This window comes from Rhinolophus hipposideros (assembly GCF_964194185.1).
Source record: "Rhinolophus hipposideros genome assembly, chromosome: 9".
NCBI classification, from domain to species: domain Eukaryota; kingdom Metazoa; phylum Chordata; class Mammalia; order Chiroptera; family Rhinolophidae; genus Rhinolophus; species Rhinolophus hipposideros.
The window spans coordinates 92,710,085-92,998,442 of record NC_138055.1 but is presented as its reverse complement, the minus strand read 5'-3'; the positions used below and the strand labels follow the sequence as shown (position 1 = coordinate 92,998,442).

At 42.0% G+C, this 288,358-nt stretch overlaps 4 protein-coding genes across 32 annotated transcripts; 1 reads left to right on the top strand and 3 right to left on the bottom strand.

Moving 5' to 3' along the window:
- Positions 1-28,211: 28,211 nt before the first annotated feature.
- On the bottom strand, positions 28,212-88,269 carry PLEKHB2 (pleckstrin homology domain containing B2). 23 transcript variants are annotated; one of them, XM_081058711.1, is made up of 11 exons: positions 88,150-88,269; positions 78,123-78,262; positions 77,862-77,972; positions 77,011-77,055; positions 73,718-73,870; positions 72,573-72,675; positions 67,805-67,844; positions 66,477-66,566; positions 48,196-48,304; positions 37,657-37,761; positions 28,212-30,264 (listed from the first exon to the last, which is right to left on the bottom strand). In XM_081058711.1, the coding sequence occupies exons 4-11, from the start codon at positions 77,045-77,047 to the stop codon at positions 30,167-30,169; spliced, it is 735 nt and encodes a 244-aa protein (XP_080914837.1). In that variant the 5' UTR covers positions 77,048-77,055; positions 77,862-77,972; positions 78,123-78,262; positions 88,150-88,269; the 3' UTR covers positions 28,212-30,166. The 23 variants fall into 23 exon arrangements, with proteins under 23 accessions (XP_080914837.1, XP_080914826.1, XP_080914842.1 ...); XM_081058700.1 differs by lacking the exons at positions 77,862-77,972; positions 88,150-88,269 and adding an exon at positions 86,991-87,125 and having other exon boundaries at positions 48,196-48,301; XM_081058722.1 differs by lacking the exon at positions 28,212-30,264 and having other exon boundaries at positions 34,899-37,761; positions 88,150-88,256.
- A 23,790-nt stretch (positions 88,270-112,059) lies between these two features.
- On the top strand, positions 112,060-158,306 carry FAM168B (family with sequence similarity 168 member B). Of its 2 annotated transcripts, none has more exons than XR_013993967.1 (7): positions 112,060-112,301; positions 117,606-117,686; positions 124,766-124,849; positions 151,050-151,192; positions 151,316-151,493; positions 152,802-153,389; positions 153,823-158,306. XR_013993967.1 is itself a non-coding variant. In XM_081058860.1 (7 exons), exons 2-6 carry the CDS (start codon positions 117,617-117,619, stop codon positions 153,375-153,377), a joined length of 588 nt encoding a protein of 195 aa, XP_080914986.1. In that variant the 5' UTR covers positions 112,061-112,301; positions 117,606-117,616; the 3' UTR covers positions 153,378-153,389; positions 153,823-158,306. The 2 variants fall into 2 exon arrangements, 1 of the variants encoding a protein (XP_080914986.1); XM_081058860.1 differs by having other exon boundaries at positions 112,061-112,301; positions 153,265-153,389.
- ARHGEF4 (Rho guanine nucleotide exchange factor 4) lies at positions 158,300-235,457 on the bottom strand. Of its 6 annotated transcripts, XM_081058854.1 has the most exons (11): positions 235,230-235,457; positions 178,755-178,894; positions 167,427-167,606; positions 166,246-166,413; positions 165,994-166,173; positions 164,428-164,660; positions 164,007-164,136; positions 162,522-162,653; positions 161,538-161,781; positions 160,710-160,787; positions 158,300-160,173 (listed from the first exon to the last, which is right to left on the bottom strand). In XM_081058854.1, exons 3-11 carry the CDS (start codon positions 167,550-167,552, stop codon positions 160,022-160,024), a joined length of 1,443 nt encoding a protein of 480 aa, XP_080914980.1. In that variant the 5' UTR covers positions 167,553-167,606; positions 178,755-178,894; positions 235,230-235,457; the 3' UTR covers positions 158,300-160,021. The 6 variants fall into 6 exon arrangements, with proteins under 6 accessions (XP_080914980.1, XP_080914985.1, XP_080914984.1 ...); XM_081058859.1 differs by lacking the exon at positions 178,755-178,894 and having other exon boundaries at positions 235,230-235,391; XM_081058858.1 differs by lacking the exons at positions 178,755-178,894; positions 235,230-235,457 and adding an exon at positions 171,089-171,210.
- On the bottom strand, positions 171,654-171,824 carry SMIM39 (small integral membrane protein 39; the record flags this gene model as incomplete). Its single annotated transcript, XM_081058861.1, has 1 exon — positions 171,654-171,824. The coding sequence occupies one exon, from the start codon at positions 171,822-171,824 to the stop codon at positions 171,654-171,656; it is 171 nt and encodes a 56-aa protein (XP_080914987.1).
- Positions 235,458-288,358: the final 52,901 nt, after the last annotated feature.

Genomic DNA, 288,358 nt, shown 5'->3' with positions numbered 1-288,358 from the left:
TACTTAAATCGGAACACATTGTTAGCTGAACCAAAGCCTAAATAAATTCGCTTATTAGATCTGCATATGTAAATGTTTATTTCTATCTTTTAAAAGCTTCTCAATAAAAGTCAAGTGTGAATTTGTGTTTAGAATCAACATCCACTCTCTCTCAATCAACTATGAATATGTTTATGTTAGTATTCCTCCCTTCTATTATGGATTGCCAGATATTGATATAGGATACATCTACATGTAAGTTTCAAGAACTCTTCTGGAATGTATTTGTCATTGATTGGCGTTACATTATTAGTTTGTTCGTAAGTTATACATTTATTATATATTTCCTTATTTTTATCTGTTGGATTTAGTAAAATGTGTTAATTTATATAAGACAAATTAAAAAAAGCTTTTAAAATAAGAAAACTTTTTTCATAATATTAAAGTATATTTGGATATCTTATTGGTTGAATGTATTTCCTAGAGGTGTGTTGTACCCCTAGTACCTCAGAATGTGATCTTATTATAAACGTAATTAGTTAAGATGAGGTTAGGCTGGGACAGGGTGGGCCCTTGATCCGGTCTGAGTGGCGTCTTTATAAGAAGAAAAGAAACACTGAGAGGAAAATGCATGTGAAAACAAGGAGACACACAAAGAGAAGACAGCCATGGGGGCAGTAAGAGTTATGCTGTCATAACCAAGGAACATCTCAGGCTACCGGAAAGTAGGAGAGGAAAGGAGGGATATTCCTCTAGAAGCATTAGAGGGAACATGGTCCTGCCAACACATTGATTCAGACTTCTAGCCTCCCTAACTACAAAATAATGCATTTCTGTTGTTTTAAGGCATCCATTTTGTAGCATTTTGTTACAGCAGCCGTAGGAAACTAGCCCAGAAACCTTAGAAGGGAGAGAGTATATTTTGCCTGTAGGAGAGACGTGAATCATTGGGAACCGGGGAGGTGACTGTGGTAAGTAGCCACTAACATGGCCCGCAGTGATCCTAACCTCCTAATATACACAGTTCCCGCCATGTGAGTGTGAGCTGGATTTAGCAACTTGCTTCTAACAAAAATACTGAACAGATGATAGGATGTCACTTCTGAGGTTCGATTTGAAAGGACTTCACCTTCAATCTCGGATTTTTCCCCCTCTCTCTTGTTCTCTCAGATTTCTTGCCCTAGGAGAATCAGGCTGCCCTTACCTGAGGCAGCCCTGGGGAGGGAGAGGCACTGAGAGACGTGCTGCGGGGGATAAAGCCAGTCCCTAGCCGTGTGAGAGGATTTGGAAGTGGATCCACCCATGCGGAACCCCAGATGAATCCTCAGTACTGGACAGTAGTTTGACTACAAACTTTTGAAAAATCTTCAACCAGAGTTACACAACTAATCCACACCCAGGTTCTTGAGCACAGACCCTGGGAGTTAAAAAAACTTTTGTTGTTTCAAACCACTAGATTTGGAGCTAATTTGTTAGACTGCAATAGAAAACTAACACGGTCAGTGACTAGAAGCTAAGCTGAAAGATGATTTCTGTTGTACACCAAAAGCAGGCAGTTGTGCTTGGCACTTCTTCGCTCCATTCGTGAGGGAGAGATTTCTAGACTAACGTTATAAGCATGAATGAGCGCATGACAGTGGACACTAGAAACATGAGATAACAACAGTTTAAGAGTCGCATGCACAGCTGGGTAGAAGATATTGCGTGCCATGCAGGTCCCATAGGAATTGTACTTGGGAACGGAGTGAACAGGGGCTGTGGAGGGCAGGCTTTGCAGTACTAGAGGAAGAACGCTCCCTGGTTCCTGCAGGAAGATGTGATTGGCTTGTGTGAATAAGTCCACAGACTGGCAGGGAAATCTACTCAGGGATAAGCAGGAACGGTGTCCGGCCCCGTGCATTGTTGTTTGGGACCTTATCCATTGGAGCAGAATAGGGAAGAGAACTCGTTTAAGTTAAAACAATTGAGTCCCTCCCAGTTTTACTAGATATCAAAGCAGCACATAACATTAAAAATGTAACTTCAGGATTGAAAACCATAAGGACCAACTATGTAATTTACAGGGTCGAGAACAAATATAAATTGTGGAGTTACTTCTCTAAAACCCATAAAAAATAGTGTCATTAAAAGTATGCATGAATCTTTGTCTTTCTTCTATGGCCTCGCTATCTTGACGTATAGTGTTTTATGTTTGCTATTTAATGTTGTTCTGAGTGAATTAAATTTCACATTTTAAACTACTAGGATGAATTTTTATTGCTCCTGGTTCATCTAAAATCATGCCGGTTTTAAATGCAAATATCAGAGCATTTAACTTTTATGCAGAACCAGCAAAATTAAACAATTTATATCTTGTGTCTGATCTTGAAGGGTGCACCCGGCAGGACAGAAGAGAAAAATCACAGGTCAGAATCAAGAGCGTTGGAAGGAGAACAAAGGATCCCTCCAGGCAAGAAGTTGACTGAAAGATCCAGGTAGAAAGGTAATTTCAAGGCCAGTGCGAACCCTCACAAACGCATTAGTCCTTCCAGCCACCAAAATGACGTTCCTCACCCCAGCTAGGGGAGGGGTGTGAGGAATGTGACCCAGGAGTTTTCTCACGAGCCCATTGTCGCTACCCATGGTGGATGGATGGCTCCTAAGGATTTGAACCTCTGCACCGGGGCACACTAGTTATTTGAGTGGGGGTGGGTGAGAGGCTCATGGCATTCAAGAAGCTACCTCTGGATGGTTGCCCACCAGATGCAGGGTGGTGCTTCCAGCCTATGTGGAGGGAACACCAGTCCTTGCAGTGAGATGCTGTGTAATGCTGGTACCTAACTCAGGCCTCCCCACACTCGTATCCAGGACTCTGTCAGGGGTGGAGAGCAGCAGCTATCATTGTGTGTGTAAAGAAGCGAGAGAGAAGGCCAAGCAGGGTGCGGGCACCAGGGAATGGGAGTCGGGCTGCGGCGAAGGTACTCTGGAGTCATGGCAGAGAGACGGCATGTCAACCAAGTGTCCACATTTCCAGTTCATGTTCCATTGTCCCATCTGGCTCCCTCCTGACTTCACTTAACAAACACAAATTCAAATTTCAAGATGCCAAGGGCAGAGCATTAAAGCGCAAGCATGGGGCCCTAGGAAACGGAACTGGGAGCAGGGATGGAGTTAGCCCTGACCAAATGTCAACACGAAGGATCTGAGTCACAGGAATGCACAGTGCAGGTGAAGGAGAAGGAGCAATCGGGTTGTCAAGCAGGTAAGGTGACGGCTCTGGGAAAATCAAGTATGAGAGTGGGAGGTGCAGTTAGATAATTGGCCAAAGATTAATTCCTTTATATGTTTTGATCCTGCTGATGCCGGACTTGGTATATTGAACCAGCAAGTCATCAAAGACCACTTCCGGTAGGAGGAGGGAGACTCTGCATGTGAAAATCTAAACTGGTTGTTCATTGTGGGGTAGGTTCATTGTAACTGTATGTGCAAATAAACATGAGGCCAACCAGTGGGGACCTCTCAGCCTCTGTAAAGGCCTGTGGAGAGCCAGGGTCGCCTCACGGGACCATTTTTCAGGTTGAGTGTCTATCGGATTTTTACATATATGTAACAAATCAATCAAAAGACAAAAACATTGAAAACTCAGGGCAGTGCTCTTTTAGGATGTGGTAAGGGTTTGATTACAATCTGCCTATGTTCTTTTTTTCTTTTCCAATTTTTAAGTCTGTATAACGAGTACAATTGGTTTTATCACATTTAAAACAGCTGTGTCATCTGTGATCTTTTCACTTCAGACTACACTAAGCCAAAATTTCTTTTCTAATAAAATAATTATTAATATTATTATTACCACAGCATCATTGTATTTATATTGCAAGGCACAGAGTAAGCTTCAGGATGTTAAAAGACACAAAAAAAGATTCCCATTCCCACCAACAGTGTAGGAGGGTTCCTTTTTCTCCACTTGTTATTGTTTGTCTTGCTGATGATAGCCAGTCTAAAAAGACTCATATTTAAAAAAGGAAAAGGGAAGTATTCCAGGAGCCTGTCCACATTTACTGTGCTGCTCTCATGATGGGTGGCTTTGAGTGTGGGTGGAGGGGCAGGGTCACCACTCCCACCTGTCATTGGGCCTCCTGCTCTTCACAGAGCATGGGAGGGGCTGTACTTGGTCTTTCCTTCCTGGAGACCTGGAGTCCCCCTCTTTCTTCTTCATCAGTCTGACTGAGCAGGGGACCAGTCACCTGAAGCCGGCCTGGCTAAATGTCCAGGTTCAGTTCACTCCTGTCAGACATTTATAGACAGTCCAGGCCAGAGACCTCACCCTCAGCCGAGAGCAGCACACAGGCCTCAGTGCCCCGTGAACCTGACCCCTGGGGAAATCAGGGCCCATGGGCACTTCTCCAGGGTGTGCGGATCCTCCTGGGTCCCACACACCCTCACCAGGTTCCCTCCTCCGTCTCTGTGACTCCCCAGCAGTCCAGTAGCCGTGTTCTCCTTGCACCGCTGGCATCAATACCTGTGCAGGCCCAGACCTGGGGCCTCGGCCTGAGTCTCAGAGGGGTGGAGTTGGCACAACGTCAGGGGATTCCATGAGGCCAAGGAACAGGAGACTCCTTCCTGTTTCTCTTCTCCCAGCCCAGCACATATAGTGGTGGTTAATTCATCCCTGAATGTATAGATTTAGGTCTATGTTTTACGTTTACATCTAGAGACTTTTACATGAATGTATTTATTTACTACGATTTCCTTTCAAATATTTTATATAAATAAAACACATCCGTAGAAAAGCATACCAAACCTGTTAGAACTTAATGAATTATTACACCCGGTCACTTCAGTGACCCTAAGCAAGTCACGCCATCTCTCCCATCAGCCTCACTTAGTGTTCCTTCAAAAAAGTAACCTCAAATTTAATACTTACCACTTGTCCTTATGCCATTATCTTTCTAGGAATTTTATTTTCTGACGTTTTTCATTCTCCTGGAAGGGGGTTCCTGCGAACAATAATATTATCTGGGGTCGTTCATGCAGGCGTGGCCGTCAGTGCCTTCCATACCCATGAGCTCCTCTAACTGAGTACAAGATCCTGGCTCACTGTTCTTCACTAACTATAACGTTCCATTGTCTTCTTGTACCAATTAGTACAAGATGGTGGATGAGATTCTAATTTTATTTCCCTTACAGGTCACTGGCTTTTTTCCCGCTAGATGACCAACAAGCATTTCTGTCTTGAAAGCCCAATAATTGCAGGGGCATATGCCCCGTCATCAGCAAGTCCAAGTCTTCGTTTCCTCCTCCGGTTTCTGTCTGTGGGTGCGCATACACACAGGCACACGTTGTTTTCAAGCAGAGACAATCAAAATTCTTCCTTTAGAACAACACCATATTACTTTCTTCCCACCTCTGCTCATTTGGGTAATCCCTAGAGAAACTATGGCACCGTGTATGTTAATGCAGGTTTTATACCTCATTAGTGACACGTTGCCACCCATTTTATTTTTTATTTCTAGAAATTAGCCCTGAATCAGCAATGATTTGGACTACAGCCTTTCACACCGTGAAGGGTATCCACTTTGTTTGAAATATGCAATACTTTCATCCTTATCCTAAAATTGTCACTTGTTTCAAATTTGGGGGTCTGATACATACCTTGCTGTAGCAAGTATGCATGGCCACATTGTAAGATTGTGATTAGGTGTTGCATTAAGAGACAAAACACAACTTGACCTCTAGAGTTTTGAGTTAGGTAAAATTCATTTGGAAAGGCATCAATTATATATATTCACCCAACCCACTGGTAAAATTTAGTGATTCGTTTTTCTGAATTACTCTGTGAATAGCCACTCTTGAAAACGCAGAATGTCAGGAAACTGTTCAGAGTATTGGCAGAGATGGAGACATGAATAAGTATATAGATTTAGTTGCATGCAGAGAAAAATAAGGAATATGCATAAAGAATGAGGCAAGGATTTATATAATTTGATAATTATATGCTTAGACAGAAAGATGACTTTAAAACTGAGTTCCTATCACTTCTGCTTTTTATGTGGAACTGATTTCAAGCTGTTCTTTCTAGAAAGTCTGGAGTCTCAGGAATAGTGAAAATGGTTGAGAGTCATATATCAAACATGAATGGAATTAATTGTGATTATCAACATGTTGGCCTTGTTCGTGTTCACCCTGTAATTTCCACTATCAAATATTTTAGGTGGGCAGGTCATTTTTCTCGTGTAACCTATTTCCATGACATGTATAATAATGAGGGGATTCAGTGTTTGAAACCAAACATGCACTCTTAAATGCCACATGTGTCCATGTCAACACACACTAGTCTAGAAAGCAGAAGTTGGGCCCCTGTGGTAGTGTAGACAGTGGTCTCCCTGAAAGTTCTATGAGGACGGGTCACCATGGTAACATGATGATGCCCAACTGCCTTCCCTTCCAACTGTCACTCTGTGTACTGAGAGGAAAGAGGTGAGACCTTCTTAGGCTCTCACACCTCAGATCCTAGCGATGGGAAATCTCAACTGCTGTGGAGGTACGTTCCCACTGATCGCCTGAATGCTGCTCCTTCAGCAGGCTGCTCACCTTTGACTGCAAATATTTTCCTCATTTTTTTAAGTCCTTTCCACCATTCCCAGTTTGTCTGTGGAGTGATAAATTCATCTGTAGTTTACTTGTATCACTTAATTTGCATTTCTGATTCTTCCAACCAGAGGGCTGACATTTATTTTCCTAAACTTAGAAAAGTGGAGCATTTCCTAGTGCCAGTTTAGCACTCGTTCTTCAAGGGAATAGATCAAGCGCAGGCACAGACATGCCCCTTTTACTGGGTCGGGGTCAGGGCAACTCCTCTGACTGTAGTTGTAAAATCCAACAGCTGACATCTGCAGTCTTAGTCCAGAGGTTTTAAGAATAGAAGGACACAACATGGTGGGAATCCATGGGTTGAAGTGCACAGGGGACGTGTCTGTGTGGGTTCTTCCTGGGAGGTCAGTGCGACATGCCCTTGCCTCTAGTGGGTGCAAAGAACTAGGATTACGAGGGTCTGGGTAGTTCTCAGGGAGGGTCACTGGCTATGACGAAGTAAGAGTCCCTCTCAGAGGAACGGGACTCTGCCCCCTGCTTCTTCCGGGTCGGGTGGGATGAGGCGGTTGTAGAGGCTGTGATGTAGTGAGGGGGTCCCTGGGCGGGAAGGGGACACTCAGAGCTGGTGCTGCCTCTTCTCGCTCTAAGTCAGGCCCGAGTTCAGGCTGCGCAGACGAGTGCTCACATCAGTAGTCTGCACACAGTGCAGGTCTGAGCCGTAATTCATTGAACTACCTACCAAAGCACCAGCACAGACGGCTACTTTCCTGGGTCATGTGCATGAACTGCTCATCCAGAGTAGGTCACTTAAAGGGAAGCTAGTTTTTGGCCAAGTGGTCACATGGCCGTCGACCCAGAATGTTCTGAGCTGGCTTGGGAGGCGCACAGACCTCTGGCCCCTCAGCGTGGTCACTGATCATGGGGAAAGCTTCGTGTGGAACACTGATAGTGTGAAGACACTGAGGAAGGATGGCCCAACGTGCGGACTTTCCCTGGTCCTTCAGAGGGGCTTTGTTTCAGGGAAACTGCTGTATCTGTGTCAGGGCTCAAATGGGGAAGGCAGGGCTGTGTGATGAATGTGGACTGTGCGTAGTTCTGTCACCTCGTCCAGGACATCAGCTGCCTCCCACTGAAACTTTAGGCAGGAGGAAAGGAGGGTTGGTGTGGTTCAGGGGTCCAGGGCACGATCTCAGGTGACTCAGGGGGTGTGATTTCTGTGCTCTGGACACCAACCACTACTTCCAGATCCCAACACAGCAGTGTTGCGAGTCTGGGTGACCCACTGAATCTCTAAATGCTTGTGCCGTTTGCCGTAAAATATGGGTCAAAGCCCTGCTTTGCCTCTCCTGACGTAGGGCAGCTGTGGTCATCACAGGAGATGATAATGGATACTGTCTGTGAGCTATGAAGCATCACGCCCTTGTAAAGGAAGAGAAGTCACCTCCCTCCCTCCCTTGCTGTGGAGCCATCCGTATCCCCTCTCTCCATTTAACCACACCATGGGTCTATCTAGCTCAGTCTTGCTGGCATTCAATGAGTACACACTCTGAGTACTTACATTTCACCAGCTATTTGTTTTTCTGGAGGATTTGCCAGTATTGTGTGTAGCCTCATTACAGAATACCAATAGGGAGGTCGTCCTCACATTCCCGCATCTCAGAACAGACCCTGATGGCCAGAGGGGTCTCCGTAACTTTCCTTGAGTGGTGCGGCTTCTAAATGGGATTGGAGCCCAAGTTACAAGACTGTTCACTGGGCTTTGCTGTGTGTCTAGAATGTCTCATCTAAACAAAGGTGTTTGCCAACATAATCTACCTGTTGGTGATATGAGGCGTACCCCAAACTGCACAATGTTCCTAGGTCCAACTTTGCTTCAGGAGGGCCATCTGGGCAGCTGGTGACTAAGACACCAATAGTTGGAAGTGTGAGTAAATTATTTCTAATGTCCCTATCGTCTGTGGCCAGAAAGAAGTCAGTGATTCTCTCTCTTGTCATGCATTTCCCAGGATGTTGCGGCCAGGATGAGGACAGGCGTCCCCTGAAGAGGAGAATATCAGGTGCCCTCAGGAGGATGAGGTCCGGGAGACGACACATCCGTCCAGCACGAAGGGCCCATGCCTTAGAGGACCCAGAGGAAGGTACTGTACAAATATGCTTATTAAGTGAATTCAAGAGGAATTATTCAGTGTCCCATTTTTTTATGAGGAAACTATACAGATGTTAATTCGCATTATTTTTTCTGTGCCCAAATTGCGATGCTGTGATTTAATCGGTACGTTTGTAACTCTAAAAGTATAGATGCATTGACAATTCAAAATTTGATGTACTGGGCAGGACTCCGTCCTACTGCTGGTGGCCCCTAGTGTAGCTCCACACCACAACCACTTCTGGAGGAATGTGAGTTAAGACTTGCCTCCAGTTAGTGTTGGGGACAATTCACTGTGACTTTCTGATAGATATCTAACAGTTCACTTGCCAGACTCTTGCTAAGAATACACAATGCCATTTTCATGTCGAAAATCTACCTCCCATTACTCATGCCATCTATGATTATCGCATGTAGGCAAGAAACATTGTACATTGAAAAAAAACCAAGAGGTCATCATTAGGACGCAGCACCTGGGTGGCACCGAATCCCCTTCCTGTGAGGACAAGAGAGGATGTGCATTGTAAGGCAGGGAAAGAGAAAATCATTGAAGTGACGGGGCACGGCCACTCGTATCCCTCTAGAACACTCGGGGAGAATATTGGTCATGGTTTCTTTGGAAGGGCTTTGGGAAAAATCAAGTCGACGGATGAATTTTAAGGATACGTACACACACACACACATATATATATATATATATATATATATATATATATATATATATATATATATACATATATGTTGAGACAAACTAAGTTTGAGTGTTGTTTGTAGCAGGACTACTCTGATTAAGACGTATTTTAGGAAAATTTGATTATCATTTAGGTTTCAGTCTTTTGCCTACAAGCCGAAAAGAATGAGACAGCTTGAATATAAAATGTCACTTGTTTACCCCTGGAACTTCCTACTAGGGAAAATTTTATCCTAGCAGTCTCCTTCAATCTCCATGATAGTTTACCCCTTGTGCTGCAGGGAACCCTGATGTGTAGGATGACATGTTAAAACGATTATCACCAACAGCTGGGCTTCAAGAGTTAATCAAGAGCCACCGAGTGGGATAGATGTGTTAGTAAGCTCTGAGAGCTTTTCCAGGACATAACGATGACAACAATTCAGAGTAGCAGAGGGAGACACAGGCAGGACACCCAGGTCACGTGGTGCTCAGGTGGAGGTTTCAAGGTCAGGAGAAGGAGTATGACATGTATCCCTGTGTCCAGCCTTGCCCACACTTGAGATGTTGTTTTGCTGTTTCTTGGATGGGGATTCGATAGGACACTATCATGTTGCTGGAGCAAACACTTTATCAACATCTTCTTTACAACCCGGAGAGTGGAGCTCCCTCCTGTTCTGTGGTCTTCATTATCTGCCTGTGGCACAACCAGACCCTTTATACTTTACTGACTCCTTCCTTCATGACTTTCTGTTTTGATTGCTTCTTTCATTCTATGTGATTCCTTCTACCTCACTTTCCCTACCCCACTCTCTCACTCTCACTCTTTTTATTCTTTCTTTAGTTTGTTTCCTTTTTATCCGTTTTCACTTATTTTTTTTAATGTGCTTTACATACTCAACATGAAGTCCAACCTCTGTACGTTCCTAAGTATATAGTACAGTAGAGTTCCCTATATGTACATAGTTGTACAGGCCATCTCTACATGTTCTTCATCTCTCATTGCCGAAACTGTACACCCATTCACAGTAACTCCATATACCCACCCCACTCTCGGCAAGGACATTGTACTTTCTGTTTCTATGAGTTGGACTAGTTTACATACTCATTTCAATGGAATCATAAAGTATTTCACTTTGTTTATTTCTGAGAATGGCTTGTCTCACATAGAATAGGTTGACTCAAGATGCTTCAAATGGCAGGATTCCCTTCTTTCTCAAGGTGAATAATATTGCATTAAATGTATTTTCGTTATGCTTTCCTCTGTCCATTGACAGTAGGGCTGGTTCTTGATATGGGTTTTTATGAGCCAAACAGCAGTGATCAGGGCCATGCAGTTACCTCCTGGAGATCCTGATTTCAATTGCTTGGGATGGATAAACAGAAGTGCGATTAGTGCATCTATTTGCAATATTTTGAGGAACTTCAATACTGTTTCCACAGTGGGTTCACATTTAATATTCCCATTTGACTTTCATAGTGGGAAGGCATGGGTTGAGGTACACAGGGTCCCTGTGTCTCCGGGTGCCTTCTGGCCTGGAGAGTGGTAGCCGCGACCCAGTCGATGAGTGGGTGGGATGAACATGGATGAAAGATTAGGAGGGTCTGGGGTCAGGTCACAAGCTGTGACTAATGAAGTGTCTCTCTCAGAGGACATGGGGAATTGTTTCTTGCCTCTTAGTTCTGGAGGGATGAAGGGGCAGTTGGATCCTGTGTTGAGGTGAGGGAAGTCTTCGGCAGGGATGTGGACACTCAGAACCCATGCAGTCAGTGCACGTGCAGAAGGGTGCTCACATCAGTCGTCAGCAGACAGTGGAGGTTTGGCCTTAATACATTGAATTATGAATTACCAATGCACCAGGGCAGAAGGCCGCTTTCCCGGGTCAGGTACATGAATTGCTCATCAGAGTAGGTGAATGAAACGGAAGCTATTTTTGGCAAAGCCGTCATATAGGAGTTGGTTCTCATATGGCAGAATGTTCTTTACTGGCGTGGGAGGCCCTCAGACTGCTCGTCACTCAGGGTGGTTTTCTGGTGAGGGGACACATGGTGAGAAATAGCTGAGTGTGTGACGTCATTAGGGGCAGAGAGCCACCATTGTGCTCTCCCCTTGACTTTCAGAGGGTCTTGGTGTGGAGAAAATTGTATTTGGGTCATGGACTGAAACGTGGAAGGCGGGGCTGTGTTGTGGATTTGGACTCCTCATGGCTGCACCACCTGCTCCCGGGCATCATCTCTCCCTGGCAGAAACCTTGGGGCATGGAGACTTGAAGGTTGATGTTGTGCAGGGGTCCCAGGCATGATCTCAGTTGTCTCAGGGTCTCTGAGCTCTATGCCCAGGACATCAACCAAATAGTGGTACCCGATCTATCACATAGCAGTGTTGTGAGTCAGGGACAGTTGCATACTTCACGCTAGGTTTATACGCCCTCCAGTGTAAAATATGGGTCATGACCCTAACTTGCCTCCCTTGAGGTGGCGCTGGTGTGGGCATCGCTAGAGATGATAACAGATACTCTCCATGAGCTGTAAAGCATCACACCCAGATAGAGGGTGAAAAGTCACCTCCCATGTGCCCTTTCAGTGGAGCCATCCAAGCATCCTATCTGAACTTAACCTCTACAAGTGTCTAGCTCATTCTTGCAGCCATTCAATGATTGGAAAGTCAGAGCAATTACACACACCAGTCTTTTATTTGCCTGGAGGCTTCACCGGTATTTAATTTTGTTTAGACTCATCACATAATACTAACAAGGAGGTCCTCTTCACATTTTCTCACTTCAAAATGGGGCACTGAGTCCAAGTGCGGTCTCCATATCTTTCAGATACGTGCAACTTCTGTAAACGATTGGAACTCAGTGTACTAGGCGTAGTCTCTGTGTTTTGTTACGTTTCTATAATGCCTCAGCTCATTCAAGATTTTTCCTACAAAACCTGTGTGTTGGGGATTTGGTTGCTCAGCAAACTACAAGATATATCTAGGTCCATCTTTAAGTCTACTGGGTCACCTGCTCAGCTAGCTGGTGAATTAAGGGAACAATAGTTGGAAGTGTGAATAAATTATTCCTAATGTACCTATGGTCTCATGCCACTAAGATGTCACAGGGTCTATCTATTGTTGTGTATTTCTCAGGAAGTAGCAGCGATGATGAGGGAAGTTGTCTTCCCATAAACAGAACCCACTCATCAGTTTCCAGCCAGAGATGGGAAAGAAGAGTGCGTGAGCGGCCACGCCTCAAGTTCTACCCTCACAGGGACCCTGCAGAAGGTATTGCGGATCTATGCTCATTAGGTTAATTCAGAATTAAGAATTTTGTGTCCCAGTTTTAACAGAAAACTATAAAAATGCTGAGCCACGTTCTTCTTTTATGCCTGCAAATTTAAGTATCTTCACGAAATTAGTACTGCTGTAACTATGAAGTCAAGATGCATTGACAACTCAAAATTTCGTTCACGTTGAATAGTAAACAATGTCCTGAGCTAATGCTCACATTAGCTGAGTGTTTACCTTTTGCTGAATAGATCCCTCTGGAATACAATGTCTCCGGATTTGGAAACATGGATACACCTTGTTGAGAACAGGTTGGGATTCACAAAGGAGTTGACAAGACGATACACAACGTTCCCACAGCCCACCAAGCCAGTGCCCCCTATTCATAATACCTCACCTTCCTGTGATACGTTTGTTACAGTCATTGCAATGACACCAATGTTTTATTGATTAAAATGTGCACAGTTCAGGTTCAGGTTCACGTCTGCTGCGGTGACATTCTATAAGTTGGGCGAAGATCATAAGATTAGGTGTCACTGTGGGAGGATCCCAGGATATCAGCACACGGATGTCATAGCGACATGCTTCACAACAGCCAACAGTTGCAAACTTTTCCAAAGTCCATCAAGTGATGAGTGGATAAATACAGTCTGATATATACCCAGAGTGGACTGTCGTTCAGTCGTGAACGGGAATTGAACTTTGAAATATGCTGCAACATGAAAGGACATTGAAAAAATATCGTGCTTAGTAACACCAGGCAGACACGGAGAGACAAATAATGTGTGATTCCACTTACATGAGGTCCCTGCTACAGGCAGATTCACAGTTGAGAGACAAGTAGAGATAACAATGGTTGGAAGGAGGGAGAACGTAGAGTGATTTGTTAAAGGGAACTGAGGTGGATATGATGAAAAAGATTGGATCTAGATAGTAGTGACGAGTCTGTAGCGTTGTACATATCATCCATGCTCCAGACCTATATAGTCACAAATTATGAAAAGCAGCGTATATAGCATTTCTTTCTCATCACTGTCAAAAAGTTAAGAAAATCCAATAATAGAGATGATGAAGAGAGGACAGCGTATATGAATTCATGGAAAACTGAAATGGTCTTGTAACATTTCAGGAAAAAGGATGACTGTGTTGTGTTTTAAAATGCGCAGAAAAATTCATGAAAATCTCTCACTGAAACACAACATGCATTTATTTGTCTACCCGTTTTAAGAGTATTTCAAATTAATTACATTCTATTTAGCTAGACACCAAAGGCCCCATGTCTCACTTCTTTCCTCGCCTCTCCTTGGCCTTGCTTCTTCCACCAAGGAGTTCAGCATGGCACATGTTCAGCTCATAGATATGAAAAACCCATAGCCACACAGTCTCTCTCACGTCCACATCAAGCTCATCTCCCTGAGTAGGTTTGAGTAGTATAACCGATGACACATTTACTCTGTGTTCTTGTAGTTCTCCCCGACATCCCAGAGGAAGATGAACTTCCTGATGATTGCAATGAGGACATCAAACCTATCACGGTAAGCTTGTTTTTTATCCTCTGAGACAGAAATCCTCTTTAATACACTCAGTCAAACGAAGATTGAAAATGTTAGCAAGTCCATTCCCAAAAATACAGACAAATCTTCTGGCTGAGGAGAATGTTTATACCAGCAGCATACTGTTTTCTGTAGATTCCTGTAGCATTGCCATGTGTTTTGAAGCCAGAAAGTATGGAGCTTCTATCTTTGTTCTTCCTTCTCAAGATGCTTTTGGCTACAGGGGTTCTTTGTAGTTCCATAACCATTTTTTGATTTGTTTTTTCTGTCTCTGTAGAAATGGCATTGAGCTTTTCATAGGAGTTGCACTGCCTCGCAGATCCCTTTGAGTTGTATGGTAATGGTAACGATGCTAAGCCTTCCAAGCCAGGAACACAGCGCATCATTCAAATTTTGTGTCCTTTTTAACTGTTGCAGCAATTCTGTGTAGTTTTCACAGTACAAGTCATTCACCCTCTTAGGGGTCTTTGCCACTAACTTCCTGCAGCTCTAATCCAGTGTTCAGGTGGATGAAGAGGGGATTCCTGAGGACAGCAAAGTGGCCCCTACTCAGATCATTACTCTGATTCCACCTAGCAGAGGGGTACCAGCCCTGCTGGTCTTCTCAGCTTGCAGTCGGGCCCCCTGCTGCGAATCCTTTAATAGCTGGTGGTCACCTTACTGTTTGAGTGTCCCCAGAGTCTGCAGAAGCACCTGGCACATTCACATGAGTCCTTGAATTCTTATGAGTGAATGATCAGTTCAGATCTGTGAACAACTCTGCAGGAACAATCTGGGGAGGGGAGAAGACACCTTCCACATCTTTCAGTTCTTGCTTTGGCCAATCCGTTTGGGGAGCCAGTGGCCAGCGGTGCCACTTTCAATTTATTTCACTTGATCATTTATTAACTTAATGAATTAAAAGAAGATAAATATCGAGTTGTGCAGTCACAGGAGCCACACTCAAGTTTGTATATAACAGCTGCAATTGCAGGTTGATGAGTTTGGAGGGGAGAGCAATTGTGGGCGAGTGGGACCAAGAAGGTGATTCCTTCCACGTATCACTGATTGGAAGGTTGGCCTCTCTGACCAATGCCTCGTTGAAGGGCTCTGACCTCACAGAGTCCCGGGATGGTCTGAGAACCTGCAGGGAAGATGAGGGTGATGCTCTGTGTCTTCTCATATCCTCAATTGGAGGAGGCCGAATGGGGGAGACAGACACTCTTTCTAATAAATGTATTGCTCATCTTTCTGTTTGCAAAGACTGGCCGGTGGAGAACTTCTCGGACTCTAGCAGTGAGGAAGAAGACTCTACGCATTACTACAAAGACTCGGGTTGGATCTAATGGGAGAGGGTCCCTGCGAGTGGTTAGGTGGTACTTGATGCTTGAAGACTGACGAAGGCACATATGGAATCAGAGACGAAAAGGAAATGTGTGGAAGTCTGATTTGTTCCTTTGCTATATGAATGATGTCTTAGAAAAAGGAATTGTGTCCGTGGGCTCTGAGTGTGCTGCGGCTGACGTCAACATTTTCTGCTTTGCTATGTAAAAATTATCTTTCCCGCAGAACCAGCCAAATCTCAGAGCATGGTTTTTTGTCATGTTTCATTGACAGCTGACATTCAGCATTATTTTATATTAGTTTCAGGTGAACTACATAGTGTGAAACCTTTATATAATTTATGATGTGATCACCCTGTTTTCACTAGTACCTGCCTGGCACTATACGTAGTTGTTAGAGCATTATTGAGTAGATTCCCTATGCTGTACTTCACATCCTCGTGACTGTTTTGTAATCAGCATTTTGTACATCTTAAAACTTTACCTGATTCACCCAGGCCCCAGCCCCCTCCCTTCTGGCAACCATCATTTTGTTCTCTGTACCTATCCATCTGTTTCCATTTTATTATTGTTTCTTGAGAGTCCACATACAAGTGAGATCACATGGTATTTGTCTTTCTCTGTTTGAGATATTCCTTAGAATAATACCCTCTAAGTCCATCCATGTTGTCACAAATGGTAACATTTTTTTTCTGGCCGAGTTGTGTTCCATTTTATATATGTGCCACCTGTGGTTGTTTGTTGTTGTTGTTGACGATGTTTTTCTTGTTTTGATCCAGTTGTCTATTGAATGGGAACTACGTTGCTACCATATCGGGCCTGTTGTAAATAGAGCTGCAGTAGACATATGGGTGCATATGTCTTTGATATTCATGTTTTGGATTTCTTCCGATAAATACCCAGAAGGGGAATTGCTGGGTAATAAGCCAGTTCTATTTTTAATGTTTTGAGGAACCTCAGAATTGTTTTCCATAGCGCCTGCACCAGTTTCCCACCTCAGCTACAGCACAGCAGGATTCCCTTTTCTTCACATCCTGGCCAACATTTCCTGGTTGTTGAATCATTCTGTGCTGCAGCCATTCTGACAGGTGTGAGTTGATTTTACATTGTGATTTTGATTTGCAGTTTTTCTCATGATTCGTGACTTGGAGCATCTTTCATATGTCTATTATCCACCTGTATGTCTGTTAAGTTCTTTGTATAGCTGTTAAGTTCTTTGGCCCATTTCTTAATTGGATTCTTTGTTGTTTGGGTGTTGAGTTATATGAGCTCTTTATCTATTTGAATGATAATCTCTTATTGGATATTATGGTGACTATCTTCTGAAATTCAGTTGTTGTCTTTACATTTTGTGGATGGTTTCTTTTGCCATGCAAAAGTTTTTAATTTGATGGTCTCCGGTTTGTGTGTGTGTGTGTGTATGTGTGTGTGTGTGTGTGTGTGTGTGTTTGTGTTTATTTCCTTAGCCCAGGAGATATATGTTATTCAGAGCAATGTCAAAATCTTTACTGCTTATATTTTGTTCTACGAATTGATGGTTTCTTTCTCATACATTGAAATCTAATTTATTTTTAGTTTATTCTTGTATATGGAGTAATAAGGTACGTATTTTTCTATACTGCATCTATTTATGTATTGCATGTCATATATTATACATTATTATGCATACATAACATGTATTTTATATTTTCTATAGTACACATAGTATATTACAATGTATATGCATGTTCACATTTTCTATATATTTTATATGGTATGTATACATCTACTTATATAAGCACATATCCTAACATGTTATGTCTATTAAAATTGTATATTTTATGTCACATATATTATTTTTTAAAAGTAGCAACATATACATTAGAAATAAGTAAATAAGTTAGCAATATAATAAGACAAGGATCCTGATCCAACTATTCAGTACAGGAATATCTGAGATCTATTTATTAATTTAATATAAATTTTAAAAATATATCATATAGGATATATTCTGTGTGTTATTCCTCATTTTTAATCCTCTTGTTTCCCGTCATTTAAAGTTAAATACTACCTGAATTTGTTTAGGCATATCATTGTTTTCTTCATATATAACCAATAGTTATTACATGTATTATGTATATAGTACGGGGACATTATCAATATGGTGACATACTCAATGCCTTTTTTATATTACTAGCTTTTTATGAAATGGCATTATTTTTAATTACCATATTTGATTTCACTCTGACTGCGACTTTTAAAATCCGTTATCCTATTGATGATCATTTGAGTTGTTTCACGTTTATTTTAAAGAACAATATGGCAGGGACCTTGTTTTGTAAATATCCCCAGGTAAACCTATGATCAAGTTACCCCGGAATATGTACAGTGATGAGTGGATGCACTGTGTTCTTATTTATAAATGTAAAGACTTTTAAAATAATGCAAATTGTTTTCCAAAGTGGTTGTACCAATCCACATTACCACCAGCACTGACTAGGAGTTATCATGGCTCCACATTTTCAATAAAACTTGGTTTTCCCAGACTCTCAATATCTGCCATTCTGGTAAATACAAAAATTGAAAATTTTGCTTTAGTTTTATGTTTATCTAACTATTAACAATATTAATGGCTTCTTATATGTTTCTGGCCAAAGTATATTCACTGTTGCTTTTTGAATATTCTAAATATGTTTTTATATACTGCATCTGTTTGAGTATTGTATGTTATAGATTATACATTATTATGCAAACATAAGATATATTTTTATATTATCTATAGTACACATAGTATATTACAATGTATATGCATGTTTATATTTCCTATATATGTTATATGGTATGTATACATATATTTACATGAGAACATATCCTAACATATACTGTCTATTATTATCATATATGTATATATGTATATGTAGGGTCAGGGGTAGGGGTAGAATCAGGGGTAGGGGTAGGGTCAGGGAGAGGGGTAGGGTCAGGGTAGGGGTAGGGTTAGGGTCAGGGTCAGGGGTAGGGGTTGGGTCAGGGGCAGGGGTAGGGTCAGGGATAGGGGTTGGGTCAGGGGTAGGGGTAGGGTCAGGGGTAGGGGTTGGGTCAGGGTTAGGGGTAGGGTCAGGTGTAGGACCTGTGGTAGGGTCAGGGGTAGGGGTAGAATCAGGGGTAGGGGTAGGGTCAGGGATAGGGTTAGGGTCAGGGGTAGGGGTAGGGGTTGGGTCAGGAGTAGGGTTAGGGTCAGGGGTAGGGGTAGGTTCAGGGGTAGGGGTAGGGTCAGGGGTAGGGGAAGCGTCAGGGGTACGGGTAGGTTCAGGGGTAGGGATAGGGTTAGGGGTAGGGGTTAGGTCAGGTGTACGGGTAGGGTCAGACTTAGGGGTTAGGTCAGGGGTAGGGGTAGGGTCAGGGGTATCGGTAGGGGTAGGGTTAGGGGTAGAGGTAGGGTCAGGGTTAGGGGTTGGGTCAGGGGTAGGGGTAGGGTCAGGGGTAGGGGTTGGATCAGGGGTAGCGTTAGGGTCAGGGGTAGAGGTTGGGTCAGGGGTAGGGGTAGGGTCAGGGGTAGGGGTAGGGGTAGGGTCAGAGGTAGGGGTAAAGGTAGAGTCAGGGGTAGTGGTAGGGGTAAGGTCAGGGGTAGGGGTTGGATCAGGAGTAGGGATAGGGTTAGGGTCAGGGTTAGTGGTATGGCTAGGGTCAGGGGTAGGAGTAGGGAAAAGGGTAGGGTAAGATGAAGTGTTTGGGTCAGGGGTAGGGGTAGGGGTAAATTCAGTGGTAGGGGTAGGGGTAGGGTCAGGGTTAGGGGTACAGGTAGGGTCAGGGGTAGGGTTTGGGTCAGGGGTAGGGGTAGGTGTAGGTTCAGGGGTAGGATTAAAGTTAGAGTCAGGGGTAGGGATAGTGTCAGGTAAGGTCAGGGTTAAGAGTCGGGTTACAGTCAGGGGTAGGTGTAGGGGTAGTTTCAGGGATAAGGGAAGGGGTAGGTGTAGTGGTTGGGTCAGGGTTAGGGGTAGGGTCAGGGGTATGGCTAGGTGTAGGGTCAGTGGTAGAGGTAGGGTCAGGGGTAGCGATAGGGTCAGGAGTGGGGTAGGTTCAGGGGTAGGGGTAAGAGTAGGGTCAGGGCTAGGTGTTGGGCCAGAGGTAGCGGTAGGTGTAGGTTCAGGGTTAGGGGTTGGGTCAGGGGTAGGGGTTGGGGTACGGTCAGGGGTAGGGGAAGGGTTAAGGGTACTGGTTGCGTCAGGGTTAGGGGTATGGTCAGGGGTAGTGGGAGGGGTTGGGTCAGGTATAAGTGTAGGGTCAGGGGAAGCGGAAGGGGTAGGGTCAGGGACAGGAGTTTGGTCAGGCGTAGAGATAGGGTCAGGGGTAGGGGTAGAGTTAGAGTCTGTGGTAGGGGTAGGGTCAGGGATAGGTGTAGGGTTAGGGTCAGGTGCAGGGGTAGGGTCAGAGGTAGGGGTAGGGGTAGGGTCAGGTGTAGGGGTAGGATCAAGGGTACGGATAGGGTCAGGGGTAGGGGATGGGTCAAGTGTACGGGTAAGGGTAGGGTCAGGGTTAGGGTTTTCGTCAGGGGTAGGGGTAGGGTCAGGGGTAGGGGTAGGGGAATGATCAGGGGTAGGTATAGGGGTAGGGTCAGGGGTAGGGGTAGGGGTAAGTCTGGGGTAGGGGTTGGGTCAGGAGTAGTGTGAAGTGTATCGTCAGGGTAGGGGTAGGTTCAGGGGTAAGAGAAGGGATAGGGTCAGGGGAATGGGCAGGGTCAGGTGTAGGGGTAGGGTCAGGGGTAGGGGTAGGGTTTGTGGTAGGGGTAGGGTAAGGGCTAGTGGTAGGGTTAGAGGTAGGGGTAGGGTTAGAGTCAGAGGTAGGGGTAGGGTTAGTTGTAGTGTTAGGGGTAGGTTCAGGTGTAGGAGTAGGCTCAAGGGTATGGATAGGGTCTGGGGTAGGGGATGGGTGGATATGGGTAAGGGTAGCGTCAGGGGTAGGTTTGGGTCAGGAGTAGGGGTAGGGTCAGGGCTATGGGTAGGGTAATGGTGAGGGGTAGGTGTAGGGGTAGGATCAGGGGTAGGAATAGGGGTTGGTTCAGGGGTAGGGGAAGGGTCAGGGATTAGGGGTAAGGGTATGGTCAAGGGTAGGGGTTTGGTCAGGGATAGGGGTAGGGGTAGGGTCAAGGGGACGGGTAGGGTTAGAATCAGGGTTAGGGGTTGCGTCAGGTGTGGGTTAGTGTTTGGGTCGGGTAGGGGTAGGGGTTCAGTCACGGGTAGGGGTAGGGGTAGGGTCAGGTGTAGGGGTAGGGTTAGGTTCAGGGGTAAGTGTTGGGTCAGGTATAGGGATAGGGGTAGGGTCAAGTAGGGGTAGTGGTAGGGTCAGGGCTAGGGTTTGGGTCAGGGGTAGGGGTAGGGTCAGGGTAGAGGTAGGGGTAGGGTCAGGGGTACGGTTAGGGGTAGAGTCAGAGTATAGGTAGGGGTAGAGTAGGGATAGGGGTAGTAGTAGGGTCAGGGTTAGAAGTAGGGTCAGGGGTAGGAATGGGGGTAGGGTCTGGCCAGGGTAAGTGTTGGGTCAGGGGTAGGGATAGGGTAGGTTCAGGGGTAGGGTTTGGGTCAGTTGTAAGGTAGGCGTAGGGTCAGGGGTAGGGGTAGGGGTAGGGTTAGGATCAGGGGGAGGGGTAGGAATAGGTGCAGTGGTAGGGGTAGGGTCAGGGGTAGGGGTAGGGGTAGGGTCCGGGGTAGGGGTAGAATTAGGATCAGGGGTACGGGTTGGTTCAGGAGTAAGGACACCGAGGTGCCAAGGACCAGCACTGCCTTGGCTGGAGAAAGCCGCCCGAGGCAGTTTGGAGGCGGTGCCCGCAGGCAGCCCTGGGCTTGGGCTTTGGGGGCGGCGTAGTGGGCGCGGTGAAGGGCTGCCGGTTGACCACTTGCGCTTGCGGGGGGAAAAGAGAGGCTATAGAAGGGGCTGTGGGGGGCAGACCGGGCCGAGGCGCCTGGCGTGAGGCCGGGACTGCGAGGCTGTAGGTCCAGGCGGCGGCCCCGACCCCATCCTCCCACTACCCCCCCACCACCACGCCCAGCCCCGCTGGCCAGGGGTCCTGCCGCAGGTTTGGCGGCTGCAGAGGGTCCAGGAGCGTGGGGGCCACAAAAGGAGTGGCGGGCAAAAGCCTAGAGCACCCGGTATTCCCAGGTGGTCTCCCATCCAAGTACTAACCAGGCTCGACCCTGCTTGACTGCGAGATCGGGCGCGTGCAGGGTGGTATGGCCGTAGACGCTGGGACCGGGCTCCTGGCGCCCCAAGAGCAGCCGCCCAGCCTGCCTGGTGAGCGCGCGCCAGCTTGTTGGGCAGCGCCGGCGGCGAGCCTCTCCCCTCTTTCCGCTGGCCGGCTCCAGCGGCGCCCCGCCTCCCGCCTGCTCTCCGCCTCCACAGGACGTAGTGGGCGTGGGCAGCCGGTGACTCCTTACCCACCGCGAGGCCCCTTTGCGCTACCCATTGGTCTACTCAGCCTCTTCCACTACCCTGGCAGTGACAGAAGCCAGAATGACAGGGGTTGGGAGTTGGGGGGAGGAAGGAGGGACACACAGGCTCTGTCACGGAATGGGACCGACGCACGGGGGCTGTGTTGAAGTGGCAGCTCCCCCACCGGCGGACGGTCCTGCCCGGGGCTGGGCTCCGTTATGGGGGCAGTGCCTGGGCGGTGGCAGCCACCGTGGGATCCGGGGGCAGGCCTCCAGGGTCTGCGGAGTGCCGGTGGGGTCCGAGCCCCGCCCGGGGTCCCGCATGCGGGAGGGGACGTGCAGCCCCGAGCACCCTCCTCGTGTGCGCTGTGCCCGCCTGCCTGCTTTTCCCCTGTGGCGGTCTCTCCTGGAGGCCCGGGGCACGCCTTGCGCACAGGTGTGTTGCTCCCCCCTTCCCGGGTTTGTCCAGGCCCTTCTATTGCCGTGGGCGGGCCACCGGGCTGGCGGGAACGGAGGGCGCCTGGCTCTTCTGGGACAAGGGAGGGGGGCGGAGGAGGGGCCGTGGTGCCCGGCAGCCGAGACGGAGGCCTCCGGTGGGGTGGGGCGGTGGGCGGCCCCTTGGCCCCGGGTCGCGGGACACCCCGAGCCTGTGTCTCCGCCCGGGTGCAGGCAGAGCGATGGTCGTCCCCTGGGCTCGGTCCCGAGGTGCCAAGGACCTGCACGGCCTTGGCTGGAGAAAGCCCCCCAAGGCCGGTGGAGGCCGGCGCCGGCAGGGAGGTCTGGTTTGGGCGTTGGGGGCGGGGCGCAGGGCTGCGGGCCGATGGCTGCCGGGAGGGAAGGGGACTAAGAAGGGGGTGTGTGGGGGAGCCCGGGGAGGGCCCTGGCGTGCGGCCTTGGCTGCGAGTTGGTAGGGCCGGGCGGTGCCACCCCCTTTCGACACCCCACCCCCGCCGCGGGCCAGAGTTCCCGCGGCGGGTTGGCGGCTGCAGAGGGTCGAGGGGTGGGGCGCCGCAAAAGGAGGGGCCGGCAAAAGCCTAGAGCACCAGTATTCAGGGGCGCTTGTGTTTTGTTTGTTTGTTTCTATGTTTGTTTGTTGTTTGTTGGATTGTTCTTTTTTTCTTTTTCCCCAACTTCCCTTCCTCCGCTCCTACACAGAGCGCCCCACCCCGTCTGCCCCCTCCCAAGTTGAGTCCGTGATCCACGGGGGAGTGATGGAAAATATTGCTCTCCCGCCCTCCATCGACTATGTAGTAAGCCCCTCTTCTTGTCAGCGGTCCCTCCTCCAGCTTCTCCCTGCTCGGGCAACTACCTCCAATTTGAAGGGAACTCCCCACCCACCCCCTACCCCGCACCCCTCCTCTTGGCACCAAGAAGCTTTCCCGCTCCTCCCCCACCCCACCACCCCACACACTTCGATTTGAGTCTGTCATACGTGGGCTGTGTCCTGCGCAACTAGGCTGAGAAACAACGGCTTGAACCCGAGTGTGTGTGTGTGTGTGTGTGTGTGTGTGTGTGTAGGCCGAAGAAGGGGGTGGGGAAATACAAAACAAAACAAAAACAAATAACTTCTCAGAATAATACCCACGGCCAGTGTCATTCACTGCCTAGCTCCTTAGCCTTCTAGGCGCTCTCTCCTCCCTCCCTCCCTCCCGTCCCCCATCCCCACCGCCGAAGGAGCGAGTGACTGGAGAAGTAAGGCGACTCATAGTTCGCAGGTGATTCAAAGTGTCGATGCTGTGAACGGCTTTTAGATGCTAGGGCTCTCCCTGCCCGTCTCGCCTTTGGAACGGCTGCGCCTACACCTACTGTCACGGAGGAGTGACCTTCATTCGCCCCGACGGGAAGAATAATATATTCCCTTTGGCCGAACCCTGGCTTTTCACACTGCAGATGACCCCCCTGTGACAGGCGCGGGAGCAGCTCCCTGACTCGGATTCGGGAACACGGTGCTTTGCTGCGTGTGCATGTGCGTGTGCGTGAGCGTGAGCGTGCGCGTGCGGCCGGCGGCCCCAGGGTGGTAATAACAGACCCCGCCTACAATTAATTGATCGTTGTAACCGTTTCTGAGCGCACAGTTCGCTGGCATGGGGTCCCTTCACGTCCTGGTGGACGAAAGGGGAAGGGGCCACAGACCACACCCGACAAGCCCGGGGTCGGGCGGGGTGGGGGAGGGGACGGCGGCCGTCAGCCCCCACGGATCGGAGGGCGAGATGAACCACACGGGACGATCCCAACGTGAAACCTCCCGACTGAGAGAGGGTCGGCCGGCGTCAGACCTCTGGCCTGGGGCTTCCTCGTCAGAGGTCGATCTGGACCCGAGGGAGCCTGCCCGGCTACTGTCCTTTGGAGGTGACTACACACGCCCTGGGAATGCCACAGTCGTCCCTCTTTCCCGATCGCCTGTGGGCGCGACCCCACGCACCCGGGCCGGGGAGGCCTGGGCACCTCTCCTGGTGACCTCGTTTCCGGAACACCATCTCCGTGGCGGTGGGACGCGTTCTGATTCCCTGTGGCGTGCTCGCGCATCTAAAAGAAGTACGCGTCTCTCTGTTTTGCTTTTTATCATCCGACCCCGAGCTCTCCACCAGGTGGACCTCACGTGACCCTCCTGGCGTTGCCCCGCCCCGTCCATCAGGATGGAGAAAAGGAAGCCCCCGAGGGAAGGGACTGCCATTCCCCCGAGCGCTTTCCGAACCCGCTGAGGTTTTCCTTCCCATCCCTCACGGTCACTGGGGCGCAAAGAATCACCGTGGCTCACAGAAACTCGTGAACGTCCTCCCCGTGTTCGGAAGTTTCCGACGTCCTAAGACCCTTCCCCGACCCGGTCGTCCGGTCTCCTGATCTCTGCTGGTTAGGTTTTGATGGTCGATCGATTGATCGATTCATTCATTCATTCATTCCGTTTTTTTTCACTTCGGTATTATATTTTATTTAGTCCAGTGTAACCAAAATACTGTCGTGTGGACATAAAATCATACTTGAAGTTATTCGTGAGGTGTCTTGCACTCTCCTCTTCCGCTAAACCGTCAGAAGGCAGTCTGTCCGTTACCACTGCAGCCCACCTCCATTCGGACCAGGGGCATTTCAAGGGCTCGGCAACCTCGTGTGGCCAGTAGCTGCTGTGCTGGACAGAGCAGACCTAACCGACCGCATCACAGCGCTGAGGATCTTGGAAAGGGACTTTCATTTGGCTGCTCTTTTCCCATGTTCTTCCCGGAAGGCGGACCGCAGGTTTTTACATCTCTCGGGATACCCTACCTAACCGGCACTGGATACACACAATGAATGAATGAATGAATGAATGAATGAATGAATGTCCAATTTACTTCCGCGCCCCTTAAATCCTCCCACCTAAACACGTATTTAAGCCTGAACGCCCAAGAGTCCAATGCAACCTCTTTGATATCTTAAAATAAGCTGTTGAAACCATTCAGGAAAGTCTACAGCTTTAGTTCGCCAGTCGTTTCCACATTGCCTCGGTGCGGCAGGACTTCACTGAAAGCCAAGACCGCAAACTTGTCATCCTTTGACTTCAAAAAGTCAGTGTGTCGCTGAGCACCCGCGGCCAGCCCAAGCCAAGTTGCTCAGTAACGTTTCAGACAGACGCCACCGGGCAGTAAACCGGGCCCTGTTCCCTCGAGCAGGAGGAAGTGGGGACCCGTGGTGGAGCAGGAAGGGAGGGGTTCCTTCCCAACCCCGGCCCGGCTGTCATGCACACCCACGAGTCAAGGGGGCTTGGTCTCCTTTATGGCACCCGCCTGCGGTAAGCATGGTGCCACCCGGTATTCCCAGGCGGTCTCCCATCCAAGTACTAACCAGGCCCGACCCTGCTTAGCTTCCGAGATCAGAGGAGATCGGGCGCGTGCAGGGTGGTATGGCCGTAGACGCTGCGGCCGGGCTCGCGGCGCCCCAAGAGCAGCCGCCCGGCCTGCGTGGTGAGCGCGCGCCAGGTTGTTGGGCAGCGCCGGCGGCGAGCCTCTCCCCTCTTTCCGCTGACCGGCTCCAGCAGCGCCGCGCCTCCCGCCTGCTCCCTGCCTCCTCAGGACGTAGTGGGCGTGGGCAGCCGGTGACTCCTTACCCACAGCGAGGCCCCTTCGCGCCACCTGTGGCTCCACGGGGCCTCTGCCACTTCCCTGGAGGTGACAGAAGTCTGGGCGCTCTGGCATCCTGAGACTCCCCAGGCCCCAACTGGCTTGCACCCTGCGCCCTACCCCCACCCTGCTCCCCCCACCCCCACCCCCGCTGACCCCCCTGGCTACTCTGCGGTCCCCTGCTCAGGGCAACCCAGGGGTCTCGCGGGGTCCTCGCAGTCCCCTCCAGCCCTAGGCTGGCGCAGCCCGTCCCTGACCCTGGCCCTGGCCCAGGCTCTGGCCCTGGCCGGCCTGATCAACTGATCAAAGCCCCGGGGAGCCACCAGGGCCACCAGGGTGCAGCAGCTTTGGGCCACTGCCACCCTTCCTTACACAGCCTTCTGTCTCGCCACTGGTCAGCGACCAGCATCCTGCCCAATATCCGGTCCCTTCACTGGATACACATCACCTCCGACCCAGGGAGGTGAGAGAGAGGAGGAGAGAAGGCCAGAGAGGGAGCAAGAGAGAGGCAGGCGGAGAGAGACAGACGGGGACTGTGGGGACTGAGTCCCAGAGATCAGTTTCCAGGCTCTGGACCTCGCGTGGAGGGGTGCTGGCTCGGGTAGTGCATGGTCATCAGCTGGGACTGCTTGGCCAACAGCTGTTGCCAGTTGGCCACTGGCCATCAATACAGCTGCCATGTCCCAGCTAGAAAGCACGGATGGTGGATTGCAAATCACAGAAAGGCGCGGATTGCAGTTAGCCAGCTTGGTGAGTCGGTTGGTTGGCAGAGAAGCGGCCAGCAGGTTGCCGATCCTGCGGCTCCGGCTTCCGGTGTCTCCAAGCCAGCCACCCGTGAGAAATGGTGGTGTGAGCCCCCTATCCATGGCTCTGTCGGTGTTCCTTCTTGGCCTTGCCATATCCTGTGTTCTTGTGCGGGCAGAGGAGTAGAGTCCCCCCAGGACAGGGACCGACAGACAGAATGGGATGAGGAGTAAGAGGCAGCGAGACGGAAATATACACGTGTGTGTACATATATGTATCTATACATACAGAGAGACAAGGACAGAGAGAGACAGAGGGGGCTGGCACGCGGGGAGAGAGCTCCTGAGCCAGAGCCAGAGCCCAACAGGCAAGTCACAGAGCCAGACACACAGGGGTTGGGAGTTGGGGGGAGGATGGAGGGACCCACGCACGGAGGCTGTGTTGAAGTGGCAGCTCCTCCACCGGAGTGCGGTGGTGCCCGGGGCTGGGCTCCGTTACGGAGGCAGTGCCCGGGGAGTGGGCAGTCACCGTGGGACCCCGGGGCAGGCCTCCAGGGTCCGCGGATTGCCGCCGGGCTCCGAGCCCCGCCCCGGGTCCCGCAAGCCGGAGGAGACGCGCAGCCCCAGGCACCCTACTCCTGTGGGTTGTGTGCATGCCCGCCTGCCTGCTTTTCCCCTGTGGTGGTCTCTCCTGGAGACCAAGGTCGCAGGCCACTCGGGCAGGTGTGTCGCTCCCTCCTTCCCCTGGTTTGTCCGGGCTCTTTTGTTGCTGTAGGCGGGGCCACCACCGCCGGCAGGAACCGAGGGCGCCTGGCTCTGGTGGGAGAAGGGAGGGGGGCGGGGGAGGGGTCGCGGTGCCGGCCAGCGGAGACAGAGGCCTCCGGTGGGGTGGGGCGGGGGGCTTCCCCTTGGCCCAGGGTCGGGGGACACGCTGAGCCTGTGTCTCGGGGCCCAGGTGCAGGCAGAGGGATGGTTGTCCCCTGGGCTCGGTCCCGATGTGCCAAGTACCGGGGACGGGGTCGGGGTCTGGGTCGGGGTTAGAGGTTAGGGGTTGGAGATGGTGTCGGGGTCAGGGTCAGATTCGGGGTCGGGGTCGGGGTGGGTGTGGGTGTGGGGTTGGGGTTGGGTTTGGTTTTGGGGTTGGGGTTAGAGTTGGGTTAGGGTTAGAGATGGGGTTGGGGTTGGGGTCCGGGTGGGGGTCGAGGTCGGGTTCGGGGTTGGGGTTAGGGTTAGGTTTAGGGTTAGGGTTAGGTTTGGTTTGCGGTTGGGGTTGGGTGATGGAAATACAAATGGTACAATCTCTTGAGAAGACTATCTTGCCAGATTCTTATGAAGCTAAGCATAGTGTCACCATGTAATGTACCAATTGTGCCCCAGTGTATTTGCCCAACTGGTGTGAAACCATACATCCATGTAAAAACAACTAAGAACATATATAAAGCAGACATAATCAAAGTGGCCAATACCTGGAAGGAAATAAGATAACTTTAATAAGTGAATGACAACCAAATGTGGTACAGTGGGTGGAGACACTTGAGGTACACATGGGCTACAGGCACAGGATAAGGACACATGTAAGTTAAGACAGGGGCTAGAGGAACGGTAAATGAAAACACTGGTTGTCTACAACTTTCCTCGGGATTCGGGAACGGGAAAGCGAAAAAAATTCCTGAGAATGGGTGAAAATTCCCGCCCAGAAACCCCAGCAATAAATAGGAAAAATGTCTAAGAGATACATTGTGAGTAGTACGTTTATTTCCCACTGTGGGTATTACTGGGTTCAAGGAGCCAAGTTTCCCAATTTCCCGACCAACTTTTCTCAGGATTCAGAAATGGGAAAGGGAAAAATATTCCTGAGAACGGGAGGGAATTCCCACCTGGAAACCCTACTGGGTCCTATGGTAGATCTATTTTTAGTTTTATAAGAAATCTCCATACTGATCTTATTTCAGCATAATCTTTTCTCATTCAATGTAGCTTCTCTTGAGACATTTTTGTTATCTAGTAGGTATAGAACATAAAATTTATGGATGGTTTCCATGTGTTTTATTCATTCATTTCTCTTATACTATTACAAGACTTACTACTTTACAATGGTATCTATGTGTTGAGGGTTCTGGTAAGTAATTATAGAATGGTTGGTTTTATACATACATGGTTTTATTAATGCATTAATGGCAAAAATGAGTACATATTTTTAAGATTATTCACTTGGATTATTACATGGTTTGGGTGATGTCAGCAGCATGGCAGCATGAGAGGCCCTGCAGTCTCTCTCCTTGAAGTTACAGTAAGCTGGACAGAACTGTAGTTGTCCAACTGTAGTTGACAACAAAGGACTCCCTGCTCAACACACAAACACTACTGGGCGATCCTTGTATTAACACATCTGAAGGTCAGCATATCTTAGTAAACAGGGGAAGGAAGGAAGGGGGAAGGATACAGTCTGGAGATCATGGCAGGTCCAGAGGACTCAGGAGCAGGGAAGGAGTCAAGAAACAGTGCACACACTCTGCAGCCCTAAGGACCAGAGGGCTAAAATCAACATTCTGGCCTGAGACACCAGCACATACAGTGGCTGAACCCGGTGACAGAGACAGAAACAGAACACAAGCAGCCACCATTGCAAGGCAAAAAAACAAAGCCCCAAATGGGTAGCTGTCTCCCTTCACCCTCCCAGAGAAGCGATCCCAGAAGACGTTGTAGCAGCAAAAGTGTCAGGTTACAGCACACAATCTTGGCATATCTGTGGTGGCTGAGACGTGAAAAGCCATCATTACTGGGAGGAAAACAAGGCCACAACTCATGGACCAGCCTTTCCCCAGCCATCGCAGTGGAGCACAACTGTGACACCTCAGATAGTGCAGCACTGCTGGCAGCATCTGGTTGTAGAAGGCAGTGTTGGGATCTCATGAACCTAGAGCCCCATCACACACCACATTAACCATTAACCATGAGGTTAGAGCCCTGAAACCAATGTGACCTGGTCACACAGGGGATGCCCACCTCCCCAGGGAATATGGGACATTTTCCCGGGCCTAGGAAACACCACCCCACAGAGACCCTGGAAGCCCCAGTAGTGCAGGTAAGAGAAAATAAAAACCTGGGCTTCAGCACCATCTGCTGAGAAACAAAAGAAAGACCTCTACTTGTCAATCTCCTAAAACAGAGAAGTGTCAAATACTTTTGTAAAAAGCAGATTTCATTCTTATAAATGCCTAAGCAGAGAAATAAACCATCAAATACCATGAATAACCAAAGTAACAAGATAGCTCAGAAAGAAAATAAAAGACCTCAGGTTGCCCTGGGTTTTGTGCTGAACTGACACAGGCCTGGCATTGGTGGTGGCCAGCCTCCATTGCCAGCATGGCTTTTCCCATGTGCCAGCACAGGCAGTGACCAACCATGATCGCTCTGTAGCTCCTACCAGGTATCCCAGGGCCAGTCACAGGCAGGAGCTGATCTTGGCCTGCATGGAAGTCCCGTCAAAGAAGCCCAGAACCAATACATCTGGTGGCCACCTACAGACAACAAGAGCATCACCCAATTAGACCCACAAGCAGCACACCAAAAGGGTGTTCTCGGCAGGCAACAGAGCCTGCTGGGGAAAATTTCACTCCATGGGGGTAGCCCCCACACAGCAATTTGTACACTGTGGTCATGACCAATTCTCACAGCCATTTAGATTGAGTGTCATGTCAAAAGCAATTAAGGTTCAACTGTAACAGGAGGGCACACACAACTCACACAAGGCACACTCCTGGAGCATTTGGACCAGGAGACCAGGGAGACTGTGCAACTGGGTCCCACAGAACAACTACTACCTAAAGCTACCCTGCCAAGACCAGGAGACATAGCAGCCCTACCTAACGCATAGAAACAAACACAGAGATGCAGCCAAAATGAGGAAACACAAACATGTCCCAAATAAAAGATCAGGAGAAAACTCCAGAAAAAGAACTAAACCAAACAGAGGCAAGCAATCGACCAGATACAGTTATAACGATATGTACGAAACTTAGCCAGAACTTCAAAGAGAGATAGTAAGCATAAAAAAGGACATAGAAATCATAAAAAAGAACCACTCAGAAATGAAGAATACAATAACTGAAATGAAGACTACACTAGAAGGAATCAGAAGCAGATTAGATGAAGCAAAGAACTGAATCAGTAACTTGGAAGACAAGGTAGCAGAAAACAGCCAATCAGAACAGCAAAAAGAAAAAAAATTAAATGAGAATAGTTTAAGAAGCCTCTGGTACAACATAAAGCAACATCAAGCAAAACAACATTCACATCATAGTAGTACCAGAAGGAGAGGAGAGAAAACAAGGGGTTGAGAAGCTATTTAAAGAAATAATAATAATGGAATACTTCCCAAACATGTCGAAAGAAATAAACATACAAGTCCAGAAAACCCAGAGTCCCAAACAAAATGAACCCAAAGAGGCCCACACCAAGACACATCATAATTAAAATGCCAAAGGTTAAAGACAAAGAGAGAATCCTAAAAGCAGCAAGAGAAAAGCAGTTAGTTACCTACAAGGAAGCTACCATAAGACTGTCAGCTGATTTCTCAACAGAAACTTTGAAGGCCAGAAGGAATTGACATGAAATATTCCAAGTGATGAAAAGCAAGGACCTACAAATAAGACTATTCTACCCAGTGAGGCTATCATTTGAAATCGAAAGAGAGATAAATAGCTTTTCAGAAAAGAAAAAGCTAAAGAAATTCATCACCACCAACAAGTATTACAAGAAATGTTAAAGGTGTTTCTTTAAGGAGAAGAAGGAGGGAAAAAAATGTAACTATGAATAATAAAATGGCAATAATCACTTCAAATGTAAATGGATTAAATGCTCCAATCAAAAGACATAGGGTATCTCCATGTATTAGAAAACAAGACCCATACATACATGTGCTGTCTACCAGAAATCTGCTCCAAATCGAAACACACACACAGACTGAAAGTAAAGGGATGGAAAAAGATATTACATGCAAATGTAAATGAACAAACAAAAAAGCTTGAGTAGCAATACTTGTACCAGAAAAAAATACACTTTAACATAAAGGCTATAATGAGAGACAAAGAAGGATATTTCATAGTGATAAAGGAATCAATCCAACAAGAGGATATAAACCCTGAAAACATTTATGCACCCAATATAGGAGCAGCTAAATACAAAAAGCAAACATTAACTCACATAAAGGACGGGATTGACTGTAATAGAGTCATAGTAGAAGACTTTAACATTCATTGACTTCAAAGGACAGATCTTCCAGATAGAAAACCAACAAGGAAATAGCAGCCTTAAATGACACATTAGACTAGATAGATATAATTGATATTTTAAGAGCATTTCACCCAAAGCAGCAGAATATACATTTCTTCCAAGTGTACGTTGCTCATTTTCCAAGATAGACCCCATACAAGGCCAAAACAAGTCTCAATATATTTAAGAAGACTGAAATCATATCATCTTCTCTGATCACAATGGTATAAAACTAGAAATGAATTATAAGAAAAATCTAAAATATGCAAACACATGGAGGCTAAATATGCCAGTAAACAATGAATGGGTTAACAATAAGATCAAGGGAGAAGTCAAAAGATATATTGAGACAATTGAAAATGCAAACACAATGACCCAAAATCTATGGGACATAGCAAAAGCATCCCTAAGAGGGAAAGTCATAGCAATACAGGCCTATCTCAACAAACAAATCAAATAAACAATCTAACCTTATGCCTAAAGGAACTACAAAAAAAACCCAAAACACAGCAAATAAAGCCCTAAGTGGAAAACGTGTTGGAGGTTCCTCAAAAAATTAAAAATAGAACTACCGTCATGACCCAGCAATTCCAGTTCTTAGTATTTATCTGAAAAAATCCAGAACACTAATTTGAAAAGATATTTGCACCTTTATGTTCACTGCAACATTATTTACAATAGCCAAGACATGGAAGAAACCTAAGTGCCCATCAATGGACAATTGGATAAAGATGTGGTACATACATACAATGGAATATTAATCAGCCATAAAAAAATGAAATCTTACCATTTGCAACAACATGCATGGACCTAGATGGTGTTATGCTAAGTGAAATAAGTAAACATAGAAAGACAAAGACTATATGATCTCACTTGTATGAGGAATCTAAAGAACAAAATAAACGAACAAAACAGAAACAGATTCATAGATACAGAGAACAAACTAATGGTTGCCAGACAGAAGGGGGTTTGGGTGTGTGTGAAAAAGGTGAAGGGATTAAGGAGTACAAATTGGTAGTTACAAAATAGTCACGGGGGTAAAGTACAGCATAGGGAATACAGTCAATAATATTGTAATAACGATGTATGGAGTTGGGTGGGTGGGACTTATGGGGGGATTAATTTGTAAATTACACAAATGTCTAATCACTATGCTGTACACCTGAAATTAACATAAAATAATATTAAATGTCAACTGTAATTGAAAATTAAAATAAAGAAAATGGAATAACATAAAAGGATCCTGATACCAAAATATTTGAGTACCGCTGGGTACCCTTTTGTATAAAAAAGGGAGAAAAATAAGAATATATCTTTGTACTAGTTTATATATGTATGAAGAAACTCAGAAAGGATAAACTAGTACCAGTGGTTAAGCAAAGATGGCAGGAAATGGGCAGATGGAAGACCTTTCACTGAATCTATCTTTCGTACTATTATTTTGGAGCTATGTATAACCTATTTAAAAAACTAAGTTAAAAAAAAAAAGAGCTATCAGTAGTAGGGGTCAGCACGTCAAATGACAGGAATGAAGTCAAGCTGAAAGGGGAGGGGCTACAAAGTATGTGTGGAGTGTCTGCCCTCCCCCACATCCAGAAATAACTGTCTCCAAGCAAAATATTACAGGATTCTTTTTTAAAGAAATAAAGAGACCCAGAGTTTCTAGTATGAGACTCCTCATCTTAAACTATTAACAGGCAATCATGCATCATCATTCAAAGTCTACAACAGGTAAGATAAACAGAAAAGCTAGCCCAGAAGAAACTGAATTCAGGAACTAATTTAAAATAATAATAATAAAAAAAATAACATGAAGTTAGGTACCCAAAGATATTGCAGTAGTTATTGGATCCACACTGCAAAGTGGATCTGATTGAAGAAGATGTTTTCTTTTTTCTTTTAATTTCAGGTGTACAAAACAATGCAATAGACATTTCACCCCTCACAAAGTGACAACCCCCTTCCCTCAATCTACTACCCCTCTAATATCGTATACAGCTGTTAACAGTTCTACTGACTCTATTCCCTATGCTGTGCTCCACTTCCCATGACTATGGATATATTAAATTATAGTTGACATTCAATATTATTCAGCTTCAGCTTCAGGGGTACAGGCAGTGGTCAGGCATCTACAGTCCGTGAAGTGGTCTCCCTAATAAGACAAGTGCCCATCTGACCCCTACAAAATCTTTACAACATTAATTATATTCCCCAAACTGTCTTTCATATCCCGGTGGCAATACTATGAATACTAATTTGATTTTTAATCCCCTCACCTTCTCCCTCATCCCCAATCCCCTCCCAACTATTATAACCACCATCAGTTTTTCCTCTATATCTCTGAGACTATTTCTGTTTAGTTTGCTCATTTATTTAGTTGATACTGTCAGTTTTCTAACAGTCATCTTAAAAGTATGACTACATATGCCACCTACATGTTCTTGGGGAAATTATATTCCTTTGTGTACATGGCACAGGGAAAAAGAATGTTTTAATCAGGTATAAATTCATTTCACTTATTACCTATGCGCTCCTGAGAACACTATTTAACTTCTGAGTTTCAGTTTCATCCAATATAACTTGGCTTACCTGTCTTACAGAGTTACTATAAGAATTTAATGTTATTGTTTTCCAATGTGACAATACATTCCCTCGCACTTAAGGAATGTTCTAAAAATGGGATTCTTGTTGCCCCCAATGCAGCAGAAAAGGACAACAGTGTGTTACCACAAAGTAGTTAAAAAAACAAAAACAAGTTGGTAGTTTCCAGACGTGTGTGTGTGTGGGGGAGGGATGGCTAGGAGAAATGGGTGGAAATTTTTTGTTGTTTTTTTAGTTTAAATAAATTAATGAAAAAAAAAGAAATCACAATGAAACATGCTTTAAGGTTAGCATCATTTAATGTATTGTCATTTTCACTTATAAACATACAATTTGCATATACAGGGAAAAATAGGTTCTGTGGGCACAATAGAATACTAGACAGGGAAGCAATCAGAAACAAAAATCAACTCTAGGGGGAAAAAACTGAACCGCATTCCATGCCTGTGTCTATATAAACTTGGGAAGGAGAACGAAAGATTCCACATGATCACAATTGATGTAGAAAATAATCTTAGGTCATTCTGTCTCAACTGCAGGAACTTCTCCATATGATCCAGACCTTGAGTACTGGTCTGGCCTGTTTCATGAATGATGATCTGAAACACAGCGACTGGTGTCTCCCTTCTCTTTACTATATAGTCCCTAAAGTTAACTAAATGAATTAAAAGAAGAGCTAAAAAACAATCAGATTGGAATGTGCACAATGCCATTGACAAACTTCTTCCAGGTACATTATTTTAAAGTACAAATGGAAGCAAACTACTCAAACCTGAACAAGTTGCTTCCAACTGATCTAACTTCTTGATTTAGGATGATCTAAGTGAAGCGATCAAAAAGTTGGCATCTATGGGAGACGGGACCAGGGAAATGAAATGTCTCAGCCCATCTTTATACCCACAATGCATTTCATATTAGGATCAAGTCCGCAGTGACAGTGATTTTTGAGGCTCAACTATGGCTGCCCATGGGGCTTGGCCCCACTGCAGACAGGGGGTTGGGGGCATATACATGTGCCCAAGCTTTAGTCCACCGCTCTCCCCCTTCAGTCAGAGGGCTGTCAAAGAAACACAGAGAGACTGTTTGCATCAAGGACATTTCACTGCCATAACTCAATACTCTGTGATTCTAGTAATTTCAAGCTCAAAATAAATGCCCCAATGCGACATTAAAAACTGTGCTTAATTTCTACAAGTAAAGCATACAACTTTAATAAATGATTACCATCTGAAAAAGCCCTTCTTATTACACAAGATGTAAAGTCACAAAAAGCAACATTTTTAACCATCAAAACTAGTGTTGTCATGCATCACATTTGGCAATTTTCTGCCATGTCAAAACACCCAAAGCGAGAAGTCAAGTATATTTCCTTTCAACTGGAAACAGATTCTCTCCAGTATCAAAAAATCCACTAGAATTGGCTAGGAAAACAGATCAACTGTCACCACAAAGTCTGTTTGACATCTGCTTTCATATGAAGATGTGTTTAAGTAAGCCTCAGAGATGGAGTCAGTTGACTAGTAAAACAAGAGAGTATGTATATAGCCAGCCATACAAAATAAAAACAGAATTTGGGCTACTAGGAGTGTATTTTATGGAAAATAGGGCTACCTGGAGTGTAGGAGTACGGACCTTCATCTTGCTACACTGCATTTGTGAAAGTACCTTTTTAAAGTATGCAGGACAGAAAACTGGAATAATTTGGAGCTTTAAAAATGCACATAGTTAAAGAAATAAGAAATAACAAAAATGCAGGACTGTGGGTTTTCCAGAGCTCACACATAATTGGGGCTCAAAATTAAATAGTTTAAGCTTCTCTAGGGCATTTGAGTTAGGAATGATAAGCAGGCTGGTGCCCTGGTCAAGTTGGGTGGTATCTTTAGCAGCTGATGCATGTCTTTAGGCCTCATTCCCCATCTACCCCCAGAATCTCCCCGACAGCCATGGTCCAACGAGCCCCCACCATGCCATCACCGAGGCTTCACACACCCCAGTACTTGAAAGGTAACCAGTGTCCCAGTGCTGTGCAGCACAGGACACCTGCTCTTTAACAGCCTTCAGGGGGATGGAAAAAGAGTCCTCTGTGCATGCAGTCCCTGCCAGGCCTGAGTAGTAACACGAACTATGACTCCCATTCTATTTTCCTTACCATTCTTTCAATATGACTTTCTTGAGAAGCAGAAAAATAAGCTATCAGTAGGCTAAGGTGGCAATAAAAATACTCCAAGCTGACACTAAAAGCACAGTGACTCTGAATAAAACAAATCTACCTCCACATACTTGTTTGTGTTTTACTTTCTTCAAGTTTTAAAAGATAAAGCCCTAAAACTTTGAGGTTCAAGTCAATTCCAAAGTTGGTGTTTTTTCCAAGGATTGCTACTAAAACCAAACAAGTAAGACCAAACAGAAAAAGGATCGTTTTAAAAGGAAGATTGGCCCACCCCCATCATCCTGAGCTGTCAGACTTGCTGGAGTCCTGCAAAGCCCCAGAGGTCCTGGGACTATCATGGGAAGTTCCCATGGCCTCAGGGAAGTTCCCCGCTGGCTTATCAGCTCAAAACTGAAGTAACATGCAGCTAGTTCTGGTCTGAGGTTTGAAAGTCTGATGTTAAACCAAAAGAAGCTGCTGTTTTTCTTGCCACAATCATGCACTCACTCACTCATACATCACCATATTACTAGCCTACCATTAAATACATTATCCCTTAAGCACTACACTTAACTCTAAAAAGAAAATGCCTTTCAAAACAGGTATGTTCAAATAAAGTATTTCAAGAGTTCCATAAGGAAACTATTGAAATGAGATCGTGCCCCAGAGTCCATGTTTTGGCTAAAAAAGCAGTCCAAAGCCTTCTCTGTGGTACTTATGTGGATTAGTTATAACTACCATGTTACTACTTTCAAAAGAACTATTGAAAACATTTATCACAAACTAAAATGCCCAGCAAATAATATTACTGCACAAGGGTATCAGAAGCTATGTGCATCCAGATTTCAAGGACTCTAGAAGACCCAGAACAGAGACCCCAAGGCCATGCCTGTGGCTGCTCCTGCCAGCATGCCCAGGGCCAGATCACTGTCGTTATCTTGATATAACCGCTCACGAATGATGACTTGGTTGGCAGGCTGCTGTCCATATAGTCCTAAAAAAAAGAAAAAAATGTATCTTTAAGGAGCAGTTTGTGAAGTCCAACTCAAAAAGATGGCTGACTCGCCTAGGACCCTTTCTGAGAGTAGTCAAGGTCATTGCTTTGCCTTCCTCCTCCTACGGCCTTGTCTTCTTCTGGAGAAGCGGTGGGGTGGCTACAGTGAGTATTCCACAGTTCTCCTCCACCACAGGCTAAGGTGACCAGACTTGCCCTAGTGAAAACACCTCTATTTCTAAGATGGCACTAAGAGAAAATCAAGATGTCAGCTTTTAAAGATCCAAAGTCCCAAACACTGAGTGAGCAGAATCCTAATGAAGCTGCAAACTCCAGTCTCCAATTTCCACTTGAGTTCTCTACATCATGCTTATCAGGATGACAGGAAGATAGGGGAGAGTAGGAAAGATACAGAGCATGCAGACAATGGGAGAATTCTCAACAAAAGCTAAAAATTGAGAAATCCAATTTAAAGCTAATTGGCTTCTCAGTATTTATGCAAACCATTTTTAAAATTCAACTTTAATTGTGCTAACATAACTTGCTTTTAATTATTTTTAATTAAAGTTTATTGGGGTGACAAGTGTTAGTAAAGTTACATAGATTTCAGGTGCACAATTCTTAATATTTAATCCTAAGTTTTTATGGGGAAAATATTTGTTAAGGGACAAACTTCTAAAAAGCAAATTTTTAAACAAAGTTAACATTTAATTTGCATAGTTAAAGTTTACAACTGGAAATGTATTGTTTGTTCTCTTCTATATGTCACGACTGTGTTGTCTAAGAGCTAACTAGCTTTTAAATTGCTCAAATATAAATAGTGTTAACTTTCTTCTTGACCTGCTATTCCTTTAACAACAGTTCAACTCTAGGAGAGCTAGAAACTAGCCCAATGGTAACGTGTACAGGTAGATGAAGAATGAAGTGAAACCAACAATGATAATAAAAGCTAACATTAACCTTGTTTCCCAGTCTAAGCATTTACAGTGGCAAAAGCATTTACACGCAGTGACTCACTTAATCCTCACAACAAACCTATGAGGTGAGTTTATTGTTACCCCCATCTTCCATCTTACAGATGAGCAAAAAGGGCAGCATGGGGAGTTAAGGGCAGAAAGAGCAAAGCCAGGCCCTCAGGCTACTATGCACTCACAACCACTAAAGCCTCAAATACGATGGCAAGAAAAATCAAAGCCACAGAGTAGGATAATGAGACCAAAACAAACTTCTAAGGACTGATCAAGTACAGGTAACAAACAGTGTTAGAAGCAAATGATTTTTTATGCAATGTTTAAATTTCAAAACTGATGAATTGTAGCATTCACTTTCACAGCTTCGAAATTTAAAAATTTCAAATTGGCAACTCCAACCAGTTAAATATGATACTGTAGGAACTGGTGAACTGACCTAATTAAAAGATCCCCTCAAAAATCTAACTCTGCATTCCCTCTGTAGGTCACACCCAGGGATCCCCTCATATGACCAGGACCTCACTCTCCTGCAGCTACTGCTTACCTCTGCCCCTACCAGGCAGCTAAGTTAGTGGGGATGTTTCTAATAATACTTATTGTAATTATCTAACTTAACTAAGCTTACATAAATGGTCAAAATGTGAAAGTGAAAAAGACACATACTGTTTGTATGACAACTAAATGAGGTACTTTAGGAAAGACTAAATAAAGGCAGGTAACTTTTACAAATTACGATCAGACCAAGAAATTGAGTAAATTATAAAAGATGGGGGAAGGGAGCTTAGAACCACAAAATCTAGAGGTCTGTTCTTGAGCTTGCCCTGGAAACTGCAGAACAATAATGTGTCATGAGTACTATCTCTACAAGACAGAAATGAGAACTCCAAGGGAGCTGACTCAAAGCGAAAGCCCTCAAGCCCACATCAAAAGACAGCTGAACAAATGTCCACTAAAGAGGGTGAGTAAAACAATACTTACTGTGCATATATAGCACTCTTTGTATTTTTCAAATTGGCTGACTGGCCACTAGTCCCACGCATATTAAATAGAAGGCCTTTAGCCAGCTCTGTGCATGAGGAGGATCTACAGATACTGGAAGGCAATCTGCATGAAACTGGCAAAGCACTGGGGTGTCTAACAAAGGCTCCTATCTGGTTATAAGCACAATGCTGCTCAGGGAAGAGCACAAGCCAACTCAGCCCTTCCACAATAAGTACACCTGCTGGTTGGTCACAACGCAAATAACAAATACCTACCGACATGACTCCCCTGCCGCAAGTATTCCGAGGTTCCCTGTGAGAATGCTATTTCTCTTTTTATGAAGAAAGTCAAGGGGAGGATGGAATCCAATTTACAGAAATTCCCTTTACAAGAACTATTGACTGCAGAACTTCTGCTGTTCTATAGGATAAGTAACAGCTGGGTTACCCTAGTCTGTGGCCTGGGAGCTGAATAAGAGGCTGGCTCTCTAAACATTAATGAATGCCAACTATAATTTTATATATATAATGTGATGGTTCAGTGTGAGGTCGGAGGGATAGTGGATGGGGGGAGGGGGGTGAACAGTGTGAGGGATATAAATGATGAACGTCTAAGTAGTACCTTGTCTTGTACACCTGAAACTAATGAATAAAAATAAAAAAAAAAGAGGCTGGCTCTCAAGGCATGGTTAGGTTAGAGCTTAAAAACTCACCACCAACCCCAAAATAAATGGGCAAAGAAAAATAATTCATAAAGGGAAAATCTAATTTGTAAACAATTATACAATGTTTATCTTTGCCAGTCATCATAGAAACATAAACCAAAGCAACTTGATGATTACATTTTAGACCTAATCGGGTTATTAAAACTTTTACAGCATAATAACAACAGGCAATCTTTATGGGACTACAGAAAAACCAGTATACTATTAACTCCTAGTGCCATTATAAATTGGTAAACTGTTCTGTGAATCAACTTGGTAAATGGTATCAAGACTTGTTGTAACATTGTCCTATGAAATGATATAAAGTCTGGATTTCCCTCAAAATAATCCAGAGGTGGAGAGAGGAGGTGAAAGAAGATTAGCCATAATGTGGTTGATAATCGTTGACGCTGGTAATGGGCAAATGATAATCATTATACTATTGTCCCTACTTTTATAAGTTTGAAAACTTACAATTTTGTAATGGTATAAAAAGAAACAAAAATATCTATGCCCCAATGACATGTTAATTTAATATACAGAAATAAGAAATTTATTCTATGAAATATTTGACAGGAATGAAAAAGAAAATGACTAGAGATGTCCAAGCAATACCTACAATAGCCAAAAAGGAAAAGAATAAGCAGCCAATACTTGAAGACTTAACTAATAATATATCACCCAATATAATAATAAATCATAAAAAATACTTATGAAGATTATGTAGCACCCTGGATAAAATATGTAAAATTAGAAAAAAATGCCAAAAATACAAGATTATAAAGATGAAAAATTTATTTTATATGGGGAAAGCAATTCAAACAAAGATGCCTGTGCTAGGCTCAGCCAATGGATAAATAATTCATTTTTTCACATCATTATTTTATTGGTTTTCAATTTGACATGAAAAAAAGTCAAGCAAGGCAGAATCCTTCATAGTCAATGCTAGTTGAAGGCTCCAGTCCAGGACGAACATTTGCTTATATCTCCACCCTGCCCAGGGGACATCCAAAGCTTGATGCTCCCAACACAGGCCATTCACTCAAACCTACAACTTGTTTCAAGTGAGGTGAAAAATCGAAAGAAGCACAGCAAAAGTCCTGAATAATATAAGCCCTTCCAGGCCTCCACTTTACTTGTAAATTGAAACGTCACCTCAATAATGATAATTTTTGAAGGATGTTAACAGAAGGAAAAAAATAGGAGAAAGAATACCTCTTATCCCTTAAAATGGGCCTGTTAGTTTGGCTGCTTCATAATGTAAGTAAACCGTAGTAAGTTCAAACTCTCTTCTTGGGAACAAATCTGGATACAATAGTGAAGTTTTAAAAATCAAGCCTACTGAAAAATGGTGTAGGGATCAAAAAAAAAATGGCGGCGTGAGGTGAGCCTCTGTAACGCTCCCCTGGAATTTACAACGAATCGGACAACAATAACTCCACAAAGGACTCCTTGCACAGCAGACAGGCAAGACGAAGAGGCCGACTACTGAATTCACCTCCAGGTGGGTGAATCGCGCGAGCAGGGGAGGAGGGAGAGGAGAAGTGCGGAGACGAGCCGCGCGGGCGCAGGACGCAGACCTAGCTCAGTGCTCGGAGCCCGCTGCGCCTGGATCTTCCGCAACTGCGGGAGAGGGAAGGACTCGGACTGCTAGGGCTCCGCTTACGGCCCACAGGGCTCAGGGGGCAGCATACAAAACCGCTGAACCCAACGCTCGCTCACGGCAGACCTCGGAGCAAAGACTGAGGGAAGAGGGCTGAAATCGGTGGTTTAAGCCCTCACTGCCGAGCGGAGAACGGAACCCTTAGGCACGGAGACTAGCCGCCCCCTCCCTACCCTCCTAGAGCTCGCCCCGCCCCCACCTGCCCGGTGCTAGAAGCGATAAAGTAGCAGTGTCGGATCAAAGGACAGAATATTTGCTGCTCTGAGAACTGTGGACCGCAGACACAGATTCGCAGCTCAACTAGTTCTGGCAAAGGGGAGGGAGCTGTGGAAGCAGGACTGGCTGTGGTGGTGGTCGCCGCCATTGCTCTGGGCCACCTCTCACAATTCACCCCGCCCCTGGCCCCACCTATCTCAGCGGATCCCTGCAGGAGTAAACAGAACTGCTGAAACAACCGGGCTCTGAATCTGGTGCAGAAAGAGCTTTGGAACTCCAAAAGCTCTTCGCATACCTATCAACCTGTTGCAGAAGACACTCCTGTAGATGTCTAGGAAGAGAAATAGTAAATCAGTGATTTCCATGAATAACCAAGGCAACAAGATAGCTCAGAAAGAAAGTGAAAAGTCTCCAGAAAAGGAACTTAGAGATATGGACCTTTGTGATTTAAATGACAGAGAATTCAAGATCGCAATTCTGAAAAAACTGAACGAGATGCAAGAAAACACAGAAAGGCAGTTTAATGAACTCAGAAACACAATCAAAGAACACCATGAGCATTTTACAAAAGAGATTGAAATCTTGAAAAAGAACCAAATAGAATTTCTGGAGATTAAGAACTCAATAGAAGAAATTAACAATAAAATATCCAGCTTAGGTAGTAGAGTTGACCAGATGGAGGAAAGAATCAGTGACATAGAAGATAGGAACCTGGAATTTACACAGAGGGAAGAAGAAAGAGACTTAAGACTTAAAAGAAATGAAAGAACTCTACAAGAACTTTCTGACTCCATCAGAAAGAGCAATATAAGAATAATGGGTATACCAGAAGGAGAAGAAAGAGGGAAGGGAACAGAGAATATATTCAAACAAATCGTCGATGAGAACTTCCCAAACTTGTGGACAGAACTGGATCCTCGAATCCAAGAAGCAAATAGAACACCTAATTACCTCAATCCCAACAGGCCTTCACCAAGGCACATTGTATTGAAGCTGTCTAAAATCAACCACAAAGAAAGAATCCTCAAGGCAGCCAGGGAAAAGAAGACGGTAACTTACAAAGGAAAGCCCATTAGATTATCATCAGATTTTTCAGCAGAAACTCTACAAGCTAGGAGGGAATGGAACCAAATATTCAAACTATTGAAAGAGAGAAATCATGAGCCAAGAATAATATATCCAGCAAAGATCTCCTTTAGATATGAAGGAGGAATAAAGACCTTTCCAGACATCCAGAAGCTGAGGGAATTTTCTAATACACGACCTGCACTACAAGAAATACTAAAGGAGGCTATTAGACCACCATCAACAGGGACAACTTGTGGCAACCGAAACATAAAAAGGGGGAGCGTAAAGGCCTGAACTGGAATATGGGAATAGAGAAAGTAAGCGTACTGAAGAAACTGGAATACTCTAAATATCAAACTTTCTTTTACATAAACTCAAGGGTAACCACTCAAAAAACATCCAAATCTGAAATATATACTGTGATAAAAGAAGAAACAGAGGGAAACATCATAGAATACCACCACACAGAAATAACAGACAACAACAAAAAGGCAAAGAAACAATGGAGACACAGCCTTACCAGAAAACTAAAGACAGAATGACAGGAAATCCTCACATATCAATAATCACCCTAAATGTAAATGGACTGAACTCACCAATAAAGAGACACAGAGTAGCAGATTGGATCAAAAAACTAAACCCAACCATATGCTGCCTACAAGAGACACATCTCAGCTACAAGGACAAGCATAGACTCAAAGTGAAAGGGTGGAAATTGACACTTCAAGCAAATGGTACCCAGAGAAAATCAGGTGTAGCCATAATGATTTCCGATGAAACAGACTTCAGGGTGAAAAAGATAACAAGAGACAAAGATGGACATTTCATAATGGTAAAGGGGACTATACAACAAGAAGACATAACAGTCATCAATATTTATGCCCCCAATCAGGGAGCACCGAAATATACCAAGCAACTACTAACAGAACTAAAGGGAGAAATTGACCAAAACACAATTATACTAGGGGACTTAAATACATCATTGACAGCTATGGATAGATCATCCAAACAGAAGATAAATAACGAAATCGCAGCCCTAAATGACACATTAGATGAATTGGACATAATTGACATATATAGAGCTCTTCATCCTAAAACATCAGACTATACATTCTTTTCTAGTGTACATGGAACATTCTCAAGGATAGACCATATATTGGGACACAAAATCAGCCTCAGCAAATTTAAGAAGATTGAAATCATACCAAGCATATTCTCTGATCACAAAGCTTTGAAATTGGATATCAACTGCAAAAAGAAAGCAGGAAAAAACACAAATACATGGAGATTAAACAACATACTTTTAAAGAACGACTGGGTCAAAGAAGAAATTAGAGGAGAGCTCAAAAGATACATAGAAACAAATGACAATGAAAATACATCCTACCATAATTTTTGGGATGCCGCGAAAGCAGTTTTAAGAGGGAAATTTATATCTTTACAAGCCTATCTCAAGAAACAAGAAAAATCCCAAATAAATAACCTCATGTTACACCTTAAAAAACTAGAAAAAGAAGAACAAGCGAAACCCAAGGTCAGCAGAAGAAAGGAAATAACAAAAATCAGAGCAGAACTAAATGAAATAGAGAACAAAAAGACAATAGAAAAAATTAATGTGACAAAAAGCTGGTTCTTTGAAAAGATTAACAAAATCGACAAACCCTTGGCTAGACTCACTAAGATAAAAAGAGAGAAGACACTAATTAACAAAATCAGAAATGAAAAAGGGGAAGTTATCACGGACACCACAGAAATACAAAGGATTATCCAAGAATACTATGAAGGACTATATGCCACCAAATTTAATAACTTAGAAGAAATGGACAAGTTCTTAGAAACATATAGCCTTCCAAGGCTGAATCATGAAGAACTGGAAAATCTTAACAGGCCGATCACCAGTAAGGAAATTGAATCAGTCATCAAAAACCTTCCCAAAATCAAAAGTCCTGGACCAGATGGCTTCACCAGTGAATTCTACCAAACCTTCAAAGAGGATCTAATACCAATCCTGCTCAAACTCTTCCAAAAAATTGAAAAAGAGTCAGTACTCCCTAACTCATTTTATGAGGCCAACATTACCCTGATACCAAAACCTGGTAAGGACAACACAAAAAAAGAAAACTACAGACCTATATCTCTGATGAATACAGATGCTAAAATCCTAAACAAAATTCTAGCAAATCGAATACAACAATGCATTAAAAAGATTATTCATCACGACCAAGTGGGGTTCATCCCCGGGGCACAAGGATGGTTCAACATTCGCAAATCCATCAATGTGATACATCACATAAACAAAATAAAGGACAAAAATCATATGATTCTATCAATTGATGCAGAAAAAGCATTTGATAAGATACAACATCCATTTATGATTAAAACACTTACTGAAATTGGTATAGAAGGAAAATACCTCAACATAATAAAGGCCATATACGACAAGCCCTCAGCTAACCTCATAATTAACAGTGAAAAGCTGAAGCCCTTTGCTCTACGTTCAGGAACACGACAAGGTTGTCCCCTATCACCTCTGCTTTTCAACATAGTGTTGGAAGTCCTCGCCAGAGCTATCAGGCAAGAGAAAGAAATAAAAGGCATCCAAATTGGGAATGAAGAAGTTAAAATATCACTCTTTGCAGATGACATGATGCTATATATAGAAAACCCTAAAGACTCCACCAAAAAGCTGTTAGAAACAATCAATGAATATAGTAAAGTTGCTGGCTACAAAATCAACGTACAAAAGTCCATTGCTTTCCTATATACCAACAATGAAATCTCAGAAAAAGAGATAGAAAAAACAATTCCTTTTGCAATTGCAGCAAAAAGAATAAAATACCTAGGAATAAACTTAACCAAGGATGTGAAGGATTTATATGCTGAAAACTATAAGACATTTTTGAAAGAAATTGAAGAAGACACAAAGAAATGGAAAGACATTCCGTGCTCATGGCTTGGAAGAATCAACATAGTTAAAATGGCCATATTACCCAAAGCCATATACAGATTTAATGCAATCCCCATTAAAATCCCAATGGCATTTTTTAAAGAAATAGAACAAAAAATCATCAGATTTGTTTGGAACCACAAAAGACCCCGAATAGCCAAAGCAATATTAAAAAAAAAGAACAATACTGGAGGTATCACACTCCCTGATTTTTCCTTGTACTACAGGGCTACAATAATCAAAACAGCTTGGTATTGGCGGAAAAACAGACACATAGACCAATGGAATAGAAATGAGAACCCAGAAATAAAACCACATAAATATGGACAGATAATTTTTGACAAAGAAGCTAAAAACATACAATGGACGAAAGACAGCCTCTTCAATAAATGGTGCTGGCAGAATTGGATAGCTACGTGCAAAAGAATGAAACTGGACTGCTATCTGTCACCATGTACCAAAATTAATTCAAAATGGATCAAAGACTTAAGCATAAGACCTGACACAATAAACTGCATTGAAGAAAACATAGGTACTAAACTTATGGACCTTGGGTTCAAAGAGCATTTTATGAATTTGACTCCAAAAGCAATGGAAGTAAAAACTAAAATAAACAAATGGGATTATATGAAACTGAAAAGCTTCTGCACAGCAAAAGAAACTATTGACAAAATAATGAGGCAACCAACTGAATGGGAGAAGATTTTCGCAAACAGTTCCTCTGATAAGGGGCTAATATCCAAAATATACAAGGAACTCATGAAACTCAACAACAAAAAAACAAACAACCCAATTGAAAAATGGACAGAGGACCTGAAGAGACATTTCTCCAAAGAGGAGATACAAATGGCAAATAGACATATAAAAAAATGCTCAACATCGCTAATCATCAGAGAAATGCAAATGAAAACCACAATGAGATATCACCTCACCCCAGTCAGAATGGCTTTCATCAACAAAACAAATAGTAACAAGTGTTGGAGAGGCTGTGGAGAGAAAGGAACTCTCATACACTGTTGGTGGGAATGCAGACTGGTGCAGCCGCTATGGAAGGCAGTGTGGAGGTTCCTCAAGAAATTACGAATAGAATTACCATATGACCCAGCAATCGCTCTCCTGGGTATCTACCCCAAAAATATAAAAGCATTTCTCTATAGAGACACGTGTACGCCAATGTTCATTGCAGCTTTGTTTACGGTGGCCAAGACATGGAAACAACCAAAATGTCCTTTGATAGATGAATGGATAAAGAAGTTGTGGTACATATACACAATGGAATACTATTCGGCGTTAAGGAAAGATGATATAGGAACATTTGTGACAACATAGATGGATCTCGAGAGAATAATGCTAAGTGAAATAAGTCAGACAGAAAAAGCAGAGAACCCTATGATTTCACTGATATGTGGTATATAAACCAAAAAGAACAAGACAAACAAATGAGAAACAAAAACTCATAGACACAGACAATAATTTAGTGGTTACCAGCGGGTAAGGGGGTGGGGGGTGGGTGATGAGGGTAAGGGGGATCAAATATATGGTGATGGAAGGAGAACTGACTCTGGGTGGTGAACACACAATGGGATTTATAGACGATGTAATACAGAATTGTACACCTGAAATCTATGTAAATTTACTAACAATTGTCACCCCAATAAAATTAATTAAAAAAAAAAAATCAAGCCTACTACTCTAGATTTGTAAAGCAGTGTGAAAATACATAATGCTTTTAAAAAAAAAAAGCATAGTAGCAGAGTAATCTGCAATCTCTAACCAGAAAGCATAGCTCCCTTTTCCTTAAACTGAGAAATAAAAATCTGCCAGGCTGTATGGATCTGTGCTGTAAACACAGAGCAACAAAGAATGGAAGGATGGCACGGCTTACCTGCATATGGGTACCGGTAGGGTACAGCATAAGCCTGCCCATTTGCAGCATAGACAACTTGAGTTCCTGGTGGGTATACACCATTGTATGGACCATAACCATATGCCTGCTGAAATAAAAGAGACCCATTAGAAATGTAATTTTGAAATTCAACATCTACTTATATTTAAAAAGAAAAATCTCAGCAAGTGGTTACAGAGAGAATGTACCTCAACATAATAAAGGTCACATTTGAGAAGCTATGGCTAACATCATACTCAATGGCGAAAAGCTAAAACCTTTTCCTCTAAGAACAGAAACAAGACAAAGTTGTCCACTCTTATCACTTTTATTCAACATAGTATCAAAAGTCCTAGCCAGAGCACTTACGTAAGAAGAAATAAAAGTCATCTAAATTAGAAAGAAGTAAAACTCACTATTTGCAGAGGACAAGATTTTATATATAACACACACACACACACACACACACATACACACACACGTCTGACAATTAAGTTCACAAACTCATCCTAGAAAAAGTAGTACACACCTCATTGCTGAATATCAATATGGTCACCTTCGAAGTCCTCCCCTTGGGAAGCTGTGCATCGATGCCAGTGCCTAGTCCACCTTACAAAGCAATTATGGAACTCTTTTTTCTGGAATGGCCATCAAAGCTGTCATCATATTACCCTTGATGTCCTGAATGTCATCAAAATGTCTTCCTTTCAATATTTCCTTTATCGTCAGGTAAAGAAAGAAGTCACTGGGGGCCAGATCAGGTGAGTAGGGAGGGTATTCCAAACAGTTATTTGTTTACTGGCTAAAACTCCCTCACAGACAGTGCATTGTTGTAATGCAAGAGCCATGAATTGTTGGCAAAAAGATCAGGTTGTCTTAACTTTTTTACGCAGCCTTTTCAGCACTTCCAAAGAGTAAACTTGGTTAACTGTTTGTCCAGTTGGTACAAATTCATAACGAACAATCCCTCTGATATCAAAAAAGGTTAGCAACATTATTGCAACAAGTTTGCAAACTTAATTGTCACACATAAGTATAAAACCCTAAAGACTCAACCAAGGAAGTGAAAGACTTATACGCTGAAAACTATAGGACACTGATGAAAGAAATTGAAAGAGACAGAAATAAATGGAAAGATATTCCATGTTCATGGATTGGAAGAATATTATTAAAAAGTTCATACTATCAAAGCAATAAACAGATTTAGTGCAATCCCTATCAAAATACCAATAGCATTTTACACAGAATTAGAACAAATAATCCTAAAATTTATGTGGAATCACAAAAGACCCAAAATAGCCAAAGCAATCTTGAGAAAAAAGAACAAAGCTGGAGGCATCACACTTCCTGATTTCAAACTATATTACAATGCTACAGCTATCAAAACAGTATGGTATTGGCATAAAAATAGACATACAGATCAATGGGACACAATAGACAGCCCAGAAATAAACCCTCGCCTATGTGGTCAATTAATTAACCACCAAGGAGCCAAAAATATACAATGAGGAAAGGATAGTCTCTTCAATAAATGGTGTTGGGAAAACCGGACAGCTGCATGCAAAAGAATAAAACTGGACCACATTCTTCCTACACAAAAAAATCAACTCAAAATGGATTAAATACATGAATGTAAGACCTAAAACCATCAAACTCCCAGAAAACACAGGTGATAAGCTCCTTGACATGGGTCTTATCAATGATTTTTTTTTGGATTTGACATCAAAAGCAAAGGCAACAAAAGCAAAAATAAACAAGAGGGACGACATCCAAGTAGGAGGCTTCTGCACAGCAAAGGAAACCATTCATAAAATAAAAAGGCAACCAACCGAATGAGAGAAGACATTTGCAAATCATACATCCAATAAAGGTTTTATATCCAAAATACTGGGGGTGTCAAAAAACGTATACACATGACTTGTATTCATCTTTTGCTATTGGTATATATTGAGTATTATAATTGTAATACAATTTTTTCCTTTCTTAAAATGTGTGTACATTTTTTTGGCACCCTCTGAATATGTAACTCATACAACTCAATAACAGAAAAAACAATTTGATTTAAAAATGGGCAGAGGATTGAATAGACATCTTTACAAAGAAGACATAAAACTGGCCAACAGGCATATGAAATGATGCTCAGCATTACTAATCATTGGGGAAACACAAGTCAAAATCACAATGAGATCACCTCACACCTGTAAGAATGGCCATTATCAAAAAGATAAGAGACGTTGGCGAGGATATAGAGAAAAGAGAACCCTTGTCCACTATTGATGAGAATGTAAGTTGGTGCAGCCACTATGGGAAACAATGTGGAGGTTCCTCAGAATTTTTAAAATTAAAAACAGAATAAAAATATGATCCAGCAATTCCACTTCTGGGTATTTTTTCTGAATGAAAATACTAACTCAGAGATATACGTACCTCCACGTTTACTGCATTATTTACAACAGTCAAGATATGGAAACAACTTATGTGTCCATCAACAGATGAATGGATAAAGAAAATGTAGTACATATGTACAAAGAAATATTACTCAGTCATAAAAATGAATGAAATCTTGCCATCTGCCAACAACATGGATGGACCTTGTGGGCATTATACTAAGTGAAATAAGTCAGACAAAGAAAGACAAAAACTGTATGACCTCACTTATATGTGGAATCTAAAACAAACAAACAAACAACAAAAAAAACCCAACCTCACAGATGGAAAGAACAGACTGGTGGTTGCCAGAGGTAAGGGTTGGGGGATGGAAGACTTGAGTGAAGGGAGTCAAGAAGTACACATTTCCAGTTATAAACTAACTCACAGATTTAATGTACAGCATGGTGACTACAGTTAATAATACTGTGTTGCATATTTGAAAGTTACTAAGAAAGTAAATCTTAAAAGTTCTTATCACAACAAAAAAATTCTGTAACTATGTATGGTGACGGATGTCAACTAGATTTACTCTCTGGTGATTGTTTTGCAATATATACAAATATGAAATCATTATGTTCTACACTTCAAATTAACATAATGTGGTATGTCAATTATACCTCAATTTTTAAAAACACAATTTTGAAACCCCAGGTAAAATATTAAAATTGACTCTCCAAGTTAAGTCAATACAATTTAAGTCAGTAAAAAAAAAAAATAGAAAAGTAAAATAAAAAAATGAGACAGTGTCATTATGCCTTTTTAAAAAACTTGTTTTAAGATTTAATGAAAACAAACCCAAATTAGAATCTATCTTCAGGCTGTAAAATAAAAAAGGCAGAAAAATACAACAAAAAAAGAGAACTGAACTTACAAGGATTTGGATTTCAGTTGAACTCTGCCATTAACTTAACCTTCAGTGAGTCAACTATCTACTCTGGGCCTTGTTTTGCCAGTCTCTACAATGATCAGTTTGGGCCAAAAGATCCAAGATGGTGGAGAAGATAAACATTATGCCTGCTTCCTTCAGTGAACACATTAAAATTACAACTCAATTATACAAGAATTAACCTGCAGAAACATGTGAACAGAAGTTTTATAACTAAGGATATAAAGAAGAAGCCACATTGAGACTGGTAAGAGGGGCAGAGACGCGAAACAGGACCCAAACCTCCATATAGTGGTTGAGAATCAGGAGGGATATCACAGCTGCAGAAGTTTGCCCCCAGAGGAGCGAGGGACCCCAGCCCCAAACCAGTCTCCCCAGCCCACAATACTGGTGCCAGGAAAAAGAGCCCCCACAATATCTGGCTGTGAAAAACAGTGGCAATTCTGACCATCTGGTGGGACAAAAAAAGCTGCAGGAAACTCAGAGGACCTCTTAAAGGGTCCATGCACAGACTCACTCACTCGCAGGCACTCACCCTGGGCTACAGCAGAGAGGAACGGTGGTTTGGGAGTTGTTGGGGGCATGAGGTGGGGAGACTGAAGTTTGTGGCTTCAGGGTAAGGGCTGGAGGACAATTGGCATTTTTCCTGCATGGGTTCCTCCTTCTAGGCAGCTGGCAGGTGGGTGCCATATTTCCTGTGTTAAGCATTTCCCCCATGCCCATGGCCGAATCTGAATCTGAATTGGCCTGATGAGGTCTGCTGAGACCCCACCCAACTCTCCCAACACTGGAGGCACTTTCTCAGTAAGCAACCAGCTCTGCCTGCATTGCCACTGTTTCTTGGATAGCAATCAGTCCCCAGGTAGGTGGTTACGGGCCTCGGTGCTCTGAGACTTTTGCAGAGTAGCTCCAGGTTCAGCACTGGCACCAAACCAGAATCTGCATTAACCTGGTGATCACAACTCTTCCCACTCAAGTGATTTCCTGACACCCTGCCCTACCCAACTCACATACTGCATGAGACTTTATGAGTGGCTGAAATGTAAGGGAGCCAGCAGGTGGCAGCAGGCCTTGGGCTGGCTTTTTGCAGAGCTACCCCAGGCCTGGTACTGGTGGTAGACACCCTTGGTTCATGGCGTGGCCTCTGTCACAAGGCTCCAGCACAAGGTTCAGCACAGGCAGTGAAAAACTGTGGATCACTTTGAAGCTCCTACCACATAGTCCCCAGCCAGTCATAGGCAGTTGGTGACGTGGGCCTACACTGGAACCCCTCGCAATATGCCCCCAAACCAACATACTTCGAGGTCGGCTTCAAACCACAGCAGAGCACCACCCAATTAGCCCCACAAGTGGCACACAAAGGATGGTCTCAACAGGCACCAGAGCCTGCTGGGGCGAGTAACACTCAGTGGGGTAAGCCTCCTACAGAGCAGGCTGTAAGCTGTAAACAGGGCCAAACCCCACAACCAGTCAGCCTGAGGGTCAATCCCACCCACTGAGGTGCCAACAGCAATCAAGGCTCAATTAAAACAGGAGGGCACACACAACCCACACAAGAGACACTCCTGGAGCATCCAGAGCAGGTGACCAGGGGGACTGTGCCAGGGCCCCACAGGGCACCTACTACATAAGGCCACCCAGCCAAGACTGGGAGACATAGCAGATCTACCTAATACACAAAAAGACAAGACAGAGAGGCAGCCAGCATGAGGAAACAAAGAAATACGTCACACCTGAAAGAACAGGAGAAAACTCCAAAAAAAGAACTACATGAAATGGACGCAAGCAACCTACGAGATACAGAGTTCCACACAATGGTTATAAGGATGCTCAAGGGACTTAGTGAGAACTTCAGAAAAGAGATAGCAAGCATAAAAAAAGTATATAGAAACCATAAAACAGAACCAGTCATAAGTTAAGACTACAATAACTGAAATGAAGAATGCACTAGAAGGAATCACCAGAAGACTAGATGAAACAGAGAATAGAATCAACAATTTGGAAGACAAGGCAGCAGAAAACAACCAATCAGAACAGCAAAAAGAAAAAAGAATCCAAAAAAAATTGAGGACAGTATAAGGAGCCTCTGGGACAACATCAAGCATAACAACATTCACATCATAGTATTACCAGAAGGAGAAGAGAGACAGCAAGGAGGTGAGAACCTATTTGAAAAGATAATGACTAAAAACTTCCCTTACCTGGAGAAGGAACCAGACATACAAGTGCAGGAAGTGCAGAGAGTCCCAAACAAGATAAACCCAAACAGGCCCACACCCAGACGCATTACAATTAAAATGCCAAAGGTTAAAGACAAAGAGAGAATTCTAAAAGCACCAAGAAAAAGGCAACTAGTAATTTATAAGGGAGCTCCCATAAGACTGTCAGCTGATTTCTCAACAGAACCTTTGCAGGCCAGAAATATTCAAAATCGTGAAAAGCAAACAACCACAAGACTACCCTACCCAGCAAGGCTATCCCTTAAAATTGAAGGACAGATAAAGAGCATCCCAGACAAGAAAAACCTAAAGGAGTTCATCACCACCAAACGAGTATTACGAGGAGTCTTAGACAAACTTCTGTAAGATGGAAAAAAAAGAAGACAAAAATTTTGACTAATAAAGTGGTACTAGCCACATATCTACCAAAAATTACTTTCAATGTAAATGGATTAAATACTCCAATCAAAAGATATAGCAGAGCTGAATGGATAAGAAAATAAAACCCTTACATATGGTGCCTACAAGAGACTAGCATCAGATTGAAAGACACACACAGACTGAAAGTAAAGGGATGGAAAAGGTATTTTATAAAAATGGAAATTAAAAAAAAAACTGGCGTAGCAACATTTATACCAGACAAAAAAGACTTTAAAACAAAGTTTATAACGAGAGACAAAAAAGGACTCAGTAATCCCACTTCTGGGTGGAATCTGAAGAAACCAAAATGCTGCTTTGAAGGGACGTGTGCATCGTGCATCGTATGTTTGTGATAGCACTGTTTACATTGGCCGAGATCTGGAGACAGCCTGGGTGTCCAATGATGGACGAATGAAGTAAGAGGAGGTCTGACAATTAACTTCACAAACTCATCCTAGAAAAAGTGCTACATACCTCATTAATGAATATCACTATGGTCACCTTCGAAGTACTCCCCTGGGAAGCTATGCACCAATGCCAGCGCCTAGTCCACCCTTCAAAGCAATTTTGGAACTCTTTTTTTCTGGAATGGCCATCACAGCTGTCCTCATATAACCCTTGATGTCCTGAGTGTCATCAAAATGTCTTCCTTTCAATAATTCCTTTATCCTCAGGTAAAGAAAGAAGTCATTGGGGACCAAATCAGGTGAGCAAGGAGGGTGTTCCAATACAGTTATTTGTTTACTGGCTAAAAACTCCCTCACAAACAGTGCTGTGTGAGCTGGTGCATTGCTGTGATGCAAAAGCCACGAATTTTGGCGAAAAGTTCAGGTCATCTAACTTTTTCATGCAGCCTTTTGAGCACTTCCAAACAGTAAATATGGTTAAGTTTGTCTATGGTACAAACTCATAATGAGTAATCCTTGTGATATCAAAAAAGGTTAGCAACATCTTTTTGACTCTTGATTTGGACTGATGGAACTTTTTTGGTCGTGGAGAATGAGCTGACTTCCATTGTGCACTTTAACACTTTGTTTCAGAGTTGTATTGGTACACCCATATTTCATCATCAGTGATAACACGGCCTAAAACATCATCTTGCCTTTCCAAAAGATCTTAGCAAACTTCCACTCTCCTTCGCTTTTGTTCCTCGGTGAGATCCTTCCAGACTATTTTTGCACACACCTTTCTCATGCCAAGATTTTCCTAACTATTTTTCTATCAATATTTACTTGGTCTGCTATGCTTCTCTTGGTCAGCTGATGATTTCGATGCACAATTCCACAAATTTTTGGAATGTTTTTGTCAGTTCTGCTCGTTACTGGCTGCCCTGACCTCTCTTCATCAGCGACATGTTCTCTCAACTCAGAAAAATGTTTAATTCATTTGTACACTGCCATTTTCTTCATGGCATTATCCCCATAAACTTGGACGAGCAACTCCCTGATTTCACTTCCACTCTTGCCAAGTTTCACAAGAAGTTTAATGCTTGTTCATTGGTCTAATTCAAGCTCAGACATTCTCGTGACGGCACACAAAAATACACCACAGTAATGAACGCCACTCAGCAAGACACTGCCACACGTCAACACAAACACAACTGTGAGACACTGATATACCAAGGTTATGAAACATTACCGAGTTGTTTGTACAGTGCTGCCAATGGAAGCGCTCAGTGGCAAGTTTGCAAACTTAACTGTCAGACCTCATAGATACAATAGAATATTGCTCGGCCATGGGAGGGAATGTGTTCTTGCCATCCATGGTATTGTGCTAAGTGGAGGATGTCAGACTGAGAAAGACAGATGCAATGTGATTTCGCTTATATGTGGAATCTAAAAAAAAACCCACACAAATAAACAGAAAGAAATTCATAGATATAGAGAACATTTTGATGATGCCAGATGGGAGGGGGTTGTGATGGGTGGTAAAGGGGAAGGGCTTTAGAAGTACATATTGGTTGTTACAAAGTAGTCATAAAGATGCCGGGTATAGCATAAGGAATGTAGTCAATAATACTGTAATAACTGAGTATGGTGTCAGATGGGTACTGGATTTGTTGCGGTGATAGATGGGAGGGGTGAAGAGGGCAGGGTGAAAAATGGAAGCGATTAAGAAGTACAAATTGATAATTACACAATAGTTATGGGGATGAAAAATAAAGCATATGGAATATAGTCAATAACATGGTAATAACTATGTATAGTGCCAGGTGGGTACTAGACTAGTCAGGAGGATCACTTCTTATATTATACAAATATCTAACCACTAATGCTGTACACCTGAAATTAATATAAAATATTGAACGTCAACTATAACTAAAAAAATTAAAAAGGGGTGGAAAGGTGAAGGGGAATAAGAGGCACAAAATCTCAGGTATAAAACAAGTAAGTCATGAGATGTACTGTACAGCATAGAGCACATAGTTAATAACACTGTGATAATGTGAGACAGTGTCACATGGTTGCTGGATTTATCGTGGTGATCACTTTTTAGACATATATGGGTAAATGTTGAACAATTATGGTATATACCTAAAACTGATATAAGGTTGTATGTTAGCTATATATTTTTTTCTTGTAAAGGTTTTATTGGGGAAGGGGAACAGGACTTTATTGGGGAACAGTGTGTACTTCAAGGATTTTTTTCCAAGTCAAGTTGTTATCCTTTCAATCTTAGCTGTGGAGGGTGCCATTCAGCTTCAAGTTGTTGTTCTTTCAATCTTGGTTGTGGAGGGCGCAGCTCAGGTCCAGTTGCTGTTGCTAGTTGCAGGGGGCACAGTCCACCATCCCTTGAGGAACTCGAGGAATTGAACTGGCAACCTTGTGGTTGAGATGACGCACTCCAACCAATTGAGCCATTCAGGAGGCAGCTCAGCTCAAGGTGCCATATTCAATCTTAGTTGCAGGAGGCGCTGCCCACCATCCCTTGCGGGACTCGAAGAATCAAACTGGTAACGTTGTGGTTGAGAGGACACACTCCAACCAACTGAGCCATCCAGGAGCTCAGCGGCAGCTCAGCTCAAGGTGCCGTGTTCAATCTTAGTTGCAGGGGGCAGAGCCCACGATCCCTTGAGGGACTCGAGGAATTGAACTGGCAACCTTGTGGTTAAGAGCCCACTGGCCCATGTGGGTATCGAACCAGCAGCCTTCGGAGTTAGGAGCACAGAGCTCTAACCACCTGAGCCACCGGGGCGGCCCCGTATGTTAGCTATATTTCAATAAAAAAATTAAAAAATAAAACTATCAGGTTGGACAGGCAATGAGATTCATGCAAAACCAGTCTTCTCTTGGTGAAGCCAGCCTAGCAGCACAACCTTCCCCAGCCCGGTTTGCAGCAGTTTCCAAGCAACAGAATATGAAGGCCTGAGGATGTTGGGGGACAGGAGAGCCCTGATGTCTGAGTCCTGGGCAAATGACTGGCAGTTTTCCAGCAGCACAGGCCTATATAAGAGCATTGCCAAAAATGGGTAGGGAACCTACCTCCATTGCCCAAGTGAATGACTACTATGTACTGGGAAATACGGACATAAAAGGCTCAGCCTAATTTATGAGCCCACAGGTGGGGGGAGCAGACAAGTTTATATACATATACTGTCATTATGTGATAAATGCAATACACAGGGCAGAACAGGGAGTTGTGGTCAGGCAAATACATGTGTAGATCTAAACCTGTGATCTTATAAAAGCAGGAAACAGGACTTATGCTTCCAGAAGATGGATTACAATACTCTCCCCATCTTTGGTTTTGCTCTCCATGGTTATAGATATCCACGGTCAAGTGTGGTCGGAAAATATTAAATGGAAAATTCGAGACCCAAACAACTCATAAGTTTTAAATTGCACGCCATTGAGTAACGTGATGAAATCTTACGTTGTCCCACTCTGCCCCACACAGTGCTTGTATGCAAGTAATCCTTACTGTTTACATAATAATGGCCCCAAAGCACAAGAGCAGTGGTGCTGGCAATTCAGATATGACAAAGAGAAGCAGTAAAATGTATGTATGTACAGGAAAAACCCAGTATGTACAGGGTTTGGTCCTATCCACGGTTTCAGGCAGTCATAAGGGTCTTGAAATGTATTCCCCTGCAGATAAAGGAGGAACTACTGTAGACATAGATATTATTTTTCCTATTTTTCCTGCTAAGTACAACTGAAAACCCTGGACATTACGTACAAAACACGTCGTATGACAATTAAGTTCATTAACTTGTTGCAATGATGTTGCTAACATTTTTTTTTGGTATCAGAGAGATTATTCATTATGAATTTGTACCAATTGGACAAACAGTTAACCAAGTTTACTATTTGGAAGTGGTGAAAAGGTACACAAAAAAGTTAGACATCTGAACTTTTCTCCAACAATTCATGACTCTTGCATCACGACAATGCACCAGCTCACACGGCACTGTCTGTGGGGAGGTTTTAGCCAGTAAACAAATAACTGTATTGGAACACCCTCCCTACTCACCTGATCTGGCCTCCAATGACTTCTTTCTTTACGCGAGGATAAAGGAAATATTGAAAGGAAGACATTTTGATGACATTCAGGACATCAAAGGTAATACATTGACAGCTCTGATGGCCATTCCAGAAAAAAAGAGTTCCAAAATTGCTTTAAAGGGTGGATTAGGAGCTGGCGTCAGTGCATAGCTTCCCAAGGGGAGTACTTCGAAGGTAACCATAGTGATATTCAGCAATGAGGTTTGAACCAGTTTTTCTAGGATGAGTTCGTCCACTTAATTGTCTGATCTTGTAAACATAAGGAGACTCTGAAAGGTAAAAAAGAAGGTGGCAGATGAGCTAGGGAATGCAGAAACCTCAGGACAGACACATGGTGAGTGCCCTGGGTTTCATTTTCTGTCGTACATCTAAGACTGGGTAATAAGAGAAGCCAGCAACCCAGAAATGCCAATAAATGCAGATAAGAAAGGCCCCAAGAAAAGCCTGCTTTCTCTACCCAAAGAACCTAGGAAGGAAAGGGATAATCTGACAAGAGAAACTATTTTTAGACAATAACTGTTCTACTCCAGCCAAACACAACAGAAATAGTTGTGCCTCTACCTCTACCCCTGCTCTCACTAGCAAAGGCCAAGTATGAAAAGTCAAACTATCATGCTTGGCGAACTGTAACAAAATACTTCTACACCCTCCTCATAAGTAGTGTCAGAGAAGGCTGAGTGGGGAGCCTGGAATTTCATCCTGCTGGATAGAGACAAGACCCATGTAGCCAGAATTCTGACCTCTGCCTAGCAGAAACAAAGTGCGTCTCCCTATCCCACTGAGGTAGGGTTAGCAAAGACCCAATAGAGACTGAATACTTTCACAACCTCTAGTCTGTAACCACAGTATCAGTGGACGCTAGTGGGGAACAGTACGGAGGGGCCCTCCAATTCCCAGATAGGCTGGCATCAACAGAGACCTAGAGGGGGGCCTTAATTCCCAACTCTCCCAGCCGTGACAAGGAACCCACCCTCCACAGGTCTGTGACCCAGAGGGGAATCTGGACTTCTGCCCCACAAGGCAGTATTGAAGTAGCCCACCTCTTCATCCACCAGAGCAGTCTCAGGAGGAAGTCTGCTAAAATATAAGTCTTAAATAAGATTCAGTCTTGCAATACTTAAAAGGTCCAGGTTTTGATCAAAAAATTATTTGTCATACAAAGAATCAGAAAGATCTCAAACTGAATGAGAAAAGACAGCAGAAGAGACCAACACCATGATGACTAAAATGTTGCAGGAATCATCTATAAAGGATTTTAAAAGCAGCTATCAAAAAATATTTCAACAAGCAATTATGAACACATTTGAAATACATTAAAAAAAAACAGAAAATCACAAAAACAGAAAATCTGAGTAAAGACTATTACATATTTGTATATATCAAGATTTAAAAAAATAACCAAATAGAAATTTCAGAACTAAAAAATATATAAATAATATAAATAATTCAATGAATGGGCTCAGCAACAGAACAGACATGACAAAAAAAGAATCAGTGAATATGAACATAAAGAGTAGCAATTAATCAGAACAACAGAGAGAAAATAAATTGAAGAAAATTAATTAACAGAATCTGAGACATGTGGAACATCTAACACCCATGTCATCAGTTTCAGAAGAAGATAAAAATATTCCAGAAACAATAGCCTAAAATTTCCCAAATTTAGCAAGAAACATAAACCTATACTCAAGAAACTGAATGAACACCAAACAAGATTTTAAAAAATAATAATAACACCAATTCACACCACAGTGAAACTTCTGAAAGCTAAAGACAAAGTAGCCAGAAACCAGAAAACTAGAAGGGGGAAAAAAAATTGAATGATAGCAGATTTCCCATCAGACACGACAGAGGCCAAAAAAGGGAGCAAAAACTGACCAAACGCTTAAAGAAAAGAAATGTCAACTCAGAGTTCTATACTAGCAAAAATATTCTTCAGAATTAAAGAAATCAAGACATTCTCAGATGAAGGAAAGCTGAGAATTTGTTACCAACAGACCTGTCCTAACAGAATGGCAAAAGGAAGTTCACTATCAAGGAAGTAAATGTTAAAAGAAGGAATGCTGAAACATCAGGACGTAAGAAAACATGGTCAGAGAAGAAATACAAGTAAATATAATAAACTTTCATACATGTCTTGATTTTCCTAAAGACAGCTGAAGCAAAATTTGTAACACCATCTAATGTGGTTATCAATGTATACGAAAGAAATATTTAAATAAATCAAATTTTAAAATGAGAAAAAAGAAACTTAGAGGTAATGGTTTGACACTTCAATGGACCTGGTAAAATGTGAACAGTTGACTTTGAAAAATGTGAGTATATGTATAACATAATAACTACAGCAACCACTAAAATGCAATCCAAAAAGATATACTCAAAAACATTATAAATCAAAATGTAATTCTAAAACATGTTCAAGTAACACATAAAAAACTTAAGTGAGGGTGGGTGATGAGGGTAAAGGGGATCAAATATATGGTGATGGAAGGAGAACTGACTCTGGGTGGTGAACACACAATGGGATTTATAGACGATGTAATACAGAATTGTACACCTGAAATCTATGTAAATTTACTAACAATTGTCACCCCAATAAATTTAATTAAAAAAAAAAAACTTAAGTGAAAGAAATAAAGAAATGAAAAAACAGAACCAAAAGCAAACAAAAAAATGGCATAATTAAACTTAACATATCAAAAATTACATTAAATGTAAATGGTCTAAATACACCAATTACAAGATAGAGATTTGTCAGAAAGGGAGTTTGAGGGGGGAAAATGACCCAAATATACGCTGTCTATGAGCAACTCACTTCAAATGTAATGATATTTGTCGACTGAAAGAAAAAAGATGGGAAAAGAGATACCATAAAAACACTAATAAAAAGTAAGCATAAATGGCTATATTAACGTCAGACAAAGTAGATATCAAACTAAAGAATATCACCAGAAACAGAAAAAAGCATTACATAATAATAGATAAGGAAAATCCACCAAGAAAATATAAGTGTATATGGACCAAATGACAGAACTGCATATAAATTAGACAACTTATACAAAGGACCAATTCCTCAAAAAGTATAAAGTACCAAAACCAATACAATAGGGAATGAATTGTCCTATAATTACAAAAATAAAACAGAATTTGTAATTAAAAATATCCCAAAAAGAAAATCTCCAGGCCCAGATAGCTTCCCCCAGGATTTCTACCAAATGTTTAAAGAAAAATTAACATCAATTCTACAAAATCACTTCTAGAAAACAAAAGAGCAGGGAATACTTCCCAAATTCATTCTATAAAGCCAGTATTACCTGAAACCAAAATAAGACAAAGAGAGTACAAAAAAGAAAACTACAGACCAATATCCCTTATAAACATGGATTCTTTTTTTTTTAACAGTTCAGGCATTTAATTAGGTTCTTCGTAATTAATTTGGAACACCAGTTTGTGAGGATAAACCCCATCTGTGAGAGCAAACACAGAGCAGAGGTAGCTGTGGAGCTGAGGAACAGCTTTGGTTTTTGGCAGAATTTGCGGGTCCACGGCTTTCTGATCAACCTTGCGCTGCTCCGTAATCTCATATTTCTCTTTGTGTGGAAGATCTCCCCCTCCTGGTGTGTGGGCTTATGCAGCTTCTTCTTGAAGTAAGCAGCAGTGAGACGCTTGGGGATTTTCACACCACTGATGTCAATTTTGGTGGAGGTGGTGATGACAAATTTCTCGTATGTTCTACGCAGAGGAACTCGATGGAGGGACAGAGGTCCAGTCACAAGTAGCAAGTCACTGCTCAGCTGCTTCAGGAAAACCACCCTCTTGCCTCTATGGCGCCCAGTGAGGATAAGGCTGACCCCAAGTTTTCTCAGGTACTGACTGAAGGGCTTCTTGCCATGGCTCAGCAGTTTTCGAGGTACATCTGCAGTACGATGATATCTAGGCATTTTGCAAAGTTTAACCATTCAGATGCAACCATTCTTGTCGCCACCAACTGGTTTTGTGACAGTAGCAAGAATCTTTTCCTTTTTCTTTTCAATCCTCGCTTTAGCTGCTGAATACTTCCTCTTGTACATGGCCTTTTGGGAACACGTAGCCTATTGGGAATATCCACTGATTCCTCTGACCAGGACAGAGGATCGGCTGCAGTGGGACTTCCCCTTCTTAGGCATTTTGGCTTGGAGGTTACCCTTTTTAACCTTGCACCAGCGTCAGCCTTCTTGGCTTCAGTTTTCTTCTCCTTAGTGGCCGGCTTCTCAGCTTTTTACCCGCCATCTTGCAAGATGGGAAAGAGCTAGAAGCAAAAATTCTTAACAAATCTTAGTGAACCTAGAATCCAGCATAAATAAAAAGAATTATGCACCACAACCAAACAAAACTGAAGTTCATACCAGGGATACAAGGCTGGTTCAATTATCTGAAAACCAATCACTGTAATCTACTGTATAAATATATTTTTAAAAATGACCAGATTGATGCAGAAAGAGTAGTTGACAAAATCCAACATGATACATGATTTTAAAACAACTCTCATATAACTAGAAAAGGAACTTCCTCAACTTAATAAACACATTAAAAAACAAAACAAAACCTAAAGCTAACATCATACTTAATGCAAAAAAAACATAATGCAGTCCCCCTGAAATCAGAAACAAGGCAAGGAGGCCTGCTCTCAGCACTGCTATTCAACGTAATATTGAAGTTTCTAAGCAGGGCAATAAGACAAGGTAAGGAAACAGAAGGCACATAGACTAGAAAGGAAGAAATAACTCTTCCTATTTGTAGATAACATGATTTTCTATGTAGTATATCACAAAAAATCTACAAGAAAAATTCTTCCAAAACTAATAAGTGAGTTTAGTAAGTTCACAGGCTATAGGATCAACATAAAAAAATCATTTGTGTTTCTAGCAATAAATATGGGGAAATTGAAATTTAAAATACAATTCCATATACAAATACTAAAAAAAAAAAGTACTTAAGTGTAAATATAAAAACACACACAGAGGATTTTTATACTGAAAAGTACAAAATGCTGGTCTAAATAGAGACAGTCCATATTCATGGATTAGGAAACTCAACATCATAAAGATATCAATTCTCCCACACAAAACCTGATACGTAGATTTAAAACAATTTCTATCAAAATCCCAGAAAGATTTTGTTATAGATTTAGACAAATTTATATAAAAAGAAAATGGAATCAGAATAGTTAAAAAAGAATTCTGAAAAGGAAAAATAAAAAGGGGTATCAGTGTCTCTAATCTCAAGACTTCTTATATAGCCACAGTCTGTGTAGTATCAGAGGAAGAAAAACACATAGATCAGTGGAACAGAACAAAGAACCCAGAAACAAACACACAAAAATATATCTAACTGATTTTGACAGAGATGCAAAAGCAATTCCAGAAAGGAATAAGTCTTTTCAATAAATAGTGGTGGAACAACAGGACAGCCATATGCAAAAAAGTGACCCTCAACCTAACATTCTCACCTTATAAAAAAATTAACTCACAATGGATAAGACTCAAGTGTAAACCCTAAGACTATAAAACTTTCAGAAAATAACACAGGATAAAAATCTTAGGAAACTTGGTCTAGGTGAAGTGTTAAACGTGACCAAAAAAACCCCACAATTAATAAAAAGAAAAACTGATAAATTGGACTGCATCAAAATTAAAAACTCTGTAAAAGGCACCAGTTAAAGGATGAAAAGACATGCTACAGATCACATATCTGACAAAGGATTCCTATCTCAGGCATGTAGATAAGAACTCTCAAATCTCAACATTAAAAAAATAATACAATTAGAAAAGGAGCAAAACACATGAAAAGACATTTTACTGAACAGGATATATGAATGGCAAACAGGCACATAGAAAAATATTCAACATCACTACAGTAGCTATCAGGAAAATGCAACTGAAGATCAGAATGAAAAATTACTACATGAAATATTAGAATGAAATATTAGGACAGCTAAAATAAAAAATACTGACAACACCAAATGCTGATGAGGATGCAGAGAAACTGGTGGGAAAGTGAAATGGTCACTTTGGGAAACAATGTAATTTTTTTAAAAAAAAAACAACCCTATGTGAGATCTGACAATTAAGTTTGCAAACTCATCCTGAAAAAGTGCTACGTACCTTATTGCTGAATATCACTACGGTCACTTTCAAAGTACACCCCTTGGGAAGCTATGCACTGATTCCAGCACCTAGTCCACCCTTCAAAGCAATTTTGGAACTCTTTTTCTGGAATGGCCATCAGAGCTGTCATCGTATTATCTTTGATGTCCTGAATGTTATCAAAATGTCTTCATTTCAATATTTCCTTTATCTTTGGGTAAAGAAAGACGTCACTGGGGGCCAGATCAGGTGAATAGGGAGGGTGTTTCAATATAGTCATTTACCTACTGGCTAAAAACTCCCTCACAGACAGCGCCGTGTGAGCTGGTGCAGTGTCGTGATGCAAGAGTCATGAATTGTTGGTGAAATGTTCAGTTTGTCTAACTTTTTCACGCATTCTTTTCAGCACTTCCAAATAGTCAACTTGGTTAACTGTTTGTCCAGTTAGTACAAATTCATAATGAATAATCCCTCTTATATCAAAACAAGTTAGCAACATTGTTGCAACAAGTTCAGGGACTTAATTGTCAGACCTCATGTTTATCATACTTACCACTGGACCTAGTATCACATTTGGGGGCATTTGTACCAGAGAAATGAGACTTAGTGTCTGCACAACGACCTGCACTTGAGTGACCACTGCAGGCTCATGCTAACAGCCAGAATCTTCACAGAACCAACATGTCCACCAATAGGTAAATATCCTTCAACACATCATGTAGTACATCCAGACCATGAAATACAACCCAACAATTAAAAGAAACAGACTACTGACACATGCAACAATTTGGATGGCTTTCAAGGGTATTGTGCTAAGTGAAAAACCAAACTCAAAAGACCACATGCTGTATAATTCCATTTATGTAACATTGTGGAACTGACAAAATTACATAGATAGAGAATAAATCAGTGGTTGACAGAAGTTAGGGAAGGGAAGGGAGGTTATGACTATAAAAGGATGCAGCAGGAGGAAGATTTTAATGAACAGTTTTTTATTTTGATTGAGGTGGTGGTTATACAAATCTACACATATGATAAAATAACATAGATCCAGACATAAACACTGACAAATTCAAATTCCTGCTTTTGATTTTATCTAACTTGTAACAACTGGGGAACTGAGTGAAGAGTACACGAGATCTCTCCATATTATCTTTGCAACTTCTTGTGAATCTATAATTATTTCAAAATTAAGTTTTTTTTTTAAAAAAAGACAAAGCAGGAGTGCCTCCCACAACAGAGATTTCTACATGTAGCACTGAACACTTGGCACCAAGGTATTTGATATTTGGCATGCATGTGATTTTTTTTTAAGGTTTTGTTTTTGTTTTAAAAAAAAAAAAAAGCTTTTTTTCTGATTATAAAGAGAATTCAAGTAATTTATTAAGTATAAACTATGAATCATCAAAATCACATTACCAAGGCAACTATCACGGACATGATTCATTTTTAGGTCTATCTTAAAAACAAATTGTGAACATGAAGATTACAAAGTAGTTGCTCTATTTTATGAAAGCAAAAGGCAATAATAATCTGTTTAAAGAAAAAAAGGGTTTGGAGTACATTTCTAATTTCTCTGATACTGGCTCAAGTTGTGTTTGTTTGTTTGTTTGTTTGTTTGTTTTAAAAAGGACAGTAGCACCGAGACCCCAACTTCCCTCACTTATATTCTGTAACATAAAGATTTGCTCCCTACCTCAGGGTTCGGTGCAGCGTAGGCAGTGTAAGGAGGTGGGGAGGAAGCCACAGCTGTGTCATCATACATCACTTCTGAGCCAACATAAGCCTATAAGAGAAGAGAAAGTATGAAAGAAAGTGAGTTGCCATAAAGCGACTATAGGCTTTTAGGAAGTTATATGCATATCCTTTTTAACCATGTTTTTTTTTAACCAAAAAGTTTAATCTTTGAACAGCAAATATGATACCTCTCTGAGAGCAGTGGATGGCAGGAGGAATCCCCCCCCCCCCACACCAACCTGCACTCTGGTACCTTTAATTCAGGAGGAGGTGGCCCTCCTCAGCCACCGGCAGGAGGCAGGAGCAGATCTCTATGCCCAACAGAGCCCCCACTGTTACCCAGGCCTTTTAAAAGATGTTCCACCACTCTCAACAACCCTTCTGTTCACAAAAAAGAAATCCTACAATCTGAAATGTAGCAGTCAAAGATACGTTGTACATACAGTGTCTGTTTTATGCATTAAAAAAATCTTTTACTCCCCGATGGAAAAGAAAAATATATGCATTGTTTTTTTTAAAATCCATATAAAGAATCACCTTGGGATCTTGCCACTACCTATATGGACCATTAGTATGAATTTCTTCCAAGAAGAGGACCTTCACGAAAGAAAAGGTAACAGGAGCTCTAGAGTAAGCTTAAGGGGAGAAGAACTGTCTTGGGCTACCAAGTGTCAGAAACAATATTTGTACAGTAAGTCTTTTTACTTTCTTTTCCCACCTGTACAAATTCTTTAATAAGCTCCATCTACCTTTTTCTTTTCTTCCTGGAGAGAAAAAGGAAAAACTAAAATCCGATCTGAAGAACAAAAATGTTGATGGCAGAGGAAGTTGCACAAAGATGGCATTACTAGTTTTTACAAATGGGGTTTACTGTTTCAGTGACCTCCTAAGGACAGAAGCAGAACTAGAGACAAGTACAAGTCCTAAATATGTTTCACAAGGCTGATATGGGGTATATAAAAAGGGCTCTGTGGTCCTTTTTGAGCCTCCTCTATAAATCACAGCAGAAATAAAAATGTTACAAATCTCTGAGATACAAACATTTCTAGAAAACAACACTGGAACCAGCATGTCTCTGTTAGGAGGGCTTCTCCTGCCACAGTGTTTGGCAAAATCCAGTTTGCTCACTGTCAGTGAAAGGCACCCTCCCCACTCCTGTTTGCTCATCGATGGGTGGATGGCCAAGAAACCCACCTTTCCCATTTCCCTTTCCTAAACTCCTATTTTCCTATATGTTACAGCAAGACTACATAAAAACATTACTGGTAATTGCTATTATCAACTCACTGTGTTTGTCCTGGAATCTTGGAGTGTAAATTTCCAGGCCCTGGAGAAAAGAGAAAGAAAGGGATACTTTATTTGAGCCAATCAACACATATCTTATTAATTCTTAAACCTGTGTTGGCATCAGAATTTCTGAAAAAGCTTGTTTTAAGAACAGCTGCTCAGCCCTTGCCCCAAGACCCATTCAATCAACTCATTTGAGACATGCACTACTAATACATAATACGTAAATATTATAGTACATATTATATATATATTACATATTATATAAAATATTTAAAGCACAATCTATACTACGCTGTTTGCTTTACTTTTTAATAAACGTTAAGTGTACCATACTTAATTTTATGGCAACTTGCTTTATCAGTTCATGCCATACACAAAGATCTACTTCATTTTTTTAATGGCTACATAATGTTTTCCATGATATGAGATTTAGATTGTAAGTAATTTTTTGCATTTAAAACTAATGCTGGTACTTTTTTTGCCAGCTTGAGAAACTGACATACAACATATGTAAGTTTAAGCTGTACAACGCAATCACCTGATACACGTACATTTTTATTGTTGGAATGAATATCCCATTGTGTGTGTGTGTACATACACACCATATTTTCTTTATCTCTTCATCCATCAACCGACACTTAGGCTATTTCTACATCGTGGCTACTGTGAATAATGCTGCAATGGGAGCACATACATCTCTGAGATAATGATTCCATTTCTTTTGGATATACACCCAGAAGTGGTACTGCTGGATCATATGGTAGCTCTATTTTCAGTCTATGGATACTATGTATCCATAGTAACTATACCAAGTTACATTCCCATCAACAGTGCACCAGGGTTCCCTTTTCTCTACATTCTTACCAACACTTACTTTTGTCTTTTTCATAACAGCCCTTCTAAGAGGTATGAGGTGATATCTCATTGTGGTTCTATTTGCATTTCCCTGATGATTAATGATGTTGAGCACCTTTTCATGTACCTCTTGTCCTCTTTTGAAAAATGCCTATTCAAGTCCTTTGCCCATTTTTCAATTGGATTGTTTTTTTTGCTATGGAGTTGTACAAGTTCCTTATATATTTTGAATATTAACCCTTTCCTTTATCACATAGTTTGCCAATATTATCTCCCATTCCAGATATTTTTTCATTTCTCTGATAGTTTCTTTTGCTGTGCAGAAGCTTCTTAGCTTGATGTTTTAGCTCGTTTACTTTTGCTTTTGTTGCATGCATTTTTGGTGTTATATCCAAAAAAATTGCCAAGACCAACGACAAAACCTTATCCTGTTTTCTTCTAGTAGTTTTACAGTTTGGGGTCTTCCATTTAAGTCTTTAATCCATTTCAAGTTAATTTTTGCAAGTGGTCTAAGATATAGGTCCAATTTCACTCTTTTGCATGTGGTTACCCAGTTTTCTCAAAACCATTTACTGAAGAGACTATCCTTTCCCCATTGAGTATTCTTGGCTCACTTGTTAGATATTTGTTGACCATACATGCATGGGTGTATTTCAGGGCTCTTTATTCTGTTTCATTGGTCTATGTGTCCATTTTTTTGCCAGTGCCTTGCTGCTTTGATTACTATGGTTTTATAATAAAGTTTCAAATCAGGAAGTGTGCTATCTCTAGCTTAGTTCTTCCTTCTCAAGACTGCTTTGGCTACTTGGGGTCTTTCGTGATTCCACACGAATTTTAGGATTGTTTTTTTCTATTTCTGTGGAAAACACCATTGAAATTATACACACACACACAAAAAGAAAAACATGGAAATTATATACACTTTTTATGTGATGAGATTTCAATAGTGATTTATTTCCATGTACATACTTTCCAAAAATGTCACCATCTCCAAATAAGAAACAATCCTTGTCTAAAATGACTTTACCTCCATGTTTTGGAGAGATTCACACTAACTGGTTGAATCTTTCCACCCTTTCCTTTAAAGCCTGATCCAAACAGCTACTACTGTTGCCTGCAATACTCTTCCTTGAGATTTTTCTGGAAGTATGCCTCCTTTGATGATAGTTGTGGCAGCACTGCTTTGACCTAAATACTGGGTCAAAGAAGCAAATAAACTTTATAAATGCGTGTCTTGCCATGACTCTGTCTGCCACAGTTCACACTCTGCTCTCGTGCCACCACAGCAAGAGGAGACCAGCAGTCTGGACAGGTCTTTTTCCTTTTAAGGAGAGTTTAACCAACTCACATTTATTGCAAGCATAGATATCATTGGTCTAATTACTGTTAGTTCATTTCCTGTCTTGCATTAAGTTTTCTGATGTTACGTGTGTGTTTTTAAATGAGGAATGTTTTCTGTTCCCTTTTATTCTTCTAGTTTAAAAAGTATTATCTTTTGTTGCTATCCTCCCCAACTTGTACTTAAAATTAGACACATATATAAACCTCCATTTTCCCATACAGGTCAAGATAAAGTCAACATCTTCTGACCCACCCACTCCTCCAGGCCAAACAAAGCAAGTCCTTCAGCATACTTTTATTTCTTCTACCTTCTCTATGACAAAACCTCCCATGTTTTATTAAAATACTATGAAATTTTAGTTCCAGATATTTTTTTCTACTATTACTTACGAATGTTCCGTATATGTGACATCTCGACATACACAACAGAGCAGTGAAGGACAAAGCGCTTGAATACAAAGGCTTAAATGCTGAGGCTAGTCTACTAGCTCTAAAACCTTGGGAAGCAGGGTAGGCATAATTATCCCCCTCTCCACAAAGATGTCCACATCCTAATCCCCGCAACCTATATGTTACACAGGGCAAAGGGCTCTGCAGCTTAATTAACGTTAAGGACGTTGAGATGGGGAGATTTTTCTGAATTATCCAGGTTCGCCCAAACTATTCATGAGTCCTTTAAAGCATATAACTAACTTTCTACAGCTACAGAGAGTCAGAGAGATGACAGCATAAGAAAGGCAGAGGCTAAAAGCCAAGGCACGCAGGCAAGCTCTAGAAGCTGGACTCTCCTTTAGAGTCTCCAGAAGGGACACAGCCCTGCCAACGCTTTGAGACTTAGTGAGACCCCTACTGGACTTCCGACCTCCGGAAACCTTATCGTAAGTTTATATTGTTTGAAGCCACTAAGTCCATGGTAATTTAGTATAGGAGCATCAAAAAACTGATATAGGAAGTTATTTAACCTCACAAGCCTCACTTTCTTACAACAGGTACAGTACGCATCTTATAAGGTATGGTAAGGATTAAATAACATGTGTAAAGCAATGAAAACAATGCCTAGTGCAAAGTTAAGTACTCAAGGTACATAAGCTTTGAGAAAAGAAAGGGTGCTTCAGCTTCTCTGACTTCATCAGTAACTCAAAGATAACAATGAGCCTCCCTAAAATTCCTTACTACGGCACAAACCATGGGAGCACTCATATGTATCTTCTACAGTTTTCAATACTAAAGATCAATGTGGCTTTTCTAAAGATCAACAGTGGCTTTTCTTCCAACGTCCTGATAAAAATTCACCTTAAGGAGTTTCAAAGCAGTTTCATTCTTACCAGACCCCATCCCCAGACTCCCTGATGCAGGGGCATAGCCTCCCAACCTTATCCTTCCTACACAATCTGTCCATTTGATGTAACACTGTTAATCATTGAAACGATATTCTCTGATTGAAATTTCTGACACACAAGATGCACATTTGCTTACTCCTCTGCCTACAGAAGCACCCCTTACTTTTTGAAAGTTAGAGCACTGTTTCAAAGCTTCTTCAAGCTGTGCTTTCAGGCTACATGGACCTCAGCAAGGCCCTAAATAAAAAAATCTAGTATTTTCAGAAATTCAGTTTTCCTTCTAGTTGACAAAGTAAATTATTAAATAGAAATAATATAGCTCCAGTTTATACAGAAGTAGTGAATTGGTTTGACATATGGTCATCTATCCATCAGTCTTCAGAAAAGCCATACTTCTTCCAGAAAGTATCACTTAAGATTCAGTGCTATAAATCAGAAAATGTAAGAAAGAAGCTACATCTGATATTTAAAACCCTAGAGTTTAGCACAAAATAAATGTTTATATTGAGGATGAACACGTATGTGAAATACACGGGCAGGCACTCTAACAAACTGTTCTGCTGGGTTTTATGAAAATGCCACATATATATGAATATTTTAATGTATATTACAATAGTCTGTTAGTGAATTTTCATAATGTCCATAATTAACCCATTGGAGTGGTACAGAGTAGACAGAAAAACATTCTTCTCCCCAAATGATATTTAATTAGTGTTTTCAAGATTCTAATCCAACATCAATACCAATATTAACAGGCTAAAAATTGATAAGGATGGGTTTTGCTCCTTGCAGTTTTGCATCCCTTCTTCAGAGATGACAGATGGGAGTAAAAACCATCAAAGGAAGGAAATGGTTGTCTAATCCAGATGTCAGTGCTTTATAAAAGACAGTTACATAAAAAGAACAAGATTTAAGAACCCAGTCTATTATGCCCATTACCCAATGTGCACCCAGTAATGAATAAAGAGAGTGCAAAGTGACTGTATGCTAACACTTTGTGCCATTCTTATTATAATGGGATCCTGCTTGGGTAGCTCTGGAGAGGCAGAAACTCTGATCAGGGTTAGGAGAAATGAATAAGACCCCATTACATTTCTTTCACAAATCCTCTGAGTCACCTATTCTGCTGCCTGAGAAAAACTCCATTCCCATTCTCTTCCCCTCCTGATAACCGGAAATTAAAGCAATAAATACTTTTTAAATTTAACACTTAAAAAATCAAAACTTACAGACAATCATCCATGCTTTCTGCACAAAGACTGAGAATTTTCCCATCTCGGCAAACAATCTGCAGCACACAGTCTTTTGGCTTCCCATCTGGAGGCTGAATATCTATTAAAATGAAATAGAATAAAGGAATATTCATAGAGTTATTTTGAGGATTTCTTCTTACCTAACAGCTCAGCTAAGCAAAGGGCCAGTACCAGCAAAACATTTTTGTTCTGCTCTGAAGAACCAAACACATGAATCACAAGTCCATTCTAATTGAACATCTTGCAGAAAGAACAAGTAGGCCTCTTCTAGACAGCAATGCATATATAGAGATGTACAGAGTAGCCCTTGACATTAGGAAAATAAGCCCCACACAAGGAAAAAGTGTTACAAAGCAGAAGATGACAGAACACTTACTGCTTTTATTCATAGGAAGCACCAAACTATCTTTAAAGTATCTTTGTGTACCACAAAATAAGGTCTATGATATTTGAGCCTAGTTTAGGTAGGTCCATGGAGACTTGTATTTCACAAACTAGTATGTAGGGGCAGGATGTTACAAAAATCAATGTTTACTAGACCAGACTCTTTATTCCAAATAGCAGCTAATAAAACAAACAGAGAAGTCTACATATGTCATTAATTAAAAATAGAAAAGTTTATGCTTGTTAAAAATCTATTCCTTTAAAATGAGTATTAGGGATAACTCCAGGAAACAAGACATCACAGATTTTTAGAAATTGACTGCAGTTGTCATGAGTAAGATGCCAGTACTGCCCAGGGTGGCTACATCTTTTTTGGGGTTTCCAGCACTCTGGTTCCTCAGTTCTCCCTCACCTTTTCCATGAGACACGAAGGAACGTGGACCTGTGTGTCTATTCAAATGAGAAAGTTATCAGGTTGGTGCAAAAGTAATTGCAGTTTTTGTAATTTTTAACCTTTTAAACTACAATTACTTTTGCACCAACCTGATAATTTACTCTAACAACATGGTTCATGCTCTAAGTGTCTGGGTCCCCTCTTCACCACTTAGTTACCTCTTCCCAGATGAAACTCTTCTGTGGCCTCTTAATCAAAGCAGAATGGGTGAGGTAGAGGATTCAACTCCCATCAAGAATGGGGAAGGGCAGTGACAGAAGCTGACCGAGGCAGACCCACTTACCCCGACATTCGTGCCCTGCATGGATGTTGATGCAGTCCACTGGCATGTGGACCTTATCCTCGATACTCTGCCGAGTTTGGTCATCATAATAGATCAAGTGACCATCTGACCACAGGTCAAACCAATTCTTCTTCCAGCGCTTCAAAATAGTACCTGGAAAAAAATGGGAAAGGTTGGCTTTGAGCTGAAGGAGAGAGGACTTTGTCCTCTAATTCACACATAACAGAGACAAAGGTAAGTTTCCTCTGGCCCCATAAGTATACCTGGATACAACTGCCCAGAGCACGCCATCAAAACGGAAGTGAAAGCAGACCCAATGGCAACAACACCCACACTGTACCACAGCTGCACACAGCATGCACTGCAGATACTGAGAACACTGCCAACTCTCCAGTCCCAAAACTAAAAAAAAAAAAAATGTTCAATAAAACCTTGGTTTTGAGTTAATGAAACATGTCTAACATTTTTCTCCATTGAGTAGGTACCTAAACTTTCCCAGCAGTATCTAACTTTGCTAGAGTGATCAGAAAATGTTGAACTGTAAAGTCTTTATACACAAATAACAATAATACCTTCCTCTCTTAGAAAAATACTTTTTTCTCTGTTTTTTGAAGGGCTTTCACATATACTCCTCTCTAACATTCACCTCTCTTACAGCCAACAGCATGGGACGGTCTCCCTGTCTGCTGAAGACAAGGGGGCAGGTCAGACAGTGGACACACCACGCCCAGGAAACTGACCCCAGCCCAGGATCCGTCCTACTACCTCACATGTCTCATCAGTCTGAGAGAATTCATCCTTTCATTTGTAATCTTGGACTAGGCACTTAACTTTATAAACTATAATTTGCTTGCCAGCCAAAACGGAAAACTAAAAGGCCAGTTTTAGCTTCACGTCATCCCTGCACCTTCTCACACCCATACACGACCTACTGCATCCTTTGTTCCTATTGCTCCCACCATGTTCGTGACCGACATACACAAAGCCCATTCCACGCACCTATCCTTACGCTCCCACACCCCCTACGGGCATTAACCCAACATGCCACATATCAGCCTTCCAAATTTCTTTTCCCGCTGTCAGGCACCCTCTTCGCTGAGAGACACGCACCGCATTTGCCCAAACTGGTAAATAAGTGATACCCAGCATCCGTTTGGTTGGCAGCACCCAAACTGTGCAACAACTACCAAACAGAGCCACCCGAAGACAGACAGATGGGTCACAGACATGGGGAGTTCTAACCAAGTACGTCAGGTGCTGTCGAAGCCCCGACTGCAAACTCCCAAATCAGGCTCTCTACCAGAGTCCAGACACTGGGTCCTAAGGGTCTGTGTGGCAATGGCAGGAAAAGGAGTCCTGGAGACAGTTTTGGATACATGTAACCCCATGTGTATCCCTGCTGCTCTGCAAGTCTGTGAATACAATACACTTTGCCTCACTTTATTTTATTGTAATTGAAACTTCTGCTTTTAGCAAAAAAGGAAAATCAACCCAGAAATTAGGAGATGGGGAAGTGGAATAAGTCTTCTGAATACACATTTTTGAGATAGCCATAGAACAGGACATTAGAAAAGTATGTATAATTCATTTAAAGGACATCTATTTTGTATATATTGTCATAATAGGCACTGATGGGGAGCACAAAGTTGTCAAAAGGGTCGCTGTTTACTGCATGTTGACAGCACTAAATTGAGTTACGGTGAATAAAAGAGAGGTACAGCAAAGCCTAAGGAAGAACCCAGAGGAAATCCCAAGGGCCAGGATAGGAAGGAACACCCTCAAGGACTAAGCAAGGTGCTCCATGTCCCCTGACCATTTGGGGCAGGTTGGGATCACAAAACCCAGGACAAGGAAACTCACACAGACACGAGGCTAGACTCCAATATACCAGGACTTTCTTCTGAAATGTTGTAAAAGCCACAACTCCATCTATTCTTAGAACATAAGACTGTCACAGGCCTTGAAAGGACACTTGGCTGAACTCTAGGTCTGGGAATGTGAAACTAGTAACAGAACAGATAGGCTAGGCTGAAGGCTTGTCTCCTGGGAGAAATGGGGTCAGCGCTGAAATACGACAGTCCTCAGTTTGAGCGTAGGTTTGTCACCCATAGTTAACACTTAGACAAGTTACCTAATATCACTGAACCTTAATTTCTTCAGCTGGAAACAGGGATAATGCTATCTACTTCACAGAGCTGTTATGATAATTAAATATATGTAAAATCTGTTTAACAGGAATGCAAACAAGCTTCACAAGCAATAGTTTTTACAAACTACCTAAGGTATGCAATCCATTTTTCACTGATAGTCTACATATAAATTCACATCTGAACAATAAACAGTACAGAAGTTCCTCCTTATCTGTGGTTTTGCTTCCCATGATTTCAATTAACTGTGGCCTAAAAATATTAAATGAAAAATTCCAGAAAAGAAAAACAATTCATAAGTTTTAAAGTACATGCTGTTCTGAGGAGAATAACAAAAGCTCGCATCATACAGCCCCGCCTGCCCAAAACACGAATCCTCCCTTTGTCCAGCGCATGCAAGCTGTAGACACTCCCACCCACTCACTAGTGACTTAGCAGAGGTCTTGGTTATCAGATCAGCTGTCATGGTATCGCAGTGCTTGTGTTCAAATGGCTCTTATTTTACTTAATAATGGCCCCAAAGCACAGGAATAGCTGGCAATTTCAATATGCCCAAGAGAAACTGTAAAGTGTATGTACGTACAGGAAAAAAACATAGTATATGTAAGGTTCGATACTATCAGTGGTTTCAGGCATCAACTGGGGGGGTCTTGGAACGTGTCCCCCACTACAATACAAAAGGTATAGTTTTAGATAAACATATACCCTCAGGTTAAATCTTTATCCTTATAATCAAAGACTCCAGTATTTTAGGCTCTCAGTCACTATTCAATCCCCAGGTAAGCCAGGTACTTCTCACAAAGAAAGCAGTCCCTCCAGTCTAATTTATCAGCCCCGCTTGGACAGAGTCAAGTAGAGCCTCAGGTCAGCATTAATAATAAAGCATGCTAGTGAGAAAACAGAAACGAGCAGGGAAACCACTATTCCCTGGCTCCTGTCAATGCAGCCACTGACAAGGAGCCCCCTGTGTGCAAAAAAAAAAAAAACAGCTCACAGAGCCTCAACACTGCCAAGAGGAAATCCAGGTCAACAACATTAATAAGACTTTGCTATTTGTTTTTAAATAGATCTGTTTCAGCAACAGAATAAAGATGTGCCCTAAGGCAACAATAAACCCAGACCAAGGGGCTCGCATCCAGTACTTACTCTGTCGCAGCAACCATCCACTCTTCACGACTGCCATCTTTTCACCTACAGCAGAAGAAACAGGCAGGTTCAAAATTATACCCACAAAGGAGAATGGCCCTTTTGAGCTATTTCTAACTCACAACTCTTCTGACACCAAATGAGTGGGCTTTTCCCAGACCAACAACCAAATCCCCAACTCTAAGGACACCAATTAGATTTCTACTGATTCAATTTGATTCTGACACTACTCCTTGGAGTTAGCATGAGACCCCACAGGTTAAGGGCTCAGACCCACAAGGGTGCTCCCGCTTTAAATGTAGGTCAGGGCCAACTGTCATTCTGACCTATAAATTGGGGGTTCCCACGACCCCCTCTCCTCAGATTCAGTAATTTGCTAGAATGGATCACAGAACTCAGGAAAGCACTTTACTTACTGCTACCAGTTTATTATAAAGGATACCACTCAGGAACAGCCAAATGGAAGACATGTATAGGGAAAGGTGTGGGGAAAGAATGTGGAGTTGCCATGCTCTCTCCAGGGCACCACCTGCCCAGCACTCTGCATGATCCTGGAGCCCAGAAGCTCCTGGCGCCCTACCATCCAGGTGTTGTTAACAAGTTCCGTTAGGTGGGCATGACTCACCACATCACTGGCCACTGGTGAATGAACTCAGTCTCCAGCCTCTCTCCCCTCCCTGGAGGTCTAGGGATGGGGCTGAAAGTTCTAACCTTCTAATTACAAGGTTGGTTCCCCTAGTATCCAGCCCCATCCTGAAGTTATCTAGGGGCCCACCAATAGTCATCTCATTAGCATAAACTCAGACATGGCTGAAAGGGGTTTATTATGAATAGCAAGATATTTCTAGCACCTCTGTGTCTCAGGAAATTCCAAGAGTTTTTGAAGTTAACATATTTCTTATTATATCACAAAATCACAGCCCTCTGGTCTAACTCTCCATCCGCTTCCCTTTCAGTGTCACCTGAGGAAGAAACCAAAGCCGTGTTACCTCACTGGCCACCTGGCATTTAGCAAACAGCATCTCTTCAGTGGGGCCAATACAATCCCACCCCCATACCGCAGGCTTTAGCCTCAACACCCTGCCTACCTTACCAAGTCTAACTCGACTCACCAGACATATGGCAGCTGCACGTACACTAAGATCGAGCCCTGTCAAGGACGTCTGGCTTCTCCTACGATGCCCAGCACCCCGGGGCTCAGTTTTCTCTCTGGTGTGCCCAGCTGCCTTTCCACATTGCCGTCTGGTGTACACTGGTGTCATCAAGTGGAGTGACCAGGTCAGAGCAGAGTAGCAGAAATCATGAAGAAAAAGTTTGATAAATTTAACTCCATAAAAATAAAACTGTGAGTGGCACACACACACACAGTCAAGAAGACCAATAGAAGATTAAGAAAAAACGTTTACAACCATATGGCAGCAATGAGCTAATTTACAAAGCTCACATATAACAGAAATAACAGCCATTTGGCAGTTCACAGAAAAAAACATGAATGGGCAAAAAAAAACCTCATAAGATACTCAATTTTTTGCTCAGCTCATCAGACAAGATACAAAACACAACTTAACAATATTACCTATCAGAAGGTCACAAATGAAAAAAACTATGATATCCAGAAAGGAGAAGACATGATGGCAGGAATGAAAACTGCTGCAACCTTTTGCAAGGGGAATTTAACAATATCCCTCAAAAATTTCAATGTCCTATACTTAGACCCTGATATGTCACCGTTACTAGGAATACACCTCATTGATGTATGTGCAGAGATTCACCAACATGTCTATACATTCACATGGCTTATACTGCGAGACAACAATGTGCCCCACAACAGAAGACTGCTTAACGAACACATGCACACATGACCGCTCAATACGCAAATGCAGAAGGAACGAGGTAGAACAGTGTGTGCTGATACACACATACTGCTGACATAAGCACAACTGTTTTCTAAAGGAATCAGAGAGACTATTCACCATGTGCATCTCTGAGGAGAGAAATGAAGCAATGCTATAACGTGTCAGAAGACAAGATGACTTCAGTCCCATTACACCTTTGCGTACTACTGAAATATTTTTAACAATCTGCATATATTACAGCCTTTTTTTTTTTTGAAATCAACAGATATTAATTGGAGGTTGAGATCATGGGCCACTTTTGTTTTCTACTTAAGCATTTTTATGTATTATCCTTAAAGCACTAAGGTTTGGAAGGTTAGCAGACTGAAGCAAAAGCCCAAGCAGTCACCTCAAAAGAACAAATGAGTCTCCCTCAATTAATTTATCCCATATCTAAGTCTGGTTGAATTCTCACCGCTCCACAAACCTTTAGAAAAAGTGCTCCGCAAGCTTTAGTCATCCTAAATTCCAGCATCTCCAAAATTTCATACTTTGAAGATTCTTAATCTCCTTGCAATTTTTGCCAATTCAAGCTATCCTCACCAAGAAAGGACAGAAGTTTTTCATCCTTCCGCCTCTTTCTCCCATACATTTAGGAGTGCAAACGTACAGTCCCAGACGAACTGGGGGAAAGTCGGTCTTTCCCCTTTCTTCCAGTGGATGTGCAAGCTGTTCACCGTTTTCTGATAAGGAGGGAACCAGCCCGAGGGCAGCAAACTGTAGAGATGGCAGAGCTAACTCTGCTTAGCCAGTGACTCAAACGACAGGGAAATCCACTCCACTCCAAGGCTTTCTGTTAAGCAAAATGATGTGTTTTCTTTATTATTTAAACTGGGTTGAACTGGTTTTGTCAACTTACAGCGTAAACCATCCTAAAACAATCATTGACTTTCAAAAGGAATTGAGGCAGAAAAATAGTATCATCATATTTTCATTCAACAAATATTCCAGGGCATTTTGCCCTCTAGGAGAGCCTGCAAGGTGGGCAGTGATCAGAGTACAGGAAAGGAAGTTCTTTATCTCCACAAAAGAGGTGGGTGTTTTATCGACTAGCCTCCTCTGTCGGGCAGCCATCACATGGAGCGCACAGCCTCATCAGCCTCAGCCTTGGCAGGAAGTGCAACCTTGCCTCCATCTAGTCTGTCCCCTGATGTCTGAGCACAGAGCAGAGGAGCAGGGGACTCTGACGCTGTCACTCAGCCCACTTCCCTCGGCCTTGCAGAGCACTCACCTGTTACTTCCTAACATGCATACCCTACTCATCAGCCTAGACTAGACCCTGCTCCTGGCTCCTGCTAGCCTGCTCTGCCTTGAGGTGACCTAGGACCTGTGTGCAGAGGGGAAAAACAAACAAAAAAAAACACGCAGATTTTAAACATCCATCTTTCCATTTCCCTCTCTATACTATACAGAACTATCACACATTTCTGGAAAAATCCATACTTCTTGTCACTAAACAATGCAACTCACAGGAGAGTTACTTTCAAAGAGAAAAGATTCAACAATGACATTATAAGAGGATCCAAGACAAAAACACACCGATAACGTCAAGATCATCCATACTGGTGATGCTTTGCTATTTCCAACATTGATGGTGGATTTTAAGGAGCACAAACAGTTAATTCTCCTCCCTTTAGAAATGCAACTAAAATGAGAGTTAAGAGGAAAACAAAACATAAATCCACAGAGATAAAAAAGAATGACATTAGAAATGAAAGCAGATGAGATACTAACACCATTGTAAGAGTTCTAAAGTAAATGGACATGTAGTGACTAACATAAAACTCAGCTTTCTCTGTTTTTCAGGTGCTAACAAGAAGCCGAACACAGCCAGCCAACTCCAGCCACAGAACACTGTAAAGATTCAGAAACTGGAGGTACGAGATAATTCTGAAGGTAGGGAAAAATATTAGAATGTTTTGAAAGTCTTTAAGAAGTCATTAGACCCACCACACATCCAGGCAACTACCCTCCCCAATGCTGAGGGATTCCTTTCTGGAGAAGCTGAAACACAGAGGCTCAGGCACGGCTCAGAGTGGGAGTCACAGGCCGCACTCAGAGCAGCAACAGAATGAATGAGTCTTAAACTCCCTTCCTCTTCCTTTGCTTACCTCCCAGACTAGCTCTGGGCAAAAGGCACAGCCTCAGAGGAAAGGCTCACTAATACTGACAACTGGGAGCTTCTTCAATAAAAACCCTGTCTTGCCTGACACCCTACATGGAAACTCCCCAAGTGACAAACTTGAAACAAACACACAGACTTTCAGTTTTCTTAGTACCTCTCTTAAATGGGAACAGATAGTACGCATATATCATCAGACATTTGAGGAAAACCTATAGATAAAAGAGACTAAAGAAAATAATTTTAAAAAACCTAAAAACAAAAACACGGGAATCAGAGACACCGCAGAGAGCAAAAGAAAACTTAAAAAAAAGAAATACTATTATCAAAGAAATGATACACAATATTGTATCCAAAAAATAAAAACAATATTCTAAACTGGGAACATGCAGAGATCTCAGTTAAAAATGATAACCAAAGTTTAAAATTTAACAGAAGAGTTCAAAAGATCAAGATGGCGGAAATCTCTCTGAAAGAAAAAAAAGTCTAAGAGATGAAAAAAATTAGGGGATGAGACTATTTTGATATTTATATCAAAATATAAAATATTTTGCTTATAGGCATTTCATAAATAAACCAGAGAAAACAGTAGAGAAGAAACATTACACAAACACTTCCCAGAACAGGACAGCACATTTCTAGACACAAAAGCTCTGATGAGTGTCCAGCAGGAATAATTTAAAAAGATCGTCAGTAATGACTGAAATTTCAGAACTCTAGGGACAAAGAATAGAACCTAAAAACTTCCCAGAGGAAAAAAGAGGTCACATATAAAGGATCAGCAAAGCACTGGGCATCTTTACCAACAGGCTGGAAGCCTATATTCACTATATTCAGAACGCTGAGAGATATTTATTTCCAAGCCAGAATTCCATACCCAAATTATTTATTGAGTAGATAAAATAAAAACATTTACACTCTGCTGTTCCATGTATCGTTTCCAGAACCTAGTGAAGAACGTGTTGCGCCAAAATGAGAGAATAAACCAAGAGGAACGAGTGGATCCAATAGGGAGCAAGAAAATGCCCAGGACGCAGGTGAAGGAAGGCCCCAGGAAGACTGCTGTGCAACAGGCCTGGAAAAGAAATCAGTCCACACTGACGCTGGACAGAGGCTCCTGGGAGGACCGGAACTGAGAGCATCTATGAGTTCTGGTAGATCGGATTTAAGAGTGTTTACAAGGTGGCAAAAATCACACATGGTGGGAAGTCAAAGATTACACAGAAATCAAGAGCAATATATATTGAAATATAAAAATACTGTAAAAAGGTGGCTTAAAAAAAAGGTGAAAATGTTCAGTCAAAATGGCTCTCATCAATAAATCAACAAACAACAAGTGCTGGCCCGGATGTGGAGAAAACGGACCGCTTGTGCACTGTTGGTGGGATTGCAGAGTGGTGCAGCCATAATGGAAAACAGTATGGAGGTATCTGAAAATCTGAAAATGGAACTACCTTATGATCCAGTAATTCCACTCCTAGGTATCTATCCGGAGAAATCCAAAACTCCAATTCAAAAATCTTTTTTATTTTTTTATTTTTTTATTTTTACATCCCTCACACCGTGAATCCCCCTCCCCCCATCCACCACCACCCCGACCTCACACCGAGCCATCACATTATACACATAAAATTATAGTTGGCATTCATTAATGTCCAGCCTCTGGTGTACAATGCCATGACCAGGCATCCACAGCATCCCTGAGGTGGTCTCCCAAACAGGACACATGTCCATCGGATACCCAACAAAATCCCCAAACACTATTGAATAAGTTCCCCAAAGTAATTCTCAAAAAACCCTGAGGCCATCCTGTGGTCACCAGCCGCCCCCCAATCCCTTCACCCTTCCCCCCATCCCCAACCCCCTCCCCCCCGCCCATCTAACAACTCTCGGTTTTTTGTGTCCCCAAAACTGTTTCTGATTAGTTCATACACATATTCTTTTCTTTAGATTCCGCATATAAGTGAGATCATATGGTACTTGTCTTTCTCTTTCTGACTTATTTCACTTAACATAATGTTCTCTAGATCCATCCATGTTGTTGCAAATGGTAAGATTTCTTTTTCTTTATGGCTGCGTAATACTCCATTATATAAATGTACCACAGTTTCTTAATCCAGTCATCTACCGATGGGCATTTCGGTTGTTTCCATATCTTGGCTATTGTGTAAAGTGCTGCAATAAACATAGGAGTGCATACAGATTTTTGAATTGGAGTTTTGGATTTCTCCGGGTAGATGCCTAGGAGTGGAATTACTGGATCATAGGGTAGTTCTATCTATTCCTGAGATACCTCCATACTGTTTTCCATAGTGGCTGCACTAATCTACAATCCCACCAACAGTGCACAAGCGTTCCCTTTTCTCCACATCCCCGCCAGCATTTGTTGTTTGTTGATTTATTGATGATAGCCATTCAAAAATCTGTATGCACTCCTATGTTTATTGCAGCACTATACACAATAGCCAAGACATGGAAACAACCGAAATGTCCATCGGTAGATGAATGGATTAAGAAACTGTGGTACATTTATACAATGGAGTATTACGCAGCTGTAAAGAAGAAAGAAACCTTAACCATTTGCAACAACATGGATGGACCTAGAGAACATTATGTTAAGTGAAATAAGTCAGAGAGAGAAAGACAAATACCATATGATCTCATTTATGTTCGGAATCTAAAGAAAAGAGTAAGTGGATGAACTAATCAGAAACAGTTTTGGAGACAAAGAGGAAAAACTGAGGGTTGCCAGATGGGTGGGGGGGTGGGGATAAGGGGGAAGGTGAGGGGATTGGAAAGCAGTGGGTAACCACAAGATGGCCACGGGGTTTTGAAAATTAATTTGGGGAATGTAATCAATAATGCAAAGATTTTGTAGGGTATGCGATGGACACGTGTCCCATTTGGGAGACCACCTCAGGGAAGATGTAGATGCCTGACCACTGCACTGTACACCTGAAGCTGAACAATAATGAATGCCAACTATAGTTGTGTATATATATATATACTTACAAGAGGCGGAGTACAGCATTAGGAATAGAGACAGTGGAAATGTAATGGCTCTGTGCGATGTCAGAGGGATAGTGCATGGGGGGGGAGGCGTTCACACAGTGTGAGGGATATAAATGATAAACGTCTAAGTATTACTTAGTCTTATGCACCTAAAACTAATTAAAAAAAAGGTGAAAATGGATGTCTCTAGTTAATGGAAAGAGAGTGGGCAAGAGACTGACATTTTTTTTTTTACTCTGAGATTAAAGTACTATTTGGCTTTTCAATCTATGTGTATACACTATTTTGATAAATATAAACATATAAGCAATAACTTAAATTATCCTCAAAAATATTTCAAAAACCCTAGATGAAGTCCAGCTACTTGAACTTTCCAGCAAGTTCTTTGCATTTGTTTTAAATTGGGAGAATTTAGTATATATCTTCAGCAACTAAAATAATAAAGTATAATTTTGATAATACGCTTTTAAAAATTCATAGATCCTTATGCTTCAGAGTATAGGCTTTGGAGTCATATGGCCTGCATTCAAATCCTGGCTCAACCACTTATAAGTTACCTTGGGCAAGTTACTTAACTTTTAAACTTCCTGTCTTTTTCCTTTACTTACCGCCCAGGCTCTAGCTCTGGGAAAAAGACACAGTCCAAAAGGAAAGACTCAAAATTTGAACATATATACCCTAGAAAATAATAACAACAATAATAACATAAAACCAAAAAACCCTCCCAGAATATATAACCAAATTAGTCTCTGAAAGCACAGGAATGGCTCTTTACCTTAACTTGCTGAATTCCACACCTCTTCATAACATATCTCAACATCTCTCTATTTATATTCTCGAAAAGGAGCTAACACACAAATTAAAACTCATGAGACAAAGTCTAAGTCCTGCTGTTGGTCTGTACAGAATAAAATGATGGCAAGCTAGTTGCAAAATAGTCTCATTACTCACATGCCAACAAAACCTATAAAAAGTTTTAAAATATAAACCATATTCAATAATTCACATTCTCTTAAACATGAACTCAAATCATTTTAAAAGCATTGAATCCAAAAGGAAGCAAAGTAACAGAATACTGCCTTTAGAATCTGGTGGTTCTGAGCTTGAAGCCCACTTCACTTTTTACTGCAATTAGTTACCGCATGGGATTATTGTGAGAATTAAATAAGATAATATGTCCTAAGAGCCCTACAGAAGATGCTTCAAAAGTGAGAACTGCTATCATTACATTACTATTGTGTTCTAGAACTGCAATTGAGGGTTACCTGTCTACAACTGACTCATTCCGAATATCCTGGTTCCTCTAGATACTGCTTTCTGTACTTAGCTGTAAAAGTTACTTCCCTATCAAAGGGAGAAAAGCTTCTTCGAGGATGGTAATGTACAGGCAACGAGAAGTCCCAAGTGTACTCCAAAACAACACAGGGGACCAGGAGGACTGGGTAACCCATCATCATTTAGAAGTCAGTTCACGTGTGGCGCTGGCCATTTCCAAGTAGCAGCCACTTCTTAATAACAAGCCCAATACACTCATCAATGGGCAGACAGACAAAGAAGACCAAGAGGCAAAAAAAATTCACATTTCCATCCCCATGATTAAATTCAGAAGAAAATACACAACCATAAATAAGACATGATTGGTTCAACTAACCCACTTTTTGTAACATTTTTAATTGTTTATGTTATTCTGCAGTTTTTGGTAGTTACTGACACTAATAAAGTAATTCTTTAATTTATTAGGATATCCAGTAAAAAAGGAGAAAGAAACCAAGTATTAATGTAGGATGGCAAGCTGGGAAGCGTAGCAAAGCAGCTAAAGAGACTGAAGAAAAACGTCTATCTTGCCAAGGAATAATAAATATGACTATAGGAGTGGTATCTGTTCTTCCTAGATCACCGTGTACACATTTCATAAATTCGGTCCTTGAGATTATCAGGTAATTTACAGAATGTGTTCACACCATTAAAAATACAATGCTAGTAAAGAACCGTTGTCAGGTTCTGAGTTGTTTTTCTGCAGCTTCCTTCACTGAAACCAACAGTTAACAGTAAACATGTTTAGGTATTAGCTCATAGAGAATAGGGATGTTCCACAGGCTTTAACTAAATGTTGCAATTGCTTTGGTTGCTATGCAGCTTACAGTCAAAGATTAAGAAAGTATGTCAGTCACATCCTGGAGGCCTGCCTGTAAAGTTCCAGGGAAAATGTTTACAAGTACACTTAGCTTGAGATAATAGAAAAATGTAGCCAGTTAAGCATAGAGCAAAGATAGCTTTAACAGTAGTAATGGTCATAAGATGTTTAGTTTCTGCCTTTTGTTTTAAAGATAAACATCACGGACACAATCAGGAAATATTTTCCAGAATCTTGGTTTCTCAACCCAGTTAGATCACCTGAGCAGAGTGAGGAAGACTCCAGACAAGATGATGTCAGGAACTGAATTAATGAGACTCAGGAAAACTGCTAAAAGCTTGCTGAAGAACTAACCCATCAGTTTCGCTGCTGACCTCCACCGTTCAATTTCTGCTTTTAAAGACCCATGATTAAAAAGCATGGGGAGTTCGGGTTGTCAGCAATAGACTGCTGTTCTCTTAGCTTGTCGCCCTGTCAATAAACACTTCTAACTTCTCGACTGCAAAACTGAGTGTTCAGGGCTTGGCCCTGCAGCAGGCAAGTGGCCAGGCCGTCTTCCGGCTGGGTAGCGTCAGTGAGCATTTACCGGCCCCCCACGAGGCACCCGAGGCACCCGACACCGTTAGGTGCCAAGGGCGCTGCTGCAACGTAGGCTGCATTCCTGCCCTGAGACTGGGGCTGGGGGCTCGGGGGGTCGAGTAAAGGCCGCACCACGGAACCCCAGGCCCGAGGGGAGCCCAGACAGGCGGCTGCCCAGCCAGAGGGTCTCCTGCCTGCCGGCGATAAGCAGCAGCCCCGGGCGGGGAACCTCGCGCACCTCGGAAACACTCTCGCGCACGCAGAACCAGGGGCAGGAGCACGCCCACGGCACGCACAGACCTTTCGGACACCACGCTGCTCGCTCCACAGGAAAGGCCAGGCGCTCCCGGGTGACCTGACCCCCGTCACTTCCGGCGCGCACGCGTTTCCTCGAGACCTCGCGCCCGGGACCCTCCCCCCCGGCGGCCGGCTGCGCTCCGCCCTGCGCTCCGCCCTGCGCTCCGCCCTGCGCTCCGCCCTGCGCTCCGCCCTGCGCTCCGCCCTGCGCTCCGCCCTGCGCTCCGCCCTGCGCTCCGCCCTGCGCTCCGCCCTGCGCTCCGCCCTGCGCTCCGCCCTGCGCTCCGCCCTGCGCTCCGCCCTGCGCTCCGCCCTGCGCTCCGCCCTGCGCTCCGCCCTGCGCTCCGCCCTGCGCTCCGCCCTGCGCGGCGTGGTTCTCGGCGCCGGGCCGAGGCCGTGGGAACTCACCGCACCCCCCGACTGTTTGACGATGTGACCTTCCCACCTCGCTCATTTCCTGCACCGACCCCGAAAAACTGGAACTTTATTATTCGCTCATTCACGAAGCCTCTTCCATGTCAATTACGCTACATTTCAGCTTTTAAAACAAAGAAAACACCGTGGGCCGACGCGAGATAAAAATCTCTGACCCCAACCGGAGTTCCCCATCTAGTCCGGTGAGAGAATCAAACGTGAAAAAAAGACACTCTACACAACGGCCACCCACGCACACAAAGCTGAGGGCACGGCGAGACCACGAGCAGGGAGCGCCCGGCCGGGAGCGCCGCCGCTCAGCCCCGCAGAGCCCCGAGGCGGGCGCCGGGCGCGCGGGACCCGAGCGGGACGGCAGCCGGGCTCCGGCGGCCCGAGCCCCGGCCTGGGAGGGCGGCGGCCCGCGGGGGGCGGCCGCGAGGCGGCGGGTGGGCGAGTAGGACGCACAGGGGCGGGGGCTGGCCACGGGGTCCCGGCTCCGGGAGAGGCCGAAGGCGCCGGGGAAGGGCGGCCGGACCCCTCCGAGGGCCGCGGGGCAAGGGGAGCTCTAGGGGAGGCTCCAAGGGAGCCGATGCCAGTGAGGGGAGGGAAGGGGCATGGGAGGCGGGGGGAGGGAGGGCGGGCAGCCGAGGGGGCCTGGGGTCGCCGGGACCCGACAGGACCTTCACCTGCGAATACCCGGCGGCGCTCGCCTCCGCGCAGCGAAGCACAGACGAGCGCAAGGTCGCCGCGGAGTCGTCGGCTCGGCCGGGCCGCCCTCCCGCCCGGTGCGCATGCGCACCCCCGCCGGCCTTGCAGGACCGCCCGGCGCCGAGGTGCGCGGCGCGTTAGGGCCTGGCTTCCTCGTCCCCGCCTGCGGACCGGGTCAGCTCTCAGCTAACGGGGGATTGTCTGCACCCCGTTCTCACTTCTAAACACCATCCTCCGATAAAAGGAGCCAGGGCTCCTTGGAGAAATGAGTGGCTGTAACTGGAGCAGGAAAAGTATAAGCTGAGTCGGGGGCATCCTGTAGCACAAGAAGTAAGGAACGCTCAAAAAATAAAAGCATGGAGGCACGTGAAAGGCCACATGTGAAAGGCATATGAAAGGAGTCAACCTGAAAAGCTCCCAATGGCCAAACTTAGAACAATTGGAGCAACAAAATAAATTACGTAGTGTCACTATAACAGACTTTAACAGACTATACTATAACAGAGTATAAAGTGTATTAGAGTTCATTCTGCTGTTATAAATGATGAAAATACATTAATGGGAAGAAAAGATACATCTTCCTTATAGAAGAATTTTAATTAATCACACTCCATCTCGAGAGGATATTATTCTCCAACCCCCCAACCCTGAGTGTGGGCTGTGAATAGTGACTTCCTCCAAGAGAGTACATAATGGGAAAGGGGAAAATAACTTTACAGAGGAGAATCCTGACAAACACTACTCAACCATGAGATCAAGGTTAACATCGACAGTGACAAGTCGTGTTGATAGCCCCAGTCTAACTATGAGAAAAATATCAGACAAATACCACTTAAGGGATGTTCCACAAAATACCACACCAGTATTGCTCAAAACTATCAAGGTAATGAAATACAAGGAAAGACTGAGAAACCGTCACATGTAATAGAGTGTCCCGGGTGGAATCCTGGAACCGAAAAACAAGGATGTTAATGAAGTAATTGTTAAATTCCAAAAAGTCTTTATTTTAGTTAATAGTAATGATTAGTAACTTTTAGTTTTGACAATTGTACCTTGGTTATATGTTAACATTAGGGGAAAGTGAGTGAAGGGTATACTATCTTTGTAAGTTATCTTCAAATCTAAGAATAGTCCAAAATTAAAAGATTATTTTTTTAACGGAGGGAAAAGGGGAAGTTTGATTACCATTACTGCTAAACTTTTAAGATGCTATTAAGCCCCTGTGGAACTGAGGGGGTGGGGCGGCAGCGGGATGTACTCCTAGGGTGGGGTAAGGATACTGCCTGGGAAATGGTCTGAGGGAAACTCCTGTCAAACTTACTCCTGAATGGTGGGTACATGTATAAACACTTCAAGCTGAACACTTAAGATGTGTTCTTTTTTCTGTACATATATTATCTCTATCACCCTTTTCTCTCTCTTCAAAATTATATATATATGTGTATATATATATATATGTATGTAATTTTTTTTATTCGAAAAATTCCCAAAGAGGTGTGGAAAAGAGAAATTTTATGCAGGTGAGCAGATTGCAAACCAGGGAAATGTAGCTTCAGGTGGAAACCAAAACAAAAGCGTGCTCCACCAAGACAAATGGAAGGCCGTATTTTATAGAGAAAGTCCCCACCCAGGATCCCAATTTGTCCAATTTTAGGTAAATAAGGTTTCCAAATTTGTACAGTTCTGATTGGTCATTATAGAGTAGTTCTGATTGATTTAGATGCAAATGAGGATATAATTGTGCAGTTCTGGTTGGACAGGGCAGGTCTTAGTCCATTGACCAAAAGACAAAACCAGGAACTCCCTTATTGTAGTCGCACAACAGCCTAGCCAACTGTCCCTCTATGTCTTTCCTTAAGGAAAGAAGAGTCTGTGAGATTGTGCCTCTCTGGGACTCTGTTCCATCCTTGTGTTTACACCTTACGTCTCTCTATCTGGTCCCCAAAAGATGGTTTGCAGCCAAAGATGGGTAAGATATCTCACGGGAGATACAACCTAAGCCATGCAGAACTGAGTGGGGACCCCCAATGAGCTGCCTTAAACAAATATGGGAAAGGGCCTTGCCTCCCCTTCCCCCTGCTTGGGAAAGTCTGTTGCCGGCTCTGGTTTTTCCCTCACAGCTGTCAGTTAGAAAAGTAATGAGGAGAACGAAGACCAGTTATCTCTTATATCTGAGAGACTTAACACTGAGAAGATATTCACCTTAAGTAAGATACAGTGGGACCTTGTACTTCGGCTGTTTAAAGACTAAGATAAATTGGCTTGGGATGTTTATATGATGAATGAGTCTCACAGACCGTGCCATAAAACACTGTGACTCCCTTGCATACTGGTCAATAAAAGCCTCCAGTCGGCTTTGTTCGGGGCTCCAGTCCTCTGAGACTGAGAGACCCTTGGCCTTCGGAGAGATTTAACTGCATTAAGTCTCTGTTTGTTTCTTTCTTAAAAACTTAACCCAAACCGCCCCTTCTCGCACCCTCACTGCCAGTGTTGTGCTGGACGCGACACCTTATAATGGTTGACTTAGATGGCAGGAGCTGAATAATGGAAGTTGAAAGCTCAGTTTTTGTTTTTTCCTGAAATGCAGAGTATGTGAGAGTCCTCTGTCAGCAGAGTCTGGTTATGAATTTGGGCACAGTTAACCACGAGAAGTCCTTCTTGGCAGATATATTTCTAGTAAACGTTCACATTTCCCCCTTTTGATCAAAACCTGTCAGTAGACAGCATTGATGATTGACCAGTACAACTTATCCCATGTGGGTACCAGAGTGGTTTGGCAACCTGCTCTACATCCATCCAGTCCCTCGGTGGGACTCCTGTGGTTGGCCGGTAGCCAATAGAATAACTAGGGCTATTTGTTTACAAGAGGTCTCCCACGTATTTGTTAAACTCAAAGATGTTCTCTGAAGTCTGGTTTATGCTAAGTTAGCATAGTCTTAGTAGAAATAATAGAACAGTTAGAACAATTCTGGAGACATTAAAGAACACATAAAGGTACTCAATTTGTAACTTCAAGAAAATTAAGGGCAATTGAAGAAAGATATTTGGATTTGGGGTAAAGGCTTTCATCATGGATTACAAACCACAAGGGAATGCACTGGCTTGATGTATCATTTCTATTCTTTGTGCACCTGGTTATACAGAATATCAAACGGCGTGACAATTAAATAAATTAGAACAGCAATGAATAGAACAATATGTAATCCAGACCTTAAAAGAATGTCAAGTCCAGTTGTGAGCCAGCTGAAAATATCAGAAAATTTAAATCCTAACCAGTTAGTGGCACTTGCAATGAAATTTTGCAAGTTTAAGAAGCTTAGTTGTTTCTAATTCCACCTGGAAGGAGGTATTTATCGATCAAAAGGAACCTGCTATGACAAAAACTCATCCTTGGGCAGCAAGCAAAAAACCTAAAGCACTCCTATTGTTAAGGACTACTCAAGCTAAGGAATCTAAAGATCTTTGTTGAGCTCTGATGACTCTAATGATTAAATGGGATAGATGTCACATCATTATATTTAGTTGAGCAGTGTCGAGACCAGTCCATGAGTCTATAATTCTAAAGGTCAAAATTTATTAATCTCAAAATTTCTACTTTGCCATCTTCTTAGGATGCCCAAGATTCAGCTACACTGAGGAAGGGTTAAAAGGAGCTAAGCTAGAACCATAGTCTTACATGCTTTTACATATTTTCTAGTGATGGCATTCAAAAATTGTACAACTGGATTTCTTTACTGTGTACATAAATGAGTGTTGGAATTTAGGGAAAGTTCTATTTACATCTATAGGACTAGAATCATACTCGGAATTATAAAGAGGAACAATAATCTGTTTACCATGTAACTAGCTGTTTGTGAAATTTGTAATGGATAATAGAACAAAATCCTATTAAACATAATACCAATGTGTAATAAATTATACCAATTCAGTAAGCAGCTCAAGTTTATAAGGGTGAATACCCAATACCCCTGAATTTCTAAGTGTTCATCTTAGCGTTAACATGGTTTCATCTAAAGGTTATCCCCATTAGAAGAGATATTTTAAATGCTCCTCCCTTTCCAATACATCTCCATACTCTCAGAGATGAAAAGAGAACAATTCAATTTCTATACCAATTTTACCCATTCTCATAAATCATGATCCTCTGAAGGATACAATAAATTGAATGTCCAGAATCCAGAATATTGATGATGCTGTGCAATTAGCCTGCCTGCCAAAAAGCCATGTCTCTGGTTGAAATATATTCCTGAACCAATGACTGAGAAGTTAAGACTGGCTGCCAATGAAGTTAGACTGTTCTGTAATTCTCAAATAAAAGTTTGTGCTTCTCTATTAAATTACAATTCATTAGTGAATAGGACCAGGTCTCATTTTTTTTTAATGTATCCTGTATAGCATCCACCAAAGTTTTGAGCAAAGATATATATTTAAGGAAATAATAAGTGATGGGAATTAGAACTGAGTCAAGGGTGAACGTGGTCATGGTGAAGCCTCATTTCCTCCGTCACTCAAAAGGCAGTAACCAGAGTAAATCTCTGATTCTGTCACTGAAAAACAGACATTTGTCTCCTACCATTGTCTAAAAGAGAACACACCATTTGGGGTTCCCTATTTCTTTCTCTTAGTCACTAACAGATTGTACATGGCCATGAGTACTGCTTGGTGGATGATATCTGGAAAAAAGCTTTTCTGCCCAGAGGAAGCACCAATTCATCAATTGGCACACTTTAAATCAAGTTACACAATTTACAGAACCATTAACTTTTTAAATTACAGTAAGTATTATCCATACTAATAAATATTTAAAATGTTAGGTTTATTCTCTCTGCTATCACTTAAAATGCATTTTATTTTTCAACACTGGCATGAGGTAGAAGATAAAGAGCTCACAAAAGGAAACAATCTTCAAAATATTGAATTCTGTTCAATACAATTAGAGCAGTTACAGCCTTAAACTGGTAGACTTTTAAGATGTTATTAAGCCCATGTGAAACTGAGGGGGACTACTGTCAAGTTATTATTACCCTTATCTGAAAGAAATGTCTTATATTTGAAGTGAGGCTACAATTTTTCTTTAATAACTGTTACCCTGGAATGTCAATTTCCATGGCACAGAGGCAGGAAATGCTGACTAGTGTCCTGAAATAGTGGCTTTAGAGGGGAGATTTTGTTAAATCAACAGTAAAGTTAGGAATGGGTCAATTACTAACAGGAAAAACTATGGGATCATCAATTCTACTAAAGGTAGAGGTAGGTATTGGATGACAATCCAGCATTCAGACAGTTTCTCTAGACAGCTAAGACTTGAGAGTATTGTATCATAATATTTTTATGCCAAGGTTTCCCATTTATAAGGGTTGAAACAGCAAGAATCAAGAATAGTAAGAGGGTGATAATATAGGGTGATCAAAATATACAAGTTAGAACACAGGGAAGGTGGCCAGCTTGTCACAAGAGAATTAAGATCACCAATATATCCAGGAATATAATTATTATGGCAACTATGAAATAAACATAAGGATTATGTATAGCAGGAGTCAACTTTGCTGGTCAGGTCCCAGATCTTGGGAAAGGCTATCTGCTTCAAGTTGCATCTGCTGTGTATTAACTCTAACTTGAAGTCTCCTATAGACTAAGACGTGCAGTCAGGCAAATGAGGTGCAAGTGTGGGAGCCTTTCTAAATGATAAACACAGATCTGTGAGTCAATACCTTTTAATTTTGCAGCACAGGGATTAGTTAACAACACCTGGAATGTCCTTTAAGGAAGACTGGAGATGTCTTTTCCAAAAGACCGTATCTCCAGGTTGTAGGACATGATTGATGTCTTTTTCTTTCGGGAGTGCGCTGTGGAAAGCTTGCTCTATGAACTTTGAAATAATTTCAAGGGCTTTTATGACAAGTCAAAGGTCTCCTTATTAAGGCAGGTTTGTACTTCTGATCTAGTCTCATAGATCTCCCGGTAATGCCGGTAATCAAAGAAGACAATTGATATTTACCAAAGGGAGTAAATCTTAGGTTAAGCAATACCAAGGAAAGGGCTTCAGACCATAGCAAGTTAAAAAGATTCAATAAGTTTTGCCAGTTGAATTTCTACTACCTCATTGGTTTATTCTATAAAACCAGAGGACGGAGAATGATAAGTGCAATGTAAATGCTGCATATCAGTCAGATTTTGCATACCTGGTATAGAATTTTTCTTGTAAAGTGGGTTCCTGGGTCACTGTGGAGCTCTGTGAGGATTTTCCAACCAGGAAAAATACTTTCTAGAAGCATTTTAGTAACTGCTGTGGCTGTTATTCAGGCACAGAAATGCTTTCACCCAATGAGAATACATACCAATCATCACTAGTATATTTTTATCATTGAAAAGGAGAGATTGGGTTAAAATCCACTTCCTCAACCTCAAAATTTCAGCATATCAAATAGGCCTAATTAGTTTAATTCCCTCCTTTGTAAAAAGAGAGATTTCCTTTGAAATGCTTCGGGAATCCTATGAAAAATTCGAAAGTTATCTTTAGGTTAACATCAAGCTTCTATTTAAAATTTGAAAATCGGTAAGTTTGTTAAAAATATGCTTACGTAAATAGGATCATAGGACCCTGTAAACAATGCTTAAATATCCATTTAATCATCGGAGGCAATTATAGAACGTTAAATGTTTAGAAGCAAATTTTGGCTCTTTTAATATTAAGAATATTTGTTTTACCAAAGAATCAGAGACCTGATGATACAAAGCAGGAAATAATTTTAATGAAACATAAGATCTTTGTGTTTCCCTTTATAATTTCTTGAAAAGAACATACCAATAATACTGGAAAACTTTGTCATTTTAACAGAGAGATAAAACCAAATGCTAACTCTGTATTAGTGTACTTTTGATATTGTTAACCTAAAAATAAAAGGCCTTTTAAAGTGAGAGGCTAGAAGCATTTAATTATTTATTTATTAACTTATTTACTTTTTAGAAAAATTTATTGGGGTGATAATTGTTAGTAAAATTACATAGATTTCAGGTGTACAATTCTGTATCACATCATCTATAAATCCCATTGTGTGTTCACCACCCAGAGTCAGTTCTCCTTCCATCACCATATATTTGATCCCATTTACCCTCATCTACCACCCCCCTTACCCTCTGGTAACCACTAAACTATTGTCTGTGTCTATGAGTTTTTGTTTCTCGTTTGTCTTGTTCTTTTGTTCTTTTTGGTTTATATACCACATATCAGTAAAATCATAGGGTTCTCTGCTTTTTCTGTCTGATTTATTTCGCTTAGCATTATACTCTCAAGATCCATCCATGTTGTCACAAATGCTCCTATATCATCTTTTCTTAACACCGAATAGTATTCCATTGTGTATATATACCACAACTTCTTTATCCCTTCATCTATCGAAGGACATTTTGGTTGTTTCCATGTCTTGGCCACTGTAAACAAAGCTGCAATGAACATTGGAGCACACGTGTCTTTATGAATAAATGTCTTCAGAATTTTTTGGTAGATACCCAGGAGAGGGATTGCTGGGTCATATGGTAATTCTATTTGTAATTTTTTTAGGAACCTCCACACTGCCTTCCATAGCGGCTGCACCAGTCTGCATTCCCACCAACAGTGTATGAGGGTTCCTTTTTCTCCACAGCCTCTCCAACACTTGTTACTATTAGTCTTATTGATGACAGCCATTCTGACTGGGGTGAGGTGATATCTCATTGTGGTTTTTATTTGCATTTCTCTGATGATTAGTGATGTTGAGCATTTTTTCATATATCTGTTTGCCATTTGTCTGTCCTCTTTGGAGACATGTCTCTTCGAGTCCTTTGCCATTTTTCAATTGAGTTGTTTGTTTTTTTGTTATTGATTTGCATGAGTTCCATGCATATATTTGATATTAGCCCCTTAGCAAAGGAACTGTTTGCAAAAATCTTCTCCCATTCAGTCGGTTGCCTCTTTATTTTGTCGATGGTTTCTTTTGCTGTGCAGAAGCTTTTAAGTTTCAAATAGTCCCATTCATTTATATGAGCTTTTACTTCCCTTGCCTTTGGAGTCAAATTCATAACATGTACTTTGAACCCAAAGTCCATAAGTTTAGTACCTATGTTTTCTTCTACGCAGTTTATTGTTTCAGGTCTTATGCTTAAGTCTTTGATCCATTTTGAATTAATTTTGGTACATGGTGACAGATAGCAGTCCAGTTTCATTCTTTTGCATGTGGCTTTCCAATTCTCCCAGCACCATTTATTGAAGATGCTGTCTTTCCTCAATTGTATGTTTTTAGCTTCTTTGTCAAAAACTATCTGTCCATATTTATGGGGGTTTATTTCTGGGTTCTCAATACTATTCGATTGGTATACTTGTCTGTTTTTCTGCCAATACCATGCTGTTTTGATTATTATTGTCCTGTAGTACAAGCTAAAGTCAGGGAGTGTGATACCACCAGCATTGTTCTTTTTCCTTAAGATTGCTTTGGCTATTCGGGGTCTTTTGTGGTTCCAAACAAATCTGATGATTTTTGTTCTATTTGCTTAAAAAATGCCATTGGGATTTTGATGGGGATTGCATTAAATTTGTATATTGCTTTGGGTAATATGGCCATTTTACCTATGTTGATTCTTCCAATCCATGAGCACGGAATGTCTTTCCATTTCTTTGTGTCTTCTTCAATTTTTTAAAAAATGTCTGATAGTTTTCAGCAAGTAGGTTTTTCACATCCTTGGTTAAGTGTATTCCTAGGTGTTTTATTCTTTTTGCTGCAATTGCAAAAGGAATTGTTTTTTTTTTTATTTATTTTTCTGAGATTTCATTGTTAGTATATAGGAATACAATGGACTTTTGTACGTTGATTTTGTAGCTGGCCATTTTATTGTATTTGTTGACTGTTTCTAATAGCTTTTTGGTGGAGTCTTTAGGGTTTTCTATATACAGCATCATGTCATCTGCAAAGAGTGACAATTTAACGTCTTCATTCCCAATTTGGATGCCTTTTATTTCTTTCTCTTGCCTGATTGCTCTGGCAAGGACTTCCAACACTGTGTTGAAAAGCAGAGGTGATAGGGGACAGCCCTGTCATGTTCCTGAACGTAGAGCAAAGAGCTTCAGTTTTTCACCATTAATTATGAGATTAGCTGAGGGTTTGTCATAGATGGTCTTTATAATGTTAAGGTATTTTCTTTCTATACCTATTTTATTAAGCGTTTTAATCACAAATGGATGTTGCATCTTATCAAATGCTTTTTCTGCACCAACTGATATAATCATATGATTTTTGTCCTTTGTTTTGTTATGTGATGTATGACATTGATGGATTTGCATATGTTGAACCATCCTTGTGCCCCTGGGATGAACCTCACTTTGTCATGATGAATAATCTTTTTAATGCATTGTTGCATTTGATTTTCTAGAATTTTTTTTAGGGTTTTTGCATCTGTATTCATCAGAGATATTGGTCTATAAATTTCTTTTTTGTGTTGTCCTTACCAGGTTTTGGATCAGGGTAATGTTGGCCTCATAAAATGAGTTAGGGAGTATTGTCTCTTCTTCAATTTTTTGGAAGAGTTTGAGCAGTACAGGTATTATATCCTCTTACCATGATTGGTAGAATTCACCAGTGAAGACATCTGGTCCCTGACTTTTGCTTTTGGGAAAGTTTTGGATGACTGATTCAATTTCTTTACTGGTGATCGGTCTGTTTATATTCTCCAGTTCTTCATGGTTCAGCCTTGGAAGTCTATATGTTTCTAAAAACTTGTCCATTTCTTCTAGGTTATTGAATTTGGTGGCATATAGCCCTTCATAGTATTCTTGGATAATCCTTTGTATTTCTGTGGTGTCCGTGATAACTTCCCCTTTTTCATTTCTGATTTTCTTTATTTGTGTTTTTCATCTTTTTATTCTAGTGAGTCTTCCAATGGTTTGTCAATTTTGTTAATCTTTTCAAAGAACCAGCTCTTTGTCGCATTAATTTTTTTCTATCGTCTTTTTGTTCTCTGTTTCATTTAGTCTGCTCTGTTTTTATATTTCCTAACTTCAGGTGACTTTTCGTTTCATTTGTTCTTCTTTTTCTACTTCTTTAAGGTGTAATGTAACGTGACGTTATTTATTTGGGATTTTTCTTGTTTCTTGAAATTGGCCTGTAATGATATAAATTTTCCTCTTAAAACCGCTTTTGCTGCATCCCAAAAATTTTGGTAGGATGTATTTTCATTCTCATTTCTTTCTATTAATCTTTTAATCTCTCCTCTAATTTCTTCTTTGACTCAGTTATTCTTGAAAAGTATTTTGTTTAATCTCCATGTATTTGTGGTATTTTCCTGCTTTCTTTTTGCAGTTGATATCCAATTTCAAAGCCTTGTGTTCGGAGAATATGCTTGGCATGATTTCAATCTTCTTAAATTTGCTGAGGCTAGTTTTATGTCCCAATATATGGTCTATCCTTGAGAATGTTCCACGTGCACTAGACAAAAATGTATTGTCTGATGTTTTAAGATGAAGTGCTCTGTAAATGTCAATTATGTCCATTTCATCTAATGTGTCATTTAGGGCTGATATTTCGTTATTGATTTTCTATTTGGATGATCTATCCATAGCTATCAATGATGTATTTAAGTCCCCTAGTATAATTGTGTTTTGGTCAATTTCTCCCTTTAGTTCTGTTAGTAGTTGCTTGGTATATTTCGGTGTTCCCTGATTGGGGGCATAAATATTGATGACTGTTATGTCTTCTTGTTGTATAGTCCCCTTTACCATTATGAAATGTCCATCTTTGTCTCTTGTTACAGTTTTCATCCTGAAGTCTGTTTCATCTGATATCAGTATGGCTACACTTGATTTTCTCTGGATAACATTTCCTGGAGTGTCAATTTCCACCCTTTCACTTTGAGTCTATGCTTGTCCTTGTAGCTGTGATGTGTCTCTTGGAGACAACATATGGTTGTGTTTAGTTTTTTTGATCCAATCTGCTACTCTGTGCCTTTTTATTGGTGAGTTCAGTGCATCTCCATTTAGTGTGATTATTGATATGTGAGGATTTCCTATCATTCTATTTTTAGTTTTCTGGTAAGTCTGTGTCCCCATTGTTTCTTTGCCTTTTTGTTGTTGTCTATTTTTTCTGTGTGGTTGTATTCTATGATGTGTCCCTCTGTTTCTTGTATTATTACAGTATATATTTCAGTTCTGGATTTTTTTTTGAGTCGTTACCATTAAGTTTATGTAAAAGAAAGTTTGATATTTAGAGTATTCCATTTTCTTCAGCACTCTTACTTTCTCCATTCCGATATTCCAGTTCAGGCCTTTACTGTCCCCCTTTTTATGTTGCCACAAATTGTCCCTGTTGATGGCGGTCGAATAGCCCTTAGTATTTCTTGTAGTGCAGGTCGTGTATTAGAAAATTCCCTTAGCTTCTGTATGTCTGGAAAGGTCTTTATTCCTCCTTCATATATAAAAGATATCTTTGCTGGTTATATTATTTTTCGCTCATAATTTCTCTCTTTCAATAGTTTGAATATTTGGTTCCACTCCCTCCTGGCTTGTAGAGTTTCTGCTGAAAAATCTGATGATAATCTAATGGGCTTTCCTTTGTAGGTTACCGTCTTCTTTTCCCTGGCTGCCTTGAGGATTCTTCCTTTGTCATTGATTTTTGACAGCTTCAATACAATGTGTCTTGGAGAAGGTCTATTGGGCTTGAGGTGATTAGGTGTTCTATTTGCTTCTTGGATCGAGGATCCAGTTCTGTCCACAAGTTTGGGAAGTTCTCATTGATTATTTCTTTGAATATACTCTCTGTTCCCTTCCCTCTCTCTTCTCCCCCTGGTATGCCCATTATTCTTTTATTGCTTTTTCTGATGGAGTCAGAAAGTTCTTGTAGACTTCTTTCATTTCTTTTAAGTCTCAAATCTCTTTCTTCTTCCATGCATGTCATTTCTAGGTTTCTGTCTTCGATGTCATTGATTCTTTCCTCCATCTGGTCAACTCTACTACCTAAACTGGCTATTTCATTCTTAATTTCTTCTGTTGAGTTCTTAATCTCCAAAAATTCTGTTTGTTTTTTTAATTTCAATCTCTTTGGTAAACTGTTCATGTTGTTCTTTGATTGTGTTTCTGAGTTCATTAAACTGCCTTTCTTTGTTTTCTTGCATCTCGTTGAATTTTTTCAGAACTGCAATCTTGAATTCTCTGTTATTTAAGTCACATATTTCCGTATCTTTAACTTCATTTTCTAGAGACTTTTCACTTTTTTTCTGAGCTGTCTTGTTGCCTTGGTTATTTTTGGCAATTAATGATTTATTATTTGTCTTCCTAGACATCTACAGGAGTGGCTTCTGCAACAGGTTGATAAAAAGAGGTTTTTATTTTGTTTTCCAGTACTTGTTGGTAGAATGTTTTATTTTCTCTCCATCTGCAGCCTTTTTTTCCCTCTGTGACTGTAGTATTATGTTTTCTCTGCACTATTCCAGCTTCTCACACAATGGTGGGATTCCCTGGAAGGCAACGTCTCTTCTGTTAACAGTCCGCCTGGTCATAGGGCGCCGCATCCCTTTGTGGATGTGGAGAGCTTTTGAAGTTCCAAAGCTCTTCCTGCACCAGATTCAGAGCCAGTGTGTTTCAGCAGTTCTGTTTACTTCTGCAGGGATCCGCCCAGATATGTGGGGACAAGGGCGGGCTGAGTTGTGAGAGGTGGCCCAGAGCAATGGAGGCGACCACCACCACAGCCAGTCCTGCTTCCACAGCTCCCTCCCCTTTGCGGCGACTAGTTGAGCTGTGAATCTGTGTCTGTGGACCACAGTTCTCAGAACTGCAAATATTCTGTTCTTTTTATATGTCACTGCTACTGTTCTGCTTCTAGCACTGGGCTGATGGGGGCAGGCAAGCTCTGGGAGGGTAGGGAAGGGGCAGCTAGTCTCAGTGCCTAAGGCTTCCATCCTCTGGTAGTGAGGACTTAAACCACTGTTTTCAGCCTTCTTCCCTCAGTCTTTTCTCCGAGGTCTCTGCCGTGAGTGTTGCGTTCAGCTGTGTTATATGCTCTCCTCTCAGCCTTGTAAGCCATAAGCGGAGCCCTAGCAGTCTGAGTTATTTCCTCCCCCGTAGCTGTGGTAGTTCTGGGATACAGGGAGCTCAGAGCTAGGTCTGCGTCCTGCGCCCATGTGGCTCTGTCTCCACACTTCTCCCTTCTCTCCCCTGCTCCCTCAATTTGCCCACCTTTAAGTGAATTAAGTTGTGAGCCTCTTCGTCTTGTGTGTCTGCTGTGCAGGGAGTCCTTTGTGGAGTTATAGTTGTTCAATTTGTTGTAAATTCCAGCGGAGATTTCCAGAGGCTCATTTCACACTGCCATTTTGATGACATCACTCCTAGTCTTTGTTTCATAGTCTATTTAGTCCGATATGAGTAATGCCATCCCAGCTTTTTACTCATTTTCATTTGCATGGAATATCTATTCCATCCCTTTACTGTCATTCTGTGTGTGTCTTTGATCTGAGATGGGTCTCTTGTAAACAGCATATTAATGGGTCTTGTTTTCTTATCCACTTGGTTACCTTAAGTCTTTTGATTGGAGCATTTAATCCATTTAGATTTAAAGTGATTATTGATAGGTACATAGTTATTGCCATTTTATTATTCATATTTCTGGTCTTCGTTAGTTAGTTTGTTTTCACCTTTCTTCTGCTTAAAGAAGCCCTTTTTACATTTCCTGCAATGCTGACTTGATGGAAATGAATTTCTTTAGCTTATTCTTTTCTTGGAAGCTCTTTATCTCTCCTTCAATTTTAAATGATAGCTTTTCTGGGTAGAGAAGTCTTGGGTGTAGGACTTTGTTTTTCATCACTTTGAATATTTGCTGCCACACCTTCTAGCCTACGACGTTTATGTAGAAAAATCAGCTGTAGTCTTATGGGAGCTCCTTGTAATTAACTGGCTGTCTTACTCTTGCTGCTTTTAGGATTATCTCTTTGTCATTTTAACCTTTGCATTTTAACTATGATGTGTGTTGGTGTGGGCCTGTTTGGATTTATCTTATTTGGAACTCTCTGAGCTTCCTGGGCTTGTATGTCAATTTTCTGCACCAGGTTAGGAAGTTTTTGGTCATTATTTCTCAAATATGTCCTTGATCCCTTGATCCCTCTCCTCTCCTATTCCTATGACCCACAGGTCTCTTAAACTTTTTTCAGTCTTTTTCTTTTTTTTCTTTGTTCTGGAGGGTGGGATTCTCCTTTGTGAGCAGGTCACCTAGCTCTTAGGGCACCACTTCCATGGGGAGATGTGGAGTGAGATAAATTCTGAGCTTCTGAAATCTCAGTGCTGCCCCTGCAGCCTGATGCTGAGCCTGTGTGTGTCTCCGTGGCTCTAGGTGCCCTGAAGAGATCTGCCCAGAAAGGTGGGGGCAGGGTGGGCTGTTAGAGGTGGCTCATGCATTTGTGGCTCTGACCAGCCCAGAGCTTTCCTGCCCCCACAGCTCTTTCCCTATCACCAGAGTGTGCATCTGCATCTGAGGCACCATCGCTCTAGTTCTCAAGGCTGTAGATACTCAGCCTTGATAATCTGATACTGCTACATTTCTTGTGGGGCCTGCTTCTAACACTGAGAGGATAAGTGTGGGGCAAGCTCTTGTAGGGTTAGTGGTTGTGGTCGGGGGAGGTGGCCAGGCTCTGTGTCTTTGTTTTCTGTTTTCTGCCTGGCAGTTAGGGCTTAAGCCACAGTTCTCACTTGAGTTCTCTGCCCTAAATGCTAGGTTCAGCCATCTTATATGTTGATCCCTCAGGCAGGACTCTGGGCCACAGGGAGTGTGTCTGCAGCTTGGATTCTTCCCTCTCCTGAGGCTACAGGGTGCTTCAGTTTGCAACATGGGGACCCGAGGGCCTGCATCTCTGCACTTTCCCCTCCCTTCTCTCCTGCTGCCCAATTTCATCACCTTCAGATGATTTGATGTGCAGGTTTCTCAGGCATTCCTTTGTGATGAGCAGGGAATCCTTTGTTGAATTATAGCTGTTCAGTCTGTTGTAACTTCCAGGGGAGATTTTAGGAAGCACTCCTCACACCACCATTTCTGTGCCGTCATCTTCTGTTGTATAATTTCAAATGTCATCAATAGAAAACTTATAAGACTATGGTTTTATTTATAGCTCCTGATTTCCACCAGCCCTATTCCTTTTAACTTTTCTCAGATGTAGCTGAATCTTGACCATTCCAAGGTAGAATTTTGACATTCAGATGGGTTCAATATCTTTCTTGGGATTATGGGTTCCTGGGCTGAACTTGTCACCCCTCAGTTAGACATAATGATGCAAAACCTAACCAGAACTGTCAACCAAATCCCTAGCTCAGCCACTAGAGATATTTGAGCTCAAAACATCATTGGACACTAGCTCATGTGGTCCTCGATGATAGAGTTGCCCTTAATTATTTGATCGCAGCCCACGGGGGAGTTTGTGTCATAACTAATACCTCCTGCTGTACCTGGATGAATACTTCATCTCAAGTAGAATTAGAAATAAGAAACGTCTTACACTTGCCAAATCTCTTAAGAGGCATTCCAGTTATGCCTCTGGTACCATTGGCTGGTTAGGATTTAAATTTTCTGACATTTTCAGCTAGTGCCCAACTGGACTCAGGGCTATTTTAACATCTGGGTTGCAAATTGTTCTACTCATTGTTCTAATTTGTTTAATGTACTTCACTGTCAAACTACTGATGTGCTATACAACCAGGTGTCAAAGTCCCTTATAAAGACTCGAGCAACTGTTGCATGAAGAACAGAAATTATCTATCAAGCCACTGCATCTCTTTTGTGTTTGTAATCCAAGATGGTCAAAATATTTACTCCTGATACTACATACCTTTTGCCAATCATCCCTGGTTTTTCCTGATTTTACGGGCTAAGTATCTATTTGTTTTCTACCCTTTCCCAAATTGTTCTGGATGCTTTCACAAGACTGTAAATTCCTTCAAATCTGTCAGGTGCCTGAGAAACGTCTTGTAAGTAAATGGTCCAGTAGCTCTTTTGGCTACTGCCCAACCACAAGAGTCCCACCAAGGAATTAAGTCAACCCAGAGCGGGTAGCGAAAGCACTGGCACTGACACTGGACAAACTGACCTGATCATCAACATTGTCTGAGAAAAGCTTTTGATCCAAAGGGGGTAATGTGGACACTTAGAAGGAATATATCTGCCAAGAAGGACCCCTTGTGGTTAACTGGACCCAAATTCAAAATCAGGATCTAGCAGCCATTGTTACAGAGGTCTCTCACACAGGCTGCATATCAGGGAAAGCCACAGACTGAACTGAATTGCCAAGCCTTCTGTTTGTGTTCCTGCCTCCTGAGTTCTATCTTATAAAGGACTTCCTGGAATCATATGTTGACCAAAGGGCTGAGACCTTCCCCTTCCAACCAGAGGTGCCAGTTATATCCTTACGTGCATCTGTATTGACCAATCAGGGTATCTTCATAACAACCAATCGGTGTGATTCTGACCAATCAGGACCGTGTTATTTTAACTAATCAAACTGTGCAAATTTGGATTTCTCATTTGCATAAAAATGGACCAATCAGGGACTAGGGTGAGCATTTTATGTTAGCAGTTCTCCCCGTTGTCTTGGGTGAGCACATTCACAGTTGCTTCTGGACGTTGCATTTCCCTGGTGAGCAAACTGTTGCCTGAATGAAGTTTCTTCTCTTACCACACCCTGGATTAGGAACTCCTTTTGGCAATGGATTGGTAGCAGCGACCTTTTGTCGACATCAGTAAAATTAACAAAACAGTAAATCAAGCCCTGATTAGTATTAGTTGATGAGATGCATGATGTAATATTCCTACCTCGGTGGTTTCAGGTTACTAATGTAATGTCACTGAAGGAGGGTGGAAGATGAGCCCTGCAGCCCCGTGTCATGGGGCATTTCCATAGGCAGTTCAAACACAGCAAAGAGACAAAAGGCACAGGCAAAAATAAAATAATTAGGACTGGATGAGTTTTTAGGATTTGTTCCTTTTGTTTTTAACATGAAGTTTCTATAATTTAATAATGGCTGTGCCTGAGAAATGGCTTGCCAAATTCCTGCTAAAGTGTCCTTTGGCTTTCAGGAGCCAGAGAAAGATGCTGTAAGCAGTACGGGCACATCATTGAACTTGTTTGGCTGTTCTCCTGATGACAGATGGGTGAACTCATTCCAGTTTTTGCCTATTGTCAAAAAAAATGTTATGGACATCTCTGTACAGTTCTTTGCATGAATGTATCTTTGGCAGATATATAAATTTGTTGGGTGATAGGATGGGCATATATTTAGTTTTTTAAAAAAATGACAGGACCTTTCCCCCAAATGATTATGCACTCCATTTTTACACTCCCACCACAATGTTAGACTTTTATTTAATTTTAATTAAATTTTTAGTATGTTATATATAGTTAAAAAGATAAACAAATGTTGAAAATTATCCTTCTCATATACTTTGCTTATGGATTAAATGAAGTAACAACATTAAAATATCGATACTACCCAAACGAATCTAGAGATTCAATTCATTTCCTATCAAAATATTAATGGCAATTTTCACACAACCATAACAAATAATACTAATATTTATATGGAACCACAAAAGACTCAAAACAACTAAAGCAATCTTGAGAAAGAAGAACAAAGGTGGAGGTTTCACGCTACCTGATATTAAATTATACTACAGGCTATAGTAATCAAAACAACATGGAACTGGCATAAAAACAGACACAGAGATCAATGGGACAGAACAGAAAGCCCAGAAATAAACCTACGCCTATATGGTCAATTAATCTATGACAAAGGAGCAAGAATACGCAATGGGGTAAAGACAGTCTATTCAACAAATGGTGTTGGGAAAACTGAACGGATACATGCAAAAAAATAAAAGCAGACCACTTTTTTTTTTTTTACAACATATACAAAAATAAACTCAAACTGGGTTAAAGGCTTAAGTGTAAGACCTGAAATCATTTCCTAGAAGAAAACTTAGGCAGTAAACTCTGACATTGCCTCTATCTATCTATCCATCTATCTATCTACATGCCTATCTGTCATCTATATGTTTGGATATGTCTCTTTGGGCAGGGCAACAAAAGAAAAAATAAACAACTGGGACTACATCAAAGTAAAAAGTTTTTGTACAGTAAAGGAAACCATCAACAAAATGAAATGACAACCTACTGAATGGGAGAACATATTCACTAATGATACAACCAATAATGGATTAATATCTAAAATATATAAAGAACTCAGACAACTTAGCACCCTCCTTCAAAAATCCAAACAATCTGATCAAAACAATGGGCACAGGACCTGAATAGACATTTCTCCAAAGAGGACATATAAATAGCAAATAGACATGTGGAAAGATGCTCAACGTCACTAATCATCAGAGAAATGCAAATTAAAATTCCAGTGAGATACCACCTCACACCTGTCAGAATGCCTATCATCAATAAATCAGCAAACAAGTGTTGACGAGAATGCAGAGAAATGGAGCCTTTGTACAGCATTGGTAGGACTGCAAATTTGTGCAGCCACTATGGAAAATAGTATGGTGTCCCTCAAAAAATTAAAACTAGAACTACCTTATGCCCCAGCAATTCCACTTCTGGGTATTTATCTTTAAAACATTAAACATTTACCTGAAGAAATCCAAAAAGATATCTGCATCCCTGTGTTCATTGCAGCATTATTTACAATAGCCAAGAGATGGAAACAACCAAAATGCCCATTGATAGATAAATGGGTAGAGGAGTGAAATATTTACACACACACACACACACACACACACACACACACACACGCACACATCTTGCCATTTGCAACAACATGGATGGACCTGGAGGGTATTGTGCTAAGTTATTATGCTAACTGAAATAACTCAGACAGAGAAAGACGAATCCCATATGATTTCACTTATATGTAGAGTCTAAAAAACAAATGAACAAACAAAACAGAAACAAATTCATTGATACAGAGAACAAATTGATATTTTGGGAGGGTGGTGGTGGGGGACAGTTGAAAAACGTGAAAGGGATTAGAAATATAAATTGCCAGTTACAAAAATAGGCACAGGGATGTAAAGTGCAGCATAGAAAATATAGTCAACAATATTATAATTATGTATGATGTGAGATGGGTACTAGATTCATTGGGGTGATCACTTTGTAAATTATACAAATGTGTACTTACTATGTTGTATACCTGAAACTAATATAATAATGTATGTCAACCTTAGTTTAAAATTAAACTATAAAAACTTTTCTTTTTAAATTTTAAAAAGTTTACAAAAAAGAAAATTATCCTCTCACACCTGTCTGTCATTTGCTCAGGGCCCACTCTGTACCTAGCCTCACCACAGGTAATCACTGCTGTTATTTCTTGGATTTTTAAAACTATTTCTGTATTTGTATATGAGTAAATACAAATATGCTTTTTTCTTTTCCCTCTTTTTACACAATGTTCTTTAACACAGTTGTGTTAGTTGGCTATGGCTGCCATAACAATTACCACAGACAAGACAGTTTAAACAATAGAAGTTTACTTGTTCACAGTCCTGGAGGTCGGAAGCCCAAGATCAAGGTGCCAGCAGGTTTGGTTTCTCCTGAGGTCTCTCTGCTTGTGGATGGCCACTTTCTCATTGTGTCTTCACGTGGTTGTCCATAAATCCTGTATTGTCTGTATCCTAATCCCCTCTTTTTATAAAAACACCAGTTACATTGAATTAAGGCCCACTCTACTGACCTCTTTTAATTGTAATCACCCTTTTTAAAGGCCCTATCTGCAAATACAATCACATTCTGAGATACTGGGGTTAGGGCTTCAACACATGAATTTGGGAGTGGGAGAACACAATTCAGTCCGTAACAACAGTTCTGCCTTTTGCTTTGTTCATTTAACAGTCTACATTGAAGATATTTTCATTTCAGTATACAGAAAAGTTGCTCATTTCTCTTTTAAATTACAGAGTAATTCATTGTATGGAGGAACTAGAGTATATTCAGTCAGTCCCCTTATGATGCACACTAGGGTTATTTCCAATATTTTGCCACTATGAACAATGCTACAATGAATAAACTTGAAAATGTTTTATTTTACATATCAGCAAGAATCTCTGTAGACAAATTCCCGAAAGTGGAACTGTTGGGTCAAAATTTTGTGTCTATTTGTCTTGATACACCTCATCAAATGGTCCCCTCTCCAATTCAGAAATGTGCCTCCTTCTCCGTAGAGTGCACTGTGAATGTTTTGATGCTTACCAATCAAATAGCTGAAAAATGCTGTCAGTAAATTTTAACTTGTATTTTTCTTTTTTTTTTTACAAGTGAGGTTGATTCCCCACCCCCACATGATTAAGAGCTATTTACTGTCTTTTCTGTGAAACCTCCTCATTTTTCTGTTGAGTTGTAGTATATCTTTTTTTTTCTATTGACTTCTGGACGCTCTTTGACTATTATTAGCCCTTTTGTATGATATGTGTTGGAACTATTTCTTCTTTTTAGATAATTTGTCTTTTGACTATGCTCACGGTGCATTTTGCCAAAGTGAAGTTTTTTATAGTCATGGCTTCTGGATTTTGAGAGGGTGTCAGAAAGGCCTCCTTTACCTCAAAATTAAAAAGCAATTTTCACATGTTTACTTCTTGTACTTTTATGATTCCATTGTTATACATTTATATTATTTTTATTTGGATTTTATTTTGGTATGGTGTAAGGTATAGATTTCGTTTTATATGTTTTTCAGATGGCCATATTTTTGTCCAAATACCATTTATTAAACAGTCTATCTTTATCCTCAGTGATTTGAGATGCTACTTGATCAGATACCAACTTCCCAAAACTATTTGGATGTATTTCTAGATTTTCTGTTAAATTTAATCGATCTGTCTGTTCATGTTTCAGTGACACATTGTTTTATTGATTGAGGCTTTTAAATCTGTCTTCTTATCTAGGCGGTCTAGGAGCACCTTCCTATTACTCTTTATTTTCAAAGTTTTCCTGGCAGATATTCTTGCTTTTGATTTCTCTTGTTGATTATTTCCTATATATAAATTAGAATCACTTTATCTAGTTAAAAATAATTATTGGTCTTTTATAGGAATTGTATTAAATTCGTAAATTAATTTAGGGAGCATTGACATTATTCTGATATTAAATCTACTTATGCTACAATGTGATGTTTTTCTCCATGTTCTTTTGTGCCCTTTGGTAGTTCTTTGAACTTTTATTCATATAGATCTTGCACAATTCTTATAAAATTTTATTGCTAGATATTATATTATTTTTACATATTTGTTTATTTTCCCTATAAGTAATCTTGTACAAAATGTAACTTTCTTCCATTATATCTTTTAACTAATTGTTATTTAAATACATGACAGCTATTTTTAAAATTTGCTTATTGCTTGTTGCTGAATTCTCTTATTTATTTTTCATGTGTACTTATTTAGATGATTCCACCTGCTTTGGGCCTGATGCTTAAGTGAGAAATAAACTTCTGTTGGGTGAAGACACTGAGATTTTGGGCTGGTTGTTACTACAGCATTTCCTAGCTATCCTGACAGATACAAGTGATTGTTAAAAAAGATGCTTAACACACAAAAATATTAGGGAAAATTCTGTATGGGCAGTGGAATGGAAGCAGGAGTTCAAGAATAAAAAGAAACAATGAAATTTCATATTTTTAGAACTCATTCACATATTTTTAGAATGGAAAATAGAGAAATCAAATCACCATGGTTTCTATATTCTAACAGAGATGTTTTAAAGAGTGACATATAGTTTTATTTAAAACTGCCTACATTTACAGTGTGCCAGAACTCACATCCTTTGCAACTATTTTAGCTTGCAATAAAATCTTATAGATGCCAAGTATGCCAAGTAGAGTCTTTAAGAACTGTAAGGGTGTTCTCGAGATCAGGTTGTTCTCTATTTGGTGAGGGCAAGGTAGACTGCCTGGATTCTTTCTGTTGAATGCAGACCCAGAGGGTTGTCCTACTCTCTCTGGGCTGTAGCCAGATGACCCAATCCAGCCTGTATCACAGGACTCCTTCACCTCCCTCCAAGGCAGACTCTGAGTTCCGGCAGGGAACTTATGGGTCCTATTAATGATGCAGAGACAGTGAGAGGAGTTCTGAGTGTCAACAAAAGGTCACTGCCACCAATCCAATGCCAAAAGGAGTCCCTAATCTGTGGTAAGCAACTTCATTTAGGTGAATGGAGAAATACAGCCTCCAGGGGAAGCTGAAAGCACAGGTCCTCCCCTCCTCCAAAGAGAAAACTCACTAAACAAAGAGGAAGTGCCTGCCCTTTTCCCTGTTTGATCCATTTTTATGTAAATGAGGAATCCAAATTTGCACAGCTTGATTGGTCCTAATTGCATTGTCCTGACTAGTCAGAATCCCTAGTCCTGATTGTTTGCTATGGAGCTGCTCTGATTGGTTGGTGAAGATGCAAATGAGGATATAATTGCACACCTCTGATTGCACAGGGGTCCCAGCCTGATGGTCAAAATATGATCCCAGGAACTCCTTTATAAGATTGGGCTCAGAAGGCAGGAACTCAATGCAGGCGGCTTGGCAGCTCCCTTACGTGGCTTTTCCCTTATGCGCAGCATGCCTCAGAGGCCTCTGTAAACAATGGCTGCTAGTCACGCTGGGCGGCCTGTAGGGTCTCAGCTCTGGCTCTCCACATAAGAAAACAGGATATGGTGAGGCCAAAAAGGAACACCCACGGAGGCATAGATAGGGGAGTCATACCACTATAGTCTCACTGGAGGCAGTATAGTCTCTCTGGAGGCTGGATCCACGTGACCTGCAACCTTCTGTCCGCTTCTCTGTCAACCAACCAACCCCACTCGCTAGCTGCAATCCGCTCTTGCTAGCTCAGCCACTATCTTCTTGCTAGTCCTCATTTTTTTTGCTGGCGTAGCCACAGCAGTTATATTAGTGGCCAATGGCTCACTGGTTACAGCTGACGGCCAACTAGCCACAGTTGATGGCCATGTACTACCTGCTTCAGCACCTTTCCATGTGAGGCCAAGAGCCTGGAAACTGCACTCCTGGCTCTGTCCCCACATTGCTAGACTCTGACTGAATTTGTGCCCAGTTAACGATGAGGAGTCCCTTTTGGCAGATATCCTTTTTGGGATCAATATGAGAAAGCTAAAAGCCAGAAATCCTCCTTTAAGAGCACGAGTACTGAAGCCAGAAGTTAGTGTGTGATTTTGAAGAAGTTTGTGAATCTCTTTGTGCCTTAATTTCATTTGTAAAATGATTTACTATGAGTATTAAACGACTTGAATGCACAACATTGAAAACAGTGATGGGCAGAGTGAGCGCTGTGCCCATGCTGGTGGCCACTGTGCGGTACCCGTGCATTTGTTGGTGAGGCGTGCTCTTGGTGGGGTACTACTTACCCCACCCCCACTAGATCAGCCATAGCTGCAGGAGTGGAGCCTGGTGTTCTGCTGTCATCATTGAGCATCACAGCTAGGAGTGGGTCACGGCCACCATCACGCCCTTGAGGCTGCGTTTAAGGGAATGTTTCTGCAGGGGAGCGGCTGTTTTAAAAATACGAAATCAAATATACTTTTCTCATAAGACGTTAATATACGCTATAATTATGTTCCAACATGTTCTTCCTTCCACACTGCATCATTAGGTGCGCAAAAATAGCTTGAAGAAAAACATTTCATACGAGAGTTTATTGGGAAGGATCAGGAGAGACACACCCTTCCGCACCAGCGAACAGCCTCCGACTATGCGGGCTCTACGCCCCTCACATCACGTGGATCCTCGGGTCTGTAGATGCGAGCGCGTCGCAGACGCCGACAGGAGCGCGCACGTCGCCATCCGAACCCGGAAGGCGCAGTTGAGTCACGTGCCGGTGAGCTCCCGCCACGGCGCGCTCCAGGCGGAAGTGAGGTCGGCGGCCGGTGGCTGCGCAGCTTCGGCGGGGAGCGCGGTGGCGGAGAGGAGGGCCAGGCCGAAGCAGTCGCAGTGACCGGGACATCGCGGCTCAGTCCTTCCATCAGAGCAGGCCTCCGCGGCGCTCTCCCCTCGCACAGACCCAACGCCAAGCCCGCCCCGGGCCGGCGTGGCCTGGTCCCCGTGGCGCAGGCCGCCGCCGCCGTAGCGGCGCGGTGAGTACGGGAGGGAGCCCCCAGGCGGAGCGGGCGGCGAGCTGGGGCCGGGGCTAGCCTCGCTGGCCGCCGGAAGTGCGGTGCTCTGCGCGGCGGGCCTGGGGCGGCGCCAAGGTCGAGCCCGCCGCTCGGGTCGCTCGGCGCCCCGGAAGGGCCCCCTGCGCTTTGTCCGCGGGGCCGGGTTGGGGGTGTGGGACGCGGAGACTGGGGGCGGAGCTGGGCGTGGGCAGGTGCGGCGTGGGCGGGTGCGGCGTGGGCGGCGGGGCTGCTGCCCAGGTGGACTCACTGCACGAGAATGCTCTCTGGGCTTTTTAAGGCCCGAGTTAGATCAGATCAGGAAAATGGGTGAAAAATGGGAAGCAACGAGTTATTTCTGTAACTTAGGTTTACGTTAAGGTGTTCATTCAAGCGTGTAAACTACCTACCAAGTAATATTCCATTTGCCTGGCAGAAGCTGTGTTCGCCATCTGACTTGAAAGGCTTTTAATGTTTTCTTCAAAAAGGACGTTTCCTGGGCCTGTTTGGGTTAATTTTGAACAAGAGACATTTAGGACGCGTCCACAAATAGGGTCTTTCTCTTTATAGTGTATATGTGTGCATTTAATGTATGAGTTAACGTTTCGTTAAAGCCATACATAAAATATTTTGGAGTGTTTTGGCATGCAAGAAAATTTTAAAAATGAAAAAGTTTGTTTAGTTCCGACTCCTTAAAATTTTAAGTCATTCTTTTATGATTTGAGATTATTTTCCCAAACAGTATGTGAAAAGCTAGATTAAAAGTTTTTGTTTTTGGTGATAATAGGGACACATTTTTAAACTTTGGCAAATAAAGAAGTATTGGATTATTTTTTCATTGATAGCCAAGACTTGCACAATTCAAGGCTGTTCACTGGAGATTTGTGTTGTTCTTAACCTAAGCAGGCTTATAGATACAGTTCGCGTATGTTACTTAAAAACGTTTAGTCGTGTTGTGAAACTCAGGTCTGGTTGAGGTCCCGGAAGGCTTGAAGAAAGTTGGAGACAGCTTCATCCTGCTGTTCTGCTGGATGTTTGTGGTGACTGGAAATGCCAAGGAGGTAGCGCCCCCTTTACTGCCTCCTGCCTTTCGGAATAATGGAAGAATTGCCTGTGTTGGGCAAGTAAGTGCCTGCAACCCAAGAGGAAGGAGGAAGCACCATCTGTTGTTAACTGCTCCTGCCCTCACATCGGGCCCTGTTTTATTTGCTACGATTTTGGGTTATTCTGTTCTACAACTGCCTTTCAACTCATTTCCATTTTAAGGTTAGACAGAATTGTAAAGCCAGAACTATCTGAATTTTCAAATATGGGGACAATGAATAGTGTAATGGCAAGAAACAGAGAATTAGAATTGGAAAAAAAAATCTTAAGTATATTTAAAAAATATTACTTTTACTTTTTGCAGGTAGTTTACCTACCATACCTTTCGTACATAAATAGCTTCTTTTCCTGGATCTGTTGAGAAAAATTTTAAAGCAATACACCAGTATGATAGAGTAATAGTTACTTTTCTCATGTCTGTTTTCTACTCTGTACCTTTGAGGTCATTCCAGTTGTTCTGAGCAGAAATACATGAGTTTCTCCCAATAGATTGCAAACCTTGGTAGTGAGGTCAAGTTTGGGGGAGTTGAGAGATTTCTTCTATTATATACTCTTCTTGATGATATCAGACATTACTGAGAATTGCCAATATTGATTGTACTAAAGGGTATTGTATATTGGTGTCTCAGAGATAGAATTTAAGTCCCTTGAGATTAATTTTGTTGATATGAAATGTTAATGGATAAGGCCTTTAAAATTTTATAATTACTATTTTGTGTAGGAACTTTGTTTAGGTCATGGCATGTTTTGAAACTAGAGAAAATAGTACAGTCATGGGTCTTAAATGTACTTTCTTATTACTGGATTTTCAAATGGAAGAATTTTTGCTGTCATCTTTTTAAAAGGTAAATCGGTGATGCAGGTGTCAAACTACTGATAGGAATTCTGACAGTTGAGTCATTCCAAATGGGAAACAAACAAAAAAGTTTACCCCCTGGATCCAGTCTTGGAATTGGGATACATGGTCTATACCAAATCAGACTGAGAAATTGGGAGTTTCTGAGTGGCCAGTGGAATTAGAATCCCAGGCACAGTAGTGATGGTGGTTTTTCCCCTTTTTCATTATGAAAATTAAAAAAGTTTAACAATACAATGTACAGCCATGTACCCAACATCTCCATGTAACAATGATTAGCATTTTGCTGTAGTTTCCCTTTTTTTGTAGAAATATTTTAAATTATAGACGTGTCATTTTTATCCTTATAGGCTTTTGTATGTGTTTCAAAAAAATGATACATCTTTACATAACCAAAATACTATTATCACACCTAACAAAATTAACAACAGTTATTTAATGCCATTTGATACCCACCTACTCCATATTCGGTTTATCCAAAAATCTCTGAAATATCTTTTTACAGTTTTTTTCAATGTAAACCAGGATCCAAACAAAATCCACTTATGGCCTTTATGTCTAAATTTGTTTTAATCTAGAACTGTTCTCCCCACCCCCCACCTTTTTTCAGACCATTGACTTACTAAAGAAACTGGGTCATTTGTCCTAGAAAGCCCCACCTTTTGGGTTTCATGATTGCTTCATGGTAGTTTTCAGCGTATTCCTCCAACTCCTGTCTTTTCCTGTAAACTAGAAGTTAGATGTGTAGGCTCCATTAGATTCAGATTGTAGTGTTTTTGGAGCTGTACACCTTAGATAATGCAGAGTAATTCCATCACATGAAGATGCACATAATGTTAAGTAATTTGACTCTTAGCGATGTTAAGATTGATCAGTGGGTTCAGCTTTCATATTCACTAACCAATAAACAGATATATTTCAATAATTCTGTTAGATTATAAGTAAATGTCTCAACATATTTGAAAAGTCCTATATTTTCTGTTGGATAGTTCTTCAAGAACACTCAGAAGATGTGTATGAGCCACCTCTGTGCCATGCACCAGTGAGAGGCAGGTAGACTGGGCTGAAAGGTATTTTCCCTGCCCTTGAGGCACACAGTCTTGGGGAATCTCTCGTCACTTGAACAAGTAACTTAAGGAGCTGTTTGACATTAGTTCACAGACCTTGTCTTTGTATTCCCCAGTGCAAGTCCTTTTGTTGAACTGGAGAGGGAACTGCAACATTTTTTTTGATCAATCCTATTACCATGTTTTCTTACCTATAATTTTTAATTCATTAAATTTTTTTAAATCAATTTAGGAAGTATTTATTATTAGCTTCTGGGGAAGTAAAAGTGTTTTCAGGAAAGGTAACCTCTTGAGTAGTTTGGAACTAATGGTATTTAGAATTCAAATGCAATTCTATAAATTTTTTAGGGGCAAATATAGAGTAGAATTTTATTGGTTTCGATTGTAAGTCAGGTCATTGTGGTGTTCAGTGCTTTGAGTTATTTATAGTTTTCGCCTATTATGAATAATGCTTTTATAAGGATTCATGAACAAGTTTTTGTGTCAGTGTGTATTTTCACTTCTCTTGGGCAGTTTCCACCTAGGAATGGAATTGCCAGCTCATATGCTAAGTCTTGTTTCCAACTGCTGTGCTCAACCCCACATTTAAGGGTTTCCACGTGATGGTTCTAACCTAACCTGTGTCTCCATAATCATCTTTGCTGATTCCCTGCATGTATTCTAAGCTCCAGACACGTGTGCTTGCTCAGTATTCCTGAAGTGCACTTTGTGTTTTCTCATTCAGTGGCACAGAGAACATCTGCCTGGTTGCAGGAAGTCCTGTTGGATAGCATGGACCTAGGCTTTCTTTCAGCTCTAGTTGTAGCTGTCATTGCACACTGACGTGGGGTTTTTAGTTTAGAAGCGTAAAAAAATTAGACAGCTATCCAGGTAGTAATGTCCCAGTTACTGACGTCCCCAGTTTGTTCCTGATGTAGACTAGAACATGTTACAAAGTCTAAGCATATTTTTGTGTGAAATGAACTGCTTGGTTGTGAATATTCTAAATGAGTCAGGTGAGCTGAAAATTTGAAGTGGTTTGTTTTTGTGTTTTGTCTTTGTAATGGAAATTGAAACTTAGGGTGTTTTGCAGTGTGTATGTGTTTTTCGAAAGTCAGCAGCTAGTTGCACCTGTTTTGTGCCATTGATTTTTTTTGGTGCTGGTGGTACTGCATTAAACAGGACCCAGTCTCTGTTCCCTGCTTGCATGGGGATATGTTACTTGGGGATGTGGTAGGGAAGGCTAAACAAGTAAATGCCCGTGCATTTTATGTGTTCCTATTTTTATTTTATAAATAGAGCTTATGTTTTAGAGCAGTTTTAGGTTCACAGCAAATTTGAGCAGAAATTAGAGTTCCCATGTACTACCTGTTGCCTCCCCTCCCCCATACTGTTTTTATTGTTAACTTGAAGATTGCCCTAATCTTTACTACCGTGTAAATTAGTGAGTGACTTACTAGATGAGGAATACTGAATAGTCTTAATTAAGCTCACATTTTAAGAATACACTGGGTGATAAAATTCAGAGGAGCTTGCTGGAGATAATAAAGACAATCTCATTTCTATTGAGGGAGAGGTAAAATCATTGTAGCTGTGCAAGTTCTTGAACTCTTCAGGAAAAAAAGATTATGAAGGATAGAATATTGAATGGTGGACTGTAGCTAATTTGTCTTTATAAGAAAATATATGTATATTTAACAGAAGTTATTTAAGAAATAGATAAAAGTGCAAAGAGAACACTAAACCCACCCTATCTAGAGACAATCACTCTTCATATTTTTATTTCCTCCCAGTTTTTTTCCTATTTGTGCTGGTGGTGCACATGTACATGCAAATTTGGAATCGTATTGCATGATTCAGTATTGTATCCTTTTTTCACTTAATATTGTGTAAATATTTTATTTTTAAACACTCAAAAAAGCAACTGCATGACATATTTCATGTTCTGGATAGAGCTGGTTTACTTAACTATTCTTCTCTGTTACAAAGACATTCAGGTTATTTACAGGTTTCTTTTCACTGTTTTAAGCAGGGACATAGAGAACACTTTTCACTTACTTTCTGATGGACTGAATCTGTGGTAAAGGAAAGATTACAGCATCCTGGTTGGTGTCAGGACTGGGCTGCTGCTTTTCTATTGTCTGTTGGTTGGCAGCAGCATGAGATACCTTGTTTATGTAAAGGAGAGGAAGGACTTGCTACCTGCTCTTTTGAGACACTGGTTCTGGAGAGAAACCTGAGAACAAAGATGTTTGACTAAATCACTTTTTCCCCCCTTTTTAGTTCTTGAAGTCATGAATCCTGTTTATAGCCCTGGTTCTTCTGGAGTTCCCTATGCAAATGCCAAAGGAATTGGTTATCCAGGTAAGCAAGTACAATTTTGTTTCCATTATTGAACTTTGAACACTTGGTAAATTTCCAGGTCACTAAAAATGCCTTCAGTTGACAAACCCAGCTCAAAGTGGCTTAGACAAGGAACAAAATGTGTTGCTCATGGAACTGAAAAATCAAGGGCTCTGGTAGCTTCAGTGGTTTGGGATGAGGATCTAGTTTTTGTCGTTCCTGGACTTAGCATTACTTCTTTAGTATTGGCTCACTGTTGATCACAGGTCACACTTGTCCCCTGTGGTCTCTATGTTCAGCCCCTCCTATCAGTCCCTTTGCTACCAGCCTCTTTATCTCTGCTCTACAGGAAAGCCCCAAGAGCCTTCTTTTTCTCTATTCAGACCAGTCCTGTGCTTTGTTCTGATTGGGCTCAGCTTTCATCCCTGGTCCAGGGAGGTGAGTCCACTGATAAATTTAGGTCTGAGCACATTCCTTACCTTTATCAGCGTCAGTCAAACATAAACCAAACATAAACAGGACCCAGTGCTGTTTGAGGAATGGGGTGAAGCAAAATGTTGGGGAATAGGAGCTGGCTGGTCAAAAGTAGCAAACGCTTGTCCTAATTGGTGACGTTGAGCAAGGAGTAATTTGTAATGTTACAGTTTCATTTGGGGTTTTGATAAAGTGGTGCAATAGGTAACCATAAAACCCTGTTGATTGAAGAGAAAAAGCCCTCGTAAATTGAATAAAACATTAAAAATGTACCTAACTGAACTTACAAGAAAGAAATATCTGCAGTTAAATATGAAAGAGATGTAAAAACCAGCACATTTGGTCATTGAACGGATGTTGTGCTTGTCCTGGGGGGCATTTTGCTGTTTGTAACTTTAAACAACCCACATGGGGACAGGAAGTGAGGCCATAGACCCGTGTGAGGCTGGGAGTTGATGTGGGAACCCTCATCAGTCTAGTTCCTCCAGAGGGTGATAATTGCAGTCAAGAGATAGGTGGAAACAATCCATTCACTGGCTCAGAACGAAATTGGTTTCGCCTTGGGCTCTCGGAAGGGGGGATATCTTTCCTAAGAATATGTAACCATTTAGGGTTGTTTGAGGCTCTATATTATTTGTACTTCTCAGGGGCCCATAATGAGAAACTAACAAAAAACAATCTTCAGCCTGCAGTGTTCCCAGAGCACCCGACAGGGCAAGTGCGGAGCTGTTGGGGGGCACATGTTCTCAGTGTAGGCTCTGGGGGTGCCAACACACTACTTTGAACAGTGCAGAATTATTCATCAAACACGTAACATTATTTATCAAGTAAGAGTCGACATGACAGACTACGGGAATAAAACATCGAGTAGAAACCACATCACACAAACGTGTTTAGCATAGCTGAAGATGTAAAAGAAAGAAAACATGAGAGGAACGAAGACGCTGGGTGAACAAAAAGAACTAACTAGAACTTAAATGAAAAGAAAAGGGCATTTGAACAAAATTCAGGTTAAATTACAGGCAAAACATTGCTAAAGAGGGTATCAAAATCCAATGTAAGGAAAGGGGGAAATAGACCGGTTAAGAAATACAGATGTTAGAATGAGAAGATTTGAGGAGAATTAAAAGAGTGCCAGAAGGATTGAGTACGGAGACTACAGAAAAGGGGTACAGAGTTTCCCATAATTGATAAAGGTAATTTAGTGATAAAACCTACTACTTTAAAATATTAACACTAGTTTAAGCAGAAAGCTAAATTATTGAAGAAAATCCTGAGTGGATCCACAGCCAGGGAAATAGGGATTACCTGATAGTCCGTATAATATAACATTGATTGCCTGTCATATACCAGTTCTGAAGGGGAAAAGGATGTGGGCAAGTCGGTGAGGATACCGAGATGTGTACATAAACTTTGTTGCTGCTCTTTGGTTGGTCAAAAGCAGGGACTGACAAACTGTAAAGGTCTAGGTAGTAGATATTTTAGCATCTGTGGGTCACACTGTCTCTGGTAATTACTCAGCTGTCTTTCCAGCACAAAAGCAGCAGTCGACAATACTGAGTGTGTCTGTTTCAGCGCAACTGAAAGGAGATAGTGGGCTGCATTTGTCCTGTGGCCTGTATTTACTGACCTCTGGTCAAGAGCAAGAGCATTGGAGTAAAATACTTTTTAAGGGTTTTTTTGTTTTGTTTTGTTTTTTGGTCTTGAAATTATGTTGAAAAGAAAATTTCTGAAAAGTGAAAGCAATTTCAAATTTTGTAGTTTCTCTATTTCTTTTCACCTATCTTGCCATTTTTTTTTTTTTTTTTGGTTTTGGTTTTGGTTTTGGTATTTTTAGTCTCCTTGAGCCTCATAAAAGTCTGTGTCAACAAGGGTTCAATGCAGCAACTAGGAAGCATTCTGGGTATTTTATACAGGGGTAAGGTAGGTGGTGTCAATATAGGGAATTAATGTACTTACAGAGTTTTGAGGCTAGCATAACTTCATTACCAAAACTGACAAGACGTTACAGAAGAGTGCTTTCATAACATTTTATATCCTCACCAGCAAATGGAGAGGCTTGTCTATAACTTTTTAAAATTTATATTTTGTGGAAAAGAAGGAACATTTCCCAACTTCATCTTTTAATTGTAGTAATGTAATTACTGATATAATCAGTTTACATATACTATTAATATTATTTTCTAATTCATAGCACCTTTTTTTCACTTTCTTTTCTTCTCTTGATTTAATCATACTTTTTGTGCAATTTTCCTGTCTGTTAACTTTTTAAAAAATTCTTTTACTATTCTAGTGATGACTCTACAGATTACATTTTTACCCCCTTCTTCCTTTTGTTCATTGCTGCCACGCTTTGAGACGTCATTGTTTTCACTTTGTGCCGCCCGCGTTTACATTAACGCACACTTGATTGTTTGCAGTGCTCCTCCTTGCTTTCTGTCAGTACGTGTTTCTGTATGGATCATTTTCTTTAACTGGGACAGCTCCCTTTAGACTTTTGTTTATTTGTTCGTTTTTGTTTTTGTTTTTTTGGTTGCAGGTCTGCTAGCATTGAATTTTGTTTTTGTTTACGAAGATGTCTTTATTTTACTTTAATTTTTGGAGCATATTTTTGCTGATTGTATTAGTTTCCTGTGGCTGCTGTAACAAATTACCACAAAGTTGGTGGCTTGAAAACCACAGAAGTTTATTCTCTCACAGTTGTGGAGATCAGAAATGCAAAATGAAGGTGTCAGCAGGGCATCACTCCCTCTGGAGGCTTGAGGGGAGAATTCTTTCTTGTCTCCTGTAGTTTCTGGCGACTTTCAGCGTTTATTGACGTGGACTTATGGCCACATCTGTCCAATTTCTGCTTCTGTGGTCATATCTCCTCTTTGTGTTTGTTTCTTTTTATTTTTAATTTATTTTAAGTGTGTTTTTCCAGGACCCATCAGCTCCAAGTCAGGTAGTTGTTTCAATCTAGTTGTTGAAGGCACAGCTCACAGTGTCCATGTGGGGATCGAACTGGCAACCTTGGTGTTAAGAGCACCACACTCTAACCACCTGAGCTAACCACCCGCCCCTCTGTGTGTTTCTTATAAGGACACTTGTCATTGGATTCATTATCTCCCCTGGGTAATCCAGGATGACCTTAAGATCCTTAACATTTATCCATGAAGACCCTTTTCTGAATAAGGTAGGAGTTACAGGTTCCAGGAATTTGATGTGTGGTAACCTTTGTGAGGGGAGGAGGGGCTTTTTGGTGTGTGTGTTTTGTTTTGTTTTGTTTTGTTTTGTTTTGTCTACAACACTGCCTACCATGCAATTTAATTTGGCAGTTACTTTCTCTCAGCACTTTAAAGATATAATTGTATTTATTGCCTTATGATTTCTGTCAGAATTATTTTTGTTTCTTTGAAGTTAATATGTCCTTCCTCTATCCCTTCACCCCAACTTCCCCACTACATTTAAAATATCTTTGTTTGTTTTTACTATATTGTGACTAGATATTATTTGTGATTTTTTATTTTATTTTTTTTTGTTTGTTTGGTATTTCGCTTAGTGCTCACAGAGCTTCTTGACTCTTGGAGGTTAATTATTTCCAGCAGTAGCAGTAGCGCTTCAAATATTTTTTCTGCCCCTTTCTCTCTTTCCTGGAACTCCATTTATGAGGTGTGACAATTAAGTTCACGAACTTACCACCGTGTGCTTACATTGGCAGCACTGTACAAACAGCTTGGTAAGGTTTCATAACCTTGGTATATCAGTGTCTCACAGCTGTGTTCGTGTTGACATGTGGCAGTGTCTTGCTGAGTGGTATTCTTTACTGTTGTGTTTTTTGTGTGCTGTTGTGAGAATGTCTGAGCATGATTTAGAGCAACGAACAAACATTAAATTTCTTGTGAAACTTGGCAAGAGTGGAAGTGAAATCGAATGTGTTAGTCCGAGTTTATGGGGGATAATGCCGTGAAGAAAACGGCAGTGTACAAATGGATTAAATGTTTTTCTGAGGGGAGAGAACGCGTCACTGATGAAGAGAGGTCAGGGCAGCCAGGAACGAGCAGAACCGATGAAAACATTGCAAAAATTCGTCAAATTGTGTCGGAATTGTCAGCTGACTGTGAGAAGCATAGCAGACCAAGTAAACATTGATTGGGAGATGGGAAAATCTTAAATGAGGAGAAGCTCACTGATGAGCAAAAGCAAAGAGAGTGAAAGTTTGCCCAGACCATTTGGAGAGGCAAGACGATGTTTTGGGCCGTGTTATCACTGGTGATGAAACATAGGTGTACCAATATGACCCTGAAACAGAGCGTCAAAGTGCACAGTGGAAGTCATCTATTTCTCCATGACCAAAAAAGTTCCGTCTGTCCAAATCAAGAGTCAAAACGATGTTGCTAACCTTTTTTGATATCAGAGGGATTATTCATTATGAATTTGTACCAACTGGACAGTTGACTATTTGGAAGTGCTGAAAAGGCTGCGTGAAAAAGTTACATGAAAACGACCTGAACTTTTCGCCAGCAATTCATGGCTCTTGCTTCACGACAATGCACCAGCTCACATGGCACTAGTGGTCTGTGAGGGAGTTTTCAGTAGTAAACAAATGACTGCATTGGAACACCCTCCTTACTCACCTGATCTGGCCCCATATGAGTTCTTTCTTTACCTGAAGATAAAGGAAATATTGAAAGGAAGACATTTTGATGACATTCAGGACATCAAGGGTAATACGACGACAGCTGTGATGGCCATTCCAGAAAAAGAGTTCCAAAATTGCTTTGAAGGGTGGACAACTAGGCACTTCCGTCAGTGCATAGCTTCCCAAGGGGAGTACTTCGAATGTGACTGTAGTGATATTCAGCAGTGAGGTATGGAGCACTTTTTCTGGGATGAGTTCGCGAACTTAATTGTCACTCATATAAGTATTTTAGATCATTTCATGTCTCTTGCACCCTTTTTTGTATTTCCATTTCTCTGAGCTTTAATGTAGATATTTTATACTTACCTGCTTCCATTTTGCTAATTCTGCTCTAGTTTGGTGTAAAACCCATGTGTTGAATTGAGTCTTTTCATCTACTCCATCTTCTGTTTTCTCCAAGATGACTACTCATAGTTATTTTAAAGACCTTATTGGCTGACTGCAGTCTCCGGATCACTTGTGGTGCATTTCTGTTGTCAGTTTGTCTTTATCTTCGTTTTTTCTCAGGCCTATGGTCCTGTCTCTTGTCATGCCTACTGTTTTTACGTGTTTTAATACAGTGTATTTTTACTGTTTTAATACAATGTAATACAGTGTATTAAAAATCATAGGTGGTCCATTAGATGTCTTCCTTTGCTAGGCAGACAGCATGTTGATTGATCTTTTTTCCCCCCAGCTCTGTTGGGGAATGGTTGACAAAAATTGTATATATTTAGGTACAACATGGCTTTTTTAAGGTGTATGTAATGCTTTAATATATGTATATGTTGTGAAATGATTACAGCTGAGTATCTCCAAATGCTATCACATTGGAAGTTACAGTTTTAATGTACAATGTTGGAGGGAACATAAGCATTTAGTCCATAGCATGCCCCCAGGCCAGCTGAATCCATACATTCTAATTTCTTCTTCATAACAAGAGATGGCGAACACTGAGATGAAATCAGGAGTGCAGACGTTTGCAGGGAGGATGACACTTGTGAAGGCCCAGTGGGGAGGAAGCAGACTGGGCAGGGAGGGCCTTGGGACTGTGATGCACATTTCCTGAAGTCTCAGCCAGCTTGGCTGAGGGCTGCGGGGCACGGAATGGCAGGAACAGGAGACCCTCCTTAGGCAGAAGTGGTCCCGGAAGGTGCTGCTCCTGAAGACTGTGAGCCCACGTACTCCTCATGGCTGAACCGCGGGTCCTTTTCTGGCGTAGAGATGCAGGCGGTGTTCACGTTACTCTGCCAATGTGATGTATTCTAGTAGGCAGCATCCCAGACCACCTCACAGACGTTGGCCTTGTTCTTTTTTTATATGTGACATAATGCTGCTGCATAACTCTCCATCTGCTGGCGGCCAGGATTTTGACTATGACATGTAATGCTTTATTTGATGTCGCTTTTGTATTCACATGAATTATTAATGGTTGTGGGTTAGTTTTTATGAAGGATTCCTCATTTGTATTAATAAAGATGAAGTTGGAAGTGGGTTGTGAGATTGGCTTTTCGCAGTTTCGGGTGTCTGTGGTCCCAGTTAGAGCCCCTTCAACACTCTTGTTACTATTGCTAAATAATAAATTATGGGGTTAGAACTGAATAAAACTTTCAGAAGTATAGAAGTATTGGGAGTTTCCTGACTTCAGCTTGGGTTTTTTTTTTTTTTTTTTTTTTTTTTTTTGCATTCTAACTCAGTCTATGCCGAATTTTTCAGTTGTGGAAAGTTGTAAGCATTTACCCATAGGTTTAAAAGACATGATTATGATTGTGACCCATCACAATTCTGAGGAAAGGAGATAACTAGCAGAAACTGCTCAGCCAGCATAGTGCTGTTGGGCTCCTTGAGTCAGTCTGGAGTTCTGATAAAGAAGGTAAGAATGACTGGGTCTGGGGGAGCCCTGGTTATAAAATCGTGTTACTCCTTCAGTTGATGACATCAGGTTGTTCTGTGTGTTTTTCTACAGCTGGTTTCCCCATGGGCTATGCAGCAGCAGCTCCTGCCTATTCCCCCAACATGTACCCTGGAGCGAATCCTACCTTCCAAACAGGTATGCAGACCAAATATGCTGAATGACAAAGGAGCTTTGTGCATGCAGCTGGGAGACTGTAAGGTGGGTGGATTTTGAGAAGAGTAGATATGGAACTAGAATTTGGGGTTGAATTGATTTCTTGGTTCATAAGGTTAATCCTGTTGATAAGGGCAATGAAAGCTTAATTCTTACTGCATGTAAAGCTTTAGATACTGCATCTTTGATGTCCTTCCACAACGCAGATCCTCATTCCGATCATAGCTTGTTACAGAAAAATAGTTGTGCCAGAGCATGTATTTATGAAATAGTATTGGTTACTAAAAAGTAAATATCATCTTGCCATGTTAATAGATAGAATTTCCATGTTGCTAACATTTGTAGAAATTTCTTCTAAGATTACTTTAGCACTTTGATTGTAGTTTTAAAGGAAAGTATTTTCTATGTAAGGTGCATGAGAGTATTGTCAGATTTTCGAAATTAGTGAAACAATTGAAAGTGGAATTGGTTTGGCTCTGAACCTTGTAAAGATTTTAAATATTTAGTGGGACTTTCCTTTGAGCCTGTGCTCTGGTGTTGGCTCATTTCGAGCTTTTTCACTCAGACTGGACTTTGTGACCTGGCTGCAGCGGTGGGGCTAGCTCTGACCTCAGACGGGGCCTCACTGGTCTGTGGCGTGCTTTCTTGTCCTTCAGAACCCCAGCTTCAGTTAACTTGGACAAAAGAGACAGCAGTCGTGTCCTTTCTCCTGAACGTTTCTTATTCATGAAATTCTTCCTTTTATCCATTCCCACTCCGACCATCTTTGTTCAGCCTATACCTCACACTTAGGGATGGCCTCTTCTTTCCCAAGTAGTTTTTGGTTTTTGTTTGTGCCTAGCTTTTATTCACACTCTTTCTCTCCTACCTGGACTGGAGTACCTGCTACTTTGCATCTGTCTTTTGGGGTCTGTTATGGAACATCCCTTCCCTGGGGTCAACAGTATTGTTACTACTCATTGGATTTTTTAACAGCTAAACGGCATCACCCATCTCCTTTTGTAAACCATCTCATCTTGTTTCACCTTGTAAAAACAGCTCTATTGAGGTATAAATGACGTACAGTAAACTGCACGTATTTTAAGTGTTACAACTTTTGCATTATATCAAGTTTTATAACTTTTGATGTAATGCATACCACCTTCACAATTGAGAGTGAACATATCTCTCACCTGCAGTAGATTTTGCTGCCCCATGGTAATCCCGCCCAGGCTCCAGGAAATGACTGATCTGTTTTCTCTTATTATAGATCATTTGAATTTTCTGAAATTTTATATTAATGAATCATAAGGAATGTACTTTCTTTGGAGGGGTCTGGCTTTGAATGATACAGAATGCATTTTTGGGGGAGTAGCTTCTTTCATTCAGCATAATTACTTGGACATCCATGTTGTAGTGGGTACCAGTATGTTATTTCTCTTTATTGTTGGGTGGTGGTCCTTGTATGGAAATACCAGTTTGCTTGCCATTCACTAGTTGATGAACATTTAGATTGTTTGCAGCTTTTGGCTGAAACTACTATTAATATTTATGTACAAGTCTTTCACTTTCTTGGGTAAATACCAAGGAGTGGAGTGGCTGCTTCTGAAGGCAGTTGTATGTTTAACTTTCTAAGAAAGGGCCAGACTGTCTTCCAAAGTGGTTATACCATTTTTATGTTCCCACCATCAGTATGTGAGTTCTGTCTCAGGAGGCTCACGGGAAGTCCAAGAGAGAACTCTACCCGGAGCTATGGTGACAGTGTTCTTGTCTCCTCACAAGGAAGAATTCCAGAGCGAGACAGATGCAGGAGAGCGAATGTGATTTATTAAAAATGAAAGTACATACTTGAGAGGAAAGTGCAGGTGAACGCAGAGAAGAGTTGCTCTCTAGGAAGTCCTGAGGCATTTATACCTCCCGGCAGGCTTTGGCAATGTCCCATTGTAACTGCAATGCAAATGAGATTATAATTATATGCTAATTATAATTTGGTCAGGTCGTCGTCTTAGGGGTCAGCCTGGCTGGAAGAAACGGGTCCTGGATACAGTCACTGAGTTACTGGGGTAACCAGTGAGGCACCTCCCATTGTATCTGGCAGGGACTTGTCAGTGTCCTGCACCACGTGTCCTGTGCCACGTGTCCTGCGTCAGTTCCAGTTCCTTTCCATCCCTGTTAACGCTTCATAGAATCGTTTCTTTAATTTGAGCCATCCTAGTGGGTTTGTAGTAATATCTCATAGTTTTAATTTGAGCTTATCTAGTGACTAATAGCGTTGAATATCTTTTCATGTGCTTATTTGCCAGTTTCTTTGGTTAAGTGTTTGTACATCTTTTACTATTTTTGAGTTTTTATTGTTGGGTTTTGAGAATTCTTTATCAGATACATGATTTGCAAATATTTTCTCTCAGTCTGTGGTTCTTTACATTCTTTTAATAGTGTCTTTAAAAGAGGAAGAGTTTTTAAATTTTGTTCTTTTATGGATCATGTGTTGATATCATTTCTAAGAAATCTTTGCCTAATTCAACATCACAAAGATTTTTCTCCTATTTTGTTCTAGAAGTTTTACAGTTTTAGGTTTAACATTTTGCTGTATGACTCATTTGGGGTTAAGTTTTGTATATGGTGGTAGGAATAGATTGAAGTTCACTTTTTGCATAAATATTAGTTTGTTACTATATGTGGTCATTCTGTAGACCACCATAAAATGTCACTGTTCTAGAAGTTTCCAGGGTAGCTCACTTGTACTCATTTTCTTCATGGAGTACAAGTTAATGTAAAGATGTATTAAAAACTTGGAATTCTTTTATTTTTTTTACTGAAAGAATGTCAGGTTTGTTTGAGGCTGGCAAAGCTGTTCTCCTTGTCCAAAATGTGCCGTGTGCTCCTCTAAAGAGGAAGCTTGGTGTTTAGAGGTTTGGTGCGGCTGTCTAACCGCTTCCTCCTTTGGGATGCTTCTGGGCCAACCTATAGAACAGTTGTCATTCATCTTTTCGCATGTATCTCCTTTCTCTTAAGAAGATGGGTACTTTCTTGCCACTTTGCTAAGACTGCTCTTAAGTTGTTCCTCTAACCCAGAAGTTGAAGCAGGCAGATGGGAGTAATGGGATTGGTGGGAATAGTGACTGCAGAGAAGTTCTTCCTTGTTTAAAGGGGCATCCACTGATGGATTCCACAGTTGTCGACTGCTAGACTGCTGGCTCAGCATTGCCAGATCCTGACTTTTAGGAGAAGCTGGGAGTAAGATGTATGTGAAATTTGTGAATGAAAAATAAGTTGGAAATAAAAATCTGTGAATAAGAATACATGTGAAATTTGTGATTAAAAAACTAAAATGCACTTTGAAAGTCCTCCCAATGTCCCACAAGTGCTTTCAGCCACCTGACCTGAGTCTGGGCTACAGCTGTGCTCCCGTCTTTTTCTGTGATCCTTTCAGTGTTTTTTTGTGTTAAATTTTTAAATTTCCCCTTTCAGTGTGCCTTTCTTCTTATCTGATGAGCAAGTCAAAGTTGTCCCTATAAAAAAGTTAAAAGAAGTTTTTCTCCTTATCTGCTGTTTTCTCAATTTGCCTTCTGGTTCTTTTACCACCAGACCTGTGGGCAAAGCTGAGGTGTAGTATATAAGTGGTGTGTATAGTAGTTTGACTTTTAAAGCACTTCTGCAGTTCTCCTACTGCTTATTCTTTAGCTCTTCTAAGCGTGCATAAAGAGGATTTATAGAACCTTGTGATGAGATGTCTTTTGCTGAAAGATTCCAGTACTCAGAATCTGGAAATGGAGTTGTTATTCATTTCGCTCTCATGAACAATTGTATAGGCTGAGTACACGTGTAGCTGGGTTGGGCTGTCCTGTTTTGGAATCAGGTCAGTATGTTGGAAACGGTTTGGTCTTGGAGTTGCCTAGACGTGGCTCAAATCCTGGCTGTGTCACTCCTGGGAAAGTTACTGCGTTTCATTTTTGGTACTTGTGTACTGAATCAGTACATCCCTTCAGCTGTGATATTTGAGGGTTCCAGCAGCAAGTCGACCACCAGTCTCCCATGGTACTGAGACTGCACATTCAGACTTCTGTTCTCCCATTTATAGTCATAAATATCTGTAATATTTGCAGTGATCATCTGAAATCGTTAAGAAAACATTCAGTTCTTTGTCATAAGCTCTATTTAAGAGGTGATTTAGACATTACATTGGCACATACTGTAGAAGGGTGAAGATGTAGCTAAGAGAAATGAAATATGTAGCTTCCTTGGTTGCTACCATGTATGGCTGGATGGAAGATAAATTGGGGAAAGTTTTGGAGGACAATTTGGCAACGTATTAGAAGCTTAAAAATGAGCTTTTAATCCACTTTTGATCCACTTCTAGGAATGTCTTCTAAAAGAATAATCAGATATGCAAACATTTATGTACAAGTGCAGATATATCTAACAACAAAGTAATGGTTAATTAAACTGTTGGTTTATTTCACAGTGTTTTAAGTGGTCTTACTACTTGTTTATGAAGGATCTTTAATAAGTGAAATGCTTTATGATACAGTATTTTTTTTCCCCTTTTTAAACTCAGCACTGTGTCCATGAAGTGAGGCCCGAGGTTTATTTAAAAATTAAACTTCACTTATGGCAGCCACACAGAGAAAAGCATTAGAATGATAACAGGTGGCGAGCTCATAGGATCTCTTTCTCTCTCTCTCTGTCTCTCTCTCTTTCTCTTTCTTAAATTAAAAGTTTACAGCACATAGTTCAAAGACTCCTTTTCTCTCCTTCCCACCTCTGTTACTGTAACCACATGAGCACCTTGCACTCTATGAATGTGTGGCTGTTCCTCAACTACTTTTTCTGCCCCAAAACTAGGATCCTTGATTAGATTTTTGTAACCATATCGTAAATTTAAGCGTCTAACTTTCCCGCAGGTGTGGGGATCTCTTGTCAGTATTTTATGCCACGTGAGATTTTCCATCTTTTATTTTCTCGGCTCTTGCCTCCTGCTCCAATCTGGACTGCTTGTCCTTTGGGCCTTACCGTCCTTTGGGTCATTCTTCTCCATCATCCCAGGGGTTTCTTTTGCTTTTCCTTTCTCAGTTTACTCTTTAGTTTTAGTGGACGATATCCCAAGAGAGTATGAGAGGGCCACAATTTTGAGATTTTTTTATGTCTGAAACAGTTTATTCTGCACTAATATTTCATTGACAGTTTGTGTGGATATAGAATACGAGGCCCCTGGCATTTTGAAAACATTGCTTAATTGTTTTCCAGCTTCCACTGTGGCTGATAATTGTGGTACTTGCTGAGGCGTGATTGACTGTAAACTGGGTTTCTTTTTTGTGCTCTGTAATATTTTTGTCTCCAGTGTTCTGAAATTTCATGATGATGTGTTTTGGTGCAGCTCCTTCCCCTCACACACAGTTTATACTTAGGAATTATCCAAATTTTCTAAATGAGTTTCTTTTAGACTCAGAAACTATTATATAAAATCTGTATGGTATGCATTACCTTTGGAAAACATGATCCATTTCAAATATGAAGCTCTGGCATCTCACAATTAGCAGTTCTTCCATGAAAGGAAGCCATCCAGCAGTGACTCATGTTCGGTGAGAGTAAAAGGAGAAAGGTTCTAATCATTTTGTTGTCTGTGTGGCACTGGTATAGGTGGTCTTCCTTGGGAAGGAGAACCTGGAAAGCTATTACTGTTTTTGAAACACCTAGCAGTGAATATATTTGGTTTTGTATTGTGAATGGTTGGTGAGTCCAAAAATTATTTCAGAGAGACTGTGTCTACTTTGTATACTGTGTGTGTGTTTTAAATTGGGAAGGTTCCTGTTGAGGCTCTCTCGTGTGATACATTTGATTTTTAATTGACTGGAAAACATGTTTGCTTTCTTTGAGTGGATAGAAAGTGATATAATATCCATGCCTATACAAAAAAAAAAACCCACAAAATAAATTTTCTGGTGAGTATTAGGACATAGGTCACAGTTCTAAGAATAAACAGTAAGATAATACACTGGGGGTGCCAAAAAGGTGCCAAAAAAATATACACATTTTAAGATAACATTCTTAAAATGTGTATACATTTTTTGGCACCCTCTGTATATTAAAAATTGCTATAATAAGTAGAAATAGTGAGTGACTATTTTTCCAACGTTGTACTTTGAAAACTTCCAAATATATGGAGAAGCTGAAAAAAATCAGTGAACAACTACATACGGACTGCCAAAATTCTATAATTAAACTTTTAAAAATCAACTTTTAAAGTTAACATTTTACTTGTATCATGTATGTATCCCTCCATCCATCCTTCAGCCCATCTTATTTTTTGATGTGTTTCAAAGTAAGTTGTGCATGTCAGTACATGTCACCTTATTTACTTCAGTGTATGTATTTGTTAACATTTGTTTATAATTCTTTCTTGGTTTTGTTTTTAGCTGAAATTTACATATATGAGAGGAACAAATTTTAAGTGTACCATTGATTACATTCTGATAGATACATACACATCATAGCTTCTTGGAGTCATCCCTTTATCTTCAAAAAAGCATACGTATGAGGTAGGTGTTATATAAAACACCTCAAATGATGGCAAGACCTAGGGCCAGCAGATGGATTTCCTCAGCAGCGGGCCTCAGACCTCCATTAGAAGAAGAGAAAGACATCACAGGTTGGCCTGTCGTTGGTTGTGAGTAAGGGACTTCACCGTGTTTTCAGTGGATGTGGTGTGCCAAAAGAATGCTTTTGAATCAGAGCCTCGCTTGGGTTTTACACTGTCTCCTTGGGAGCTTGTTTAGGTTGGCAGTTTCTGTCTTGTTTTCAGTGCAAGCTCCAAGCCCTTCCTGCAGTTTGAACAGTGACAAAATAGTCATGGATTTTCCTATTAGGAATATTGATGGGTTTTTTAGAGGCTTTATTTTCTCCAGTTGTTCCTCCAGGTCATGAATTTATTGCTTGTGTGTTTTCACTTCCTCAAATAGCTTCTGTTCTTTTGCTTGTGAATCACTTTCTCAGGCAGAACCGTGACTTTCTGTAGAGCATTGGCTGTGTGTATAGTGAACATCGGTGTATTTTGTTCTTCCAGCCAACACGTAGCTGCCAGCTTATCTTTCAGACCATATTGCTGAAGAGCCATGCCTTTCTGTTGGTGGCTTTTTTTAAGGTTCAGCAAGATTTTATGTTCATCTTCCTGTGTTAGTCAGTGGGCTTGTCAGGCCTCTTTCGTGTCTTGTCACTTAAGCTCACGCATGACTTGTTTTCATGGGAGATTTTTCTGGCCGGCTTAGATCATCTCTCAGTTGTATGTCACCATCTAGAGGCATTATAATTTTTTTCACCTTATTTAATAAAATTTTAAAAAAATTATACAGGAAAAACGAGAAAAACAGTATATTGAATGCCCATGGTACCCACCACCTTGATTCGTCAGTAACCATTTTTGCCATATTTGCTTTATCTACTATAGAAAGATTAGTGTGTGTTTTCTATTGTTTGTTTTTGTTTTTCTGCTAAATCAATTCCGAGTTATCTTTGTGGCTCTTGCCCTATGAACTTACTTCAGTGTGGCCTTCCTCACCCTAATAATGAGGACACTCGTCTGCATGACCTGGATGCCATTATCACACTTAGAAAACACGAATTTCCTAATTTTATTTAACAGTTCATGTTTAAATTTGCCCGGTTGTCCCAAAAATTTAAAATAAATTTCAGAACCAGGATCTGTTCAACATTTATGTGTTGCATTTGATTATACAGTTGAGTTTCTTATGTCTCACCTCTTTTAATCCATAAGTTTACCTAATCTTTTAAAAAAATACTTTGACTTTGAAAGACATTTTATTATGAAAAATATCAAATACGTGCACAAGTATACAGCAGTATGCTGTGCACTTGCCCACTAGTCAGCTAGCTCTGGCAGTTACAAAGTGAACTTTGTCATCTGTACTCCAGCCACACTTCCCCATGTTATTTTAACGTCAGTCTCAGTCATCGTACTCATTAATTTTTCAGTATTATGTTTAAAAGATAAATTTTAAATATGTCATTGTCACACCTTAAAAATAACAAATTCTTTAATACTATCAATATTATAATCACTATTCATATTTCTAGTTTCATCTGTCATAAATTTTTAAATTAAACATTAAACTTTTTTTAAACGAAGAAAGGGGTCCTTTTTGGTTTATTCTTTCTAACCATATGAAATTTGGTAATACCAGATATTCTGAATGTGATTCTCAAGTTTTAAGTCTAGCATTTGTTCTCAAAATATTATATAACAGTGGGCAGTTCTATGAACATTTTGATTATATGACCGTTTTATAAAAAATTGGTAACCTTTGGGTTAAGTGTGAGTTTAATGACTACTGGGAGAATCTCTTGATTCAGGCCAGTGGGAATCATGGAAAAGAAATGGGGTAAGTCAAGGAGTGGGAACCACATTTGGTGGTGTCCTGTGAGTTGTCCGAATGGGGTCACTGCTGCAAGGTTGTGAGAAGCGAAAGAGAGGGGTGCAGACAGCTTTCTTCATGCACAAGTTTCCTTTTCTTGAGACAACCTGAATCTGCTTTTGCCGGCCAAGACTGTCAGTGCTGTTCTATTGGTGGTCTATTCATTGTGATTTTTCACTGACGTTAGCACCTTGGCAGGAAAGCTGGGCCTTCCCTGATCAGCTGTGTCAAGCCTGGCCCTAAGCGTGACACATGCTGGTGGTGAATAGCCACTCTGCTCTGGTGCCATGCTTCCATCACCATGACTGGTTGGTCACAAGTGTGCCCATCATGCACCAGCATCTTATTTCCTTTGAGCTAGCCAGTCATTTACATGGTTCTGTCTGGGAAACTGATTCACAAGAAGAATGAGAAGATCAGGAGAAGCTGTTTAAGGAAGTGAAAATAGGAGCTGTCACTGCGCTTCTCCTGGGAATGTCAGTGTTGGTTAGAAATTGATGGCTTTCACATTACCTTTTTCTTTATAATTAAAAAATGTTTTACAATGTATTGCGGTATAATTGGCATACAAAAAAGTGTACATATTTAAAGCTTCAGTTTCATGAGTTTTAGCATATACCCACAAAACCATCACTTTCCTTGTTAATTCCTTAAAGACTAGATCTTGAGCAGCGAGAGGAACATTTTAACTGCTCTTGTCTTTAAAGTTACTTTAGCAAATCCTGACTGAAAGTAGAACTCTGTTTTAGCTAAGCACTGGTATTAAAATTTGGTGTCTTCAAATTTTGGCATAGTGTTCTCCTTACAGTTAGCACAGCAGTTAATAAATTTCAAAATAATATAGGGCAACTTGGGAGGTCTTTTTTTTCTCTTTCCAAACAGAAACTAGGTGAACTTGGGAATTAGGTGGTTTGGGCAAAGGAGTTAAGACTCTACACAGCCAGGTCTGAGTTTGAGTCCCTGCTCTGGTACCAGGGACGGTGAGCCCTTTGGGTGTTAGCCTCTTAACAGTGTCTTCATCGTTACGCCCTAAAAGGCGTTCTGGAGAGGCAATGAGTTTCTGTGGCATTAAGGTCTTAATAAATGTAAGTGCACAAAGTACGTGACAGTTCTGAGAAGGACCTCCAGGAATGACTTGGCCCCTTGGAGGGAAGGGGGATTTCTTTCAAAGGATCGTTTAAAACTGGTATATATATCCTTGGAGTCATTTATTCTCTCTCTTTTAAATTAAAAATAACATATATGTACTGCTAAACACAGTTCAATAATGTAATTTAACATTTTTAACTAATCTTTTTATACTCAGCTCATGTTTTAAACGTGGGACACAGTTTGTGCATAAACATCCGCAGAGTGCACAGTTGAATGAACTTGTGAGAGTTGTACACATTCCTGTAATCACCACATGAAACAAAATACCAAGTATTTTCAGCATCCCAGAAGCTTTCCTTCTGCCCTCTCCTCATCATTCTCCACCTTCTGATTTTTTCCTTTCGATACTGAGTAGTGTTTATATGGATGTATCATAATTTATCCATTCTCCTGTTGGTGAACATTTGAATTATTTCCCATTTTTTGGCTATTATGAATAAGATTGGGGAACATTTTTACAAGTTCTGTTGTGGACATACATTTTCATTTTTCTAGGGCAATACTTAGGAGTGAATTGCTGGGTCTTATGTAAAGTATAGCTGTAGCTTTATGAGGAATTTTACTGTCTGACCTTTCCATGGACTGCATGTGAGCATTCCACCATGTCAGCCGTTCTAGTGAATGAGAGATGGCATAGTAAGAGTTTTATCGAGATATAATTTACACATATTACATTTCATCCTTTAATTGTACAGTTTGATGTGTTTAGACAGATGTATATAGATGTGTACCATTACAATCAAGTGACTTCATCCCCCTAAAAAGTTCCCACATGCCCTCTTGCCCCTGGGAACCACTAATTGGTTTTCTATCACTGTAGATTAGATTGGTCTTTCCCAGAGTTTCAGATCAGTGGACTCAGGTAGTATGTATTATTATGTCTGGCGTCTTTTGCATATTATAATTTTATTGAGAATTATACCATGTGTGTTAGCAGTCCTATCCTTTTGGTTGCTAAGTAGTATTTCTTTATGTGGATGTACCACAGTTTGCTGGTGGACATTTGGTCATTATGAATAAAGCTGCTAGGAACATGATGAAAGTTCAGAGACCCTCTGTTACCCTCCCAGAAGAGTAAGCCCGTTCTCTGTTGAGCTGTGGGGTGGGGGCGGGGGGGTCAGGAAGGCATCTTACAGCTTAACAGATAGGACTGTTTAGCCACTCTTCAAGGTCATAGCCCTCCATCAACTCCTGGAAATCAGTGCTAATAGTTTCTAAGTCTTGGGGAAAGCCCCTTTTTGACCCTCTTCCCTGCTGGCTGAGAGTGCAACTTTTTTGAGTCTGTAAAAGCATTTTTCCACATCTGCCTTTTAGGTTACAAAATCTTTAGGTTACAAAATGTCTTCTCTTCCATTGTTGATCTTGTGGGGCTTTATAGTTTTTTATTTTTTATGGATAAAGACAAACACATGTATGTGTTCAACCTGCTATCTTAACCCAGAAGTCTTTTTACCTAAGCTCTGGTGTTCAGCGGGTTTCTCCTTCTGTTTTTACTGTAATAACACTGATAAGCATGCTTACAGTCAGTCTTTGATCAACTCAGTGCTTTTTTTCTTTTAAAATTTGCCGGAGCCTGCCGGCCAGTCGAGCAGATGACCTGACTGAGGGGGTGAGGATACAGAAAAGAGACAGAAACGAAAGATGGGGTTGGGAGGACTGCTAGTCCCGAAGAACCCAGCAGCCCCGAGTTTATTTGTCTCAGCCAATTTATACAGCACATAAGCAGGAACATTCCCACCGTTATTTACAGAATGTGGTGACTTTTGTGTTTTTTATCTTCCTTGTTTCTTGGCGTTTGGAACATGCTGACCTTCACATGTAGCCAACCTCCCTGTTCTTGTAAGCTTCTAGATAAGCAAGTTACTGTGAAACTCAGCCAAATATTTCTAAGACAAACGCCCTAGGGGGGGGGCGCATCAATGGCTCCCCGCATCTCCCCCCTTTTTATTTTATAGAGCTAAGGTGCTTATCCCAAGTGACGCCTGTCTTAAGTTGTCTCACCTTGTATCAAAGGATCTTACTCGTCTTTTGCAATGCACATCCTATTTTATCGGATGCCGCCTGGCTTGAGTTGTCCTGTACCAAGAGAGAGACTTACTCGTCATCGGCAAAATCACTTATTTATGGGGGCACCTCTTTGCTCTCGCGGAGAGTTATAGCATGGTATCAGGGCGTTTTTGTCTTTTGGTATGTAACAGCAACCTATGTAAGGTGACTTTAGTTGCTGAGAGGTCTCGGATAATCAATTGAAGCACACAGGGAAATATCAGTAACCCAAGAAGCACCAAGCCCGCAAGTCCAATGAGGGCTCCTATTCCATGTTGCCAGGCTGTAAGAGATGGGAAGCGGGATTGTATCCCTTCAACCATCTGTTTTGCCATTTCGGCAAGGGAAGTATCCAGCTGAGGTGCTTCTCTTAGGGCTAGAATATCTTGATGTAATTGTATCAAATTTAGAGAGGCATTATCATGATGCCAAATACCTGCAAGATGTTTTTGAACTTTATCCCAACCATAATCAGACTTATTATAAACCTTTCGGGTCACACAAATATGTTTAAAGTTTGCATGGCAGTCCAGATTTATGCGTAGTTTTATACTCTGTACCTCTCTTCCTATGAGAGACATAGTGTCATACAATGCATTTAAGCGTTCTTTTACTTTTTGATCTATAGCTTCTTGGATAGCAAGAGTTTGTGTAACATTAGCAGATAGCTGATTGACATATTGTGCAGTCTGAATAGATTGAGAAAGAGAGACAGCTGCGGTAGTAGCAGCAGCAATCAGAGTAACTAAGGCAGCAATACCTGCTACAAGGAGACCTACAAAGCGTTTTGGGCGTGAAAGCAATTCAGTAACTTGCTTGAATAGCTGAACTCCCTCATCACTATACCAGGGACCCGTAAGGTTTACGGGTACCATTACAAAAGAAGGTTGATGTAGGAGTACAAGTTTGCTAGTGGCAGAGATATTATAAACACAATTAGTAAGGGTACAATTATAACAACTAACATTCCAATGACTTTCGGCAGAAGTTATTGTCACATTTCCAATTAGAAGTACATAGGGTTCTGGCACGCAGGCCTGTACTTTGTAATAGCCAACATTAACCCGTACAACCTGTACATTCCCTCGTGGATCCCCAGTCTCCCCCCCCATAGCGGCCACCAACCGCCACAAATAAGACTGTATGGGGCCGCCGTCCATAGTTAATAGAGTCTCTACCAGATATAATTTTCCCATATTGTCTTTTTCTTGAAGACCCCAATTTACCAAATACCCTGAGTTACTGGTATTATACACCGTACCGTTAGTCCCACGGCACCTAAGCCATACAGGTTGTCCCGTATGGTTGTTGTTGTCGCGTTCACAAACAGGGAAATCAGGTGCTCCCGATGTAATATTTGGCACTCCTGCTCCTGTGAGTTCTGTCATCCAAACTTCCCAATTGGTCAAATTGGTGGTGATTTGTTGGAACTCATTGTCCCCATCCTTGAGGGGACTGTTTATCTGGACCAAGTAGCTCCTTCTGGATAGAGTCAGGTTAACTAGGAGACAGTTGTTCTTGTCCCCGGGGTTTTTTGTGAAGCAAATGGGCCTCCCTGTGGATAGGCCATCAAAACTGAAGTTTTCCGCCTTTGTCGGACGAATGTGGCTGCTGGAAAAACCACCCATACACCAAGTGTTGTTGGTGTAGACAGGAATCTCTGGATGATCCCAGGCAGCCGGTTGGAGCAATGGGGGGTTAGGCACGTATGTCCAATAGTTATTCCCTTGTCCCTGACTCTTCGAGGCTGCGCCTAGCAGGACCAGCACGGTCAGGAACATCTTTTGAGAAGTTACCACTGAGGAGCTGCGCGTCTGTGGAGATTCAACTGGACTCATCATCACTGTCTTCAGGGTCTAGGGGCTGCTGGTCCCTCCACTCCTTAGATTTTTCCGCATGGCGTACCAGTCTTTCCGGGAGCCACCTCGGGGCGTCAGCATCCTGTGGAAAAACACAAACATGCCCTCGACCCCAGATCAATACAGGATCTGGGCCATGCCAGACACCGTCCAGAGGGTCCTTCCATTTCACTAATGCTTTAGTCGGGCCTCTGGGACTCCAAAATCGCTGTGCTGCGGAGTGTCCCTGAGCGTCCAAAATTAAAAAATTCAAAATAAAGAGTGTATGTGTAATATAGTTCTGTGGTGTCAGGGGGTATAACTCCCCCCTTTTTATTTTATTAAGTTGATGTTTAATAGTTTGATGAGCTCTCTCAACTATACCTTGACCTTGTGGATTATAAGGGATACCTGTTTTAAGTGTTATACCAAGTGTGGCACAAAACTGTTGAAACTTTTTTCCGGTGTAGCCTGGGCCATTGTCTGTTTTTATTATTTTAGGTAAGCCAATAATGGAAAAACATCTCAGACAATGTGTAATCACATGAGTTCCAGATTCCCCCGTTAAAGGAGTAGCTATTAAAAATCCAGAGTAAGTGTCAATTGTGACGTGTACAAATTTAAGCTTTCCAAAAGAAGGGATGTGAGTAACATCCATTTGCCACAAATGATTGGGTAATAAACCTCGTGGGTTGACTCCAAAATGTGGGATTGGGAGATTTTTAGGACAAGTTGAACATTGCTTGACAATCTGTCTGGCGGCTTCCCGGGGAATGTTAAATTGGAGTCTTAAAGAGTTTGCATTCTGGTGGTGTAGAGAATGAGAACGTTGAGCCAATTGTTCTTGGGTCAGCCAGACCTGGGTAGCTTGGTCAGCAAGCTGATTACCTTCACTTAAAGGTCCTGGAAGAGGGGTGTGAGCACGGAGATGTCCAAAATAACATTTTTGTTTTTTGTCTCGGAGGCCTTTTTGGATCTCCCGAAAAAGTTGTTGAATAACGGTGTTTACAGTGCCAATGAAAGGGACAGTTTTTATGACTTGAAGACGTTTAACTACATACTGACTGTCTGAAAAAATATTAAGGGGTGAGTCTTGAAATGTTTGTAATACTCGAAGGACAGCCGACAGCTCAACCTCTTGGGCTGACGAATAGGGAGTTAACCAGCGAGTGGCAGTGGAGTTAAGGACAAAAGCAGCCATTCCATTAGAAGATCCATCAGTAAAAACAGTCAGAGCATCTTGAAGTGGGGTCTTTGATACAGTTAAGGGGAAGATCACAGGATGTTGGGTATAAAACTGTAATATTTTGTGTGGGGGGTAGTGATTATCAATTGTGCCAACAAAACCAGCAAGGGCTATGCCCCAGCTGTTACTGGATTGTCATAGCCAATTTATTTGTTGTTGAGTATATGGGACATAAATCGTGTGTGGCTCTTTTCCAAAGAAGCGGCGAGATTCCTCGCGTGCTTGTTGAATGATGGAGGCTATTAAGTCATAGTAAGGTGTGAGGACCCGGGCCGGAGTGACCGATAGGTGTATCCACCTAAGCACACCATTTTGCCATAAGACTGCAGTAGGGGTGTGATGGGTAGCAAATACATAAGCATCCCAAGGTGAAGTATAATCACAAAAAGTAGCTTGTTGAGCTGTTAAGGCCTCTTCTACCCTTTTTAAGGATTGTCTAGCCTCAGCATTGAGAGTTCTGGGAGAGTTTGGGTGAGCATCTCCTTTGAGGATATCAAATAAAGGTTTGAGATCGCCTGTCGTGAGTTTTAGATAAGGCCGTATCCAATTGATGTCACCAAGGAATTTTTGAAAATCATTTAAAGTAGTAAGCTGATCTAATCTTAATTTAACTTTTTGACAACAGAAATGATCAGGCTGTAAATGGAATCCCAAATAGGCGTACGGGGGAGTACGTTGTACTTTTTCAGGTGCAATCACTAGTCCTTGAGCAGTAAGGTCCTGTTGCATATCCGCATAAGCACGGAGGAGTACTCCTTCCTGTTTATGGGCAATCAGAATGTCATCCATATAATGAATTATATATAGGGATGGATACTCCTTGCGGGTGCGAGAAAGTGCCTGTGCGACAAACTTTTGACACAGAGTTGGACTATTAGCCATGCCTTGCGGTAACACCTTCCATTGATATCTTTTCATCGGCTCTTTAAAATTTACTGAAGGCACACTAAAAGCAAAGCGTGGACAATCATGGGGATCTAAAGGTATAGTATAGAAACAGTCTTTTAGGTCAATGATTATTTTAAAGGTGTCCTGTGGGATGGCAGCAGGAGAAGGAAGCCCAGGTTGTAAGGCTCCCATTAATTCCATAGTTTCATTAACTTTTCTTAAATCCTGGAGCAGTCTCCATTTTCCCGATTTTTTTTTGACAACAAAAATAGGAGAGTTCCAGGGGGAGGTAGAGGGTTCTCTGTGGCCACTAGCGAGCTGTTCCTGTAGCAGCGCCTCTGCGGCAGCCACCTTTTCTTCAGTCAGGGGCCATTGATCAACCCATACGGGAGTCTCTGATTTCCAAACTCTTTTTTCTGCATGGGCGACAGGACAATCAAGGGCCCCACCTAAAAACTTCCAAGACCTAGCCTCCCAGGATTTGTGTTTGGGTGAATAGGTTGTGAAATTCCCTGATTTTGACGTCCTAAGCCTTGATTTGGAAGCAATCCCTGATTTAGTAATTGTCGGGTAACCACGGTATTAGAACTATGTAAATAGACTCCCATCTTTTTTATGACATCCCTGCCCCACAGATTTACAGGCAAGTCAGGGAGTACATAAGGTTGAAATTCTCCTGCATGACCCTCGGTATCCTTCCAATGTAGTAATTGTGAACTAATGAGAGGACTTTTGCTCTGGCCTATCCCTTGTAAAGAAGTTACGGCAGGTTGTGTGGGCCAAGCATTAGGCCAGTGTCTCTGAGATATAACAGAGACATCAGCTCCAGTGTCTAAGATGCCTCTAAAAGAATGTCCATTAACCCATAGCACCATTTCGGGACGTTGTTGTTGTATGGGCTGGACCCAATAGGCATCTGAAGAGCCGAATGCCCGTGTACCCCGAGTTTTTGCTGAGCGCTCCTTTCCTGTTTTTACTAAAGGCAACAATAATAATTGAGCTATCCTTTGTCCACTGTCTACTACAACTACATTTTCTGGAGCGTGGGCCATTACTTTTAGTTCTCCTGTATAGTCCTCATCTATTACTCCAGGGCAGACAAGCAACCCCTTCATGGTGGAGCTGCTTCTTCCCAAGACGAGTCCCACCGTCCCTGGAGGGAGAGGGCCGTATACGCCCGTAGGCAAGGCCTGCATTCCCATAGCAGGTGTTAATACTGTGTGGGCGGCGGAACTGAGGTCCAGTCCTGCGCTTCCTGGGGTGGCTCTGAAGAGGTCACAAACGGATTGTTGCTTGACAGTGGGTTCCCCTGAGGGAGCCCCTGAAATGCCCCATATGTTTGAGGGGCCTGAGGCTGGCCCCTTTTCCAGTTTCCCTGCTGCGGCTGACGCTGTGGCTGTAATAAATTTCCTTGTATATCTTGTTTTGATCGGCAATCTTTAGCCCAATGTTTACCTTTTTGACACCGAGGGCATATCCCGGGTGTTGCCCCTACTTTTTCCGTCGCTGGAAAGCCCTGAGCTTTTTGGGGACAGTCTTTAACAAAATGTCCCATCTGACCACAAGAAAAACAGCTCCCCGGGGGACCGGGGGCCCGCCTCCCGCGTCCGCGTCCTCGGGATGGCTGTAAGAATTGTTGCAGGGTTTGACCCCTTAAAGCAGCGGCCAGGGTGACACCAGCCGTATAAGAAGGTCCTATATCTTGACAAATCTTAACATAATCATTTAATGATCCTTTGTGTCTATAAGGTCTCAGGGCGGCTTGACAAGGCCCATTAGCATTTTCAAAAGCAAGTTGTTTTGTAACTAATAAACTTGCATCATTATCACCTAATAATTTTCCGGCAGCATCCAAGAGTCGAGAAACAAAATCTTGATAAAGTTCATCTGGACCCTGACGAATTTTAGTTAAATCCATAGTTATGTTTCGGGATGTGGGGAGCCTTTTCTAAGCTTTTCTAGCTGCCAGAGATATTTGTGCATAAGTCCCCATCCCATATCCAATTTGATTGTGAGTATCAGCATATGCTCTTTCACCTAATAAACCTTCTAAATCTGAAGCTATGCCATTGGCTCGATTGAGCCGATGGGTTTTTTCACACTGTTCTGTAAATTCTGTTTTCCACAACAAATAATCCCCTCCAGACAAACAAGCTCTAGCTAACTGTTTCCAATCATTTGGGCACATGGTGTAGTCATTGTTAAGTGATTCCAGGATTACCTCTGTGTAAGGAGCTGTAGGACCATATTGAGCACAAGCAAGTTTTAATTCTTTTAATTTTTTAAAATCTATAGCTCCATAAACCCTTTGACCTTGTGGTTGTCCCTGTACCGGTATCTCATGTACAGGGAAAGCCATCGGCCCTTCGCTTTTAAACCCATCCATTTTTTCCCCCGCGGCCCTTGCTTCCTGTAAAGCTCTTTGAAAGGATGACAAGACCGGCCCTTTTGGCATATCTTGGAGCTTTCTCCATCCTAGATCATATTTTTGTCCGGGCCCTTGTTGTGCCACAGCCACCATCATACGTTCTTCTTCAGTGAGCGTGTTTGTATTCTGAATAAATCTATCTCTTTTAATGGGATGACGTTTTTCTTTGTCTCTAGGTCTTTTCTTTTCTTCATCGTCAGAACTCTCTTCTGAATTACTAGAGCCTGTCTCACGAGGTGGCTTTTGGTATATACGAGGCCGCTCGTGTTTTTTCTTTTTTTCTTTATGGGAGCAAGACCCCTCTGCCTCACTTAAATCCACTAGGGGAGGCCCTTCCAACCCCGCTCTCTGTGAAGGAGTCGGTGTATAATCCTGAGAGGGGTAACCTGTGGTCTGAGAATTCCTGTGTAGTTGTGTTGACTGTAACTGCGTAACTAACATCTCAACTAATTTTTTTAATGGGTAATTTTTTTGTTCTCTCTCTGTTAAAAGAATTAAATCCTCTCCCTGGTGGTAATGGGCAGCCTCATCCTCCAGCTCTTGAGCCTCAGCAGGATCTAATTCTTTCCCAAAAGCCTCTACCGTAGGAGGGGTAGGGGGAGCACTAGGAACGGCCGATGCTAGAGGACCAGAAGCTGTATCTTTTAGGAGTTCCTTAAATTTAGTCTCTTCATGTCGGGAGTCTAGACAATCACGGATTAGTGTCCACAGGGAAAAAGTCTCCACCGGCACCTTTTGGGGCCCATGTGCTTGATAATAATCCTTTAGCCTCTCACCAACCTTTGTCCATGTTTCCGAGCTAACTGTCCCTTCTTCTGGGAACCATGGACAAACCTCCTCTACAAACTGCAGAAAAGAGTGCAGCTGTGTGGTGCTAACCTTAGTGCCCCTTGAACGGAGCATGGTCTTTAAGACCTGTACAAATAGCGCTTTGCTATTCTCTTGCCCCATAATTTTTTACTCCCAACTATATATCTACTAACCGCTCCCTTACCGACTCACGTGTCCGAGTCACTTGCGCGCTTTTCCCGAGCGGTGTCCTCTACCGTGGTCCCAGGTTTTCAGGTCCCTGTTCGGGCGCCACTTGCCGGAGCCTGCCGGCCAGTCGAGCAGATGACCTGACTGAGGGGGTGAGGATACAGAAAAGAGACAGAAACGAAAGATGGGGTTGGGAGGACTGCTAGTCCCGAAGAACCCAGCAGCCCCGAGTTTATTTGTCTCAGCCAATTTATACAGCACATAAGCAGGAACATTCCCACCGTTATTTACAGAATGTGGTGACTTTTGTGTTTTTTATCTTCCTTGTTTCTTGGCGTTTGGAACATGCTGACCTTCACATGTAGCCAACCTCCCTGTTCTTGTAAGCTTCTAGATAAGCAAGTTACTGTGAAACTCAGCCAAATATTTCTAAGACAAACGCCCTAGGGGGGGGGCGCATCAATGGCTCCCCGCAAAAATTGAGGTAACACTGGTTTATAACATACGAGTTTTAGGTGGACACCATTGTAATTTAATATCTCGTATACACCTCAACATCTAGTTTCGATCCATCACCACACAGTTGACCCCCTTTATCCATTTCACTCTTCCCCTCTGGTAACCACCAGTCTGTTGTCTGCATTTTTGAGTTTGTTTTTCTTTAGTTTTGTTTGTTTGTTTATTCCACATGTGAGTAAAAGCATGTGGTATTTGTCTTTCTCTGTTTGATTTATTTCAATAAGCATAGTACCCTCAAGGTCCATCTATGTTGTCTCAAATGGCAATGTTTCATCTCTTTTTTTATGGCTGAGGAATATTATATTGTATATATATACCACATCTTCTTTATCCGTTTAACCATTGATGGACACTTACATAGTTTCCTTATCTTGGTCATTGTAAAGAATGCTGCTAAGAACATAGGGGTGCATATATATATATATATATATCTTTTAGAATTGGTGTTTTTGTAGTCTTTGGATAAATGCCAGAAGTGTAATAGCTGGATTATATGGTAGTTTTATTCTTAAGTTTTTGAGGAACATCTATACTGTTTTTAATAGTGGCTGTACTAATTTATAATCTCACCAGCAGTGTACAAGGGTTTTCTTTTTGCCACATTCTCTCCAACATTTGTTATTTCTTGTCTTGTTGATGACAGCCATTCTGTCATCAGAGTGGGGTGAGTCTCATTGTGGTTTTGATTTGCATTTCCCTTATAATTGGTAATGTTGATGTTACACATACCTGTTGGCCATCTGTATGTCTTGTTTGGGGGAAAAATATATTCAGATTCTCTGCCCATTTTTTAATTTTTTTTTCTTTCTTGTTGAGTTGTATTGAGTTGTTAATATTGGATATTATCCCCATGTTGGATGTATGATTGGCAAGTATCTTTTTCCATTTGGTAGATTGCCTTCTTGTTGTGTTGACAGTGTCCTTTGCTGTGCACAATGTTTTTAGTTTGATGTAGTCCTATTTGTTTAGTTTTCCTTGTGCATGTCTTTTACCTTTTAGGTGAAATTTATTCTTAGGTAGTTTATTCTTTTATTGGTAGCTATAAATGGGATTGTGTTCTTAACTTCTATTTCTTATAGTTTGTAGTTAGTGTATAGAAATACCACAATTTTTGGATATTGATTTTGTTGTACCCTGCAACTTTGCTGTATCTGTTTATTATTTCTAATAGTTTTTTTTGTTTTTTTGGGGGTAGACTCTTTAGGTTTTTCTATGTATAAAATCATGTCATCTGCAAATAGTGACAGTTTTACTTCTTTCTTTCCAATTTACGTGCCTTTTATTTCTTTTTCTTGCCTAATTGCTCTAGCTAGGATTTCCAGTAAAAGTTACGAATCATTGTGTTGTTCCTGATCTTAGAGGAAAAGCTTTCAGGTTTTCATTGTTGAGAATGATGTTAGGTGTGGATTTGTCATATATAGCCTTTATTATGTTGAAGTACCTTCCTTCTATACCCATTTTTGGGAATTTTTAAAAATCATAAATGAACGTTGAATCTTTTGAAATGCTTTTTCTGCATCTATTGAGATGATAATTTTTATCCTTCATTTTGTTAATATGGTATATCACATTGATTTGTGAAAAAAAAAAAAATCCTTGCATTCCTGGAATAAATCTCACTTGACCAAGGTATGTGATTCTTTTATTGTATTGTTTTATTCAGTTTGTTAATATTTTGTTGTGGGTTTTTGCATCTGTCTTTATCAGAGTAATTTTCTTTTTTGTTAATTTTGTTTTTGGTATTGGTAATCATTGGCCTCATAAAATGAGCTTGAGAGCCTTCTCTCCTCTTGAATTTTTTGGAATAGTTTGAGAAGGATAGGTATTAATGTTCTTTGATATTTGGTAGAATTCACCAGTGAGGCCGTTTGATTCTGGGCTTTTGATTTTTGATTACTGTCTCTAGTTACTGTATTCAGATTCTTCATTTCTTCATGATCCAGTTTTGGAAGGTGATTTGAGTCTAAGACGTTATCCATTTCTTCTAGGTTGTCCAATTTGTTGGTGTATAGCTGTTCATAGTAGTCTCTTAAGATTATTTTTATGGTATCCGTTGTAGCTTGTTTCTGATTTTACCTATTTGAGCCTTCTTTTTCCTTGTCTAGCTAAGGCTTTGTCAGTTTTGTTTTATCTTAGTTTCATTGATCTTTTCAGTCTTTATTTCATTTACTTCTCCTTGATTTTTATTATTTCCTATCTTCTACTGAATTTGAGCTTTACTTGTTCTTTTTGTAGTTCCTTTATGTGTAAGATTAGGTTGTTTATTTGGAATTTTTCTCATTTCTTGAGATAAGCCTATATTGCTGTAAGTTTCCCTCTTAATACTGGTTTTGCTGTATCTTACAGACTTTATTGTGTCGTAGTTTTGTTTTCAATTGTCTCCATGTATTTTTTGATATTTCCTTTGATTTCTTCATTGGCTCAATAGTTTTTTCAGTAGCATGTTGTTTAATATGCATGTATTTGTGATTTTTTTCCAGCTTTCTACTTGTCGTTAATTTCTAGTTTCATACAGTTGTCAGAAAAGATGGTTGATACGATTTCAGTCTTCCTAAATTTGTTGATACTTTTTTGTTTTGTTTTTTGTTGTTGTCCTGTGGTCTATTTTTGAAAATGTTCCACGTGTACTTTAGAAGAATGTGTATTCTGTTGTTTCTGGTGGAATGTTCTATATATATATCTATCAAGTCAGTCTGTCTTAATGTGTCATTTAAGATCGATGACTCTGTCTAGATGTCTATCCTTTGATGTGAATGGGATGCTAAAGTTATTGTGTTGCTGTCTGTTTCTCCCTTCAATTCTTGTTATTTTGTATATATTGGTGCTCCTTTGTTGAGTGTGTGTGTGTGTGTGTGTACATAACTATTGCATCTTGTTGGATTGTCCCTTTTATCATTATATATTGTCCATCTTTGTCTCTTCCTATCTTTTTGGACTTCAGTTCTATTTTGTCTGATATAAGTATTGCCACACCTGCTTTCTTTTGTAACATTGATAACTATGAGATATGATCAACAAATATGATGAATTTTAAATAAAGTTATTATAGTAAAAAGACACATTGCCATTAATCCCCCTCAAAATACTCCCCCTCGCTTTGAACACACTTACCCCATCATTCTTGCCACTTTCTGAAGCAGTTCTGGAAAGTCCTCTTTCGAGATTGTCTTTAGTTGTGCTGTTGTGGCTGTAGAATCATTTTGACTTTGGGGAAGAGCAGGAAGTCGCACAGTGGCAGATCCGGTGAATAAGGTGGGTGAGGACACACCGGAAGTGATGTGTGACACAGAGCATTGTCATTATGTAGGATGATTTAGGGCACACTTTAAAACACACCTTCTCTCAACCGTAGCTCACACCCGACTGACTGCACCAAACAAGTTGAAACTTGTCACACACTGTTACTAAGGTTTGATGCTCTGCTTCCCGTATTGAAGACCCCTGCCTTTCCATTGCATGGCACTCGGCAGCAGCATTCACTGTATTTGTTGATCATAATGGGAAGGCTCCGTGTCACACATCACTTCTGGTTTACAGCAATTTCTGTCCAATAAAAACATTACGGTGTGTCTTCACCCACCTTATTCACCAGATCTGGCACCATGCAACTTTTGGCTCTTCCCCAAAATCCAAATGACTGTGAAAGGTAAACGTTTTAGATTGATTCAGGACATCGAGGCAGCCACAACAGCGCAACTAAAGACACTCATGAAAGAGGAGTTCCAGAACTTGCTTCAGAAAGTGGCAAGAATGATGGGATAAGTGTGTTTGAAGCGAGGCGTGCATTTTGAGGGGGATTAATAATGGCAGTATGTCTTTTACTGTAATAATTTTTCTTTTTTTCTTCTTTTTTTTAACATTCACTATGTTCTTTGAGCACACCTCATAAACCTGATTTCTCTGGCTATCATTTGCTTGGAGTATGTATTATCATACATACCCCTTCACTTTGAGTGTGTTTGTCTTTAGATCTAACATGAGTCCTGACGGCAACATGTAGTTAGGTTTTGTTTTTTAAATCCATCCAGCCACTCTTTGTCTTTTGATGGGTGAGTTCAATTCATTTACATTTAGGGTGATTATGGATTTATAAGGATTTAGTACTGCTATTTTATCTTTCATTTTTTGGTTGCAGTATATCTCCATTGTTTTTCCTTGTGTTTATGTCTACCATTTTAGTTTGGTGGTTTTCCATGATGTTCTTCTGTTTTTGTTTTTGTTTTTTCATTTCATGCCTTTGCTCTAGATTTTTATTTTGTGGTTACCATGCAGTTTATATAATATGTCTTGTAACTAAAGTAGTCCTTTTCTGTTGATAGTATTTTATCTTTATTTGCCTCTGTTGGGTTCTGTCCTTTTCCTCCTCCCTCTTTATGCTATTGTCACAAATTATCCTTTTTTATATTGTAAAAAATTATATTTTTTATATTTTTTATATTGTAAAAAATTATCCTTTTTTATATTGTAGCTTTGTTACCGAATTAAAATAGCTATAGTTATTTTAAATTTTTTTTGCTTCCCTTTAACCTTTGTGATATAATTATCTAAGCTATTTTGATCTAGAGTTGCAAATTTCTGATTGACCTTGTTCAAAGTTTTGTGTACTTGTAACTTTCTGTTTCAGGTAAGAGAGCTCTTCCCTTTCAGCATTTCTTGCACGATGGATCTGATGGTGGTGAATTCCCTCATTGTTTGTTGGTCTGGGAAAGCCTTTATTTCTCCTTCATATGTGAAGTGTAACTTTGCTGGATAGAGTATTCCTGGCTAGCAGTTTGTATCTTCCAGTATTTTGAACTTGTCATTTGATTCTCCTGGCCTATAGGGTTTGTGGGGAGAAATCAGCTGATACTGTGATGGTTACCAGCTTTAATAGGTTACCAACTTTTATCCCCTGGCTGCCTTTAAATGTTTTTTTAATCATTGACTTTTGACGGTTTTAAGATGTCTTGAAGAAGGTCTTTTTGTGTTGAGATAATTAGGTTTTCTTTTAGTTTCGTGGACTTGTATATCCAGTTCCTACCCAGGTTTGGAAAGTTCTCATCTATTATTTCTCTAGATAAGCTCTCTGCTCCCTTCTTCCTCTCTTCTCCTTTTAGAATACCCATTATCCTTATGTCGCTTTTTCTAATGGCGTTGGATAGTTCTTGTTTAGTTTCCTCATTTAAAAAAGAAAAATCTTAGTTCTCTCTGCTCATCTGCCGGAACCATTTCGAGATTTCTGTCTTTGAGCTCACGAATTCTCTCAGATATCTGCTGCTCTATTTCCAGTGCATCATCTCATTTACTGAGTTCTTCATTTCCAGAATTTCTGTTTGGTTCTTGGTTAAAGTACTCCTTCTACTCCTTCCTGAGCTCATTGAACTTCCTTTCTCAGTTTTCTTGTAGCTCATTAAGTTTCTTCATGATGGCTGTTTTGAGTTGTCTGTCAGTTAGATCATAGTCTCCTGTGACTTTAAGCGTGGTTTTTGGAGAACTGCCATTTTCTTTTTGTGCTACCATGTTTTTCCGTAGGGATTGGTGAGGGTTTTGTGATACCACGTTTTTTTCACAGGGTTTGATGAGCTGTTTCTCTGTATTTGAAATAGCAAATACCTTTCTTATTTTGATACAGCTTTGCTGTTTACTTTGATTCTGAGTTCAACAGGTTGGTAAGTAGAGGCCTTTCTTTGTTTTCTAGTAGGTTGTGCTATAGCACATGTTTTTGGTTTCTCTTACCTGGGCTTCCTCTAGCTATGTGTGAGAACCGGCACGTTTCCCCCTTCACCAGAGGTGTCACTAGTACCTTTGTCATTGTTGTTTGTGACTTCGGGATCACTGGTGTCTTGCTGCTGCTGGTGTCCCTGGGGTCACCCCCCAGGATCACCAGGATGGCGGGTGCCTCCAGCACACCCAGGGTCACCTAGGTCTTGGGTACTGCTGCTGTGGTGGGACAGGGGTGGTGGACAGTGGAGGGGGCTGGGGTTGTGGGCACATGGCGACTGGGTGGCTAAAGTCAGGTACGTTGCCTCCAAAGGGTGGCCAGAGTTGTGGGTGCTGCTGAGGCTGGAGGGACCGGGGTCACGGGCCCCACCGCTGCTGTTCACCCAGTCCCACCTCTGTATGTGCCAGTTCACCCATCTTCACCTGTACCGATCTGTGGTTCTCCCCAGTGTCCTGGTGTGTTGGATGAGGAGCCTTTATTAAGTCATGGATGTTTTACTTGTTGTAGGTTGGAGGTGAGAGAAAGGGAGTCTCGTGCTGCCATGATGCAGATGTCACTGCCAGGCTTATTTCTTTAAAACAAACTTCTAGAAGTGGAATTGTGGGGTTAAGAGACGTACGTATTTTCAGTACCAAAGTGTGCTCCAGGAAGGTCATTCCAGTTTAAATTCCAGTAGCGTGGGTATTTTTTTCTTGTTACTGGTGAGTGTACTCTCAGGAGAACTTTCCCTCTGCTTTTTCCCCCTCGTTCACAGATGATCCCCACCCTAACATGCATCCTTGCCCATCAAGTCTAAGAAATGAAGTCAGATCTTAGTGCAGGCTGGGTGGGGCCACAGTGGTGTCAGACCTGGACTGCATTCAGGGCTGGAAAACTGCTTCGCTCTTCATTGCACATGTGGTTCCTCCCCTGTGTCTGGCCAAGTGCTAAGCCAGACACTCTGGTTTGTACTAAGACCGTTGGGCTTCTTGGTTTCAGGTTACACTCCTGGCACACCATACAAAGTGTCCTGTTCCCCTACCAGCGGGGCGGTGCCTCCGTACTCCTCCTCCCCCAACCCCTACCAGACTGCTGTGTACCCCGTGCGAAGTGCCTACCCCCAGCAGAGCCCTTACGCACAGGTAGGCCTGGGACACGGGGGGCTCTTACTGGTGCTATTGGGTGCATGTGGGAAGGGTTGGCTCCAGCTGGGCTCTGACCTGGCTATGGGACCCTGTTGCAGTTGTCTCTCTTCTTCCCCACAGCAAGGCACGTACTATACACAGCCCCTGTACGCAGCACCCCCTCACGTCATCCACCACACCACGGTGGTGCAGCCCAATGGCATGCCGGCAACGGTGTATCCTGCTCCCATCCCTCCACCGAGAGGCAATGGGGTCACCATGGGCATGGTGGCTGGGACCACTATGGCCATGTCAGCAGGTGAGTTGATGCTGGGGTACCTGTTCTGTGATGGCCTGAGAGCTGGGGAGGGAGAACTGACTAATACTCTGACTCTTGGCCTTGATTTTTCATGTCTAGAGTTACGTGGAAGGACATGTGATACTTTTAGGAAGGAATAGCAGATTATCTTTTTCCCCCCTTCTTTCTCTCCCCTTCTTTTAGTTGGGAGGAGATGAGAGGGTGAGGTTTAGAGTAACAAACCGTAAACCAAGTCCCCTCCCTATGGAGCATGACTGGATAACAATTTCTGAATTTGATGGAGCCACTTTGTTGGTGCGCTGAGCTGTTTGGCAGTAGAAACGAGGTGTCGCCATATCCCCCCAGTGAGCATGTAAAGCTTGAGCAGAAAGGGGGACCGTGGTCTCCATTTTGGCCCTCTCCTCTTGGTCCTTCTCTTTAGTATGGGCTGCCTTTGCAGGACAAGTTTTCTGAATGGGGATGTTTGCATGAATCTAGGAAAGCTGGTCTCTGTGAATAGCGATCACAGCTGCTTGTAGAAATCCTGTGGCATTATCGACTTTATTTCCCAAGGCTTCCCTTAGGTCAGGAAAGGAACCCACTGACAGAGGAGAGCCCTGGCTAGGATGGACACATCTCCACAGAATCCTGGTGTCTCTCGGGACTCAATGTCATGTCAGGGATTAGGTTCCCTCCTAGGGGCATGCAAGTTGTCTGTGGCAGGGGACCAGGTGCACACAATGCACTTGGTTGCCCATGGCTGGGACTTTTTAAGAAAAATACTGTTTTCTCTTTGGTTTTCTAAACTTGACTGCAATGTAAGGAAATCGTTCTAGAGAGAAAGGTTTTTCAGCATGCCTTGTGTGTTTCTTTCTGCGCAGTCTCTATTTGGTTTTCCCATACTTACCTTTGAAGGCAAAGGAGATTGTGGCCCAGACAGAAAGTACATGGCTGGGGCATTGTGGAAGGAGGGGACGACAAGCCCTGGGGTGTGTGTGGGCAGGGAGACGGGCGCATGAAGGGGTGCAAGATGTGTGTGTTCTATTTGAGGTAGTGCTTGTCTATAAATGGACTCAAATAGTCCCTGACTTCTTTAATCATAGGGGGAAATATGTTTATCTTAATGTACTCCAAAGCTTAGGTAGTTTGGAATCTCCCTCCATCCCTTTCTTCCATTTATTATCGTATTGACCACTTTCAAGTGTGCAGTTCAGTAGTGTTAAGTTTTTTCACACTGTTGTAAAACAGATCTTCAGAACTTTTTCATCTTGCAAAAGTGAAGCACTGTGCCTATTACACAGCAACTTCCCTTTTTCCCCCATCCCCCAGCTCCTGGCAACCACCACCTACTTTCTGTTTCTAACATGTGGACTCCTCTAGGGACCTCAGATAAGTGGAATCCTACAGTATTTGTCATTTTGTAACTGGCTTTTTTTCACCTAGCATAATGCCATCAATGTTCGTACGTGTTGTATAGCATATGACCAATTTTCTTCTTTTTAAAGGATGAATAATTTTTAAAAATTATTTTCTATTTATCATGTAATCTGTTTATCTAATTTGTCATCTCTTCTGCAAAAATAATTTGAGTATGCTTATATGAACGGGAGGCACAAGGTTTGTACAAATACATTTTCAATATGAGCTTCCTGTGTCTTTACACTTTGAGGTGTTCTGTATTCAGCGCTCTGACAGGACTCGGTTGAGACCCGCCTTTCTCTCTGTGTACCTCCCTCCTCGTGAGTCTGCGTGGAGCTGTGCGGCCACTGAAACATGCTGCTCTTTCTTCTAGGTACCCTGCTGACCGCCCACTCCCCAACTCCTGTCGCCCCCCACGCAGTCACTGTGCCCACTTACCGGGCCCCAGGGACGCCCACCTACAGCTACGTGCCCCCTCAGTGGTGATCACACGGAAATGTAAGTGGCTGGCGAAACCTGGCTTAGCTCGCGACCCCAGGGCCTCTTTTCTCAGTGGGGGGTGGCAAGTCTACCACAGCTTAAGCACGAACGAGAAAAGTGCTGCCTGACCCGTTGGTTTAAGGGCAATTTGGTGTTTAAATTTTGGTTCATATTGGGACTGTACAAATTAGAAGAAAGAAGGAAACCAGTGAGTACTTACTGTGTGCACTGTACACTTTATTTATTCCTTGCACCCACCTCCTGCAGGAAATAGCACTGCAGTCAGAGCTGGGCGTCCCTCTGAGGTCCGCGGGAACCAGGAACAGTGGCCTTGCCTTCTGCTGCCCTTTCTGGTTCTGGTGGATTTCCTCCTCCTCGAGTGGAATGCCTCCCTTTCAGAGCAGCAGAGCCGCAGGAGCTCTGTGTGACGGTGTCTGTCTTTTCCCCCCAGGCTGAGGATGGAGCTGTGCAGTCACATCCTGGATATTCCACCGCTGGTGCTGCGGGCCTCGTGCCTCCAACCAGGATTTTCTTCTTCATGCTCTCGACACTTAGCTAAACACAACTGGGGCCCAGCCCAGCAGGCCCCTGTACCATCAGTCTCCAAACAACTCTGTGGGTTGGTCTTAAAGCAGATCCTGTTTGGGGGCTGCCTGGTAATTTTTTAGCTAACTGTAATGATAAGGAGGGAGTATTAATGTATTCTGAAATTATATCTAGTTGAATGCATGTTTAAAAAAACCACAAAAACAAAGCTTGCTCAAACTACTACCTGCGGTGACTGATACAAAACCACCATATGCAAAGCCCAAAGGAAGTATTTACAGCTTGTCCACTAACACAGTGTTGTGATGTGTGCAGTCTCAAAATTGTACGTGTTAAAGTGAATTTCTTCATAGAGCGTCCAAATCTCTTAGGTGATTCTTCAGCCTTTTGTGGTTGATGTGCGTTGCCAGTTGCAGACACAGACTCTGAGTTCTTAGCCATCGGTTCCTTTCGCACTGATTGTACTGGGAGAGTTGCAGGGGCAGGGAGAGTGTATGGAAGGCCACAGATGCTCTCGGCGCTGCCAGGTCAGTGGGCACCCCGCCTTTCCATGTAGGCTTTGGGTCATTGAGATGTGGACATTCGTAAAGATGATCATGGAAGATTAGAGTTGTGTGGCCAGCACATTTAGCAGCAAGAGGCGGTTTGTCTGTTAGCAAAGCAGTTTCCTCTGGATTGCTGTCTTAAGTTTTCATTACAAATCTCTTACTGATGGAGATGCTATTTTCTGTGTCTTTATTGGGAAAGCCCTGTGTAGAAGTAAATTTCCTTGGGATGGATAATATGTGAAAGAGAAACAGCCACACTTGGAGGAGGTATTGGCCTCTCCTTGATTTAGCTTAGAAAATAATTCCCTTTTTTTTTTACTTTTCCGAGAAATGAGTGAGTCAGCTGAAAACATATGTAGGCATTGCTGTTCTCCCCCCCTCCCCGCCCACAAAGAAGGCCAAACACTTCAGCTCTGTTCTGAAGAAAGTTGTATATTTATGAACTATTAAAAGAGAACACAACTGTATTTGACATTGACTGTTGTAGAGAGGTAGGGCCACGGCTGTGTGGGGCCTGTCCACTGGAGGACTCACCCTCTGAGACCATCTGGGGATAGGTATGGGAGGTGTGCAGCAGGGCTGGTGCCCGTTGTCTCTGACCTCTTGTGCCATCCCTTTGTGCAGCTGATGGCACTCAGCACAAAGCAGGTACGGACAGCAAAGCGCTGGGCGGCATCAGAGTGCATTCACCTGCCAGGAGGATTTGTTTTCTAAAGGATTTTGTGTTTAAAATATGAATATTGTACATACGAAACCCAGGACTTTTTTTCCCTAAATGTGCCCAAGTTGTATTGATGGGAGTGAGTGTTCTCAGAGAGTCGGGTAGGAGGAGGCGGGGCTGTGTCCCCTCTCAGCAGCGTGTCAGGCAGGGTGGGGTATGTGTGCCTGTCCCACCCCATCATTTCAAGTGCTGTGTGCTTTGACTGGGGAGTGGACCCTGCTCTTCTTACTTTGGTTTGGCATCCAACCGTGGTTGGTGAGTGGGACACCTGACCCCTGAGCCTTTGGTAACCCTATTTTTTATAGTAAGTACTCTATCATTTTTTTCACATTTTATTTTATAAGAAGTTTAGGAATATTTTTGCATGGATCATTGTAAAGAAAATACTCCTTATCCCTAATGTCTATTAACATAGTGTGTTTACTGATAAGTACTTTAAATTGCCTCATGAGCACTTAACCTGTGTGTGTGTGGGTGTGGGTGTGTATATGTGCACACACATGCGCAGAAGCCATCTACCCCAGGCACACAGTTTGTGTCCACTTCTTAAACTCTGTGTTGGTGATTCCATCTGGATAGTGGGTGGTTTGTAATAACAAGATTCTAAGGGCTCCAGGGCCTGAACTGAGCAAGTAACAGAGAAGTCAGTTTCCCCAGTTTAGTGTAGTAGATAGATGATGGGATTTTAGTGTATGCTTAATAAAAGCCTCAAACAACAAAATGGGAAAACACACACACACGTACACACAACTGTAAGGGGTAGTCATTTGAGTCATTTGAAATCAAGAGGAAGAAGCTGTAAGAAGGTATATAGGCTGTTTCTTAAGGCTTGCTTAAGACTTGGCACACACAGCGTGAGTGTTTTCACGAGCACTGAATTAACTGGTGGTTTCAAAAGATAAAGAAGAGTGTGTTGCATTTCTCCCATTTATATCAGCTTCATGAACACCCCTCTCCCCCCCCTCATAATTTTTAGAAAGTCTCTTCCTTTTTGTCTGGTTGAGTTGGGAGACTTTATCAGATACTTTCTTGCTATGGAATACATCTTTTCAATTTTGACACTGTTGGCGCACCAGCTATCAGATAATGACAGTGAAAGGTAGATCTTGTCTGGCGTGTAAGAATCTGGACAGAGGAATGGTAAAACTATTGTAGGTTGTCATTTTAGCACATTTTTAATTCCTTCTAATAAAATTAAGGAATGGAAGTCCTGTTATAAAGTTGCATAATTTGATACCCCAAGCACAACTGGAACATTTAAAGAAATTTTGCTTTTTTTGTATATAGCTTTCCTAATTTGAGACTCTTTCAGCTGAATTACAGTTCTGTTAGAAGTTGAGACAGGAAGCCAAGGACCTAATTCCTTTAAACACGGACATCATCATGGAGGTTTAATTTCTTTTGTTTTTTGGCCTCTCCTCTCAGGTTTATTAGGAGGTCCGTTTTTCTGCTTCTAGAAATCTGGTGCGAGCAGTGGTCCCCTCAGCTTGCTGCCTTTGAGAAGGGAGGCCACCGTCAGGGCCGGGGCCACTCGTGGTAGCAGCATGGAGGCACTTCCAGAACCTCTGCTATGTCTCCTGTGTGAATCTTCAGAACGTTCTTCTTGGTGTGGTGATTGGGCCCACCAGTTGCTAGTCTGTGAGTCTGTTTCTTGAGTGCAATGCAGATAAAGTATTTACAGGAGATTACGGATGGCCCTGGGTTGGGCGCCTCCTCATGCAGCACCTGCCCTTCCCAAACTGGGCAGAAGTGCCTGGCTCTATCTGGTGGCATCATCCCCTCCATAATGAGGATAAATGTGTTCTTGAGGTAATTTGGAGAGGGTCGTGTGTGGCATTGTTGTCCATGGGTTTCTGTGACGGTGCCTGCCAGTGGCGATGCAAGGATGGCATGCTCCAGCACCAGCCACATCATTATTTGGGCCTGCTTTAAGACGGAAGTGCAGACTTCGCGTGTCCTTCGGAAACATGTGGGAATGGTATTACTCTGGGCGGCTAGGCCACCTTCTCTCCATCTGGCAGCTGACGGCTGGATATCCCAGTCATTGCCAACCCTGGGCATTGCCCAGACAGGACAGGACACTTGTCTGACACCCTCCAGCAGAAGCAAGGGCAGGTTTTGAGGGTGCATGGCTTGAGGTGGGAGGCAACTTCTGGTTGTCTGGTGCTTTCTAAGTGTGTGTATCGGTGTCTGTAAAGAGGATTGTGGTTGGCTTAGGAGGTCAGACTGCTTAGCTCTCTTCTCTGGCATGTCTCATGTATGTGTGTTTCCCGTGTGTGTGTGTGTTTCCCTGAGCTGTTTATTACTCATCCTGAGCTTTCTGAAGGTGCAGCAGGCTTGAGTAGAATACAGATAACACGCTGCAAAGGAGGGTCTAATCTTTTCGGGTAGAAAGATGCAAAATCGATCTTACATGTTTCAGAGGATTTGTCTCTTTCTCCACCCTATTCATTTAAAGAACAGAAAACCTGTGGGGTCACTTTATATGAGTACCCACAATTAAAGTCAACTCACTTGGGACAAGGACAGAGAAGAGGCGGGCATCTGTCCAGGGAACCAGGATGAGCTGCAGGAGATGGTGTGCTCCAGGATTGTGTTCCAGGTTGGAGAGAACTGGTGGCTCATTTCGCTTTCCTGTGCCCTGTTGGAGTCTCCCAGGGTCCCTGTGCAGACGAGGGAATGATCGGGCTGGATCTGAGGCCAGCAGTCCTGTGAGCCCTGCAGGGTTATTTTGCCAGTCACTTGAAGGAGAGGCCCCAAGGAGCCACATGGGTTGTGACTTACTAGGGAATGGTTCCTTTGAAATAAAAATTTTTTATGATTTTTGAATACTGTTTTTTTTGACCGTTCTCTTGGTACATTTTTAAACTTAAGTCACCATTGTCTTCCAGTGTTAAATGCATCCCTCTCCTCTGCATTGAACTTAGATGTCAATCAATACAAAGGAATGGAACATCCATCCTGAGCCAGGCCCATTATATATAAATTCATACTCTTTTAATTTTTTATGCAATCTGATGAGTAGATGAGTTCAGATTTAAAATTCTTAAAAGCACGTTTATTGTAACAAGAGTTATGTATTAATACTGCAGTTTTCAATAAAGATTGACTTGTGTTGCATATTGTGGTTGTCATTTTTCCCTGTAGGTTTTGTTTGGTCTCAAGGTGGTTTGCATGGCTGGGAAGTGGTTTAATTTCCCTCAAGTTGGGAACTCCAGGGATTTCAGGCAGAGGTCCTTGTGGTACTCAGCTGCTTCTCACCTCAAGCCAGGCACTCTTGACCTTGGCAGTGTGTAAGGAGGCAGCAGGTTGTGGGACTGTTTTCCAGGTGGGAAGGGGATGGGAGCCACCCTCATTCCATTTCTCCTGGTCCTGTGGCCCAGATACTCCCAGAAAGACACATTCTTCCCCCTTTCACTAAGGAAGATGCTGAGACCCAGAAAGATTACATATTGCCTGTCTCCCAAACTCATATTTGCTAACTTCAGCTCAGCAGACGGAGCAGTCAGGGAGGGCATGGGCTTCCGGACCCTAGGGAGAGGGAGGGCCTGAGCCAGTTGTAGCCCACACCTGGACAGATCCCAGGCCCCATGCTGTCTCTTAGAGGCACTTAGCCTGGCCACCTCAGCCTGTCCACCATAGCCCTGAGGCATGGTCTCGAGGAGATGAGCCTCACCCCACCTCTGGGCACTGCTCGGCTCTGTCCTCCTGGGTAAGTGAAGGCCTGGTGCAGACATGGAAGGGTGGGCATACAGAGAAGAAAATGCAGACCAACAGAAAATGGGCTGACAACCAGGTTATTTTTCATGTTTCTTTATGAAATTAAATGTAGTTTCTGGCATAGAGAAGGTAATAGTGCACAAGTGACTACGTGCTGCTGAATTCCTGCTCTGCTCCACACCCACAAGCCAGGCCCGGGCCTCACTCACGGGTGCCCCCTCCTGGAGGGTGTGGGCTTCCCTCCAGCCCACATGCCCACTGGCCTTCTGGGTCAGTCCTGGGTGCTGGGCCAGAACTCAGTCCTTATGGCTTCTCACGTCCACTTAGGGTAAGGCAATCTTCTTGTATCACTAACAATTATTTTTCTCCATTGTTAGAAAAACAAAATCAGAACAAAAAACCGGAACCAGGTTCTGGAGTCAACACAGCTACATGTAGCCTGGTCACAAACCCTGATGGAAGTATGCAGCTGATTATGTTCTTTCTTTCCACTATAAACACATCACAAGTGAAGGTGTCCAACAGCCAGGAGTGTCTAGAGAGGGACTAGTAGGTAAAATGGGGGCCTCGGGGACCAGATATTGTACAGAACTCCTGGTTCCCACCCTCTAGGTATGCCAGCTGCCACTATCAGTTGGCCTGCAAGGAGAATTGGAGCGTAGAGGGGCACACAGCCCGGCTTTCCAAATGGTGGAAAGCAGTCAGCCTCCTGCCCAGAGAGGAGGAGGAGGAAGAGGTGGAGGGTGATGTCCACAGAAGACGGTCTCAAATGGCCGGTCTGCTCACACACATGCACCTGGCTGGTGTTTCTGAGCTGTGGCTCCCAGGAGGCCCCACAAAGGTCCAGAGAGGGTGGTGGAAGGTCCCTGTGCTGTGGGGCTCCCAGCTGTCCATTCGGTGTCTTCAGTGTACCAGTAGTGGGAAGAGCCACGTGCAAGGCTGCAGAACCGGGCACATACTGCTGCCAGCGAGCCCCTCCCTTGCTCAGCCCTGCTCACTTCCAGTTTGCAGGATAGGCATAGAAGGGCCAGTTGCTGTGGGTGCGTCTTGTGGAGGGCAGCTGGAGGCGCACTGGCAGGGCGGGAGGTCCAGATGTGCTGTTGGGGGGGGTGGATTCATTTGCGGAAGGGTGCCAGCCGGCTAATGCCGTGCCGGAAGGTGGATGGCTTTCGCTTGGGCTCTGCCAGCACCACGACCTGTTGCTGGGACAGGCTGGCAAGCAGTGCTGGGTGCTTCTGGCGCGTCAGGTAGGAGGGCCGGCCAAGGGCTGGTTAAAAGAGCAGGGGTTATGGAGGTGCTTAGGGAGCTGGTGGCACCGGGCACAGTGGCGTCCTCTGCTGTGGGGAGGGGCATGGGCCTTTCCCATGGTCCTGTCTCAGACCCCACGGTAGCGAGCTTGCTTCCTGTGGGGCTGCCCACACCCAGGGGCCTGGGAAGAGGTGGGGCCCTGACATTTCTCCAAAGCAAGGCTTGGCCATGTCTCTGTAGGAATGGGGTTTGAGCTCTTTGCTAGGTGATTGTGAGATGCCTGCCAGAAAGCAGGCCTGCCGGGGGAAGTAAGACTCACTAACGGTGCTGCTCTGAGGGGTCTGAGGACCCCTCAGATCGAAAGAGAATCTCAACTGCAGACTGACACAAATTTCATCACTGGTGACCCCTTATCACCAACCTTTGGGGACAAACTCCTGCAAAGGGGCAGTGGGTAACTGAGGACCCAGGTGTTGGCCTACTCGGCTTTGTGGGTCAGATAAGGGTTCGATGGTGGCTTGGGCCATGGATGGACGTGGGACCACCACCTCTTACCTTTGGGCTTCCAAGCTGCCTGCTGCCTGCTGCCATTCAGCATGGCCTGCTTCCTCTGCAGTTCAGTAATGAAGAAGCCTGGAGGGAAGGACACAAACGGGACCCTGTCTTCCCTGAGATGACTTGGATGCCTTTCCTCCTCGTCCCTGGCCCATGGGCTTCTCGTCCTGTGCTTCCTAGTGCTGGCGCTGGCCCATGTGCCCTGAACCTCCCACGGAGCTTTGGGCCCATCCTGCTGTAGGAACTGTCCAGCTCAGCCCCCAGGCAGAGGTGGTGCTCTGGTCTTTCTCGGAGGCCCTCCCCACATGCTCCCTTGCCCTCTCCCATTTCTCATCTGATCCCCAACATGTCCAGTGCCTAGTGTCCCCTGTCCCCACTGTGGTGGAGGCTTTTTCCCAGGCCAGGAGCGAGCCTGGTCACTGCTCAGTGTGAGGCCCAGGGATAGATGGACAGGAGGGGGTGCAGTGGAGAGGTGCCCTGCTCATGTGGGGACGGGACAAGCTTCTGGAGGCCAGTCCCACCTCCTGCTCCAGTGTTCTCCCAGGGGCTGGAAAGGGGCTCTCCCAAGTCTGCAGCTGAACAGAGGGCCCACCGCTCTGGAGTGTGCGTGCACACATGCGTGTGAGGTGGAAGCAATCCCCAACAGGCCAGCAGACCCATGCCCAGAGCCTGAACCCAAGTGGTGCCCTGCAGCCTTGCCAAACCCAAGGCACTGGGCAGTGCGACACGCTGTCCCAGTCCTGCTTTCCTGACCCCCTTGTGTTCAGGGACAAGCAGGCCTTGTGGGCCCTCACAGGGGAGCAGAGCTGGGGGGGGGGCGTGGCACACCTGTCTCCTGGTCCAGCCGCACCTGCTCCTTCTCCCTGGCAAAGGCCTTGAGCCAGCGCTGCTTCTGCTCAGGCTTCCGGGCACACAGCAGGTGGCTCTCCCCTGTGGTGCCACACTGCAGCAGGAAGGCATTCCTGATGCTCACATGGAGGTCTCTGTCCTTCCTGTCCTCTAGGTCCAGTACCTGCAGGCCATCCATGTCCACTCGGCCCTTGTAGTACAGCACATCCCGGCGGAGAAGGTCCTGCCACAGACACCGGGAGCTGCCAGCCAGCCTCCTTGGCAGGGCCCTCCCTGGCCTCTGCTCCGCCCTCCTGACGCACCCAAGGCCCTGCCTCACCCTCTGCTGCACCCGCCTCCCCAGCAGATGAGCTCACGAGGGCAGAGCGAGCCTGGTGTGGACCCCAACTGCCAGACCTAGGACGAAGAGCCTTGTTCCTCCAGCTAAGTCATGGGCTGGCCTGGGGGTCTTTAAGGCACCTGCAGTTGGTGGGCCCGGGCTAAGCGCACAGTAGAGAAGAGCACCAAGTATACCAGGGCCAGCCGCAGAGCCAGTGGTCAGGAGGGCTTCTGGACAGGGCCGCTGAGCCATTTTGGGAAGAGGAGGAGAAGCTAGCAGCACAGAAGAAACAGGGAGGCTGCTGGAGCAGAGGACCCCACGCGTGGGGAGTGGAAGCTGAGGTTTGGAGGAAGAGGAGAGGTGGCTGGAGAAGTAGGTAGGCTAGGTCAGGAAGGAAGGTGTGCTCAGCAGCACAACCTGGTCCGGCCCCCTGGTCCCTGGCATACTAGGCTCACTGCAGAAAGCCACCTTCATCCTGGCCCTCAGGGCCTGACCAGGAAGGGCCTGCTGTACTTGGGGCTCCTGGGAGAGGAACTGCCTGTGTGTGGCACATTTGCTCTGGGCAGCTGCTCCCAGCCCTCAGCTTCACTCTCTCCATTCCTGCTCTAAACAGTTCGTCCAGTAGGGAAGAGTGACTCTGGTACCTTCTTACAGTAGATGAGCTGGTGGTCAAAGAGAAAAAACATCCTCTGCTGGCTCTTGGCTTGTGGCTGTGTAACACGAGTCAGCTCCCCCGAGTAGATGAGTTCTGAGCTCCTGACCAGGAGATCTTCTCCCTGGGGGACCCCAAGGACAGCCATGAACTGAGTGCCCCATCTGGGGCTGAGACAAAGCCCCTCGGGCTCTGCGCCCTGCCTGCATTGTTGGGGGTGGGTGCTTGCGACTGGTTCCAGTCCCACTGGGCCAGGGTTTGTGGCAAGCAGCAGGCTACAGAGGGAGGGGCTTCTCATGAGGGCCAAGGAAGTGGAGGGGGCAGTGAGGTGGGGAGTAGAAAGGTGATTTGACCCGTGAGTTGGCTGGTTCTGCAAAATGGGGCTCCATGGCAGCCAGTAACGTGAGCAAGTGAAATGTGGCTAATCCCTATTGGGATGTCATGTAAGTAAAATACACACCGATTCTAAAACCTTACTATGAAATAAAGAATGCGAAGTAGTTCACTAATGATATTTATGTTAATTACATGTTGAAATGATATTTTGGATATAAGTTAAATATATGTTTCATTTTTTCTTTTTTAACATATGAAATTCCCCATTTGGCTCACATGATAATTCAATTGGATGGTGCTGTCCAAGACAATAATCAGACCTGGCTGGAGGTCACCTCTGAGGCTGGTCTTATAGGGGTTTCCTTTAAAAGACCACCTTGTTCCCAGCGAATGTATTTAGTACCTGAAGTCCCATCCTCAGACTTCACACTTTCAGGCTAAGACCTGAAAGACCCTTGGTGTTCCTCCTGGAAAATGCAAACCACAGCCAGGAGTTGTTGGCAGCCTTTCAGTTTGAGACAAATTAGTGTGCAGGGGTCCTTAGCCAGGGCTGGGCCTCAGAACCAATTTCCAGGAAGACAAAAACCAAAACCCACAGGGAGTCTACTTCCGTATTTCCAGGAATATGTGTTTTTATAACATTTTCTGGCTGGTGGGTGGGAGTGGAAAGAACAGGATAGGGATGTTCCTAGAGCACACGAATGTCACCATGAGTTCGGCCTCCACGCTGCCTGATAAGGCAAGACTGCTGGGTCCAAGGGGACTGTGCAAGCAAGGGAAACGGAACCAAGAGACTGAGATCAGTAGTGATCTTTGGGGGATGTCGCCTGTCTCTTGCAAGCAGAGGAACAGCTCTTGCTGGGCTGGCTGGCTGCACTGGGAACAGCATGGGACTCCCCTCTGTGCCTGTGTAACAGGGTCAGCACCCCCCCCCACACACACTCTTCACTAGGAAAGAGGCCACCAGGCCTGCTCTGGGAGGCAGCACCAAGGGACTGGGCTCCATGCTCAGGTGGGTCACCCGGGCAGGGAACCCGCTTTTCTAACACCAACTCATGTTTCCCCCGCTCCCTCCTAGGATTTGCAGGGGCAAGTATAATTGTAAAGCAAGTGGTCAAGCTGGGGTGTCGGGCTCTCTCACCTCCCAGTCCTCGATGGAGCTCTGCCACTGAGCGATCTTGTCAATGTTCTCAAGTCTCCGTTTCCGTTCGTTGATGAGCCGCGCCACATTCTTCATGGCCTGTAAGGCAGCTTCCACATCCTTGAAATCCCTGGGGCAGAACAGAGATACAGAAGGGCTGGGAGCCTCCTGGAGCCCCTGCCCCCAACCCTGCCCCCAGCTGCTTTGCCCTGGGCCTTTCAATGCACCCCACCATCTTCTCCATAAAGGTTGCACAGAGCAGGATGTATAGCCCTCAGCCCACTGATAGCTCTCGAGAGCAGGGATGGTTTTACTCTGTCGCTGTACTGCCTACACTACACTAGGAGCACTCAACAAACGGGCAGACTCCAGGCATGAGGAGCCTCAGGCCGCGGCACCCCAGCCCTGCCATGCCTCCTACCTATGTTGGGGGTGCGTGTACTTGAGCAGCTCAGCCAGCTGCAGAGGGTACTTGCAGATCTTCTGCACGGGAGTCAGCAGGAAGCCGTCTAGGGAGATGTCAATCATCTTCTGTAGCAGCCGGCATGCCTCGAAGAAGTACAGGTACTTGCTGAGCTTGCTGAGCCTGGAGAGCTCCACGCAGGCGTTGGGGTAGTTGTTGCAATACTCCGAGTAGATCTGGAAGTTGGCTTGCTGGGGGGCACAGTTGGATGTTAGGATGGCTGTCTCCTCCCCCAGGCAACCCTACCTGTGTGCAGAAGGAGGGAGTGGAAGCCTCTGCATTTCCTTCTGCAGCTGGGCTCAGCCGTCCACCTACTGCTCTGGCGCAAGATATGGGAATCACACCTAGGGACGTAAAAGACCTCTGAAAATTGGCAATATGCAAACCCGTCACCACCAGCTTCCTCAGCAGGGCCCTCGGCAAGTATTTTAACTGTGTATCAGTCAAAACACATTTTTTGGATGAAATCAGAAATTCTAATAAAGAAGGGCTATCAAGGCCAAAAATAGGAGGGGGAGGGAAGAGAAGAGAGAAGAGAGAGAGAATGATGCCAGCGGCCATGGCTGTGCTTCCAGATTTTCATCCTCGGCCCAGTGTCCTGCTTCTGCACAAAGTTCTGGCCTTTTTTTTTTTTCTTAGCTTTGTCTACCAGGTCTGCTATTTAGTGACCTTAGGTGAGCAAGGAGGGTAGCAGCTGCTGGCTGGTGGTGGCTTGCTGTGATGGTCACACTAGGCGAGTGCCTGTTCCCATTGTTCCCTCAGTCAGAGCTCTGCCTGCTGAATAACTGGACTCCAACCCCACATTCACTCAGTGCCCAGACCCACCATCCACTCCTGTGTGTGGACAGACCAAGGCCTCCCTTCCCAGTTCTCCTGCCACTGGAGAGAGGTAGCAGAGCGCTCCCAACCCTCACTGGCAGCAGCCAGGAAGGAGCACACATTGTCTCTCATGGGCAGGCGTGGTATCCTGTTTAACCCCACAACTGCCACAGGAAAAGGATGCCTTCCCTGTCCGGCCAGGCCAGGCAGAGTCCCTCTAACCCAGACCAGGCCCGTGAACCTTGGCTAAATGTCAGCCCGCATCTGAAGTGGAAGTACACTGTCAATTACACATAAATTTCAGCTTGTTCACTGTGTGAAGAACCCCAGAATCAGCTGTGAACAAACAGCCCCTGGGGAGTTCGACCGGCAGCCCAGCCTACCTCTGCCCTCTACTCTGGCCGAAGGAGATCCTTCTGGGGCTGAGCCCAGGCCCCCTGCTCCAAGGAGCCTTCTGCGACTTGCTTTGTCTGCTACAGAAGCAGACACCCTTCCAAAACAGTGTTGAATGGTGAGGGGGTAGGACCTAGAATTGTCTAGGAAAAGAGTAGCAGGTTGCCTGGCCAGTAGCCTGCAGGGAGAACTTCCTAGCCATCTTGTGGGCTGGGGCCTTGGGGCAGTGGTGGGTTGTGGGGGCAAAGGAACCCCCAGTGGGCGGAGGTGGGCGGGCAGGGCCAGGAGCAGGTTCCCGGTGGGCAGGCTCACGTGCTCCAGGAAGCAGGCGCCCAGCTCGCTCAGGTGGGGTCGCTCCCTGTTGAACCTCTGCTCCAGCGCCTTCACGAAGGCCTTCTGGCACCGGTAGATGTCCTCGATGTTCCCGAAGATGGTGTGCAGCTGCTCCTCGCTGAACATGTCGGCGCGCTTGTGACATTGCCTGATGTAGCCCTGGGGACAGGGGCGGGACAGTCAGATCCCCTCTGGACCCCGTCCCAACCCCCACCGCGTGGCCGGCCTCACCTCGCAGATGTCGCGCAGGTGCTTGATGTAGTCCCTTTCGGTGCTGAGGATCTCGTTGATGACATTGGTGCGCATCTGGTCCCTGCTGCTCTGTGCCTCAGCCCCGCTGTCCTCCGCCCCGCCATCCCCCGCCTCCTTGTTGTAGGGCTCGTCCTGGTTCACCCGCAGCTGCAGGGACGTGGCGGGTCAGCGCCCCGCATCCTTGCGGCAACGCCGGGGAACTGGGGCTCAGAGAGCCCAAAAGGCGCACAGGGTCCTGGGCAGGCCCTGAAGCTGCCCTCCCCCCCAGCAATGCTCATCTGGACAGGGGGACAACACGTTTGATGACCGCTGCCGCTGTCAGTTTCATTTGCACCCACAACCCGGTCCTCTGAGGACGCCCGGCACCTCCTCTGCTTACACTCTGCTAGTGCTGAGCGCAGTGCTGGGAACAGAGCGGATACTCACTCCAGTTTCTTAACCCGCGCCCATTCTACTGGGCTCTCTAGGGGCCCTGAAGAAAGTGGGTGGTGGCTTTGCCAGCTCTCTGACCCATACCTAGGAAAGGCTTGGGGTGCAGAGTGGGCAGATTATCTAGGGAGTCCGCGCAACAGAAGCAACAAACTAAACCCCAGGGCCTGCCCCCTCCCGAGCCCCCCGCCCCCACTGCCCTCTGCCTTGCCCTCTGCCTGGCCTTGTGGTCTGAGCCTGAACTCTTCCTTGGAGACCAAAGGCCTCCCTCCTTAGGTAGGAGCTGGGTCCCCTCCCTGTGATCTCTTGGGATAAAGACTTAACTTGTCCTCGGCTCAGTTTCCTCAGGTGTGAGGTCCCCAGCTCCCAGGGCTTCTGTGAAAGGTGTAACTGAGAGGATGCAGGTAAACGCCTTGCAAGGCACTTAATAAACACCTGCTAAAGCAAGTTGTCTACACACCTTCATTTCTGACCCAGTCCTCTCTGTCTACTGAGGGCCCCCTGGAGGGAGCGGTGGAAGCAGGGGTCAGAGTTGGTGGCTCTGCAGGAGGAGGAAGGCTGTCACAGCTCCCTGGGCAGGCCTTCCTGACATCCACCCACCCAGCTCACAGCCTGTGAGGGGGAGGTCCATGCCCAGCACCTCGGGCCCCAGAGCAGTCTCAGGCTCCTGTTTCTCAGCAGAGCCAGTTGGCTCTTTAGGGGCCTGAGAGAACCTCAGGCCTGCGTCATACCCGCACGAAGTTGGCTGGAAACCAGCCCTCGCCATCAGTGACACGGCCCCACCACCACTCTCTGTTGGTGGCATCCATTACTTCGATGACATCCCCAGCTTTGAAGCCCAATTCCTGGTCATCCATGGTGACATGGTCCCAGAGTGCTTCAGCACACACCACACTGCCATCGCTGATGAGCTGTGGAGAGAGCCATGGACAGGCAGGTCAATGCAGTAAGGCTGCCATGGCCCTCCTCGGGGGGCAGGCTCTCGGCCTCTGCCCCCCACCCCTCAGCAGCCCTGGGAAGAGGGGATCCTAACTCATGTTACAGAGGAGCAGATGGAGTCTTCCTCTGAGGCAACTGCTTTTTGGAGGCAGGGCTATGCCCGGGTCATGTCTAGACTGGCAGGGCTGATGAAGCCTGAAGTGAACTTGACCATTAGGATCTTGGTGAGCCATGGAATTTGAGGGTCAAGCACCTTGCTCACTCCCATCCCCATCGGGCCAGTGATTAAACTATTGCCTCAGCTCCACTCATCGTCCATGCTCTGCTCTGCGACCCTGGGACTAAGGCACTGCCAGCTGCCTTTGTGCGGGCCAGGGGCTCCCTGTTAGATTCTCCTGATGTGGCATTAGAGGGGACCACAAGGCTGGGAGAGAAGGGGCTTGCTCCTTCCTTCCTGCTGGCTTCTTGTGGACTTGTAGTACCGTTGTGGTCCCCTGACAAGGAACACTGCTGCTTCCCAGTTGCAGAGGTGCCCAGACACTGCAGTAGCTGGATCCAGGTTGCAGTGTTTTTTTGAACACTTGCAGAACCAGTCTCACAGCAACCCACCTCCCCCGAATCAGCCGCTGGGTAGCACCCCTCCTCAGAGTTCTAGGTCCGAACCCCACAGCAGTCTAAGTTCTAATTATTCCAATCCCCCTTCCTTTATTCCCTAGCTCTAGGAGACGTAGGTACATCTCGCAGCTGCCACTTTGGTAATAGACACCTCAGGGCTGCTCTTGTGTACTTGGCTACCAAGTCAACCACTTTATACCCAGCTGACAGCCTTTAATTTCTCGCTGCTGAAATAACTGTCATGGATCCATCGTCCTGCATGGCTGTAGACCTCACATCAGGAGGTCCAGAGGGCATACAGGCACCTCACGTTACATCTCTGAGAGGCAGAGAGACTGCACCCTCCCAGGCAGTCCTCACACTTCCAGCTCCATTTACCACTGGGCTGACACCTGCTTTCCTGGAATGTGAGCTCAGTTCCTGCTCCTCAAATGATGAATGACTCTGGGGAGGACTTAGGGCAAGATGGGGGCAAGGGGTGGGCTGAGGACTGCATGGGAGGTGAGGTCCATGCCCTTCTCTGCTGGGACCAAGTGTGGCTCTGATTGTCACAGCCACAGGCTGGCTCTTTAAGCACTCGGGGCCTCAGGCATCACCTGACAGGGCCTCTGCACTGAGCTGCTTGGCCTGTTCCCCACTTGACTTCAGGCCCAGTGGGGCCTCCCGGGGTCTCCCAGGCAGTGTGCATGCTCACCCTCACATCGAAACTGGGTACAAGCAGGACTGAGTGGGACTGGTTGGGTCTCCACCCGAGTGAGTTCCAGTCACTGTCTGACAGGTATCCACTGTGCCTTGAATGGGGAGGGGGAGGGCGGGCTGGGCCGCCTGGACACAGGAGCCTATCAGACTGAGCCTTTCCTCCAGACAGGGCCTCAGCAGGCCCATTCAGAAACTACCACTTCTTCATGTTTTCTGGGGGTAAAATTTGCTCCAAACCCTGATGAAGCCACTTTCAGGACAATCCACAGCCTGGAATGTACACCTATTCTCACAAGCAGCATAGTTCAGGAGCTGCCAAGTCCTGATATCTACCCAGAGACCCTGGGTGCAGAGCACTGGGCTATTCCTAGGGCTGCAAGTCTCCTCAAGGGGCCTGTGCTCACCCAGCTAAAAAGACCTACTATTGGCATGTCCTCTTCTGCAGATGGACCCCAGGATCATGAGCTCCTGGCTGCAATACGGACAGGGTAAGACAAAAGGATTCAGCGAGCTGACAGGAGAGGAGCCAGGCTGCTGCATGTAGGGAGCAGGCACCAGTGGGGCAGCTCAGTAGTGCACACTGCACACAAGCAGGCCACCACACCACGCCGTGGGGGGTCTGATTTGAGGACAAGAAAAAAGCAGAGTACTCAAAGGTGGTTTGGGTGAGCCAATGAGAATGCATTCAGGGGCAGTGACCACGGGTGCACAGCACAGAGGGTGTGTATGAGCACAAGTGACTTCAGCATCAGGACACAGGGCATGTGTGGCCACAAGTGAGCGTGAGGCACATGTGATCACGGGGTTAGCGTGAGGCTCAGGACAGAGGGCGCATGTGACCTCAGGTGAGTACGTGTATGCATCAGGACGACTTGTACGTTTGGAGTGATGAGTTACTGAGACAATGGAAATATTCACTCTTGGAGCTTCTTGGGTAAGCTGACGTTTATCTCCAGAGGGGAACAAAACTTCATGTTTAAGCTTTGTAGTTTTGATCCTGGAACAGCCCCTGACATGCAACCTCCAGCCCTCTACTGGATGCCACACTTTGGTCTCCTGAGAACAGGTTGTGGCTTCTGTCCACCTTCACTTCACACCAGCTGCACAAACAGGTCTCTAGGATGGCATAGAGGCTGTCCTCATTGCTGGAGCCCAGGCAGGAGGAAGAATGCTGACACACCCCACAGCGCCCCTCTGTGCACTGTTTCCCTTCCCAGGTTGTTCCCACCTGGTATTAACCAGGACAGGCATCTATCTCCCCCTGTCCCAACTTCCCTCAAATGAGCCCTGAGCTAAAGCCGCTGTTATATGGACCAGTGCCTCCTCCCCCTGCTTTATTCTGCCAGCCCTTGCAGGTGGTTTCCTACATAGCTGCGGGGAAGGGCACAGGTGTGGGACAGAGGCAGGGATTCCCAAAAAGACTAAGGTTCCCTACACCTTTATGGACAGACCTCCCATAGCTGTCCTGCCCAGTCACCAGGAAGCCATTGGGGGGACCAGGTTGGTTGCCTTTGTCACTTCCTTATCCCAGCACCTTGCCAGTGCCAAGAGGCAGTTGATAGACACACAGCCCTGACGATTCCCCTGATGTCCCTTTGCCTCGGTCCTCATCGATGCCCACAGTAACAATGCTCCAGCTAGGTCACAAAGCTCTCGGACAGATCCACAGATGGGAGGCACTGATGAGTTACAGCAATGACTTTAACTGTTTATTGTGATATCACCAGGACAATGCAGCTCCACGGGCCACAGACACATTCTACCTTCGGAACAGCCCAGATGCTGCCAGGGTGAACGCTTGGGTGGGTTTCTGGGCAGGGGTCGTTCAAGGCTGCTCTGTCCAAGGTGCAGTGACACAGAAGCCAAGACTCACTCCCCACAGGGGCGAGGGTTATGGTTCACTCTTGGCCAGGCAATGGGGAGCATAAAGTGGCTCTGAGGTATGGGGTGTTTATGTGGGGGCGGGTGGGAGATTGTCCTAGTGGAAGAGCAAGTTCAAGACAAAGCAGGGGCAGGGAGCAGCAACCCGTCCTGTGCCCCTGAAAACTTGACAGGCCTGGGAAAACCAGCTCTGCCCCCAAGTGCCCCCTGATGACCACCACCACCCTTCCCACCCTGCTCCACCTCATCTCTCACACACAGGAGAGCTGGTGGAGAATTCCAATGGACAGTCTGTGAACTGGGCTCCCCAGGCCCTTGCGCAGCCAGGGTTGGGGGCTGCTCAGAGTGCCAGCTGCAAGACGGGCTCTGTCTGTAACTGAGACACCTAAGACACAAAATGGGAAAGGCAGGTAATTTGCTGACGAGCCCGCTCACCTTCCACACACGTCTCTGAAACCCACCCAGAAATGCGTGTCCAGTCTGCACACCCCGCGATCACATGAGCAGTTTCCAGACAACCGCAGAAGCAAGGCCACAGCTGCACCCGCATCTCCAGTCCCCCCACAGGGATGCGCCATTTTAGTCACACACACACACACACGCGCACACACACACACACACACGCACACGCACGGAGGGGTCTGCTAGCACATGTCACCCTACCCCGCGTCCCCGCACCACCGCTGCCCCGGGCGGGAAGGGGAGGCCTCCCCAGCGCGGCGCTGGGATGGGGGCGCGGGCCAGGCCGGGCGCTTCCCCGCGGGTCACCGCCGGCGCGGAGCACTGCGCCACTCACCGGGAGGGGCTCGCGGCGCCGGCGGCGGTCAGCGGAAGGCCAGCAGGAAGACGAGCACGACGTTGATGAGGACGAGGAGCGCCAGCACCAGGAAGACCACCACGCGCTGCGCGCCGGGGGGCAGGTTGCAGCGCAGCACCGCGCGCAGGGCGCTCCCGGGGGCCGCGGGGCGGCGCCGGGCCGGCGGGACCCGGGCCATCGCGCGCGGCCGCAGCTTCGCGCCCGGAGGTCCCGCGGCTCAGCGGCGCGAGCGGGGCGGGCGGCGCCCGGAGGGGCGGAGCCGCCGCCCTGCCGGCTTCTCCCGCGCAGCCCGCACGTGCGCGCCGGGCTCCCAGCCCGCAGCCCAGCGCCGGGCGGGGCGGGCGGGTCACCGGGTGCGAGCGGGCCAGGCGCTCGGCCCTCGGCGCCTTGGCGGAAGGTGCTCGCCCCTGGACGGGTGCTCTCGGAGTGTCGTGGAGCCCTGCGTACCGAGCCGTGGGGATGGGCCAGGGGTTCTGACTCCCAACACCAAGAACTGTGCTTGGCCCCCACCGCACACGTGAGGAAATGCAGCTCTGAAAGACCAGGGAATCTGCAGTCACAAAATCACACGAATACAGGGATGGTGGAGCCAGGCTTTGAACTCTGGACAGACTGAGACTGATCCACGCTGAGGCACTCAAGGAAGAACCTGATTCTGGGTCTCTCCTTACTGACCTTGCACATGACAGCAGATTTTGTTCCTGTAGGAAAGCAGCTGGCTTTTCAGTTGTTAACTACTCTCTACCCCCAATTTTATTAAGGTATAATTGACAAATAAAAAGTGTATATATTTAAAGTGTACAACTTGATATTTTGATATATGTATACATTGTGAAATATAATCAAGCTAACTATCATATCCATCACCTCACATAGTTACCGTTTTGGGTGTGTGGTGACAACACTTAAGATCTATCCTCTTAGAAAATTTCAAGTGTACAATACAGTACTGTTAACTATAGTCACTGTGCTGTCTGTACATTAGATCTCCAGAACTTACTCATCGCATGTAACTTTGTACCCTCTGACCAACATCTTCCCATTTCCCCCTGCCCCAGTCCCTGGCAACCAGCTTTCTACTCTCTGCTTCTGAGTTTGACTATTAGATTCCACATATAAGTGAGGACATACAGTATTGGTCTTTATAAATCTGGCTTATTTTGCTTGGCATAATGTCCCCCAGCTCCATCTGTGTTGCAGTAAATGGGCAGGAGTTCCATCTTTCCTTTTCTGTTTAAGACTGAATAATATCTCATTGCATACATGTACCACTTTTTCTTTATCCATCTATGTTGTTTCTGTATCTTGGCTATTGTTAGTAATGCTGTAATGAACATGGGGGTGCAGACAACTCTTTAAAATCCTGATTTCACTTCCTTTGGGCAAATAAATACTCAGCAGTGGGAATGCGGGATCACATGGTAGTTCTGATTTTAATTTTTTGAGGAATCTCCATACTGTTTTCCACAACAGCTGCACCAGTTTACATTCCAACAGTGCACATCCTTCTCTTTTGTCTTTTTGATGGTAGCCATTCTAACAGGTGTGAGGTGACCTCATTATGGTTTTGATTTACATTTCCCTGATGATTCGTGATGGTGAGCATCTTTTCATGTACTTTTTGGCCATTTGTATGTCTTCTTTTGAGAAACGTCTATTTAGCTCTTTTTGCCCATTTTTAGATTGGATTTTTTGCTATTGAGTTGTATGAGTTACTTATATGTTTTCTAATAAATGGATATAACCATTTATTAGATATGTGGTTTGCAAACACATTCTTCAATTCCACAGGTTGCCTTTTCATTCTTTTGTTTCCTTTGCTGTGCAGAGGTGTGTTAGTTTGATGCAATCCCACTTGTCTATTTTTGCTTTTGTTGCCTGTGCTTGTTGTATCATATCCAAAAAAAGTCACTGCCTAGACCAATGTCAAGAAGCTTTTCCAATTTTCTTCTAGTAAGTTTATGGCTTCAGGTCTTATGCTTAAATTTTTAATTCATTTTGAGTTGATTTTTCCTATAAGGACAGAATTTCATTCTTCTGTGCATGGTTCAACAGCTTTAAAAAAAGGGTTTCTACTGCCTCACTGACAGAGCCTGCAACCTTAACCATGTAGGGTTCAAAGGTCATATGTAGGTGTCTCTTATTCCATCTGGGAATAATTCCAATGGGGAGCTCTGTCACAGTCACCATGACCCTCTGATGGATCAGAAGTGGGAAAGGATTTCAAGGGTCCGTGCTCAGCACTGTGTCTCCTGGGGCAGGAGGCGCCATGGATTGTATGCAGAGAGAGGGTGGGTCTTCACACTGGGTGACATTCTCTCTGTATGTTCACGTTTCCCTGTGTGTGCCAGCACTGCATACAATGAGTGAGTACAGGTGAGTGCACTTGTGGGTATCACCATCCTGCTGAAGACTCCAAGTGGATGTGTGATGTATGTGTGTGTGGATACCTGTGTGTGTGCAGAGGAGGGCTGGGAATGTGTCCAGAAAGGCTGTCTCCCCACTCAGACCTGAAAGTTCTGTCTGGTTGGGGGGAAATAGTCTTCCTTTTGTTACTGTCCAGTTCTTCTGAAAAGTAGGCCCATTAAGCTTTCGGAAGGAACAGAAGGCAATTCCCAGCCACCCCAAATCCCAGCACTTCTCTGTAAGACTGTGTGACAAGCCCTTTAGTGGGGTGTGGACTTGGGTCTAATGTTTCTTGGTGTCCCTGTGGTTCCAGAGAGCTCAGACACCCAGGAAGGAGGGCATCGAGGCCTGTGCATGCTCAGGTCCCTGGACAGGGCAGTTCTGGGACCTCCCGGTTACCGCAGTGCTGAGTACTGTGGGTCTGTTACATCCTGCCTGCTGCTGTGCTGGCCCCAGGGGTGTATTGTAGGGCTCCGGCCATGGCCCAGTTCTGGGACAGTCTTCTGTCCCCTGTGCAGCTGAACAGCTTGGGGAGGGTTTAACGTGGCAGAAGAACTTCTGAACCGGGGCCAGGGCTAAGGACTGAGAGGTGGCCTCCACCCTGTCCCTGGCCTTCAGATTCTGGTGATCTGCGGCGGGTATCACAGGGAAGACAGTGGCAATAGCCTTTTAATGTATATTTCATGACCAAAAACAAAGCCAAAAAAGCTTGAAAGCAAAGGTCAGATGACTGCACAGAGCGGCGGTCATGAGCAGGCCTGTGTCTGGCCTGTGTCCTCCAGGTGTTCCATGAAGAAGCTGGGAGCCTGAGGACAGCAGGTTGCCCCGTGGCCTGGTGGGCTGGGTAGCCCTGCCCCCCCGCCTGCTATGCTGGCCTGATATTGGTAGAGCTCCTTCTATGCTTTAAGCTCCAGGTTAGAGGAAAAATTTCATGTCTATCTGCCCTGTAGTTCTAGCTTCATCTCTTCTTGGCAAAATGATTCAGGAGCTGCTCCCAATCCCTCATTACCCTCCTGAATCAGGGACATCGAAAAAGCTCTATGCACAGGTACTTGGAGGGGACTTGGACACAGCAAGACCTTCAGAGCCATGCAAGGAGTGGACAGCTCCACACACGTGCCCTCCTTTAACACAGCTGTGCTGGTCCGTGGGGAAGACGCTGCTGTCCGCAGGGCAGTGAAGTAGGTGTTAGGAGACCCCAGGCCTGTTGGCCAGGAAACATACCCTTCTTTCCTCTGGTCCCATCTCACAGCTTAGGATGGGGTCTGGGTGGAAATGAAAAGGGAACAATGTCTTCCAAAGACCCGTCCTTGGGCTAAGGATGCCCTCAGGCCTGACGTAGGGATGGCGGCCCAGCCCAGACCAGGTGCCTTGGAGGCAGGGCAAAGGTGGGAGGAGGGTGAGGAACTGGGCAGACAGGCCCAGGTCATGGGCATCTGGAAAAGGCAATGCTTTCAGACAATGCTGAAAGAAGAGAGGGACATTTCTGGGCACTGCAGTTAACTCCTACTGCAGGGATTGGACAGTCATGAGATGTAAGGCCTACATTAGATGCAGGGAGTAGAGAATGAAGAAGGTATTGTGCCCCCTTTTCCCCTTCATCAGGGCATATACAGCCAAGGATAGGGACCCATATGGACACACATTGCCTGGCCCACGTCCCCAACAGCCCTGATCTTCCGCACAGCTGTGTGCAAGGGCCTGGGATACTACCCATCACATACTAAGTGTTCAACAACATACACACAACACCATACACACAACATACACTGTTCAACAACATACACACAACATATACTACCCATCACATACTAAGTGTTCAACAACATACATACAACACCCCATAACCTTCATGTGTACACGTGTGTGGGCACATACACTAACTCCCAGGTACCCACAAAATTGCCTTGCTCTTCTCCCATGTCTGCTGCTCTTCAGGCCACATGTTTTGGGTTCCCTCCTGCTTATGAAATTGAGAAGAGGTCTCCCCTTCTGAGGTCAATATGAACAAGAATGTGTCACAATTTAGAACACAACACTCCCATGTTCTTAAACAATTACAAGTGAATATATGATTGTAGAGCAAGCCAAATATTATATAGTATGCACTGTTCTCTGACACCTGTTGTTTCTATAATCTCCAAGTATAAAACTTAGATTGATTCCTAGAAAACCTTGCCATTCGTGTGAGACAGCAGTGAGTGGCAGAGGGGTCAGGGAGTGCACAGTGGGACATCACTGCTCTTGGAAGGCCTGTCAATGGAGAATCACCCTTTATGTTTCTTTGGAGTTTCTATTTAATGCTAACTATGAATTGTAACAGTACCCAAAGTACCCCAAACAGCCACACACAGTGACCTTCCTACATCTGCCAGTGGGGCTCAGGTGCCACATCTACCCACAGTGAGAAAACGGAGGCCCTGGGAAGGGAATGACTTGCCACACTTTCTCCATTAGCCAGTGGCAGAATGCAGGTCAGACCCAGGGAGGTCAGCCCCCAAACCCAGGCCCTATCTTTCATGCTGGGCTGCCCCCTTTAGGGCAGAATTTCTTGGGCTTTCTTGAGTATCTAGAAGTGCTGGTGGGTCTCATGTGAGAGAGCAGCCTGGAACGTGCGGCCAAGTCAGGAGCCCAGTGCCCGCATGTGCTAGCTTGCTGTCTCCCTAAGGAGCTCCTTAGCCTGACTGGGCAGTCCTTTTCTGCGATGTTGCACGTCCTTACCCCAGAGGCACCCGAGCATCCAGGGAACACAGGTACCCTGGAAAGCACTGAGCACTCTGAACATACAACACAGCGCCACCACTCTGTCTACTCAGTGACGGCAAATACCAGAAAGACTTTTGAACCAAACAGGAAACAAGTTCTCTAAGCAAGCCAAAATGGTGCCACGTAATTCATAATCTCAATTACCTGCATTTCCCTCATCAAGGTGCCCTCTGCCGGAGTCCATTTGTGCTTTTAGAGCAGTCTTGCTCTTGGCTTCCCTTGTGCAAAGCCTCTTAGAATGAACAACTTGTCCAGGGCCCCATAGGCAACCAACAGCAAGAGGTGATAGACCAGAAGAATTTCACCAGCAGGTAGGAGACACAAGTATACAAAGCAGACACAAGAACTCTAACAATGCAGAACTGATGGTCAATCAAATGAGCCCACACCTCTTCAGAGTCCCCAAAAGCTTTATGTTAGTGTCCATTCTTTGTCATTGCTCCATCATTGGAGATTTATTGAGAGCCCATCGTGTGCCAGGTTATTTACATTCATTATTTCAGTCAGCCCTCGTGAAACCCCGGGGTTATCCTATTTTATAGTAAGTGAACCAGTGTTCAAAGGGTCACTTGCTCACTTGCTCACAGCTCCCCACTGGTCTCTGGCAGGGAGGAGCTCCCCTTCAGGTCTGGGGCTTCCAAAGCCCAGGGTCTCCCCCTGCACCTGCTGCCTCCCAGCCTCCCACCAGGCCTGGGGCCCAAGACTGGGGAAGGCAGCCTGAGTCTTCAAGGAAAAGCAAAACCCTTATCTGTGAATGGTACTTAAGATGACAAAATTTTATAATACTTTTAAAATACATTTAAGACAGCTTATGAGGAGCACATAAAAAAGGCTTTATTGGAAAAATCAAATTAGTTGGATGTTTATTCCTTACGCATCATGGATTTTGAAGAAAGTACTACTTAACAACTTTTAAAAATCATTATTCAGAACTGGGCCTGTAAGAAGAGTTCATGGGCCATTGACAGTCTGTGCTCATCTGTAGAGTAGATAATGAGGACACCACATTCCTTAAGGGTTTCTGAGAAACCTACTAGCCCATTCACTCACAGGAATGTTAAAGGCTAACTGTAAGGTGATTCCCTTCTGAGGAAAAAAAAAGTCTTCTGGATGCTGCAAGGTCCTAGATGGTCAGATTACGGTTTTAATGAAGGAGAAATTCACAGCATACCGTGACCAGGAGGGGAACGTGGTGTTATGGATGTGTGCTTGTGTCAATGAACTACCATGTTATGCCAAACAGCCCCTTCCAAATTAAGTACAAAAGGTGAGGGGAGAAACAGGAACACAACTGAGAAAATGGAGGAGAATCAAGGTCTCAAAATTTTTCTCTCCATGGAGAATGCAGAAGGAGAACTTGGTATGGGAACCAGTTCTGCCTAGATGAAGTATCTTACGAATTTCTATAATTTCTAATTTCTTCTATGTAGGTAAGAACAGAAAAAAAAAAGAAAAAGAAAAAAGAAAAAGTGACTTGCACACAGTTGTCAAAGCATCAGCAGTACTTTTGATCTATTGGACTCAATAGGAAAGAAATCAGTTTTCACTTGCTTTGCCCCCAGTCCTGCTCAGACAACTTGTTGGAGGGTCAGTGGCCTCCCTCTACCAAGCAGAGCTTATTCCATCCAGGATGGCTGTACAGAAGCTACTTGGTAGAACAGGCCAGTACTCTTACATCAGGTCCTGGATGTCGTGTCCGTTACTCTGGGTCCCCTGCACACCCCATGAAGGCGCACGGGAGTTCTGTATCTGGACAAGCTCTTCTGGTAAACACTGTATCCTAAAGTGAGTACCACAGGCTAAACTGCTGTGTGCACACCAGTGTCACTGTCACCTGCTAAGAACACAGAGACTGCGGACACCTCGGCCTGCATGAGTGTGCTGGAGTCGCCTTGATGGCCAGGCCCTCCCTTCACCAACACAGCCCTGACCCTACCTCGTTGATGGCCAGCTGCTCTCCGCCCCCTCCAGAGTGGCTGTAGTGGTGGCTGGAGCTGTACACGTCCTCATACAGGTCCTCCTCACTCCCTATCTCATCAGCACAGGTGGTTATGTCCAGAGCTCCATCAGGGATGGCTGGAAGAAGAGAGACCAGCTGGTAAAGAGTTGCTAAGGGGGACACACAGAAAAGGACAGAAACCTTTGAAGGATTAACACTCCTTCTTTGAGATGATGGAGAAGACCGGAAACTAGTTTCTTAAAACATTCTTGCTGTAAAAACGTGGTCTGGTTGAAAGAGCACACTGGTTGACTTTCACACCAATCATTTTAATCACCTAGTGCTCAGTCCCTACCAACTTCATAAATCAAGAAACACAAATATCTGCCATAGCAGGACTCTCAGAGTCCCCGCCAGGTGAATTCAACTCAAAACCATTTACCAATCTGCCAGGTATAGTTTAAGGCCCTTAAGAAAAATGTTAACAATTTATTATGAAATATATACGGTATATCCAAAGAAATATACAGTATATATGAGGTCAGATAATTAAGTTCGCAAACTTGTTGCAACGATATTGCTAACCTTTTTTGATATCAGAGGGATTATTCATTATGAATTTGTACCAACTGGACAGTTAAGAAAGTTTACTACTTGGAAGTGCTGAAAAGGCTGCGTGAAAAAGTTAGACAACCTGAACTTTTCACCAACAATTCATGGCTCTTGCATTACAGCAAGGCATACCAGCTCACATGGCACTGACTGTGAGGGAGTTTTTAGCCAGTACACAAATAACTGTATTGGAACACCCTCCCTAGTCACCTGATCTGGCCCCCAATGACTTCTTTCTTTACCAAAGATAAAGGAAATATTGAAAGGAAGACATTTTGATGACATTCAGGACATTAAGAGTAATACAACCATAGCTCTGATGGCTATTCCAGAAAAAGAGTTCCAAAATTGCTTTGAAGGGTGGACTAGGCACTGGTGTCAGTACGTAGCTTCCCAAAGGGAGGACTTTGAAGGTGACTATAGTGATATTCAGCGATGAGGTGTGTAGCACTTTTTCTAGGATGAGTTCGCGAACTTAATTGTCTGACCTCGTACATGCAAATATAGTTTGAAAATTAATAAACACCTCTGGTACTTATCAGCCTGCTTAAAAAAATACCTTAAAATACCTTAAAAATACCTTACAATACCTTAAAAATACCTTTAAAAATACCTTAGAATTCAACCTTCTGCTTACCCCACTCTAATCCTATTCTTTTCTGTCTCCTTTAGAGAAACACTCAAAATTTGTAATTTTTTATAAATCATACCTGTGCTTGTCTTTGTTTCAGCATTTACTTCTGTTGAGTTTTTCATGGTTTGACCTATATAAATGGAAAAATCCAGTAGCTTTTCTTCTCTGACTGGCTTTTTAAATTCAGCTTCTCATGTGCTGTGATCGATTCATTCTCTCTGATGCACAGTCTTGCATTTTATGAATATTTCAAATTTTCCATACCCATGGTACTGCTGGAGAACAGTGGGCTATTTGTTGCCTTATGGCTGGTGTGAATGGTGATGCTCCAGACCTAACTATACACCTCCTGGGCACAGACCTCAGAGCTTCTCTCAGACAGTATTTTGCAACATGTTTCTCATTATTGCCCCCCTAAAGAGCCTCTTACACATTGTTTTCCTAATCTTCCTGATGAAATTTTAATACCACAAATATGCTGTGTGTTTTTTATGTTCCGTGGCTCCTGGAGGGCCATAAATCATTGTAATATTTAAGATGTTTGTCCTCTTTCATGAAATCAAAATCCCTGGTGTGAATTAACACTGTAGGGCATAGACACCTAGGTGTAGCATCCCGGGGTTCCAGGGACACCAAACTGTTTCCCAAAGCTATTCTACCAATTTAGACTTCTGACAGTATATATGAATGTTCCCACTGTGAAAATTAATAAACAGAAACCTCATTTAAAGTGGATTTGGGAGGCTAAAAGAGAGAACTCTTACACACATGTCACTCAACACATTACTGACCCCAACAGAAGACACAGGAAGAGACAGAAGAGCCTTCCTGTATCTGACAGGAAGTGATACTGCTTTACTCCCTCAGCAGGAGGAAGAAAAGAGTCCTCGTTCCCTAGTAACAGCTCAGCCAATGGGAGACTGCCAATGAAAAGTCACTATACTTGAAACTTACAGTTTCCTCCAATGGACTCTTTGTTTACAACAGTCCCTCTCAAGCCCATAAAAGAGCATTCCTCTCCTTTGTTTCTCTGGACTTACATGTGGTTTACCATTAGATCACATGTCCCAAATGCAGTTCTTTTTTTTTTTTTTTTTTAATTAATTAATTTATTTATTAGTTTCAGGTGTACAAAACAAGGTAATACTTAGACGTTCATCATTTATATCCCTCATACTGTGAACCCCCCTCCCCCCATCCACTATCCCTCCGACCTCACACTGAACCATCACATTATATATATAAAATTATAGTTGGCATTCATTAATGTTTAGCTTCTGATGTACAATGCCATGATCAGGTATCCACAGTATCCCTGAGGTGGTCTCCCAAATAGGACGCATGTCCATCGGATACCCAACAAAATCTTTACAGCATTATAGAATACCTTCCCCAAATTAATTTTCAAAAGAAAAACCCTGAGGCCATCTTGTGGTTACCAGCTGCTTCCAAATCCCTTCACCTTTCCCCTTATCCCCAACCCCCTCCCACACACCCATCTAACCACTCTCGGTTTTTTCTCTGCGTCCCCAAAACTGACTCTGATTAGTTCATTCACATAGTCTTTTCTTTAGATTCCATATATAAGTGAGATCATATGGTACTTGTCTTTCTCTTTCTGACTTATTTCACTTAACATAATGTTCTCTAGATCCATCCATGTTGCTGCAAATGATAAGATTTCTTTCTTCTTTATGGCTGCGTAATACTCCATTGTATAAATGTACCACAGCTTCTTAATCCAGTCATCTACCGATGGGCATTTTGGTTGTTTCCATATCTTGGCTATTGTGTAAAGTGCCCAAATGCAGTTCTTAATTGTTCCTGAATAAATCCATTTTGCTGGCAAATATCTGTCTGCCTATTTGTTTAAGGTCAACATTATTTGGGGGCTCGTTTGGGGATCCAAAAAGACCCCTGAGAGCTGTTGAGTAAACAGGTGTGGTACCCACAGGGCCCACTGAGCTCACTGCTTCCTCACTGACCCTGGAGTTTGAGGATAAGTCTATCTCCTGGATCCAAACTTCCACTCTCTTTGATGCTCTCCAGGCTCTCTTTGGCAATCTAACTTAAGGCTTCATCCTTTTCTGGTTAAGGCCTGTTTGTTCATGAGTATTCAGTTGGTTCTTTGGCTTGACTCTTCTGATATCTGGCTGTTCCACTGGAACTGTGCTGTTCAGCCTTTGGTCCAATTCCTTTTGGAACCAACATGTTCCTAGTAAAACTGTACTGATATTTGGCCTGCAGGCTGTTTAGTCTTTTCCTGTAGAGATTTACGTTTAGAAACCATCATTCTTCCTCATGCACAATTCTAATTAAATAGACCGAGTTGACCAAAAGTAATTTAGAATACCAATTGCCATTTTGAGGAATTTTTGCTTTCCCCAAACTTATTTTTCTTAAAATTGAATTGGACAACTTGTTTCTGAAATTGTCAAAACTGAATGGAACACCTATTTTGATTGTTATTTTGAGGCTTCCAAACATTACCAAGAGTCTAAAATTGCCTTTTTGCAAAATAAAAATTTAAGATTAACTGAGGCAAAGCAACAGGTAAAGAAAGACAAATGGCTCCGAAAGCCTCTCCCCATGTCCTTTGTCTCAGACTCTGCCACTGGTGCATCTTCCTCCTCCTTTGAACCTGTCAGAACCTGTCCCTTTAAAACTAAACCTTCTGTGGATCTAAAGGGTAAATCACCAATTTCTAATATCCCCTGGACAACAGCTGAACTATGATCCATAGTTAAAAAACTTCCCAGAGTAACTGAGGATCCCCACAGATTTGCTGAGGATTTTAGTATAGTCATTCCAACTTGCCCTGGTTTCTCTGACTCACATCAGCTAGTTCGTATGTTCGTCAGTAAAGGCCAGGTTCAGCATTGGACAAAAACCGCTTATTGGGAAAATGCTGAAAGGTCTCGAGGATTACAAGCAGGAGACCAACCCACTGACTTGATATATGATTGGCCCTGGGCAATTGCTAAGTAACTTCACCAGGCAGTTAGGGCTTTCCCAAAGTCTGGTCATGGGAACAAAATTCAGCCTTACCCACAAAAGTTTGATGCCCCTGTTCATGTCAATTATAATTGATTTCAGATTGTTTTCAAAGAAAATTCTGGTTTTCCTTCAGATATTGATTCCACTTGGGCAGTTTTGAACTCTGTGTTTATTTGTGGTCTGAACTGAGAACTTTCTCTTTTAGTTAAAAGGACAAGGGTGGAATGGGAGGCCATATCCACTCTAGATTTGGTCAATTTGGCAAAGCAGCTTGCTCACACCCTAGATGAGTCACCTGAAAGAAAAAACACTAGTGTTCTTAATTTTCAACTCCAGCAAATGGATGCCCTTATATGAAACCAAAACCGTCTTTGATTTTCCTCCCAAGTTTCCTCACAGGAAGAGAGCATCCACTTGCTAAAGCTTTTAGGCTTTAAAGGACATAAGGTCACTAAGGAAAAAATGCAGTTTGCCCAAATCCAGGTTAGATATTTAGGGTATCTGATATCAGAACAAGAGCTGCACCTAGATCCAGATAGGTAGGCTTCAAGGTGTCCTATGTTTTCCAAAACCCAAAACTAAGTATCAACTGTGAGGTTTTCTTGGGCTAGTTGATTATTGCCAAAATTTGACCCAAAGCTCTCTCTTATGGCTAAATTTCTGTGTGTTTCACTAAAAACAACAACCCTAACCCAATTTGATGGGAAGAACAGGACAACATATCCTTTAAAGCCTTAAAGGAGGGTTTAATGATCCTACCTGTCCTTGGGCATCCCAACCATCAGATTCCCTTTTCCTTTTTGTATATGAAAATGAAGGGAATGCCCTTGGGGTTCTCACCCCCAAAACACGGGGACCACCATCGACCCACAGGGTATTATGTCAGCAACTAGACACTGTGGCATAAGGATATCCTCCTTGCCTTTGAGCCATTACTGCCACTCCCTTTTTATTTAAGGCCACTGAGGAAATCATTGTGGGATCCCCTTTAACCACTTTGTACACATGTAGTAGAAGCCTTCCTGATTTCTCATCATAAACAACATTTTTCAGTCAGCTACCTTACCTCCTATGAAATCCTTTTGTTAACTGATCCTTGCACAACTCTTTCATGTTGTAGTAAGTTTAACCCTAATACTCTACTATCCTTTGTTACCAAAAAATCCCCTTGCAACTGCTTACCACTGATAGATAACCTCCTGACCTCTGGTGATGATCTGCGGGAAACTCCTGTGAATGACACTGACTTCTTGTGGCTCACTGATGGCTCTTATTTAAAAGGTGATAATGGCAAATATTGTGCTAGATATGCAATATCAACACATTTTGATGTAACTGAAGTGGCACCTTTGCCTTTGGCTACTGTGATCCAACAAGTCAAATTATATGAATTTATACATGCCTACACCCCAGCCAAGGGCAAAACTGTCAACGTTTATACTGATAGTAAATATGCTTTCAGAGTAGCTCATGATTCTGGAATGTTGTGGAAGTAATGTGGCTTCCTTACTACCAGCAGAAATAAAATTAAAAATTGTATTTTCAGGAACTATTGGATGCTATATTTTACCTGCTGCTTTAATTATTATTGAGCTCCTAAGGTTTAAGCCTTGACCTATGCTGTGGACTTCTGTAAAATCTCTGAGAGGGCCACAAACCCTGAACAAGCAGCAGCTGTCTTCAGTGTGCCTGTGTACCTTTTGATATGTGGCTCTAGCCCGGCACCAGAGGCAGCCAGCTACAGTTCACAGATTAGCCACTCCCAGGAACCTCCAAGCCCAGCACAGGCAGCTACATACCAAAGATCACTTTGTAGCTTCTACTAGGTGGTTCCAGGCTAGGCAGGCAGCAGCTGATATGTATCTGCACTAGAGCCCCTCCCAAGAGGCCCCAGAACAAAACACATGGTCGCTGGCTTCAGATCATCACACCAGAGCACCACCCAATTATCTACACAAATGACTCACACAAAGGGTAGACTCAGCAGGCACTAGAACCTTGCTATAGTAAATTCCAATCTGTCATGTCAGGCCCCACACAACAGCTTGTCTGAGGGGGTCACAGTGAATCCTCCCAGCCAGTCAGCCTGAGGGTCAATTGCCCCCACGGACATGCGAGCAGCAATCAAGGCTCAACTACAACATGGCACACACAATCTCCACAAGGGACACCCCTGGAGCACCTGTCTCAAGTGACCAGGAAGACTGAGTCCTGGGTCCCACAGGACACCTACTGCATAATGCCACCCTGTCAAGAATGGGAAGCATAGCAGATCAACCTGATACATAGAAACAAACACAGGGAGGCAGCCAAAATGAGGAAACAAAGAAGATTGTCCCAAATGAAAGAACAGGACAAAACTCCAGAAAAAGAACTAAACAAAATGGAGGCAAGCAATCTACAAGATAAAGAGTTTAACACACTGGTTACAAGTATGCTCAATTAACTTAGGAGAAAAATAGATCAACTCGATAAAAACTTACACAAAGAGAAAGAAATGAAAAAGAACCAGTTAGAAATGAAGAATACAATAACTGAAATGAAGACTACACTAGATGGAATTAACAGCAGATTAGACGAAGCAGAGGATCAAATCAGTGATTTGGAAGACAAGGTAGTGGAAAACACCCAATGGAACAGCAAAAAGAAAAAAACAATAATTAAAAAAAATGATGATAGTTTAAAAAACCTCTGGGACAACATCAAGTGTAACAATATTCACATCGCAGAATGTGAGAGAAAGCAAGGAATTGAAAACCTACTTGAAGAAAAAAATGACTGAAAACTTCCCTAACCTGGCAAAGAAAATACGCATACAAGTCCAAGAAGCACAGAGAGTCACAAACAAGATGAACCCAAAGAGGCCCACACCAAGACTCATCATAATTAAAATGCCAAAGGTTAAATACAAAGAAAGAATCTTAAGAGCAGCAAGAAAAAAGCAGTTATTTACCCACATGGTAGCTCCCATAAGATTGTCAGCTGATTTCTCAACAGAAACTTTGCAGGCCAGAAGGGACTGGCATGAAATACTCAAAGTGGTGAAAAGCAAGAAACTACAAGATTGCTCTACCCAGCAAGGCCGTCATTTAGAATTGAGGGACAGATAAGAAGCTTTCCAGACAAGAAAAACTTAGAGGACTTCATCACCACCAAACCAGTATTACAAGAAATGTTACATATTTAAGAAGGAGCAGAAGATAAAAAATATGAATAATAAAATGTCAATAACTATGTACCTATCAATAATCACAAATGTAAATGGATTAAATGCTCCAAACATAAGATAGCAGGTGGCTGCATGGTTAAGAAAACAAGACCCATGCATATGCTGCCTATAAGAGACCCACTTCAGATTGAAAGACACACACAGACTGAAAGTAACGGAATGGAAAAACAGACTTCATGCAAGTAGAAATGAAAAAAATCTGGAGTAGCAATATTTATATCAGACAAAATAGACTTTAAAATAAAGACTGTTACAAGAGACAAAGAAGGACATTACATAATGAAAAAGGGATAAATACAACAAGAGGACATACTCTTCTAAACATTTACACAACCAATGTAGAAGCAAATATTGATGAACATAAACAGAGAGATTGACTGTACTACAGTCATAGTAGGAGATTTTAACAGCCCACTGACATCAATGGATAGATCTTCCAGAAAGAAAATCAATAAGAAAACAATGGCCTTAAATGACACCTGAGACCAGATGGATTTAATTAATATTTTAGAGCATTTCACCCCAAAGTAGCAGAATATATATTCTTTCCAAGTGCACATGGCAGATTTTCCAAGACAGACCACATGTTAGGCCACAAAAACAGTTCTCAATATATTTAAGAAGATTGAAATCATACAAAACATCTTCTTTGACCACAATGATATGAAAGTAGAAATCAATTACAAGAAAAAAACACCTGTAAAATACACAAACACATGGAGGCTAAATAGGATGCTACTAAAAATGAGTGGGTTAACAATGATATCAAGAAGAAATCAAAAGATACCTTGATACAAATGAAAACGAAAACACGATGACCCCAAATTTACGGGACACAGTAAAAGTCAGCCCTAAGATGGAAATTCATAGCAATACAGGCCTACCTTAAAAAAACAAGAAAAAGAATCTCAAATAAACAATCTAACCTAAAGAAAACAGAAAAAGAATAACAAAAAAAGCCCAAAGTGAGTAGAAGGAAAGAAACATTAAAGATCAGAATGCAAATACATGAAACAGAGGGTAAAATAACAATACAATTTTTCGAGGCCACCATTACCTTGATTCCCAAACCAGACAAACACATTAAATAAAAAGAGTTCTGAGTGTACCTTTGCAGTATTCGCTATTCTAAGACACAGACTTTAGATGGGAAATGCCTGAGAGAGCTGATCTCCCTCCTACCCCTCCCTGTTACTCAAATGTGACCACAACAGGTTTCCAATCTCTGCACTTTCCCTACATGGAATGACACCTAAGAAAGAAAGGTCCTTCTTGTCATCGAGGGACAAAAGGCCACTTAACCTGGAAAACCTGATTATTGATCAGTGATGCTTTCAGAGAAAGATCTTGATCAAAAGGAGGAAATGTGAAAATTAGTAAACAGAAATCTCATTTTAAATGCAGTCAGAAGGCTAGAGGAGAGAACTCTCATGCACATGTCACTCAATATACACTACTGACCACAGCAGGAAGAGTGTACCTTGCATCTCTGACAGGAAGTGATACTACTTTACCACCTCAGCAGGAGGAACATTCCTTCTTCCCCAGTAACAGCTCAACCAATGGGAGACTGCCATAACTCAGCCAATGAAAAGTCACTATACTTTGACTTTCAGTTTCCTCCAAAGACTCCTCATTTACAAGGGTCCCTCTCAAGTCCATAAAACACTGATCCTCTCCTTTGTTTCTCTGGACTTGTGTGTGGCTGACCATTAAACTTTATGTCCTGAATTGCAATTCTTTGTTGTTCCTGAATAAACCCATTTCGCTGGAGACATATCTGGCTGTCTATTTGCTACAGGTGAACACCATCACTCTACATCCTAGTCAACTCATGACATTGGCATTGTCAGATATTTTAATTTTCACAGGCTTATGGGTATGAAATGGTCTTTTACTGTAGTTTTAACTTACATTTCTCATGTTACTAATGAATTGAACATCTTATCTATGTTTATGAGTCATTTGTATTTTTTTAATGTGAAATGTTTATCTATTGAGTTGTTATCTTTAATGTGATAATTGATATAAAATGATGTTATCTATGTATGTATATATGTATATACATACTTTTCTCCTCTCCATTCTGGATAATAAACCTTTGTCATTCATATGTGTCACAAGTATAATGTCCCATTTTGTGGTTTTTGCTGTCTCTGTAAGGTGCTTTTGATGAACAGAAGTTCTTAATTTTAATATAAACAAATTTATCAATCTTGTCCTGTATGGTTTATATATATTTTTTATTAAATTTATTGGGGTGACAATTGTTAGTAAATTTACATAGATTTCAGGTGTACAATTCTGTATTACATCATCTATAAATCCCATTGTGTGTTCACCACCCAGAGTCAATTCTCCTTACATCACCATATATTTGATCCCCCTTACCTATGGTTTATATTTTTATGTTTAGAAAATGCTTCCCTGCTTCAAAATTATATTCTCCTGTTATCCTTTACTGTTTTACAGTTTTTCTTTTGACATTTAAATTATTAATGCACTTGAGAATAATTTTTATGTACTGTGTGAGATTGGAATCTGTGATATTGTGATTTATAATGAGAAATATGTATTTGGTCTCTGACCCTTTCCTGGTATAGAGCTCCTAAAACCAACCCTTGAAATTTCGTGTGATAAGAGTGATAAAAGTTTCTTTAGTTATGTTATTGAGGTGACTTTTGGAAAACCCTTAGGTAATCTAGGGATGTGGGCTGGTTGCCAGGGGTCTCAACCATGTGATTAAAGGGTTGGAATTTTCAGTATCCTGACCTCCAGGGAGGGGCAAGAAGCTAGAGGCTGAATCAATTGCCAGTGGCCAATGATTTAATCAATCACGCCTATGTGATGAAGCCTCTGTAAAACTCCAAAGGATGGGGTTCAGAGAACTTCTGGGTTGGTGAACACATGGAGGTGTGAGAAAAATGGAGCCTAGAGAGGGCATGGAAGCTTTGTGCCCTTTCCCCATACCTTGCCCTATGCAGGGAATAAGAGCCTGCTCCTGACTCATAGAGTCAAAAATTCCAAGAAGCCCTTGTAATTTTTATTTCATTTATGTTTTTAAAGCTGTTTTATTATGGGAAGTTTCAAATGTGTACAAAAGGAGAGATACTAGTATAATAAACCTTGCACACCAATCATCCAGCTTCAACAATTCTCAACATGTGGGCAATTTTGTTTCATCATCTATTACATCCCTTCCCTACTAATTCCAAGACATGACATAATTTCATTTGTAAATACTGTAGTACATATTTCTGAGGACTCTTTCTAAAAAAAAAATCATAACCGCAATAACACATCTGAAATAAACTGTAGTCAACCAAAGTTTGTCTAAGTGCCACATATTTTCCTGTAGGGCATTAAAAATACTTTTCATTTTGAAATAACCTGAACACACCAGAGTCTAGAGTGTTGTGACTTTAGTGCAGAGAGGTCCTATGTACACTTCACCCTGTTTCCCCAAATGGTTATGTAACTCCAGTACAATATCAACCAGGAAACTGACCTTGTTACAGTGTGTATGTAAGTTTCCATGTCATTTTATCAATTGTGTAAATTTGTGTAACCATCACAGCAACCAGTATGTAAGCTTTTGAGGTTGGCTTGTCACTCAGACAAATATCCCTGAGATCCATCCAAGTTGTTCCTTATATTTATACTTTATTTCTTTTTATTGTTTGCTAGTATTCTATGTAGTGCATATACAAGTTTGTTAAACTATCCACCCATTGAAGGACATCCAGGTGGTTCCAGATTTAGGCAGCTACAAATAAAGCTGCTATGAACATTTGAGTACAGGTTTGGGGGTGGACAGAAGTTTTCATTTCTCTGGGATAAATGCAATTGCCCAAGTGTTCAATTGCAGGGTCACATGGCAGTTGAATGTTTAGTTTTTAAAGAAACTGCCAAACTGTTTTCCAGAGGAGTCGTACCATTTTACATTCCCACCAGAAATGTATGAAAGATACAGTTTCTCAGAATCCTTACCAGCATTTGGTATTGCTACTATTTTATATTTTACACATTCTGATAGGTGTATAGTGATATTGCCATCATCTTAATTTGCATTTCCCAGAAGGCAGGTGGTGTTAAGCTTCCTTTCACGTGCTTGTTTGCCCATGTATCTTCATTGGTGACTTATTTCTTCATTTTGGAGGACCCATTTTCTAACTCTACAGTTTATCGTTTTAACGTTAAAATTTGAGAATTATTCATATAATCTAGATATGAGTTCTATGTCAGATATGTCTTTTGTGAGTATTTTCTCTCAGTCTGCAGCTTATCATTTCATCCTCTTAACAAGGGTTTTCATAGAGCAAGTGTTTTAAATTTTGATGACGTTTGATTTATCAATATTTCCTTTTATGGATCATGCTTTTGGAGTCATGTATAAGAATTATTTACCAAACACTAGTTCCACTTAATATTTCTTTTAAAAGCTTTATAGTTTTACTGATTACATTTAAACCTATGATCCATTTTGAAATTTTCCTGTTTTTTGTTTGTTAGTTTTGTATAATACATAACATTAGGTCAAGATTCATTTTCTTTTTCTTTTAATTAAAATTTATTGGGATGACACTGGTTAGTAAATTTACATAGGTTTCAAGTGTACAATTCTGTAACACATAATCTAGATATCACATTGTGTGTTCACTACGCAGAGTCAGTTCTCCTTCCAACACCATATATTTGAACCCGTTTACCCTCATCTACCACCCTTCTCCCACCTTACCCTTTAGTAACCACTAAACTATTGTCTGTATCTATGAGTCTTTGTTTCTTTATTTGTTTGTTTTGTTTCTTTGTTTCTTTCAGTTTTATATCCCACATATCAGTGAAATCATATGGTTCTTGACTTTTCCTGTGTGACTTATTTTGCTTAGCATAATAATCTCAATATCCATCCATTTTTTTGCAAATGGAACTATTTCATCTTTTCTAATGGCAGAATAGTATTCCATTGTGTATATAGACCACAACTTCTTTATCTAATCATGTATCGAAGAATACTTTGGTTGTTTCCATGTCTTGGCCACCGTTAATAAAGCTGCAATGAACATCAGAGCACAAATATCTTACAGATAAATGTTTCCAGATTTTTGGGGTATATACCAAAGAGAGTGATTTTTGGGTCATATGGTAATTCTATTTGTAATTTTTTGAGGAACCTCCTCAAAAATTTTTTTGTAATTTTTTGAGGCATATGGTGCTGCCTTCCATAGCGGCTGCACCAGTCTGCATTCCCACCAACAGTGTATCAGGGTTCCTTTTTCTCCACAGCCTCTCCAACACTTGTTATTATTTGTCTTGTTAATGATAGCCATTCTAACACGTGTAAGGTGATATCTCACAGTGGTTTTTATTTTCATTTTCTGATGATTAGTGATGTTGAGTATCTTTTCATATGTCTATCAGCCATCTGTACATCCTGTTTGGAGAAAAGTCTGTTCAGGTCATTTGCCCAGTTTCTAATTGGATTGTTTTTTGTTGTTGTTGAGTTGTATGAGTTCCTTATATATTTTGGGTATTAGCCCTTTATCGGAGGCATTGTTTGCAAATAACTTCTTCCATTCAATCGGTTGCCTCTATTTTGTCGATGGTTTCTTTTGCTGTGCAGAAGCTGTTAAGTTTGATATAGTCCCATTCATTTATTTTAGCTTTGACTTCCCTTGGCTTTGGGGTCAAATTCATAAAATGCTCTTTGAAACCAAGGTTCATAAGTTTAGTACCTATGTTTTCTTCTATGCAGTTTATTGTTTCAGGTCTTATGGTTAGGTCTTTGATCTGTTTTGAATTAATTTTGGTACATGGTGACAGATAGCATTCCAATTGCATTCTTTTGCACGTGGCTATCCAATTCTCCCAGCACGATTTATTGAAGAGGCTGTCTTTTTTCCATTGTATGTTTTTGGCTCCGTTGCCAAAAATTATCTGTCCATATTTATGTAGATTTATTTCTGGGTTTTCAGTTCTATTCCATTGGTCTGTGTATCTATTTTTCTGCCAATACCATGCTGTTTTGATTATTGTTGCCATATACTACAAGCTGAAGTCAAGGAGTGTGATACCTCCAGCACTGTTCTTTTTTCTTAGGATTGCTTTGGCTAATTGGGGGTCTTTTATGGTTCCATACAAATCTGATAATTTTTTTGTTCTATTTCTTTAAAAAATGCCATTAGGATTTTGATGGAGATTACATTAAATCTGTGTATTGCTTTGGGTAATGTGGCCATTTTAACTATGTTGATTCCTCCAATCTATGAACATGGAATGTCTTTTCATTTTTTTGTGTCTTCTTCAGTTACATTTAAAAATGTCTTAAACTTTTCAGCTTATAGTTTTCACATCCTTTGTTAAGTTTATCCCAAGGTATTTTATTCTTTTTGTCGCAATTGCAAAATGAGCTTTTTCTTTCATTTTCTGAAATTTCATTGTTAATATGTAGGAATGCAATGGATTTCTGTACATTGATTTTGTAGCCTGCAATTTTACTGTATTTGTTTATTGTTTCTAGAGCTTTTTGGTAAAGTCTTTAGGGTTTTCTAAATAAAGAATCATGTCAGATGCTGATCAAAATGGCTGCGTGAGGTGATCCTCTGTAAAGCTCCCCTGGAATTTACAACTAATCGGACAACAATAACTCCACAAAGGACTCCCTGCACAGCAGACAGGCAAGACGAAGAGGCCCACTACTGAATTCACCTCCAGGTGGGCGAATTGCGCGAGCCGGGAGAGGAGGGAAGAAAGAAAGGTGCAGACGAAGCCTCGTGCGCGCAGGACGCAGACCTGGCTCAGTGCTCCGAGCTCGCTGTATCCGGAACTACCGCACCTGCAGAGGAGGAAGAACTCGGACTGCTAGGGCTCTGCTTAAAGCCCACAGAGATGAGGGGGCAGCATATAACACGGCTGAACCCAACGCTCACGGCAGAGACCTCGGAGCAAAGACTGAAGAAAGAAGGCTGAAAACGGTGATTTAAGGCCTCACTGCCGAGCAGAGAACAGAAGCCTTAGGCACTGAGACTAGCCGCCCCCTCCCTACCATCCCAGAGCTCACCCCACCCCCAATTGCCCAGTGCTAGAAGCGATAAAGTAGCAGTGTCAGATGAAAACGACAGGATATTTGCTATTCTGAGAACTGTGGACCACAGACACAGATTCACAGCCCAACTAGTTCCAGCAAAGGAGTGGGAGCTGTGGAAGCAGGACCAGCTGTGGTGGTGGTCGCCACCATTGCTCTGGGCCACCTCTCACAACTCACCCCGCCCCTGGCCCCACCTATCTAGGCAGATCCCTGCAGGAGTAAACAGAACTGCTGAAACATACGGGCTCTGAATCAGGTACAGAAAGAGCTGTGGAACTTCAAAAGCTCTCTGCACCCCCACAGGGACGTGGCGCCCTATGACCCAGGTGAACTGTTAACAGAGGAGAGGCCCATCTCTCAGGGAATACCCCCATTGTGTGAGAAGCTGGAATAGTGCAGAGAAAACACAGCACTACTGTGTCCGAGAGAAAAAAGAAAGGCTGCAGTCGGAGAGAAAATAATACATTCTACCAACAAGTATTGAAAAAAAAAGAAAGACCTCTTCCTATCAACCTGTTGCAGAAGCCACTCCTATAGATGTCTAGGAAGAGAAATAATAAATCAGTAATAGCCATGAATAACCAAGGAAACAAGACAGCTCAGAAAGAAAGTGAAAAGTCTCCAGAAAAGGAACTTAAAGATGTGGAAATATGAGACTTAAATGATGGAGAATTCAAGATTGCAGTTCTGAAAAACCTCAAAGAGATGCAAGAAAACAGAAAGGCAATTTAATGAACTCAGAAACGCAATCAAAGAACAACATGAGCATTTTACGAAAGAGATTGAAATTTTAAAAAAGAACCAAATGGAATTTCTGGAGATTAAGAACTCAATATGAGAAATTAAAATGAAATAACCAGCTTAGGTAGTAGAGTTGACAATATGGAGGAATGAATCAGTGACATCGAAGATACAAACCTGGAAATTACACAGATGGAAGAAGGAAAAGACTTGAGACTTAAAAGAAATGAAAGAACTCTACAAGAACTTTCTGACTCCATCAGAAAGAGCAATATAAGAATAATGGGCATACCAGAAGGAAAAGAAAGAGAGAAGGGAACAGAGAATATATTCAAACAAATTGTTAATGAGAACTTCCCAAATTTGTGGACAGAACTAGATCCTCGAATCCAAGAAGCAAACAGAACACCTAATTACCTCAATCCCAACAGGCCTTCTCCAAGGCACATTGTATTGAAGCTGTCTAAAATTAACACCAAAGAAAGAATCCTCAAGGCAGCCAGGGAAAAGAAGACGGTAACCAACAAAGGAAAGCCTATTAGATTATCATCATATTTTTCAGCAGAAACTCTACAAGCCAGAAGGGAGTGGAACCAAATATTCAAACTATTGAAAGAGAGAAATTATGAGTCAAGAATAATATATCCAACAAAGATATCCTTTAGATATGAAGGAGGAATAAAGACCTTTCCAGACATACAGAAGCTGAGGGAATTTTCTAATACATGACCTGCACTACAAGAAATACTAAAGGAGGCTATTTGACCACCATCAACAGGGACAATTTGTGGCAACCAAAACATAAAAAGGGGGACTGTAAAGGCCTGAACCGGAATAAGGGAATGGAGAAAGAAAGCGTGCTGAAGAAAATGGAATACTCTAAATATAAAACTTTCTTTACATAATCTTAAGGGTAACTACTCAAAAAAAAATCCAGAACTGAAATATATACTGTAATAAAAGAAGAAACAGAGGGAAACATCACAGAATACCACCACACAGAAATAATAGACAACAACAAAAAGGCAAAGAAACAATGGAGACACAGACGTACCAGAAAAACAAAGACAGAATGACAGGAAATCCTCACGTATCAATAATCACCCTAAATGTAAATGGACTAAACTCACCAATAAAAAGGCACAGAGTAGCAGATTGGATCAAAAAACTAAACTCAACCATATGCTGTCTCCAAGAGACACATCTCAGCTACAAGGACAAGCATAGACTCAAAGAGAAAGGATGAAAATTGACACTCCAAGCAAATGGTACCCAGAGAAAATCAGATGTAGCCATAATGACTTCCGATGAAAGAGAGTTCAGGGAGAAAAAGATAACAAGAGACAAAAATGGACATTTCATCATGATAAAGGGGACTATACAACAAGAAGACATAACAGTCATCAATATTTATGCCCCCAATCAGGGAGCACCAAAATATACCAAGCAACTACTAACAGAACTAAAGGGAGAAACTGACCAAAACACAATTATACTAGGGGTCTTAAATACATCATTGACAGCTATGAATAGATCATCCCAACAAAAAAATAAATAATGAAATACCAGCCCTAAATGACACATTAGATGAAATGGACATCATTGACATATATAGTGCACTTCATCCTAAAACATCAGACTATACATTCTTTTAAAGTGTACATGGAACATTCCAAGGATAGGCCCTATATTGGGGCATAAAAGCAGCCTCAGCAAATTTAAAAAGATTGAAATCATAGCAAGCATATTCTCTGATCACAAGGCTTTGAAATTGGATATCAACTGTGAAAAGAAAGCAGGAAAAAACACAAATACATGGAGATGAAACCACATACTTTTAAAGAACGACTGGGTCAAAGAAGAAATTAGAGGAGAGATCAAAAGATACATAGAAACAAATGACAATAAAAATACATCCTACCAAAATTTTTGGGATGCAACGAAAGCAGTTTTAAGAGGGAAATTTATATCATTACAGGGCTGTCTCAAGAAACAAGAAAAATCCCAAATAAATAACCTCATGTTACACCTCAAAGAATTAGAAAAAGAAGAACAAGTGAAACCCAAGGTCAGCAGAAGAAAGGAGATAACAAAAATTAGAGCAGAGCTCAATGAAATAGAGAATAAAAAGACAATAGAAAAAATTAATGTGACAAAGAGCTGGTTCTTTGAAAAAATTTATAAAATCGACAAACCCTTCACTAGACTCACTAAGATAAAGAGAGAGGAGACACTAATTAACAAAATCAGAAATGAGACAGGAGATGTTATCACAGACACCACAGAGATACAAAGGATCATTCAAGAATACTATGAAGGACTCTATGCCACCAAATTCAATAACCTAGAAAATGGACAAGTTCTTAGAAACATATAGCCTTCCAAGGCTGAACCATGAAGAACTGGAAAACCTAAACAGACCAATCACCAGTAAAGAAATTGAATCAGTCATCCAAAACCTTCCCAAAAGCAAAAGTCCGGGACCAGATGGCTTCACTAGTGAATTCTACCAAACCTTCAAAGAGGATCTAATACCAATCCTGCTCAAACTCTTCCAAAAAATTGAAGAAGAGTCAGTACTCTCTAACTCATTTTATGAAGCCAACATTACCCTGATACCAAAACCTGGTAAGGACAACACAAAAAAAGAAAACTACAGACCTATATCTCTGATGAATACAATGCAAAAATCCTAAACAAAATTCTAGCAAATCAAATACAACAATGCATCAAAAAGATTATTCACCACGACCAAGTGGGGTTCATCCCCAGGGCACAAGGATGGTTTGGTTCAACATCCACAAATCCATCAATGTGATACATCACATAAACAAAATAAAGGACAAAAATCATATGATTATATCAATTGATGCAGAAAAAGCATTTGACAAGATACAACATCAATTTATGATTAAAACACTCAATAAATAGGTATAGAAGGAAAATACCTTAACATAATAAAGGCCATCTATGACAAGCCCTCAGCTAATCTCATAATTAATGGTGAAAAACTGAAGCCCTTTGCTCTACGTTCAGGAACACGACAGGGCTGTCCCCTATCACCTCTGTTTTTCAACATAGTGTTGGAAATCCTCGCCGGAGCCATCAGGCAAGAGAAAGAAATAAAAGGCATCCAAATTGGGAATGAAGAAGTTAAAATCATCACTCTTTGCAGATGACATGATGTTATATATAGAAAACCCTAAAGACTCCACCAAAAAGCTGTTAGAAACAATCAACTAATACAGTAAAGTTGCTGGCTGCAAAATCAACATACAAAAGTCCATTGCATTTTTATATACTAACAATGAAATCTCAGAAAAAGAAATACAAAAAACAATTCCCTTTGCAATTGCAGCAAAAAGAACACAACACCTAGGAATAAACTTAACCAAGGATGTGAAGGATTTATATGCTGAAAACTATCAGAAATTTTTGAAAGAAATTGAAGAAACACAAAGAAATGGAAAGACATTCCATGCTCATGGATTGGAAGAATCAACATAGTTAAAATAGCCATATTACCCAAAGCAATATACAGATTTAATGCAATCCCCATCAAAATCCCAATGGCATTTTTTAAAGAAATAGAACAAAAAATAATCAGATTTGTTTGGAACCACAAAAGACCCCGAATTGCCAAAGCAATCTTAAGAAAAAAGAACAATGCTGGAGGTATCACACTGCCTGACTTTAGCTTGTACAAAGGGCTACAATAATCAAAACAGCATGGTATTGGCAGAAAAACAGACACATAGACCAATGGAATAGAATTGAGAACCCAGAAATAAAACCACATAAATATGGACAGATAATTTTTGACAAAGAAGCTAAAAGCATACAATGGAGGAAAGACAGCCTCTTCAATAAATGGTGCGGGGAGAATTGGATAGCCACATGCAAAAGAATGAAACTGGACTGTTATCTGTCACCATGTATCAAAATTAATTCAAAATGGATCAAAGACTTAAGCATAAGACCTGACACAATAAACTGCATAGAAGAAAAGATAGGTACTAAACTTATGGACCTTGGGTTCAAAGAGCATTTTATGAATTTGACTCCAAAGGCAATGGAAGTAAAAGCTAAAATAAACAAATGGGACTATATGAAACTTAAAGTTTCTGCACAGCAAGAGAAACCATCGACAAAATAAAGAGCAACCGACTGAATGGGAGAAGATTTTTGCAAACAGTGCCTCTGATAAGGGTCTAATGTCCAAAATATACAAGGAACTCATGAAACTCAACAACAAAAAAACAAACAACCCAATTGAAAAATGGGCAGAGGACCTGAAGAGACATGTCTCCAAAGAGGAGATACAAATGGCAAATAGGCATATGAAACAATGTTCAACATCACTAATCATCAGAGAAATGCAAATAAAAACCACAATGAGATATCACCTCACCCCAGTCAGAATGGCTATCATCAACAAAACAAATAACAACAAGTGTTGGAGAGGCTGTGGAGAAAAAGGAACCCTCATACACTGTTGGTGGGAATGCAGACTGGTGCAGCCGCTATGGAAGGCAGTGTGGAGGTTCCTCAAAAAATTACAAATAGAATTACCATATGACCCTGCAATCCCTCTCCTGGGTATCTACCCAAAGAATTTGAAATCATTTATACATAAAGACACGTGTGCTCCAATGTTCATTGCAGCATTGTTTACGGTGGCCAAGACATGGAAACAACCAAAATGTCCTTCGATAGATGAATGCATAAAGAAGTTGTGGTACATATACACAATGGAATAGTATTCGGCGGTAAGAAAAGATGAAATAGGACTATTTGTGACAACATGGATGGATCTTGAGAGTATAATGCTAAGCGAAATAAGTCAGACAGAAAAAGCAGAGAACCCTGTGATTTCACTGATCTTGAGAGTATAATGCTAAGCGAAATAAGTCAGACAGAAAAAGCAGAGAACCCTGTGATTTCACTGATATGTGGTATATAAACCAAAGACAACAAAAGAACAAGACAAACAAATGAGAAACAAAACCTCATAGACACAGACAATAGTTTAGTGGTTACCAGAGGGTAAGGGTGGTGGGGGGAGGGAGATGAGGGTAAGGGGGATCAAATATATGGTGATGGAAGGAGAACTGACTCTGGGTGGTGAACACACAATGGGGTTTATAGATGACATAATACAGAATTGTACACCTGAAATTATGTAATTTCATTAACAATTGTCACCCCAATAAATAAATTTAAATTAAAAAAAAATAAAAAAAAAAATTTGGTAGAGTGGTTCCTCCTACTTTATTCCTCCTTTTCAGAATTAATTTAGCTATTCTTGTTCCTTTGTCTTTCTATATAAATTTTAGAATAATCTTGTCTATAGTTATGAAAATGTCTTGCTGGGATTTTGATAGAAATTACATTAAATCTGGGTATCAATTCGGAGACAACTGATATTTTTTTTTCTGTTGAGTCCTCCAATCTGTGAACACAGAATAAATTCATAATTCAGATCTTCTTTGGTTTCTTTCAGCACTGCATTACTTTAAAGCAAATCCCAGACATCCTATATTGTAATATGTAAATACTATATGTCTTAAAAGATTCAGTCTCTCCCTCTCCCTCTCCCTCTCTCTCTCTCTCTCTCCCCCACCCCACCCCTGTCTCTCAACTTCTTCTCTGGGGAATTTAAAAATCAATGGTGTCTTTGGGGGGAATAAAACAGATTCCTTGTAAGAGTCACTACTTTTCTTGGCTTTTTTCTTTGCCAGTCCCAGATGGGGTCTCAACAGCTCACAAAATGATCCTCATCTAGCAGATCTGCAGCCTGAGAGGAAAGTAAAGCAAGTTTCAACATAAGTCTCCCAATATTTTAATTCATCATCTAATATTTGGATTCGGGTACAGGGTCTGGGATAGAGGAGGTGTCTGCATATATGAAGGAAAGAGGAGGCAGTTCATGGGGGTGTAAGTGGGAAGTGTTAGTGGGAGAATAATCCCAGGACTAAAGTTAGTGGGAGGAAACCCAGGCCCTGTGCTAGTCTGTGCAAATGGCTGGCAGAGCGTGCTTATCACTTGCTGCTGTCTGAGCTCTGGCTAAATACCTTGTTTTTCTTACAAAGCAAGGTCAATGGAAGGTTCAGATGTAGTTAACTTATATGAAAGCATTCAAGGGTGTGATCACACAGTGCTCCCCAGGCATCTTCAATGAATGAATGAATAAAAACACACAACATGGACTAGTCAGTGCAAAGTCCGTGTTAATTTGGGATACTTAATTTTCATGTAGGAAGACAAGTCAGCTGTCTGATCCATTCTGAGATTCTAACAACTCAGATCATTTAGAGAGCAACACAGCTAAGAATTCCAGATTCTGCACAAAAGGTCAGCAAGGCCCCTGCACCTCTGATGAACAGCACTCAAACGATTGTCTGTACTTCTAAGGAAAGGCAGTGGTTCTGCCAATATGGGGAGTCTTTCAATTCTGACCTAGAGCCCTGGAAATTAGTACTTCTCAAAGTGTGGTCCCCCACCTGAAAAGATATTTCTCCAAAGAGGACATACAAATGGCTAATGGACATAACAAAAAAGGCTCAACATCACTAATCATCAGAGAAATGCAAATGAAAACCACAATGAAATATCACCTCACCCCAGTCAGAATGGCTTTCATCAACAAGACAAATAGTAACAAGTGTTGGAGAGGCGGTGGAAAAAAAGGAACCTCACACACTGTTGGTGGGAATGCAGACTGGTACAGCCACTATGGAAGGCAGTGTGGAGGTTCCTCAAAAAATTACGAATAGAATTACCGTATGACCCAGCAATCCCTCTCCTGGGTATCTACCCAAAAAAATCTGAAAGCATTTCTCTATAGAGACACATGTACTCCAATGTTCATTGCAGCTGTGTTTACGGTGGCCAAGACATGGAAACAACCAAAATGTCCTTCGATAGATGAATGGATAAAGAAGTTATGGTATATATACACAATGGAATACTATTTGGCGATAAGAAAAGACGAAATAGGACCATTTGTGACAACATGGATGGATCTTGAGAGTATAATGCTAAGCGAAATAAGTCAGACAGAAAAAGCAGAGAACCCTATGATTTCACTGATATGTGGTATATAAACCAAAAACAACAAAAAAACAAGACAAACAAATGAGAAACAAAAATTCATAGACACAGACAATAGTTTAGTGGTTACCAGAAGGTAAGGGGGGTGGGAGGAGGGAGATGAGGGTAAAGGGGGATCAAATATATGGTGATGGAAGGAGAACTGACTCTGGGTGGTGAACACACAGTGGGATTTATAGATGATGTGATACAGAATTATACACCTGAAATCTATGTAACTTTACTAACAATTGTCACCCCAATAAACTTTAATTAAAAAAAAAGTGTGGTCCCCAGCCCAGCAGCATGACTTGGGAACTGATTAGAAATGCAGTTTCTTGGGACCTGTCCCCAGACCTGCTGAGTCGGAGACTCTCATGTGGGGCCCCACAGGCTGTTTGAACAGCTCTCCAGGTGAATCTGCTGCAGAGCTGGAAGTCTGAGATGCAATGCTCAGTCAAGAGTCCTGAACACGTGATGTCCTAACTCTCAGGGCAATTCTGCCCCAGCAGGTACAGGAAAGCCAGTCTTTCGGGTGGCCCCCGGGGCCTTGTAGAAGTCTCTAAAGAGCCTGGCACACAGTCTCACAGAGGAAACAGGAGTGTGAGAATGCTGGGGCACCCAGAGCACTGCATCTAGGCAGCCTTGGCTGTTTCCCTATCACCCACCGGACAGGGGCCTCCACTTGTTACATCTCTATGTTTATTTTTTTCTGAATTCACTCAGAAGTATTCAGTCCCTATTGCGTGTGTGCTACCAGACACACACTGGGTTTTGAGAATGTAGTGTGAAGAAGACTCTTGCGGAGACCAGAGTCTGGCAGGAAATGGGAGTTAAATAATGACAGCAGCAGAGCCATGAAATGGCAAGCAAAGGAGAATGTGACAAGCCTGGGAAGTCCTGGACACCTTGCAGTAGAAATGATCTGTGGGGAACTGAGGGGGTGGTGAAGGGGTGTAGAGTGGTCCAGACAACAGTGACAGCACCAGGCCCAGAAGCAAGAGTCCAAGGTGGGAGAGTCCAAGGACAGGGGAGAGTTCCAGGAATAGAGAAATGGGACAGAGGGAAGAGGTGAGGTTTGATAGTCACCTCCTGGGAAGGACAGCTGGTACAAGCAGCACGGTCCTAGGCAGCCTGGTGCTGACCAACAAGAATAAATACTCAGGTGTGTCACCTCATGGGCTTCTTACTACATCTCAGTGACATGAACAAGGAAGGTTAAATAATGTGCCCTGTTCTATAGATGAGGAAGCTGGGGCCCAGGGAGGTAAAGTTTCTGTCCAAAAGTCACCCAGCTAGCAAGGAACCCAACTTAGGACACCAACCAGAGCCCTGGGCTGTTTTCACCAGACTGACTTTGTTTACATTTTATTTCTTTGCTTCTACATGGAGAGTTCCTGCTGATGGTGAGTCAAACAAGGGTCTGTAGGTCTGCGTTCACTGCTAGAGCAGCAAGTGGCACAGGCAGGGTCCATGCATCCATTAATAGCCTGTCAGCTGCCCTGTGCCACCTCTCAGTGATAACCAGGCACAGCCGAGACTTCTGCCCTGCACTCTGAAAGGCTGGTTTGGGGAGCCAGGAGTGTGGCCCTAGGATGGAGAGGGAGCAGGTGTCCTGTGCTGGGGCCAGCCCCCGCCAGACCTAGGATGCCTGTCGGTCTTCCTGCCACCATGAGCCTCTCCTCATGGTGCCTTTGCTCATGGCCTGGCATCTGCTTTCTGCTCTATAGCAATCCTGTCCAGCTTTTAGTTAAAAAAATTGTCTTTATTAGTAGAAAATTCTTTAGAATAATTATGGATTTACAGAACAACTAAGCAGACAGTACAGGAATTCCCATATACCCCATATCCATTTTCCCTTATTATCAAGATCTTAAATTAATAAGGTACATTAGTTACAATTAATGAGCCAATACTGATACATTATTATTAACTAAAGTCCATACTTTCCTCAGTTTTCACTTAATATCCTTTTTCTATTCTAGGATTCCATCCAGTATCCATACCACATTTCATGGTCTCCTCAGCTCAAGATTTTTGATTAAGTTTGCATAAAAACTTGCTTATTTAAGATTTTAAGAGCTTTGTTTATTTGGCAATCAGCTTTATGACATGTATCGCACCAACTCTGACTCCCCTTTGCACCTCAAGGCCATTTCCAGGGTTTTCTCATGGGAAAGACTGAACTTCTCTGTCTTCCCTAGTCTTGCTGTTCTCGTACTGCTGGGAGGAAAATAACTTTTTCTGAGAATTTACAATGTGCTTTCTATTTTACACATCAGATTCAAGCCTACCTATAAAATAGGTAGTATTAGATATATTACATTGCACAGATAGAGACTCGGGGCTCAGAGAGATTAAGATACTTGCTAAGGTCTCACAGATAGCCAGCATCAGAGGCAGGATTGAAACTTGCCAAAATGCCCACCTTACTTCCACACCTCTTGAGGGCCTCCTAGCTGTCCTGCCATCATAAGCACATAGCCCCTTGTTTCCTCCTGGCCTTCTCTCCTATGAACCACCTTGCTGCACCTGCCTGTTTGGTGCCATGGTTCCCTATTAGTCAAAGAATTATGTACCTGGGAAATCGAAGTACAGATCTTCATATATAAAAGATGCTTTGTGGTCATAATTACTTAAAAGACAATTACATTAAAAATGTGACATATCATAATCTAACCATAATACAGCTTAGCAGGTAGCCTAACAGGGAGTAGATTTTATTTAGAATTCATAACTTTGCAGATTAACCTGTAAACCCATTTAGGTAATGACTCTTATTTTTCATTTAACGTAAGCAGCCCACAGTATAACAGTCTAGATTGTCAACTTTTGGAGTACAAATCCCCAAAAGGCAATGTTTTTAGCAAATTACAAGTTTTGGTAAATTAATACAATAGTCTATAATATAATGAAATCATGTCACGTAGAAATTTTCATTTTCACCTCAGTTCTCTGCAATGTAATAAAATCATATGCATTACTTTAATAATAACTTTCACTGCAAAAAGATAAGTACCGAATAAGACATCATGGTTTTTCAGGGTAGATCATAATGAGCCAGTTATTTTAAACAAATTAAGCTTTGCAAGTGATACAGTTTCCTTTGTTTAGTGTGTAAGCTGCTTAAGTTAAATGCAATGGGATAATCTCATGTATCGAAAAGGTATCTCTACACAAACATTTAAAAAAGAATTAAGGTCTTCTTTAGTTTATTTGAAAAGGAGGGAACACTTCTAAACTCATTTTATGAGTCCATAATTACCCTGATACCAAAGACAGTCAAAGACCACGTGAAAAGAAAATTATAGGCCAGTATCCCTGATGCACACTGATGCAAAATCCTCAACAAAATATTAGCAAACTGAATCTAACAGCACATGAAAAAGATCATACACCATGACCAAGTAGGGCTTATTATCCCTAGGATGCAAAGATGGTTCAATATATGATAATCAACTAATGTGATAACCACATTACCAGAATAAAGGCTAAAAATCACATGATCATCTCAATACATGCAGAAAAAGTGTTTGACAAAATTAAAATTTTTCATAATAAACAAATCTCAACAAACTAGAAAAAGAAGAAAAAAGTACCTTAACACAATAAAGGCCATGTATGAAAATCCCACAGCAAACATTATACTCAATAGTGAACTGAAAGCTTTTCCTCTAAGATCAGGAACAAGGCAAGGTTGTCCACTCAAATTGCCTCTATTCAACACAGTACTGGAAATTCTAGCTCGATCAATTGGGGGGTGGGGAGGGAAAGCATCCAAATCTGGATGGAAGTAAAATTGTGCTGTTTGCCGACGATGTGATGTTAGCTATATAAAACCCTGTGATGCAAAAACAAGCAAACACCAAAAAACAAAACAAATAAAAACCCAAAACCAACACCCCCCCCCAAAAAAACACCTGTTAGAACTAATAAATTGATTCAGTAAAATTACAGGATAGAAAATCGAGTTACAAAAATCAGTTGTGTTTCTATATATTAATGCAGATTATCTGAAAAAGAAGTTAGAAAAATAATCCAATTTACCACAACATCAAAAATAATAAACTACTTAGGAATAAACTTAACTAAGAAGATGAAAGACCTGTCTACTGAAAATGACAAAACATTGAAGAAATAAACTAAAGAAGACACAAACAAATGGAAAGACATCCTGTGATTATGAACTAGAAAACTTCATATTATTGGAATATCCATACTACCCAAAGCGATCTACAGGTTCAATGTAATCTTTATCAAAATCCAAAAGGTATTTTTTTACATAAATGGAAAAAAACAATACTACAATTCTTATGGAAGCACAAAAGACACAAATAGCCAATTTAGTCCACAGAAAGAAGAGCAAAGCTGGAGGCATGACATTTCTTGATTTAAAATATATTATGAAGCTACATTATATATAATACACAATATATTATAAAACCAATATGGTACTGGCATAAAGGCGGACATACAGACCAACAGAACAAGATAGAGAACCCAAAAGTAAATCCACACATATACAATCAACTGATCTTCAATAAGGATGTCAAGAATACACATTGGGGAAAAAACAGTCTCTTCAGCAAATGGTGTTGGCAAAACTGGATAGTCACAAAAGAATGAAACTGGACCATTATCTTACATCTTACACAAAAATCAACTCAAAATGGATGAAAGACTTAAATGTAAGACCTGAAACTGTTAAGCTTCTAGAAAAAAATAGTAGAAAAGTTTCATGACATTTCTCTTGGCAATGATTTTATGAGTATGACATCAAAAGAACAAGCAACAAAAACAAAAATAATAAAATCAAACTAAAAAGTTTCTGCTTAGCAAAGGAAACAAGAAGGTGAAAAGGTAACCTATGGAACAGGAGAAAATATTTGCTAACCATGTATCTGATGAGAAGTTAATAAGGAACTCCTACAAGTCAATAGCAAAAAAACTAATAACCTGGTGATTTCCAGTCAAGAAGGTAGAGCAGGAAAACAATTTGTAGTTACCTCCTCTCATGACTACATCAAAATTACAACTAAACTACAAGAACAACCATCACTGAAAATCACCTGAAGTCTAGCTGAACTGACGCCCTACAACTGAGGACATACAGGAGAAGCCACTTCGAGACTGGTAGGAAGAGGAGACACAGGCTGGTCCCACACCCGTGTGTGACCATTAGAAACCAGGAGGATTATCTAGGCTATGGTGGTCCCCTTCAGAGGAGTGAGATATCCCAGCCCCATACCAGGCTCCTCAGCTCAGGATTCCAGTGCCAGGGAAAAAAGTCCCCATAACTTCTGGCTGTAAAAAACAGCAGAGATTGTGGCTGAGTAAGACAAAGGCGGCTGCAGTCCTCGATGGTCCCTTAAAAGGCCCATGTATGGACTTACTCGCTGATGGACTCATTCGCTCTGAGCTCCAGTGCTGGGGTAGCAGCTCGAAAGGCGCCAGGGACAAAAGGGAACTGAGTTGTCTCACTTTAGGGTAAGTGTTGGAGGGGCAGCTTTCTCCTGAATGGAGAAGCTGGCAGAATCCTTTATTTCTTTATTGAGCTCTCCCTTCTCCTGGAATGCAGACATAGGTGGCCACCATATCCGAGTCTCCATCAGCCTGGCTAACACCATTCATTCGCCATGCCTTGGTGATTCAGAGACCTTGCCCCACCCAACTTTCGGGCACACTCAAACCACTTCCAGTGGCTTTTCCATACAAACAGTCTATCTTGGCCCACGTTACACATTTTCCTAAAATCTCTCAAAGTTTCACAAAATCCAAACAAGCATCATCTGGCTTTGGCATGTCCTGTATCTCTGGCTGAGCAGCCCTAAGCCCAGTACTAGCCACAGCTGGCCTTGGTTTGCAGCTTGGCCTCTTGAGGCACCTCCAAGCACAGCACAGGTGGTGGCCATCTGTGGATTGCTTTGTAGCTAAATCAGGTAGCCCTGGGCAGGTAACAGACTGCAGTTGAACTTGGCCTATGGTGGGTCCCTCCCAGAAGGTCTCAGGGCAGTCAGGCCCAGTGCCAGCTTTGGACCCAGCTGGAGCATCACTCAGCTGCCTCCAAGGGTGACACACCCAAAGGGCAGACTAGGTAGGCCCCAGAGCCCTGTTAAAATGAATCTTGCTCTGTAAGGTCATCCCTGCACTATAACTCCTCCACTATAGTCATAGAGAGTTTTTACAACTAATGAGCCCAAAGGTGAATCTCTCCCACTGATGTGCAAATAGCAACCAAGGCTCGATTACAACAGGAGGGCACACACAACCCACACAAGGGACACACCTGAAGTACCCAGCTCTGGTAATCAGGGAGACTGTGCCACTGGCCCCACAGGACCCCACTACACAATGAGACATATATACTGGGAGACATAGCAGCCCTACCTAGTATAGAAGCAAACATGGGGAGACAGCCAAAATGGGGAGACAAGGAAACATGTTGTTGTGTGGGGCGTCTGGCGGGGCATCCTGCGGGGTCTCTGCTCCCGCTCCCCACATAAGAACGCAGGACATGGTGAGGCCAAAAAGGAACACCCACGGAGCCATAGATAGGGGAGTCATACCACTATATTCTCGCTGCCAGCTGGGTTGGAGAAACAGGAAACAGAGGCCACACGATCAGCAACCCTCACTCCGCCGCTTGCTGGCTCAGCCACCATCTTCTTGCTAGCCCCCATTATTCTGCTAGTGTAGCCACAGCAGTTATATTAGTGGCCAATGGCTCTCTGGTTATAGCTGACGGGTAACTAGCCACAGCTGATGGGCATCCAATCCATTTACTACCCGAGTGAGCACCTTTCTATGTGAGGCCGAGAGCCTGGAAACTGCTTTCTGGGGCTCTGTCCCCACAATATAACACGGTTGAACCCAACGCTCACAGCAGAGACCTTGGAGAAAAGACTGAAGAAAGAAGGCTGAAAACGGTGGTTTAAGCCCTCACTGCCGAGCAGAGAATGGAAGCCTTAGTCACTGAGACTAGCCGCCCCTCCCTACCCTCCCAGAGCTCGCCCCACCCCCACCTGCCCGGTGCTAGAAGTGGAACAGTAGCAGTGTCAGATCAAAAGAACAGAATATTTGCTGTTCTGAGAACTGTGGACTGCAGACACAGATTCGCAGCCCAACTAGTTTTGGCAAAGGGGAGACAGCTGTGGAAGCAGGACAGGCTTCCGCCATTGTTCTGAGCCACCTCTCAAACCCACCCCATCCCTAGCCCCACCTATGTGGGCGGATCCCTGCAGGAGTAAACAGAACTGCTGAAACATACGAGCTCTGAATCTAGTGCAGAAAGAGCTTTGGAACTTCAGAAGATCTCCACATCCCCACAGGGACATGGCGCCCTAGTACCCAGGCGAACTGTTAACAGAGGAGAAGCCCGTCTACCATGGAATCCCCCCATTCTGTGAGAAGCTGGAATAGTGCAGAGAAAACATAGCACTACTGTATGAGAGAAGTAAAAAAAAGGCTGCAGTTGGAGAGAAAATAAAACATTCTACCAACAAGTATTGGAAAACAAAAGAAAGACCTCTTCCTATCAACCTGTTGCAGAAGCCACTCCTGTAGATGTCTAGAAAGAGAAATAGTAAATCAGTGATTGCTATGAATAACCAAGGCAACAGACAACTCAGAAAGAAAGTGAAAAGTCTCCAGAAAAGGAACTTAAAGATATGGAAATATGTGACTCAAATGACAGAGAATTCAACATTGCACTTCAGAAAAACTCAATGAGATGCAAGAAAACACAGAGAGGCAGTTTAATGAACTCAGAAACACAATCAAAGAACAACATGACCGTTTTACGAAAAAGATTGAAATTTTAAAAAAGAACCAAATGGAATTTCTGGAGATGAAGAACTCAGTAGTAGAAATTAAAAATGAAATGACCAGCTTAGGTAGTAGAGTTGACCAGATGGAGGAAAGAATCAGTGACATCGAAGATAGAAACCTGGAAATTACACAGATGAAAGAAGAAAGAGACTTGAGACTTAGAAGAAATGAAAGACTCTACAAGAACTTTCTGACTCCATCAGAAAGAGCAATATAAGAATAATGGGCATACCGGAAGGAGAAGAAAGAGGGAAGGGAACAGAGAATATATTCAAACAAATTGTTGATGAGAACTTCCCAAACTTGTGGACAGAACTGGATCCTCAAATCCAAGTAACAAATAGAACACCGAATTACCTCAATCCCAACAGGCCTTCTCCAAGGCACATGGTATTGAAGCTCTCTAAAATTAACAAAAAAGAAAAAATCCTCAAGGCAGCCAGGTAAAAGAAGACGGTGACCAACAAAGGAAAGCCTATTAGATTATCATCAGATTTTTCAGCAGAAACTCTACAAGCCAGGAGGGAGTGGAACTAAATATTCAAACTATTGAAAGAGAGAAATTATGAGCCAAGAATAATATATCCAGCAAAGATCTCCTTTAGATATGAAGGAGGAATAAAGGCCTTGCCAGACATACAGAAGCTGAGGAAATTTTCTAATACACGACCTGCACTACAAGAAATACTAAAGGAGGCTATTCGACCACCAGCAACAGGTTCAATTTGTGGCAACATAAAAAGGGGGAGCATAAAGGCCTGAACTGGAATATGGGAATGGAGAAAGTAAGCGTGCTGAAGAAAATGGAATACTCTAAATATAAAACTTTCTTTTACATAAACTTAATGGTAACCACTCAAAAAAAATCCAGAATTGAAATATATACTGTAATAAAAGAGAAACAGAGGGAAGCATCACAGAATACCACCACACAGAAATAATAGACAACAACAAAAAGGCAAAGAAACAATGGAGACACAGACTTACCAGAAAACTAAAGATGGAATGACAGGAAACCCTCACATGTCAATAGTCACCCTAAATGTAAATGGACTGAACTCACCAATAAAAAAAAATCACAGAGTAGCAGATTGGATCAAAAAACTAAACCCAACCATATACTGTCTACAAGAGACACATCTCAGCTACAAGGACAAGCATAGACTCAAAGTGAAAGGATGGAAATTGACACTCCAAGCAAATGGTACCCAGAGAAAATCAGGTGTAGCCATAATGATATCAGATGAAACAGACTTCAGGGTGAAAAAGATAACAAGAGACAAAGATGGTCATTTCATAATGGTAAAGGGGACCACACAACAAGAAGACATAACAGTCATCAATATTTATGCCCCCAATCAGGGAGCACCAAAATATACCAAGCAACTACTAACAAAACTAAAGGGAGAAACTGACCAAAACACAATTATACTAGGGGACTTAAATACATCATTGACAGCTATGGATATATCATCCAAAAAGAAAATAAATAATGAAATAGCACCCATACCTGACAGATAAGATGAAATGGACATAATTGACATTTATAGAGCACTTCATCTTAAAACATCAGACTATACATTTTTTTTCTAGTGTACATGGAACATTCTCAAAGATAGACCATATATTGTGACATAAAATGAACCTCAGCTTATTTAAGAAGATTGAAACCATACCAAGCATATTCTCTGATCACAAGGCTTTGAAATTGGATATCAACTGCAAAAAGAAAGCAGGAAACACCACAAATACATGGATATTAAACAGCATACTTTTTTTTTCATTTGTTGTTGTGTTTTTATTGTTTTGGTCCATGCACAGGAATCACTTTTACATACTTTCAGTTTTAAAACTGATCATGGTATAATATTTTTCCATCATAGTCTAAAAATTTTCTATTTATAAAGTTTTCATAATGATAATTTTTAAAAATTTATTGGGGTGACAACTGTTAGTAAAATTACATAGATTTCAGGTGTACAATTCTCTATTACATCATCTATAAATCCCATTGTGTGTTAACCACCCAGAGTCAGTTCCCTTCTATCACCATATATTTGACCCCCCTTACCCTGATCTCCCACCCCCCACCCGCTTACCCTCTGGTAACCACTAAACTATTGTCTCTGTGTATGATAAACAACATGCTTTTAAAGAATGACCAGATCAAAGAAGAAATTAGAAGAGAGATCAAAAGACACATAGAAACAAATGAAAATGAAAACACATCCTACCAAAATTTTTGGGATGCAGCAAAAGCAGTTTTAAGGAGGAAATTTATATTATTACAGGCCTATCTCAAGAAACAAGAAAAATCCCAAATAAATAACCTCACGTTACACCTTCAAGAACTAGAAAAAGAAGAACAAATGAAACCTAAGGTTGGCAGAACAAAGGAAATAATAAAAATCAGAGCAGAACTAAATGAAATAGAGAACAAAAAGACGATAGAAAAAATTAACCTGACAAGAGCTGGTTCTTTGGAAAGATCAACAAAATTGACAAACCCTTGGCTAGACTCACTAAGATAAAAAGAGAGACGACACTAATTAACAAAATCAGAAATGAAAAAGGGGAAGTTATCACAGACTTCCAAGAAGTATTCCAAGAATACTATGAAGGACTATATGCCACCAAATTCAATAACCTAGAAGAAATGGACAAGTTCTTAGAAACATATAGCCTTCCAAGGCTGAACCATGAAGAACTGGAAAATCTAAACAGACTGATCATCAGTAACGAAATTGAATCAGTCATCCAAATCCTTCCCAAAAGCAAAATCCGGGACTAGACGGCTTCATTAGTGAATTCTTCCAAACCCTCAAAGAGGATCTAATACCAATCCTGTTCAAACTCTTCCAAAAAATTGAAGAAGAGTCAGTACTCCCTAACTCATTTTATGAGGCCAACATTACCCTGATACCAAAACCTGGTAAAGACAACACAAAAAAAGAAAACTACAGACCAATATCTCTGATGAATACAGATGCAAAAATCCTAAACAAAATTTTAGCAAATCGAATACAACAATGCATTAAAAAGATTATTCATCACGACCAAGTGGGGTTCATCCCAGGGGCACAAGGATGGTTCAACATATGCAAATTCATCAATGTGATACATCACATAAACAAAATAAAGAACAAAAGTCATATGATTATGTCAATTGATATAGAAAAGCATTTGACAAGATAAAACATCCATTTATGATTAAAACACTTAATAAAATAGGTGTAGAAGGAAAATACCTTAACATAATAAAAGCCATATATGACAAACCCTCAGCTAATCTCATAATTAATGATGAAAAGCTGAAGCCCTTTGCTCTACGTTCAGGAACACGACAGGGTTGTCCCCTATCACCTCTGCTTTTCAACATAGTGTTGGAAGTCCTTGCCAGAGCAATCAGGCGAGAGAAAGAAATAAAAGGCATCCAAATTGGAAATGAAGAAGTTATACTGTCACTCTCTGCAGATGACATGATGCTATATATAGAAAACACTAAAGACACCACCAAAAAGCTGTTAGAAATAACGAATACAGTCAAGTTGCTGGCTACAAAATCAACGTACAAAAATCCATTGCATTCCTATATACTAACAATGATATCTCGGAAAAAGAAATAAAAAAAACAATTCCTTTTAAAATTGCAGCAAAAAGAATAAAATACCTATTAAAAAACTTAACCAAGGATGTGAAAGACCTATATGCTGAAAACTATAAGACTTTTTTGAAAGAAATCGAAGAAGACACAGAGAAATGGAAAGACATTCCGTGCTCATGGATTGGAAGAACAACATAGTTAAAATTACCTAAAGCAATATACAGATTTAATGCAATCCCTATCAAAAACCTAATGGCATTTTTTAAAGAAATAGAACAAAAAAATCATCAGATTTGTTTGGAACCACAAAAGACCCCGAATAGCCAAAGTAATCTTAAGAAAAAAGAACAATGCTGGAGGTATCACACTCCCTGACTTTAGCTTGTACTACAGGGCTACAATAATCAAAACAGCATGGTATTGGCAGAAAAACAGACATATAGACCAATGGAATAGAATTGAGAACCCAGAAATAAAACCACATAAATATGGACAGATAATTTTTTTTTAATTAATTTTATTGGGGTGACAATTGTTAGTAAATTTACATAGATTTCAGGTGTACAATTCTGTATTACATCGTCTATAAATCCCATTGTGTGTTCACCACCCAGAGTCAGTTCTCCTTCCATCACCATATATTTGATCCCCTTTACCCTCATCACCCACCCCCCACCCCCTTACCCTCTGGTAACCACTAAATTATTGTCTGTGTCTATGAGTTTTTGTTTCTCATTTGTTTGTCTTGTTCTTTTTGGTTTATATACCACATATCAGTGAAATCATAGGGTTCTCTGCTTTTTCGGACAGATAATTTTTGACAAAGAAGCTAAAAACATACAAGGGAGAAAAGACAGCCTCTTCAATAAATGGTGCGGGGAGAATTGGATAGCCATGTGCAAAAGAATGAAACTGGACTGTTATCTGTCACCATGTACCAAAATTAATTCAAAATGGATCAAAGACTTAAGCATAAGACCTGACACAATAAACTGCATAGAAGAAAACATAGGTACTAAACTTATGGACCTTGGGTTCAAAGAGCATTTTATGAATTTGGCTCCAAAGGCAATGGAAGTAAAAGCTAAAATAAACAAATGGGACTATATGAAACTTAAAAGTTTCTGCACAGCAAAAGAAACCATCGACAAAATAAAGAGGCAACCGACTGAATGGGAGAAGATTTTTGCAAACAGTTCCTCTGATAAAGGTCTAATATCCAAAATATACAAGGAACTCATGAAACTCAACAACAAAAAAACAAAGCACCCAATTGAAAAATGGGCAGAGGACCTGAAGAGACATTTCTCCAAAGAGGACATACAAATGGCAAATAGACTTATGAAAAAATGCCGAACATCACTAATCATCAGAGAAATGCAAATGAAAACCACAATGAAATATCACCTCACCCCAGTCAGAATGGCTTTCATCAACAAGACAAACAGTAACAAGTGTTGGAGAGGCTGTGGAGAAAAAGGAACCCTCATATACTGTTGGTGGGAATGCAGACTGGTGCAGCCGCTATGGAAGGAAGAGTGGAGGTTCCTCAAAAAATTACGCATAGAATTACCACATGACCCAGCAATCCCTGTCCTGGGTATCTACCCAAAAAATATGAAAACATTTATCTATAAAGACACGTGTGTGCCAATGTTCATTGCAGCTTTATTTACGGTGGCCAAGATATGGAAATAACAAAAATGTCCTTCGATAGATAAATGGATAAAGAAGTTGTGGTATATATACAAAATGGAATACTATTCGGCGGTAAGAAAAGATGAAATAGGACCATATGTGACAACATGGATGGATCTTGAGAGTATAATTCTAAGCGAAATAAATCAGACAGAAAAAGCAGAGAACCATATGATTTCACTCATATGTGGTACATAAAACAAAAACAACAAAAGAACAAGACAAACAAATAAGAAACAAAAACTCATAGACACAGACAATAGTTTAGTGGTTACCAGAGGTTAAGGGGGTGGGGAGTGGGTGATGAGGGTAAAGGGGATCAAACATAATGGTGATGGAAGGAGAACTGACTCTGGGTGGAGAACACACAATGTGATGTATAGACGATACATTACAGAATTGGACACCTGAAATCTGTGTAACTTTACTAACAATTGTCACCCCAGGAAACTTTAATTAAAAAAAAAGATATAACCAAACCAAATTTTGTATGCACCTAATAACTAGCCTCTAAATATATAAAGCAAATATAAAAATTAAAAGTTCTAGTGGAAGATTTAGGCATACTTTTTCTCACCAACTGATAGAAAAAGTAGACAAATAAATACAGCAAGAAGATTTATTTATTTATTTTTTAAATTTATTAGTTTCAGGTGTACAAGACAAGGTAATACTTAGACGTTCATCATTTATATCCCTCACACTGTGAACCCCCCTCCCCCCATCCATTATCCCTCCGACCTCACACCGAGCCATCACATTATATATATAAAATTATAGTTGGCATTCATTAATGTTTAGCTTCTGGTGTACAATACCATGATCAGACATCCACAGTATCTCTGAGGTGGTCTCCCAAATAGGACGCATGTCCATCGGATACCCAACAAAATCTTTACAACATTATTGAATAAGTTCCCCAAATTAATTTTCAAAAAACCCTGAGGCCATCTTGTGGTTACCAGCTGCTTCCTAATCCCTTCACCTTTCCCCTTATCCCCAACCCCCCCCCCGCCCCCGCCCATCTAACAACTCTCGGTTTTTTTCTTTGTGTTCTCAAAACTGTCTCTGATTAGTTCATTCACATATTCTTTTCTTTAGATTCCGCATATAAGTGAGATCATATGGTACTTGTCTTTCTCTTTCTGACTTATTTCACTTAACATAACGTTCTCTAGATCCATCCATGTTGTTGCAAATGATAAGATTTCTTTCTTCTTTATGGCTGCGTAATACTCCATTGTATAAATGTACCACAGCTTCTTAATCCAGTCATCTACAGATGGGCATTTCGGTTGTTTCCATATCTTGGCTATTGTGTAAAGTGCTGCAATAAACATAGGAGTGCATACTGATTTTTGAATTGGAGTTTTGGATTTCTCCGGGTAGATGCCTAGGAGTGGAATTACTGGATCATAGGGGAGTTCCATTTTCAGATTCCTGAGATACCTCCATACTGTTTTCCATAGTGGCTGCACTAATCTGCAATCCCACCAACAGTGCACTAGCGTTCCCTTTTCTCCACATCCGAGCCAGCATTTGTTGTTTGTTGATTTATTGATGATAGCCATTTTGACTGGAGTGAGGTGGTATCTCATTGTGGTTTTTATTTGCATTTCTCTGATGGTTAGTGAGGTTGAGCATTTCAAGATTTGATTTAAATAACATAGCCTGCATTCTACGAGGACAGAATACATATCATTTTGAAATATAGATGAAACACTGAAAATAAACCAAGTTTCAACAAATTTAAAAAGGCTGAAATCATGCAGCTATTTTCTGTCATAATGTAAATAAGTCAGAAATTAATGACAAAATGCTAATTAGAAAATTCACATATGTTTAGAAATGAATAATACACTTCTAAGTTACCTATGAAACAAAGAAAATCATTCAGTAGAAAATATTTTGAACTGAATGACATTCAAAATGATGTAAAAATATCTAGAACACAATTTGTTTGGAGGAAAGTATGTTGCATTAGGCTTGTACCAGAAAAGACGAGCCTCCATGTCTTTTCTTTAACCTCCTGCTTGAATGATACTTTATTTGGGTAAAGAATTCTTAGCACTTTGAAGTACTTTGAAGTTATTATTCTTCCGGCTTCTACTATTACTGCTAATAAGTAGGGTTTCAATTTAGTATTATTCCATAGTGGGTAATCTGTCTTCTCTCTCTTTGGTTGCTTTTAACATCTCCTACTTCTCTTTGGTGCTCTGCAGTTACCCTGTGATGAGGGGCAGGTTGTGACTGCTGAATTAAAGATTCATAAATTTCATCCATTTTAGAATATTTGTGGCCATGCACCCTTCAATACGTTCTCTTGTTCTACTTCCTTCTTTTTGAACACATTTAGATATATGGATGTTTCTAAAATGCCCTGGGTTATCACTAAATAGGGATTAATTTTACGTGATTTCTCAATTTAATAGGTATTTAATCTTTTTTTCTTCTTTTTAACCAACTCATTTAGTTTCTCAGAATGAGTGAGTTGAAGTAAATTTTTTTTTAAAGATTTTATTGGGGAAGGGGAACAGGACTTTATTGGGGAACAGCGTGTACTTCCAGGTCTTTTTTCCAAGTCACGTTGTTGTCTTTTCAATCTTAGTTGTGGAGGGTGCGGTTCAGCTTCAAGTTGTTGTCCTTTTAGTCTTAGTTGTGGAGGGTGCAGCTCAGCTCCAGGTCCATTTGCTGTTTCTAGTTGCAGGGGGCACAGCCCACCATCCCTTGCGGGAGTCGAACTGGCACCTTGTGATTGAGAGGACTCCAACCAACTGAGCCATCCGGGAGCTCAGCGGCAGCTCAGCTCAAGGTGCCTTGTTCAATCTTAGTTGCAGGGGATTAGTTCCAGGGGGTGCTGCCCACCATCCCTTGCGGGACTCCAAAAGTTGAACCGGCAACCTTGTGGTTGAGAGCCCACTGGCCCATGTAGGAATCCAACCGGCAGCCTTCGGAGTTAGGAGCATGGAGCTCTAACCGCCTGAGCCACCGGGCCGACTGGAGTTGAAATAAATTTGAAGCCTATATCCCTTTAGGGTTTCAAATTCTTAGGGAGACTCTTTTTCCCTTACCCGGAATCCAAAGAGAGATAACAAGAGTAGAGTAAAAAAATCCACTCTTCCACTGATAGTACAGCTCTTAGGGTCTCAGTTCTGAGTAAGAGTTTTAGTTCCATCTCCCAGCCTTGCATAGGCCCAAGGCCTGATCTTCTCTTCCCAAGTGGGTATTAACAACTCGAGCTGCTATATTTTCAGGCTAAATACCCTTCTCCTCCCCATCAGCTAGAGCAGGGGTGTCCAAACTGCGGGTCGTGGGTGATCCATTTTTTATTGGCCCGCAGCAAATTCCAAAAATATATTTAGTTTACTTAAATAAACCAGGTGAGGCAATATGTACTTCACCTCCAGTGAGTGGCCCGGCTGTTTGTGTATTTTACCACATATGGCCCTTGGTGAAAAATGCTGAAAAAACGTTGAGCTAGAGTGTCAGAGTATGTAACTATTGACTCATCTTCAGAGCTTCCTAGTGCTGGCACCTGGGAGTTCTCTTCTAGTCCTGAGTTGAGCCATGTAGTTAAGATAATTTTTGTTGTATTTTATCCAGTGTATTGAGGGGTTTATAGCAGGCGAGCTTTGTGCTATAGCCCCATGCCAGACCATTTGTGCCTCCTGAGCACAGAATAGCTGTAATTCCACACTTATCCTGTTTCCTCAGATCCAGCCTCACCAGCTTTCATTGGAGCTTTTTCCCTCCAATCATTTTACCAGGCATGTCTGAGCTATGCTTCCTAGCAATCAGTGCCTTCACAGCTTCTTGTGCATAAATAGTGTCTTCTTAATGAGACTGGAAACTCCCTGCAGTATTGATGCCTCTTGGACTGCCTGTCTGGCTCACACAGGCAAACACAATGGTGCTGGCTTCAGATGACTATACAGGTTAAGGGAGGCTAGTTCCTCCATTAGGATCTAGAATTGGAAATGAGAGAGACTTGGCCTCTCATCTCATGTAGTCAAATGTCAGACTACAACATTTGACCTTGGAAAATGGGTTGCTCCAGGCAACCTGGGGAAGACACTGCTTTCCAAAGCAGATAAAAGAAGGAAGCCGATGCAGAGAAAAGTAGGCATGAGACACACCCAACACACATATACACACACACGTACACACACACAAACACACATACACACACCACACACACCACACTACTGGTTGACTGCCTAATTCCCAGACTCTCTGTGGGCTGCATTTCAGTCTTTTTACATTATATCTCTTCTTTTGCTTAAACTAGGATCCCTTTTTTTATATCACTTGCCTCCAGTCTATGGGGTCCCATCTTTTCTTTCTTCACTGTATCTTACACATATCAGGTTTTCACTTAAGACCTTTGGATTCACCTAGAATTGTCTATATCATTTTCTGAAACTTTCCACATCTGCCTTCGTATTTCCTCCTCCCCTCAAAGTAAATTATTTGCTGGCACTATTATTAGCTGACTTTAGTGAGCATAATTTAGAAGATTCCTGTATAACTTCTCACCTGACTGTATAACCATCCCCGTCACTGAACTCAGAGCCCGGGAGAAACTTGCAGACACAAGGAGGAAACGGAAGCGTGAGTTCAGCATTTCCCAAGTGTGTTCCTCAGATGTACACACACACACACACAATTCTGGAGTCAAATGAATTTTGAAAGTGCTACAACGCAGATAAGAAAATTATAGGCTCTGAGATGTTTAACCTGGATTTTCCAAATTTATTTGACTTTTGGATTTCCTTTTTCTGCTTAACACTGATCAAGACCAGTGCTGTGAGTCACACATTGAGATAGATGTTTCTAGTTTCACTTTCACACTAATTGTCTTGGACAATCTCCCCATGGGTCAATTTCCTCACCTGTTCAACAGAAACCAAATAAGAATCTCCAATAAGAGGCAACGAGAATGGAACATACCATGGAAATCTGAGAGATTGGAGGTCAACTCTAAGCTACTCTATCAATCAGCTCTGTGATGTAATCACCGTAAGTCAGTGATTTGAACTCTTTGAGCTCTCATTTTTCTTATTTATAAAATAGAACTGCTGTGAGGACTCAATACAACCATCCTTAATTAAAGTGGCATTCCTCTTTCTCTTCCTCATCTGCACCCTTTCAGCACAGTTCTTTCAACTGCTCACTGCACAGGGTGGGAAAAGAGATGCTTAAATGACAGGTCTGGAAGCCCAGATCACCTAATTTAGTGTTGTAAAATGTACCCAGGATTTGTTTTAATCAGGTATGGTAAGACATGCAGACACAGAAATGATTGCCATGAAGGAAGAAGTTTATACTCACGTTTTCCTAGAAATAGAAAATGTGGATCGCCACATAGGGCCACATGGGGAAGCACCAAGGTTGGTCATGAGACAGAGGAGTGGGAAAAAACATGGGCGAGAGCCTATACTGTGGTTTCAGCAGAAAAGACAAGGCAAGGCGGGGTAAAGAGGCTTAGGATTAGCTAGTTTGAACAATTTCAGTAGGTTTAGGGGTATCGGGGCTGTTTTCAGTTGTTTGGTCCCTGACCTTGGTGTGATTAGGGCAGGGGCAAAGTGACAGAGTGTGAGAGCCCCACTGAGGAGGTGGTCAGGGTGTGGATTCTGGATTGGTTGCTTTGCATTTGAATAGCATGGTCTTAGATGAGTGTTTTCTCTTTAGGACTCAGCTAGCCCTCAGAGGGGCATTTTCTCCAGTGTCAGCAAGGTCCCAAGATGTCAAAGGTAACTCAGAAAATAAAAATATGATGAATGAAATTAGTCCCCTGTACTCTTGGAAGAAGGAGACCTTAATTTCACTGTTTATTGATTCCCAAGTTGTCAACATGTCCATAACTTAACTCAGCATCTTCCTTTCCCAAGTCTGGACTACTCATCACAGTGAGAGCTTCTCTATCTGCCCAGGCATCCATGTCAAACGCCTGGGAGTTACAGACTCCTCTCTTGCTGTTTGCCACTACTCAGGTCCCCCTTCAATGCTGGAAACTGATGACAGATAGCCTTCAGTGACAGTCCCTTCAGAAACTGCTGCAGCTTCAGAGAGTCACCGTACCCACAGCTCTGCCCCTTTGTAGGGTGGCCCACAATCAATTGGCATGGAAAGACAAGGGCCTAGCCATCTTAGCTCAAATTGAGACAACTTTGAAGAGCCACTCTAGCTCCTGCATGCCCTGGAGGTTGGCCACAACTGCTACTGGATCTACGTCACAGTTGGACTTTGCATCCTTGCATAGACTGTCTCCCAAAGCACTATTTTTCTTTCCCCCTTCCGCCTCCCCCCTCCCCCCTCCCCCCTCCCCCCTCCCCCCTCCCCACGCCATTGTTTCTCAGTCTAGTTGTGTAGGACACAGTTCCCTGGCTCATGCTGGTATTATGAGCCTTGCGCTTCCCCTGACTGAGGCAGTCGGTCACCAGTCATCCGTCGGCCGCTCACAGAGCTCACGGCAGCTGCCGGCCACTCACGCTGACTGCCGGCCACTCATGACGGCACACAGTAGCTCATGGCAGCCCAGCTCCAGGGAGAGCTGTTGTTCACAATCTTAGCTGTAGAGGGCACAGCTCACTGACCCATGTGGGAATCGAACTGGTGACCTCGGTGTTAGGAGCATGGCACTCCAACCACCTGAGCCACTGGGCCGCCCCCCCCCCCCCAAAGCACTACTGACTAGACATCCTGTACTCTAAATTCTGTCTGTTTCCCAGGAAATACAGCTGACAACACAATCTATGACCCAGTCCCAGCAATGCCTCCTGCTCAGCACCTCTGAAGTCTGCTTTCAAGTCTCCCAACCATAGTGTGTTAGCTCAAGGGCACTTTATATCTTGCTTAGATAACCATCAAAGACTCTAAGGCCAAAAACGTGTGTGTAATCTTTCAGGTCTGACCAAAGGCAATTACAATGACTTTTATGGGGGAAAGCTGTTCTCTCCACAGCAGGCTCGGTGCACACTCAATCCCTGCAGCCTCTGAAGGGAGGCGAGTCAAGGACTCAGGCCCCAGCCAGACATGATCCTACTGTATTTGCATTCCCAGCCCAGCGGGCTCTGTTCAGAGACCTCTTTATCTGGGGTCTTATGCGAAGGCCTTACTTAGGTGCTTCTACCAAGGCCTCCTTATAGGGGGTTAGGAGGGAAACCCTGAAAATGCTTTTCCTCAGACTCAGTACCCAGTACTGCTATCCTTGCCCTGCTCCTCAAGCCCTGGCCTGTCCACAATGGCAGGCAGAACTCTTTTGTTCTTGGCTCCCTCAGCAATGAGACATTCTCCCCATCTGCAGTGACACATGGAGGAAAATAGAGCTTTAGGGGAGCCAGCACTTCCTCCTCTTGCTTATATTATCACAATGAGTGATAAAGGCTTGACTGCTACTTCCATTCTGGCTCGTCTGAATTGATCACTGCAACACCTCCCAGCTCAGCTCTGTTCAGGAGGGACTCACATTGTCCTCCTTACAGGAAAGTAAAACTGACCTTTCAAAATGGAATTTGCACCCAACTTTAAGCAATACAGACCATATTCTGAGCCATAAAGTAAAGCTTAAAAAAGTTTAAAGGAATTAAATCATACAAAATATGTTCTCTTAGTGAATTAAACTAGAAATCAATAAAATATATGTGGAAAAATCCCCCAAAATTTGGAAATTAAAAACACATTCTAAATCATCTATAGATAAAAAATGAAGTCACAAGGGAAACTAGAAAATATTTTTAATTGGATGAAAATAAAATTATGAACTGAAAATATTAAAATTTGTGAGATCCAGCTAAAGCAGCGCTTATAGGAAGATTTATAGGCTTAAATGTTTTTATTAGAAAAGAAGTTTCAAATCAATTATCTACACTTACACGTTACAGAACTAGAAAAAGAACAGCAGAATAAACCCAAAATAATCAGAAAACAGGGAATAAAGATCAATGAACTTAAAAACAGAAAAGCAATACAGAAAATCAATGAAACCAAAGTTGGTTCTTTGAAAAGCCAATAAAATTGATAAATGTCTAGTCAGATTGAATGAAAAATAAAAAAGATACAAAGTACCAATTACAATACTAAAAGAAAACTCTAAATATGAGATCAGATAAGTTTTCATCCTAGAAAAAGTGCTCCATACCTCATTGCTGAATATCACTATGGTCACCTTCGAAGTCCTCCCCTTGGGAAGCTGTGCACTGACGCCAGTGCCTAGTCCACTCCACACAGCAATTTTGGAACTTTTTCTGGAATGGCCATCAGAACTGTCATCATATTACCCTTGATGTCCCAAATGTCATCAAAATGTCTTCCTTTCAATATTTCCTTTATCTTCGGGTAAAGAAAGAAGTCATTGGGGGCCAGATCAGCTGAATAGGGAGGGTGTTCCAGTAGTTATTTGTTCACTGGCTAAAAGCTCCCTCACAGACAGTGCCCTGTGAGCTGGTGCATTGTCGTGATGCAAGAGCCATGAATTGTTGGCAAAAAGTTCAGGTCGTTTTCATCTAACTTTTTCACGCAGCCTTTTCAGCACTTCCAAATAGTAAACCTGGTTAACTGTCTGTCCAGTCGGTACAAATTCATAAATGAATAATAATCCCTCTGATATCAAAAAAGGTTAGCAACATCGTTGCAACAAGTTCACGAACTTAATTGTCTCGTACATTAAAAGCATAAGGGAATACTGTGAATACTTTTTACCCATACATTCAACAACTTAGTTAAAACGGACCAATTCCTTGAAAGACACAAACTATCAAAGGTCCATAACCTGAATAATTCTGTGTAGTCACACAACAGCCTAGCCAAATGTCTCTTCATGTCTTTCCTTAAGGAAAGAAGAGTTTGTGAGATTGTGCCTTTCTGGGACTCTGTTCCATCCTTGTGTTTACACCTTACGTCTCTCTGGTCCCCAAAAGATGGTTTGCAGCCAAAGACGGGTAAGATATCTCACGGGAGATACAACCTATGCCAGGCGGAACCGAGTGGGGACCCCCAATGAGCTGCCTTAGACAAATATGGGAAAGGGCCTTGCCTCCCCTTCCCCCTGCTTGGGAAAGTCTATTGCCGGCTCTGGCTTTCCCCTTGCACCTGTTTCCACTTCTCTCAACGGAGTTGTTACAATGTGAAAGACTTGATCCTGAAAAGGTATATACTTGAGGTACAAAACATCCTGGGACCTTGTGCTTCAGCTGTTTACAGACAAAGGGTGACTGGAATAAACATTTTTCTGTTAGGAAGTCTGAGCCTCACAGAGCCTCACAGTGTTAAGAAACAATGTTGTTTTCTTGTAGTTGTTGACCTCTCAATAAAACCCTCCAGCCAGCTTTATTCTGGGCTCCAGTCCTCTGAGACTGAGAGACCCGTGGCCTTCAGAGAGATTTAACTGCATGAAGTCTCTGTTTCTTGCTTAAAAACTTAACCCAAACCACCCCTTTTCGCACCCTCACTGCCCTTGTTGCGCGGGAGGCAACAATTCTGTATCTGTTAAAGAAACTTAATTCATAGTAAAAAACCTTCCAACAACAACAAATAAGTCCTCCAAGCCCAGATTTGATTTACTGTTGAATTCCAAACACTTCAGGAAAAATAATCCCAAATTTATACAATACACTCCCGACAAGAGAAACAAAGGGGTCATTTCTGACAATGTGGTACTTTAGCTGAGCCCTGTACTTCCAGAAAACAGAAATCCCCCTCCTTTTGTGATCCTTTTGTGTGCTATGAGAGACAAGGACTACCCTGCTTGCCCATATCCTGATAGAAGACCACCTCCATTCTTCTTCAACCACGTCCTTGTTTTAAAACCCTAAGTTTTCTCCCTCTTCTTCAAGACTTGCCTCATTAATGAACATTCCTCCTATTGCAATAGCCTGAGTAAAACCCTCACAATTGCCCAGTGTATTTCGTCTTTGGCTAATTTTGGTGCTGTGACTTAAGAGGAGACAAACTGCGCCTTCAGATCCCTGCTGACTCCACCGTGTGATGGGCCTCTCCCTCCTGACTGGTGATGGGGACAACTCCTGGTCGCCTGTGCACTGGAATTGAGTCTGTCATTAGCACGGTAAGGATTCTATTTTCCTTTTGAGTAGTCACTTGATTTCTGGTTCAGGGTTCTTTCGGTCTGACCATTTGATCTCTGTAAACAGATTAATGGTTTATAAAGATCTTACTTCTGTTGAGTAGAAGATGATACAGAATCTGTTTTGTTGGTCTCTGTTTCTCTATTTGTCTATCTTAAGCTTGAATCAAGTAAGAAGGGTATACATGTCTATTATGTTGCTTTGTACAGCAAAAACTAAAAAAAAAAAAAAAAAAAAAAATTCCGTGTCTTCCAGGAAGTGGATATGTGGACTGGTGAGTTTTGTATTGGTGTTTATGTTTGACACATGGCTGAAATTTTATAATTGAAGCTATAAGCTTTCTCTCTGTGTGTCTGTATGTTTACATGTCTACAATTAAGAAAGGGCTTTCCCTCTCTGTGTGTAATATCTTCCTAACTCCAGACAGTATTATCAAATTAGATTACAACATCTCTTAAGGCAGCTGTATTCTGATTGGCTTAAATATCAATAAGCACTTATATAAACTGAATATTTCTAAAATTCCAAGAAGTAAATTGAACCCCAAATACTTTCAATGTGAAAAAACAGAGGTATTCTTATAGAAACTAACTCAGAAACACTTTTCAAGTTCACATAATTTAGGTAATTCTTTGACAAACAAGACTAGTTTAACATTTGGTTTAATAAATAGAGTTATGTCTTCTCTGTGTTAAATAATTATCAGTGTTAAAAAATACATGTGTAGATTTTTATTCTACTTGGGTATGTTCTTCCTAAATTTACACAGGTTCACTGATTGGATAAGCTCGCATTGCTCATACTAAATATCTAAGATTATGAAAAACGTGCATTTGTGTTTCACCAAATTAAATGAATATGCTGACAAACTTTCTTTCAATAGTAAGTATGTCAGCTTGAAAATAATTTCCAAGATTTTTCAGTAACTTAACCTTGGAGTTAATTAATGGATATTCAATAGATAGATTATTTCAATAAGATAGAATACGGAATTATTGACTACTAAACATACCACTTCCCTGAAAATAAGACTTAGCCGATCAGCTCTAATGTGCCTTTTGGAGCAAAAATTAATATAAGACCTGGTATTATATTTATGTTATATTATATTATATTATTATCATATTATATTATATAAGCCCCGGTCTTATATTTCAGTAAAATAAGACCGGGTCTTGTATTAATCTTTGCTCCAAAGGATGCATTAGAGCTGATTGTCCCGGCTGGGTCTTATCTTCGGGGAAACACGGTAGTATTTGCACTCTTCTTTCTTACTTTTACGTGCTACAGAGAGACTCTATATAGTTGGATCGGTTAATGAATGTGTTTGCTTTTTCCATTTTTGAAGTTGTTCTGTAAAGGATGTAGATAGAAATATATAGTAAGTTGTAAGGGAATTCTACTTGTCATGATCAAAGCTAGGAGTTGATAAGATTTGCAAAGGGAGCTTTAGTATCAAACATTAAAAAAATAATTTGGTTTCCTTTCTGTTAAAATGACATTTTCTTGGATTATTGGTCTGCTTTTAATAAGAGGTGGCAAAGGGTTATTTGTTGCTTTCTGTGTAATTTGCCTGGACAGCAGAGATTCTGTGTATTATCAAAATCGTATCTTATGCTTTATGTTGACTTTGTTATGCCTCTGATTGACCTTGTCATGCCCCTTATCATTTCTGAACACTGACGTTTCTTACTTAGGAAAGAGCTAAGATACTTTACAATCATGTTTATTTTAGAAATATTTTATTGTCACGTTGGTTAAATATCTAGTCAAGTACTAGTTCTTAATAATCCATGATCCTTTTCTTAAATTAAATCTTTTTTTAAATTTAAATGATTAACCCCCCTTCCCCCCCTCCCCCCGTGCCCAACTCCGATTCAAGCCATTGTTCTCAGTCTAGTTGTGGAGGACGAAGCTCCCTGGCCCATGTTGGTATTATGGGCATTGCGCTCCACCAGGCTGAGGCGGTCTGTCACCAGGTGTCAGTCGGCGGCTCATGGCAGCTCACCAGCTACCCACCTCTAGGTCGAACTGTTGTTCACCATCTTAGCTGTAGAGGGCGCAGCTCACTGGCCCATGTGGGAATCGAACTGGCGATGTCAGTGTTATGGGTATGGCGCTTGCTCCAACTTTAGGTACAAAAGTTATCATTTAAGATTTAATTTAGGGGACGGCCTGAGACACCCAGCCATCCCCTAAATTAAATCTTAAATGATAACTTTTCCACCTAAAACTGTCTTTGGGATTTCCCAGAAGGACCCTGGAAGATCATAAAACATTTGTTCTCTCACCTCATAAAAAAGACAAGTGCTAGAAATTTAGGTTTATTTGATAGGTTGCCACTGATGAGTTGAATGGGAAGAGCTGTCAAGTCAGAAGAGATGCTTAGCCTTCCTTAGGTTAAATCTGCATGGGTAAATGCTAATATAAATATTTCAGAAATTGTGGGCTATATGGAAAGTTCCTAGAGAACAGCCAATGCCTGTGCTGTCCATGTTGTGTTTCTATTTATCAGAGTCCTGGTACTACTATACCTGATAATCATACAATAGAAGTGTTATTAGTCATAATTCCATTTATTTTTTAAATGTTAACTTTACTTCTTTAATTTGAGTTTCGCATCTTATACGCCAGTGATTTTCAATTGGGGATTCACATCACTTACTTACGGAGTTTTATTAATATACAGATGTTTAGGACCTGCTCTACACTTACCGAATCTCTTTATAGATATTTTTGGTATGTTCTTACTGTAAGATTGATACATTCATAATATAATTTTGTCAAGATTATTATTTGTTATACCTGGATTTTTCCTCTGTAAACATTATATTCATTTATTTTAATAAATTAGATGTAATATTAATATGCCTTTTCTAAAAATAGGATCAATCATTATGTTTATAATTATGTCTAAAATGTTTTGATTGACTTTAATGTCTTGTTTCATACACTGCAGAAACGACATTTCCTTGTCTGTTGCACTACTCTTGCTATAAATTCTCATCAGAATTTTCACTTTTTAAATTATCAGTAATAATTTAACCATAGTCATTTTAAGTCTTTTACAGATAAACTTTTGTTTTATTCTGATACTTTAGCTACCAGCCGGAGTGCTCTGTTTTCAACAAAGAATCTTCTCAGAGCTCAGAAGAGGCCATGCCAGGTACTTCTGGGTGCAGGGTTCTGATGCTATTATACAAACACGGAACTGAGTCTCAGGATTTTCGGAACTCTGCTAGAGAAGCAGATGCGTTTGGGAGACTGCAAACCCAAGACACACCAGGGCGATCATTAATTACATAAAACCAAATGAACTGATAAAGAAATACTTTTGGTTTTATTTGGAACATTGTTGGTATTTTGATGTTCTGTTTCCTAGATATATAAGAAAACCCTTTGTTTTCTTTTAAGTTATCATTAATTCGAAAATAGTCATTGAGTAGACTATGCTTTTGTAAAATGAAATAAAACACTGTAAATAATACCTTTTTCTCCTTTCCTGACCCCTACAGAATTTGGAAACTCCTACTGAATATTCTTACTTTCATAGCGATATAATAATTTGCATAGGTTCAATAAGAATCTGTCTTCCTTGTTAACAGGAATACTTGGAACTTTGGTTCTGCAACCAAAGCATTGCCTGCAATGTGATATTTGAAAATAATACTAATTTAATCAAATATGACCAGACACTTTTAAGGTGCTAAGGTTGATTTCATGGAACCAATGCTTACAAAGCCCTCTTGGAAAAACTGGCCTGATCCCAGGTTTATACAGTTCCTAGCCTTATAGATCTGTGAGGAAGGTCACTTTCTGGCAGGACCAGGAACTTAAAGATACTTTGGAGGCTTTTAGAAGATAGGAATTAGCCCAAATCTATAGGTACTGCGGGTCAGATCTGGTGGGGAGTTCTTGGGTTGGCTTCTTAGCCTCTGATGTACAATGCTTATAAATTAAAAGATTCCGTACTGTCAAGACTTCAATTCTCCCCAAATTGATCTACAGATTCAGTACAATGCATAACAAAACTGCAGGAGGGTATTTTATAGATATTGATAAATAATTCTAAAATGTATGTGAAAAGGCAAACAAAGAAAGAATAACTAAAGCAATACTGAAAAAGAATAAAATTAGAGGGTTCACATATCTGATTCCAAGACATACTATAAAGCTACTATAATCAAGACATTGTGGTATGGGCAAAAGGATAGACCCTGCGATCAGTAGAACAAAACAGAACGTACAGAAATAGAGCCACACAGATATAGGAAGTTGATTTTTGACAAAGGTACACAGGCAAGTCAATGGAGAAAGGATGGTCTTTTTAACAAATTGTGCTGCAACAACTAGATATGCATATGCAAAAAAATGAACCTTGACCTCATCTGAAATCATATAAAAATTAACTCAAAATGGATCAAAGATCTAAGTATAAAATGTAAAACTATAAGACCTTCTAGAAGAAAACACAGGAGAAACTCTTTGTGTCCTCAGGTTTAGTAAAGAGTTCCTGGATACAATACTAAAAGTGTAATCCATAAAAGAAAAATTACAAATTGGATTCCACTGAAATTAGAAACTCTTTACTCTGCAAAAGACACTATTAGTGAATTAAAATACAAGCCACATATTAAAAAAAAAATTGCAAATCATACATCTGGCAAACTACTTATATTCAGAATATATGAAGAAATCTCAAAACCCAATAATAAGAAAACAACCCAAGAAAAACTGGGTGAAAGTCGGGTATTTCACATACATACATATGGCAAATAAGAATATGAAAAATGTTCAACAGTAGGCATTAGGGAAATATACATTAAAACCAAATGAAAGATCACACAACTAATATAATGAGTAACAAACTGGCAATACTAAGTGCCAACAAGTATACAGAACAATGGGAACTGTCATACTTTGATGGTGAGGATGCAAAATGGTATAGCTACTTTGAAAAAGAGTTAAGAAGTTTCTTAGAAAGTTAAAACATACACATACCAAATGACCCAACAATTCACTCTTAGGTATTTACCCAAGAGAAATGAAAACTTATGTCCATAAATGGACTCACAATGTTCATAGAAACTTTATTTGTAATAGACAAAAACTGGGAAATACCCAAATATCCTTTAGTTAGTGAACTAATAAAGTGGTATATCCATTCAATGGAATACTATTCAGCAATTAAAAGGAAAAACAACTACTGATACGTGCAAAAACAGATGAACCCCAAATGCGTTATGGTAAGTGAAAGAAGCCAGACACAAACGGCACTATGATATGATTCAATTTATATGACATTCTGGAATAGGCAAATCCATAGGGATGGAGAATAGACGAGTCAGGGACTGGTGGAACAGGATGGGGTTGACTACAAAGGGACAGCATTAATTTTCTGGAGTGATGAAACTCTTCTATATTTCAATTATAGTAGTGGTTACATGACTGTATAAATCTGTCAAAACTTTTAGAACTATACACCAAAGAGAGTAACTTTTACTGTGTATAACTTTTAAAATAAATATAAAGAAGACAGGAAAGACAGTATGCAAGCAATTTGACTACATCAAACTCCTGCTTAAAACCTTTTCACGGCTCCTAGAATTGTTAGTCCACGTTTCTTAGCCACAGCCTGATCGTCCTGTGCCGAGCCTCATCTCTTGTGAAGCTTCTCATTCCACACTATTTGCAATTCCTCATATTCAAAGCACGTGACACAGTACCTGGCCCAGGTGCTCAGTAAATACGGGCTCCATTCCTTCATACATTTTTCCGCATTTCTTTATATTAACCGTCTGTTCTGAAGGCTCTTTCTATTCCTCAGCACAGCTAACTTGCAGGCAGTAAGCCTCAGGCGGTAGCTCTTCCAGAAGGGTTCCTCTGAATCACTTCCTCCCTGGCCCTGCCCCGCAACAGGGTGGGTCTAATGCCTCTCTTCTGAGCTCCCTATCTGTGCAGTAAAGGCCCGTGGATGCTCAAGCCTTGCACATTCTAAAGAAAGGACTGGTTCTCCTCTGGCTCCTGGGAGTTGGCTGCCCCAGAAGAGTGTCTCTGTCTACCTGGGGCCTTGGGCCACGGCGGGTAGTTCATGCTCACATGTGATTTATGGTGGGGCCTTGAGTTACACTCATTAGTGTGACCTCTGGAGGGGCTGGAGACTAAGTAACTAAGGTCAGTCTTGTGGACTCTCATGCCTAAGTAACTGACCTTCAGTAAAAGCCCTGGACCTAAAGGCTTGGGTGAATGTCACTGGTTAGCAGTACTTCCTACATACTGTCACACTATTGCTGGAAGAATTAAGCATGGTCCATGGAATTCCAAGGGAGCGGGTGCCTCAAAGCTCGTGCCCGTTTTCCCTGGACTCTGCCCCATGCTCTTTGGTTTGGTTGATTTTACTTTGAATCCTTTCATTGTAATAAATGGGAACCACAAGTGTAACAGCTTTTCTGAGCTCTGTGAGTCCTAGAGAATAGTCACTTCCTGTCTCTGTGCTGTGATTTCTTTCAGGTCAATAACCTTGTATGACTTGTCTACCATTTCTAGAGCCTAGTGCTGAGCCTGAAACATGATGTATTAAATAAGTGTCTGATTGCAAGAGAGGCACAGCCTTCTCATAAGTGATTCCCAGCTGAATAAAAATAAATAAATAAATAAAAATAAAAAAAAGTGTCTCTGGGGCTTGCAGAGGGACGTGAATATAGCATGGGTTTTCTCCCAAGAAGAAATCATTACGCTAACCATGTAAAAGCACAGGTAAGTAAAAACTGTCAACCCCAGAAGCCTGAACTGAGAATTAAGCCTGTCAGAAAACACATCCAGAATAGAAATTTAAAAAGCCTTAGCCAAGTAACAGCAGTGTGATAGCACAGCTGAGGGCTATGGAGGCTACAGGAATTTCGGGGGAAAAAGAACAGTGGGACAGAAAAAAGGCCATGGAAATTTCACCCTGTCAACTACATTTTATTTTCAGAATCTGTCTTTTAGGAAAGCCATACCAGGATAAGTAATATTTCAATGGAAAATACCAAGATTGACATTTGAAATCATGAAGTCTTTTGGAAACTAGGAGAGTCTGCAGTCCTCTGCTAGGCTGCCTGGCTAACACTCTGCCCTGAGGGTAAGATGCAATTACAACCTCCAGTACCAGCCTTTCTGGTTCTTGCTGACAATGTTAGAAATGTTTAGCAATATACTCTATCAAAGAATCATGACAACAATAATTAAGTTTTGAAAGGATCTTTTGCTGGTAATTCTTTCTTTCTGAAGAGATCTAGTTCAATTAAACACACATGCTTTGTCTTAGAGCCACAGACCACTCAAACAGAAATACAATATGCAAGACATGCCAACTCACTGAGGGGTACCCACCCTAAATCAGTAGCTCTGAGTAAAATCATGGAATTTTAGAGTTGATTAGAAAGAGGTCAGATGTTTGATTTGAATGTCCTCATTTTGGAAATGGGGTAGCTGGGAACCAGAAAAAAAGCAGTGACTGTTGAATAAACAGAACAGTGAGTAAGCAGGTAGCCAAGACATTACCTCAGTGTGCGAACCCGCCAGCACACTACCTTTCCTTGCTGGGCCTGGCATAGCCTCCATTCCAAACCCAGCAAAGTGAAAGTGTAGGTAGAGAGATAGACATGAGCAGAAGCAGAAATTTAGCCCCATTAGAAAGCCCCTTGCTGCAGCTCCTACTTGGGTTAAGACCCCTGGCAGCTGCCCAGAAGGGCTGCAGGCTTACACATACCCCTAAATCAAACAGATGTGCTGTTAAAAGTCAGAGAAGGGAGCGAGGACACATCCTGTTTGTCAGGATCACGGACACCTTACTAGCCCAACAGAATTCCAGGTTTACACATACCCCTAAAAGGTGTGTTTACTCATCCCCCGAAGCCAAGGGGATGTGTTTACATGCCCCTAAATCAAAGGGGTATGTTTACTCATGCCCCTAAATCAAAGAAATGCATTGCTAAATACCAGAGAAGGGAAGACTTGGCACCTCAAGGAGAGAAAGAGAAATAAAAGAAGGGAGGAGGGAGGTCATTCTCCCGATAGAAATAAAAGCCTTCATGCAAAGTAAGTCCAGGCTGCTTCCCTCCCTTGGGTCAGCCTGCTCCATGTCTGAAAGTGTACTTTCTTTTACTGTTCATGGGGCACAAACTGTCTCTTGATCTAAGTCTTTCTTTCAAGAAGACAAGAATCAAGGTACAACGCCATTTCCCCGTAACATGAGGACCCCCATCAAATCACATCAATCCAGGCCTGAAGCTTTGGGTCAGACATGGCAAACTTTGGTAAGTTACTGCATCTCTCTGAACCTGCTTCCGTATGTGGATTGTAGGATGACAATGCTTCCCTCACTGGAATTTTATATGGTTAATGAGGTAACAATAGGGAACATCATGCTGGGCATACAGAAGATGCTCAACAAATGTAATTTCCCTTTCCTCGCCCATGAAGTCCTCCTCCACGGCAGCCTTTCCAATCAGATTTCCTCATCTGAACCACAAATCCAAAGATAATTATCTGAGTGCTTATTTCTTCAATTCTTCCCAAGGATGGCAAATAGCTACTACCATTGTAGAAGAAAAGAGAGCATGTAGTGCTGCCTTAGTACATCAGGGCTTAATTCTTTCCAGGAATCCAGTTGAGACACGGCTTCATGGACTCAAACAGCTCTACAGGGCTTGTGGCAGTACCCTTTCACATATTAGTATTGAACACTACTGATGTAGGGCCTTCCAAAAAAAGGCAGGAAGTAGAGGGTTGTGGGATAGGAGTGAGTGGGGGCAGAGCATAAAGAGGTTATTTCAAATTCTTTCCCCAGTGTCTCTGTGGTTGGAGACAGACCAGCCTGCCCTGAGCAGACGGTATGCTGCCCACACGCCCAGAGATACCTAGAACCCAGAGCTCAGTTGTCCAGTGAGGAGTATGGCATTTGCTTCTGGGTCTCACATCAACTCTTCCAACATCATGATGCTTTAAACCATTGCTGCCATTAGGGAGCAGCTGAGCCCCTCAAGGAGCAGACTCCTAGGTCTTAACTTCTACCTTGACCCCATACCCTCACCTACCTGAGACCTTCATTCTCATATAGCTATCTCTGAAATTCATCCAGGCTGCCTCAGGACCCCTTGCCTGGTCTAGGGTGTCCCTGAATCTCAGGGTTGTCTAACACCCAGGTATCACCATCTCCATCTGCCTTACCCCTGCCTTGGGAAGAAGGAAGAAATGGCAAGGGGGTCCACAGGTGTACAAGCCCTTTGGAAGGGGCTTGCTATTGCTGAGAGAAGAAGGTAAGCCTTCCAACTCTGGAAGGCGAAGGAAAGCCACTTGGGTAAAGACAAAGAAGGAGTCCTTTTCCAGTTTGCTTAAGTGCCACTTACAGTATTATCTAGTTTGGTTTTCTCAAATTGGGTTCTATTTATGCACCGCAGAGAGGAGGGAGAGTTTTGAAGGGAATTGGGATGGGATGAGTCAGAGCTGCAGAATTCTGAAAAACTTTTAGTTGGAGGAGGCACAACAGTTTAATTATTCACTTTTTCTGAGTTTCATGTGTTTGTTTTGGGACCGGGTAGATGAGAGTCATGGAATGCTCAACGCAGAGGTCTGGCCATCCCTTCACTTTCCTTTCCCAAACCTACTGACTTTAGACAGAGTTCAAACCCTGTATCTACCATTCTCACAACCCAGAGCAGACCTTGCACTCTAGGCCAATGTAGCCTGTGCCCCACCTTGGGATCAGGGCTGCAAACTTGCTGCCTGCGTGGCCTTCTCCAACCCTCTGGCGTAGCTGCTGACTCAGGCACTTGCAGAGCATCTCCTCCATTGCCTACTAGGGCTCTGAGGCTTTCACAGGTCGCACCCTCCACCCCACTCATAAGCATAATGGGTGCATTATCTCCCGGATTTCCAGGCATCGCCTGTCTTTCTCTATAGCTAAAACCACAGAGCTCAAAAATAACTTGTTGAGTGTTTGCAAGAACTGAAATATAAAGAATTCAGTTTAGAAACTAATCAAGAGTCACCATTCATAAAACCACTCTGGGCTTTCTTGCACAATTAATATTTAGGATCAAAGTCTTTCTCTCAGTCTGTACCCAGAACTCAGTCCTCAGAGTAGAAAGGGGAGCACTAAGGAGAGCGCATGGTCCCAGGGGACACCAGAGCAATCCCATCTCAGGGAAACTGCGACGCTTGTTTCAGAGGGCCAGAACCACCACCCTCCTCTGGACAGGAGCCTCAGACACAATGCATCCAGTTCACCCTAGGCCAGCGAGCCCTCTCCTGTCTCCTCTGTTTTATAGAGGTTATGGAGCTGCAGCTCATTAAGCCAGACGCGTGCCACTGGTCAGGAACAGTTTGGGGAAGGGAAATAAATAGTGCATCCAGGGACCAAATTCTATCCTCACCTTAAACACCTAGTTTTCCCAGTTGACCAAGCGACCTGCTACTCTGGGTGGGGGGTGCAGGATGAGGCGTCAGGGTCCCAGCTGGAACAAGTAGCCCACTGGCTGAAGTCGAGGAAAGAAGGAACTGGAGGGGGAATGATTGGAGGTGGTGGTTGGAAATCCGAAGAAAACAGGAAAAAGAAAAGGAATCAGAAGGGCAAAGTAACCAGAAGATGGAAACGAGAAATAGAAAAAGTGAGTGAGGAAAGGAGGAAAGACAGTCTGGCAGGGAAAGGACAGAAAGCGCGCGAAAGAACAGGCGTAGGGGTGGAAGGGGTGCGGCGGCGCGGGGGGTGGAAGGGGTGCGGCGGCGCGGGGGGTGGAAGGGGTGCGGCGGCGCGGGGGGTGGAAGGGGTGCGGCGGCGCGGGGGGCGGAAGGGGGGCGGCGGCGCGGGGGGCGGCGCGGCGCCCTTACCGGAGGTGGCCGAGGGCAGGCTCTCCAGGCTCCAGGAGCGCGACAGGGCGCCCCGCACGCCGCCGCGGCCGCCGCACACCACGCCACTGCTGTCCGAGTCGGAGCCCGGGGACAACCCCGCGCTGCCGCCGCCGCCGCCGCCGCTAGTGCCGAGGTCGCCGCTCGTCTGCCCGCCCGACTTGCTGGGGCATTGCTGCGTCCTCAGGCAGGCGGGTCCGAGCTCCAGCCACAGACTCGCGGGGGGCTGGGCCGCGGGCCAGGGCGCGGGGGCCGCGGGGCTGCCGGACGACAGGGCGAGCGAACTGGAGCCCGGACCGGGGCCGGCACCCGCACCGCCGTCGGAGGGCGCGGCGTCCTCGGTCCCCTCCTGGCCGCCGCGCGGCCGCGGCTCCGGGCCGCCGGACATCACGGGGCTCCGCCGAGGAGGCTTCCGGCCAGCCGCCGCCGGCCCGGACTCCGGTCGCACGCGGCGCGGGGCTGAGGCCAGCTGCCCCCCGTAGGGCGCGGCGCACCGGCTGGCCCGCAGCTCCCGGCCCGCGCCACGCGCGCTGAGCTGCGGGGGCGCCCGAGGCCGGGTCGGCGGGCCCAGTCGGCACGCGCCCACGCACGCGCGTACGCCGACACGGAGCGGCGGCGGCGGTCACGGCGCGGGGGCGGGGAGCGCCCTCGGGGGGGTAGGGCGGCACGCGGCACCCGGGCGGCACGCGGCACGCCAGCCTGCGCACCGTGGGTTGGAGCAGGGACATCTTCAGAGGGGACGCCAGACACCCGAGGCCACTGTGGTGAGCAGAGCCGGAGGGCGCTGGCTTTGATTCCGGAAGGGATCCAGCTCCGACGCCCGGCGCACCCAAGCCCACTGCGGCGGGAAGGCAGGCGGGAGGCCTCGCTCAGCCCAGGGCGGTGACCCAGGTAGGCAGCTCGGACACCCGGTCCGGGAACGCGCGGCAAACACTGGCTCTCCGCCGCCCTGGGACAACCAGCCAGCAGGAGCCTTTACCTTCTGGTAAAGGTCCTCTTTACCATAAGGGACCCTGTATCTTCACGGGTACTATGGATATTGTCTCTGCTCCTTGTGGGTCCTCTGTTATTTCCTCTGTCAGATGAGTATTAATACCTGTCCTAACCACTCAGGGCTGGGACAATGGCAGGCAAATGTTTATGTAAAGTACTAAGCTCTGTACAAGCATAAGGTAATATCAGTGATGTTGAATGTTCAGTTGATGGACATTGGGGGGTGACTCAGCTAAATCTGCACCTTGAAGGCCCCTCCTTCAGTTTACTTACCTGAGGAATCTGTGTACCTTTTCTGACCACTCCATACCTGGCATGCACACTCCCCAGCCATGCCTCCATTCTTTCCTGTACTTGGGAAGAACAGCTCTTCCTTCCCTTCGTTCCTGAGTGGGTCTTCTGCAAGGGGGAGTCACTGTCTGTGGTCTCGGAAGGTTGTCCTGTTGAGGCCTGTGAGCTAAGTCCTTGTGGATGGGAAGAAGTGCTCAGGAAGGAGATGGCCATTACCAGCATGAGTCACAGGTCACGAGACACCTCTCGTAATCCATCAGCAAGTCTGTGGGTTCTACCTCCAAAATAAGTGTCAAAGGTGTCCATTTCTCTCTCTTACTTCACTGCTACCACTACCATACAGTGTTCGGAAGACAGCTTCAGCCTCTTAACCTGTTGGACAGAGCAGCCAGAGGGAGCTCTAAAATATAAGTCATACCATGACATGCTCCTTCTCCAAATCCTTCAGAAGCTTCTCTTCACAATTAGCAAGACCTGAAAGACCTTCTGTGTTCTAGTTTGACCTATTTCTCCACCTCCTGCCATCCTCCCTGTCCCTTGCTCTCTGCACTGCAGCCACTGTGGCCTTTTTGCTGTCTCTCCTTCTTGCCTCAGGGCCTATGCACTTACTGTTCCTTTTACCTGGAATGTTCTCTTTGTGTTTCAATTTACTGGCTCCTTCTCAACCCTCAGAGCTCAGTAAATGTTACCTTCTCAGAGAGACTTCATTATTCCTTCTCAGTACTTATTGCCATCTGTCAGGGGCTTGTTGTTTGTCTGTTGTCTGTCCCCTATAGAGCGTGCATACTGTGAAGGCAGCTGCTCTTTACCCACCACTGTGTCCCCAGGGTGTGCAGAGTGTCTGCCGTAGGTTAGGTGCTCAGTGAGTACCTGTGGAGGGACGAGTGGAGGCCTGGAACTGAGCAGGAGACCAGCTAGGCAGGAAGGGAGCATTCTTGCTCTTTGGGGTCAAGACTTTGAGAAGGTGATATGTGATCCCAAGTGGAGAATGCCAAGGTGATGCCTCCCAATGGCAGCAGCCTGGGTGGATCTAGCTTAAGTAAGCCACTGTGTCAGCCATGCTTTTCTGAGGCCATTTCTCTTTCAAATCTTTGGTAAAGTCTTATCTGAACCAGGTATCCTGGTCTCAGCTGTAGTGCAGGGAAGAGTAGTGTCCTTATTTGAGTTCTGGTATAAAAAAGGGATCCATATTTCTTAAGACCACAGTGGTGATGATTGTGTTAGGTAGAAGTTAGAAAATGTAGGAGGAGGAGGGGTGGGAGGTGGTCCACGGTGCCTACAGAAAAAGCTCCTAACTAGCTTTGATTAACTGCCTCCAGCCACATATCAGTTTCTACAACAACAGATGACCAGAGAGGGTCTGGAGCAAGATGAGGATCAACAGATCTCCACTCATCTCAGGAGATTTCTCTCTCACCTCAGCTAAGCCCATCCTTTTCTCCGAGAACATATCACTAATACTGGGGACGTAGATTTTTCTCTCTCTCTCCTTCTCTCCTACCTCAGCTTAGGCCCATGCTCTTCCCTGAGACCTAATAAACCCTCCTTGCATATTTATCAACTTGCTGACCTTTGATTCTTCACTGCCTAGGCAAGAAGAACCGAGACTCCCATAACAATGGCAGCTGAAAGTAATGCTTACCCAAGGTTCAGGGAATCGTGGAGGACAACAGTTGGTGCTGTGAGACTTAGTCCCCTTTTCCCCCTACACACACACACACCACAGGCAGATTCTTTTCCCATAAAACGTATAGGCTCCATTTCTGATACTATTAAAGAGAGGAGATTTTGATTCTCTTACCATCACATGGCAGGTTTATAATGATAAATAATTATATCTATGAATTAACAGTGAGACATTGTCTTATTAGAAATGTCAACACAGAAGGGTAAGTTTCTTGAGGCTAGTTCAATGATATGAGAATAGAAGCTGCAACACGTAGAAATAGACACAGAATGGGATTGAAACTTGTGTAAGTCTGGAAATTGGCTTCTGTAACTCTCCTAACTAACCTTGTAATTCAGTTTCTACAATAGTGTTGAATGGAAAGCATAAACCCAGAGAGACATAGGTTCAAATTCTGTTTTTGTCTCTTATTACTGGTGATCTTAGGGAAATTACTTAATCTTCATGAGTCTTTCTCTCCTCACCTATCAAATAACAATACTAACAACTTTTTGCAGGATTATCGTGAGGACTAAATGAAATGATATGCAACAGTGCCTAGCAGTGTCTGAAACATTAGCTGCTATTTGTTAAGCATTTATTAGGTGTTAAGTACTTTGCATGTATTAACTTCCACAACAACTTTAACTGATAGGTACATTTTTTCAGTTGAAAATAACAAACTCAGAAGAATTCCACCTAGGAAGTGGTGGAATTGGTTCCACTGCATACCACCCATGCTTTAAACCACTAAGTAACTGTTAATTACCTTCCTCCCTATTTTGAGGATTCTCCAGACAGTTCTGGCTGGAATATCATCAGTATCATTGGCAAATGACACGGTGAGCCTACTTTATGCAGAGCATAATGCTAGCTATTGGGGATATAATGAGTATGGATGAAAAAGGGGATATGTACAATTTAGTGACCAAAAGTAACCTTACAGGGTGATCCGATCACAAATTCCTAACTGTAGAGGTCACTGTGGGTCATTACGCCCCAGGCCTGTAAAATATTGATCATCACCTTAAGCAAGCTCTGTCCATCTAGGTTAACACACCCTTGAAATGCCTTTTTTTCAGACCCCTCAGAGGCAGGCATATCTAATACAGGCCAAGCGAATAGCCGCCGGCCCCCCCCCCCACCACCGGGAAAACTTGAAATTTTCTTTCCTTTAGGGATTTTAAGTTTCCTTTTCCTTAAGTTTCCTTTGCCCCAGTTTCTTAGCTCCTACACCCCTGCTTAATTATTTTATAATCATAAGAAATGTTTTTACCCCCTGCTTCAGATAATTATCCAGAAATTTGTGATTTATACTTGTTAATTGTAATCACTGAAGCCTAATATTCTTTCCAACCCATTCTGGGCCCAGCTCCTGGACAATTAATGCCACCTGAATGACCGGTTGAATGGCCACAAGCTCCGTAGAGCTAACAGATTTTCCATCATATAGCCACCCCACATCAATAGCTTTGAGCTCTGCTCTTTAAGCCAACACTTTTAAATTTATTAGTTAAAACCTATTTTTCCTCATTCAGAGGCCTTGGTGATACAGATGACACACCAACAAGATTACTAATCCTAACCAAAGAAACCAACACAGTCTTTTAGGCAGATCTTGAGACCCCTTCCTCTCATCTAAGATCAGACAGGGTGTGAGTTCCGTGAATCCCCAACAGGTGGGGACAGCTCTACACCCCTGCCCAGCAGGAAGCAGATAGAGGAGAAAAGACCACCTGTCCCTCAACTTCCCGTAAAGGTTTTATGTGGAGCACAAAAAACCCCTTTCTCTTAAGGGGAAAACAAGGCAGGCAATTAGAGACAGGCATTGGGTCTTTGCATTCTTGCACATCCAACACAACCCACAGAATGTGACTGCCCAAAAGACCTCCCCTTGCTGCCCAAAACTTCCTCTTTTCATTATAATTATCTACCCCTATGAGGAACCAAATGGGTCCAAAATATCCAACTAGATTAAACCAGTCACTCACACCTGTGCAGTAAAGGCCACAACGACCTTCATTTCACCTGGGCCTCATTATGTCATCATTATAATATCATGCATATGCCCGGAAGTTCATTAATATCATTATAACAGACTGAATTCTGGGAAGGAACATGCACAGTTTAAAAAGATGAGATAATAGCCCCTTGTCAATCACAGGTGTCAATCAAGTGGTCCCACACCGGGGGAGGAACAGCACATCCTAGAAAGAGAAAATAAACTACCAAGGCCTCATTAGTTGGCGCCCTTGAGCCACTGCCTTCTGCTTGGCCCGCTCCTATCTCTTTGGAGTGTACTTTTTCTTCTAATAAACTGCTCTTTCACTACTTTACCTCTATATCTCGATCAATTCTTTGCTTGAGATGCTAAGAACCTGGACACTATACCGAGGAGGGCCCACCCTCTGGCAATGTAGTGGCCAGGATTCTTGGTTTTCCTCCAGGAGGCCCGGGTTCAACCCCAGGTGTGGGAACCAAGCCAGAGCGGCTAGGATTCCTGGTTTTCCTCCAAGAGGCCCGGGTTCGACCCCCAGTGTGGGAACCAAGTCTGGACACTGCCAGGTTTGACTCCTGGTGTGGGAACCAAGCCTGGCCATTGTGCCAAGAAGGGCCCACTCTTCTAACATATCCACCCTCAAGGGAGCACATAATCTTGTCAACTATCCTGTACCTTGCTTTCTCCCATCTTCATGTAATCTTTCTTATGTTCCCTTCTTAATTCCAAATGTATAAAAGAAACTAAAATTGTCACTCTGGGGAGCATTGGAGATCTTGCTTCCTGGCTACATCATCAGTTTGGTTTAAAGAAACTCTCTTAAACACTTTCTACAGGCTTGGACATATCTTACCTTGACATAAGCAAATTTAAGCAATGGATCTTGATGTTGAGTAAGTATGACATGAGCACAATCATCCAACTTAACTCCTCTAAGACTCTCATTGAAATGATTAATGCGTTATAAAAATAGGGAAACTTGAGATCGACTTCAGGAAGGGCAGTGTGATGAGCTCCACTGACTTGCTTCCCAGTGAAACTGGTGAAATTTATTTTAAAATAACCATTTAAAACCTCTGGAAATGGTCTTAAGTGAAACGAGCAAATAAAGAAGCATCTATTCAAGAAAATCAATGGAAATTTGGTAAGAGGTGAGAGTCTGTGGTATTTGAACTAAGACCACACCTCACCATCTTCCCAGCTCATTGAAGCCGTGATTCCATTCCAGATGGCTGACGTCAAGGACACAGGGCTCTCTTTCTTCCAGTTCCCAGCTCAAGAGCTTAATTCCCTGGTGGAACAGTGTTTCTCACTCTGTCCTCTATTACCTGTTGCTTAAGCTAAGTCCTGGGTGAGAGTGGTTGAGTGTGTGTGTGTAGGAGGGCGGGTGGCTCCCTTCTTTGGCATGCTGAGAATACAGGGGCTCCAATAGTTCTTCTTCCTGCTTGTGAGGCTGTGATTCCAAGCCAGGAGAGGACTGTAGGTTACTGCACCCTTCCTTCACTGAGTGTCACTCAGAAGCCTGCCATTGTCCTCACCCCCAGCTCCAGAGACCTTGCTCGAAGATTTTGCCTGGAGGGAGAATTTTGACTGGACAGGCTATAAAACAGGTAACTCCTAATCTGTTCCCAAAGGAACTGACCTCTTTTGTATGGAGATATTTAAACCTAAATGTGCTCCCAAGAGCAGTGGAGTTTGTGGTGAAAGGCATTTGGGAAGAGATTCATAGATCTAATGAAGATACAGCCTAATTTGCAGTGAAAAACTAGGAATAAGAGAGTTGGGACAAGCCCCTCTGGGAACAGAATACCAAACACACACCTTTGAAGAGCCAGAATTTGATTGGATTACTTTGGAAAGCAATTTCTGCCCGAGGACATTGTTGAAAGCCATATAGTAATGAGCTATAATCATTGGAGTTTAACAGATGGTTGTGGTCAGGGAAAGAAGAAGAAAGCCCTATCAAAGCCACTTATCCAAGGATGACTGTGGCCATAAGGCTTACCCCAAAGCTACACTTTCCTGAGGAGCAACATCATAGGTTTAACACTGTGGGAGAGGAAATAGACTTCACTAAAACAGTTCACCCATTTACTAGACTAATAAGCAAATAAAGAAATAAGTCCAGGGTGGGGATAGTACTCTGCATTGCTATAATATGTTACTTAAACCATTCAGTTTCCAACCCAAAATTATGAAAGAGGAAAGTATGACCAATATACTGGGGAAAAAGCCGGCAACGGAAACTATGAGAGTGATCAGATGTCAGATTTCCCAGAAAAAGAATTCAAGGTGGCCATTATAAACATCGTCACAGAACAAGAGGAAGTCATCGTTAAAGAACTGAAGGAAGGTGTTATGATAATGTTATCTCAAATAGAGAACATCAAGAAATAGATACAAATTATTTTTTAAAAATGGAAATTCTAGAGTTAAAAAATACAATAACTGAAATAAAAAATTTACTAGAGGGTCTTAACTGTTGTAAGAAACATCCAAACCTGTAGAGATTTTTTTTTTTAATAAGAGTTTATTTGAGCCAAACTGATGACATATGCTGGGTGGCAAGATCTCAAATGCTCCAGAAAATAACCATATTGCAGCTTCTTTTATGCATGTGAAATTAAGGAGTGAATTTAAGGAATATTACATAGAGGAGGGAAAAAGAAGACAGGGATTGGATTACAAGATAGTTGACAAGATTATGTGCTCTTTTAAGAGTGATTATTTCAAAGATGTGTTAACCTAGATGCACAGAAACAATGGACATGGCTTGCTGAAGGCAAATATAAACATTTTACTAAAGAATTTATAGGCCTGGGGTGTGACTACCCACCATGACCTGCTCATTGAGGAATTTATGATCAGATCACCCCGTGAGGTTAGTTCCCATAGAACCTCCCTTTTTCTGTCCACACAACAGTGGCTTTGAACTGGCAGAAAAAATAGCTAGCATACTGAAGAGAGGTTGCTAAAGATTACACAAGCTGAAGAACAGAGAAAAAAATGAAGAAAAATGAGCAGTCTTGGAGAAATATGGGACACCATTAACTGCACAAACACATGTATAATGGGAGGACCAGAAAGAGAACACAGAAAGGAGAAGAAAAAAAATATTCAAAGAAATAATGGCTGAAAATTTCCAAAATTTATCTAAAAACAACTCACGTATCCAGGCAGCTCAGTGAATTCCAAGTAGGATAAATGGAAAGAGACCCAAAAAGAGACACATCATAGTAAAAAGATTGAAAGCAAAACAGAAGAAGAAAATCTTGAGAGCAGAAAGAGAAAAATAACACATAATTTACAAAAGAACCTCAGTAAGATTAACAGCTGACTAACAGGAGAAAATGTGGAGGCCAGAGGTAGTGGGATAACATATTAAAAGCGCTGAAAGGAAAAAAAAGAAAAATCGGTCAATTTACAAGAAATACTAAGTTCTTCAGACTGAAAGGAAGTGACCCCAGATGGTAATTCAGATCCACACAAACAAAAACACAGTACTGGAAACGGTAATTATAAAATTATAAAAGATACCATAAATTCCCATTTTTCTGCTTCTATTAACTGATTTAAAAAGCAATTGTATAAAATAATATGTGTATAATGTATTGTTATTGTTTGGCCTAAACATAGAACTGTAATATATGTGAAATATATCTGCCAATAGTAGCAGAAAAGAAGTGGGAGCAAAGCCAAATGACTAGTACATGTTTGACAGCTGTAGCTATTTTGATTTTTCAATCCTGCCTAGGGCTTTCTGCCCTTCTTAAACACCAGATTTGGCCTCTGTTCCAAGCCAGCTAGGTACTTTTAGACTGTAAGGTTGCCATCTAACATAATTTGCACCTGTTCAAGACCTAACACCCAACATCTATCCTTGCACCAGGATCCCTTGAGCATTTTCAGCATGTCCAGCCCCTCTTGGGTTAGGTCTGGGAAAGGTGGTGGTTGTGCATGAGGAAGCCCTACCCTGGCTCTCACTGGGGCCCAGTTTTCTTCTGACACAAAACCCAATTATTTTATGCTCAAATATGTGAGGTGGTGCTGTTTGCCATAGTTTTGGGAGAGGGACTCTTGAGAGGCTGCCATAAAACCCAAGGGAGAGGCTGGTTCCTCAGACGGGAAAACACCCACCCAAGTTCCATTACTAGATTAGATACAAATCTTTGTGATTGCTTCTTCTGCAAGTTATGTCCTACAAGATCCAGTGGATAGTCAAGAGCTCTGCTTTAAGTAAACGAATGGAGCCAGGTTTAGTGATACAATAATGGAATCTTCCCTAAGCTAAGAATTCCCTTTCTCTGAGTGGTAGGGACCTATTCTTAATAGAAGGGATAAGAGACAGTGTTTTATCTCTCTGACCTTCAAGCTACTTCTGCCACACAAGTGAACATAGCCTTCAACAACCCTCTATTGTCAAGACACCAGAGTGTGATACAAAAGAGAGATATGTAACTCACCAGTGGCAGGTGTGTACTCTGGCCAGCCCATGTGGTTCAGTCTAGTTTGGGCATTCAGGGAGAAAGGATGGCTTTCAGGCTGGTGCAAAGCCAGTGCAGAGGTAACGGTCATCTTCCTCCAACACTAGGATAGGAAGGAAGAGGCAGAGAGTAAATGAAGAAAAGACATAACATGTCATTGTTACATGTTGTCACACAGCAGTCTAGCTGACTGTCCCCCCATGTCTTTCCTTGAGAAAAGAAGAATCTGTGAGACTGTGCCTTTTTGGGACTTTGTTTTATCATGATGTTTACACCTCATGTCTCTCTCTCTGGTCCCCAAAAGATGGTTTGCAGCCAATGACAAGCAAGATTCCCCACGGGGTGGGGGGGTGAACAACTCAAGCCAAGCAGAACTGTGTGGGGACCCCCAATGAGCTGCCTTGGAAGATCTGGGAAGAGGCCTTGCCTCCTCTTCCCCCTGCCTGAGAAAAGCCACTGCTGACTCTGGCTTTCCTCTCTCACCTAATGGTGAGAGAAGTCGTGAGGGCAATAAAGATCAACTCTCTCCACTTAGCTCAATGGAACAGTTTCAACATGAGACTCTTATCCCCATGGAGGTGCATACCTCACCTAAGTCATCATGGGACTTTCTGCTCTGGCTGCTACTGGACAGGGTAATTGGTTTGATTCACTTTTGTGACATGATGGATGAGTCTCACAGACCGTGTGAAAAACAATGCTACTTCCTTGTATGATTATCAATAAAAGCACCAGTTGGCCAGACTCTGTGCTTCAGTCCTTAAATGACTGTGAGACCCTTGACCCTCTGAGATTTAACTGCATTAAGTCTCTGTTTCTTTCTTTCTTAAAAACTTAACGCTGCCCCTTCTCGCTCCCTCACTACCCGTGTTGCGCTGGACGCAACAGTTACATTCTAATTTTTCTAATTGCCCAGGACTTTGTTGTGAGCAGAGCACATAGCCAGAATGCACACAGCTCTGGGAGGTGCCGTTCACATTAAAATCCATGGGAAGAAAGAAAAGCTGCTCCTGAAATCGGCAGTCTGCAAATTGTATGGCCATATGTGGCAACAGTGGCAAATAGGTTGTCATTCGACAATGTGAAATGGAGACTGTTGCAAAGGTCTCTAAATCCTTAAATCTACCCCAGCTGATAAGTCACACAGCCTGACATTTCTCCAAAAGAAAAGCTATGAGTTTTAGCTCAGGCACATTCTTTTATGGGTACTTAATTAAACAACATGAAGTCCCTGACACCTCATAATTATAGGACAGACCTTACCCTTCAGGCAGTAAGGACCAGTGTTGCATGGGGTCTTGGGAAGACAAGGGATATTATCCTTTTCTTGACCATCACATTGTTCAGAGATAAACTTGGTCCCTCCCAGTTTTGTCTACTTTATAAAATTATTGTATTAACTTAAAAATCGTAGTATGTATTCAAATAAATGTTCCCCTTCCTTTTCTTTTGTATCCCTCACACAGTTGAGCAAATAGTGCTTAGAAAATTCCCTTAGTGATTTCTGCAAATGTAAATATACAAGCGAGGATTAAGATGGAGTAACACTCCACCTCATCTCTTCCATTGGAACGCAACTAAAAATTGGGCATATGTATAGATCTCTGAAAGTATATGGTAGCAGGTGGATTGGGGAAGGAAACCAGAATTTTAAGTTACATTAGTCCTGTGAGTTTCCTGTTTTGTTGTTCCTATGGTATCCTCTGGTCTGAACTCAACAGCAGCTTGAAACTGCACGTGGACAAAAAGGCTCCAAAAGAAGCCCTCTCTGGTCTGAAGAGAGGGAAAAGGGTCCCACAAGGATAGGTTGTTTCCTCCCACCCCAGACTCCCAGGAAATCCCACTGTAGTATGGCAGTGATGGCCAGGCAGGAACCTAAAACTCTGAGGGAGGAGAACCCTCAATGACCAGGGAGCTGTGGTCCTCAGAGGCAAAAATTGCCATTTCGTTTTCCTTACTTTGTCTTCCAGCTATTTGGCTACAGAGGTAGACAGTTTCAGGAAGTATGTGGCAGAGTGGGAAAATGAAAACGCAGCTTTATAGCAAAAAGACCAGGAACAGGGGAACTCCTGGAAGCCAAAAGTATCTAGAAGAATGCAGAGAGAAGAGAGCTCAAGAAAATGATCCCATACAGTTGTTTTATGAACTCCTGGATTTATTCCCAAATTGTGCATGGTGGATCTGACCCAAACAGAATACTAAAGTCTTTGAGAAGTTAACTATAGGTAGAACATTTTATAGGTCCCAGACGTGCCACTGAATGATCACATTATCCAAGTAGCACTGAAAACACCTTGAGAACTAAATGACATAAGAGACATAGCTCCTGATGGCCATTAGGAACTTGTAGCCTAAACTAGGTCAGTTGCCTGAAAAACTTCATAATCATATTCTCCACAGGAACTAAACAAGGCTCAGAGTCTCATAATATAATATTCAAAATGTCCAAAATACAATCCAAAATTACTTGATATACAAAGAACTATGAATATGTCAATAACTTGTAAGGGAATAGATAACAGATCCCAGCACCAAGATGACAATTGTTGGAATTATAAAAGATTTTAAAGCAACTTATATAACCATGCTTTATGTAAGGGTGAACACTCTTGAAATTAATGGAAAATAACAACAGGGAAATACATGCAGAAAAGGATGAAATGGAAATATTTGAACTGAAAAATAAAATAACAAATTAAAAATTTACATGGATGGACCTTGAGGACATTATGCTAAGTGAATTAAGTCAGATAGCGAAAGAGAAATACTGTGAGATCTCACTTATACTTGAAATCTAACAAAAAAACAAAAAAACAAAAACAGAAACCAAGCTCATAGAGAACAGATTGTTGGTTGCTGTTAGTTGGGGGTGGGAGCATGTGAAACAGGTAAAGGGAGTCAAGAGGTATAAACTTCCAGTTGTTAAAAAAAATAAAATAATAAGTCCTGGGGATGTAATGTATGGGGAGGCAATTATAATTTAATACTATATTGCATATTTGAAAGTTGCTGAGAGACTAGATCTTAAAAAATTCTCATAACAAAAAAAAATTATAATTGTGTGGTGTCAGATGTTAACTAAACATATGTGATTGTTTCATAATGTATACAAATATCAAATCATTATGTCATACACTTGAAACTATTATAATGTTGTATGTCAGTTTTACTTCAATAAAAATAAAAAATAATTTACTGGCACAGTTCAATTACAAAATGAGATGATAAAGGAAAGAATCAATAAACTTCTAAACAGCTCAATAGAAATTATCCAATCTGAATAATGTAGAGAAAAGTGATTAGAAAAAATAAACAGTCTCAGAGACCTGTGGGAGAACAACAAAGGTTCTAACATTCTGCTATCAGAGTCCCAGAGGGAGAAAAATAAGTGTGGTGCAGAATAATAATAAATAGTTTCCAAAAAGATCTTAATATGGGTAAAAAAAAAAAAAAGCTAACGTATAGACATAAGAACCTTAGCAAACCTCAAACAGGAAAACCCATGGAAATCAGTGCCAAGACATCACAATGAAACTACTGAAAACTAGAGACAATGAAAAAGTCTTGAAAGCAGCCAGAAATTAACAACAGATTATATATAAGGGAACAATCATTCAGATGAGTACAGATTTTTTTCATGGAGGCCAGAAAGAAGGGGAACAATATATATATATATATATATTTACTTTTTTATTTTTTTATTATAATTTTTTTAAATTTATTTATTGGGGTGACAATTGTTAATGAAATTACATAATTTCAGGTGTACAATTCCGTATTACATCATCAACAAATCCCATTGTGTGTTCGCCACCCAGAGTCAGTTCTCCTTCCATCACCAAATATTTGATCCCCCTTACCCTCATCTCCCTCCCCCCACCCCCCTTACCCTCTGGTAACCACTAAACTATTGTCTGTGTCTATGAGTTCTTGTTTCTCATTTGTTTGTCTTGTTTTTGGTTTATATGCCACATATCAGTGAAATCATAGGGTTCATTGCAACTTTGTTTACGGTGGCCAAGACATGGAAACAACCAAAATGTCCTTTGATAGATGAATGGATAAAGAAGTTGTGGTATATATACACAATGGAATACTATTCAGCGTTAAGGAAAGATGATATAGGAACATTTGTGACAACATGGATGGATCTTGAGAATATAATGCTAAGCGAAATAAGTCAGACAGAAAAAGCAGAGAATATTATAATTTTTTTATTAGTTTCAGGTGCACAAGACAAAGTAATACTTAGACGTTTATCATTTATATCCCTCACACTGTGTGAACCTGCTTCCCCCATCCACTACCCCTCTGACATCTCACAGAGCCATTACATTTCCACTGTCTGGGGAACAATATTTTTAAAATGCTGAACCAATTGTCAACCCAAAATTCTATACCCAGCAAAAAATGCTTTAGGAAAGAAGGTGAAATAAATACAATCTTACATGAAGAAAACAGAGAATTCATAAACAGCAAATCTGCTCTGAAGCAACTTTAAAGGAAGCTTTTCATACAAAAGGGAAATGATACCAGAGGGAAACTTCAAACTCCAGAGATTGAAAGAGCAATAGATGTATAAATATGTGGGTAACTATAACAAATTATTTTTCTCCTCTGAGTTTTTAAAAATGGTTGACAGTTAAAAGCAAAAATTGTATTATCTGATGAGGTTTTTAACATATGTAGGTGACATATAACAACTACAGCATAAAAAGGGATATTAAAGGGAACTATATGGTGGAGAGTTTCTACATTCTACTTGAAGTCTCAAAATATTAATTTTAAGTAGACTGTAAAAAGTTAAGGATGTATAGTAATTCCTGGAGGGACTATTAACAAAAGAAACACACATACAAAGAAATATAGTTTAAACTCAATAGAAAAGTTAAAATCAAAACTAAAAAAAACACACAAAAAAACCAAATCATCCAAAAGAAGACATTAAAAGGAAATAGCAATGAAACCAGAGGACAAAACAGAGAACACGGTAGATCTAAATTCAAACACATCAATTATTACATCACATTTAAATACTCAGAACACATAATTAACAGATTTTCAAAATGGATTAATGAGAAAAATGAATCTCACAATATGCTGTCACAAGGAACCCACTTTCAAAATAATAGTAAAAGTAGGTAAAAAGTAAAAGGGTGGAAAAATACATGCCACACAAATACTAATCAAAAAAAAACTTGAATGAAAAACAAGGGGAAAAAAGATTTTAAAAAAGGGAAAAAAGAAAAATTGAACGGTTATATTAATATCAGACAAAATAGACTTCAGAGTAAGGGAAATTACCATCCTACCAAAGGATATTACATATTAGGTTGGTGCAAAAGTAATTGCGGGTTTTGCAATTATTTTACCCTTTAAACCACAATTACTTTTGCACGAACATAATAATAATAGGGTAAGTTCACCAAGAAGACATAACAATCCTAAATGTGTATGTACCTAACCATGGACCTTCAAAATACGAGTATATGGAGCAATAACTGATACAATTTAAAGGAGAAATGGAAAATCGACAATTAGGGTTGGATACTTCAACACTTCTATCTCAGTAACCAATAGAACAAATAAACAGAAACATAGCAAGGGAACAGATGAAGTGAACACCATCAACCAGCTGGAATTAATTGACATTATAGAATAGTCCACCCAACAGCAGAATACACATTGTTTTTAAGTGCACATGGAATATTCACCAAGAGAGACCATATCCTTGATGGTAATGATACATAATAACAATAACAAATTTAAAAGGATTGAAATCATACAAAGTATGCCTTTCTGACCATAATGGAATAAAACTAGAAATCAGAAATAAAAAGGTAATTGGGAAGTCTCCATCCACTTTGAAATTAAGCAACACACTTTGGAATAATCCATGGTAGTCCAATGATTACACTTTGAGAACAGTGATCTAGTGTTCTGATTCCTTGAACATATGCTTTATTATTCCTGCTGTTCTGACTCTTTCAAGCTACAATGTATTATCATTTGCTTCTTTTCATACTCTTTTTGTAATTGTATCTGTAATTTATTGTGTTTACTAGTAGAAACTACCAGACCATTATTTGACACAACTAGTATATAATTTCCACTTCCTATTCAAACCATAGTCAAAATTCTCTTACACCCAAACCTTTTAAAATAATAGGTTCTTAGATTTGGAATTCTCTTGAAATCTAATCTAATCCTGGTTAAGGGGGAGCTGGATTGAGTGCATGTGTTCACACAGACCAGATTACATCTGACTTTTAAGAATAGCCATGTAAGCTGGTTGACTGTATCCTTTTCAGAAAACTATCAAGTCATCTTTCACATGGATTATGAAAACATTTTCCTAAATCTTCTCTCCTTGCTTCACAGCGTATTTGTTATGTCATTCCTGTTAAAGTCTTCAAAGGCTGCCAATTGCTTGTAGGATAACGTCAAAATGTACTGGCATGGCGCTGAGTTCTTCACAGATTGTCTTCTGACCACTGCAGCAACTCCTGTCATCTGCCTTCCTAACACCAAGCACCTGCCTTTCAATACTCCCTTGATACTCCATGAATTCCATACTACCATGCCTTTGACCTTGCTATTCCGTCTACTTGAAACTCCCTTCCCAGGTGAAGTTTTATCCATTCTTCAGGAAAATGTCTTCCCTTTCTGCAGTCTTCCCCCATGCTCCCTCCATACCTCTTCTCTGTTAAGTGTTTTGTTAACATCATGACAACACCTGTACTGCAGGATACTTGCTGTACAGTTCTATGTAAGTTGAATTACAGTATACATTTTATTATTGTGTTGTCTCTCTAGCTAGACTGTAAGCTCTTTGAGGAAAGAGACTGTCTTCATCTTTTATCTGTATCATGTGGCTCTGAGTCAAGATCATTGTTCAGAGAGGAAGGGAAGGGACCTAGCTTTCATTAAGCACTTTTTATGTGTCTGGTGTTAACTGTACAGTCTGTTCATTGTTTCTCACTTAATCCCCACAACAATTCAAACAGAAAGATACTAACATCGCCATTTTACAGATGAGGAAGCCAAGATTCAGAGGGGTTAAGTAACTTGATTTGCCCCAAATCACCTTACTTTGGGGGCCAACCTTTTTGTTAGAGTACACTATACTTCTGTTTCTACTGTGTGAGTTCCTCCTCTTCTCACTCAGCTGCACTGACTCCCGCAGCTGCACCCACACTGCTGTTAGTGAGCTCAGGAATTTATTTCACAATGGGAGACCCAGCCAGGCACTCAGTGCTTTCCGCATGGCTGGCATTACTGACCACTCACCATTTCCGCCCTGCTCTCTGCCTTTTCTCCTTGTGTTCCTTCCTGTTCAGTGATTCTTCTTGGTTTCTAGGTTCTGCCTTCTCCTCTTCTGCTAGAATATGAATTTACCAGGGTTCTGTAGCCCTGACATTTTCCCTAAACTTTAGGCTCATAATTCTAACATTAATTCCTGAATATATCCATTTTGGTGAACCATAGGCACCTCTTGCTCAATAAGTACAAAACTGAATTTACTATCCTACACTTCCCTCCACGCCTTCGGCCCTCCCATGTCCCTTCTCAGGGAATGCTACCAGGATTCATCTGCCTAGTTGCTTAGCTGAAATCCAGGAGAATATTTGACTATTCCCTTTCTGTCACCTCCCTCATCCAATAATAACAAAATCTAACAGATTTTTATCTCTTAAACGCAACTCCATCCTTCTCCTAGGGAAGATGTATCATATAGTGGTTAAAATATGAGCCCTGTGGCCTGACTGCCCACCACTGATGCCTACTAGTTATGTGATGTTAGCAAATTACTTATATTCTTTATGTCTTGATTTTTCTCACGAGAAAAATGAGAATAATATCTGCATGTAAGGCTTCTATAAGGATTATATGTGTTATTTCATTTGAATCACTTGGTGCCTGTCACATAGAAAGTGCCCAACGAGTATTACAGCAATTTTTATTCCATCCATGCTGGCTACCACACAAATGCCAAACATATGGCATTAAATGGACTGTGAGAAGGGCATTGGTTTATTAAGAGCCTAAGTAAGCCTTGCTCAGCCTTAGCTGGGACCCTGGCACTGGGTGACTCAGAATTTTTGTTGCTCTTCACAAGTCCATGAATGACTGCAGAAGCGCCTCAAGTACTGACTTTGGGATTATAAATAAATTTTAGTGCATAGGTCAATTCACAAATACGGAATCTGTGAGTAATGAGGAACTGTGCTTTGTAGATGCCTCAGCATATTAATGGCAAATCACTTCTAGGTTGTCTATTAGAATAGCACGGAGGAAAACATTCTTAGCTTAAACTGAATCACCAGGAAAAAGAGTACTGTAGAGCGAGAAGTTCTTTCTGAGATGCTGGGAACTCAGAAAGACACAGCTAAAGGAAAGACACTCTATAGGTCCAGCAGGGTCTGGACTCTGCCTCTGAGCCTCAGACAAGAAGGTAGCCTGTCAGTGAGAACTCAGTGTTTGTGAAATCCCTTTAAACTGAAATGCACAGAATGCTAAAGTGAACTCCCCCCCAGTGGTGATATGAATCTTATGTATAAAAGAATGGTAGGGTCATCAAAATGGCAGTGTGAGGTGAGCCTCTGGAATTTCTCCTGGAATTTACAACTAATCAAACAACTATAACTCCACAAAAGACTCCCTGCACAGCAGCCAGACAATACGAAGTCTCACTGCTGAATTCACCTAAATGTTGGCAAATCGCACGAGCAGGGGAGGAGGGCAGGGAGAAGTGCGGAGACGGAGCCGCGCGGGCGCAGGGCTCAGACCTAGCTCAGTGCTCCGAGCTCGCTGCATCCTGGAACTACCGCAGCTGTGGGAGACGGAAGAACTCAGAAGGCTAGGACTCCGCTTATGGCCCACAGGTCTGAGAGGACAGCATATAACACGGCTGAACCCAACACACGCGGCAGAGACCTCGGAGCAAAGACTGAGGGAAGAAGGCTGAAAACAGTGGTTTAAACCCTCACTGCTGAACAGAGAATGGAAGCCTTAGGCACTGAGACTAGCAGGCCCCTCTCTACCCTCCCAGAGCATGCTCTGCCACCACATGCCCAGTGCTAGAAGTGGAACAGTAGCAGTGTCAGATCAAAAAAACAGAATATTTGCTGTTCTGAGAACTGTGGACCGCAGACACAGATTCACAGCCCAACTAGTTCCGGCAAAAGTGAGGAAGCTGTAGAAGCAGCACTGGCTGTGGTGGTGGTTGCTGCCATGCTCTGGGCCATCTCTCACAACTCATCCAGCCCCTGTCCTCAACTATCCGGGCAGATCCATGCAGGAGTAAACAGAACTGCTGAAACATATGGGCTCTGAGTCTGGTGCAGGAAGAGCTTTGGAACTTCAAAAGCTCTCCGCAACCCCACACGAACGCGGTGCTTTATGACCCAATAACAGTTAACAGAGGAAAAGCACGCTTTCCAGAGAATCCCCCCATTATGTAAGAAGCTGGAATAGTGCAGTGAAAACATAACACTACAGTGTGTGAGAGAAAAAAGGGCTGCAGTTGGAGAGAAAATAAAACGTTCTACCAATTCATACTAGAAAACAAAAGAAAGACCTCTTCCCATCAACTTGTTGCAGGTCACACTCCTGTAGATGTCTAGGAAGAGAAATAATAAATCAGTAATTGCCATGAATAACCAAGGCAACAAGACAGCTCAGAAAGAAAGTGAAAAGTCTCCAGAAAAGGAACTTAAATATATGGAAATATGTGACTTAAATGACAGAGAATTCAAGATTTCAGTTCTGAAAAAAATCAACGAGATGCAACAAAACACAGAAAGGCAGTTTAATGAACTCAGAAACACAATGGAAGAACACCATGAGCATTTTATGAAAGAGTTTGAAATTTTAAAAAAGAACCAAATAGAATTTCTGGAGATTAAGAACTCAATAGAAGAAATTAAGAATGAAATAGCCAGCTGAGGAAGTAGAGATGATCAGATGGAGGAAAGAATCAGTGACATCAAAGACAGAAACCTGGAAATTACACGGATGGAAGAAAAGAGACTTGAGACTTAAAAGAAATGAAAGAACTCAACAAGAACTTTCTGACTCCATCAGAAAGAGTAATGTAAGAAGAATGGGCATACCAGAAGGAGAAGACAGAGAGAAGGGAACAGAGAGTATATTCAAACAGTCGATGAGAAGTTCCCAAACTTGTGGACAGAACTGGATCCTCGAATCCAAGAAGCAAACAGATCACCGAATTACCTCAACCACAACAGGCCTTCTCCAACGCACATTGTATTGAAGCAGCCAAAAATCAACACCAAAGAAAGAATCCTGAAGGCAGCCAGGGAAAAGAAGACAGTAACCTACAAAGGAAAGCCCATTAGATTATCATCAGATTTTTCAGCAGAAACTCTACAAGCCAGGAGGGAGTGGAACCAAATATTCAAACTATTGAAAGAGAGAAATTATGAGCCAAGAATAATATATCCAGCAAAGATATCCTTTACATGTGAAGGAGGAATAAAGACTTTTCCAGACATACAGAAGCTGAGGGAATTTTCTAATACATGACCTGCACTACAAGAAATACAAAGGAGGCTATTCGACCACCATCAACAGTGACAATTGGTGGCAACCAAAACATAAAAAGGGGTGGGGGAGTAAAGGCCTGAACCGGAATATGGGAATGAAGAAAGTAAGCATGCTGAAGAAAATGGAATACTCTAAATATCAAACTTTCTTTTACATGAACTTAAGGGTAATCACTCAAAAAGAATCCAGAACTGAAATATGTACTCTAATAAAAGAAGAAACAGAGGGAAACATCATAGAATACCACCACACAAAAATAATAGACAATAACAAAAAGGCAAAGAAATCAAGGAGACACAATCTTACCAGAAAACTAAAGACAGAATGACAGGAAATCCTCACATATCAATAATCAACCTAAATGTAAATGGACTGAACTTACCAATAAAAAGGCACAGAATCGCAGATTGGATCAAAAAACTAAACCCAACCAAATGCTGTCTCCAAGAGACACATCTCAGCTACAAGGACAAGCATAGATTCAAAGTGAAAGTGGGGAAATTGACACTCCAAGCAAATGCTATCCAGAGAAAATCAGGTGTAGCCATAATGGTATCAGATGAAACACTTTAAGGGGAAAAAGATAACGAGACAAAGATGGACAATTCATAATGCTAAAAGGGACTGTACAACAAGAAGACATAACAGTCATCAATATTTATGCCCCCAATCAGGGAGCACCAAAATATACCAAGCAACTACTAACAGAACTAAAGGGAGAAATTGACCAAAACACAATTATATTAGGGGACCTAAATTGACGGCTATGGATGGGTCATCCAAACAGAAAATAAATAACGAAATAGCAGCCCTAAATGACACTTTAGATGAAAAGGACCTAACTGACATTCATAGAGCACTTCATCATAAAACATCAGACTACAAATTTTTTTGTAGTGTACATGGAACATTCTCAAGGATACACCATATATTGGGACATAAATGTAACCTCAGCAAATTTAAGAAGGTTGAAATCATACAAAGCATATTCTCTGATCACATGGCTTTCAAACTGGATATCAACTGAAAAAAGAAAGCAGGACAAACACAAATACATGAAAATTAAACAACACACTTTTAAAGGACAACTGGGTCAAGAAGAAATTAGAGGAGAGATCAAAAGATACATAGAAACAAATGACAATGAAAATACATTCGACCAAAATTTTTTCGGATGCAGCAAAAGCAGTTTTAAGAGGGGAATTTATATCATTACAGGCCTATCTGAAGACAGAAGAGAAATCCCAAATAAAAAACCTCACGTTACACCTTAAACAACTAAAAAAAGAAGAACAAATGAAACCTAAGGTCAACAGAAAAAAAGAAATATTAAAATTCAGAGCAGAACTAAATGGAATAGAGAACAAAAAGACAATAAAAAAATTAATGTGAAAAAAAGTTGGTTCTTTGAAAAGATTAGCAATATTAACAAATCCTTGGTTAGGCTCACTAAGATAAAAAGAGAGAAGACACTAATAAAATCAGAAATGAAAAAGGGAAGTTATCACAGAAGCCACAGAAACACGAAGGATCATCCAAGAATAGTATGAAGGACTATATGCCACCAATTTCAATAACCCTTCAATGGACAAGTTCTTAGAAACATATAACCTTCCTAGGCTGAACCATGAAGAACTGGAAAATCTAAACAGACTGATCACCAGTAATGAAATTGAATCAGTCATCCAAAATCTTCCCAAATGCAAAAGTCCTTGACTAGATGGCTTCACTAGTGAATTCTATCAAACCTTCAAAGAGGATCTAATACCAATCCTGCTCAAACTCTTCCAAAAAATTGAAGAAGACTCAGTACTCCCTAACTCATTTTATGAGGCCAACATTACCCTGATACCAAAACCTGGCAGGGACAACACAGAAAAAGAGAACTACAGACCAATATCTCTGATGAATACAAGGCAAAAATCCTAAACAAAATTCTAGCAAATCGAATACAACAATGCATTAAAAAGATTATTCATCACAACCCAGTGGGGTTCAGCCCCAGGGCACAAGGATGGTTCAACATCCACAAATCCATCAATGTGATACATCACATAAACAAAATAAAGGACAAAAATCATATGATTATATCAATTGATGCAGAAAAAGTATTTGACAAGATACAACATCCATTTATGATTAAAACACTTAATAAAATAGGTATAGAAGGAAAATACCTTAACATAATGAAGGCCATATACGACAAGCCCTCAGCTAATCTCATAATTAATGGTGAAAAACTGAAGCCCTTTGCTCTACGTTCTGGAACACGACAGGGCTGTCCCCTATCACCTCTGCTGTTCAACATAGTGTTGGAAGTCCTTGCCAGAGCAATCAGGCTAGAGAAAGAAATAAAAGGGATCCAAATTGGGAATGAAGAACTTAAATTATCACTCTTTTCAGATGACATGATACTATATATAGAAAACCCTAAAGACTCCACCAAAAAGCTATTAGAAACAATCAATGAATACAGTAAAGTTGCTGGTTACAAAATCAACATACAAAAGTCCATTGTATTCCTGTATACTAACAATGAAATCTCAGAAGAAGAAATACATAAAACAATTCCTTTTGCAATTGCAGCAAAAAGTATAATACCTAGGAATAAACTTAACCAAGGATGTGAAGGACCTATATGCTGAAAACTATAAGACATTTTTGAAAGAAATTGAAGAAGACACAAGGAAATGGAAAGACATTCCGTGCTCATGGATTGGAAGAATCAACATAGTTAAAATGGCCATATTACCCAAAGCAATATACATATTTAACGCAATCCCCATCAAAATCACAACGGCATTTTTTAAAAAAATAAAACAAAAAATCATCAGAGTTGTTTGGAACCACGTAAGACCCCGAATAGCCAAAGCAATCTTAAGAAAAAAGAACAATACTGGAGGCATCACATATCCCTGACTTTAGCTTGTACTACAGGCGTACAATAATCAAAACAGCATGGTATTGGCAGCAAAACAGACACATAGACCAATGGAATAGAATTGAGAACCCAGAAATAAAACCACATAAATATGGACAGATAATTGTTGACAAAGAAGCTAAAAGCATACAATGGAGGAAAGACAGCCTCTTCAAATAACGGTGCTGGGAGAATTGGATAGCCACGTGCAAAAGAATGAAACTGGACTGCTATCTGTCACCATGTACCAAAATTAATTCAAAATGGATCAAAGACTTAAGCATAAGACCTGACACAATAAATTGCACAGAAGAAAACATAGGTACTAAACTTATGGACCTTGGGTTCAAAGAACATTTTAAGAATTTGACTCCAAAGGCAATGGAAGTAAAAGCTAAAATAAATGAATGGGACTATATGAAACTTAAAAGCTTCTGCACAGTAAAAGAAACCATCAACAAAATAAAGAGGCAACCAACTGAATGGGAGAAGATTTTTGCAAGCAGTGCCTCCGATAAGGGTCTAATATCCAAAATATACAAGGAATTCATGAAGCTCAACAACAATAAAACGAACAACGCAATTGAAAAAAGGGCAGAGGACATGAAGAGACATTTCTACAAAGAGGACTTACAAATGGCAAATAGACATATGAAAAAATGCTCAACATCACTAATCATCAGAGAAATGCAAATAAAAACCACAATGAGATATCACCTCACTCCAGTCAGAATGGCTATCATCAACAAGACAAATAGTAACAAATGTTGGAGAGACTGTGGAGAAAAAGGAACCCTGATACACTATTGGTGGGAATGCAGACTGGTGCAGCCACTATGGAAGACAGTATGGAGGATCCTCAAAAAATTACGCATAGAATTACCATATGACCCAGCAATCCGTCTCCTGAGTATCTACCCCCAAAATTTGAAAACATTTATACATAAAGACACGTGTGCTCCAATGTTCATTGCAGCTTTGTTTACGGTGACCAAGACATGGAAACAACCAAAATGTCCTTCGATACATGAATGCATAAAGAAGTTGTGGTATATATACACAATGGAATACTATTCAGCGGTAAGAAAAGATGATATAGGAACATTTGTGACAACATGGATGGATCTTGAGAGTATAATGCTAAATGAAATAAGTCAGACAGAAAAAGCAGAGAACCCTATGATTTCACTGATACGTGGTATATAAACCAAAAACAACAAAAGAACAAGACAAACAAATGAAAAAAAAAACCTCATAGACACAGACAATAGTTTAGTGGTTACCAGAGGGTAAGAGGGTGGGGGGAGGGAGATGAGGATAAGGGGGATCAAATATGTGTTGATGGAAGGAGAACTGACTCTGGGTGGTGAACACACAATGGGATTTATAAATGATGTAATAGAGAATTGTACAGCTGAAATCTATGTAATTGTACTAACAATTGTCCTCCCAATAAATTTAAAAAAAAAGAAATTCCAGTAGAACACCATCAATGATGTCATTTGTTGACCATTGTCAACCCAATAGAATTTAATTTAAAAAAATTTAAGAAATAAGAAGTATCTTAAGAAATAAGAAAAATCTCAAATAAATAACCTCCCATTACACCTTTAAGAACTAGAAAAAGAACAAATGAAAGCCAAAGTCAGCAGAAGGAAGGACATCATAAAAATCAGGGCAGAACTAAATGAAATAGAGAACAAAAGTCAATAGGAAAAATTAATGTGACAAAGAGCTGGTTCTTTGAAAAGATTAATAAAATTGACAAACCCTTGGCTAGACTAAGATAAAAAGAGAAAAGACACAAATAAATAAAATCAGAAATGAAAGAGGGGAAGTTAACACGGATGCCAGAGAAATACAAAGGATTATCCAAGAATACTATGAAGGACTATATGCCATCACATTCAGTAACCTAGAAGAAACGGACAAGTTTTTAGAAACATAGCCTTCCAAGGCTGAATCACAAAGAATTGAGAAATCTAAATAGACCAATCATTTATATCCCTCACACTGTGAATCCACCTCCCCCATATTGATAACATCAAAAAATAAAATAAAATAAAAATAAAAATAAATAGACCAATCAACGGTAAGAAATTGAATCAGTCATATGAAACTTTCCCAAAAGCAAAAGTCCGGGACCAGATGGCTTCATTGGTGAATCAAGCAAACATTCATAGAGATGTAATACCTGTCCTACTCACTCTTCCAAAAAATTGAAGAAAAGACAGTACTCCCTAACTCATCTTATGAGGCCAACATTACCGTGATACTAAAAGCTGGTAAGGATAAAACAAAAGAAAGAAAATTACAGACAAATATCTCTGATGAACACAGATGCAAAAATCCTAAACAAAATTCTAGCTAATCGAATGCAACAATTGCTTTAAAAAGATTATGCTTCACAACCTAGTGGGCTTCACCCCAGGGCACAAGGATGGTTCAACATACTCAAATCGACCAACACCATACTCAAATCCACATAAACAAAATATAGGACAAAAATCATATGATTATATCAATAGATGCAGAAAAAGCGTTTGACAAGATACAACACCCATTTATGATTAAAACACTTAACCAAATGGTACAGAAGAAAAATAATATAATAAAGGCCATATATGACAAACCCTCAGCTAATATCATAGTTAACAATGAAAAACTGAAGCCCTTCGCGCTACTTTCAGGAACACAACAAGGTTGTCGCCTATCACCTCTGCTTTTCAACATAGTTTGGAAGTCTAGCCAGAGCAATCAGCAAGAGAAAGAAAACACATCAAATTAGGAAGGAAGAAGTCAAATTGTCACTTTTTGCAGATAATATAATGGTATACACAAAAAAACCCTAAAGAATCCACCAAAAAGAAACAATAGATGAATACAGTAAAGTTGCCGGCTACAAAATCAACATATAAAAGTCCACTGCATTCTTATATACTAACAATGAAATCTCAGAAAAAGAAATAAGAAAAACAATTCCCTTTGCAATTGCAACAAAAAGAATAAAATACCTAGGAATAAACTTAACCAAGGATGTGAAAGACCTGTATGCTGAAAACTATAAGACATTTTGAAAAGAAATTGAAGAAGGCACAAAGAAATGGAAAGACACTCCATGCTCATGGATTGGCAGAATCAACATAGTTAGTGACCATATTTCCCAAAGCAATATACAGATTTAATGCAATCCCCATCAAAATCCCAATGGCATTTTTTAAAGAAATAGAACCAAAAAAATCATCATATTTGTATGGAACCACAAAAGACCCCAAATAGCCAGAGCAATCTTAAGAAAAAAGAACAGTGCTAGAGATATGACACTCCATGACTTCAGGTTCTACTACAGGGCAACAAGAATCAAAACAGCATGGTATTGGCAGAAAAGTAGACACATAGACCAATGGAATAAAATTGAGAACTCAGGAATACAACCACATAAATATGGACAGATATTTTTTGACAAAGAAGCTAAAAACATACAATGGAGAAAAGACAGCCTCTTCAATAAATGGTGCTGGCAGAATTGGAAAGCCACGTGCATAAGAATGAAACTGGACTGCTATCTGTCACTGTGTACCAAAGTAACTCAAAATGGGTCAAAGACCTAACAAAATCTGAAACAATAAACTGCATAGAAGAAAGCATACGTACTAAACTTATGGACCTTGGGTTCAAAGAGGATTTTATGAATTTGACTTCAAAGGCAAAGGAAGTAAAAGCTAAAATAACTGAATGGGACTATATCAAATTAAAAAGCTTCTGTACAGCAAAAGAAACCATTGACAAAATAAAGAGGCAGCCAAACGAAAGGGAGAAGATTTTTGCAAACAATGCCTCCAATAAGGGGCTAATATCCAGAATATATAAGGAACTCACAAAACTCAACAACAACAACAAAACACGAGCAATCCAATTAAAAAATATGCAGAGAACCTGAATAGACATTTCTCCATGCAGACATACAAATGACCAATAGACATATGAAAAAATGCTCAGCATCACTAATTATCAGAGAAATGCAAATAAAAACCACAATGAGATGTCACTTCACACCAGTTAGAATAGCTATTATCAACAAAACAAGTAATAACAAGTGTTGGAGAGGCTGTGGAGAAAAAGGAACGCTCCTACACAGTTTTGGGGAATGCAGTTTGGTGAAGCTGCTATGGAAGGCAGTGTAGAAGTTACTCAAAAAAAAAAAAAAAATTATTACCATATGACCCAGCAATCCCTCTCCTGGGTATCTACCCAAAAAAACCTGAAAACATTTATCAGTAAAGATATATGTGCCCCCGTGTTCATTGCAACACTGCTTATGGTGGCCAAGACATGGAAACAACCAAAGTGTCTTATGATAGATGACTGGATAAAGATGTGGTATATATCCACAATGGAATAGTATTCTGCCATAAAAAAGATGAAATAATGCCATTTGTGACAACATGGATGGATCTTGAGATTGTTATGCTAAACGAAATAAGTCAGACAGAAAAAGTCTAGAACCATATGACTTCACTGACGCGTGTTATATTAAACTGAAAGCAACAAAGGAACAACAAACAAGTGAAGAAACGAAAACTCATAGATATAGACAATAGTTTAGTGGTTACCAGAGGGTAAGGGGGAAGAAGCTTAGATGATGAGAGTAAAACTGATCAAATATATGGCGATGGAAGAAGAACTGACTCTGGACGGTGAACACACAATTTGATGTATAGATGATGTATTACAGAATTGTACACCTGAAATCTATGTGACTTTTTAAAAATTTATTACCGTATTTGCCGGCGTATAAGACGACTGGGCGTATAAGACGACCCCCTAACATTTCCACTCAAAATACAGAGTTTGTTATATACTCGCCGTATAAGACTACCCCCTCTTCCGCACACCTTCCACACACCAAATAACTTTCAGTTTAAAATTTGCATCATACTTCTTTCTTTTGGCTGGTGCCATGATAGGGATGATAGGGGTTTGACTGGTCGACATTTTCTATGCTGTACTGTACAATGGTGCAGTATTGTGGTTGGCTGTTGGCTGTATACAAAGCCTGATTTGATTGGTCCCTGCTCCCTGTTTGCCCGCCCTGTCACTATAGCAGTCTGGTCCACCCTTGCATCAGCATCTCCCTGGGACCTCACTAGTGCGCAAGTGCGAGCTCTTCAACATTCTAACAGGCACCATGATAGCGCAAAATCGCGAATCTTCAATGCATATGTAAAGAAATATACGGTAACCCGAATTTACCACACTCGCAAAATCGCACACAGCCGACCATACACCCAGTATGGTATCGCGATTCGCGATTTTGCGCTATCATACTGGGTGTATGCTCGGCTGTGTGCGATTTTGCGAATGTGGTAAAATCGCATAACAGCAAAATCGCATAACAGCAAAATCGCATAACAGCCGAGCATACACCCAGCAGCGCTGCTGATGCCTGAACGGTATGTGGAATGAAGTGGGCGGGCATCGGGAGGCCACTATGGCACGGGGCAAGCACTATGGGCAGTCTATCTGAAGTGTACCTGGCGTATAAGACGACCCCCCCACTTGGAGGCATATTTTTCGGGGCCAAAAAATCGTCTTATACGCCGGCAAATACGGTAATTGGGGTGACAATTGTTAATGAAATTACATAATTTCAGGTGTACAATTCTGTATTACATCATCTATAAATCCCATTATGTGTTCACCACCCAGAGTCAGTTCTCCTTCCATCACCATATATTTGATCCCCCTTACCCTCATCTCCCTCCCCCCACCACTCTTACCCGATGGTAACCACTAAACTATTGTCTGTGTCTATGAGTTTTTGTTTCTCATTTGTTTGTCTTGTTTTTGGTTTATATACCACATATCAATGAAATCATAGGGTTCTCTGCTTTTTCTGTCTGACTTATTCTCTCAAGATCCATCCATGTTGTCACAAATAGTCCTATATCATCTTTTCTTACTGCCGAATAGTATTCCATTGTGTCTGTATATCACAACTTCTTTATCCATTCATCTATCGAGGGACATTTTGGTTGTTTCCATGTCTTGGCCACCGTAAACAAAGCTGCAATGAATATTGGAGCACACGTGTCTTTATGTATAAATGATTTCAAATTCTTTGGGTAGATACCCAGGAGAGGGATTGCTGGGTCATATGGTAATTCTATTCATAATTTTTTGAGGAACCTCCACACTGCCTTCCATAGCGGCTGCACCAGTCTGCATTCCCACCAACAGTGTATCAGGGTTCCTTTTTCTCCATAGCCTCTCCAACATTTGTTGCTATTTGTCTTGTTGATGATAGCCATCTGACTGGGGTGAGGTGATATCTCACTGTGGTTTTTATTTGCATTTCTCTGATGATTAGTGATGTTGAGCATTTTTTCATATGTCTATTTGCCATTTGTAAGTCCTCTTTGTAGAAATGTCTCTTCAGGTCCTCTGCCCATTTTTCAATTGGGTTGTTTGTTTTTTTTGTTGTTGAGTTTCATGAGTTCCTTGTATATTTTGGACATTAGACTCTTATCGGAGGCACTGCTTGCAAAAATCTTCTCCCATTCAATCGGTTGCTCTTTATTTTGTCGATGGTTTCTTTTGCTGTGCAGAAACTTTTAAGTTTCATATAGTCCCATTTGTTTATTTTAGCTTTTACTTCCATTGCCTTTGGAGTCAAATTCATAAAATGTTCTTTGAACCCAATGTCCATAAGTTTAGTACCTATGTTTTCTTCAATGCAGTTTATTGTGTCAGGTCTTATGCTTAAGTCTTTGATCCATTTTGAATTAATTTTGGTACATGGTGACAGATAGCAGTCCAGTTTTATGCTTTTGCACGTGGCTATCCAATTCTGCCAGCACCATTTATTGAAGAGGCTGTCTTTCCTCCATTGTATGTTTTTAGCTTCTTTGTCAAAAATTGTCTGTCCATATTTATGTGGTTTTATTTCTGGGTTCTCAATTCTATTCCATTGGTCTATGTGTCTGTTTTTCTGCCAATACCATGCTGCTTGATTATTATAGCCCTGTAGTACAAGCTAAAGTCAGGCAGTGTGATACCTCCAGCACTGTTCTTTTTTCTTAAGATTGCTTTGGCAATTCGGGGTCTTTTGTGGTTCCAAACAAATCTGATGATTTTTTGTTCTATTTCTTTAAAAAATGCCATTGGGATTTTGATGGGGATTGCATTAAATATGTATATTGCTTTGGGTAATATGGCCATTTTAACTATGTTGATTCTTCCAATCCATGAGCACGGAATGTCTTTCCATTTCTTTGTGTCATCTTCAATTTCTTTCAAAAATGTCTTATAGTTTTCAGCATATAAATCCTTCACCTACTTGGTTAAGTTTATTCCTAGGTATTTTATTCTTTTTGCTGCAATTGCAAAGGGAATTGTTTTTTGTATTTCTTTTTCTGAGATTTCATTGTTAGTATATATGAATGCAATGGTCTTTTGTACGTTGATTTTGGAGCCAACAACTTTACTGTATTCATTGATTGTTTCTAATAGCTTTTTGGTGGAGTCTTTAGGGTTTTCTATATATAGCATCATGTCATCTGCAAAGAGTAATATTTTATCTTCTTCATTCTCAATTTTGATGCCTTTTATTTCTTTCTCTTGCCTGATGGCTCAGGCAAGGACTTCCAACACTATGTTGAAAAGCAGAGGTGATAGGGGACAGCCCTGTCGTGTTCCTGAATGTAGAGCAAAGGGCTTCAGTTTTTCACCATTAATTATGAGATTAGCTGAGGGCTTGTCATAGATGGCCTTTATTATGTTAAGGTATTTTCCTTCTGTAACTATTTTGTTAAGTATTTTAATCATAAATGGATGTTGTATCTTCTCAAACGCTTTTTTTGCATCAATTGATATAATCATATGATTTTTGTCCTTTATTTTGTTTATGTGATGTATCACATTGATGAATTTGTGAATGTTGAACCATCCTTGTGCCCCAGGGATGAACCCCACTGGGTTGTGATGAATAATCTTTTTAATGCATTGTTGTATTCGATTTGCTAGAATTTTGTTTAGGATTTTTGCATTGTATTCATCAGAGATATAGGTCTGTAGTTTTCTTTTTTTGTGTTGTCCTTACCAGGTTTTGGTATCAGGGTAATGTTGGCCTCATGAAATGAGTTAGGGAGTACTGACTCTTCTTCAATTTTTTGAAAGAGTTTGAGCAGGATTGGTATTATATCCTCTTTGAAAGTTTGGTAGAATTCACTAGTGAAGCAATCTGGTCCAGGAATTTTGCTTTTGGGAAGGTTTTGGATGATTGATTCAATTTCTTTACTGGTGATTGGTCTGTTTAGATTTTCCAGTTCTTCATGGTTCGGCCTTGGAAGGCTATATGTTTCTAAGAACTTGTCCATTTTCTAGGTTATTGAATTTGGTGGCATATAGTCCTTCATAGTATTCTTGAATGATCCTTTGTATTTCTGTGGTGTGCGTGTTATCTTCCCATTTCTCATTTCTGATTTTGTTAATTAGTGTCTTCTGTCTTTTTATCTTAGTGAGTCTAGCCAAGGGTTTGTCGATTTTATTAATTTTTTTAAAGAACCAGCTCTTTGTCACATTAATTTTTTCTATTGTCTTTTTGTTCTCTGTTTCATTGAGGTCTGCTCTGATTGTTATTTCCTTTCTTCTGCTGACCTTGGGTTTCACTTGTTCTTCTTTTTCTAATTCTTTGAGGTGTAACATGAGGTTATTTATTTGGGATTTTTCTTGTTTCTTGAGATAGGCCTGTAATGATGTAAATTTCCCTCTTAAAACTGCTTTCGCCGCATCCCAAATATTTTGGTAGGATGTATTTTCATTGTCATTTGTTTCTATATATCTTTTGATCTCTTCTCTAATTTCTTCTTGACCCAGTCGTTCTTTAAAAGGATTTGGTTTAATCTCCATGTATTTGTGTTTTTTCCTGCTTTCTTTTCGCAGTTGATATCCAATTTCAAAGCCTTGTGATCAGAGAATATGCTTGGTATAATTTCAATCTTCTTAAATTTGCTGAAGCTGCTTTTATGTTCCAATATATGGTCTGTCCTTGAGAATGTTCCATGTACACTTGAAAAGAATGTATAGTCTGATGTTTTAGGATGAAGTGCTCTATATATGTCAATGATGTCCATTTCATCTAATGTGTCATTTAGGGCTGCTATTTCGTTATTTATTTTCTGTTTGGATGATCTATCCATAGCTGTCAATGATGTATTTAAGTCCCCTAGTATACTTGTGTTTTGGTCAATTTCTCCCTTTAGTTCTGTTAGTAGTTGCTTGGTATATTTCGGTGCTCCCTGATTGGGGGCATAAATATTGATGACTGTTATGTCTTCTTGTTGTATAGTCCCCTTTACCATGATGAAATGTCCATCTTTGTCTCTTGTTATCTTTTTCACCCTGAAGTCTGTTTCATCTGATATCATTATGGCTACACCTGATTTTCTCTGGGTACCATTTGCTTGGAGTGTCAATTTCCACCCTTTCACTTTGAGTCTATGCTTGTCCTTATAGCTGAGATGTGTCTCTTGGAGACAGCATATGGTTGGGTTTAGTTTTTTGATCCAATCTGCTACTCTGTGTCGTTTTATTGGTGAGTCCAGTCCATTTACATTTAGGGTGATTATTGATACGTGAGGATTTCCTGTCAATCTATCTTTAGTTTCCTGGTAAGGCTGTGACTCCATTGTTTCTTTGCCTTTTTGTTGTTGTCTATTATTTCTGTGTGGTGGTATTCTGTGATGCTTCCCTCTGTTTCTTCTTTTATTACAGTATATATTTCAGTTCTGGATTTTTTTTGAGTGGTTATCCTTAAGATTATATAAAAGAAAGTTTGATATTTATAGTAGTCCATTTTGTTCAGCACGCTTACTTTCTCCATTCCCATATTCCGGTTCAGGCCTTTACTTCCCATATTTTGATCACCCCTTTTTATGTTTTGGTTGCCACAAATTATCCCTGTTGATGGTGGTCGAATAGTCTCATTTAGTATTTCTTGTAGTGCAGGTCGTGTATTAGAAAATCCCCTCAGTTTCTGTATGTCTGGAAAGGTCTTTATTCCTCCTTCACACGTAAAGGATATCTTTGCTGGATATATTATTCTTGGCTCATAATTTCTCTCTTTCAATAGTTTGAATATTTGGTTCCACTCCCTCCTGGCTTGTAGAGTTTCTGCTGAAAAATCTGATGATAATCTAATGGGCTTTGCTTTGTAGGTTATCGTCTTCTTTTCCATGGGTGTCTTGAGGATTCTTTCTTTGTTCGTGATTTTAGACAGCTTCAAACAATGTGCTTTGGAGAAGGTCTGTTGGGATTGAGGTAATTAGGTGTTCTATTTGCTTCTTGGATTCGAGGATCCAGTTTTGTCCACAAGTTTGGGAAGTTCTCATTAACAATTTGTTTGAATATATTCTCTGTTCCCTTCTCTCTGTCTTCTCCTTCTGGTATGCCCATTCTTCTTACATTACTCTTTCTGATGGGGTCAGAAAGTTCTTGTAGAGTGCTTTCATTTCTTTTAAGTCTCAAGTCTCTTTCTTCTTTCATCTGTGTAATTTCCAGGTTTCTATCTTCGACTTCATCAATTCCTTCCTCCATCTGGTCAACTCTACTACCTAAGCTGGTCATTTCATTCTTAATTTCTTCTATTGAGTTCTTAATCTCCAGAAATTCTATTTGGTTATTTTTCAAATTTCAGTCTCCTTCGTAAAATGCTCATGGTATTCTTTGATTGCGTTTCTGAGTTCATTAAACTGCCTTTCTGTGTTTTCTTGCATCTCGTCGAGTTTTTTCAGAACTGCAATGTTGAATTCTGTGTCATTTGAGTCACATATTTCCATATCTTTAAGTTCCTTTTCTGGAGACTTTTCACTTTCTTTCTGAGCTGTCTTGTTGCCTTGGTTATTCATGGCAATTACTGATTTATTATTTCTCTTCCTAGACATCTACAGGAGTGGGTCCTGCAAGAAGTTGATAGGAAGCGGTCTTTCGTTTTCCAGTACTTGTTCGTAGAATGTTTTGTTTTCTCTCTGACTGCAGCCTTTTTTTCCTTCTCACATGGTAGTGCTATGTTTTCTCTGCACTATTCCAGCTTCTCACACAATGGGGGGATTCCTTGGGAGACGGGCTTCTCCTCTGTTAAAAGTTCGCCAGGGTCTCAGGATGCCGTGTCCATGTGGGTATGCGGAGAGCTTTTGAAGTTCCAAAGCTCTTACTGCACGAGATTCAGAGCCCATATGTTTCAACAGTTCTGTTTACTCCTGTAGGGATCCGCCCAGTAGGTGGAGACAGGGGTGGGGTGAGTTGTGAGAGGTGGCCAGAGCAATGGCGGCGACCACCACAACAGTCTGTCCTGCTTCCACAGCTCCCTCCCCTTTGCTGGAACTAGTTGGGCTGCGAATCTGTTTCTGCAGTCCACAGTTTTCAGAACAGCAAATATTCTGTTCTTTTGATCTGACACTGCTACTGTTCCACTTCTAGCACCTGGGCAGGTGGGGGCCTGGCGACCTCTGGGAGGGTGAGTCTCAGTGCCTAAGGCTTCTGTTCTCTGCTCGGCAGTGAGGGCTGAAACCACCGTTTTGAGCCTTCTTCCCTCAGTCTTTCCTCCGAGGTCTCTGCCATGACTGTTGGGTTCAGCCGTGTTATATGCTGCCCCCTCAGCCCTGTGGGCCATAAGCAGAGCCCTAGAAGTCCGAGTTCTTGCCTCTCCCGCAGCTGCAGTAGTTCCGGGATACCTAGAGCTTGGAGCACTGAGCTAGGTCTGCGTCCTGCGGCTGCGCAGCCCCGTCTCCGCACTTCTCCCTTCCCTCGTCCCCCACTCCCACTATTCGCCCACCTTTTGGTGAATTCAGTGGTGGGCCTCTTTGTCTTGCCTGTCTGCTATGCAGGGAGTCCTTTGTGGAGTTATTGTGTTCGATTAGTTGTAAATTTCAGCGGAGCTTTACAGAGGCTCACCTCACACAGCTATTTTGATGACGTCTCTGCAACTTTTAAATAGAGAACAATGTACATAAAACGGCTGGAGGACTGTACATGCTATATTACCTAGAGAACAAAAGTAATATTTGCATAAGATCCCTAAACTCCCCCTTATAATCCTATGTATGTATAAACACAATGAAAAGAACATACATTAGACTACTGACATTGTTTCCTTTGGTGGATTGGGATTGAAGGGTTTGAAAGGGAGATTGTTACGTTTTTCCTTCTACATTGGCATGGACTTCTTTTCTTTAGTAATAATTTTTTAAATTAAGTACACTAAAGGAATAAAAGGAAAAAAGCTTGAAAGTTAATGTTTAACGCCTTACAGATGAGGAAATATGGTAAGTAAAGTGATATATTTTCAGCTAGTAGTGATGGCATTTAAATGTTTAATGTCTATTTCCAGCGTGGTGGGAATACACTGCCATGAAAAACTTCTCCCATGCTCCCCTTCCTGCTAAGCAGCCACTCTGGGGCCTGGAGTGCTCTGTGAGTTGGTTATAGTTGGTCATATCTGTTGGTTATAGTTGTCCCACTTGTCCCTGTGCTCAGATGGGTGTCGTATATAAGGAACAGTTGGGGTGGGCCTCAGACAGATACCTAGATATTAGGATTATAACGAAATGCCAATTCCTACTTTTAGTTGGCAAATTCCAAGAAGTTGGCCACACACTGCTGTTGATTGGGGTGGGGGCTGCTCTCGGACTATTGGGCAGAGTAGCCTTCCTACTTCATCTCTCCCCTCACTTAGGAAGATTTCCCGTGTGGTTCCCTTCTGTTCTTGCCTTAAGAGGTAAACAAAGGGGTTGGTGGGAATCACAGATAACTCACCTCACTCCCAGGAAGGTCTCTGAATGAGGGTTCTGAGCTCAGACATCGGTGATACTTATTTCTTTTCATGCCCTCCTCCTTCAGGCCATCCTGGTCCAGTGTCTGTAGAGAAAGTGGGAGGTTTGTTCGGACCTTGGAGGTCTTGGGCCTTTCAGTGGTCTCTGGGCTGCTATCCATGTTGCTGTAGCTTCCAAGAAAAATGATGAAAATGGCACTACCCATGCCAGGGTAGCGGAAATCTGCCTGCTGAGCACCAGGCCTGGGGCTCTGGGGCTTGGGGCTCAAGGGTTTGCAAGGCAAACCCTAGCTTCCATATGCCAAGCAACAGGCAGAGCTGGAAGGGAGAGTGTGGCTGATCCCAGCCTGCTGCGAACCAGGGCTGGTGGGTGATATCAGCCAGGACTTTTCAGAGAAGATACCTGGGCGTAGACACCTACCACTTTCTTGGGTGCTGTGATGGTTGGGTCACTTTTTTCTTGTTATCTGGAGAGACCAAACTGCTGGGTGACGAAAGTGTGGGGGACAGCGTGGGTGGCCCAGTGATTTCTAAAAACATAATTCTTGTCCTCTGCCTGCTCCTCACAGTGGCTCTTAGTCCATGGTTCAGACGGTGTGAGAGGATTCAGTATTTTCGGTTCTGGACCCAAATTCAGTAAGGGCCTTATGGGGCCTTCTGCATCCTTGCTTTTCAGAAATGCACGCCAGAAACTCTGGAGCAGCCTGCTCATCTTCTGGCCCTTGAGAGAAGCTGCAGAACTTTCATTGGTGTTCTGTTTGTCTAAAACTTTTGACTCAAAAAAATTTGCAAAGGTCTTATGAGCTACAGCCAGCCTTGCCTTGAGCCTTTTCTCTGGAGCTTTGAATCTTTTGGCATCGCAGCTTTCTGAGCACAGTCTTCTGCTTTTGAGGTTCCCTGGTGTTTCCAAATCCCCCACTTGGATCAGCCCTGTGGCTCCCTCGCTGGTGCCCTGGAGGGCGACCATAGGGGAAGCGCTTGCCTACACATGTGGAGGAGCCTGGCCGGACACTCCCTGCCAGCTAGCCGCAGTGGCCCACCTCTGGGCAGCTGAAAGCTGGCTTTTTCTGAAGGAGGTAACTTTGGGAGGCGTCAGGCGCTTCCCAGACTCCTGAGAAGCCAGGAGGAGCCGTTGGGACCGTCCTTGCGGAGGGAGCAGTGGAGTGTGGGCAGAGGCCAGAGCAGGGCTGCCCTCGGGGGGCCCGCCCCCCTGCACGCCCGGAGGTGCCCCGCGTGGGTCCTCCGGCCCACGGCTTGGCAACGGAGCAGCATCTTTCCCGTCTGCCCCTGTCTGGTTGCTCTGGCTCTCCCTAGGCGGTTTCTCTTCGGCAGACTCCTCTGTGCTCAGCATGCCCCCCACGGACGCTGGGGAACAAGTCTCTTCTCTGCCAGAAGCAGCTTGGGGGACCAGTACTGTCCCAGGTTCTGCAGCGTAGGCGACCTGCCAAAGAGCCCCATCATCACCTCCCAGTCTGGGGGCTGCTGGCAGCTCATACTCCTTGCCACAAGTGTGTGGTTTCCCAGCCCTGGGAGACTTGTAGGGCAGCGCTCCAGCACTGCAGGGAGAGCCTGGTCTTTCCTCCAGAAATTCACAGAATTGTGTTTCCAGAAAAGGACCCACTCTCTTGGTGGCCTTCAGACCTTTCTGTTCAACAGCTATAATGATGAGCGTGCACTTGCCACTACAGGATGATGTGCCCTGGGCTTCAGCGGCAGGGCCCCAGCAAGCAGCACACCAGCACCCTCACTTTCCTTGTACCCACTGCTGCAGTGACACACAGTGGCTGATGTTACTTCTGAAAAACCCTGCAGGGTGTTTTCCATGCTGTTGGGGTCTAGAGCCACCACATTTTCTGTTTCCTTTTGAAGTCTCTGTTGCACTTGATTGCGGGATGGTCCCTGGGGCATCTGATGATCACTCACTCTGGAGAAACCTGTCCAGTCTCTCTTCCACAGCTGTGACCCGCTATTGCTAGAATGATGTGGGGACTTGGCCCTAGCAGGTGGCTTTCTTTTCTCTGTGAGAGTACACTTTAATGTGTAATGACTGGTTTGGTTTCCTGCCTCAACAGAAGTGTCGTGAAGCTGCTTCTGTCCGTCAATCAGAGCAGCAGCAGCTGGTGCAGGGCCAGGGTCCAGGTGCCCCTCTGGGCTGCTTTCTGGGCTGTGTTCTGACTTGCAATTTGCGGGCACTGGTACTTCCCCTGCACTGAGGCTCACCAACGCAGAGAGGTGGCACGAAGAGACTGGGCAGGACCCAGAATCTCGTCCCAACTGGTTTTCCAGCCAGAGATATTCAGAGGGCGTCTCCTGGGAGGCCCTCCTGCAGCTGAGAACACTGCGTTTGTACTTATCCTGCAAATAAGGAGCCCTCCTTTGGGGAGCAGGAAGCCCAAGAGACACTTGGATGAGAGCAGGGTGAGGTGGGGGGGTTGTGTTCTTATATCTTGTTCCACACCTGTCCTGTCCTCCAGAGGGGTCCCAAACCTCACAGAGCTCTGCCCTCGGGGGTCCTCAGGGTATCTTAAGGGAAGCTCTGCCATGGAATGGGCCCTGGTCAGTGTTCGGTGTGAATAGTGGTGCCCTGGGGATGCTCTGACGTTGTCATCAATATTTTCTGGGGTGTTGTGGTATGTAGGAGCTTGGTATGTAGGAGGCAAGATGTCCCTAAAGGAAGCTGGCAGGGGACATCAGAGCAGGGCTGGGAGGAGAGCAAGTCCGTGCTCTCTGCAGGGCCTGGGACACTTCCCATCTTTGCCCTGGCTCCCAGAGGGGCTGTGCTGACCAGGGGGCCTCTGAGAGGCAGCCCCGGTCCCCTGGCCCATCGTGGATATGTGGCCCAGCTGCGGCCCCGTTCACAGCACCACAGAAGGAAGAGCCAGACCCTGGGATGAACAGTCAGCTCTCAGACCTGGACTTCTGAAGAGAAATGACAGCGAACCCCTTGAGGTCCTGCGCAGTCACCACCTTTGCTTGTTGAAGTCTGTAGCTGCCTGTGGCACCCTGCGAGCACCCCGCTGTGTGATAGGGCTCCCCTCCCAATAACAACTCTTGCCCCAGGCTGGCCACACAGCCCGGGATGTGTTCTGCCTTCTCTTCTGCAGTGATGTCGACAGACGCTCCGAACCCACTTTTGTAAGACTGTTCATGAATTCAGGGGACAAATCTCATTCTCCCTTTGAGTCCTGCTCAGGGACACCAGTCGAATGTTGCTCCTTGGGTGTGGTGGCTGGGTCGTCAGGGCATCCCCAGCATGCCACTCTGTCCACCAAGGTGCCACTTGGAGGGGGCAGACTCCCCCTGCGAGGTCACCAGGCAGAGACTCTGTGTCAGAAATGTCAGGTTTTGTGTACCACTGACCTTCACTGTGATGGAACAGTGTCTCCAAGTCACCGTGGTCTGTTTCCAGGCCCCATCCCTGTTCTTCTGGTTTTGCAGGAGAAGGGGAGGGCTGTTTATCTTCATCCTCACCTGGCAGCTGTGCACGTGGCTCTGGAGTCTGGAAGGGCAAGAAGAGAGGGGTCAGATGAGGGCTGAGAACATCTGCACACATGTCTACACTAGGCCTGTGTTTGTCGGAAGGAGGGAGGTTCAGAAACATTTCATAGGTCCCCATGTGCCCCTAAGAAAAGACAGGTAAGTAAGAAGAGCTACTTTTTATTAACCAAGAAAACAAGCAATGAAGCTAAAACCAAGAGTAGAGGGAAACGGTGCACACAGTTCGATAGTCAGGCTGGGCTCCATGAGCACGTGCAGTGTACGTAAGCAGACATATGTTGTGTTAGTCTTGGCAAACAGCCTAGCTCCGCCTGAGGTTTGCAGCGACAAAGGACAAACTCATATGTTTGCTTTGTGTTCTGTTTGCTCTTATGTAACCGACTGGATTAATGTCAAGACTCGTACACTTTGAAGTGTTCTCTGAGTTAGGTTTCCTGGAGCCCCTCCTCTCACCCCCCCCAAAATACAAGAATTATTGGAATTGTAAACACATGTTGAGATGTGATAAATGTCCAAGACAGCTTTAAGAAAAGGAAGAAAAATGGAGAACTGTGCAAGTATTTGGATATTCCTCCTCTCATTTCTCAATCAAAAAAATGTATATGCATATAGGCATTCATTTAAAGTACACAGGTCTATGCATTTGACAGGTGTGTACACCCAGGTAACTACCACCATGATAAAAATCTAGAGTATTTCCATTTCCCAAAGAAGTCTCCACCCCTTCCCAGTCATTCCTCACATCTCTCCTTCTCCTCCCCAACAACCTGCTCCCTGTCAGACAGTCTAGATTTGTCATTTCTAGAGTTTCAGATGACCAGAATATGCAGTAGATACTCTTTGGGGACTGGCTTCTTTCTCTCAGCATAACATCTTAGAGATTCATCCATGTATCGTGGTTGTAGCATGTATACAGCACCTTGAAGCTTGTGATAATTCTGTACCCAACATTCAATCATCAAACGCCCTGGAGATTCCCCAGGCCAGGGGTGGGGCAAGCACTCAGTCCCAACTAATTAATGCTCCTTCATACAAATTTTTGTACAAAAGTCATTCATTCAACCAGCCCTTCCCAAACATGGTTTATCAGGACTTGTCATAAGCGATTTCTCAAAGTAAAATTGCTTTTAATGCTCCTTAACTGAGAGAAGAAAACACAACATCAAAGCTGTGACCTGTGAGGCTTTTAAGGTACTAGATTCAGAAAATTAAGAATAACATGATACTATAGTTTCAAATGTGTTGCAAAGCAGGAAGGAGTTGGGGATAGGAAGGGAGGTTTATGTGGTCATGTGATGTACAAGAAGAGGCCAGAGGAGCTAAGGAAGACAGGGTCTCCCTTGGTCACTGAAGAAACTTTCTCAAGTCACCGCACTCTGCCAGACACCTCAACTGTACAGCAGAAATAACAGCCTTTGGTCTACAGACCTCCCACACCATGGTGGGTGTCGGTGCCTGCCGAAGAGATGAACAGTCCCTGAAGTGGGGAGTGAGGATTGAGAAAAAAGAAGAGAGACAAAGATGGGATCGGGAGGGCAGGCAATTCTTTTTTTTATTTTATTAAATTTATTGGGGTGACAATTGTTAGTAAATTTACATAGATTTCAGGTGTACAATTCTGTATTACATCATCTATAAATCCCACTGTGTATTCACCACCCAGAGTCAGTTCTCTTTCCATCACCATATATTTGACCCTCTTACCCTCATCTCCCTCCCCCCATCCCGTTACCCTCTGGTAACCACTAAACTATTGTCTGTGTCTATGAGTTTTTGTTTCTCATTTGTTTGTCCTGTTCTTTTGTTGTTTTTGGTTTATATACCACATATTAGTGAAATCATAGGGTTCTCTGCTTTTTCTGTCTGACTTATGTTCCCAGTACTTGGCTTTTTAAATAAAGTTGCAACGAACATTCATGTACAGGTCTTTGTATGGATGTATGCTTTCATTTCGCTTGAGTCAATACTGAGGAATAGAATGACGGGGTCATATAGTAGGGGTATATTTTAAATTCTTAAGAAACTGCAAACTGTGGTCTGAGCTTTCTTGTTGCCTTGGTTGTTATATGCTGCCCCCTCAGCCCTGTGAGCCATAAGCGGAGCCCTAGCAGTCTGAGTTATTCCCTCTCCCTCAGCTGCGATAGTTCCTGGATGCTGTGAGCTCGGAGCACCATAGAACAACAAAAAGGCAAAGAAACAATGGAGACACAGCCTTCCCAGAAAATTAAAGATAGAATGACAGGATATCCTCACATATCAATAATCACCCTAAATGTAAATGGACTGAACTCACCAATAAAAAGGCACAGAATCGCAGATTGGATCAAAAAACTAAACCAACCATATGCTGTCTCCAAGAGACACATCTCAGCTATAAGGACAAGCATAGACTCAAAGTGAAAGGGTGGAAATTGACACTCCAAGCAAATGGTACCCAGAGAAAATCAGGTGTAGCCATAATGATATCAGATGAAACAGACTTCAGGGTGAAAAAGATAACAAGAGACAAACACGGACACTTCATAATGGTAAAGGGGACTATACAACAAGAAGACATAACAGTCATCAATGTTTATGCCCCCAATCAGGGAGCACCAAAATATACCAAGCAACTACCAACAGAACTAAAGAGAGAAATTGACCAAAACACAATAATACTAGGGGACTTAAATACATCATTGACAGTTGTGGGTAGATCATTGAAATGAAAATAAATAACGAAATACCAGCCCTTAATGACACATTAGATGCAATGGACATAATTGAAATTCATGGAGGACTTCATCCTAAAACATCGGACTATACATTCTTTTCGAGTGTACATGGAACATTCTCAAGGATAGACCATATATTGGGACAAAATATCAGCAAATTTAAGAAGATTGAAATCATACCAAGCATGTTCTCTGATCACAAGGCGTTGAAATGGGATGTCAACTGCAAAAAGAAAGCAGGAAAAAACACAAATACATGGAGATTAAACAACAAACTTTTAAAGAATGACTGGGTCAAAGAAGAAATTAGAGGAGTGATCAAAAGATACATGGAAACAAATGACAATGAAAATACATCCTACTGAAATTTTTGGGATGCAGCCAAAGCAGTATTAACAGGGAAATTTATATCATTACAGGCCTATCTCAAGAAACAAGAAAAATCCCAAATAAATAACCTCATGTTACACCTTAAAGAACTAGAAAAAGAAGAACAACTGAAACCCAAGGTCAGCAGAAGAAAGGAAATAAAAAAATCAGAGCAGACCTCAATGAAACAGAGAACAAAAAGACAATAGAAAAAATTAATGTGAGAAAGAGCTGGTTCTTTGAAAAGATTAACAAAGTTGACAAACCCTAGGCTAGACTCACTAAGATAAAATGAGAGAAGACACCGACACTTTACCTCGACTAAGGTAGAGGATACAGAGGAGTGGGCAGCTGCTTCTGTCTCCTAAGAGGAGACCAGCTTAGCAGAAATAAAAGCCCAGATTCATCATTTAGATGAACCATACCCGAGTCAGAATTCCATCACAGGGGAACACAGCCAGCTGTTAGCTTTGTTCTGAAATTGTCCTACCAGGGCCCAGCTTAAGAGGCACAAGATTCGACATATCCAGAGGCCAATTCCAGACCAAACCAGAGTACTATTGTGTTTGACCTAGAAGTCACACACCCAGAGGGAATTCTCTGCAGGCACAAGGGCCCATAGAGGCCAAACCACATTTAATTGGTCAGTCCTCATGCAGCAGAACACCCTGCAGTGGGCAGAGCCAAGTCTCACAACTAGTCAGCCTAGGAGTTAACCCCACCTACTCACAAGCAAAAAGCAATTAAAGATCTTTACCAGGACAATATACACAACACAAGAGTCACTTTTGGAGCACACGCAGAGGAGAAGAACGAAGTAGTGCAAGTCAAATATAAAGGACACACACTACATAAGATAACCCAGCAAGAACTAAGAACTCTAGGGGATCTACCTAGTACATCAAAGCAAATACAGAGAGTCAGCCAGAATGGGGAAACAAAGAAACTTGTCCCAAATAAAAGAACAGAAGAAATCTCCACAACTGGAACCAAATGAAGCAGAGGTAACCAACCTATCAGAGAAAGAGTTCAGAACACTGGTGATAAGAATGTTTAAGGAGCTTAGAGACGACATAAAGAAGGATGTAGAAATCATAATGAACAACCAGTTAGAACTAAAGAACAAAATTACTGAAATTAAGAACTCACTTGAAGGAATTACCAGCAGGTTAGATGAAGCAGATGATCGAATCAGCAACTTAGAAGACAAGGTAGCAGAGATTACCCAAACAGAACAACAGAAAGAAAAAAGAATAAAAAACAATGAAGATGGTTTAAGAGACCTCTGGGATAATATCCAGCACAACAACATGCGCATCATAGGAATACCACAAGGTGAAGAGAGGAAGCAAGGTATTGAGAACATATTTGAAGTAATAATGTCCAAAAACTTCCCTAACCTGATGAAGGAAACCAACATACAAGCCCAGGAAGTGCAGAGAGTTCCAACCAGGATAAACTCAAACAGGTCCACACCAAGACACATTACAGTTAAAATGGCAAAGCTTAAAGACAAAGAGAGAATCCTAAAAGCAGCAAGAGAAAGACAGAGGGTTACTTACAAGGGAACTCCCATAAGACTATCAAATGACTTTTCTACAGAAACATTGAAGGCCAGGAGAGAGGGGCAGGAGATACTCAAAGTGATGGAAAACAAAGGCCTACAACCTAGATTGCTTTATTCAGCAAGGCTATCATTTAAAGTTAATGGGGAGATAAAGAGCTTCCCAGAAAAGAATAAGTTAAAGGAATTTATTACCACCGAGCCAGCATTGCAAGAAATACTAGAAGGACTTCTGAAAATAGAAGAAAGATGAAAATAATCTAACTACAAATTTAAAAATGGCAACAACTATGTACCTATCAATAATCACTTTCAATGTAAATAGATTAAATGCTCCAATCAAGAGACATAGGGTGGCTGAGTGGATAAGAAAGCAAGACCCTTGTGGATGCTGTATACAAGAGACTCACCTCAGATCAAAAGACACACAGAGGCTGAAAGTGATGGCTTGGAGTAAGATATTTCATACAAATGGAAATGAGAAAAAAATCTGGAGTTGCAATACTTATATCTGACAAAGCAGACTTTAAAATGAAGAACATATTAAAGATAAAGATGGGCATTACATAATAATAAAGTAATCGATCCGACAAGAGGACATAACCCTAGTAAACATCTATGCACCCAACATAGGAGCACCTAAATATATAAAACAGGTACTGACTGACATAAAGACAGAGATCAGCAGTAACACTATCATAGTAGGGGACTTCAACACACCTCTGACAACAAGGGACAGGTCTTCTAGACAGAAAATCAATATGGAAACAACAGCCTTAAATGATACATTGGACCACTTGGATTTAATTGATATTTTCAGAGCATTTCACCCCAATGCTGCAAAATACACGTTTTTCTCAAGCTCACATGGAACATTTTCCAAGATAGACCATATGTTAGGCCACAAAACAAGTCTTGATAAATTTAAAAAAATTGAAATCATACCAATTGTCTTCTCTGATCACAGTGCTATGAAATTGGAAATGAACTACAGGAAAAAAACTGGAAGATACACCAATTCATGGAGGCTGAATATCTTATTACTAAATAATGAATGAGTCAAGCATGAGATCAAGGAAGAAATCAAAAGATATCTCGAGACAAACGAAAATGAAAACACGATGACCCAAAATCTATGGCATGCCGCGAAAGCAGTCCTAAGAGGGAAATTCATAGCATTGCAGGCCTATCTAAAGAAACAAGAAACATCACTAATCAACAGTTTATCTTCACACTAAGGGATCTGGAAAAAGAACAGCAAAATAAGCCCAAAAGGAGCACAAGGAAGGAGATAATAAAGACCAGAGCAGAAATAAATGAAATAGAAACCAGAAAAACAATACAAAAGATCAATGAATCCAAGATTTGGTTCTTAGAGAAGACAAACAAAATTGACAAGCCTTTAGCCAGACTCATTTAAAAAAGAGAGAGAGGACCCAGATTAATAAAATCAGAAATGAAAGAGAAGAAGTGACAAATGACACTGCAGAAATACCAAAAATTTTAAGAAATTACTACAAGCAACTATATGCCAACAAATTTGACAATCTGGAAGAAATGGACAATTTTGTAGAGGCATACAACCTTCCAAGGCTAACTCAAGAAGAAACAGAAAACCTGAATAGACTGATTACCACCAGGGAAATTGAATCAGTAATCAACAATCTCCCAACAAACAAAAGCCCTGGACGAGATGGCTTTACAGGTGAATTTTACAAAACGTTCAAAGAAGAATTATCACCTACTCTCCGCAAGCTATTCCAAAAAATCCAGAAAAAGGGAAGACTCCCAAACACTTTTTACAAAGCCACTATCACCCTGATCCCAAAATCAGACAAAGGCACCACAAAAAAAGAAAACTACAGGCCGATACCTCTAATGAACATAGATGCAAAAATCCTCAACAAAATATTAGTGAACAGAATTCAGCAATACATCAAAAAGATCATACACCATGATCAAGTGGGATTCATCCCTGGTATGCAAGGGTGGTTCAACATCCTCAAATCAATTAATGTGATACACCACATTAACAAAATGAAAAATAAAAGTCACATGATCATATCAATAGATGCAGAAAAAGCATTTGATAAAATCCAGCAGCCATTTATGATAAAAAACCCTTAAGAAAGTAGGACTTAGAGGGCTCATATCTCAACATATTAAAGGCCACATATGACAAACCCACAGCTAACATCAGACTCAATGGGGAAAAGCTAAAACCATTCCCCCTAAGATAAGGAACAAGGCAACGTTGCCCATTTTCTCCACTTCTATTCAACATAGTGCTGGAAGTTCTAGCCACAGCAGTCAGACAAGAAAAAGAAATAAAAGGCATCCAAATTGGTAAGGAGGAAGTAAAATTATCATTATATGCAGATGATATGATACTATATATAGAGAACCCTAAAGACTCCACCAAGAAACTATTAGAGCTGATAGATGAATTTAGTAAACTAGCAGGATACAAAATTAATATTCAGAAATCAGTTGCATTTGTATATGCCAATAATAAAACATCAGAAGGAGAAATTAAAAAGACAATCCCATTTGTAATTGCTCCAAAGACTATAAAATACCTGGGAATAAATTTAACCAAAGAAGTAAAAGAGCTGTACTCAGAAAATTATAAGACACTGAAGAAAGAAATGAAAGAAGATATAAATAGATGGAAACACATATCATGTTCATGGATAGGAAGAATTAATATAGTTAAAATGTCCATACTGCCTAAGGCAATATACATATTCAACGCAATTCCTATCAAACTACCAACGACGTTTTTCACAGAAATAGAACATATAATCCTAAAATTTATATGGGACCATAAAAGACCCCGGATAGCCTCAGCAATCTTGAGAAACAAGAACAAAGTGGGAGGTATAACAATACCTGACTTCAAAGTATACTACAAGGCTACAGTAATCATAACAGCATGGTACTGGCATAAAAACAAACACATAGATCAATGGAACAGAATAGAGAGTCCAGAAATAAATCCATGCCTATATGGCCATTTAATCTACGACAATGGAAGCAAGAATGTACGATGGGGTAAAGACAGTCTATTCAACAAATGGTGCTGGGAAACCTGGACAGACACATGCAAAAAAATGAAGCTGGACCACCTCCTGACACCATATACAAATATAAATTCAAAATGTCTTAAAGACTTAAATGTAAGATCTGAAACCATAAAATTCCTAGAAGAAAATAGAGGAAGAAACTTCACAGACATTACCCGGAGTAAGATTTTTACTGATATATCCCTTCATGCTACGGAAGTAAGAGAAAAAATAAACATGTGGGATTACATCAAACTAAAAAGTTTTTTCACAGCAAAGAAAACCATCAATAAAACAAAAAGGGATCCTACTGAATGGTAAAAGATATTTGCCAGTGATATATCTGATAAGGGGTTAATATCACAAGTCTATAAAAAACTCACTCAATTCAACTCCAAAAAAACCAAACAACCCAATTAAAAAATGGGCAGAGGACTTGAAGAGACATTTTTCTAAAAAGGACATACAGATGGCAAACAGACATATGAAGAAATGCTCACCCTCACTAACCGTCAGAGAAATGCAAATAAAAACCACAATGAGATACCACCTCACCCCAGTCAAAATGGCTATCATCAATAAATCAACAAACAAGAAGTGCTGGCACAGATGTAGAGAAAAGGGAGCCCTTGTGCACCGTTGGTGGGATTGCAGATTGGTGCAGTCACTATGGAAAACAGTATGGAGGTATCTCAAAAATTTGAAAATGGAACTACCCTATGATCCAGTAATTCCACTCCTAGGTATCTATCTGGAGAAACCCAAAACTCCAATTCAAAAATCTTTATGCACTCCTATGTTTATTGCAGCACTATACACAATAGCCAAGACATGGAAACAACCGAAATGCCCATCGGTAGATGACTGGATTAAGAAACTGTGGTACATTTATACAATGGAGTATTACGCAGCCATAAAGAAGAAAGAAATCTCACCATTTGCAACAACATGGATGGACATAGAGAACATTATGTTAAGTGAAATAAGTCAGACAGAGAAAGACAAGTACCATATGATCTCACTTATACGCGTAATCTAAAGAAGAGAGTAAGTAAATGAACTAATCAGAAACAGTTTTGGAGACAAAGAGGAAAAACTGAGGGTTGTTAGATGGACAGCTGGGTGGGGCAAGGGGGAAGGTGAGGGGATTAGAAAACAGTCGGTAACCACAAGATGGCCATGGGATTTTGAAAATTAATTTGGGGAACATAATCAATAATGTTGTAAAGATTTTGTAGGGTATCCGATGGACACGTGTCCCATTTGGGAGACGACCTCAGGGAAGATGTAGATGCCTGATCACTGCAATGTACACCTGAAGCTGCACAATAATGAATGCCAACTATAATTTTATATATGTATATATATATATACATATATATATATGTATATATATGTATATATATATATATACATATGTATGTATATACAAGAGGCGGAGTAAAACATTGGGAGTGGAGAGAGTGGAAATGTGATGGCTCGGTACGATGTCAGAGAGATAATGGATGGGGCGAGGGGGGTCCACAGTGTGAGGGATATAAATGATAAATGTCTAAGTATTACTTTGTCTTGGGCACCTGAAACTAATAAAAAAAGGAGAGAGAGAGAGAGAGAGAGAGAGAGAGAGAGAGAGAGAGAGAGAGAAGACACTAATTAACAAAATCAGAAATGAAAACCAGGAAGTTATCACGGACATGACAGAAATACAAAGAATCAGTCAAGAATACTATGAAGGACTATATGCCACCAAATTCAATAACCTAGTAGAAATGGACAAGTTCTTAGAAACATATAGCCTTCCAAGGCCGAACCATGAAGAACTGGAAAATCTAAACAGACCAATCACCAATAACGAAATTGAATCAGTCATACAAAACCTTCCCAAAAGCAAAGGTCCAGGACCAGATGGCTCCACTAGTGAATTATACCAAACCTTCAAAGAGGATCTAATACCAATCCTGCTCAAACTCTTCCAAAAAATTGAAGAAGAGACATAGTCCCTAACTCATTTTATGAGGCCAACATTACCCTGATACCAAAACCTGGTAAGGACAACACAATAAAAGAAAACTACAGAGCAATATCTCTGATGAACACAAATGCAAAAATCCTAAACAAAATTCTAGCAAATTGAATACAACAATGCATTAAAAAGATTATTCATCACAACCAAGTGGGGTTCATCCCCAGGGCACAAGGATGGTTCAACATCCGCAAATCCATCAATGTGATACATCACATAAACAAAATAAAGGACAAAAATCATATTATTATATCAATTGATGTAGAAAAAGCATTTGACAAGATACAACATCCATTTATGATTAAAACATTTAATAAAATAGGTATAGAAGGAAAATACCTTTAACAAAATAAAGGCCATCTATGACAAGCCCTCAGCTAATCTCATAATTCATGGTGAAAAACTGAAGACCTTTGCTCTACGTTCAGGAACACAACAGGGCTGTCCCCTATCACCTTTGCTTTTCAACATAGTGTTGGAAGTCCTTGCCAGAGCAATCAGGCAAGAGAAAGAAATAAAAGGCATCCAAATTGGGAATGAAGAAACTAAATTATCACTCTTTGCAGATGACATGATGTTATATATAGAAAACCCTAAAGACTCCACCAAAAAGCTATTAGAAACAATCAACGAATACAATAAAGTTACTGGCTACAAAATCAATGTACAAAAGTCCATTGCATTCCTATGTACTAACAATGAAATCTCAGAAAAAGAAATAAAAAAAACATTTCCTTTTGCTATTGCAGCAAAAAGGATAAAATACCTAGGAATAAACTTAACCAAGGAGGTGAAAGAACTATATGCTGAAAACTGTAAGACATTTTTGAAAGAAATTGAAGAAGACACAAAGAAATGGAAAGACATTCCGTGCTCATGGATTGGAAGAATCAACATAGTGAAAATGGCCATATTACCCAAAGCAATATACAGATTTAATGCAATCCCCATTAAAATCCCAATGTCATTTTTTTTTTTGACTGGTAGGACAAACTAGTTATTTTTTTTTTTATTTATTAGTTTCAGGTGTACAAGACAAGGTAATACTTAGACGTTCATCATTTATATCCCTCACACTGTGAACCCCCCTACCCCCATCCACTATCCCTCCGACCTCACACTGAACCATCACATTATATATATAAAATTATAGTTGGCATTCATTAATGTTTAGCTTCTGGTGTACAATGCCATGATCAGGTATCCACAGTATCCCTGAGGTGGTCTCCCCAATAGGACACATGTCCATCGGATACCCAACAAAATCTTTACAACATTATTGAATAACTTCCCCAAATTAATTTTCAAAAAAACTCTGAGGCCATCTTGTGGTTACCAGCTGCTTCCAAATCCCTTCACCTTTCCCCTTATCCCCACCCCCTCCCCACCCATCTAACAACTCTCGGTTTTTTCTTTGTGTCCCCAAAAGTGTTTCTGATTAGTTCATTCACATAGTCTTTTCTTTAGATTCCATATATAAGTGAGATCATATGGTACTTGTCTTTCTCTTTCTGACTTATTTCACTTAACATAATGTTCTCTAGATCCATCCATGTTGCTGCAAATGATAAGATTTCTTTCTTCTTTATGGCTGCGTAATACTCCATTGTATAAATGTACCACAGTTTCTTAATCCAGTCATCTACCGATGGGCATTTCAGATGTTTCCATGTCTTGGCTATTGTGTACAGTGCTGCAATAAACATAGGAGTGCATAAGATTTTTGAATTGGATAAATTAAAAATAGAACTACCTTATGACCCAGCAATTCCACTCCTGGGCATTTATCCAAAGAAATTGAAAACACTAATTCAAAAAAATATATGCACCCCTGTGTTTACTGTAGTGCTATTCACGGTAGCCAAAATAAAGAAACAACCGAAATGCCCATCAATAGACGATTGGATAAAGAAATTGTGGTACATTTATACAATGGAATATTACTCTGCCATAAAAAAGAATGAAATTTTACCATTTGCAACAAGATGGATGGATCTAGAGGATATCATGCTAAGTGCAGTAAGTCAGACCGCGAAAGGCAAATACCACATGATCTCACTTATAAGTGGAATCTAAAGAACAGAATAAATGAGCAAACAAAACAGAAACAGATTCATAAATATAGAGAACAAACTAATGGTTCCTAGATGGGAGGAGGGTTGGGGGGATAGGTGAGAAAAGTGAAGGGATTAGAAAGTACAAATTGGTAGTCACAAAATAGTCAGGGGTATGTGAAATACAGTATGGGGAATATAGTCAATAATATTGTAAAAACTATGTATAGTGTCAGATAGGTACTAGACTTATCAGGGGAATCATTTCATACATTATATAAATACCTAACCACTATGCTGTACTCATGAAACTAATGTAAAATAATACTGAGTGTCAACTACAATTTAAAAAATATATACCGTATTCTGCCATGTATAATGTGTACCCATGTTTTTGGCCCAAACTTTAAGGGAAAAAATCCTTTGTTTTAATTTTTTCATTCAAATTTTTATTTGTTTACATTTAGTTACTTGTTTTTTTTTATATTATAAAGGAATTTTAGGATTTATTTCTTAACATTACGGTACAAGAAATTTCATGTAACAAATAATTACAAAACACAAGAACAGAAACAAGGTACAAGAAATTTTATGTACCGGTAACAAATTTACGATGTTTATCATCATAGAAGGCCAAGAACTCTTCATCGTTGCAAGTTTGGGGTAAGTTCAACAAAGCCGATTATCATATTCCAGGGTATTATTTTGCATACAGATATCATTATCGATTTCTAGAGTTACACTTTTAATTCATAAGCATAAATAAAAGAATTGAAAATATTTATATAGATATGGAATTAGTACTACCCACGTATAATGTACATCTTTATTTTTCCCTCACAAATTTGGGCAAATCTGCGCATTATACACTGCAAAATATGGTAGTCTCAGGACATAAAGTATGGCACAGGGAATATAGTCAATGGTACTGTAATAACTATGTACAGTGTCAGAGGAGTAGTAGACTCCTCAGTGGGGTTATCATTTTGTGAGGGGTACAAATGTCTAATCATTATATTGTTTTGTATACCTGAAACTAATAATAAAAAGTTTGCTCTACAAACTACCACTGATTGTGCACGTGTACCCATGGTGAGCATGCAGGTATGCTGCAGGCAAGGTGTGCTGGGCCAACTGCAGGCCGGGAGGTGCCCTGGGCAGCCGAGCAGATGAGGGCCACTCCTCACTGCTGGCTACCATGGAGGCATGACCCCATCCCCGCAACCTACGCAGCAGCCCTGTAATGTGCTGGGGCTTCCACTTTACACATATGGCACCATCGTTTCTCCACTACTCCTTTGTATCCCTTTGCAACCATAATCCCAAAACAACAGAGAAATTCTTCCCTTTCAAAACTCAGAGTGGGTAGGAAGACAGTCTCTGAGTGAGTCCACTAGAAACCTCATTAAGAACCTTGCAAACATTAGACAAAAGAACCTGCCCACAGTTAAGATTTGCAATTGTACCCAGTGATCACGGGGAAGGGACACACAACTAGTGTGATTCAGTTCAAAACAGGAGGCTCAGAGGAAGGCTGGGAAATAGGGAAGCCCAGCCCTGGGGGACTGAAAAGCCTGTGGGCAACAGTGCTAGGTTTTCCAAGACAATCTCAATTTCAAAATTTCATCTGCTGTCAATCACACTAGTTTTAGTACAAAAACTACGGTGATCCTCTGATGCAGGTTCTAGATCAGGGACGTCTTTGGCAGCAGGGCTTGCATACTGGGACGTGCCTGGTGCCAGGCTGCTATCTCTCCCCGCACACCCATTCCAGCTTCTCCCTGAAGCTCGAGTACTGTGTTGTGTTAACCAGTAATGGAAGAGCTAAGCTTCTGTTCCAATAAGATGAACAACTTGAAATAGGCTTGAAACCGTGTTGAGAATGCTAAGCCTATTTCCTGCAGAGGAAAGACTCAGCCATTGAGTTCCCTGCGAGGCGCCTCACCACTCCGACCTGCACGGCATCCATCTTGCGAGGTACCACTGCTCCACTGTACACTATGCAGTGTGTGCTCACATTTCACAAGCTCACCCACCCACCCTGTTTTGTGGACTTTCTAGAGGAAGAATTGA

Bases quoted from the DNA above. Each gene is read 5' to 3' on its own strand.
- FAM168B (XM_081058860.1), top strand. From the start codon at position 117,617: ATGAATCCTGTTTATAGCCCTGGTTCTTCTGGAGTTCCCTATGCAAAT. The intron at 117,687-124,765 runs GTAAGCAAGTAC...GTTTTTCTACAG, and splicing joins CAAAGGAATTGGTTATCCAG to CTGGTTTCCCCATGGGCTAT. The intron at 151,193-151,315 runs GTAGGCCTGGGA...TCTTCCCCACAG, and splicing joins AGCAGAGCCCTTACGCACAG to CAAGGCACGTACTATACACA.
- ARHGEF4 (XM_081058856.1), bottom strand. From the start codon at position 166,320: ATGCGCACCAATGTCATCAACGAGATCCTCAGCACCGAAAGGGACTAC. The intron at 164,137-164,427 runs GTAGGAGGCATG...GTTCTGCCCCAG, and splicing joins TACACGCACCCCCAACATAG to GGATTTCAAGGATGTGGAAG. The intron at 162,654-164,006 runs GTGAGAGAGCCC...GGGGTCCCCCAG, and splicing joins GCTCCATCGAGGACTGGGAG to GGAGAAGATCTCCTGGTCAG.
- PLEKHB2 (XM_081058700.1), bottom strand. The intron at 72,676-73,717 runs GTAAGTGGGTCT...TCATTTTAATAG, and splicing joins TGCAGGGCACGAATGTCGGG to ATATTCAGCCTCCAGATGGG. The intron at 30,265-37,656 runs GCATGGCCTTGG...TGTTGTCTGTAG, and splicing joins GCTGGCAGGAGCAGCCACAG to GTGGCCACCAGATGTATTGG.